Source organism: Trachinotus anak, unplaced genomic scaffold (genome assembly GCF_046630095.1).
Source record: "Trachinotus anak isolate AG129_WGS33_773 ecotype Australia unplaced genomic scaffold, CSIRO_AGI_Tana_v1 ptg000007l, whole genome shotgun sequence".
In the NCBI taxonomy this organism is placed as follows: Eukaryota; Metazoa; Chordata; class Actinopteri; order Carangiformes; family Carangidae; genus Trachinotus; species Trachinotus anak.
Genome location: NW_027273858.1, coordinates 6,063,283 through 6,351,640, shown reverse-complemented (window position 1 = coordinate 6,351,640; position 288,358 = coordinate 6,063,283). Strand labels below are relative to the sequence as shown.

Here is a 288,358-nt window from a genome sequence, read left to right as displayed (position 1 = left end):
GGTTGTGGCTTGTGATGGGTTAAATGATATAAATATAGCAATAAAACAATAGAACAGACCAAGCCAAACCTGAAATATGAGGCTCAACGTATTAAAACCCATGATAAACAAATGTATAGCTGGCAAAATATGATTAAATAATTAGTCTTCATCAATTTTCTGGCAGTTCAACTTTTAAAGGTGGACCATGGCTTGATGTTAGAGATGGGTGAAAAGAGAAATGCATAACCTTAATTATGATATAATGGTAATGCAGCTCTATGTCTCTACAGAAGGAAACACTTAACAGTTAATCTCTCTGGGTAAAGTGATGCATCAGAATTTTATAGCAGATTTTCCGGATACAAAGCATCTTTATTGCCCTGTAATGTTATGCAATTAGGCTCTGACTACATGAGTCTTAATCATTTCAACTGGAGATTTGAGAGTTAGGCATTGATTTCCCACTGCAGCACAACAGGATGGTGACAAATACAGAAGAACCGAATGACCTCCACTGGGAAGATAAAGGTCATACCTTTCAGTTATTTTGTCACTCCAGAAAAGCACAAGTAATGTTTGATGATGTAAAAATGTATGGTTTTTTTTGTGCTGTCATTTCCATGGAGATGTCTGTGCACAACCTTGTGTCTGGAGGGAAACTAACTACATACCGACCAGATTACCATTAAATTTATCATTAAAAATAACAATACAGAGAGTATGATTCCTATTGACTTTGGTCACCTCTTGGCATTTTGTAAAGTAAATACTGGCCAGATTGACATGGAATTTGGTGTAAATATTCTTTGTCCTCACGTGATCAATCCCAATGTTTGTAATGCCATGTTTGTAACTTTGTAATTGTAATTGTCAACTGAATTTCAATAAATTAGTTAAATGTGCACTCTTACTCAGAATATGGTTGCCCTTTTGTATGAGGACTTATTACTCAAGAGCACAGTGAGCTGAACTCTCCTTACCAACGAAAACATAACTACACCTGGCATCAGAACCAGTCATATTACCTTATTATGGGAATTTAGTAAAGGTTATGTGTTACTTGAAGAAAGATAAAACATTAGCTACTCAAACAATTCTGCCCAGCATTACTCAGCCCTCCCTGCATTCAAAGCCACATGAGATCAACTCAGCTCCAAATCAAAATGTCTGTGGTGACTTGTAAATTCCTGTGAAATAACTAACAGGAAACGGCAGTCATCTAAAAGAAAACAGAAAGAGAGTTTTATCTGAGAGAGGAGCTGCAAGGTCATCCAGTTGTTCAGAGAGTTTTTTTTTTTCTGTTGTGGATTTCACAGCATCACTGTGGTCAGTGGATATTTTATATTCTTGGGTCAGATTAATACCAACTAGAGGAAATTTTTCCATGTGTTTCCATACGTACACTGGTTCTGTAGAGTTTTAGCCAAAAGAGGTGGTTAGTGGGTTTCCACTGGGTTGTGTGTGTGTGTGTGTGTGTGTGAGAGAGAGAGAGAGTGAGAGAGAGAGAGAGAGGAATGCTGCTGTGGACCTATACAATCACTGAGTCATTGGGTGGAGGTGGATGCTGCTTTGTGAACAAAAACTTAAAAGCATCATGAATAATAGATTTTGATGAAACAGGCAGGAGCACCCTGTTCAATCCAAGGTTAATGGATCCCACACCAACACAAACAAATGCTAACACACAATCGATAACACACTGAGCTATACCAAATATTCATCTAATCCTCCACAGTAATTGAGTAGAATATAATTGTGTTCAGGCCGCTACGTCGGTAAGCAGGCACTACATGAGCCATGAAAGGTTTTTATTATTTGCGTCAATGTTTAATCATCTGCTGAGGTGATAGGGTTAGCGGAGATGTGTGTGGGTTGCCACAGAAAGGGCTACATTTGAATTGAAAAAGATTTGGTCTCGCTAGATTCTGAGGCAAATTTCCCCCCTTTTTTTTATTTTACATTATTAAAATAATATAAACTTTGCTGATTTCCAAAGAGAAATTGAATCTTTGTGGGAGCATTGGGTAATAGGCAAAAGAATGGCTGGAGAACAAAGTATAAAATGTATAAAAGGCCTAAAAAAACCTCTTCAAGTAGGCAACAGGGGCCTACGTGAACACCACATTTTCTGCCAAACCCGTTCAGTTTTGAATATTTCACATGAGGGAGTCTGTATTTCATTTCTTCCCTCTGGTTTGAAGTGGGCGGGACTCAGCTGGAAAAGAAGTGTTGTCACATTTATGTATTCCTACCAATCCAGATGTGGCTACATTTGAATCAAAATGTGATGACAGATGTGGGGCTGTTTGCTTAAGTTGCCAGACCACCGTCAATCAAATCTGGCCAAACAACACCCACCCAGCCCTGATGGTGCAGATGAGCTGAGTTTCTGAAGGTTTAACATTTTGTATTTTGGAAAAACCTTTAGTTTGATTGTTGCCAATTTAGAAGTGAATATTTAATGATGTGGAAATATATTTAAAGCCAGAATATGTAACTTTTGAATGAAGAAATGAGATGAAACAATTGAATACACTTGGGTTTTTGCTGCTGCCTCATTTAGTGTGTTGTAACCAGGAGTGTATTGTGGCTAATGTCATGTAGCCTAAACAAAACTGATCTGTTAAAACCAGAGCCTGATTTAACCGACTGATTTAACTTCTAGCCGAATATATAGATTTGAGTGTGAATATATAGATTTGAGTGTGAGTGACAGACAAAATAAAATACTTCTATTGATAGTTTGGTGGGCTGTAACCTCCTGATGTGCACTCACTCAGCTTACTGTCCTCTAGTCAAACCTGTTTTGCAGAAAACAAGGCACAACAAGTCAAGTCAGGATCCTATACTGTACTGCCTCAAGCTGAAGACCGTTATTCTAAATGCAAATGAGAACCTGTGCTTATCCAAGAGAGCTGCTGCTACTGCTGCTGCTGAGGTGTGCCCATTAAAAGTTTTAAGGGAACATGCAATTATCCATTCACTCTAACTGGGTTCCTGAGAGGTGAGCCAGGTCCCAAGTTCCCAAATCAGTGATTGTGTTTTAATTGGCTGTTTGGCCACACGGCCTCTGCTGCTCATTCACATTGACAGAGCCATTCATCAGCTGTTGATTAGGTGTCTCCTTCCTCTGTCATGAATAACTCTGGGTCTGGACCTATCTTTCAGTCATTACCTTGCTGCTGATACAGCTGAAAGAAACACTGTGTGCTGCACTGCCGAGAATAACTGGTTGCTTTTTATCACTGAAATTCACATTGCATGTTTTGGTCCAAATTTGTGGTTGATAACTGCACATATCACAGTAATTCACCTTTACAGAACTTCATTCAGCAAGAGTTTATTTTATATTCTAAGTTCCGTTTGATTTAACATATTTATTTCAAGCAATTGTTTTAATTCTGTCTAAATTCTTAACTTGTTTTTTTTCTTTAGATGGTATATCTTTGGTATCGTGTTTACAAAACAAGACATTTGAAGTCATCACCTTCCTCTGAAATATTATGATTATGTGTATTTTTCAGTGTTTTCTGGTGTTTTACAGACTCCACGAACAATCACAGGAGTAACCATCAGATTAATCAGTGATAAAAATAATTGTGTGCTGCAGCTTTAATGTGATATGCCACTGTGAATAATGTATTTCTGACACAAGGGAAGTGCAGCTGAGCTTGATAAGGGTCATTTCTTTTGTATGGGGATTTTTTCACCCCCTATATATATATATATATATATTGATGAAGATCACAGACTAGTCTTTTACTGTACATTTACAGTAGCCTCTGTATATTACCCACCAGGTGTCAGTAGCCTACTTGCCTTGCTGCTGTAATATAGTCTGTGACATAAATGCAGACAAAAGATAAGCATGGGTCTGTGAGTATTTCTACTCGCCAAGGAGCAAAACAAGCAAAAAAATGTTTTGTATGCCATTCATCACTAGAGCTGCAACTAAACTTATCCCCATGCCCTGTATGTCTGCATCATTCCTTAAAAAAAACAAAAACCTTTGCTTCTTTCCAACAAAGCAGCTCTTCATAATTTAACTGCACTAGTGTTGTTTTCTGAGAACCTTTACTGACCCTTGGAAGGAAATCTAAACAGAGAAGGGATGCTTTGATCACTGCCCTATTTTTCTTTCAGAGCAAAAAAAAGGAGGCGGAGGGAGATGCACAGGAGCGAGGGAGGCGGTCCTCCAGCGTCCTCCGGTCCTCCTCCGTGCAGCAGCAGGCAGCATTTGAACGGAGGCAGACGGGAGGAGATGAGCCGCCGGCCAGAAATGACTTTACAGCAAATATCAGGAGTAAGCCGACGATTTGAAAACTGGGATTTTTAAACATCTGGATATTTCCGCACTGGATATTTTTCCTTTATTCAGTCGTGTCGGAGGAATATTTCCCTTTAGCGTTAGGTTCTCTTTCTCTTCTTCTTTTTTTTCCAGTAACGGTTTTCCAGACTGAGCCGCTAGCATAAAACCATACCTGGCTCAGGTCTTATGCAGTCTGTTTTCACTCGCCTCTGTAGATAGGAAGCTAAATCAGAGTATGCCTTTATTTTAGGGTTTTTAACAAAAATAAAATGTGATTCCTTCTCCTTCCCTTGAGATAGCCAAACCCCGTCGTTGGCATCTGAAACAGCTGGGTCGTGTCGAGAAGATTGTGGATTAACGTCTTTTTCTCCGGACGTGTTTCAGTGGCCTTTAGCCAAAATGAGCGTCGATTTAATTGAATCAGCTACATGACTGGAGTCTAAACAAACACACATTTCTCCAAAGGAGTGCACTTTTTTTTTTAAATTTTTAATTTTTTTTCCATATCTGCTGAAATAAACATATGAAAATATGGAAAGCGAGGTTTTCAGCCCTTTGCTGGAGCAGTTTATGCTCACGCCTCTGGTCTGCTGGGTAAGACCCCTAATTAACTATTCAAACGTGTGTTAAGCTCACTAATTAAACACCTCTGCCCTGTTCATTGATTATCTTAACACCTATTTGCATTGTCCCATTTATTTTCAGGTGAAGACAGTCGGGCAGCCGGCAGTGACCGATGGCACCAAATTGTCGGAATATATTGAATTAGTGGATGGGATTTACCTGAACGAGATTATGCTTGAGATGTAAGTAATCTGACACACATTCAGAAATGTTCCAGACCAACCCATCTGTCCCCTGCATTGGCCATCGCGGTGTAAAAGGATTGGGCAAATGAGAGCATGCCGATGTGCTTGGGTCCTCAAACGCATCACGGCTACCTCAAAACCACAATACAGCAGTCACCTCCAATAGATAAATTGATATAGAGTTTAAAGATGTGGAGGTGGGATAAGATCATACTCACCCAGGGGCCATTTGTGGGGTCATCCCCCATGTGAGCAAATTAAGCAATTCTTCAAGGACTCCAGTCTCTGTCCAGCACTTGAAATTGAATTGAAGTGAATGTAGGCTACGCACAAAGGGACCTTGTATTGGGGGCAATGATGGGTCACACTGCCAGAAATCTTTGCAGACAGCTATTGTTAGGATCCCTTGGAGCTGTGCAGATTGTCTGCAAGCATCCATGGTGGAAAGAGGCAGCAGCTTTTTTTTTTTTTTTTGGTCAGTCACCTTACACTGTCATCCGCAGCTGACTTGGGGAGACACCCCACCCCTGGAAGATGCAGCACTCACATTTCCTGCTGTGCTGTAGATTAAACTAGAAATAGTAGCCTTAAGAGGAGTAACAGTGGTAGGAGCGTAGAAGCTGGAGGCAGGTTACACAGCAATGCAGCAGATCAGCAGAGACAGGCATTTTTGATTATTCATTTAAAGGGGAAGAGGATGCTATGACAGGTCTCTTGATGGCGAGACATGGCGGCTGCAGGAGGTGGTTGAGGCATTAGATGTCAAATCCGTCTATCTTTCCAGTCACCTCCATATAGCATGGCAGAAGACAATTTTCCTTTTCTTTGTCTGACCCCAGACTGCTGCTTCCTGCCAGCCAAACATTTTTTCATATTTTCCACTAATGCTACACTCTACACTGTCAGCATTTACCCCTCCTGCTCGTCTCTCTAAGGAGCATTCAACCAAGCTTAGCTCCGGTGGAACTGATTTTCACTTCTCAAGAGATTCTGCTGTGTTGCACTTTAATGGGACAACCTCTTGTGTCAACTCACTTCAGTATCTCATAGTTTGTTTGGCAGAATTGTAAGGATAAGAGGGAGGCTTGTCGGTGCAAGTCTTTATATTTGTATATTGTGGAGTTTACTTCAGTATCCAATGTGAATTGTTTTGAGAAGGACTAAGCTGCATTTGTGTGGCATGAGGAGCTGATTAACCCAACTGTCTGTTTCCTGTCTCTGGTTGGTGTCCTCTTCCTCCTGCTCTGCCCTCTTCCTCTGTCCTCCACCTCCTGCAGCTCTACGAAGCTCTGTCATGCTATATTTGAAAGCTAAAGGTTTCAACTCCCCCTTCCATCTCACTTTCCCATGCTTGTTTGTCATCCTTTGATCCCTTCAGGCTGTTTCTAGACTCTCAGAGGAATCCTTAAATACGGAAAGGTGTTTAGGGAGGCCAGTGCAGGTTCAGTAGGACAAGGGCGATTTTCCTCTTTCACATGCAGCCTCTTCAAAATGGTGAACAAATGAGCAGTATTTTTAGAATATTTTCCCCTATGAGACCTTGTATAGTGGAAAGCAACCGGAAGGATATGAGGGGGAAGGGTTGGAGGAGTGAGCGAGACGGCAATTGATTTGCCAAATCCTTAAACATGACAAGGATGATGTGCAAAGGATGTGCAGAGGGTGACGTGCAAAAGAGTACCTCAAGCCGCCGGTTTGCTGAGACACATGGCAACTGCTCAGCTCTATATATTGAGACTATGATGTTTGACCAGGTATCCAGTACAATTTCTGTTTGCAAATAAATGGAATGAGCTGGATGTGATTTTTTTAGTGGTTGGTTGAGTGCTCCTGTAGAGAACAGCCAGCGTTGAGCTGAAATGAACTGTGACTGGCTTAGTGATCGCCTGACAGGATGTCGGGGATTGCCAGTCACAGCCAGCTCTGTGTGTTTATGTTTGTGTGTGTGTGTGTGTGTGTGTGTGTCTGTGTGCGTGTCTGTGTGCGTGTGCGTGCGCAGTTTTCTGCAGGGCTTCTGTGTCTGCGTGGGAGTATGTGTATCTGTGGGTCTTTTTTTTTCGTCAGCATTTGGTTCTGGACTGAGGCAGCTGTTGGTAGTTGTCTTACCCAGCCACCCTCCCACACAGAAGGCCTACAGTATTGGTCAGATGTTATGTTGGTGAGACTGCTCTTTGTTTGCCTCTCCCACTTTACCAGCACTGTGCGTTCACCTCCAGTATAACTAAAATACACTGTATCATTAGCTAAAATGTATGTTACAGCTCATGCATCTAAATCTTGCTGCTATTGCAGGGAGTTTGGATGGCGACACCCATCAAAGACATATGCTGGATCTTTTTTTTCTTAGTCTTAGTCATTTTTTAAACATCCAGTGTTTAAAGGCAGAAACGTAGATATAACAGTAAATTATACAAACTTTGTTCACATTTTAAGCTGTATGTTGACTGGAAGAATTAAATGGCTGTACAGCAATGCCTCCTTCCCTCCCTTCATCTCTGTCTTACACAGTTACTCTCATTAAAAGAAGCTTAGAAACCACAGGTGACTGTTCCAACTTCTTTGAAAAACTCTAGGCAATAATTAATGGGGTTTGTATTGGCTCCCTTTCTTGGGCTCCCACAAACACACTCTCACTTACACATATTGTTTTCTCCTCACCCCCTCTGTTCTGAAATATGTTGTTGAGTGTTAGTTGGGATTACGTGGCTTGCGATTGATCCAGTCTTGCTAAAAAGGCTCTGCTGGTGCTAGCCTAAAGCCAGTAGCTGTTGTTTTCACTCAAAAAAACATTAGAGTTCAGCGCTGATAACATTGGGGAAAAATATTCTTTGTAGTACTGTGTGCACAAACCATTGGCAGACATGGTTTAATTATTTTACTTGAAATGTATTTTTCTCTTATAAACTCAACCTTACAGTATTCAGACTGTAGAAACCTGAGCTTTTCACATTTTTACTGGTGATGCCAGCTGTTGCGGTATAAGCTTTAGTTGCTGTGTGAATGTCTCTGTCTGACACTGAGAAAGACTCATAGGAGACAGACTGGCAGCAGTTGTCAACGGGACAGCATGGGAGAGCATAGAGAGACAGGGAAAAAAGAGAGACCCCAGGATTATCTAACGGTTTGCTGACACCCAGATGGCACCCCCAACCCCCCGCCCTCTTGTGACTGACATTACCTAGCCAATTAGATTGCCTTCTCAGTGCTGTCAAACCAATTAGTTTTCCCGCTCAGCAAGTGGGGGCCAATTTAATTTTTGTCAGAGTGACAACTGTCCAGGCGAATTCTTTGCTGTCCTGCCAATTCTGTAGACTGTTCGGTCACTTTGTCCTCTTTGGCCCCTCAGGAAACAGTTATGGGAGTGAGGGATTAAAAAAAGAGACTTGATGTGTCCTACTTGATTTCCTTGCACAGTCGGTTTTGTTAGTTAATTTAACTTGCAATGCATAGTTGTGCAACCCAACCTCAACCCTGAACATTAGTCAAAAAAAAAACTTTGCTAATTTGGGTGAGTAAGTGCCAGTGTGGAGAGGTAAAACATATGTTGAGCAGGAAAAGAATGTTGTTATGCATGTTCTGAAGGGGAATGTTTCTGCTCAGACAGATCCATACATGTCTATAAAACTGTCTGAACACAGAGGATGAGGGTATAAGTAAGGTGAAGGTAACTGTCACCTTTTGTAGCATTTTCATCTTCATATTTTTCCTGCAGACAGTGTGGAGAGGATGGTGCTTGCCAGTGGTTGCCTGGTAAAGTTACGAGTCAGTAAATATTGATCTCTTAATACTGACTGCGGATTTAAAAGTCTGTTTTTCTCCCAAGGCCACATTAAATTAAATCCACTGTGTAGGCTCATATGCACAGGATGTAGTCCTCACTACTGTCATCACTTCCTGTCATGACGGAATTGGCTCTTCAACACGTCATTCACACACCGAACATGACTAATGAGCTTTGTAGAAGAGTTTCAGTTTTGGGGGGGACAATAATGAAATAGGTGTTTGTTTAAGTTCTGGACTTATACCCCAATAGATCTGTTTTGAAGATTACTTTCTTTTGTTGTTCCATATCATTTGATTCCCTCGTAATCGGTATTTTAACACGTAGGCTACATTATGCTATGCTTGGTATGGCTTCTTTGCTCTAGTAGAATATTCTGAGGTTAGACAACCATATGGCAACGCTTTATTAACACAGGCAGAATCTAGATATGGCCACATACGAAGTCACGTTTGAGTCGGCTCTTCTCCTGTTGTTTATCACAATCTAACATTCATCTTGTCTACTTTGTTTGAATGAGAACTCCTGACTGTTTGAGAAGCCTACATGATAACAGATGGAAGAACAATGATCATATTTATGGAGCTTTTTTAGATGTAATTAATCATAACATATGATTGATCTTAATATGTTAAACTGATAAAAATGTATGTCATTTGATTAAAATGGTTAGAAACCAAATTTTCCCACCCTTCAATGATCACTGATTATAGAGATCAGTGGGCATTTAACATGCACAAATTGTCTTTTTTCAATATTTTTTCCTTTGCTCTTCCTTGTCTTATTCATCTGTCATCTCAAACCGTTTTCTCTTTTCTCACCTTGTTTTTGTCTCTTCTCTCTATCCTTTATTTCTCCACGTCAGTTCCTCTCCCTGTCATCCATCTTTGTTTTTCATCATGTCTCTCCTCTTCCTCCTCCTGCTGCTTTCTTTTTCTTTTTCGTCTCTGTGTCTGCTGTTCTGTCCATGCCTCACCTCTCCTGCCCTCCCTCCTCCTCTCTCTTCTGTTTTCTTTGAGCAGCAATTTGAAGCCTTTGTTGGTTGTTTCTAGGGCTAGTTACAGCAGACATAGTTGGGATTCCAGCTGGACTGGAGAAAGGAGGCTGGCAGATCTGCTGCTGGGGTGTCAGTCTGTTCGCATCCCCCCCTCTGCTGCTCCTTTGACTTTGGGGTCCACAGATTTCTACATTAAAGTGTAGAATCAGACATTAATCTGACAACTCATGTTATCATCTTTGTGTCATACCATTCTCTCTGTCTGTCTAGCAGGAGGATGTGTATCAGGCTAGACAGGAAACAGCAGCTGTGACCTTGAGAGGACAACACTTTAACAAGACTGTGTTAATGTGAGGCACTCAAAACCTCAGAACCAAGGACATGTCCACCCCATAGGGACCATTTTAGAACTTGCTCTTGGTTTTTCAGCTCTGAAGCTGATTTACAGTGGCTGACATTTCAGAATATGTCATAGATATTGCCATTTAGTGGGTTATTTGTAATGGATTTCATTTCAACACAAATTTCACATTTTCACATTGATACTTGTGCTGTTAACTCAGGGGCACGCCAATAGGAACCAGGATACTGTAAATTCTGAAATAGTTGTGATTAATTATTTACTGAAGCTTAAGAAAGAATCAGGCATTTATTTGAGACAGCAGCATCCTGGAGACAGGTGTTTGTTTCTAATTCCCCATTACCCCAGCTTTATATTTGATAAAAATTTGTCTGAACTTCCCCTGTTTTGTGTGTTAATTTGCTGTTGCTGCTGTTTGCTGTTAATACAAAGTCAACACTTCCTCCATCTGTTTCATGTTACAAGCCCTTAGGTGGCTCAAGGGACATAATCCCTTCTGTTCCCTTGAAGACTTTTGCTGTGAAACATCTGCAGGAAGTGTTGAGTTTCATTAACAGAAGCTTAACATTGAGAATTTGCAGCATAGTAGAATCAATTGGAAACAACTTGTTAGTGACAATTGTTGTTGACAAATGTTAAAAATTTAGGAACTTGGAGCAGCACATTAGTTAGTATAGCTTGACAAAGTTGATGTACTCAAGGATTTGTACACTGTACTATATCTACCTCATAAGCCATTATAATATGAGCAATGTCACCTAATATTTAAGGCAATGAATTATGCTTTTACGGTCTAAGTGCTTGTGGTCCAGTGCAAAGTGATGCATTTGTTCATGCCCAGCTTGACAGGAGTGAGCTTAGCTGCAATCTCTATGGATACAGTGGCAAAGGAGAAGAATGGGAAGAGGCCCCGTGGAAACAGAAGTGACAAAGACAGGAGAGAAACAAGTTCATTTAAAGCCAAGACAAGGAAATGGGGTTATGAAAACCACATACCAGTGATCAGAAGGGTGGGGATGAGAAAAAAGGAATGGATTCATTCTGAGAGTGAAATTTGCATGGTAGTAAAATACAAAATATTGACATACCAAGGATCTGGTGTTACAAAACGATAGTTATAGTGGTATGTACATTTTCCATGAATCATAACCTGCAACATTTTTATTTATATTAGCAGGGGTTGATTTTTACAAAGTGTATTATCAACATACTATTTTATGTGTTGTATGCTAAGACTATAGGAGAAAATGTGTATATCATTGTAATTTGGAAGTTTGACTATGGTGCCACCTTAATATTATTATTAATATTGTATATATTAATTTCTTACGTCATTACTTAATTCTCCAGTTTCACAAGATTTGATTATAACAAGATTAAGGCAGAATTCCAGTTATTGTAACTGTTGTGTAAACATTTAAACAAACCTGAGGTTGTACTCTTAAGTACCCACAATTGGATTTACAGAGCCAGATTACTCTTGAACTACTTTAGACACTACTATGTTGTTCTTTATTCTGTGTAGATAGTGAAAAGGGCACAGAGGGATGTACTTGGGGAATAGCATGGCAATATTTGGCAATAAGGTATCTTGTCAAAGTCCTAAAAAGTCATTCAGTGTGTTCAATTCGTTTTACCGCTTGTACATCATATTAGCCTGAGATCTTATGGGAAACTTCACCAACAAAACTTAATGTAAATTTTATTAGTTATTGGGTTTGTTGTGTAACTGAGTTAGTTGCATGTCGTAATTGAGTAGGTAAAAAATTTGACAGTCTTAACTTGATGTTTGTGAGTGGATGACTGCACATGTTGGTATCAGCCTGTTTTAATCAGTGATGTGGATGTTACAGAAACACCTCCACAGAATGATCCTGAACTGAACTGTTAGCCTTAGCGTCGCTGCTAATAAGTGCTCATCCTCCTGAGACTCCCCTTATTGTAGGTGTGTGTGTGTGTGTGTGTGTGTGTGTGTGTGTGTGTGTGTGTGTGTGTGTGTGTGTGTGTGTGTTCTGTCTCTGTCTCTGTCTCTGTCTCTGTCTCTGTCTCTGTCTCACACACACATTGAGGCACAAACACACACTCCCCCACTGTGTTTGGACAGTGCAGCTCGTAAGCTCTATCCCCAGCACGTGGCCAAATGTAGCCTGTATTTTCTCTTGTGTGTGTATGTGTGTGTGCATTTAGCCTGCTTTCTGTGTGTGTGTTTGTGTGTAGGGGTATGTGCCTGGCTGCCCAAGCTGACTGTAATGTAGCCTGTCATATATAGGTTAACTCTACTCCCTAACCTACCCGGCCAATCAAAGCCAGGAGATGAGAGGAGAAAGCTCAGCGGCCCCAGGCTCCACATAAGGCTGCAGTGCCCATCGACAGCACTGGCTTATTGACTGACCGTCTGGCTGACTTGCTGACTAGTTGTCTGCCTTGCTGGCTGTTTAGTTGGCCTTCTGCCTGTCTATCCCTAATCTATTTGTCTATTTAAAGTCTTAGGTTTACTGTATCAGCAGGAACAGGGAGCGAGGTAATAACTGGGGTTTTTGACCCTTGTTGCTGTTTTAAATCCCCGTATTAATTCGCCTGCTTATCCACTTTGGGGGTCGGCCTGTCTCGTGCTTGTATGTGTGGAATCAGAGACAGAGCAAAAAAAAAATGAGGGATGAATTGTGTAGCGTCATCATGGTCTCGTTGTTCTTGGCTGACTCTGACGGTGATGGAATGTGCGAATGGACAACCTTTTTTCCTTGCTGTTAATGTCTTTCTTTCAGCCTCTGTTTCTCTCACACACATCTCATTCACCATATCACCCTCCTCGCCCTGACAGGATTACAGCCGCCTCTGTGCTTTTTAATTAATGGGTTAAATAGACCCCCTACTATGGACCCCAAAAGGGGCTGAGTGTGTATGGAGGGGGGAAGATGGGGAGGTCACATGACTGTTCATTTAGACCACTATTAAAAAGAACCCTGTGTCCTTCTGATTAGCATGATTGTGTGTGTGTGTGTGTGTGTGTGTGTGTGTGTGTGTGTGTGTGTTTGTGTTTGATTAAAAGACTAATTAACACATCCACACTGAAGGCAGTTGACTTAAGATATTCACTTTTTCATTTGAAACCAGAAATTCTGCCCTTTATCTTAAATAATTCCTATTGTACTTCATTAAAATTTGGATTTTAGGGTTAAGGCACTGAAGCAGTATTCCAGCAAATTATTGACACACTGTTTTTTTTGTCATCAACATGCAATTGGAATAAGTTAATAGTTGGGATTTTAGTTTTATATATTTTGGACATGGAGCAGATCCCTATGGTTTGCTTAATGTGAAACAGATATATTTTTATTGGTCTTACTAGAAACAGGACAGTAGCATGATATAATGATCAGGAAAATGCTATTCAACCAGAAGTCCCCTGTGACTGCTAGTATTCACCAGGCTGAATGTCCTTGAGGAAGATAAAGAATCCTTCACCTTTAACCTCCTCTCCCAAACAGAGCAAGACAGATAATATACATTACTAAAATCTTGATTATATACTGCCTTTGTGGTTTTTTTTTTTTGGGGGGGATTCAGTTTCATTGAGCCATGCAGACGAAGACATGGTTGTGCTATTCTGGAGTGCAAGAGCACACAGATGCAGTTTGCACACAAACGCATGACTACACATGCGCTACACACCACATGTATGTATGTATGCATGCATGCATACATTCACAAGCAGCCAGGACTCTCCTCCCCCCTACTTAGGGCATGTTGACCCTCATATATAGGTCATGGGATGTATGCTTTCAAGTCTGACGTGCATATCATGAAAAAAGGAGCTGCTCTGTCACAGTGTCGATATAAGGCTCTGAAAGTCTCAAGTGGATGAGCAGTGTTGGTTTTTCCAGACAATCCCAAGGCAAATGCATCATAAATTAATTACTGGGATAGTTTTTTTTTTAAGGAAGAGATGAGACTTGAGATTTGACTATTTTTCCCTCCTTACCCCCTCCCCTTGGGTATGGTACAAGGTAGACAAAGAATGACATTGTCAAAACATCCTGTCCCTAGTGTGCCAGAACAAATTACATTATCGATTATTTTAACAAATACATTTTCTAATGGCTGCATGAACAGTGAAATGCACCGACTGCGTTAGTAGATGCAAGATATTTATCTTTATTTGATTGTACAATCGTTCAATTTTTGGATGTGATGATGCTATGACTGTTAACTTAGGAGCATGTCAGTTGGAATTAGGATACTGTAAATTCTAAAAAAGTTATTTATTTATTTACCTCAAATAAAGAGAGAACCAGACCTTTTTAAGTGTTTTTTTTTTTTTCAACTGTGGCAGCTTGAATGTAATCAGCATTTATAAAATAATTGGTATAATTCTATAATCATATCAAATACATGATGAAATTGGTGAGAATGAATATAGGAATGGAAATTTAATAAGAATGGAAACTTGTTGTCAATATCTGTCAAAGTGTCACTTTGCTACTTGGTGAAAACATGCTAGCTCTAGGGTTGCTTCTTTGTCACCACCTCTGTTCTGTAAAGTGGTGAGTCAAGGAAATAGGAATTTCCCTTGGGGGGATCAGTAAATACCACATTAAGGCCACAGGTCTTGCATAGTATAAGTATGTTTAACCTTTAACTTATAAGTATGCACAAACTACCATTTGAAGAAGTATTTAATCAATACTTTTCATGCTGCCAAAGGTAGCAGTTAGGAGCCCTGGCATGTTAACTTCAGAGTTGAAACAACATGGGAAAGTAATTAGTTGACGATTGCACAGATGGTTCCTTAGTACTGTACAGGTAGTTAGCATTTCAAGCTTTCCAAAGAGACAGACACACAAATTACTTTTTTCAGTAGTTAGCTACATTAGTATTCTTGCCAGTACATTTAGTTCAAAAGGAAGTTTGACATGAAATGAGTTTTGATATTCTGAAGGTAATTTCAATAGATATGCAAATTATAGTTTGTTGTAGATAACAGCAGCTGGGGAGGTGGGACAGTGTTAGTGTGTGGAATGTCTGTGATGCTCACTAAAACATGTTGACACCCGTGATAACAGCAGTTGTCATGCATGCTCCTTTTAAAATCCCTTGGGCAACACACACTCAGATAAACAGACGGCCTCTCTATTATGGAAGCACTTCGAAGGTACTTCTTCTCTTAGATTCAGACAGATGAGAAGAAATGGAGATCGTAAGAGAGTTATTGACCTTATTTTTAAGCTCAGATGAATGTAAACTCCCTTTACCATACGAATGGAACCCTTCTCAGTAGTATTAAGTACAGTCTTCAGATGGTGTATTGTAGAATTTGTCAGTGTTTCAAAACAAATATGTATGAAAATGTGGCCTAAAAATATAAATGCTTTACAAATAAACTCACTGAATAATTTAATTTGAAGGTAGGAGACCACCGGATGTCAGGGGCAGCTTTTTTAATTTGGCTCAGTCTTTTTAATGTGTCTGTGGTCATGGTGCTTAAACAAGGATCCATTGTCACTGTGCTGCTAATGTTTTTAGTCTCACACATGTTCCACTGCACAAAGCAACACAGTGTCAAACTGAAAACAAGCCAGTGTCACACATGTAGAAACGTGTCTGTCTACATCTTCAATTGACCTTTATCTTTGATACAAAGAGCAATTAAATGAAAATCTGCGATTTTCTCCCACAGAAATCCTAAGGCCACGGTGCAGAGGACCAACAAGAAAGTGAACAATGACCCTACACTGCGCATCCAGAATCTTTCCATTCTCATCAGGCAGATAAAAGCCTATTATCAGGTAAGTTTGACTTCAGCTGAACAAACTGTCGGATATCACTTGTTCCTCTTTTTGCGTCATCAGAGTTTAGGTTGTTCAACAGTAGCCATGTCGAGGGTGAAGCTTGACAGATTTTTTTGCAGTTATCTGATGAAAGAGAAAGTGGATCTACTGATATGTATAAATCAAGATGAATAACTTGTATAAATATGTTTGTCTGTGGTTTGGGCTGTAGCTCAGTTCTGAATAAAGCTGTACAGTCTGGTCTCATGTTCCCTTATCCTTGAGATGTGGTGGTCTGCATTCAAATGGTGGGTTTTTACCTTTTAGGTTACAGTGAAAAAAATACAGTCGGACAACACAGCTTTCACTTGCACACAGAATTGAATGTGTCCATACAAGCATATGTCCCACGAAGCCATGGCAGTATAAACAGAGATATATTTGCAGATGTGTGTATGTGTGTGACTGCATGTGATGTGGTATCATCCAGATGTTAGAGAGGGCCCAGGAAATATACGGAGACATCAGGAATGTGAAACACATAAAGCGACTGATGTGGTTCTGCTTCTCTCGCTTACTCTGATGAATGTCTGGTATTTATTTTACTTTTTTGCATCATTTATTTTTCTTTTTATCGCAAAAGTCAACTTCTGCGTCATTTCCCTCTTGGATGATCGTCTTGATATATGTATCAGCCTTACTTTGAATTCAGTTTGCTGCAGTTCTACTAGAGAGAGACCAAAACTACTAAATGCAGCTCATATCATTACTTTTTTTGTAAACAAGACTGACAGAAGCTTTAGTCAGAGAGATTTGACAGTGATAGAAGCACGCCAAGTCACATGTAGGGAAGTCTTATCTCATGTTGAGGCCGTGTTTACTACTTAGCACAATATCGGCTCATCTGGCCTTGTAACGTATCAGCTTATATTCTCACCACACTGAATCATTACTGGGACCAAAATTGTAAGACCTTTTCAGCTAGATCCAGGCACATTGTTGATATACCTAAATACAAAATACTGGGTCTGAACATGACCTGAGGTACTGAAATGTCTTACTGATTTCTACAAGTCCTGGGAAAATTGCTAATTTAAAGCTTGGCTTGTTGTTTTTGTGCATGTTTATGTAATCTCTGTGTGTTATCTTTACATTATTATACTATATCATGTCAGGTCATTTTGAATCTCAAGTAAGGTGTCAGGATTAACAATATGTGGTGGTTTCTGATTTTATTCTATGTAATTGTGCAGTTATTTGTCTTTAAATGTTTCCTGTTACACTGTGCTGTCATACACAATTACTTAAATGCAGTGTCACTTCTTTACTGTGTGCAACTGTTAAGCCAATTGTGAAGCCTGTGATCTTAGCAAATCGAAGCGATGCAGAGAGAATATGATTTGGTACATTGCTGCCACAGTGCCTCAACTGTGTTTGTGATAACAAGCGACTGAGCGTGACCCAGCATGCTGTTGTGACAGTGCAGTGAGTTCAGGAACGTTATCATGGCCAAGCAGTCGCAGTGACAGAGACAGAGATTTCCCACACTTAGGAGGACTTAGGGCTGTGACCCATATCCTCAGGCGCTGTAGCTGTACAAAGACTATGTAAAGGCACACTTACCTATCATGTGAATGGTGGCATTCAAATAAAGAAATATCAAATGGTGTAACAATGAATTGTAAGGCCAACTATAGCCATAAGTCAGAGCTAACATTTTTCTCAAACTTGGTAGTGTTAGAATAACACTAAATATCTCTAAAAGTTGCTGTTTTTATGTATTTAGATTTTCTTTTAAAATCTTCTTATTTCATGTTTGAATTCAAGTGAAGAGTGCCAGTGTTTATGTAATTGATTTGTCAGATCTGGTTTGGTTTGGTTCTAAACATCCTGTTAATCACTCCTGGGTCATCTTATTTAAACAATCAGCCTATTGTGTAGACTTTGACATTGTAAGCCTACAAAAGCTCCATTAGGCCGCTTCAAACGCCTAGAAGAATTATCTGTCTGAGTCAGTGGTTGGTCAGTAGCTGCTGGGGTTAAGTAGTGACCAGCAGTGTCGGTAGATGATGGGATGACAGGAAGGGTTAAGGATATTACTGGAGGCTTCTGGGTGACTCAATTAACTACAGGACATACACTGTATTATTTTCCAGAATCCAGAATATTTGTGCAATACCACCAACCTTGTGTTGAAACAATACAGAAAGTTTGAAATGGCCTTTTTTTGCCATTGAATGGATGCACACATTGTGAACTTCATGAAAACATTGTCCTAATCCAGTTCATCTGCACAATTTCCTGTTTACTTTCATTTGTGTTTTTAATCCTTTTTCAAAGTTTTTAATATTGGTAAGAAGATTTCACAAGTATTTAAAAAGTACTGAATCGAACTGAATCATTGTTTTGTCTTCAAGTTGCATCAGTCTTGGTCTGTGAGGCCAAAGTGTTTAATACAAGGACATAAACACATACAAAGTAAGTTTTTGAAAAATGTGTTTAAAGAGGATGATTAAATGTTTTGGGTGTTGTGGAATTACATCATTTATTTGTTTTGGGGGCATTTACCCCTACTGTTGGGTAATCTGAGTTGTTGTACTGTTGGACATTGTAAGCCAACAATCTCTTGTTCGTCTACGGTGTTTCTTCAATCTTCTCTGTTAGTCCCTGCATCGCTCTGTTGACCTCCTGGTCACACTATTGTTCAGCCACTTGTGTCTGCAGGCTCTGCCTCACAGAGACCACCTACAGGTTAAAATCCCTGCTGTTTGTCTGTCTGCCCCCTTGATGGCCTTTTAGGGGCTTAACCCACCACTGAAAGTCAATCAGTAAGATGGTGATGAGATGGATTTGTCTTTGAACACTTTAGTGCATATTTTAGATTACATGGGGCTGTCAGTTCTTCATTTTTAAGAAGTTGGGGTTGGATGACATTCTCTTGTTTAGTTCAGACTGCTTGATTGTTTGCTCTTTGAATTATCTCAGTTCCTTCATGAATTGTCCTTTGAATTTCCCACTCTTTGATTTACAGGTGGTAGAGACTTTTAGTTGATTAGCAGCTGGAATACTTACAACAGTAAAATGAGAACCACTTAAAGTGTTAAAAGGATTGATAATGTGTATCTAATCAAAGTGAAGACACTGACTCAGATTAGTAAGGGTCAGAAGTAGACTAAGACACAGAATCCAAGAACATAAGGAAGAGGGCAAGTGTCAGAGACAAGTTTGACTTCGAAAGAGATGGACAGATTAGTTATTGTCGTCAGTGGGCCAAAGACAGACAAAAACATAAGGGCTGTGAAGCAGACCTACATTCATTTTTGTTCTAACATGCATGCACATAGCTTCATACTCTCACATATACAATGCAGTCAATCAGTATTTGGACAGTGACGCATCTTTTGTTGTTTTGGCTCGGTACTCCAGCTCATTGGATTTGAAATGAAACTATGACTTCAAGATTAAAGTGCTGACTGTCAGCTTTAATATGAGGGTGTTAGTACATCCATATTTGAACATATAAATGATGAAACTCAGTCATTCATCCTCTGTCACTGTTTGAATACAAATCAATTGTGTTGGCGTCCTGGTGTACAGAGCCAAAACAGCACAAAATGTGCCAATGTCTGAATACTTACATATGGATCACTCTGTACCCACTCATGCTCAATTTCTGCTCTAAACTGGATAGGAGCCTGTTTTTATTTGGGTAATGAAGATTAAAATCAGCTTTGATATATGCTTTTGTGGTTGTCTCTTTCCTGTAGTTGATTTGTTGCTTACCGGTTTCACATTTCCAGAGCCATACGGATAAAGACAAAACCATTCCGGTCTTAGGCTAATGGGCTTAGCAGGTTTTTCAATTTACTGTACTACTCAGCACTTTGAAAGAGAACTTGGAGTGGGTGGAAGCCTTGTATGGTTGGTTGCTTCCTTTATTCAATAAATTGATCTCACTTTTAATTAGGTTTTCCCTGTAATCTTAGATCACAATAAGTAAGAAACCACTCTCTAGGTTGATATCACTGTATGTCCACATAGTTCATGTTCAGAAAATCTAAAAGTAATGCATCAACATGAGCTAAATCCGTACACATAAATATGTTACTGAAGGCAGTGCAGTGATGCTTTTTAAAAGCTAATACGCTGGTGCACATAGATGTGTTACCTCCTCTATAAAAGCACTATATTTCATTTAGAGTGTCTGGGCGGAAGAAGGAGGGGAAGACTTTATTGAATTGGAGCACTCGCCGACTCGCCAAATGATCTTCTGGTGTCAAGAGAAAACTAATTCATTAACCTTTTTGAACCATCAGAGGCAACCAGTTGAAGACCTTTCCCTCTCCTCCCCCATCCCTTATCATGACTACTTTTCCGCTCCCCCTCCCTGTCCCTTCGGTTCTGTGTGAGATATAATCCTAGCAGCATGTGTGTGTATGTGTGTTTCATTTTCCATATGGGCAATGTGTGGTGATTGGCTTTGTGCAGAAGTTGTGAAAAGTGAAGTGGTGCAAGACAAGAAATTCAATAACAATGGATTTCATTTCGTAGTATGAGCTCTCTTGGGCTGAACTTGCATAAAAGGAGTGTGTTTCAATGTGCATGTTTCTGTGTGTCTGTGTCTGTGTTCACAGTCTGTTATTCTGGTGCAGTAGATTGTGTAGGAGTCGGTTAATGTCTAGACAGGCTTCAGACTTTGATTTCACGATATGGTGAACAGATCAAGGCCGAACAGCTGTAAACGCGTTTGTGCTTGTTCATATGAATGTACTGTGCATTTCTAATGTTGCATAGAAGCAGGCATGATGAACGTGTGATATTACATATTTTGTGTAATATAATTATGTAATTATCACATTTCTGCTTTCAGAATGGGATATTCACTTTTCCGGTTACTCTGTTGTTTCTGTACAGCAGAGTCCAAGGAAGGTTTCATTTCTGTGGTGGTCAGTCCAAATATATGCTGGGCCTCTTTTTAATTTAGTGGCCTTGGTTTGGCATTCTTAAGGGGGATGTAAAATAGAGCTTCAGCCAACTGAACTAGATTCTTTGTGCTTTTACTGGCTTTTCTCAAAGTTTGCTAAGTGAATCCCTTTATCCTGGTTTATGAAAATCAGACTCTGAGAACATCTGGTGCCATTCAGTGTCAAAACTACTCAATCAAACTGTTGGGAGGGGTAATATCCTTTTCTTCCAAATAGGAAAATGTCTCCTAAAGTTAGAGTTTTTTCAAAATATGCAGACTCCACTGGAAGCTCTTTAATGGCAGTTTGTTTTATTGTTGGCTGATTTGCATTGGTGTAACATTATTTCCCGCCCCCTCTTGAAAAAAAAAAGCTTAAGATGTTACTCTTGGAAATAAGAGTGACCCTGTCCTGTCTTTGCCACTGCTTTGGTTTGGGGTGTGGCATGAAGGCTGGGAGCTCTGTTTTGACTGTTTATAGGGTAACAGAGGCCACCATTCATGCCGAGCAGGCCTGGCCCCAAAGTTTTGCAAGGTTTCTTGGGCAAAGCTCAGAGAATAGGTCATGTAGGAGATGTTATCAGGCTCTTATTTGTTATCATGAGCATTTCAATACATAATTTTAGCCTCTGTCTCCCTCATTTGAGCTTTGGTGTCAATTAATGAGAATTCAGTATTCAGGCTTCAAATGTTCATCAGTTGGGACACTGTCACAGACTCTTTGTCCTTTCTACTAAACCTGAATAAAAAAAACCTGAATAAGAATGAGGGTTAAACCTTTGTGAAGACATGACTGTCTCACTGCAAATGTTCTTCCCAGTTAAGCATTTCTTGAGATGATCAAGACTTCAGGAATTCAGCTCACTTAACTTTGCCTGGTTTGGGCCTGGTTAGTTTTAAAACCTGTCGCTTCTGCTTTGGCTGGTTTCCATACTACTCTGGAGTTTGAGCCAGTGACTTTTGGAAATGCTGCTGGTCTTGTTTTGGTTTGAAAACTTAAGGGTTGCGTTTTTGTGTGGACAGGCAGAAACAGACTTTTGGAAACAATGATGCAGACACCAACGCTTGCTTCCTGATTTGGTCTTATTAGTCACAATGTATCTTTACCTGCTTCGTCACACTCCTATCACGTGACCTGTTTCTGGAAGAAAACAACAACACCCTATCTATGTTACTTTATGCCATTGTTGCTCTTCGTTTGTAGTATTTTTTTCCAACTAAGCAACCAACTGCAGAATAGACACTCTGCTTTGTGAATGGATCACCTGAGATGCATGTTAATGTCAAGCCTGAACAGAGCCTAAGATGCTTTGTTACTGGGCCAGAATAAAGCTGAAACTGTGTCTGAGAGTGTAGTACACACTCACACCCTTACTCACATGCATTCATGCACACACAATGTGCTGCAACATACTGTGGCTGTGGATGGTTGTTTTTGTTTTTGACTAGGAGAAATTGAGAGAATAATTTTGAATCCTTGTTATTACAAATAACTCAAGTCAGTGGTTATTTTTATTGCCTTCAACTAGAACTTGGGCAAACATATATACAAACAATTTTTTACATATCTTCTTTTATATGTCTGGAATTCCCCTTTGACTCCCTTTCTTTCTGCTCCTTTCAGCATCAGTCATGAGCAAATCAGTTTATTAGGGCATGTGCTTGTAGCTGCAGGCTAAAATTGTGTCATCATGCAAACTCACATGCTAGTTAGTCTGAATGCCCTATTGATGATGTTGTAGCAGCTAGCTTACTAGCTTGGTTTTTAAACAAATCACAGGCAGCAGGCAGCCAGACATGTCTTCAATGTAGGTGAATAAAGGAATACAATTCCAGTCAGATGTGAATTAGATTGGTCTGTCTGGGTCAAGCCATGAAATAAACCTAAAGCTTTTTTCCTGCTCCTAAAATCATACCTGTGGCTTGGTAAGTAACACATCCCATTCAAGTGAAATCGATTTGTTAAAATAACAGCTCCAGTAAATATGGCCTCCCATGTGGTAGACCTTTCTGCTTTCACATTCCTGTCATTGATATGATTACTTCTAAACACTTTACTTTGTAATTTTGTCTGATCTTAAGCAACAAGGGAAGTTTTCTAGTAAATGGCATTCAAGTTATCATTTATTACTGGAAGCTTTTCAATTAGCCACCTGCTGTAAACAGTCACTCACTTGTTCTGAGACATATGGGTACACAAACACTGTACACTGTTTTTGAGCTTTCAAGGTCTTCATGTTATGTGGTGTTCCGTTTACACCCAGAACCACTCATCAGTCACATATAATCATATAATCACAGCCTCAAGTGGGAACTGATCTTTGGCTCACTAAAATAACTCAGTATGCCTCTAAATGTGCATACATGTCTGCAAGAACTTACTCTGTGTGTTTGTGTATGTGCTTAGTGAGATAGAGTACATGTGAAGGGGAATTTGTGGCAGTTATGATGTACACTTGGTTCCCATATGCTAGAAGGGACCTATTTTTAGGTGCTAGCAGAGTTGGTGTATTAAGGGGAAGCTAAAAGCTGCGTTCTTCTTTTCCATCACTGAACCACTGAACTTGTGGGTTGTGTCTGCAGTTATTGCTCTGTGGTAATAAAATAAAATCCAGCCTTAAAATTCAAATTTTGAAGTGCTTTGAATATGTTTATACTGTATTCATTCAGCAGCTGTGCCTTTATAATACAAAATGTGGGAACAACAGGAAGCCTATTTTGTAGCAAGTAAAAAACATTTACAGTAAACTGTCAATGCAGAAAATAATTATCACAGCCACTCGCCAAGTTTAGTACGAAAAATCTATTTACCTAATTAAACTGGATTGAAAACAGTAGATTAGAGTTGAAGGACAATCAGCTAAAACAATCAAGCTTTATTTGAATGGCAACAAATTGCAATAACTTAAATTGCATAGAACAACATGTTGTGTGCTTGTGTGAGCTCCAGCTAGTGTGAAGCAGAGCCCTGGGGTGATGGGGCGGGGGTTGAGGTGTTGGGCTTCCCCAGCCCACCTGCCTCCACCTTTGAGACGAGCAGCAGGATCAACGCGTCCACTCGTTTAGCCTCAGGGCTCTGTTGTAAAAAGCACTCTAGCTGATAGATAACAGCAGAGAACAAAAGAAACAGGGTACTAATGACTCGTCCTCTCCTCCTTCTCATGTAATAGATGATCTGTCCATCTGGCCGACAGTAGACCCCAACTGTGGCTCTTTTTGGTGGAGTTTACTGTTGAGCCAAGAGAAACTGTTGATTTTTTTTTGTCAGGTTAAATCTAATTAATTAGTGGTTCACCAAGCGCAGTTTCTTTATTTTGATCCTCTTTTTAATGAAATTTGCACATAACCAGGAGTGATGTGATAATTAGTACAACTTGCAGAGGATCAATTATCTCTAATCACTGTTTCTAGTTAAAAGCTATTCAAAAATAAAGAAATTGTCGAGTAAAAAACAAAACAAAAAACACAGATTTGTTGTATGATTTAAAAAAAAAAAAAATTTTTATTCCAGTTGAGGAGATTTAACAGTCATAAAGGCTCTTCTTTTTTTACCTTCTTCGCACAAATGATTAGACTCTAGATTAAGAGACATCCTAAGTGGTTTAGCTTATATAAACAATTAGAGTTACTCTTAATTTAACCCTAATTTAGCTGCTTGTGTTCATCTTTCATCCGTAGACAGTTACTCTTGAAATCATTGTTGTTTCTTGTTAAAATATTAGTTCCTGAGGTTGAGTAAGAGGGAAAAAAAGGAATATCAGAAGAAAGCCTTCAGTTACCCATCCAATAAACTATTGTGTTATTATGGGTCTGTCACAGTGCTAAACAGCAGGAAAGCTTTATTTGCATTGATTTGGTTAATGGAGATGTTGTGAGATCTGGTGTTAAGTGGTTTATGTGTGTGGGTTCACTGTGAGAGGAAGAGGAAGCATGCTCCTTCCCATTGTTGGTGGTAATAACCTTTTAAAGTTCATAATAATCTCTGCAGTTTTTCAGCAGGAGAGAAGTCCGCAGTGCCATACCCAGGAGAGGGTGTGTGCGTGTGTGTGTGTGTGCGCGTGAGCTTGTGGGTTTGAATATCTACTGTACTATGTGTGTCAGTCTCACAAGCATTGGGAGAGTAAACCCATCTCCTCGTTTCTATGGTAACACTCCACGTCTGCAGAATGGGTGTGATTCAGGCTTTCAGTGTTCAGGAATAATTTGTACGTACACACACATGCACACACGCGCGGCAGTACAATTAGTCCCCTGTTAAAGCTGTGCCGGTAGCGGAACTTGTGCTTGGGTGGATAGATGGGAAAGAGTTGTGGAAAGGTGTGTGTGTGTGTGTGTGTGTGTGTGTGTGTGTGTGTGTGTGTTGGGGAGGGCTAGTTTAACAGACAGGGCTACTGTGAGACAGAAACACAGCAGCCTTATAACCTTTCCACTGACACCACTTTAATATAGACTCACACACAGACATGCTTGCCTACTCTAAGAGCACATGCACCATTTATCTTACCACGGCCTTTGCCATCTATGCCTGTATCTGTGTGTGTGTGTTCTGCCAGGCTATTGTCTCACTTATGTTTTCATACAGACAAAAATATTCTGAGTGAGTAAATTCCATTGTGTTTGAGGAGCTCCCCTCTAACTGAGACCTCGTCTGTCTAAATGTCTCTGTGGGATGGAAAATGAGCCAGTGTTCAGGAGCTGTGAATCCTGCTGGAATCAATAATACAGCAATACAGTGTCAGGATGGGGGGTGGGTGGGGTGGAGGTTGGGGAGGGGTGTTGAGAAGAGAGGAGGAGGCAGTTCAGCCCTGCGTGCCTGGAGTGAGAAGTGATCAGATCAAAGCTGCATCTCTCACTCTCTCACTCTCTTTCTTGCTTTCCCCCTCCATTTGTATTTTTCTCCATCCTCCCCACCATTTCTTCTGCCTCATCGCTCACTCCCTCTCTATGTGAATATTGGCTTTTTTGAAAATTTAAATGACTGGCTATAGCCCATGTGTTATGATTAGATAGTGAATGTTGAAGAGCGACAAAGTGACCAAGCCAAGGACGTTTCTGCTGTCACAGCCACAGCGAGGCAGGGAGAGCTTTCCATTTGAAAACTGTGTTAGCGTGTGTGCACGTGCATGTCTCTCAGTGTTAGTCGCACATCGCCATGACATGCTCAGTGTGGTGGCTGGTCTCTCTCCTGCAGTGTCCATCATGTTTTATGTATGAGAGCTAAGCCCTTGCCAGTTAATCCAAGAAGCATGTTAGGCTACTGTAGTTTAGCTTTGTTATTAGCCTGCAGCTAATCCTCAAAGCATGTTATTACCCACATCCAGTACTTCTGACTAGCAATATATTTAAGGTGCTGTATTAGGAGCACATGCATTATCCAGTTTTATCAACATACAAATAATATTGGTTGGACTTGAGTGTCTTAGTCTGCAACTCTTACTCTTATTGAAAACCTAAATCTTTTGGCTATTTCCTATTTCCGACAGTTAAAACCCTGTAGTTTGTAAGAGGTGATTTAATTTCACTCTCCATATGGCATAAAATATAGACCATGTCCTTCACAACACTTTGTGCACATCAGGAGGGACAGATAAAGCTGTGACTGTGCCAGACTCTGTAGGAAGGACACAGTGTTGTTACTACTCCCAACATCTATCAAACATCTAGTCTGCATTAGTCCTGTGGTGCTTATCTGTATGTAGTGTATTATCTTTTAACTGTATTAATGTCATGTACAGAATACAGATAAAAAATATGAGAAAACGTATCAGAAGCTCAAGTTGTCGTGTGTAAAATAAATAAAATATATATTTATTTTATTTTATTTTATTTTATTTTATTTTATTTTATTTTATTTAAGAAAGCTCCAATCTAACACCGTGGGAGATCATAGAAATGCCGAATAACAAGAGCGGTTCAGTGGGCCCTTGAAAGGAAGGAAAAGGGGTACTGAATAGGCATAGTGTTGCACCAAGCTCATGACTGTGCACAGTACAGATAATTCCATTGCAAGCTCTTTAACTGAAAAGAGAGGGAAGTTGTGTGTTCTGTAGAAATGAATCATTTTGGGGAGGAACAAGAGTGGCAAAACGACACCATATGTTTGTGTAAAAGGGGATACATGCACTGAAGATAAGCCTTTACAGTTATTTTGTCCTGCACTTGTGTTCATTAAAAGCTGAATACTTGAATCTCCACAATTTGAAACTATAGTGATGAATTGAAATGTCATTACTGTATGTTTGGGTGGTATGAAAAGTCTGACAGCCAGAAATGTTGTGCTTGCACAGCAAACACATGCTGCCATTGAAGGGGACAGGTGTGAGTATGAGTTAATGGGGAGCAGTGGTCAGATGTGTGACAGGTGGTTGTAGGGATAGAAAAGTGTGTGTGTTGTTGCCAAACTAGAGATCCAGTAGGAGTTCTCCTTTCTGTGGTGGCTCATCATTTTTTAAAAGCACAGTTAGCACTAGAACAACACTGTTGTGTGCTATTTTGTCCTCAAAAAGGTTCAGTATGTCATGACTTTGACTCTTAGTATTAACTGTTCACAGCATCACAAGGTGTTACTTAACACCAGCCTTTTCCCAAGCCATGGCTTTAGCTTGCAGTATTCCATCAAACAAAGAAGGAATCAGACTGATATGCTTTAGCCTGAGTACTGAAAAGACAACTGGGGAGGTGTCCTAGAATATCCCAAAGCTTCATAGTTTTCTTTGTTGATGCAGACTCTGGTTTCCTTGCCCTTTAGCTTTGGCTGATTTTGCTCAAAGTGGCTCTCATGAGTTCTGCATGGTGAATTGGCTGTCAGGCGCACCAAATGCCTCTCTGTGAGACACCAACTGTGGCTGTCTGAGCTATGCTGATTATTCTGTCTGACGCTTGGTGAGTCAATCTGTCTCAGTCTGTGGTCATTTCATACTGGAACTGCCTGATATTAGTCATTGTTGTTATCAAGATCACAATATATCATTATGCCATCACCTTATTTTTTGATGTCTATAATTCTCGATTTATTATTATTCATTTATAAAACATTTGGTTGGCATTCATAATAGTTGTAGTAATGGTTAAAGGCTAATCTCATTTGTACCTCTGAAATGGTAATTGTCTTATAAATTTTCTGTTGACATGTTAAGACAAGGCTGGCCTTATTATTATTTTCTGAGGATGGCATCATAATGCACAATATCCTCTTTCTCTGCATGCCCCGTACACCAGTGTAGACAGAGAGATGGACAGACAGGGCAATTGGGGTCAGTGCTCTTATCACCACAGACAGGAAACCATGGCAACCATGCCCCTAACCTAATAACTGTGACTGACCATCACTGCAACCCTTTGACCTTCACCTCAGGTCATAGAGGCCTCTCTGTGTGTCTGTAGAGATTAAAGCCTAGATCTATCATGATTTTGGTCTCATGTTGAAGAGATTTAGTCAGACTATTTCTTTTTTTATGTGAAGATGCACTCATTTCTTAAAGTGGGTCTAACAGTGGGTGTTCATATGAAAACCTGGCAGTGTATGAAGCATGGTGCTTTTCCACACACCTTTCATGAATTGAACCTCGTATGTGAACTGCGAAACTTGACCCACCATCATTAAACACAGGTGGGGACAAAAATAATAAAAACACTTCACAATACAGTATAATATCTTGTTGCAGCTCAGTGTTATTATCTGCTTGAAACCAGAGGTGAGTGATGAACTGGCCATCTGTCACCCCATTTTCCCATTTTCCACATCTTCCTCTGTAAACCAGTGGTTTTCAGTCTCTTCATCAAAACAAACAGTCAACAAAGGCTTAGACAACCACAGGCGTCAGAATTGCCCCTGCTGCAAGCTCTGATAAGGCCGAAATAGCTGAAGTTGTGTTTGCAACTGTACTGGATAAATTTCCCTTGATACTGAGAAACAATGACTTGTTGGTTCCTCAAACACAAGCACATTGTGTAGAGAGGCAGGTATGAATTATGGTACAAAAGGAAATTTTGTTAAAAAAAACAAAAAAAAACAGTAATTTGACATTTTATTAAAATTGCAGCTTAAGAATTAGGAGATATGCTCTTTGAAAAAATGTTCAAATTTCTGCATTGATGTGTAGTTAACCCATGTAAACCATAGTACATGATGTGCAGTTAACCAGTGTAAACAGAAACAGGACACAATTGTGTGGCGAGACAGAATCCCAGATCTTTACATGGTTTGACTTTGCACTGATTCCATATTTATATGAGATTGACTCTATGTTGTAAATTCCATGTAAGAGTAAGTCACTCTTAGAGACTGAAGCTCATTCGTTCTAAGTTAGGTGCCATATCTCAAACAGGAACACGTCTGCATCTTTCTACAGATTTGTGAGATAGATATTATGTTGCTTGTATACAAGTCTGTGATGTAAAGAATATCATAGTAAGTAGTGTCTTCCTTCTGACTTGGCCTTAGCAGTGGCAACTAGCAGGGATTTTTTTTCTGTCCATGCAGCACTCCTCCTTCTACAATGTAATTTTGAGGCAGGTTAGAAATGTGTAGACAGTATGTTACAACTACAGTTTTGAATTAACCAGCTTGGTCATCTTGATTATTTTGAGAATGTGTGAAAGCAGCACAGATGTGGCTCTATTTTTAACCAATCAAAACCAGCCAGTGATGTCAGGTTTCTATGAGGTAATGCAATATGTGTAGGGCAGATGGTTACAGTGGGAGGGAGGCTTTTCCAAAACCCCTTACTTATATAAGCCTCCTTGTCATGACTTCAGCAGTAACCTGCATAGCATAGTTGAAGTGTCGGGTCAGATGAGTTCAAACTGTTCTCTGCCATCAGGTAGATATGAAATATTCATGCTAGCTGAACTTCATGTCCTTTCTGCTTAAAGAAACTGGCCTTCCCTTTTAACACAACTGTGGCTTGGACTTGGTTTATACTACTCCAAAGATTAGGACTATAAAAATATTTTGGCAGGCTGCTGTTGAGTCATAGCCACCATGACCGATTTATAATGCATCTCCAAATGAAATGGGCATCATGGACCTTTTTAAGTGAATGCACTTGGCATCATAGCTATGGCAAACATTTGGAAATATAATTATATGAATGCAAGTTATTTGTTGTTGCTGGTGGCTTATTCGTGTTCTATTGCAGTTCCCATAATTTGAAATGATTAGACTTAAACCAAAAGTAATTAAGTCTTACCCACCCTTGCTCGCCATGTGTCTTTGTATGTGTGTCGTGTCTACATGAGTGTTGTGAAATGCAGCTCATGGTTTCATTTTGGTTTTCATGATTGACATGTGAATGGAGGGGGCCCTGCGGCATAACCCACACCAGCTATTTAACCCACATAAATACCACTGTCACTTGCATCTTCTCATGCACACACACTCACACACATACACATTGGATAATATCACTAATACACATGAGACCATCTCTCCTGTCTGCCATAGAAGATTGGTACTGTTGGTGTCCCTTGCCTGTCTTGAAACCTTTGAAGTGTACACCTTGCCCACACTATACCTCAGGCCTGCAAGTCACCATTACTGTCTTTGATTGGATATGATATTACAGTCTAATGTCAGAGCCCTGGAGATTGTCTTTATAGTGTTGTATTCTTACTGTAAATCTCTCCTGGACGGTGGTGTGCACTGAAAACCTCTGCTCTCTTGGCTAAAGTAGACACATGAAATGCTTTTCATAATGATTTTTTATTGGCAACAATTCAGACTTACACTAATGGAATTACAATTATTTTAACAGTCATTTGTAAGCCATACTTTAACAGCTTGAAATTTCCATTGACATGTTGACCAAGCAGACACACAGTGACAAAATCCAACACTTGAAAAGGTCACCTGAATATTGCCCAGTGCTCTCTCCTCCTGACCATTTCTTTTTTATTTCTTTGTGACAGGAGAGTCTCCAGCAACTGGTGATGATGCCTTTACCAAACGTGCTGGTACTGGGCCGGAACCCTCTCTCTGGTAAGTGTCATATAAAACGATACAACCACAAGTTGGCTTAATCAACATAAGCAAAGTAAAAAAAAAAAAAAATATTCATGCCTTCTTCAAAACATTCCTCCAGCTGAATCACATGAACAGCAAGCATGTATACAGAACACAAAGAGGACACACATAATTTTGCAGTCCTTTTGTAACTTCATTAGAATGCAACAATAGACCTGGTTTAATTATCCATTGTTTTTGCATGCTCAAGTGACTTTATCTCAGGCTGTAGAGTCCATTTTTCCAGCAACTGCTTTTCTTTGTTTCACCACGTGCACAGTAATTAGCTGTTTATTTGGCCGTCATTCATAACCCGTGCCACTACAAATTGGACATGATGGCAGAATTAAAGGGGATTTTATTGTTCAGGTGATGGGAGATTAATAGGTTGGTTTGAAGGACAAAACCAAGTTTCTTGTTTCTTAGTCACTTTTGCTTTGATAAGAGTTATCTTGTACTATGTAAATCCCCATACACAACACAGGGACATTGCAGCTCAAAAGTGTAGACTTTTATTACCTGAAGTGTTAAATTCAGTTTAATCATTTGGCAGCAAAGCTTTGACCTTCCGAACCAAGCCATGCTATTTGATATGTCTGAGCGGCCTAGCAACAATACTGCAGTGTCAAGTGTTTGATGAAAACATTTTTTGAGCAGCTTGACCTATGTACCCCCAAGTGCCACTTGATATTCCACTATGACCATGATAAAGCCACTGAGCAGAGAAGATGGCTATTAGCAGGCCATCATTTAGGATCATGGTGTATTAGATGTGAAAATAAAAGGTTTGTAGGGACAAAAGAAGAGCCATTTGATTAGTAAACTCTTGCCTACCAGCCAATAAAAATCAGTTATTGGCACAGTTGTCCATTACAGAACCATCTCTAAAACCACTAGAGGGACATTGTATTTGTTGCTTTACTTTTCTAGACAGCATCCACACAAAGGTTCATTGCCTCAATGTACATCTCTGCAAATATAATTAGCTCTTCAGAGTGAATTGTTTCCAGGCACAGCTGGCAGAGCTCATTGAAAGATATATGTATCTTTTGAAGCAGATGAATTTGCCTCTCAATCCCTTTCCACCCTCAGCTGCCTTTGTCACACCCTTTGCTGTTGATATGGGGTTTTCATCACTTTTCAGTTGCCACAGTTACCTCTTTAATTTTCATATGTCCCCACTGGCATGGAGGATAAACAGACAAACAAAAGGAGCTGCAGTGAGCACATACACACACATTTGGGTGTGTCATTGTGTTTCTGTTTCATGCAAGGATTACTTGGTTGTTGATTTACCTTAGGGATGAGTTTTCATCATTTTAAGACAAAAACAGTCCCTTAATTTTCAGTTTATAAAACGTATATAAAGTATATTCTGGTTTTCCACTAGTGATAACAACAAACCGGCTTCATAACTATCATAACTTTGTATCTATTAAATGGCTTTCTTTTTATCAATTTTCCAGTGCTGCTTCCCATAATAACCAATAAAGTTAAGTTATTGTGAAGCCAAGAGGGACTCCTTCATTAACAGAACTATGAAAATAATGATGTTTAACACTGTTTAAATATGCCAGTAGCCAATTTCACAGCACAGTACATTTCTTTGTAGCGCCTTGAAAATCTTCCAGCTTTACACATGGCTGAAGTGATCACTAAGTGAATTCTGAAGTTGGTGCTGACAAGAGGAGAGGGCAGCTCGGGGCAAGTGGACCAGAGCAGTCCAAAAGTATTAGACTGCATTCCTCAGGGTTTCTTTTGCCCTCTACCCCCTAGCTTGTCAGATAATCGGTCAGTCAGGCCAGCCAGTCAGGCCAGCGGTGGCTGCGGAGTCTGGCTCTCTGGCTCAGTGGCTGCCAGCTGAAAGTCATTGGCCATGTGGCTTTTATTATGCTCTCATTAGGGGGCAGGGGACGACTCTGCGTGTGTGTGAGTGCATGCACGTGTGTGTGTTTAGGCAGTGGCTGGGGGAGGGGTGTCTTCACAAAACTGAACAGTGGGAATGCACTGTAGTAACCCCCCCCCCCCCTTTTCCCCACATGCCCCAGGCTCCGATTTACCCTAGTCTGCCTTGTATATACACAGTCAGTGAGATGCACGGACACACACTCACTTCTGCATGCAAGTAGTGTTTAGTGAGTATGCTTACAAGCACATGTCGGCGCACACACGAACACACAATGACACACAAACACACATAGTAGCTCCTTTGTCTAGTCTCTGTCTTAAAGCCTGTGGATTTTCAAAATGCGTATGTGACTATCAGTGTTCCTCCCCACCCCAAAACTGATTCCTGATGTCTCGGCTGATCTCTAGCTGCTTCACTAAAGCCACTTGCAGCCAGTAGCTATCATAGTTGCATGAATACGATCTGCAATTGCAGTTTATAATAAATACGGAACAATAAATATATCGTGAAAAAAGTAATATCCTCTCTCTCCTACTGAAGTTAAACACTGCACAGTTGACAGTTTGCCACTTAAAAATCCCAGATACTAGATATTAATAGAGATTTTATGAGTAAATATGGCCAAACATATGGAAGACAAAAGATGGTTTTAGATGAAAGTACCTCTTGATAAGCAGAAATTAACTGAACAGTAGCAACAACAGGAGAGACAACTGTTGTTCACTTGACAGCTGACAGAAAGCATTAACCAAGGGGCTTGACAGGCGTGTCTGTGTCTGTGTCTGTGTCTGTGTGTGTGTCTGTGTGTGTGTGTGTGTGTGTGTGTGTGTGTGTGTGTGTGTGTGTGTGGTTCACAGAAAAGTCAGGCCTGCTATTTTTGCTAAAAGAGTTACAGTGTTGTGTGTGTTTGTGTGTGTGTAGGCGAATGTTTGGTGTGTTTATACAGTCTGTTTTCACAGTGTTGCGGTGGCCAGTGTCTCCATAAGAAACAATAGAATAGACAGAATTGTTTTTGTGTGTGTACAACTGGGATGTAAGTGACTGAAAACAGTGAAGATAAACTTGAGAAAATAACAATTTGACCAATTTGTTTCTTATTTTATCATTTTTCTTCTTTATGTTCATCTTCAGCTAGTGCAGTGGTCATTGTGTGGTCCTTAGACTGGGTTGCGTGCATTGCTGCTCAGGACTCTGACCTTAGCTCAGGGCTGTTTGTCTTTGATGTCACTCAACACTGTGTCTGGTCTTACAAAGCGCAACTGCCCTTAAATAATCTGAAAATAAGGTTCAGCCATCTCTGTCCTCTGCTGCAGTGAAATGGTCAAATACACTGTGGCGTGCTGTCAAAGCAATATCAGATTGCATGTACTAGTTCTATCACTGACTTGCAAGTCATTGGAGCCTGTATGACTCTATTCATCATGGCAGTGGAGACGGTTGTAGCAATAGATTGCTCATGCACGCAAACACACTTTTTTTCCCCTTCTTATTTACTCACATCCTCCCGGACAGATTAACAATGGCATTGCAGGAAGAAGGGTTAGTCACTGTCCCTCTGACCTCTGGTTTCCTGCTAAGAGGATAACGCAGGTAGGGAGGAAAGGAGGTGAAAAGGAAGTCTAGATGAGTGAGTGCAAACTCTTATGAGGTGCAGATGATTTGTAACAATGCTGAGGGAAGGAAGGAAGGAAGGATGGGTGGATGTGTGTTGCAGAGAATAAATTTATCGATGAAGTGAGTGCGTGTCAGAGGAAAGGAAGAGAGGGATAGAGAAAAGATGAAGCTACCAGAGAGATGGGTAGCACCTCCTTGAAGCCTCCTTGCCGCTGCTGCTGCTTGAGGGAGATTTCTATTGTCTATTTTCGACCTTGCCTCTTTGCCTTCCTCCTGCTCTCTTTCTCTCCCTTGGTTTCTCTATTTCTATATTCTTCCCTTGTGTTTTTGTTGCGTATGCTCTATGGTGCTTTCCCTCTTTTGTCTCTCTTCCTTTCATCTCTCCCCCGTACTGTTTCTCCCTCTTGTTCTCCCACTCTAGCTTTATAAATTATTTATCCTGTGAGGTTCCTTATCTTTCCTTGGTTGCTCCAGTAGATTTGCTGAGCTAAATCCCTTCCCTGACTGGAATAGGTTCCTATGGCTAATAGAGAACTGTTAAGCCCTGCAGCAGTGAGAATTAAGTTTTATCAGCCTGTCACCCTTCTAGGCCCAGATTTGCTCATATTCTCTGTGTTTAATGTTTTTTATATCATAAATCCAGGTGCTGATGAGGAACTCAGACATTTTGTATTTTTCTTTGGTATTAACAAAGACTGACTAAGCACACCACAATATTCACTCTCTAAAAACAGTAAAATCCTCTTGATTGCACACCATCACAGCAGATTGAAACAATATATTTCTTAGAAGTTATTAGCAAATATAATGACTAGTAATTATATTTAATAATTTTAAGGATTTTTAAGCAATGGAAATTAGCTTTTCAAAAATGGTTAGATGGTTTTAGAATTAAATTTCCATTTGAGTTTTTCTAGCATAAAGCCATGTCATTTATGTCTGGATGATACATTCCTCTGTTGTTTTTAACAAGTTAGCTACAGGTGCTGCAGGGCTGGACAAAGAACTAGTTTGTGTGATGTGTTATTTGACCACGGTGGAAGGCAAAAGTGTCAGAACAGCCTCACTCGAAGGCAAGGTGAAAAACCTGCTGTCACAGAGAGGGGCAAGATGTGATAACATAGGGATAATGGCACACACTGTTAGACAGGCCCTCCTGGAAGGCATCCAAAGTGTTGCACTCTTGTACACACACAAGTTGACAGGGGTAATGGGAGTAGTTGTGTAAAGAATGAAGAGAGAGCTTGAGAGAGAAGTAGTACAGGTCTTATTCAGATTTTCAGTGATTTTAATACATAATAAATTGTAATGAATAATACGTTTTCTTTACATTTATTTAACTGTGCTGTCCAACCCAGTGGCTGGAAACTTTTTTTTAAAGCTATAAAAACAAATTCTGCCTTTCCTTGGCTTCAGTACAGAACAAATAAAATTACAACAGAATTTCTCTATTGTCAACATTAGTCATTGTTAATGAGTAAATACATGGTAAAATCACATACAGAAGCTCCAGTTTGCCAGTTTTCCACCAGCTGTATATGTACAGTAACCGGTCTGTCATCGCTGATTGGGCCATGGCCAAAAGTACAGTATCAACAAATTTTCAGTCTATAGAAAGTAATGAGGCAGCAAGTTTCTCCAACTTATCAGTGTTGATTTGTTCTCAAAACTCACTCAACTACTAGTAGGCTCCTAATCCTGGTTTGGACCTAGGATCCTGTCATGAAAATAATTGTGATATCCATCTTAAAAGATGAAGGTCCAACCTGCCACATCATGACCACAGGGAGGTTTCAGTTGCTCAATAATACACTGACTTGTGTTTCTCTATTGATTCAAGAGAAATGAGAGTGGGGGAGATTGATTTCATTGTGTGGGAGTTTCTGTAAAATTGATGGATGGAGCCCGACAATGAGACACATTGTGCTTGGCATACTGAGCTCTCCCATAGGAACTGTTGGGTGGTTTGTTTTTTACTCTCTACACAGACAATCAGACTCCTTTCACCAGCAGAGTCACAGCATTTTGGGAAGATTATTCTATATATTATATATAATTTGCAATGACTTTGAGAAGTGGTTTTACGAATCTTATTTGATTTTTCTTTTTTTTTTCTTTTTAAATGATTTGGAAAGGCACACAAACGGTGACGACATTGTCTTTCTGTATGCCTGCTGTTAAGCTGTTCCTGCTGTGATGATTGGCCCATTAAACTGAGAGCTAAACAGACCACCCTCCACAGAAAGCATGCTGTCACTAATCTGGATTTATTATTATTAGAGCCGGACAGTGTTAGCACTCACTACCCCCTGGACCACATGATGAGCTGGCTTATCACACACACACACACACACACACACACACACACACACACACACACACACACACACACACTGCTCCAAATAGGGAAAGCACACAGACGCACACAGATGCACACAATTCGCATATACCATACCACTTAGTCAGTGTAACACTCATACACACACCACCTGGTTTACTGTTGTTCAGCTCCAAATCCCACAGATGAGCTCAGGCCTGTTGAGCATGGTACCAGCTGTTTGTTGGTTTCTGCAGTTTCTGACAATATGTGCTGACATGTGGAAGAGAACCAGAAGTTCATCCTGCCAGCCCACTGCACTGTGGAAAACACTGTGGCACTGTAACTAGAGCAGGGAGTTTTATTAGGGGGAATTCTAACAAAACCAAGAATTTAGCTAATTGGAAGTAAATGTGGGATAGATGGGTAATTTTTTTTCAGACCTCCTCCCCTCAACCATGTCAAACTAAATGTTCTGATTTCTTCTTTTTATGGGGAAAAACTTAAAGCCAAACAAAATGTCAAAACAAACATAGTCATCTATCAGTTGTCATCCTCCATCAATCACCAGATCTCTGTTGTAATGAATTGCTCGAGGGGAGGGTTTCCAAAGCTATCAACAAAACATCCATCCATAGAATGTATTCGTCAGCCTTGTGTGTTTTTACTTCTTCTAGAACAACAAAAGCCAGACAAGACAAAATATCTAACAGGACAAAAACAGGAACAGGACTGAATTACAATTTTAATAAACTGACTGCTATGGTTTTGTTTGTTGTTGGTGTTTCATGCAGACATGTTTAAAGTGGTTTTGCTGTAGTTATAATCCTGTGTGTTTTGTGTGTGTTTGTTTTCAGAGCAAGGTCTGGAGGAAATGAAGAAGCTATTGCTGCTGCTACTAGGCTGTGCTGTTCAGGTAAGAGCACAGTTTAACCCACTCAAACATACTTCACACGTGCATATATAATTCAGGTTCCAAGGAGCAGGAACCAAGCAAATTCATAACAGATGGCACTCTCTCACACTTTGAGGGGGAGAGAGTGAAAATTTATTACTTTCATGGGTCATCTTGTAGCAATTTAATTCCAAAGCCAGAAATCTAATTTGTAAAGAAGTTTCTATTTGGCTCAGCCTCCTGTGATTGCTGCCACTTGCTGCCTTTGATAAAATGAATGAACTCTAACTCTGTCATACAGCTAATGCTGTGTAATGAATGGCATAGCAGACCTTTTCCTGTCTTGTGACAAAGCCTCTATTCAGCTTTTACTCACTGCATTTCAAACAAGAGAACTGACCTTTCACCAACTCTATTGTTTGCAAAAAGACACCATAGTTGTATTCATGATAGGAACTCTGCCTTACTATTGTGTCTACCTCAAGCCTGTATCAAGCACAGCTGCACCTGTTGCGGAATAAGAATTAGCACAGAAAGAAAGAGCTCAACAGTCTTATTCTAATCTGATCTTCTGCCAGCAAGAGAGGAAAATGATCATTGCCTGATCGAAAAGATAAACTTTCGTTTGAAGAGTAGACTTCTTTCTACTGCCTTCCTGGAAACCTGTGTAACAGATCAACTTCTGATTTATGTCTGCAGTGTTGATCTACTAACCTCTACTTGACCCTCCAGTCCACCTTCTTTTCTCTTCTCTTCTCTTCTCTTCGTTGAACGTTCATAGATGTAACATAATAACCACAGTGTTGGTTGCTGTTTCTGTGCCCCCCTCCACCTCTCCCCCCTCTGTTTACAGTGCGAGAAGAAGGAAGAGTACATTGAGCGTATCCAGACCTTGGATTTTGACAGCAAAGCTGCCATAGCGTCCCACATCCAAGAGGTATTTCTCCTCCATAGTAAACAAAACTAGAGAGAATTAAGATATTTAACTCCTTAGACCTTGGTAAACCTCTTTTGGCTCCATTATCTGATGTGTGGTAATGGTGGAACAGGCTGATGAAGTTCACTGTATGGCACTGAGACTGTTGGAAATGACACTTTTGTAAAATATACCAGTCTGACAGGGTGTTATGATTTTTTAATGTCGCTTTTAACAGCAAGTCATTAATGAAATGTTGGCGGTGATTTCAGGTGACTCATAACCAGGAGAATGTGGTGGACCTGCAGTGGTTGGAAAGTGGGGAAATGCCTCCTGAGGACCTGGACAACCTCTCCAGAAACCTGGCTTTTCACCTCAAACGCCTGGTGGATGAAAGGGACACACAGCTGGAGGTAATGACATATATGTACATGTGACATAGATTTATTGTGCCTCGCTAGAGGTTGGTTTTTATCACCAAACAACATAAGCCAAACGACAAAGTGCAATTAACAGGGCAGAGCATAATGCAACAAAGTTTAGCAAATTATGTCTGTGTTTTTTCAGTTTCTCTTTTTAGCATTGGAGGGGGGTTGTCAGATGTGTGTGTGTGTGTGTGTGTGTGTGTGTGTGTGTGTGTGTGTGTGTAGTCTGTTATACCTTCTCCAAACAGAATTTTGCTAATGAAAATGACTGGCTGCATTTAGGAGGGTTATGTGGAAACTTTTCTCTTTTGCCATTACCACAAGAGAGCAGCCTCAGGAAGGAAGGGTTGAAACTGTTAACTGTCTCATGGATGGAGGGTGTGTGTGGGAGAGTTTGTGTATCTGTGTGTTTTACTAAGAGTATATGCGTCATTAATTGAGTTTCCAACCCATAGGGTACAGATGCCCACAACTGATATAGCAGATCTTTGTGTGTGTGTTTTTGTGTGTGTGTGTCGGAGGTTCTAATAGCCTCCAGATTATCACTGTGTAGTCCAGCCGCTCTCAATTAAAATCCCATTTCCTGTCACGGGCACTAGATCAAAATAGGCTGTGTGTGGGACTGTGGATGTACTTTTTGCCCTAGTGCCTGTGTCTAGTTTTGGGGTGGGGGTGCTTTTGCTGAATCCATTTATCTACTCTCCTCTTTTTGAGTCCATTCTAGTCCCATTGTTAAATCCCAGACTGCTCTAGACCAAGTATCTTAACTTTAACTGTTGCTTTAGAAAGTATTGCCTGGTCAGTTCTGCACAGATTCTCCTAAATACAGATTCAAGATGATTTATTGTAGTTTTATTTTAATGCTTTTTGCTGTGTGTTTATTTTTTCCCCCTGAATCTGGCTTGGGACTTGATATGAACTTAAGAGCCCTTGCAATTATGTCCATTTTGGTTCATCTAAACAGCTTAAAATCTCAATACCCACCTTCATGTTTTTTTCTCCTTAAATCCAGACAATAGTGGAGTTAACCCAGGAGAGAGACTGTGTGCAGTTGTCTCCACTGGCTCCCTGTCCAACACAGTCCCCTGGTGACTCCCCCAGCATGAGGAGGACCGAAAGCCGACAACATCTCTCTGTGGAGTTGGCTGATGCCAAGGCCAAGATCAGGCGCCTGCGACAGGAACTGTGAGTGCCGCAGCTTTATCAGCTAGATAAGTAATTACTTAAACTGTGCAAATTTGACAGAAACAGGAAATGTAAACTAACCTGATTCAATCTCAGTAGCTTCCACTCAACTTGGTTAAGAACTACATCCAAAGAGGTCATTGGCTGAAAAAAGACAGCAGCTATCACTCCTAATCTTGTTTGCTACTCAAGTTCCTATTTTGTTACCATTGCAGCTTCTCTTTCTGTTGCATGTTTGAGCTGAACTGCACACCCTAATTGTTATCAGCTAGCTCTTAAAGATAAAAGTGATGCAAGGTCATCAAGGTCAACACTTGTACTTAATTAACTCTATTCTGTGTTCAGGGAACACAGTTGACTATTTTTAGAAAATGAATATTTATCCAAAAAAGAAAATTAAAACATTGTTTTAGTTCTGTTACCGAGGTTATATTCTGTGCCTCATGTTATACACAGTTTACAGAGGGTTTCCACTGGTTATCACTGAGTTTTCTGGCACTTTCATTTTATTAGATGGTTGTTTTCCTAGCTGTTTGGAGACCAGATTGGTTATTTCCTTTAATTAAAAAGTGCTGAGAAATCAAGAAGGATAAATATTTTAAGTAATATTTTCAAACGTAAATCAGCAGAGATTTTTCATCATGGTCTTGATAGGAACTCGCTATAAGTCTGTACTCTTAATTGGCAGACCTCTGTAGTGGTTATTGTGAGTTTTCATGACTGTTCAGACTTCAAACATGATGTTTAAAGAACAACAATGATGAAGCAAAGTGGAAGTATCGTATAGAGACCAGCAGTCCATTTCCTCCCCGCTTGTCTATTACTCAAATGAGACTTGCCTGCTGTGATGTCTCACTGCCCCACACAAACCCTCGAGAGGTCTTTTACATTCAGTCTATAAATAATAGTTTCCTTTTTTAAAGTGCTACAATCTCTTTCCAGACAAAGGTTTAATGGTCAACACACATCAGTTAGAAAGAAAGGATGCCTGACTATCATTTTTACTTTTCATTTCAAGCTGTTTTTTCAGTGTTGTTCAAAAATAAATAATTTAACATCATGAGGTGGATGTTGATATTGAATGCTCTGATTGAAATTGTTTTGTTGAAAGAATGCAAATTTAAGTGTTATATACTTCATAGTCTAGCCTTCCTCTACACAACAATGGAAAAAAAAAAAAAAAAAAGGCCTCACTGAAACTAATCTTGGATTAGATTTCATTGCAGGCTTGCTCATGCAGAACTCGCTGTTGTCTTCCATTGTGTACTTTAGTGGAGAAATAATGTAAGAATAACTCATTGTAATAGTTGAAAATGAAAATGATTAATCTTTATGCTAATTTGAGCAGTGGACCTTAGTGAGTTGGAAAAGGCTTTCAGTCATATTTGGACGTTTCATTTAGTCCTTGTAATTTGCAGAAGATTTTGTTCCGTCTCTTTTGTCAAATAGACAATGTTCTGCTGAGGGCTAACTGAAAGGCTAAATTATGGTTTTTTAACAAGTGGTTGTTACTCAGAATGAAGTGCAGGTCATCCTCTGCTTGGTCACATGAAAAGAGTGAAAAGCATCTCTCCTTGAGTGAACCTAAACTCATTCATGGGAATGCCCGTGCTGAAAAGGTCTGACATTCATCACTGTAGACATCTCCCTTATACTTCTTTGACCTACATTATGACGATTTCTTCAATAGACCACATAGCGCTTACAGAGCAGCAGCCAACAAGCCAGTGAGTTATTTTGTTTCTAGGTTGCTATGGTATTGTTTACTTGTTGCTGTGGCGTCTGTGACAGAAGGTTTTTCTCATGTGATGGGCCGAACAAGGGACAGAAAGTCGGTCCTTGCTAATGTAGTCTGGTCACATGATTGCAGTTTCTTTTCTGGGGCAGAAGAGGAGTGTGTTTGTTGTGTGTGGGTGCCTGCACATGCACAGATATTGGCTCTGCATAGAAAATGTAGATGTGAGTGTCTACTGTGTGTGTGTGTGTGTGTGTGTGTGTGTGTGTGTGTGTGTGTGTGTGTGTGTGTGTGTGTGTGTGTGTGTCTGAAGGAGACCAGGTCAGAGCCAGGGGGTACGGCTCAGTGTTCCCACAGTGGTCCGTTTGTTAATGTGTCTGTTAAAGCTACTGTGGCTTGGCTGCTTTTCGTCCTCCTGTTCCAGCTCAAACACAAACTGAGTTTATACCTATGAAAACACATTTAGAGTAATATTTAAGGCTGTTTTTCCACAGTGGGTCTTACCTGTTTCCCACGCCAAACATTTATTTTACCTTTTCTGTTTCAAGGCAGTCAGATATAAATCTAGAATTCAGACTGACTTAGAAACATCCAGATAGAAAATAGATTAAAAAACCTTTTTTTTTTTTTAATAGTTGCGTTCATTAGATCAGGAATGGGAAATCATTACCCATTAACTGTTACTCATGTTAAGTCTTTCTAGGTTGTGGGTGAACCAGCCAGGACAACTTGAATGTCAGTCCAATGGATCATTAACTACTACACATTATAACTAACTCAGTGAGATGAAAGACAGGAATGTTCTGTTATGGTGGAATGGGAGACAACCAAACTTAATTTGCACATTTTATTCTAGACTGACAGAAGCTGTACAAACTAGTCTAATGCCTTGTAACTTTGGTTCAATGAGCATGTGTCCCTGCAGGGATCAGTCACGGAATACCTTATTAGAATTGAACATTGGAAGTCAGAAAGGTTGATTTTCTTCATTCAACATGATTGGTGAGCTTTTTGTTAGTTCTCAGAAAGACAAATATGTCTGTGTGAGACAGGGCCAAGATTCAGGGTTACAGATAGAATTCAAGGTTAGGGTAAGGCGGGGAGCAGTTAGACATCTATCAGACTAGGAATAAAGGTTGCCTTTATTCCTTCGCTTTTTAAATATAGCAGTGCGTACAAGTGTTTGTGTCTGTGCTTGCGCAGATGCAATGAGCGTTAAACCATTAACATAAGCAGCAGAGCCAGCTGCATCCATAATATGAACCCAAAGCTAATCTGCCGTGCAAGACTTGACAGGTGTTTGTGATTTGGGGAAGGGAGGGTTATTGGGGACAGGGAGAGGCAGCGAGAGGTGGAGGGGTTAACAGATGAAACAGAAACAAAAAATGGGTGCAGGAACATCCCGACTGAATATCGACTGTAGTTTCCAAAATAACATTAGCTGTAGGAGAAAGGAGGAGAAAAATGAGAGGAAAAAAAAAGAAGGATGGTTTGTCCTCATTGAGATGCACCCTGCGATTCCAGAGAGCAAATCAAATAGGCCATCAGATGTTCAGTGGAGCTTTCATGCAAACATACACACACCAGGAACAACATCTCAGGAATGCAGTTGTTTTCCTTCAAAGCAGTGTGACACATTCTGCCTCTATGGTAGGAGAGTGGAGAATTTGCACACACATACAAATTCACACAGACAGCAAATGTCAGGCTGCCCTATTTCATTGCCACTTAAGCAAATGATACAGGAGAGCGTTAGATTGCAGATAGCAAGACCCTGCTATTGAGGCTGAAAGAATGAGAAATTTAATTCTGTGTCATGTACCACTTGAAAAACCTGAAACTCAAACTTTCTTCTCTCCTCCTCTAATTTTATCTGTTGTGGTATTTCCTTCTGAATAAAGGAAGATGAGGGGTTTGAGCCTCAGGGGCAGATTTGCATATGTTTACTCCTGAAGTAGTCACACGGTACTATGTTTTCTTCACTTGTTTTTAACTGCCCCCCCCGACCCGACCCCCCCCACCCCACCCCACCCAGCAGTGTGTGTTGTATCAGTGAGTGTGATGTCCAGAAGAAGGAGGTTGTTTGTTAGTAACTGCTTTCATGAGACGCATGAAAGGCATTGTGTCCAGACCAGCACAGCTCTTACGCACCAGACACAATAGGCTGTTTTTACTTAACAAACTGGGTTTGTGGATTTACTAGTGTCTTGAAATCAGCATGTGAGATGCTGATTTTCCAACAAAGGCTTATTGTACTTAATGGGCTGTCGCCTATGCTATGTGTCCATGCTGACAATAGTTTTTGAATTAAGAAGCCTCTATATAAAAACACATCAAAATTGGAATTAAAATAGTCCATGAAATTGACAACTTGAATACAGAATCTATGACCTCCAAATACTTAAGAAGGGTTGGTTTTAAATCTTTTTAGTTAAGTCTTCAGTTCACTCTTCATGTTGGCTACGTAACCATGTCGAAAATGATGCTAAAACCCAAAGCTTGCATTATTACTACCTCTTGCATGATTAATAGCAATAACTTATTGAAACAACCCAAACAATGTAAAAACTGCCATGCTACTAAATCTGCTTCTACTAAATACTGAAAGTAAAATAAAGATGGTGAAGCTGTTCATGCAAATTTTATCAAATGCAACTATTCTCTGCAACTGTATTGAGTTGCCACCATTAAATGATTTATCTGTAAGCCTCAAAATGGAAATAGCCCTAAAGGTATGTCCTTGTTAGTAATCACTTAACACACTCAAAAGAAATTGTCACATGATTTTTAGTGTATGGTTTCATGTTAAATGTATTGTTAGAGATGCAAAAACACAATTTTCTAGCTTTTTGCTCCAGAAAAATCTGTGTGTTTCTTTTCCTCCTGGCACTGTTTCTGCCTGCCCTCTTTTTCATCCTCTGACCTTTTCCATTTTGCCCTTGTTTAACGACTAACCCTCCCATCTGCTTTATTTCAGAGAGGAGAAGAGTGAGCAGCTTTTGGACACCAGACAGGAGCTTGAAAACATGGAAGTGGAGCTGAAGAGGCTTCAGCAAGAGGTAATGCCACAAGTCACAGGAATCCTCACACACCTACATACACAGCACACAAACGTTCATATGACTCCCGCTTTCCTTCACCTGCTCCTCCCTCCTCTTTCAAAGTACTTTGTTTCTGCAACGCTGCCAGGCTTTAATCAGCTAGCTAGTGACTTAGCTCATTAGGGGCTATTAGAGCTATCTTTAGTCTAGCAACAGCCTCACATGGCTTTTGATTTGGAGTGGGCGGCAGGCTGACTGCCTGGCTAACAGACTGGATGGTCTAAACAAGGTGGATGAGTTCAGAGCATCAAGGACTGTGTGTGTGCGCGCGCGCATGTGTGTGTGTGATAATTGATAGTGTTGGGAATTTGTTCTGTTCGTTTAACAGACAAGACTTAGGCTGTGAGTTATTTATAGATAATCTACTAGGCATGAAAGATTAGAAAGTTGGTGAATACACTGACTCGAAAGAAAAAAAAAATCTGCATTTTTTTTTTATGTTTATATGTCTGTTAACATCCTTGCTAATGCAATTTGTTACTTAGAGATGTTCCCTTGTGAATGCAATACTTAAACTTATATCTACATATTCATGTTCTATATTTGGCTGTCAACTCTTGCAGAGCTACCAGCTGATGTCAGATGCTCGGTCGGCTCGGGCCTACCGTGATGAGCTGGACGCACTCCGAGAGAAAGCAATCCGTGTCGACAAACTGGAGAGCGAGCTGAGCCGATACAAGGAGAGACTCCACGACATTGAGTTTTACAAGGCCAGAGTCGAGGTACACAACCGCACACACACAGCGTTATGTCAAGCCAAGAAGATGGTGTTTGTTGAAGCACATGCCTGGGATACTTGAGCGTCACTTAGCTGACGTCAAAGGAACAAGCTATTACTTGAAACATACACAAGTCTTAATAATATTAGTTCAAGCTGGGCGTGTTGTGAACAGCAACATGCAATCAATATGCAAGACCCCAGTGGCTGTCCATAACATACTTCAGAGGTAAAAAAGTTTGTGCAGGTTGTAGTGATGCAGAGGCACATTATTGGGTCCCATTCTGTGCAATGGCATTAAGTTAGATTTGAGCTTCTGTTTTAAGAGATGGAAGAGCTATAAAAGGTAAAACAAAAGTTTCTATAGTAGCTGCAGCAGAGATATGCTTTTATCCTTAGGCTAACGGTAATGAGTGAGGGCTGAAATCTAACTGTAAATGCAGTACTGTTAATATTATAATAGATTAATGAAAGAAAAGGACATTGCCAAACATTTTTGCACTAGCTGCATTAGTTGTGTTTTATCGTCTAACTTCTCTGCCGATGTGGTGATTCCTGTAGGAGCTGAAGGAGGACAACCACATCCTGCTGGAGACTAAGACCATGCTGGAGGAACAGCTGGATGCTAGCAGGACCCGGTCTGACAAACTGCACCTCTTGGAGAAAGAAAATCTGCAGCTCAAATCCAAGGTCCACGACCTGGAGATGGTGAGATGATGGATTTATGAATCAGCGTTCTAGTACCAGTGGAGATTGATGAGATTTTTGGATCATTTCTACAGTGATGAGTCAGGTGATGGATGCAGTTTGGAGTGTACAAAGAGTGATGAGATATAGAGTGGGAGAGCCTGAGGTTCAAATCAAAAATCAGGATCAGTGGTAGAGGTTAAAGGGAGAGGGACAGGGATTTCAGCAGTTGTGTGTTCAGCATTTGTTTATCTCAATTCACCCACCAATCTCTCGGTTAACTCCAGGAGCGGGACTTGGACCGTAAGCGTATGGAGGAGCTGTTGGAGGAGAACCTTGTGCTTGAGATGGCCCAGAAACAGAGCATGGATGAATCTCTGCACCTGGGCTGGGAGTTGGAGCAACTATCCAAGACACCAGAGCTGACTGAAAGTAAGATGTAGATGGAGCCATGGATCTTATCTCTTTAAAACCAGAAAACAGATAATGTTTCTGCATGTTGACTTTCATCCAGAGTAAGTTTAAAAAAATAGCGCAACCAGAAGGTGAAGAATGGGAAAGAATGGGATCTTGAAATTCCTCGTAGTTAACAGTGACCTGACTTCACCAGGGTTAAGGCTTCAGAAAACCAATAGACCAGGCTTTGGTCATTGGCTCTTGGCCCTGGCGTCATCCACACGGTCCTTGTGCATTTGCCAGCCTCCACTGGGTTTTCTTTCCACTTGGTTAAGACCTGTAATTAATATTCAGTGGCTCCTGGAGGATAATCTGTGCGTTTGGATTAAAAAAGCTGTTAAGAGGTTTAACTAGCCAGGGATCTGGATAAAGACTTTGTGTGAGTGGGTGGGGTTGTTTGTTAAAATGGCACTTTAAAAGCTTTAAGACCTGTAAAGTTGGACCATAGGGCTTTGTATTAATTTAATTTTTGATGGATTTACTGTAGTCCCAGTGATATTAATATATTTTTAATAGTGATTTAAAACTGATGTGCTAACCACAGTTCCTTGCTGTCATTGGCTCAGTCCCTCAGAAGTCTCTGGGTGAAGAGGTGAATGAGCTGACCTCGAGCCGCCTGTTAAAGCTGGAGAAAGACAACCAGACCCTGCTGAAGACTGTGGAGGAGCTCAGAGGAGCTGCCAGTCAGGACACTGTGGCAAAACTGTCTAAAGTCAGCCAAGAAAAGCAGAAATTGAACCAGAAAGTAAGTAATCATCCGAGTATGTAAATAGTTTTCTTTGGTTGGGTAAGAAATAAGGGCTAATTAACAGTTTTAAGTAACTTCCAATTTTTAATTCTGAATAAACACCAGTATGGCTCAAATTTAATGACTCATTAGCTAATTACACACATAAATACACTCTAACATTTCATCATCTCTTAAGCGCTTTTGACAAAGTTAACCACAGTTCAAAAGATTATTTAAAATACCACCCTCTGAGGGTATCTCATGGCTTCATTCTTGGTCCAGTGCCCTTTGTAATTTACATCAATGCTTCTTAAAAATGCAGCTGGCACTCATTACAGATGATACAGATGTCATGATTTTACACTTGATATACTTCTGTGTTATTTCAAAGGTCATTATGCTCACGTTACATGTCCATATAATAATGAAAAAACAGGAATTTAATTTCTTCTTCTTCATGTTTAAGTAACTGTTCAAGGAATATTGTTTTCTCAGCTTTCAGATTGCCTGTAAAATAAGTTGTGCATCATGAGAATCACATATAGCAATTTGTAAAGCTGCTAGCTGAATAATAGGATAATAAAAAAAGCTGTTTGGATGGATATGTTGGATGCTTTTTATCTGTAGGCTTTAACATGCCTTCAGTAGTAGGCAGTAACCCAAAATCCAAAACCCACATTTCTGCGACAGTTTGAAATGAAGTAAGTGTTAGAGATGTATCTGTAGTCAGTTATACTATAGATACAAATGAGCACGCTGTATCTCTCTAAGGACACTTTGCAGTTTCCTTTTCTGCTACTTATCAGGGACACCACCAAGATTAGCATATTGGACCAGCACTCCTCCATAATATATCACCCTAACACTTGGCTTCAGACCTTTTCACACAGTGGCACTGAGAAATATAAAAGGGAAAGAAGGAGAGTGTATAGAGAAGGGTGGATAGGGGGATGAAAGCAAAGCTGTAAATCGAGGCAGCCCCTTGCTTTTTCTTCTCCAGTCTTTGACACTCAAACGCCCCTCGCTAAGAGAAGTCTCTCAGCTATTTTCAGAAACATAAGCCTCTCTCTGTGCCCTCTGAATAAAAAGCATGAAATTGTGTTTTTCTTTCACAAAGAGAAAATCCTAAGTGAGTGTCCTGAGGTCCAGAGCCAAAAAACATTAAAATGTGAAGGCAGCTGCTGGTAGACTCCACCAACAGAAAAAAGTCATTCAATTTATATCTTTGTATGTGTGTGTACTTGAACTCAAGTGTGTTTTTCTGCAGTTGTGACAGAATGAGATCATATATTATGGATTAATAATTGCACCAGCTTTTTTGTCATTGCAAAACACAGAGTAACTCACAGTATTATGCCTTGGCCACAATAACTATCACAATACAGGTGACTGTGCAAGATGCAGGACATTATCTACAGTGCATCATGATATCTGTGTAAGCGACAGGAAAGAAATCCTAAAATGGGACATAAGTTGACAAAATGTAGTTGACAGTTATCCCCATGAACTCTAACCAAAATATTAAAACCCAATCAATACCATGGGACATTTTAAAGTGTGACTGTTTGTGTGCAGTTGGAGCAGCTGCAGAGTGAGCTGACAGCCGACAGAGAGTCACTTCGCAGCGCTGAGTCACTCAGCACTGACCTGATGAAGGAGAAGGCTTTACTGGAGAAGACTCTGGAAACACTCAGAGAAAACTCTGAGAGACAGGTACACACACGCAGACACGCGCACCAATTTAAACTCATATTCTTGAAGTATTGAGGTGTATTAAATCTTGTCAGTGATAACTACTTTTGTTCCATTCTACAGCAGAAGAAGTTAGAGCAGCTAATCTAATATACTACAGAGACTGACTTTTTTGAGAATGACTATAATCACATCAAGCATTCATGTGCTTTAAAATATACGGTAGTTACATTATTTCTGACCATATTGCTCAAGCATATGGTCAAACACACCAACACATTCAGACAAACAGAGCTTTGAGACTGTGCGTCATACACGCTGCTCTCTCCACAAAACCATCATTGATTCTCGTTCCAGGAAGCTCCAAGAAAATAACATGACTAAGCTGTGTAATTTACCAAAGTCTATGCTGAGTTTTCTTGAGAGCAATCTTTGTGCAATTGATTTGCATTTGGCTCAGAAAACTATTAAGTGGAACTACCACTATGTTTTATTGACTGCACAGATTTCTGGCACTCTGGACCAGATGCAGTCGCTTGTTGTGTGTCTGCAGGGACTTTATAGCTGTAAGGCCCAAATCTGACGGCTATGATTAGTTTAACCATCTGATTTGTAAAATCCAGCCTTGATGAGGTACAGAGGCAGAGAAAACACAACACACTGCACTCACAGATTACTGTGGGCAATTCTTTCCAGTTGGTTGTAAACACAATGAACATAATATTCAATGAACTGCAGTTTTGTAGCCTTTCTAAGCTTTTGTGTTTTTTGTGCGTCTACATGTCATTAATGGTCTTTCTTGATGTTGAATTTATTGGAGAAAGTTCTAATTTGACTAAATTAGACTGAATGAAAATGTGAAGCAGCACCTTCAGGCTTCCTTCTTGTATGAGCATTGGCTCATACAACCAATCTCATTACACCAAGCTGGACTCCTTAGATAAAAAGTCAGAAAGCACAGAATTCTGAAATTCGAACAAAGAACATTTTTTCGTCAGCCCCACTGTTCAACAAACAACAGGAGGGAGAGACTTGCCTGAGTGATACTGAATCCAAAGTTTATAAATCTAAATCATTTATATGAAACATGAACCTAGTCATTATAACTCTTTGTTCTCCAGATGAAGGGTCTGGAGCAGGAGAACAAGCACCTAAGCCAGACAGTGTCGTCTCTGCGTCAGCGCTGCCAGGTTGGTGCTGAGGCCCGGGTCAAGGATGTGGAGAAAGAGAATCGTGTACTGCACGAGTCCATCTGTGAGACAACCGCCAAACTCAATAAGATGGAGTTTGAAAGGAAACAACTACGTGAGTGACATGTTGTTTAAAGGTTTTTGGGATTCATTGCAATAAGTGTGGGTGTGTTTTTTTTCTCCATGTTTGTTCAAAAGCAATTATTATTTTCACAATTACCTTTTACTTTGTTGCTTCCTTTAGTAGACATAAAGGTTCTTGTTTGTTTGCTCATTTTAAATACACAGCATGAACATATTGGTTTTCTGTAAGAATGTGTGTGTTTTGTATGCAGGTAAGGAGCTTGAGGTGATGAAGGAGAAAGGTGAGAGAGCAGAGGAGCTGGAGATTCAAATGCAGAAGTTGGAGAGGGACAATGAGAGCCTGCAGAAGAAAGTTGCCAGTCTTGGAATCACCTGTGAAAAGGTCCGGTGCACTTTGTTGTTTGTCTGGTTTTGATTCAACTTCAATACCCTTTGTGTCATCATTAAGTAAATTTAGCAGTAATATTGAAAATAAGCAATTTAAAATAATTTAATTTATTATTTAAATTTTATTATTTTAATAAAGAATTTGTTTTTGGTTCTTTTGCATCCCAGACATTTGCAATAAGTAGCTAATACTTTCACAGATAGTGTTACCCATCCACAGTTAACTATCCATAGTTATGCAGTTCAGTTTGATTCATGTTAGCCTATGATCTCCCTCCAATCAATTATTCATTTTCTACATCAGAGAAAGGAATCTATTAAGTTAATGTGGTCTTTTGTCCCTCTCTGTCATTCACCGTTTGTGTTACTCTTGAAACATTTGTACGGAAACAGTTGAAATTGGGAACTTGATACGCCTGCAATTTTTAATGAGTTCATATGAAACATTAAAGCATTATTTAATAATGTATTTGAAGCTGTGACAGCAGCATAGAATATTATAGAGTCTTAGGCTGCCATTATCACTACCATCACTTACTGTGTGTGTAGGTGTCTTCTTTGGAGAAGGAGAACACGGAGCTGGAGGCAGAGGGCCGTCGTCTGAAGAAGAAGCTGGATGCTCTCAAGAACATGGCCTTCCAGCTGGAGGCTCTGGAAAAGGAGAACTCCCAGCTGGAGCAGGAGAACCTGGAGCTTCGGCGTTCGGCTGAGAGCCTCCGGTCAGCGGGGGCGAAGGCTGTTCAGCTGGAAGCCGAGAACAGGGAGCTGGAGAGCGAGAGGAGCCAAATGAAGCGCAGCCTGGAACTGCTCAAAGCCTCGTCCAAGAAGACGGAGAGATTGGAGGTAAGACTTCAGGACTGTCAGTCATAGGACAATGCTGGTGGAACGCAGGTAACATGAAGCGACGTGTGGCAAGAAGCTTTCTCTGAGAAACAAAAAGCAGGCTACTGCTAGTTGTAGTGTTTTAGCAGCACCGGTGGTGGTTATGCATGAGTTACCTGGTGCTTAACAGAGTCAACTTGACACAAGGTTGTGCAAATAGCCGTTAAAGTTAAAGAGTAAAGGCACCTTACACACTACATTTTTGTAATTCATCATAACCAATGAATATTTTTACAGGTAAGTTACAGGGGATCTGGCATACAGTGGCATCAGGGAGCAGCACAACTAGTTCATGGATGCTTTTAATATCCTAATCTGGCTATTCCTCTCCCAGGTGAGTTACCAGGGCCTAGATACAGAGAACCAGCGCCTGCAGAAGGCTTTAGAGAACAGCAGCAAGAAGATCCAGCAGTTGGAGGCAGAGCTGCAAGAGGTGGAGACAGAGAATCAAACCCTCCAACGCAACCTGGAGGAGCTCAAGATCTCCAGTAAACGCCTGGAGCAGCTGGAGCAGGAGGTAGGAACAAACAAGTGTTTAGCAATAATCACGTGCTGAAACATGGGAAATGACAGCCTGAAAAATAGAGTGAGTCAGTGTAAATAAATTAACATTTTTGGACTGCACTCTTCTCTGGAGTAGAACGGGTACAATGTCCAGTGGAATAGCTGTAGGTGTTTTACTGACACAGCTTCAAAGTCACTTTTTTGTGGGATGGAGTGATTCTGCCTGGCAGAATGGGGCCAGTCAGAGTGACCCAAAAACTGCAGTTGAGGCAGACTGAATTTAGTGTTTGAGATATACCAGTCCAAAAATTCTTGTATTTTAAAATAAGTCAAAATTGATTTGATATTTGGCACTTGAGTAGCACTGCCACTTTTGTAGTTCATTCTGATAAAATTACAACATGTTTCCCAGCAGAGTTGGATTATCCCAGATTATTTGTCAAAATTGATTTTTAACCCTTTGAGTTAATCTGAGTCCACTTTTAGCCAAACATTTATTTACAAGGCATTTAGTCTAAAAGTAATCCCATCAAATGATGTTTTATCCATCTGCTCTCCATTACGTCCTGTTATTCCTCAGAACAAGAGTCTGGAGCAGGAAAGCTCCCAGCTGGAGAAAGACAAGAAGCTTCTGGAGAAGGAAAACAAGCGGTTGAGGCAGCAGGCCGAGATCCGCGACTCCAAGTTGGATGACAGCAACCAGCGGATCTCCGCCTTGGAGAAAGAGAATCGAACCATGGGCAAGGAGATGATCTTCTTCAGGGACTCCTGCACAAGAGTCAAAGACCTGGAGCGAGAGAACAAGGAGCTGGTGAAACAGGCCACCATCGATAAGAAGACCCTCATCACACTGAGAGAGGTAAGCAAAGCCCACACAGTGTCAGACGTCTGCCAATATTGTTAGATTATTCCAAAATGTCATCATATTCATAATTTATAGAAAAATAACTTTTTTTTGCTGCCTTTTATATTGTTATTGTGAAATGATCTGCCTTTTAAATGACTGTTGAAAGTGAAACCATTTAAAAAATACAGAATGCTGATTTAGATTTTTCTGACAAACCTGGCCCCTGAAGATAATTCTTCCATTAAAATCATACAACTTGATCATTGGTCATTTTTTAATACATTGCTGGTGTCAGTGAGATCGAGAGGAACTCACAGTGTTTCTCTGTGTTTAGGAGCTTGTGAGTGAGAAGCTACGGACTCAGCAGATGAATAATGATCTGGAGAAACTGACCCATGAGTTGGAGAAGATTGGACTCAACAAGGAAAGGCTGCTACACGACGAGAGCTCAGACGACAGGTATCGGCTCACACACACACACACACACACACACACACACACACAGGTCACTCCATTTACTCTTCTGTGATGGCTCCCAAAACTGTTTCAGCCTGGAACCCAAATAAGAACTTAGTCTGTCATCTTGGGATCAGAATCATTAAAAATGATCAGGGCAAGTGGGACTAAAATCAGGTCTGTATCTTATTTTAGATCATGTGCTGTAGTTTTAATTAATCTTAGTCTAATGCAGAGTCATCCTGTATGAGATTTCTAAGTCTCTGCCCCACCTGTTACACTCTTGCCAAGAAGTCAGTTGGCCTTACTATACTTTGGCCTATAATGATACTTGTACGTGTATTTGGGATTAGAAATGTGTGATCACATTCTCACAGACTGGACTTGCAAACACACAAATACACACACACCAAGCTAACTGAACCTTTATATCAGGTTTAAGCTCCTGGAAACCAAACTGGAGTCGACTCTGAAGTCATCCTTGGAGATTAAAGAAGAGAAGATCGCTGCCCTAGAGGCCAGACTGCAGGAGTCTTCAAATCTCAACCAGCAACTTCGCCAGGAACTGAAGACAGTAAGCAACGCATGCAGAAATCCATACTAATAAGAAGAGCCAGCATAAAAACACATCCTAGAACACACACAAAAGTCTGCAGTCTAAAACGCTAGAAACATTGAAAACACTGAGAGCCTCTCCAGGCCGATATATTATTTATTCATCCACTCTCCACTTCTATTGCCAGTTTATCTATTCATGAGGCGGCAGTGAAAGAGCTGGAGTGGAGTGGAGGATGTCTGCTTTCCTTTAGAAGGCATTTCGATCCAAAGCTAAAGGTTGAGTGGAAAAGTTTAGGCGTCTGTGGATGAGCTCTGATTTTCAGCTGTGAAACTGTAATGGATCCTGTCTTCTGTTACTTCAGCATGACTCGTGCCATACTCTACAAAAGTAGTCTGTAATTTTTATTTTTACTTTTCCAGTCGGCATAGTGGAGTATCTTACTCTAAACCATGTTGGATCAACATGATTTATGCTGGAGATGTTAGTTGTTTTTATTGTGTTGAATTATTTTGTCTCTCCACAGGTTAAGAAAAACTATGAAGCGCTGCGTCAAAGGGAGGAGGAGGAGAGGATGGTGCAGAGCTCACCCCCTAGAGGAGGGGAGGACCCTCAGTCTGTCAGTAAGTGGGAGAAGGAGAGCCATGAAGCCACCAGGGAACTGCTGAAAGTCAAAGACAGACTCATTGAGGTGGAGAGAAATGTAAGTTAACAGGACATCTGGAATATAAGATGGTTTATGTGGATTTTTGCTGAGAAACCATCTAAACTAACACACAGAGCTTCTTTTTACTTCTCCGAATGTATTTGTCCATGTCTGATATCATATTATCTATGTGTAATTTTCCCAGAATGCCACGCTACAGGCTGAGAAGGCAGCCCTGAGGAGCCAGCTCAAACAACTGGAAACTCAAAGCTCCAACCTGCAGGCTCAGATAGTGGCCGTGCAGAGACAGACGGCCTCATTACAGGAGAACAACACAACACTACAGACACAGAATGCCAAGTTGCAGGTAATCCCCGCACATCCTACATAGTACTATGATTAAACTTCTGGACCTTTGCTTGAGGATTTTTTCTAACAAGACCTCTTTGATTTTTCCTTGGAATAAACCTGTAACAGGGTCATTGAATCAGATACTAGCAAAGATAAAATGACACCTGAAATATTGTCTGTATAGTACATCATACAACAATGAAGAAATGCAAATTTTTAACACAAAATCCAACACTTTCTAGCCTTCTCTCTATATATTACTGTGTTTGTACAGTTGCCTTGCCAGGCTGCTTAGCACCCTGGAATGGATTTAGACTTGTACTCCCTGTTTGGCAGCAATTCAAACCCTACTTATGGGCGACAGGATTTACACTGACCATACAGGAGCTTCTAGCTGTTTCTGTGGGTGTTTGTGTGTGTGTGTGTCTTGATGTGTTAAGTGTGTATGTGAGAGCATATGTAAGGCAGGTGTGTGTGTGTGTGTGTGTGTGTGTGTGTGTGTGTGTGTGTGTGTGTGTGTGTGTGCGCTGCAGGCTAGAAGGTGTTTCTGTTAAAAGCTACAGAAAGTGTGTCAGCACCTGGACAAACGTGCGTGTGTGTCTGTCAGAGTGTGACTACACACACTAGACACGATTGAAGAGGGATTTGAGACTCGGAAACCACAGTGACCACAAAAGAAACATGAAAGGAAACAGTTTGCCTGCTGGTGTTTTGTAGATGGAGATTACAGCGAAAGGGGAGAACAAACTGAATAGAGATATAGTGCCCCCTATAGACTAAAACAGCAATAACTTCTACTTACTACACCGTCATTTCCACTGGTGTTTGATTTGAGGAGCTAAGTACTCTCCTCAGATCATAGTAAAAACAACCTTTTAATAAGCGTTGTTATTTCTCACCTATAATATTCCTTTCCTTGTTTTTCTTTTCTCTTCTGTCACTCACTTCTTTCACACCTCCCTGTTCACACCTCTTTAATTAATTTATCTATTCCGTCCTCTCCTTCAGGTGGAGAACTCAACCCTGAGCTCACAGAGTGCGGCCCTCATGGCCCAGAATGCCCAGCTGCAGAGTCAGCAGAGCAGCGTGGAGGGCGAGCGCGAGGGAGCGCTGAAGGAGAAAGAGGAGCTGAGAGGAACCTACGAGCTGCTCCTCCGCGACCATGAGAAGCTTGCGGCGCTCCATGAAAGGCAGGCATCCGAGTATGAAGCCCTGATCGGAAAGCACGGGGGCCTGAAGAGCACCCACAAGAGCCTGGAGCAGCAGCACAGGGACTTGGAAGACAAGTGAGCTGGGGTTCATAAGCATGGGATGGGCACAGGTTCAAATCTAATATCTTTTCCATATTATCCTACAGGGCAGTATTAAACAATGATAAAATCAACCGTGCTAACAAATTGCAGAAAACTATAGAGCCCTTGGGATAAAGAAAATATACCTGTGTGTTTTATGCGTGCAGGTACAAGCAACTCCTGCAGAGGAAGGGGGAGCTGGAGGATCTGGAGAAAAATCTGAAGGAGCAGCAGGAAAAGATGGCACTGGAGAACCAAACGCACCAAGCCACAGCTGACCAGTGCAAACTGCTCAAAGAGGAAAACGACAGGTCAGATTAAACAGTATTAATATTTTTATCTTTAAAAATGATGCAAATATGTTAATAACATGTTAACAATGTGACTCAACCTTTTAACTGTACTTTTAAGCCACTTTTACATACAGACATGTCTATATATTGAGAAGTCCTTCTGCTCTCTCTTCAGACTTAATACTACCTATTGTCAGCTGATGAAGGACAATGAGAATCTCCAGCTGGACCATAAGACCATAAAGAGCCAGTTAAACAGTGCCAAGCTGGAGCAGACCAAGCTGGAGGCTGAGTTCTCTAAACTGAAGGAGCAGTACCAGCAGCTGGACATCACCTCCACCAAGCTCACCAACCAGTGTGAAGTGAGGAGATTCTTCTCTTCTCTTCTCTTCTCTTCTCTTCTCTTCTCTTCTCTTCTCTTCTCTTCTCTTCTCTTCTCTTCTCTTCTCTTCTCTTCTCTTCTCTTCTCTTCTCTTCTCGGGGGTTTCCTGTTGTGTTTTGTGTGTCTGTGTGCCAGTTTTACAGCCAACTGTTTTTGATTGGTTTACTTCCTTTTTAATGTATGACATTTGTACAAACAACTTCTTAAGCCAGCTGTGTTGTGGAAGGTTTATCTCTTTAATGTATCATATTTATGTTTGAGCCAGGTGTCCTAGAATCTCTTTAATATATCTGTGTGTGTGTGTGTGTGTGTGTTAGTTGTTGAGCCAGCTGAAAGGAAACCTGGAGGAGGAGAATCGTCACCTGTTGGACCAGATCCAGACTCTGATGCTACAGAATCGCACACTGCTGGAGCAGACCATGGAGAGCAAAGACCTGTTCCACGTAGAGCAAAGACAATACATGTAAACCCTTGATTACATATTTTGTTAAAAAATGGACTGCAGACATGTTGTATGTCAATATGTTTAAATGGGATATTCAAAACACACTGGTTGCATTTTCATATTTTGTTTGTTTAACTGTATCTTTTCTTGTGCCTCTGCCCTTTCAGAGACAAGCTAAATGAGCTGAGGAGACAGAAGGAGAAGCTGGAGGAGAAGATCATGGACCAGTACAAGTTCTATGACCCCTCACCTCCACGCAGGTAAAAAGCAACATTGTCAAGTTATGTCAGCTTAAAAAAAATTCACAAGAAAACCTCCCATGAAACAATTAAATAACCTGTGATTCACCTAGTGGTGAATCACAGTGACTCAGACAAGTCAGTGGATCGTAGAAAACTATGTTGTAAAAAAATTACGTTTGCTTGTTGACTCTTATCTCTGAGGTGGGGTTATGGCAGAAAACACTCACACTGCAGCCTCAGAAAGGGATGAATCAAATATTTATGGTCTGCAGAGCTTTAAATCACCATATACTGCAACATCTTTGGGAAGACTGAGAGACTGTAATTAAGACTCCAATTAACGTACTCACATGGAACAAATCAGACACTTGAAATACATCCAACATGCATATTCTTTTCAGTCTGTTTTCTTTTGTCCTCTTGTTGCTGATCAAGATTGCTTGTTCTCTGTCTCATCTCTCCTCTGCAGGCGTGGCAACTGGATCACTCTGAAGATGAAGAAGCTGATCAAGCCGAAGAGCCGGGAGAGGATGCGTTCTCTCACACTGACTCCGTCTCGTTCAGAGTACGGTGATGGTTTCCTGACCTTTCCCCAGGACAGCCAGGACAGCTCATCCATAGGCTCTGGCTCCAACTCGCTAGATGACACACTCACACAAAAGAGGAGCAGCAGTGAGTACAAAGGAAACACATGGACACACAGATGTAGACCAAGATTCTAAACCAGTGTTATTGCAGTTTCAACCATGACTGCACGCACAGCACATATGGAGACTGTGTGTGTGTGTGTGTGTGTGTGTGTGTGTGTGTGTGTGTGTGTGTGTGTGTGTGTGTGTGCGTGTGTGCATGTAGGTACGTTTGTAGGCATGTATGCCTGAGTGTCCGAATGGGTCTTTTCTGCCCTAACTGCTCCTCTGCTTCTTTATCTCTCTCTCTCTCTGCGAAGGGAGGAGAGGGCAGCAGTCCCATGCCCAAGGGCAGGGTTCCACCAATGGTATGCTGCGGATGGGGAGGGTGGGCGGGGTTTGTGACCCGACTGTCACGTCTCTCAGGGCATGTTTTCGTGAGTCCATTGTCCGTGTCACACTCGGCTGTTCTAGAGGTTACGGTTGAGCTGTGCAGCACCACAAGGTTGACTCCTGACCAAAGACCTGGTTCAAAAAGTAGATGCATTTCCTATGTTTGAAACAACAGTGGGAGCGCTTGATATCTATAACCTTACGTAAGGGCCTACTAAAGTGTAGTATAGGTATATTTTGAACCAGGTGCAGCTCACTCTTAACTCCATCCCCCAACAGGTCTAGGATTTATTAGTTCTCAGTTACAGACATGTCAACCTGCTGATCTGTGCAGTTCACCTGTAAATAAGAAAGAAACGCCCCCTACCGTAGCATCACAGCTATTAAAAGGTGCAATGGATCATGGCTCACTTCCAGTCAAGGCAATGCGTTAAAACTTGGTAGGCCATATTTACTTACACATATTTTAACTGTACATGGGAATGTAGGTTTACTCATTAAAATAAGCATGTAGGTCTTTTTGCTTTAAGATGCATGTTTTGTACCTGCAAAATATAAGTATATGAAGATAGCATTAGCAACTACTTATTTTTTCTGCTTCTTGGAAATGTCTGTACTGGAGTCATTGCAGTCCTCCCTGATGCTGTTAATGTACCCTTTGACCTTTTCACTTCCCTGATTGCACCCTTTAATACTCATCGTCTTCTATGTCCCATCTAGGTGTGGTAATGTGTTGACACTTATGTTGTTGTGTAGTGTACGTAATGCTTTAAATTAGTTCGTAATGTAAAATACCACACTCATGACCATTTACATGAGAGTGTATGGTGTCGTCTGCTGATAGAATGTGCGCGATTGTGTGTGTGCGTGTGTGTATTTGCATAATGTGTTTACGTTGTTGTACTTGTTAGCACAATGTTTTTGTAAAGAAGTCTGCCCTTAAAAGTATTAATCAGGTTTTAAAGAAGTCTGTGGAAGGCATTTCAGTCCATCCAAAAAGGCACTTAAACAAGTGTTTTATTTGAAAATTAGAAACATTAATTGTTATGATTTATTAGCAAAGCTAGTAAAACAACAGTGGGGCTGAACACAATCTCTCTGGGAGGTTTAAAAAGCAAAAAAAATGTGCATAACCATCTTTGCACAAGATTTACAATAGAAAACATCAAAAACAGAAATTGTTTTCAGCTTCATTAACTTGTACTAGCTTTGCTAATATATTTTTAACAATATTCCCTTTAGATAACAAGAATGAAGGTTTGAAATGCAGTTCTATCAAAAATCAAAGAGAGTTTGTGATAACATCATCACCACTCTAAATCATATGTTGTAGTGTCTATTATTGCCGTTGTCCAGTTGAGTGTCCAGGGGCTCAGCTCTCTCTCTGCATCTTTCCCCTGGCTCTCTTTGTGAAAACGTTAACCACATCCTTCTGTTCTGCCCTCCTTTTTCTTTTGTTTTCTTTTCCTCCACTTCCCTCCGGATTGTTCTGTTGCTCTCTCTCCCCTGTCTGTCTGTCCCTCTCTCTGGCTGTCTCTGGCTGCGCTCTGACAGCTATAAAAAGGTTGCCTTTCATGAGGAACAGATCCAAGGACAAAGACAAGGCCAAAGCCATCTACCGGCGCTCCATGTGTAAGACCTCCGTTAGCCACCACGCTAGCTTTCCTCCGCCTCCTCTCCCTGTCATCGTCACGCTAGGAGAAACAAAGAAGGAACAGTCACTGATCTTAGGGTGGCTGTGGTGTGGGGGTGTGGCAGTGACAGTATGGCAGTTTCAGGTTTCAGTCATAAACCTACAGTCATTCATTTGGGATTACTTTGACAGAATTTGTCAGAGCTGTGATATCTGATGCCTTTTAGAGATGTCTGCTAATGATTAACCAGATATTCAAGCTTAAATTTTGTTGCGTAGTCACCGTACCCCCCATGCTGTGTTTGGTGACATCAGTGACTTGTCCTTTTAAATTTTTCCTAGTAACCCCAACACTTCTGTCACCTCATCCACCCTGCGTCTGCCGTCCCACTCCCTCCTGTAGAGTGTCTACTCTTAGCTTTTATCAGCGTTCACCAGTGTACTGTCACCTTATTCTCACTACTAACTGATGAATGAAGAGTACAAACTTCACTTACTTAGCTTTAAGCAAAAATGTACATTTGAAAGTGAATGACAGAAAATTTTAAGATTAATGCAAAAACCGATATGACAGTAGGATTCTTCTCTTTCTATCTATCTGTCTCATGTAGTGTCATGCAGTTTGATTTTCATCTGTCTTAGTTCTGAGTGTCATCTATCAGAGCTTATATTTCAGTTCAGTGATTGTGGGAATCACTATGCAATGGGCAACTTAACGGGCAGCTTTGTCATGTGCTCTGTGGTTTAATTTTATTTGTGTTTACTGAATGAAAGGCTGTGTGTGTATGTGTGTTGAGACAAGAGAGTGAGAGAGATTGCAGGTTTGCCTTTTATGCGCCTGTGCTGTGTTTGCTCCCATCTTTGATTACAGCATGTCTTAAAAAAAACCAACTGCCTGATCACCGCCGCCGCTCACACTCACCATGGAGGACTTGAAATGGAGCCTTAACTCTCTCTGTCTCTCACTCTCTCTTGCTCACTCTCTCTCTCTCTTTTCCTCTGTCAGCGTGCTGCATTTCAGATCTTATTCTGCTGACATGGACTTGCCTCGCTATGATTCTGGCTTTGATCTTTTGTGTACAGTGCTGCTGCTGCTGCTCGGAGCAGCTCTGCATGCCGTCATGCTTCTCTACCATTGTACGGCTCAGTCAACTAAGTGCATAAAGACAGTAGCCTCTAAGGGTGACGTATCTGGCTGAGATGGCGCAGGAATGAAGGATCAGAAACTGTGCAGCTGCCATCTTTATGCACTTATAATATTTGTTTGAATCTCTTTAATTACTTTTTTAATAATACTGTCTGCCTGCATGTGTCGTGACTTCCAAAATTTTATTTTGTTGCATTCTGCAAGATGAATTTTTTAAATCAAATATTGAGATAGACCTATTAATAATTTTGACCAAGACTTCACCACGGCAATTCTCTGCTATATTTCCATACTTACTGTGAGAATTGAGTGTTTTCCTTAATGATGCTACTACATTAAGGCACAGTGAACAAGTTTGAAAACCCCTGATTAGAGGTAGTCCTCCAGGCTTAAACAATTTTTAGCAGGACTCTGCAGGAAGGAGGAACTCGTAGCTTACATCTGACCCATTTTGCTTCCTCAAGTTACTATGTCTTACTAAAGAGATGCAAAATATTTCTGACATTTAGTTTTATTATCTGAAATATATGCATTTTTAAAATTATTTGACCACAAAGTCTATGTCATGATTAGAGATGAGATAGGATGTAACAAAATGCATGATTTTACAAAGCTAATTTCCCTGTCCATCCCTCCATTCGTCCATTTAGCGATGAACGACCTGCTGCAGACCATGGCAGTGGCCGGCGGTCCCGGGGCTCAATGGGCATGCAGCATCGAGAACCTGGACGGTACTGAGGCTGGGGATGCTGGCATGACAGGCAGCAGCAGGCGCGGGGGGCAGCGCATGAAGGAGCTCGCCTTGTCCACCAATGCTATCGACTGTGCTGCCCTCACACTGCCCACTGCAGGGCACAGCAGGGCCAAGCTCCGGCTTCAGGTCAAAGGTCAGGGTGCTGTTTTTATTTGTGTGAGGGTAGGAAAAAACAAGGATATAGAGACTCTTTTGTTTTGTTTTTTTGTTGTTTTTTTTAATGTGGTTGTGTATTACTGACCACATTAGGCATAAGAATACATGTGCAGGTATGTTTGCCCATGAAAATGGTGGTGTTTATATGAAGGTGGTGAAAATTTGTCAGATCAGAGTAGATAAAAAAAAGCAGCTGTAGCATCAACCTCTTCTGTGTCTGAACAGATAATGCCTCCTGTGAGGATGTTGCCGGCTCCTCAGATGACCCCAAGAGTCAAGGTAAGACTTGACATGACATCAAACTGTAGACATGTAATTGCAACAGCATTTCAACACCAGCCGGGAATCTGTAGGCCTCTTCAAACAGGGAATGAGAAAAGACTGAAAAGTCCCAAAAGAGCAGGTCATGTCCTCAGCAGTCCCACCGCTAATCTTTGGGCTGCCTTCCTGCACTTCGATTAAGCCTGATGTACAGTTGGAAAAGCAATTTTAGCAGAGCGCAAAAGAGAGAGATCAGCCTCCATTGAAAGTAGGATTGACTCTATTCCAGGCTTTAGCGTGTTATCCAGGGCAGTTAATCTGCAGTCAGGCAACTATTCATCAGTTCTATGCCACTCTAATGTAGATGACCCAGTTGTTAAATGGCCACAAAACTACTGACACACATTCATGTTACTTAAGCTAGTTCTACAGTCTAATGACATCTGTTTTTTTCTATCCTAAAATGTTTTTTAAATTAGTTTAGCTACGTTTTGTACCCACCTACCCAAGTCATGTAACCTACAGTCCCAGGAGACCATACCACAGGACATAGGTGTAGCATTAGTGCCCAACCTGGATTCTACTTAGCTGATGAGTTCCCAGAATGCACTCATAAAATCCAATACCTTGTTGTCAGACCCATTTTCCGGTACATCGCTGTAATGGCTAGAGGAAACTGCCTTCCACTCTCACACACCAGACGTTACTTATAATGTATCAGCCATTAGTTCGTCTTCTAGAGATGTTCCTATATGTAAAGTCATTAATGGCAGATATTGATTTTTCAACTAACTACTGGCTGCCACAGTATTTTCTCATTTAAGTTTTCTGTTTCTGTCTATAAAACATTAACATTAAACTTTGCTTGTTTTGCATTGTGGGCAGCATTAATAAGTAGTGTGATGTATCCTTGAAACATGTTATGTGCCATAATCAGGGCGTGTCACATTGTTCATGTACTATATGTGTGTCTTATCAGGCCTGCAGGTGTATAGCAGTGCTTTGGCTCTCTATCCTTCCCCTGTTGAGCTGAGCATTATGTGCAGAGTGCCCTGTAGCATCTGTAGTAAGTGACACTACTTGGCACCAAATCTCACTCTGGGCCACAAACAATGGGCTGGTTTCCTAGACAAAATAAGAACTTTGATACTGATCAATGATGTAAAGGTTCATTTTAAATTCTAATTTGGTGTCAGCCATGTCCTGAAAACCAGTTTGAAATGATTTCACGGTCTCTGGTTTCCTGCTGAAACTATCCCTATGAACACAGGAATAAGCAAGGTCACATTGTCACCTCTCCTTTTCTGTCCTTTCCTTTTCTTCCCTCTCACTTTTTCCCTCTTCCCATTCTCAGTTTTGCACAGGAAACAAGGCATGCCAATTTTCTTGTTACTAATGTTACTAATTTACTTGCACTCTGTTGTCCTCTGTTAGTCAGTATTGTCTCTATCAGTTCCCCTTTTTCCTTAAGGTAGACTGGTGTTGGATTTAGGTGTCCTTTGGTAGTGTGTATTTACTAACTGGACATATTGGGGATGCAGCCTGGCATTGAGCCACCCTTCCTGTCCCTCTGCCTGGCATGTGCCATCTGCTGCCCCAGCAGGAGACGTGCTATGAGACTATTAGCGTGCGCCTACATGTTTCTCTTTGTGTCTGTGCACACTGGTGAGGATACATGTACGCGCATATATAAAACCTAACTCTGTGTGTATGTGTGTGTGTGCACTTCTCTTCCCTCTTGTCCCTTGCCCAGCCACCAGACCCTCCAGTCTCCATAGCAACAGGACCACCAGTAGTAATAGTAACAATAACTCCCACCTCACTTCTCCTCTGGAGGGCAAAGGTACGCCCCTCCTTCCCTTACCCCCCCCCCCACCCCCCACCCCCACCCTTTCCCCTCTCTCTCTCTCTCTCTCTCTCTCTCTCTCTCTCTCTCTCTCTCTCTCTCTCTCTCTCTCTCTCTCTCTCTCTCTCTCTCTCTCTCTCTCAACTAACCACTCCTGCCATCCTCTTTTGTTCCCTTTATCTTTGTCTTTCATGCCTTTACTCAAACCTACTTTAATGTACCCTGTGGGTTAGTTTGTTCTCTCCTATGGGAAAATTAGAATTGCAATAATTAGCCAATTAACTGATTAGTCAGTTGAAAGAACATTAATTGCCAACTATTTTGATAATTAATTAATTAATTAATTAATTAATTGTTTAAGACCTTTTTCAAGCAAAATGATGTTCCATGTTCTCAAATAAGAATGTTTACTTAATAGTAAAGTGAATATTTTTGGCTTATGGACTGTTGGACATTTAATCATGTCACCTTGTGCTTTAGCTAATTGATTTTGGTATTCTCCACTGTTACCTGAAGTTTTATAGGCCAAAAGATTAATTGAAAATATAATCAGCAGATTTATCAATAATGAAAATAATCATTACTTTCAGCCCTAAAATCATTATATTAGAATGATCCAATGCCCTTTAAGAGAGACTGACTGCTAGCTACATTTAGTCTGTCTCATGTTTTACTGGCTTTGTATATCTACTAAGTAAATCCAATTGAGTCACGGGGCATTTTACAGTGCTATGGTATACAATTGATAAATCATGAATATTCAGCATTGATTTGGATGTATTTACACTATTTTATTAGAATTTCATCACACTCCTGAAGTCTTTATCTTTTCTTAAATTTTGCAGTCAGCAGTGATGGATCAGAGAGTGACAATACGCTCAGATCTCAAGCAGTAAAAGCAAATAACACTATAGTAATATTAGAATATTTTGCAATACATTTTGTAAATAACCTGATTTACCACTGTATAGACTGTAAAAATGTGAGGAGGTTTGATCATTTTCCCCATGATCTAATCATTGCCTTCCTTTCCCACAGGCACATTGAACGGCAGCCTCAGCAGGCCTCACAGTGAGAGCAGCGGAGAGTTCAGTCTGAGCTTAGACCAGGAGGTGTGGTCCAGCAGCGGCAGCAGCCCTGTCCAGCAGCCCACCTCTTCGCGCTCCTCCCATCAGAGCCCCCTGCAGCTGCGCAGGTCGCTCGACCCACCTACCGCTGCAGGCAGCCCAGGCCAGACCCAGATCAGGAAGACGGGATCCCCAGGCAGCCAGGTGCTTTCCCTGCAGCAGTTCCTGGATGAGGGTATTGATCCTGCAGAGGTGAGGCCTCGTACTGAGTTACAACCAATGTGTTATATCACTCTTATGTTTCTGGTTGATTAAAACCAGCAGATAAAGTAGACTGAGCTTGTTTTTTTTTTTTTTTAAATCAAAACTCATATTTTTCTTCATTATGACCACAGATCGTCATTTTGTATGAGGTGGAACAGGGACTGGCAAAATCAAAATATTGGCCAATCCATTTACTGTCAATTGATGGATTATTCAATTAATTGCTTTAGCTGTGACTGAATAATTTCCAAGACACAAGGGAATATTAAACATAATTAGTACATGGAGATTTTTGGTGTAAAATTAATTAAGATATAGAATTTTTAAAAAATGTATATTTTTGCACTCTACTTGATACTCTGTTTCCTCTGTCTTCTAGTCTGGTAGTCAGGAAAACCTCACTGTAGACTCTCCCCGCCTCCCCACTTCATCTGAGCATGTGCAGAAAGAACGCACTTCCACAAAGGGCAGAGGCATATTACGCTCCTCCAGCGGGAAAGCAGCACCGGTCAGCTCTGAGCGCCCACCAAGATCCTCGGGACAGCCAGGGCGCCCAACCCTGCGGAAGGCAGAGAGCACCCGCGTGAAAGGCTCCGTCCCTATCCGCTCCAGCCTGTCCTCGCAGGGCAAAGCCACATCCGTCTCCGAGCGACTGGATTCAGCTTCCTCCACGCTGCCCCGAGCCAGTAGCGTCATCTCCACAGCTGAAGGCACCACGCGGCGCACCAGCATCCACGACCTGCTTTCAAAGGACAACCGACAGCCCGTGTCAGTCGACGCCTCTCCTCCCATTGGTTCCACCAAGACTGGGGTACACACCCAGCCTACACCCAGTGAGTACCACCCCAACAGCACCAACCTAAAGGGATCCCTTATCACCACTACCCCCCTGCCCAAGTCACTCAGCTTGCCTTGCCATAGCTCGGAGGACCCCGACCTCTCCACCCTTGAGTCTTTCCTTGGCCCTTCCTTCACTGTAGAGTCGGTGTTCATGGACTCCATTTTTAGTGAGTCAACAGGCAAAAACCTCCCCTTCTTGTCTCTTAACCCCACCTTAGTCAGTAATATCAGTGGGCCACCTGTTACAAGTAAAACCCCCTCGGCTCTGCCTATCCCAAACCACATTTCCACCCAAAACCAGATCCCACACAGCCAATCAAATGGCCAGATGAGATCCGGCCCAGCCAATGTAAAAGAGTATAATGAGGGTGTTGACCCCAATCATGCAAATAATTCAGACCAATCACTGAGCCCAGAGGACAACCAGTCTCTGTGGTATGAGTACGGGTGTGTGTGAATGACAGGGAGGTTCTGGCTTGCTGATCTTGATACCAGACTTGACTCAAAAAGCGATGAATGAAAGGATGGATTAATGACATATCCTCCTCATCTGCATGTATTTATCAGAGCACTGTCGATCTCTGTGTGGTGTATTGGTTTCATGCTTTTCTGTTTGCCATGGTGCTGATTGGTGATTTGCTGTTTTGTTTTTTGTTTTTTTTTTTTGTTTTGTTTTTTTGTCACCTCCTGTTCTGACCTTTTTTTCTGTCCCATTCTGTCCTCTAAGGTTGAACTTGATAATTCTTCTTCCGTCCAGCAGCCTTATTATTCCCATATTATTGTGTCCTCATCAGATCTGTTTCACTGGCTAACACTATACTATTATCTGCAGTAGTGGGTTTGTACATCACAGTTAAGGCTATTTCTGTTTCGAGCTCCACTAGTAATTGAGCTATGAGCAGAAAGGTTAGAGATTCAAAAGCATCAGAAAATCTGTAAGAAATAGTTGTTTCTGATAAGGAGCAAAGCATTGTCGGACAGATCTCATAGTAGCAATTTCTTCAAATTAGAGTCTTTCAATATGTCAGATAATAGATTCACTTGTCACTTGTTGTTAACCATGATGTTTTAGTGTATGGGAAAGTGTCTTCTTCACTGCTTTCAACTTTGTTGCATTATCCACTAAACTGCATGGCTTTGTCTTGGTCCGACCTGAAACACTCATTTTGATTTCTGTGATCAAAATGCGTTTATCCTGTTTTTGTTTCTATTGACGGTGTGTTTTGTGTTTGACTTTGTACATTTGACACCTTTTTCTGTATTTTCTTTTACATATATTAACTGGAGCGTTTGCTCTGCGGATGATGGGTTTTGACCTGGTGGACTTTTTGGGCTGGTGACAAAATGATGTAGCTTCATTCCCAGAATGATCTGAGGGGAGGACTTAGCTGGAAAAGTGAAAGTTGACAGGGAAGGCAGTGGAATACAACCAGAGTGATTATTATATTTTAGTTTTAGGTAGTTTTTGAATGAGTTATTAAAACGGGGAGTCATTATAGTAAGTTGAGAATAGTTTGCAGTGGTCATATTGTTTTGTGAATGAAGCTAAAATCATTTCTTTTGGTATCTGGAAACTTATGTTTACCCATCCCAACACACCACAGCTTGAGAATGGATAATATTTGATTATGTATTTTAGAATGACAAGATCTTGTACAGATTGTAATCATTAAGTTATAATCAAAGACAAGCACTGCTTCAGGTGCCAATACTAGTAGAACTGTCTGCATCTAGATCCTTATTTATTTCTGCTTTTGTACTCTCTAGTTGCTCTATTGAAGTTGCTTTATTGTATTTATCTTGATCCACAGTATATGCAGGTATAAAGTAAATGAAAATGTTCTTGTCACTGTCTACAGATGTAACATAAACATTGCCTTTGTCCTACAGATGAGGAGGGCAGAAAGTCTAAAAGCAGGAGCGGGGAGCCGCAGCAAAGCTGCTAAACCCTGCCCCCCCCACCCTCGTCTGTCTGCTACCATGCTGTGAGCGCGTGGTGAGTGAGTGCTGCTCGAGCGGGAGGAATAGGGTGGGATGTTAGGGGGTGGGTGGGTGAAGGGGGTTGTTCAGTCTTGTCTCCATGGGAACCTGAAACATGGTGTAACAGATGTCATCCATCCTGCCGTGCACTTGCTTCCCCTGCTTCTCTAAACTGTTACCCCAAAACTCCCCCCCTCACTGTCCTGTCCGTTGCCCCACTGTTCCTGTGGTGCCAAACGCCTGTTCACTGAGCCCCGATGGGACCCTGGTCTGCATGGCATATGGGCCGTTTTACCACCTTGCTCTGAGTGGATGAACATTTGTGTCCCCAAATCCCCCTACAACTCCAGCAGCTCGTTTGTGCCCCCCTCCCCTCCATGATGCTTATTGTGATTTTTGGTAAAGGTGACTGCTCAGTGTCCTGCTGGTGAAAAAAGTAGGCCCTTTACTGTTCTCAGGCTGCTTATTGTTGCTGCATGGCTTTGGTGTAGCACTGAAATCCTTCCCCTGAGAATGCATGTATATGAGGCTGGTAGTCATCTCCTCTTGTACATCACTGACTGTCTATACTGATACAGCTTCTGACTTCTAACCTTCTTCTTTCTCTGTTTTTTTACTTTGTCTTCCTTTGTGTTCTATTTTCTTCCACCTTGCCTTTTTTACTTTTCTAACCTGTCTCCTTTTCTTTCTTTTCTTACTCTTTCTACTCCTCTTTGCTTGCCTGGGACACAGAGATAAAGGTGGCCTTGGAGCTGTGTGTCTGAAGCCTAGTAGAGTTAATCTGCTGAGACCGTCAGCAGTGAGAAAAGATTGTATATCCCAGTTTCCCTTTCTTCCCTTTTTGTTTTTGTTTTTTTTTAACCCAGGACACTTCAGTAGAGAAAAGTGGCTTCCTTCTCTGTTTTGTTTTTCTTCCTTGAATCAAGGAAACAACAGAAAAATACTAGAAAATGTTGTGGTGACAGTTTTTTTTTTCGATAAAGACTGCTGTGGCAGATTGCACTCCCATGTGTCCTTCAGTGTGACAAACTCTTAAATGTGCACTAGTCTCTACGGACTAAGATTGAAGTGCCAATGTTCACACAGCAGCCAAACGGGCGATCTTAAACCAGACTGATGACTCCATTTTGGACCTTCTGTGCAACTTTAAAGTCAGCTGGACCTTCTTCTGCCCGACGCCATGATCATTAAAAAAAGAGTGATTTTGTAAACGGGCAGCATGCACAATCAAAGAAGACTTTTAGTCAGGCTCTTTACAAACCATTTTCAAAGCATGTCAGGACAGACATTTCTGATCGAAACCTAATATCAGACTGAAGAATCACAATTTGCATGGAGCAATCAATCAGCCAATTACCCCACTTCCTTTGTCCAATCAAAGAGGAGGACAGTGTTCAGTGGGGATTTTATTTGCCAGGATGCCAAAAGGACTCGGGACTGGAAGCCATTACAGCTGTGTGATTGGCATCTGTTGCCTGCCAATCAAGAGTGAAGGTTGTGTGATCTGAGCGAGAGAGAGAGAGAGACACTCATCTTGGCAGCGTTCCAGGTCACCTATATGACAGTTGGCAGCCATGGCACCCTAAAACAAACCCTACACACTCTTCATCTTTGCTTAAATTATATATATCATCATACAGTAGATCACTGACCAAGTCGCACTAAGCCATCACATCTATCGCTTCCTATCCTGCTCTGAAAAGAAAACTAGGACAGTCAAAGCTCGCTGACAGTTCATTAACATCATAGCATCACAATATCGTGTATCTAATGTCTGAGAAGTCACTCAGTAAGGTTGTGTTTATAAGTCTGACTGGAGTATAGGTGACCTGTAACTTGCCCGGTACATACAGAACATGTGCACATTTCTGTTGCTGTGATGTTGAACATGATGGTGATGATGAGACCCAGTGTTTTCCTCCTTTTCCACTTTTACATAAATCCATTTGATGTAATTAAAACTCATCAAGACTACTGTGTGCTCTTTTTGTTTTGTGTTTTATGCGGAGACTGAACGTCCACGTTATTTTCAAGAACACAAGTGAAAGTTCCTCATTTTAAAACAAGGTTGGTCAGGAGCCTGCACACCTTTACAATGGTGAAAATGGTGGAGGAAAACTCATCACTTTTCTTCGTCCTTTTCAATGTTGCAAGATTAGTTTTAGCTTAAAGTTGTAAATTGGTTTTGTTAAAATCTCCTAAAGGGAAGCTGCTTGAAAAGACTGAAACTAATGATAAACGCTTGGTGCATGCTCACGATTCACCCTCACAGGTGTTCTCACTTAATGTGGCTGATTAGGCTTCCTCTCAGAAACACGTGGGCGTTCACAGGCAGTGCTTATTCATGTGTTAATTTTGTTATAGCTGTTAGGGTGGGGCAACTTATGTACATAGATGTATGAGTGAATGGGCATACCAGCCAGGGGTCCAGTATTAAGTGACAGTTAATATTTATTGTAAAGTCAATCAAATGACTACAAGGAGACGCAAAAGGAGTGACCAGAAAGAAGATTAATGATCACAAATGTACTCAAAATGACCTTTAAGACACAAAATGACAGCAAACAGACTCGAAATGATCTCAAGAGACACAAAATGACCACAAAGTGATGTTAGATGATGACCAAAAGCTGTGAAAAGACTGCAAAGAAATGTAAAACCATTACAAAGAGTTGTAAAAGGATCACAAAGAGACACAAAATGACTACAAATTACTAATTTTTGAGCCTCATTTCTGGTTCACCTGCAGTGTTACTGAAAGAGAGACAACTAGACAATGCAGCTCTCAGTCTGTAAGTCTTGCCTCATGTAAGGGGGGGGTGAGGGCCTCTTCTCATTATCCACCAAGCTTTATCATTTTCTTGTCTTTGATGACATTGTGTAATTCCCATCCTCCCATCATAGCTGGGCCCAACCTCACCTGAGAGGAGTTTTCCCAATGTCCTGTGTAGAAGTCTTCTCCACCCACTATACCTGTATGTCTTGCTTGTTGTGAGCCACCACAGGGGAACACACTATGTCCTGCCTGAGTGATGGAGGAAAGATATCACCTTGAATCAGAGGTATGAAAACACTCGTGTCTTTACATCCTCACCAAGGAGCTGAAGCTTAAAGGACAGGTTCACATTTTCTGTCTTAAACCAATAGTCCCATTCCCACAATCTTATAATTTAATACATACTGGTCATAAAAGAGAGGGAACAAATACCACAGTTAACGTAACCAAGTGCTTGTACTTCAGTATTTCCATTTAGTGCCACTTTATACTTAAACTCCTAATATATTTCAGAGGGAAATATTACATTTATTTGACAGCTATAGTTACTTATCTTAAAATGTGATTTTATTGTCATAAATCAAACAATGTAAATTTTCTAGATATAGTTCGATGTATAGTTTGCAGAAAACGGGTGATGTGCCAAAATCATATCCAATAAATCTTGCATCTTAAAACCATTTGTTCAGCTCAGTTTGAGGTTAAGATGAGGCAATCATCTATTGCACCCCCTGGAGGTGACTGTCAGTACTGTAATTAGTACAGAGAAATCCAAGTGTCGGCCGCCTCATCATAATCATCAGAGCACTCTAAACGTATAAACCAAAACCTACAATTTGTTAGTTATTATGTAAAAAGTTAAATATTTACATATTTAAATGTTTTGCATCATTGCACAATACCTCTGAAAGTCAATTAATGCTTGAATTGCATTGAATTATCGCCTAGAGCCGAAGAGCACAGACGCACAGTTGCAGGGTATCAGTATATTTTTTTGCTGTCTTAACAGCTGGCATCAACAAAATTAATGTGTATTAAGCAGCAACAAGAGAGAATTGGACACCAATGTTGACTTTTTTTTTTAAAATGTATTTATTTTTATTAAATACTTAATTTTCCAATAATAACAAAGCTATGAAGAACAACCACCCAAACAAACACTTGATAGTTTTAAATGTATGATTTTTATTAACTGTATGGTCATGCAAAAATCCAGCATCCAATTGAAACTCAGAGTATAGACATATGTAGCCCCTTTAGTATAAGGTTACAATGCAATAAATTTACTTATAAAGGGGTACATACAAGCTAAGGCTTTGACTAATCTTTTATGCATTTTAATGTGAGATAACATCACTTGATTTCGATATCTCAGACAGAACCATTTCATAACCTCAAGGATGCAAGTAACATAGAATTTCCATTTCTTTATCAAGTAAACAGTGAAAAATTACCAGAAAGTAGACATGCATATTTCTTCCATTTGTAAAACTGCATATATAGTGTTGCTGTTGAAGATTGTGGTTTTAATTATCCTTTTTCAACAATTGTTTTAAGCATTTCAAGAATCTTTTTGTCCCCTCAGTTCAGTCAGGTAATGTTTTAATCGTACATATTAGACATTTGCCAAAGTATCTGAACTATGCAGTTCATTTTAGTTTTTCAAACGTTTGCATGTTTAAAACTAAAATTTATATGAAGCAAAACAGAAAACAAGCTACTTTGTGAACAATCTTTTCTCTTGTAGGTAGTTGGTACCATCTGCCCAAAGTAATTCTGTGTGAAGTTAAGTTTATATTTGGTCTCGTATCCTATATACAACAGCAAAGCTCAAAAGTTGATACCCTGTTTTATTAAAAGGTAGTCTATTACATTACAATTGATCTCAGTGACACTTCAGCTGAAGCAGAGTTCACTCTGTAGTACGTCTATAAAGGCAAAGACAGGCCATAATAATTTTATAAGCAAATTTGCACCTAATTGTGACATTACTACTGAACACTAATGTTTAAATTGAATTTATGTGGTTTGAAGTGATCTCCAGAAGGTAATTTCAAGTGGTACAATTTTCAATTAAATTTAAAGTTTTTTTGTTTTTGTTCAGATTCCAGATGATTTAAGCATCCTGAGTCATTTTCAGAGCTAAAAGACACTCACACTTAAATTTTGTCAGTCACATGATCAGAGAAAGACAAGTTTAGATGACTGGAAGTCCCACACACCTGAATTTCCAAATATAATTTTTTAACTTGGGAGAAAAACACCTGGAGAGTTCAAAGAAGGGAATTGAAACCACATAAATTCACACAGATATTTTATAGTGAAATATTTCAGTGCAAATGCAGTGGCAGTTAAACCTGAACTTCCACTATTATCACAATTAGTTGACATTTTCTCACTTAGTTCTAGTACAGATTATATGTGCAAGTTATACGTTTTCACTGGAAAACTTTGCTGTTTTTAATAAATCAAAAATGAAATGTGTTTTGCCTCCATTGTCCAGATGTGGAGGCAGAAATCTCAATACCCAAGAAATAAAACCAAAACTGCATGGCTAGACAGCAAAACAGGGGTTAGTGAGAAAATGTCTTGAATAAATACTATTGCATAAATGTGTTGAAGAGAGATGGAGCTGGAGGGAGAAGAGTACTACAAAAAAAAACAACTTATCAGCTGAAGTTACTGAGATGCACAAGCGAGAAAAGACTAAATTTATGTTGGTAAAATTGAAATGGATGGTGATGGTTTAACGATACAACAGTGATTCCCAACATGGGATTGGGACGTTTCTAGGGGGTCATAAGGTGACTGAATGTGCCCTGTGGAGTTTTCTTGTGATCAATCTTTCTGTCTACATAAACAACAAGCAAACAAACATATTGTGTGTATCCGAACAAACTTGTCGAATACATTTCCTTCCTTAAAACATTTGGAAAGCAAACGATTCTTACAGTCTAAAACCTGCAGTGTTTATATTCATGTTAACTTGCTAGTAGTCATGGTCTTTGTCGACACATCGCTTCACTTCTCTCCCTTTACAGATCAGTGGAATAATTTAAACCCATTAGACAGTATGTGCATTGCATCACCTGCATGTGCCACACTGTAAAACATTGTGCTGCTGTTAAAAACTCCACAGGGTACCTTTAATAGGATAGGGAAAAAAATCTTAGCTTTTTTTTTTTGTGAAATTTGTGGTAATTTTATGTCTTCAGACCTCTAAAGATTATTCAAATCAAACAGACTGAGAGGAGAAAATCACTTATAGGTGGACCTGCTCACCACTGACATGTCACGTGATGAGTGGATACAGCCTCGTTTTAACCTGTGATAAGGCAAAAAGCTTGGGAATCACTGTTATACAACTATATAAGTGTAAGATGACACTGCATCAGCTTCCTATTCCCTAGACTCAGTAGACTCAAAATGGACTTCTCAGGAAAAACACAAATTTAACTAATAACATAATAATGGCTCAGTTCCACTAAGTGCCCCAGAAAGCCATAGCAGAAACCAATACCAGGCCCTTGGTACTGGCAAGACTAAATGAGACACAGCCTAAATTATTATTGTTTACACCTGTGCCTTTCCTGTTACAACATTACAACAAAACTTCTGCTCTGAAAGTCTGTTTTGCTTCATATTTGTCAAACAAAACTGCTAATTTAAACTTGACCTGACTGTGCAAATACTTTGGCAAAGTTTACCTGCATTTTACTCTTTGATTGAAACATTCCCATGACTGTGTGGTCAGACACACTCACAATGAAAGAACAGCATCTTGTCAGATTGGTGGCATCAACAAACAACTGGGCCAGTGACCACAGCACAAACAGAACTACTTAGAGCCATAAAAAACATCACATAGTTTCAGTACTGGTTTTACAACGCATCATCATCATGGTGCAAAAGTGTAGGTGGGGGGTGGGGGGGCACAGTTTTCATGGCATGTCAGATATGTTACAGCACTCAGAAAGAAGCACAGGTGGTTGATACAGTAGGACGGGCTCACATATGATTCACAACATTGTTAAAAATCTGTTCGACTCTGTCAGTGTACGTACATAGACATGATATGTGATGATTTGAAGCATCATTGTGGTTTCTGCTTGTAGGTGACCGTCAGCAACAGCCTACCTAGTGCATGAGATACGACGGAGCAGCATAGCAGAGACGTGACAGACGGCAAGCCTCATCCCTCCGCTGGTACAAAGTCACACACTCACAAAGTTTCTACGACACAGTGAAAAAACAGTGCTGCAAAGTTTAACCACCGACACTGGGATATGGTTTGTCCTCCTTACAGGGAGAATCTTTGATCTCATGTGCTTATATGATGTTGTGAATTTCAATATAATTAGCCACAGAAGAATATTGTAAGTGTTTTTGCCCCAAGATATCTGCATTGGGTGTGTATTAATCAGTGTGTAAGGGAACAATGGGCACAGTTAAAAATAAAAGGGTTGTGGCAGTCTGAACCTCCATTCAGTTCAACCCCTAATTTTTTTATAGTTCTGGCTAAAACAACTGATAAAAATATCAACATCAAAACACTAACATCTACAACATTTACAACAGAAACTGTGACAAAAGGGACCAAATCCATTGATTGCCATCAGCAAAGGTCCCACAACCCTTGAGCCTGCATAGCCCTCTTCCCATGATGCCTTGTTTTTGTCCAATCCCTCAGCTTCATTCCCTTTTTAACATGCTTTTTATAGTGCCAGGACTTCACACAGAAGTACAGCAAGCCAAGACGGACAATATACAAATTTTAAGAACATAGTCAAAACAAGTGACAGGCATAAGGGTGACATCATCATCATCATTACACAGTATGGTGCTACTAAGACAGCGATGGGGCTGGGTAGCAAAGGTCACAAGAGTAACAGATGTGCAGAGTATAAGAGGCAGGAATGATGGAAGTCAAGGGGCAGAGGTAGGGAGGAAGGGAAGGATTCTGGCGAGCATAACCTGAAGTTGCAGAAAGGTTCACTCCCTCAGAAGAGCGAACACAACAGCATCGAGTCATAAGTGTCTGTGCAGAAACAGTACAGGCCATTAGATAGTTCAAATAAATCATGCTTCACATCAAAAATACACTACAACAGACAAAATAAAACTGATAAGTTGACGTGAGGGTGCGTCCGTGCTTTTACAATAGGTAGTTTAAAGATGTGAGGAGCTTTAGACTTTGACCGATGGCGCCTCCCTGTGTTCTACTCCAAACACTGCAGGGCAGACAGATGCATGCCTTCTGCAACTTCAGGATGAGCTGGCCTGGATGTTGTGTCTAAAGCTCAAGAGAGGCTCAACCCTAAAGGCTGGAGCACAGGGACCTTGAGTGTGTGTGTGTGTGCGCGCGCATGTGCATGCATGGTGTGTGCATGTGCATGCATGGTATGTGTTTGTATTTACACCTCGGGACCTCAAAGCAGAAAAAAAAAACAACAAACACCCACACTCTCATGCTTAACTCCCATCTTTATACCCTGAAAGTAAATCCTGTTTCCCCTTTTTTCCCCCAAATATAAATATCTATTTATACACAACTCTATTAAATAAAACCCACTTTTGATTAAAAATTATTCTTTTTCAACGCAAAATACTTTAAAATACATCATTCAGGAGATAAAAATCAAACAGCTTAATAACACAATACAAAAAGACTGGAAAAAAAAAGGTCCCTTCAGTAACGTATCACATGGTCTAAACCCCTTTAAAACATTGTGTACAGATGCTCAAACCTGACACTTAAATGGGTGTTAAATTTTGATATTAAGTAGATATTAGTTTTTCCCTTTCCCATAAACCCCACCTACACATACCTGTTAACTGTAAAACAAACAACACTTCTATCAAAGTAGACATTCTGCTGCTCTCTCAAGACAAAGTTTTCCACATATTATACCACCCAACCTCCCACCCCCAATCACTATGTGTGTGAAGTGTACTGGTTTTTCTGTTGTTATATATATATATATTTTAAAAACATGTTAATACTTTTCCAGACAGCAGACAAAACAACGATGGGGAAATAAAGGCCATGGGAGAAAAGGACCAGGACAGCACCACCCCTGTGTTGCCAACAGAAGCATGCACCACCTGCAAGGGGCTGACATCAGCCGGGCCCCAACATCATCTAGCTAGGGTTGGACTGGATTGGAGTTGGTCGGTCATTCAGTCAAGCTTTTGATATATGCTTTTTTTTGTTTTTGTTTTTGGTTTTTTTGGTGTGTTTTTTTTAATGGTAATGTAATTTCCAATCTTTTGTGTTTTTACAACTTTCCAAGCAGCCTCTTCCCGGCCAAGATCCAGGTACCAATCCGCCCACGGAGAATAAATGCTCCAAACAGCTGTAAAGTTCAGGCAAAGCTGGAAAAGGAAGAATGCAATGGTTAGTGTGAAAACTGTCTCTGAGGGGTGAGTTCATCCAAACAAAAAACTTTGTCCAAGATTTGAGAAAAAAGCGTAAATTGCTTGATTCAGCCTGATGTACCTCTGTTCGTTAAGAGAGAGAAATAGTTAAAACATGTAACCGTGGCTAAAATCATAAACGTTGTGTTTGCGTATGGATCAAATAAACAAGATAAAATGTGTCAGGTTAGTGGTTAGTCTCACCTCCAGTGTTTATGCTAAGCTAGGCTAACTGACTGACTCAAGAAAAAAAAACACAAATGTTGAACTATTCCTTTAAATAACAGTACATTAATCAGTATCTGTTTGTCTTTTAAGAGTCTAAATCCTTTCATTTCCTTAAACTGGATTTCAAATGATGTTCAGAAAATTAATCTAAAGTGAAGTTAATGAAATGCTGTCTTTTTGTTACAGATTTCCGACATTCACTGTTTCACCACCAACATACAGAGATGCCTGTTTTCTCAGTTTTAAGGTGGACAGTCACTCATCAGGAAAAGATGCTTTCTGCCTCAAGGCTACAAGCTGCACATTATGGTTTTAAAAAATGTTACACAATAAAAACCTCCAGAAGACCCAGATAACCTGTGCAAAGAGTTTTTTTAGTCAGCCATAATCCTTGCATGCAGCATAAAACTGTTATTGCCCCCCTCAGGCTGTCGTCATAGTGTCGTGTTATCATCTAACCTGGGCCCGGGTTGTTGGTTCACTGCAGCGGTGCAGCCGGTGCTCCTGAGCAGTGGAAGTGCACATTGAGCCATTTGGCATCACGGCGATGCCACACACGCGTCTCCTCTGACTGGCAGGAGCGCGGCCGGCCCTGGCTGTCGATGTACTGCGTCAGGCGGATGTAGGCGATGCAGGCAGCATCCTCACCAATCAGATGGACGTGGGGGTTGAGTATGGTGGTGTGCACCGGCTTACTGTTTTTACTCAGCACTGTGGGGATGGAAATGTGCAGATCAGCTGTTTGAAAGTGGACCTGTCAGGTGTCGATGTGCAGTGAAGTAACCCAGTTTGAGAGCATTTAGTGTGTTACAGCCACCACAGGCAACACGTGTTGGCAGCTTCAAATGGCAGGAGGAGCTAACTATTGGATTACTGAAGTAAATAAGTTTATAAATTGATCACTTCAAATCGACATTTAATTCATTTCAATTAATACACATTAGAGATGTTTGCCTTGTCATTTTACACATATTTGCCCCAAAATTCAGCCTGACATTAGGTTCGTTTGGAAAAGCTGGAACCTCTATGCTTAACCTCAAATTACATTTTTGTAAAGGTGGACACACTGCAGTGAGATTAATATATCTGCCCATACAGTACATTTATATCAACAATTTCTAAAGGGATGAAAGGAACTGATTTATCTGCAACAGTTTTTATTGTCAATTTATTCTTTTTTAAGCAAAAAATATCCCTAATTCACTGAGCCCAGCTTCTCAAAAGTGAATATTTGTGTTGGTAAGAAAAACTGAAACACTGAACATCAACTGAAACAGTTGTGTAAGGAAACTCCACAGATTTTGATTTGGGCAGAACTACAGTACCTTTTTCTCAAGTGTCACTGGCTGCTCCCTTCAATCACTGTATCATTTAGTTGGACATTAATCTGAATTTTCCTCAATTTGTCACATTTCTTAAACTTTTACAATTACACAACTCTGATTTTAGACTAAACCACTGTCAACAAAGTATCTCTGTAAATTCAAAGAGAACATGAGCACTAGATTGACAAAGACTGCAATATAAATCCACAAAACTGAGACTAAAACTGTACTTACGATTCTCAAAGTAGAACTTGTGAAAGTCCATGCCCTCCACCAGGTTTCCAAGAGCTTCTGGCTCAAAAGAAGTCAGTCCAGGGTCACAGATTCTCCTGTCAGAGGAAAACACAATCAAAAACAAACATTTGCTTTATCTGTTACTGAATTTGAATTTGTTGAATCTGAGTTTATCCTGCAAGGGAAGTGCCTGTGAAGAAAGAAAGAGCAGGGCTAAATGACATGACTTTTGAAGCTTTGGTGAGATCAAGCTGTGTGTTGAACCTAAAATGAACAGTTTGAAGTAATGTGTGTATTTAACAAGAATTACAGACTTCATTTGTGTTAAAGGTGACTGTTTTCCAGAAGCCCAGAGAAGTTTGTGTTGAGTTGCATATGTAAACTTACGTGTAAGCCTCAAAATCCCCATTGTTGATGGCTTCAATCAGCTGCTCTGTCATCTTTATTATCTCCTGTTTACGAGCTGGAAACGGTGAGACAGAAAAGACAGAGAGAGGAGGAGGGGGAAGGCAACCAGAAGAGGTTAAAGACGGTCAGAAATCATTTGGAATTTGAACATGCAAGTACCGCTGCTCATGCTTTCACTGCCTTACAAGGCTGAACACCCCTGACATTTGAAATAAGCTCATCACATGGGCAGCACCCCCGGTAATAATGACGGTGACATTTGAAGTCAGCCTGTACAGTCCACGCACTCTGTTCTCCATGTTACATCCAGTGAATCCTAAAATGTCTCTAACCAAGAATTTAAATATAAAAAAAAAAAAACTTCAACTTAGGTAACTTGGCTCAACTGATACAACCTCAAAAACCTTTCACTGCACACACACAAACCCACGCCAATAAAATAAAAATGCAGTTCCACCTAATCATGTACAAGAATGCATGTAATTACTCAAGTACACCAGAAATTATGAGGGCGTTGCACAAAAGTAAAAAAATAAGGACGTATACCACACCAGGGTTTATGCATGAATATGCTGCAAAATACTTTTTCTCTAACATGTTGCTGCTGAGCTTGGAAAGCCTGCACACTGGCATGTAACTCTGTGTTCATAGAGTCTTAAGAAGACGTCAGTTTGTGTCCTCAGACCGTTTGCCATCGAGTGGCACAGAGAGTTTCAAACAGACCAAATGAACACTGTTTCAGGAGCCTTTGCACAAGCACTGCACAACCTGCCTGACACTTACTCTGCTGCAGGCTGCTGCTGATGCCGCCGCTGCCTGTGAGGGCTGACAGAGTCGACTCTGGTTCAGGACAGGAGCTCTGAGCTGGACTGGTCTGAGCTACAGGGAGACTGGGGCTGCGAGCAGCCTCCTGCAGAGGACCAGCTGCAGGCAGGTACAGTCAAACCGCCGTGAAATAAAATTATATTTAGCAAAGCTGAGAAGCCAAGTATGTAACTGTTCACATGGTATTTAACATTGTTTATCCTGCACAAAGTATATCAAGCAGTAATTAGAAATGGAAATTAGACTCAAGACACTCAGTGACGACAACCAGAGAGTATAGAAGAGGAGCAATAATCTGCAAACAGGCCTGGCCGCCAGTAGATGGCAGCACAGGGGGGCAGAGGGGAACCAGTGCAGTCGGTTGGTGGAAAGAGTTGAAGTACAGAGGTCACATTTTTCTCTTGTTTATGTTGAGGCTTTTTTTAAAAAACATCAACATGACTTGTTTTGCTTGTGGGATAGATTTGGCGCTGAAGGTCTGTTGTTGGGTGTAAGAGAAAAGGTCAGGACACAAAGGTCAGAGCTGAGAGTTACACCAAGTAAACTGCAGCCAACTTACGGGTGAGAGGTGGGCAGTGAGGAGACAGGGTTGGGGTCCGTTCCTCAGTAGTAATGCTGCTCTGGCTTAACACTGCACTGTCTGTACTAGTAGACTCACAGACAGCCACTGCCCCCATCACAAGACAAACACACAAATACAAACAGATGCACAGAACCTGAGATATGAGTTAATCTATAATATTTTGATTTATTACTTTTAATGCCAAAAAAGGATTGAAAAATCAAGTGTCCATCGCAAGTTCCCAGAGTCCAAGGTGATATCTTCAAATTGCAAACTGTGTCTGAGCCAAATCCAAAGATATTCAATTTTCATTCACATAAAAACAAAAGCAAATCATCATATTTGACAAGCTGCAGCCAGTGAATACTTGACATATTTGCTTCATAAATGCCCCAAACTTAATATTAAAAAGGTTGTTAATTAATTCCCTGTCAAGCAACTGCTACTACTGACGGACTAAATGTTTCAACAATACAATCGAGTATTGTATCACTTACCACAACACACAAATTAAGACACACTGATATAGAGATCAGTGAGGTGGAAACCAACTTAATACACACACACACACACACACACACACACACACACACACACACAGAAATCCTCAAAGCCAGCTGATTCACACGAGGAAGTAACAAACATAAGCTGTGCGTGAGCATCGAGACCACATGGCGATCAGCAGCCTGTTGCACCAGATCTAAGTTCAAACATAGCTTAGCTTGATAATGAGGGAGTAAAAACAAGTTGCACCATAAAGGCCTGTTACAATGTAGAATTAAAACAGGACTTAAACCTGGAAATGCTGATTTTTTTTTTTTTTTGGCCATTTGGGGGCAGTGCTAACACAACACTGAAAAAACTTTGTTTCAAGTCAGTATGGTTTACGCATTAGCAAACAGTTGCCTATTTCCACATTCACAGTGACAGAGCAACATTATCATTTAGTCAAAGTCACATTTCTGGCCACATGATGAATATAAGCTCAATAATGACTCTCTTGTAGTTCTGTTTTTGTCTTCTACCAACTCCTGAGGGAAATGTCTGGGCCTTTAGTCACTAACTTTGTATGTCTGTCATTTGGTCCTGAGTGGGTAGTGTGCAATATGTATTTATTTGTTGTTGAAAACAGCCACCTGCTACGGCCTTAACAATGCTGTGAGAGCGGTGAGAGCTTAACAATGAGCTGAAACTGACATAAGAGGAGAGGAACTGCAGAAGAAGTGATAATTCTCTGTAGGTTAATCACTGAACACAGCAATGTGAAATATTGATTATAGCCACTTTAAAATTTAAGTCATTTGTTATCTAGTTCTAATGTAGCAATTAATTTGTGTTATTTTACACTCAAACGTACGATCCGCTGGTGCAACAGGATGAAGAAAACTTGCCGCTGCAGACTTTGCTGGTGTGCAGTTGCAGACATACCGGTCACTTTTTTTTTTCTGCAACTCTAGCAATGCCAACCCTGTGCTTCATCTGAGAGAGCCTGATGCTGCACATGGAGGAACTGATGCATCCTAGCAGTGTTTGAATTTGTGTTTCAGAGAAGACAAGTGAAGTCAAAGCAAAGCAATCCAAAGCAACTTGAACTAAGTGCATTCAACCTCAGAGAAGGACAGAAGCGAGAGCAGGAACTACAGCTTCTCGATTGCATGTCAGTGACGATCCACTATGAGTGCTGGTAAACCCATGGAAAGCTGCTCAAGTAACTGGATTAACTCTTTTCTGGAAAGCTGCAGGTAGCTCTGTCCTACTTCATTCAACTGAAAACAGTGAAGTGTCATCCCCAAGCTGCAGACGACTAATTAAAGGCTTAAGTGTTGTGCGAGGCTGGCATGCACGCTAACGCACGCCACCAATCAAAATGAGGCAGAGATACCCATATATGTTGGGCAATGTTGAGCCTCACATTCAAGGGATCCTGTATTTGAGCCTTTGCAGATCTGGATGTAAATACTGTAAGAGCAGTGTGTCCTTGCTCTGAACACAGCGGTGTATGCTATTAATCACATTCTGCTTAGTTTCTCCCACAGACCCTCGAGGCTCTGCAGCAACTGAACTGGATGGGCCATCTAACACTACACCCCCATGTTGCTACTTTGGACAGAGACAGCAGCGAAAGCAGCTCTGTATTTTTCCCCGTACATGCGCAGTGTTTACATAAAACTGTTTAAGTCACATTTGTCTTCCCTGTGATGCTCGCAGGCATTTGACATCTAACTACTGAACCTACTGGACTTAAACTTGACAGTTTACCTGAAACCTCCACCCAGTAGACATGCATTACCTCCAGTATAAAGTGAAGAAATTCAGTATGAGATATACTGTAATATTTCTCTATCTAATCTGGAGACATAAAGTGAACAAAAAGAGGCATGCAGAGTAGGTGAAAGTTTGACAAGTACCTTTCCTACCTTTCATCTCCTCCTCTTCTGTGTTATTACAGCTCTCTGTGGAGCCCTGTCAAACAGAGAGGGTTGAGACAAAAAAAGGGGAGACGGACAGAGGAGCAGGTGGAACCAAAGAGAGATGGATAAAGGGAGAAAAGAGAAATAGCAAGACAAATCAGTTTTTAATTGTGTAAGTAAGATGGGACTGGGAAGCTTTGGCCATATGGACACACAGACAACCTGACGGACAGATGGACGGGTGGACGACTCCCTCCCAGGAGCACAAACCAGCCAGGACAGCAGCGAGGGGAAGCGCAGAGAGCCACACATATCAAAGCAACAAAGTGTTTATGAAATACCATCGCTAACTTCAACAGGAAGGGGTCTGCATGTCAGCGTGTAACCACTCTTCAAGAGTACCGTAAGCAAACCAGTGTGGCCAAGAATTTGTGAGAAAAGTGTCAATGTAAAGAAAATTGTGTAACAGCATGTGCATCATGGTGATACTATTATTTTGCAAGCTTGTACACTAACATGACAGTGCAGGTAGAGTGGTTCCTGTTTTGGTAAGAAGCCTTACATGAGAATTTGAAGATATCATTCCTCTGCTGCTGTTAAAGACAAAGTGTAGGATTTTCTCTTTTATATAAATTTGAAATCAGCTTTGAGGCTGTATGAATCCTGAAGGGTACCACTGGAATAATTATATACTTTGACTGTTTAATCATAATCAATTCCATTTTTCTTGTGACCTTGGTTAGGGTGAGAAGTTAAGAGGCAAATTTGATGTTGATATTGTGATGTAGAGACTGATTGGCTCAGATGACTAAGAGTTCAGTCTGAGAGAGGTTTAGTTGAAGGTGGCATTCAACTATGATAAGCCAATATCCGCACCGGGTGTAGCTGGCTGTTGTCTGCGTAGCAGTGATAAGAGAAGTCATGACACATGATTGAAAACAATGAGCGGGGTTTTTTTTTAGAAGGGGCCCAACTACTGATCCTTGGGGCACCCTTGTGGGCAGGGTGTTGGATAAGGATGTTTGTCCTTGCGCATTGAAGGAGTGCCCAGTGCGATAGGATTAAAACCAAGGAAGCGCTTTGCCAGAGTAGAGACAGTAAGATGCATTGGTTCACCATGTCAAAGGCTGCTGATTGGTCAAGCAAGATAAGAACTGAAGACTGAGCTGCAGCTCTAGCTGCCCTCAGGGCTTCTGTCACAGACAACAGAGCTGTTTCAGTGGAGTAGCTGCTCTTAAAAGCTGGGCAAGGTCGGCCAGTCAGTCGAAATCAGGTTCTGATGTGTGAGAAAAATGTTAAACCAACAGGGTTGAAATGAGCTCAAAGTTCAAATTGTAAAAATGTACTGAAAAGGTCATTTTAACCTGCATTTAAATTATGCAGGTTAAAATTACATAAAATCATGCAAATCTTTTTAACCATTTGTGAAGGTCATTTGTATTTTTTAAATGTATTAATTGATAGCAATAATATAATGAAAGTCTATACTTATTCCAGTAGCTCCATAAAGGTGCACCTTTACATGGGTTAAACTGTCAGCTCTCCTCACTACGAGCAGACACTGTACTCAGCTGCTTCCAGATTATAGGAGTTTTTTTGGTTTTTTTAAAGACCGTGACGTAATATATGTAGTTAGAGAAAATCCCCCACGAGTTACCTGCGAGTGTTAGTAGTGGCTGGTGGCTAGTGGTGGCAGAAGGAGCGGCTTACCTTGGTGCCGTCAGCTGGGTTGTGTACAACAGTTGTCTGGGCTTCCTGGGGGGAGGTAGGAGACACTTTACCATGCAGGGATGGGATGGGTGAAAGGGGGCACCAGGGAAGATGCCAGGGAATATCAACATATTCCATGACCACAAACACAGACACGTGTGCGCACACCAAAACAAAGCACAGGAGCTGCAATACAGAGGCTGTGGAGCATTCATGGTGATTAAATAGATGACTGTAGATGTCAAGGCGCTCAGTGCGAGTCTGTTCCCCATTCAGCACTGTGGTCTACAGGAGTCTCCAAAATGCATGAAAACAGCCATGAACACAGCTAAACACATATTCACCTGCCCAGGGCCGTGACTGAGGAGGAGGGTTTTGTGAGTGAATGAAGGTTTATGAAAGTGTGAGCGCTGGTGCTGACTTTCATGTCACCTGGAAGTTACCATATCTACCAGGTTCAACATATAAATGCACTTCACTTCCATAACCAAGTTACAACTGGGAAGCTCTGATATATCCAATTTGGCACTGAATACTTCTAGAAGTATCTGAAAAGCAAATGAATACTGATGCAACATTGTACTAGGGCAGCAAGCACTCCAAAAACAGCAATACTATGCACTCAGTTCACCATTTTATTACTTATACTACATTAGGATGAACGCCTGTTCACCGAAATGTGTCTGCAGTGGAAATAAAAGTGTAAACTGAGACCACTACATTGACCTTTTTGTGTTTTGGGAGTGCGGCTGTCCATAAGCTGCTAAACTTTAAAAGAGTGGTAAGGAGTAAGTGAACTTTATTTATAGAGCACCTTTCAAAACCTGGGTTACAAGGTGCTGTACAATAAAAACAACCCATTTTTCTACAAACAGAAATTTCTACTATCAGAATAGTTTTAAATATGTTGACCACAATAACAATCTAAACATGGTGGCTTAATGCGAAGCTAGTAAATGCACAGCTGGATTACTTTTACCATTAACCATGAGCACTTCAGAGTTACGACCATGTGAATCTTTCCTATCGCAACTTTCCATCCCACATGGTGTGACCACTGCGTGACTGTGTGTTTGTGTAGCCACTCCTCATCCTCAACCTTGACCCTGCCACAGAAGCAATCAGCACAGTACAATTCAAGAGCTCCAAGTACAACATTGTTTGGAAAACAAACCCACAGTGCAGTGGTTTAGTCAGTTAGTCACACACTCAGGCTCCTGATCCCAATCAACACTGGACCCAACATCCAGGAACTACAATCTTAGAACATGCAGCCCCATCGATGACACACTGCATTATGGGGAATTTAAGTATTTTATGGCCATTTTACACCTTTATTACAAACAGTGGAGAAACGACAGGATGTTGTCATTCGTGGTCTTAACCCCTTAGCCACAAGCCGACCAACTATGAGGAATTAAGACTGGGAAATTTTACCCAGGCTGAGGGTAAAATTACTTTGCCTTGCTTCAAATTTTGCAAGTTTGGTGTGTGGCTCACAAACCTTGAATGCAGGATTCAGCACTGGCATGATGTAGAAAGTAATGGCCGGCATGTAGAAGTTCTTGTTGAGCGTTAGATGAGAAGATTGACGCCACTATCATGTCTGTACGGTATATTTGGAGCTACTGACATCAGCCAGTTAGCTTAGCTTAACACAAAGACAAGGGGGAGGAGTGGGGTCTAAGGGTAAAAAACTGGCCACACAGTGAACTTCACTGACGCACAAAATGGTGAGAGGAGACACTGGGATTTTATCTTGGTGTGTATCATGCTGCCATATTTGCTGGAGAAAGCCTTGTTCAAGTTTGTTTATATATTGTGTATATGTCTCAATCCCATTACATACATGAACACTGGGGCTGCATCTTCATATAATTATGATCTCTGTATTACCCGTCCACGCCAGCTCCTGCTTTACCCAGAAATCCTCACCATTTACATTATATTGAAGAGCAATTCGTGAAAGTGACCCTGACCCTTCTTTTGATGTAGCAGAGGTTCAACCTTTGAGTTTTCGAGCTCTGCTTTCTAAGACATTGCAATAACCCTGTGCTACTTCAAACGTAAACCATCAACAAATCTCAAGTGACACAGTTGAACACATAAAGGAGTCACCAGGACGTGGCTGAGCAGAACTTGATTGAAGTGTCTGCTGCTGTACTGCAAAATGAAAGCCATTTATCTACCTGTCAATGTAGTGCACTGTGTACTTATATATATATATATATATATATATATATATATATACATACACACACGAGCGTGTCCACAGGAGGTCTGGGTAAAACGTGAGCAGGGGGAGACACTCAAAGGAACAAACCAGTCGTTCAATTTCAAAGTCATCAGATCCACTGCCAACATCACAATTTGTGTTCAAGACAGAAGCAGAGAGGCAGAGGATGAAGGACGAGCGAGAGGACGAAGTGCAGAGAAGATTTTACTCAACATGGGATGTGACAAAAAGATGAGGAGGAGGAGGAGGAGGCAGAACTAAACATTAAAAAGATGGAAACAATGAAATGATGCCGTAAAAAGCAAGGTGAGAGAAACCAAATAGAGATGAGGTACCATTGGTGCTGAAGATGACATGCTGCTGTCTTTGGTGCTGCTGCTGCTTACTACACTGTTTTTACTGTTGTTTCCCTGCGACTGGGGCAAAGAAACACAACACACAATGACTCCCACCACTCTAAACCATAAACCACCCTGTGGGAATCTTAGGTGGAAAACAGGAATAGAGCCGTTAAATGGCCAACATCTCTATTCTACATATTGTAAGTGAGTACGATTTAAAGCGGATTAATCTGGGAGTGGGATGTATGTGCAGGAGTTCAATGCTAAACAGATCTATCTGAATATCGCTATTGATCATCTGCACCTTTCTGCCTTGTGCATTTTAAAGGGCAGTTGTGTTGTTGTTGTATTTTCCTGTAGGTCTGTTGTGCACGTAGCTTCAAAATAATTTCTTAATCTTCAACATGACTCTTCGTTTGATCTTCAGAAACTTGTAGAAACTGATTAGGTGTCCTGCTTTTATTTCTATTATAAACCTGTGTACTGAGTGACTGAAGGACTCTCTAAATCTAGCGTCCTGGTGAATGTCTGCATTAAATGTCTACAACTTTTGCAACATTAAAAAAAAGGTAAAAAATACAGAACAGTTAGTCAGCACATGCATTTTAAAACAATGAACATACTTTCAGGCTCGATTTTTAAGTATTTTCGCAGCACGTTTGAGAGAAATCTCAAGTTCAGATTTAAAACAAGTAACAGCAATTAGTGGCCCATTTCTGGCAGCAACGCAGCCAAAATGTGTGCGACAGATTCAGAGAGTAAGTTTGGAAATATGGTTACCAGTCCAGGTCTGTGCATGCAGTGAAAGGCCTTGATGAAGGGTTTTTTTTCTAATTGTCCAGTGTGTGTGTGCGGATGCATGGAGGTATGTACTTTATGTTGTTATTATGTTGCTAAAGCCTATCTGACCCACAAAATCACTTACACATTACTGCACCTGCTTAGTTCACTCCACTGTCTTGAACAGATCCTGTTCATTGCTTTGACTGGATTTTGAAAAATTCACCTCAATCAAACGTTGCCTCGCAAAAAAAGACAATAAACAGAAAAAAGTTTTGATTGGAAATATTAAAGAGAAGTGTGGTTTCATGACTCTTTTTTATATCAAATAAACACATTTTATTACCATTTGTATTTTACCGTAGATTTAATATTGTCTTAACAATATATTGCAATATATTTTACTGAATGAACGCTTCTCTTGCAAATGCAGCGGTGCACCAGAGTATATACAGCATGAAGTTTAATTGAAGTAACAAATAAATTTACTATCAAATTCAGTGGCTGAAATCTCAGGAATTCAACTGATATAATACAAGTTATACATTTTAAAGATATTTGATGCTCGATGTATTTCTAATGTGTTTTAATAAATATCAATAACTGGCCATGGTGCGTACCACTTAGCCTGTGTTTAACAGTTGTATAGTGTCCTCTGTTGCTCCGGTCTGAAAAAAATGACCCATCGGATGTCATTGTGGTTTCTCAGCTTGGGATTGGAGACTTAAAATTTATAAGAAAATTAAAATTAACAGAATATCTTTGTGTGGAGTTTGAAAAACATGGGCATTGCGAGGCAAAGAGGGCCTCACAGAAAGATGGTATTGGTTGCATTATTTAGGAAACGTAGGATCTAGTGTTTTTGGAGCTTGACCCATCTTAGAAACTAAAAGTCAGGATATCTCAGCCTCTGTTACTTTGATTTTGATCATTATTGTTTTTCTTCTGAGCCTCCCAACTTTGTGGAAGTGTAATATTCAATTCATAAATTATTCCTTTCATTTTTTTTATTGCTTTTGTGCTCATTGTCGTCCTGTTTTGTTGAAACTTGCAAGCCAACTTAGTGGTTTAGCTGCATAACAGAGGTGCACAATATATGTAGCAACAGATTGTAGATGGAATGTGTGATGTTAACAAGAAAACAAAGTTTGCGCTGGACTCTCCCTTCAGCCTCAGGTTAACTGGAGGGAAAGAGCTAATTGCTGGGAGTTTTTCCTGCTGTTTTTCTACAACTCTGACATGAGCAAATGCCCCAGAGTGACTATAAAAAGTATTTTGGCAGTCTCTGTGGCCGACTAGGAACATCTTCTAACAGAAAAACTAATGTGCAACGCTGACACCAACAAGGAAATCTACAGTTCACCCTTCTTTCACTGTCTTCCAGGGCTGGTAGAGAAATGAAGGTAGCTTTGCAGCTTTTTCAAGCTTTAACTTTCTGTTACTAGATCAGAGATAACATTTCATGAGGCTAAATGTTCTTGATTTGCACAGTTTTTGTCCTCTTATCTTATATTTATTGACTCAGAAATCCTAAAACACATATTTTTTGACCAACTGACACTTTCACAGCTGATGTATATTCAGTGTTGCACAATGTTTACCAGCAGTGAGTATCAATGTACTTTATAACTGTTTATTAGAGCTTGGTATCAAACTTTTTAGTACCAGCTGAAACATGTCAGTTGTCAATTTTAAACTATATTTTACTATAAGTTCCTGTATGGCTGTTTGTGTATGGACAACATTTAACCTTTGAGAGGTTTGGCTAATTTTGTTCAATGGAAAATAAAGAGCAGAAAAAAACAGGTTTGCATTTCTCAAAGTAAGGTATCAAAAAATATATATATATCCTTTTGATATCAGTACTGAAAGTCATACATTATATCTTATAGCCAACAATATTATTTATAGGCCTATATTCTTATATTTTTAATCTTAAAAAAAGAAATGATTTTTTATTTTATTACTTTATACACACCACTTATTATCTCATAATCTTGACTTACCATGCATAACTTTATTTATCTTTTATTTTTCTTGGCAAAATTTAGCCTTGATAGTTCGACACATAACTAAACTGCGACAATTTCAAAAAAAAGAAATTATGACATTATCTTACATACAAACAGCATAAGTATACATTTTATTTTGAAATAAATTGAAGTAAAGGTGTAACTAATCAAAAAGAAATACTGAAATATATCTCAAAATTTCAATGTTTTTTTTTTTTTTTTTTTTTTTTTTTTAATGACTTTATTACTTTATATGCACCACTTCTAATATGCAGCATGATCCTAAGTCAGTTACACCTGAACTCTCTATTTTAATGGAGATGATTATCTGCAGGTGACCAAGACAGCTGTTTTATTTATAAGAGGAGGGGGGAAAAATGACTCCAATGAAAAAAAATGACAATACAATAAATAAATATTAACTGAAAAAGGGAAAATGACTGTATATTGATGTTTATAGTGGTTAAAACCCTTATGATGGTAAGGGATGTTTTGGTAAGTAAATCACAATGCCTGATTTATTCATAAGCAGATGGGTCAGACGAGGATAACTGGAAGGGGATGAGTGTGTGTGTTTGCATGTGTGTATTTGTTATTTGTCAGGAGTTCAAATGGTTTTGGTGGCGCTTATGGCAGTAGGGGATGCAGAGATGTTGGATGAAGCTGCGAAATCCAACACAAATTGTACAAGACAAAAACTGTCATAGGAGACGCCTCAAGCCTCTCTGCCCCAAAAGAAAAGAAATGAAACAGAGAGAGCGAGGGGGGGACTAGAGGGGAAAAAGACTCGGAGACAAGAAGACAAAGAATGAAAAATGAATGGAAATGACAGAGCCGATCTCACCATCAAACAAACACTCGAGCTGGACTTCCTTTTCTGACAGACAGCAATGGAGAGGAGGAGGAAAAAATAAGGGGTCATCGGGAAACAAGGAACTAATCAAAATAGTAAAAAAGTGAAGCTCCCAGATTGATCCCAGAAAGAGAGAAAACGAAAACAGCTGCACAAACTTACACAGGAACAAAGATGAGACAAAGGGACACTAAGAGGGCTTCAGAAAAAAAAAAACAATATAGAAAGTTAATTTTTAAAGGAGAACGGGAAGATTTAATCACTGGTTGTGCAATTTATTTGTATAATGTATTTTTTCGAGGGCTGGGGTTAGTTATGGTTTAAGTTACTGTATGTAATTGGAATTTTATTTTGGCCCTTGTTGATCATGGCGCTTCACTGCATGCATTGACGCTGACTGTTGATCAAAACAAAATGAGCACCAAGGCATGACGGTCGCTCGAATCGCTGTGACTCACAAAAAAAAAAAACAAACAGCCTTTTAAAAGTCTACTGCTCTTTATCTTTACTTTCACTTTTATCTTAGATCTTCATACCTGTGCCCCACCTTTAACTACTGACTCATAAACATGATCGAACAACTACTTGATTGAAGTTCAATCCTTTTCTCTAAGCCACAAATATCTTTAAATCACATTTAATAAACCTCAGGTAAATTACAGAGCACCAGAACACAAAGGTAATCCAACATAAAGAACATTTTCATATGCTCATAATATCAAAGAAATATGTTATTACAGAGTAGTTAGGGTGACAGACCAAAAGGGAGACAACAGAAGATAGGAAGAGTAAGAGAGACAGAAACAGTAAAGTCAATAAAACCCTCGTGGGTCAGAGAACTTACCTTCACACCATCCGACTTTTTGTTTAGTAAGGTTTTGCATGCTGAAAGACAGAGAGAAAAGAAGGTTAAGAACACAGTGACAGAGAAGTAATTGTCCAACAAACAGAAACATGGTTGAGATCAGGACAAACTAAAGCTGGTGCAGTAAAGGTTGATCAAGACACACCATTATATTATATATAGAGTGAAACCAATGTATGAGGGACAATCCCACCCAAACATATTTTTTCTCCACTACTGGGGATAAACAGGCAAAATAAATGTTTGAAAAGAAATGAGATATGAAGAATGAAAAGCAAACTTGGAAAATAGAAGAACCAGGTTTAAAATTTTTGTTTAAATATACCCTCGCTGGGGCTCCCACAATTTCCTTCCAGCACCAGTGATACAATAAGTAAAAAGAGACAGTACGTTATACTTTTGACCTACTATCACTTAGTGTATTAAAAAGTCAAATGTCAGATTTTCGATTGCTATCTAATAATTTGACATAGTATCCCATATTCATATCTCATATTTTACTTTTATCAACCATGATTTAGCTATTCTTTTATTTTCTTAAATTACCCTCCATATCGTTGATGCAACTGTGAACTGTGTCAGAAACAATAAAAGGAGAAAATATGGGGGATTTAAAGACACTAGTGCTCAGTATCACCTAAAAGTACAATAAAAACACAGTTTGGCAGTGCCACTAATAAGTGATAATTGATCCTGGTTCAGTGTTTGATCTGTAGACAATCCTCCTTCCTCCTGAATATCCTCAGGGGGCAAATATGAATGAATGAATTAACTAATGAATGAACTGAACTGAGCTGCTTCAAAACAACCTGTTGTTTGTGTTCCTTACTGAAATCGTTGTGTCACAGAAGCAAATATAATCTATTGAAAATACCTGTCAACTGAAATAAATACAAATTTTCATATCCCATAGTTGACTGGCCCTTTCGGCCAAACATGTGTATGCACCTGAAAATTTGACTACATGTATTATTAATATGAAACAGAAAATTACTAAGGAATTCCTGCAAATGACACCAACAAATACAAATATCAGGAAACTGATTAAAAATGTCCACATGCATGCATACACTCAAACATAGTTCAGAAAGTATTCAGACCCCTTTGCTTCACCTGCGCTGTAGATTTCATTTTAAATAGATAAAAATGCAATTTTTGCAGTGGCATCAATTTAGACTCAATAACCCGCAATGAAAAAGTGAAAACATGTTTTTAGATGTTCAAAGATTTATTTAAAAAAAACAAAACTGAAATCTCTCATTGACAGAAGTTTCAGCCTTCCGTTCAGTATTTTGTAGAATCACCTTTGGCAGAAATTGAGCGAGTCTCTACAAGCTTTGCACACCTGGATTTGGGCAGTACAGTTCAAGCAGATGCTCTCACTCTCCATCAGGTCTACAGAGAGTTCATGGACTTCATGGCTTGGTTTTGGTCCTGACATGCAGTATGAATTGTGGGACCTTATATATACACACAAGTGTGTGTCTTTCTAAGCTATGTCCAATCAATTCAATTTGCCACAGGTAGATCTCGGTCAAGGTCTGGACATCTCAAGGACAATCAAAGCCATGTTTTCATTTTGTCATTATGGTTTATTGAGTGAAGACGAATGGCAATTTCATCCATCTAAAATTAAAGTGTGCAAAAAGTGGCTCAACACTTTCTGAACTGACTGTAGACTAAAACTAAACATGGATACACTCTTAATTGTATAAACAGTCATGTCCCAATGATCCCACCTTACCTTCCAGTTAGAAAGTAGGAAGGAGGGCGATGAAGAAGGCAAGAAAACATTAATGTGTTTAATATCTGCATGTTGACATCTGAACTGAAAACATCTCAGGCTTTCAATCTATGTTAAAAGGCATTCTTTGATCATTTTCACATGGGTGGCGGGTTCATGCGATGACAGTGGCTTATCAACATGTCTGGCATGCAGCATCCACTTCAAAGTCTTTATCGTACAAAGTGCAGAGGAGGGAGTGCATTCCCAACAGTTACTGAGCAGAGACCTTTAAGTTCGGGACATCAACACTGTGTGGAACAATACTGAATCTTACTCAGTCAATTGGAATCAAGCATAAAAAGAAATCCTTTATTAACATCGTGACAGCGTAAGATCAACCTGATCGAATCATGATTCTTGTATGAATGGTCTTTAAGCAAGCAGCCTGCTCTGTCATGTGATCGACGTTCACCTGTAAAGGGTTCAGTATGCTTCAAACAATCTAGTCTGCATGGCGCGTCGACCGAGCACGTCCAAAGCTGTTCTGGATCATCGCACTTTAAAGGTGGGGGTCACAGAGACGGGCAACACGGCATGAATCATATAAATGAGGGTGACAGGGTATAGCTTCAGACAATGGGAAGAGGGTGTGCTTGTTGGATTTACAAGAGGCAACAAGCATAAACCTCTTCAATGTGGAACCTGCATAAACTGACTCGCCTCTAAGGGCTTCATTAGAAGAAAAACTGTTATATAAAATGTTATTCATATGATAAAGGGCCCATGTGGTAAACTACAGCCTACATAGCTGAGACATCCTGTCTCTCTTTTAAAGAGCAAACCACAGGAGCTCTATCAAGAGGAATGACGCAACTAAACATTGTTGCACAACACTTCAATTAAATCAAAGCTCTCATTTCATCTTTGTCTCTTGTAGGTATACAGAAGAAGTCTTTAAGCCAAAGCCAAAGAGGTGGTAATTTTAATGTTGTCAAAAAAAAGAGAAAAGCATTTTTAGATTTTCTTTTAATATTAAAAATGTATTTCCATAAGAGAGGACTTATTTTATTTATAAAATTTAAATTATTTATATTTGTATATCATAATATTTAAAATTAATGTATATAGCACTGTGTAAACTGTTTTCAAAGTAGGCCACACTAAAGAGCCCCATTTAGGGTGAAATCTTGGGGGGGGGTGGGGGGGGGGGGGGGGGGGGGGTGGGGGGGGGCAGTGTCAGATGATGATGATCTGACATGCACTTTGTCTGAAGCATACTGACAGTATTTGGTTTTTTGTGCTTTTGTCTGTTCACACAAAAACAACAGAGAAGGCAGGAGAGAGGAGATAAAGAAAAATAGATAACAAAGGACACTGTGCATTCTGTTTGTCCAGCTTCCCATGCAGGTTGGCATACAGTTCTGTACGCTCATACACATGCTTGGCTGGCTGGTAGTGCCAGAGCCATGCGCGGGAAAGGTTGCAGCGAGCACAGGCAGGCATCGACTGGGCATCAGCCACGTACTGTGGATACAAACCAATTAAAAGGAGGCAAAACTGGGAGTGTTACGAAGGCTGAATGCTGGAGTGTCTACGTACAGTTGTGATATAAAAAGGTTAAAGTGGTTATGCTGCAGAGGGAAAGATATGCAGCCTGCACCTCACGTCTTAATGCAGAGATGCATAAACACAGCTTGGCTCGGTGGCAGCTGCAGTGGCTGGAATGAGGTCAGAGGGTCATGCTGGGTGTCAGTTAAACAGCCAGTCCTGAGAGTACAGAGCTCTGTACATTAGAGCATCAGGACACGCAGCAGAGCCGAAAGGTCGAGAGCTGAGCTTCTTTTACGGTTCCCATTTACATGTTTGTGTGAGTTTATATGATGACCCAGTGCAATGACGACCATTCAAAGGTGGTCCATCAGTGAACAGGCAGCAGGCAGCAGGTGGGGTGGGGGGGTTCAAGCAGCCCAGGCCACATGCCAATAGCCCAAATACAAAGTTGGCAGTGCCCGACTCCAACACCCCCTCTAGCAGACATACCTTCCTGTGCCATTGCGGCTGTGCTGGTGGTAGCGGCAGGGCTGGTATGCTGCCGGCCCACTATTGGACAGAGAGGGATTCAATGTGGCGCCACCGGTGAGACAAGAGCCTTACTAAAGCCTGAAAGCTTTTTTTTTTTTTTTCTTGGTTTCTTTAAACTGATAAACTTACGAGTTTTAGACAAGAATGGCAAAACATGACGTTTCCAGAAAGTATTTTGTATCAAGCAGGCAAACAGATCCTGTGCCACCCAGTGAGCTGCTCATCATTCATGACACTGTAAGTTTAAAGATTTTCTTGGTTACCGATCTCCTTTTTTATTAGATTAAAGTGAAGCAAGAGACGGGAAATCTTCTTAGCACCATTATTTCCACTGACATTCACTTGATAAATACGCCTTCTTTTATGTATGAAGCAATTCAGAGGTCTGGCCCATCTGTCTTCTTCAGTCTAGATCAATCCTGACCAGTAGAAAGCAGTTGGTCATTATCCACAAGAGTTGCTTTACTTACATGAAAGCATATAAACACAGGGCCAATAGCCTTAATGCATTAGCTTGCTAGGCCATTATCCAGCCTACAAGTTGGGTGTTCAATGAAAAGTGCACTGTGTTTCAGTGGTCAAACTGCTTACAAAGAGGAAACCCAAGCCAAACCCCTGAAGTGCGAAACTTACAGGCAAGGCTGACAAGGAAATCTGAACAAGAATGAAAATGTGTGGCTAGATTCAGGCCAAAAAAAAGAAGAAGATAGAGAGCAGACAGGAAGTACAGTAGCAGAAAAGAAGCAATATGAATGATGGAGAGAGATCAGATCAGGAAAAAAGTGTATAAACCTTAAAAATGAAATTTCTCTTTTATTAGATATTAATATAAAACAGATCTGTTTTTTTGTCTGGGTTGTCTGGGCTCATTCATATATGTATTATCAACAGCACTGGACCCAGTTTTAAGTCAATGGGTGAAATCAAACAGTTGTCTCTTGATGTGTGATGTGGTATCAGAATCACTGCTAAAGCTCACCTGAAAAGTTCCTGGACACCAGCATCGTTGTGAGGATGGCTCCCTACAGAGACACACACACACACAAAAAAAAAAAAAAAAAATCAACATTACGATTTGTTTTACGTGGATGTGTGTGTGTGTGTGCGTGCATGTGTTCGTGTGTGACTGTGTCCACACTCACTTTCAGTTTCCTCCTGGCGTTGAACTTGCGGAGACATTCCACAGTCTCTTGACGGTGCATCATGGAGGCCACAGTGGAGCGTTGCTGTATGTAGAGGAGAGGAAACAATGCTGTAAACCTAACTTCAGGGTAGTTTAACTTCAATGTAGGTGGTAATGCACTGTTTCACTCCTATATAACTGATTGTGAGTCCTTATAAATGAAAGTAATAAACAGAGAGGAGGAGAGGAGCACAACAGATTCCACTATTTTCTATATCAGTACTTCTACCAGTATTACATTATTGTGCTTTTAGGTGGACAGATCAATCTTACTGATACAAAGTCTTGTGTTGAGTATTGATAGCATCAATACGATATCAAAAAAAGTGGCTCCATCACATGATAGCACTTGTCTTTGATCTGCAGAAATTATATCTCTGCTGCTGATGTGTGCACGTGTGCCGTGATCACCTCTTTAGTTCAGAGAATTTACAAAAATGTGTTTTATTCAAACCACAACTACACGTTCTGTTCTGGTGTATAATGTAGGTCTGTGTTTGGTAGTACATGATTATAAAACTAGGCTATTGGGCCAAATTGTGTTCTTGTTTTGAACGGCTGTGTGCCAAAAAATGAACTGCTTAACATATTTTACAATTTATCTCTGGGACTCTGAGTGGGAGCTCCCGGCCATGTTGTCCTGCCAAGGTATAAGGAGTCAATGAATGACTGCTTAATGAGGCTATAGTGATAGTGAAAAAATGTGACATCATCTGTTTGAAGCGTGCATGAACACCTGCATCAGTATTTTACAGCCTGGAGAAGATTTCTTTTGATGTGAAATTGCGACTTACGCAGACCCAGGGATGCTTGAGGGCCTGGTCGGCAGTGATCCTTTTGGCAGGGTTAATCGTTAACATCTGATTGATCAGATTCTTGGCCTCAGGGGTCACTGTGTCCCACTCTGGAGATGGAAACTGCAAGAGGGAGATAACAAGGAAGAAATGTTGAGAGTGTATGATACTGTTAATATGCTTTCACTGCACATTTTGACACACATGCATATGCACAAGTAAATTCATGTGAAGATTCAGCTTGTGATTTAAAATTGTAACATTACCATCTAATTAACAAATATTTAAGAACATTATTTTATAGAGCCTAAAGAGCCCTGCATCTGCAAAATACAAAATACTTGACAGTGAGGCAGAAATCACAGGATCATGTATCAGAAGAGGTATTTTACCACTACATCTGTAGACTTTATACTGCTATGATCAACATATTGTCCTTTATTTGCTGGTTTGAGAAACAGAATATCTAGTAAAATTTAAAAAAAGATCCCGACTACCATAATTAAAAGAGTATTTATCAAACAAAAAAGTGTTTTCAAGATGCTTCTCTTTCCTTGTTGTATGTGCATTTAGGAAAGGATCTCACAAATAATAGCAGGGGATGTGTTAACTCAGGCTGGTCATGTATTTTGCTGAATTTAATAACCTCATACAATTTGCAACTCAGTTTTGCAGGGAACTTCTCTGCCTCTGAAGACAAGGTGCGAAGACAGAGGACCAGGGAGGGTTGTGGTGTTAAGAGAATTGTGTATTAAACACAGACTTGTGATTAAAACCGATTGTTAGAAACAAAAATTAAGCAATTAGGGTAGTGAACACAATGTCTGGTTACTACAACGCAAATGAGCAATGGAAGAGGAGTTATGGAGGGTGTTCATTAAACTTGAACTTGACTATTATAGAGCTGTTAAACTACTACAGGCTGCAACTGGACATTTCTTTCTTTAAGTATGACATTTATGAGTGCATGTAACTGCAATCACCTCTGTACGAACATCCATAGCAACACCATCTGCACCTGCTCTGTACAGAACCACTGGACCAATCTCTCTCCCTTTGTGAACATTTTTTTTTGCATCTTTGATTTGTCTCATATCACTTAATCTCATTTTGGCTTCCCATGAAGATATTTAATACTCCCCAAACATAGAAATAATCATGATAAGGATTATTTTTATCAGGATTTTATTAGATTTAGTTAACCAGGCACTGAACGCAGGCAGATTGCGACCGCCAACTCCATGAAAATCGCAGCACACATTTGAACAACGCATTTTTCTTTAAAAAATCTCTTTATTTTTTATTTTACTTTATTATTTTCTTTGATGGACCAATTTTAATTTCTATAGTATGACAGACAATAAAAAAAAATATTTGTTGATAATTTTATGTTGAAGGAAGTTGAGCGGTGACTAAGTCAATGCATGAAGCAGTTCAGTAGTAACAGGTGGAGTTTTCAAAGTCAGCATTGTTTCTCTCACTCTGGTCAAAAAAAAAAACCAAGAGACTCAAGGTATCTGAATGACAATGTTGACATTCACAAAGTGAACATTATTGCAAGTGCTGCACAGTCAGTTCATATCAGTGTTCATATTATGCACATTCGTTAGATGTTGTTTCTTCCAATTATGGAAATTAATACGGATAATAAATTCCTATCTCCCAGAGGACTATGACAAGATCTGATAAATAAGCCTTTTGCGCCCCCACAGCAGATCACTTTTTTTTTTCTACAACGGTGAAGATGAAAATTATGCAATAACAAGTAGAAAGCAATTAAAAACTCAAATTTAATTTCTGAATAACTTGCGCGACAGAATTCACAGTGTTATTTGACGAGACTTGAACTGAAGGTGTCCTGCAGGGCGCATGTTGAGGCTTGCTAAGTCACATAAATTACATTTCCAACAGGAAATGCAGATTATTTATAAGAATTTAAGTTTGCTGAACGCAGGTGGGGCTCTACGGACTTTGACCCTCATCTTCATGGGTCCATGTACTGAAAATTTGCAAACTACATACTCAGTCAGCCAACCTGGGATAAGCCTGCAAATATGAGCTGGGGCATTTATTAAAGCTGCACTGATTTATGTTTTTATATTAATAATAGATCAAATGACTACCTTAAATTCTCAAGTGGCCTTTATCTACCTCAAGCAGCAGGGGGAACCGGGCCTTTCTTTCTAATTTCCTCTGTTCTCCAGTTAATATAAACTCAGGTTTTACCTGGTGTTTTGATAAATTCTGTATAATGTACATTCCCAGAGCAAGAGTCATGGCAGGCACTCCATGTTTCCCTGTTCCCCAAATGATCTTAAGCTACTATGAATGCAACATTTCCTCCAGTATTTTCACATTAAAAGTCTAGCAGCCTTCCTTTTATAGGTACCTTTTTGAAAAAACATCAGGAGGTATTGAATTTTGGATGAAAATATTATTTCAGTTAAAAAAGAGAAACTCAGAACAGCAGAGTGGTGAGTATAACTCCACTCTGTTGTTGCTCTGTGGTTTTAGTGTTGTGGTAATGTACCTTATATTCTGAATTTACCATGCAAGCTGGTGTAGTAGTTTATAGGAAATTCCAGCATGATTTTTCACCCCTTTATTAACCAGAATTTTTAAGTCTAAACATGAAATAAGCATGGAGTCATAGTGATGCCCACTGACCAAGACCAGTAGCCATACATAATCACATCATGCCAACTGTGAGGAAAGCTGCTGCAACAGCACAGCTGCAGCTGCTGGTACACATGTACAGGAGGGTGACAACAAAAACATGAGAAAGAGGAACTCACGTCATATGCACCGGCCTTGATTTGTTGGTACAGTTTGTGTTGGTCCTCGTCCCAGAAGGGAGGGTAGCCCACCAACAAGATGTACAGGATCACACCTGAGACACACACACACACACACACACACACACACACACAATCACAATGAACATAAGTCACCATATGATTGAAGCAGCATACATCCACACAAACAGACAGAAAAGGTTAATTCTGGTTAACTGACCACACGCCCATATGTCCACTGGCTTGCCGTACGGGTCCTTTCTCAACACCTCTGGGGACAGATATCCTGGAGTCCCTGCAAAACCTGGATCAACACAAACATTTTCAGTGTGTAATGGACAGATAAATAAGCACAGTGAGATTATCTCTATCCTCCACATCTTCCACTTGTTCTTTTTTAAGTTCAACCTAGATGGGACAATTCAGTACGATCCTATTTATTGCTATTTTGAATGTAGAACTAATATTCACAGAAATACCATAATGTAACTTCACCACATTGTTGATTATAATGCAAGGATTTTTACATGAATGATCTCAACACACACAAAAATGTGTCCCTCTGGAAACATTTTGATTGTTTGACTGAAGCTGCTGAAAGTGGACAGTGTGGAAACAATACAGAGAATAAGGTCAGAAATTCCACGTGATAGTGGAGTGGGATTTCTTACCAAACCAAGCCTGTTGGTCCCCCTGCACCTCGATGGCCAGACCGAAGTCTGCAAGTTTCACTGCTGCTCCCTTCATCTTACTGGCCAGGAGCAAGTTCTCTGGCTGCAACACAAGGACAAAGAAGTCTCTAGGAAGAAATGTTTTCACTCAAAACTAATCACTGTTTGCAATATTTCTTTCTCAATTTGTATTTCTGTAAAATATACAGAAATGTCTATGATAAGTCAGAAGAGACAAAAGTGATGACTTTTTCATTATTTTTCATATTTTTATTCCAGACAGAAAAAAGTCAAAATCAATCAGTCACTTGATAGAAGCAGGTTGTTAAATTAGTCTGTGGACAAACTGTGAAGTTTTGCATGGTGCAAAATAAACTACAGCACATTTTGAGCAAAAAAGCAAGATACTGCATTTAATCAAGGGCAAAGGAGATTAGCATGTACCCTCCTCCAGGAAATGTCCTATCTGTCTGCATGACTGAATGAGCTGCAGGAGCACAATGACATCTACAGCAGTAATGAGGCATGAACTGGTCAAGAAGGCGACAAAAGCCCCCCACCCCCCAAAGGAAAAAAACTCTTCAGTCAGCTGACATAGGATTGAACAGTATTTTGACACTGTCCTTCTGATCACATAATCATGCAAGAAGTCAGGACTTGGCAAAGAAAAGCACACGTTAACTGTTGTCTTAACTGCTTCTCGCTTCCCTCATTTGCATCTCCTTACATCACAGTTGCTCTCACTTAAGGAGAAGAAATTAAGGAAACAGGTCAGGTCAAGTGTAATCTGATGTGAGGTCAGTTACTGACTACAGCTGCACAGCTGTTTCAGATTTACTTGTTTTAGGTTTTTCCTCATAATGCAGAGTTGACCTTTTTTTTTTCTTTGTACGATGACAGTGTTAGCACTGTCGCCTGACAGCAAGAAGGTCCTTGACTCCCTGAACCAATCGCAATGCCCACCTTAAACCCTATGCGCAACATCCCCATGGACTATAAATCATGCATTATCACTTTAATAATAAACGGGCTCCAAATGATATATGAGGAATGGGGACTCCTGGACAGAGGCGTTTTTGTGTTCCTGTGTTCATTTCCCAGAGAAAATCTACAAAATTGTCTTCCAGCATGTACATTACTGCATGATAATGTTGGTGTGAATGCGTGCACAAACCTTAGCAATTAGAACACAATCAAATTCAGTCTGGTTTGCACTGTGATCAGAGCTCAGCCAGGTGTAAATGCAATGCGTTCAGTGTGACCTTGTTTTTAAGAGAGGAAATCCGCAAAACAATCAGACAGATAATCTAACTCTGTCTTTTCCTGCTATCTCAAGCTGCTCGTCAAAGAGCCTCCGACGACCTTCCTCGTCAGCAAAGGAGAAATAGGGAAAAAAAATTTATACAGCAGCTTCGCTTCAGGAGACTATTAAAGGGCAGCTGCGACGTGCAAGACAAGGGTCACACGATGGTGGCCAATTCTAGTGCGAGTGGGTTTCTCCACTAAATAACCGCAAAGTATAAGTAATGTTAGCCTTATTAGCAAAGCTACTGAAAAGTAGGATGCCTTTAGCTGTCTCCATCTGACACATGACCCTCATCTTTCACCTCCAGAGAATCTAACACACACTGTTTTCATTGACAGGTCCGTCATTTCCACCTGCAAAGGCCCGTGATCAGGCCTCATTATTTAGAAAATGTATGCAGATAACAGCATGTTAACACCAGGTGTAAACGGGATCTGCTGTTTGCGTGTTAGCCCCGACCAAATGGTACCCAGTGCATGCTGGGACAGGCTACAGGTCGCTGTGACCCTGATTAGGATAAGCAATTAGGTAGATATTGCTTAGATAGATGTTTTTCTTTGGCACTGTGGTGGCTCTACATTCTAGACTATTCCCAATTATATATTATATATATATATATATATATATATATACACATATATATATATTCTAGACTAAGTCCCAACTGTGTGTGTGTGTCTGTCTTTGTGTCTTGAGGGCAAAAGTTTCTGCGGCAGCAGCAGCCATCCTCATCGCCTCAAATCCAGACAGATGGATGGATGTCTGACACTTGTACCAACTGTCTTTGTGCTCTTAGTCTGTTTCATCTCATCTGTCAGTCTTGCTCTCTCCATCTATTTATCATCCATCCATTCATCCATCCATCCATCCATCCATCCACCATTTTTCCCCTCTATTGGGCAGAGATGAGACAATAGGAGGGACAGAGAAACGGGGGGACTGCGCGGGGGACAGAGAGCTGGAGATAAAGCAACAGGGCAACGGAGAGGGAGACAGATAGAGATAGATAGATGGGAGGTGGCATAATGAGTCCCTCCGCTGGCGCTGCAGCAGCCGGGTGACCTCACCCTACAGTTACCATGGCAACCCAGCCTGCCACCAGCCAACAGCGCTCAACTCTTTCTCTCTAATTCTTGTTTTCCCCTCAGTCAGTCGGACTCCCGAGATGACAGGGAGGCGAAAATATGATGTGTGTGTGTGTATGTTAGGTCACAACTCTCTGTGACACACTATTATTATTACTATCATCATCATCATCATCATCATCATTATTATTATGATTATGATTATTATTGCTCCAATACTGAAATCACTCCCAAAGCTCCCAAACTCAAAACAGAATTGATTAATTAAAAAAAAAAAAAAAAAATGAGGTTGATGAGAACAGAAATAGTAAATGAAAACAGTAAATAGAGTTGGTACCATAATGATCACTTCACCTTGGTACGCCTCCACCAACCAGTTAAGTGGAAGTTTACATCCATGTGTGTCTAGACTTGTATGTAGTGTTGACTTTGAAGGAATGTAATATAAGGTATCAAGCGTATTGTCATAACTTTATGTTATGGCTAAAAACTTGTTTAGTGAGGTCTAAGTGACCTTTGAACTTTCACAAGCAAAATGTTCATGATAGGTTCATCCTCACATATTTGATATTTTTGGAAACTTTTGGCACTCTACTAAAATTTTAAATACATTTTGATGTAGCTGCAAAAAATTAGGGCTGTGCATAATGAGTTTGTGATGACCAGCAGATCAATGAACTTTAAATGGTTGATTGTAGAAAGCATTGATTTTTCTTTTGTTCAGTATACCATTTAAGAGCACACTGTCTGCAGTAATGATGTACAGATGCAGTTTTAATAAAAGACAAGACAGTTGTACATTAACAACTTATGTAACGGATTCCTGTCCTCTGCCCTCATCATCTATCATCATTATTGTCCTTCTAAAACTCTTCCCTCGCCAAGTTCATCTGATACAGAGATCCATATGGAAGGTAAAAATCGATGAAAAGCAGCACAAGCCCATTTACACCGCTGTCGCACAAAAACAGATTGTTTATTTTCCAATTACACTTGTCTACTTACCCCAGAGTAATGCTTTAATTTTGCTCCTTCACATAAAAGTAAAGGACCAGATTATAAGTAAACTGTTAAAGTTTAGGGCTCTGAACTCAGTTATTGGCAAATAAAACAAATGTGGTGCAATTATCCTGGTGTTTAAATCTCAGGTCAATTTGCCGCCTCCATTCACCGTATTATTAAAATTTAACACAACTGAGGAGGCCAGAGGGGTGTTGGTTTCTGCTGGGGGTGAACAATCTTGCTGCAAGGGAAATCATCACTGGCCGTCATCTCACCCACCGACCTGCTATTAATAGCAGCTGGTCTGCTTTCGTCACTCCTCAGCAGTGCGGGAGGGAGGGGGGAGGGAAGAGGGGAACAGATCAAAAAAGGGGGAGGGGGTATAGATGGAGAAGAAGATGGGAATAGAGAAATAAAAGAGGAGAGAAAGCAGGTGATGAGAGGGATGACGCTCATCCCTTAAGTTGTTCTTAACGTCACAGCACGACGTCTGTGCGACTGTGTTCGTGTGTGTGTGTGTGTGTGTGTGTGTGTGTGTGTGTGTGTGTGTAGACCTGTTGTGAATCTCAACCAGTGCCTTTCATTTAATCAACGACCCAATGTTCAATCAATCTCTATGAGAGACTTCTGTTTGTACCTAACCAGTATGTTAGATAGCAGAGGAGGTCCTCGCATATTCACCAGTGCTACACGGTAACTCACCTTGAGGTCCCTGTGCACAATGTCGTGCTGGTGGATGTGACTGACGCTCTCCAGGATCTGATTGATGCAGTGGCTGGAGGAGACAGAGGGATGAGAAACACAGGAGAGACACATCTGTCAGTCCACAATAGCTACATGACAATGAGCTGCAGACTGAAGAAAAGGGAGAGAAACATGTCAAAATATAAAAGATTTTAATATTTGAAAAAAAAAAAGGAGAAGAAAATTCAAATTATATTTAATGTTTTCAATATTGCTCAACTGTGTATATTTTGTCGGGCTGTAACTAATGATTATTTTCAGTGTTATTTCTCTTGATTGTAATTGATTTAGCTGTTGGGTTTATAAAATGTTAGAAAATCATGAAAAACGTCCATCACAGTTTCATTTTCAGAGCCTGAGGTGGCATCTTAAAAGGTCTTTTTTTGTTGGATAAAATGTAAAATATATTCAGTTTTCACTGACATTAAAGAGAGACAGAAAATAACAAAAATCCCCACGAAAGGCAATTTGCTGGCATTTTTGTGTGAAAAATTACTTAATTACTCATTACTGATTGTCTAACTGATTAACTTATTTCAGCTCTGTTATTTTGAATTGAGGTATTAAAGAGGTTTTTGGTGAATTCTTTCAACAGGAGAGGAAAAACAAAAGACTCTTTGAAAGACCAACTTCTGCCCAATTGTGCCCTGCAAGGTCAACAACACTGAGAGGAATTATGAACTGGAAAGATGGAAACATAATTATAGGGGTCAAGGAACAAAAGATGATGAACGAAGATAGAAAAAAGACAAAGGAAGATACAAATCCACAAAGTGAGAACAAGCAAGATAAGTAAAGTAAACAATCTGTGACACATGGTATCGTGTCACAAGTCAATAGCAGTGAGCTCTTCCATAGGCCACACAAGGATAAACATTTTAAACTTTAGCTACTATGGCCAAAAGTATGAGGACGCCCAGAGCCATGACCTTAACACTAGCAGACACCTCTGGGATGAACTGTGACAGACTGTGAGCCAGCTGTTACCACACGACATCAGAGCCTGGCTCACGAAAGGTGCTGGTGTGCTGGTCCATCATAAAAGCTTGTCAGGGAAGCTTCAGAAACTCCCTCCACCCAAACACTTCTTCGACAGTGGATTAGGGAGGGCTGTGTCCAACCATTTCGGTGACTTTCTCGCTGGTTGTATGAAGGTGAGAACAGAGCCTCGCACAACTGCACAACTATTTCTGTGTCTCTTCAAGTGAACAACAGAGCGCCTTCGAGGAAAGACCGTCTGAAACTGTGCCATTACCCCATTAGTTAAATGATGTCATCTCTCTCCTCGGCTTTTTACTCCACTTTTGATTTCCAATGTGGTCGGACATCACATCATACAAACTACTCCTCTTCAAGCATAACCCAGCCCTAATGCTGTTGCGGATGAATGGGAGCAAACACCTCCGACCAGGGATTTGTTCATTAGATCATTTCCTCTTGTTCATCTTGAGACTTGAAAATGTACCTGCAATCCACAAGCAACAACAATTTGTGAAACCTCACACTGATTCCATTTGCGATCTGTGTAGTGTTGGATAGGAGGATAAGTGGTGCACATAGGAGTAAAGTTTGCTGCATTTTTATGTGACCGAATGTGTGGAAGGAAGTGGAGTGGGCAGGGTGTGTGTGTGTGTGTGTGTGTTGTTGAGGCAGTGTGGGGGATCTTATGTAAGCTTGTCCTAAGCTTGCATATCAGCAATTTTGCTGGTCTGATGCAGTTAAAATGACCATTATTTCTTTTAAATTAAATTGAGCTTGACGTTAGTGAAGGTGAAGTCGGGGTCAGCAGCATGGGGGTGTACAGAGGCAGATTTTTGGAGAGAGGCATCCTCTCTCTCTGTAAGACAGAATCAAAAGAAAAGCCCCTGGCGTTGTGTCCAAATTAGGCTAAATCTAGATTCCACATTTTGCTCTGCACATCTCCTCCACCCATGCTCATTTCAGCATTTCACTAACCCCATTTTATCTGCCTCCCCCATTTCTGCAGCTAATATAGTGCCCATCAAACTACCCTGCTCCCGTCCTTACTCTCTTTAACATGATCAGATTTTTTTTCTTGCCTTGTCCACAATACTCTTCAACCTCTATCTGACCTGCCTTTCCTTCTTTCATCCTTCATTTTTTTTCTGTCTGAAAATGGAGTATGTATGTATAAATTTAAGTGTCCATTCACTATGTTTTATGATAGTCCTTATTACTGCACTTGTATATAACAACTGTGGCTAGAAATGTGACAAATAATTGTGCCATATAATGCATTTTCATCACGATTGTCAAACTGACACCTTGTAAATGACATTTACAGCTGTTATTTATACGTAGCTTCAACTACCAGAGCCAGGTGTTGTGTTTAAACTGGCTGCACACATGTTCGATGGGTATAAAAACACATGACTTCATTCTGTCGCGCTCAGATACAAGCTGTGTCTTTAGTGGATATTAAAACGACATTCAGAAAAACAACCTGAGGATGTGGTTGTGGTCTGTCAGACGTGGGGGCTCGCTGGGCTGTGGAAGTAAAAACATGAAAGTTTTGGGTGCCCACGCTTCTACTTTCATGTGTGTATGATGCTGCCTTCTCTCCTGCTAGCTCGTATGCACATGAGGTTTGGCTCTAAAATCCACTGAGACCCTCTGCACGGCCTCACCCAGAGACCGACCGGCCAAGTTCCTGTGTGAGGTGAAGCGTTGTTTTTGTTTTTTTTGATCTGTTGGGTTAAAGGCTCGACATAAGAATCATGTCATGAGCTCTCACCTGGTACAAGTGATAGAGATGAGAGATCATAGGGGGAAAGAGCAAAGCAAAGGAGGGAAGAAAATCATGCCTGAAAATAATGGAATGTGACCATGTTGTTAAATAATTTTGTTTTATTAAACATATTGAGAGGACTGCACTGTATGTGGAATAATCTTTTGCTTTTAGTTGATCATCCATCCAACACATGACTGACCAAAATGGTTTGTTGCGGTTTAACCTTAAAGTCAGGTAATGTGCTGCGGTGCAAAAACTAACTGCAACATCTGACAGCAGGCTTAAAATAAGGTTTCAAGAAAGGACAGCTTTGTCATCATTTATTGATGAAATTAAATTTAACCCCCCCAAGTGTATAGTGTGCACTGAAAACAACCTCAGAGAACTGCACAAGCATTTCCTCTGCTGTCAAAGCACAAAGTACATTAACACAGATTTAAGTGGCAAAACATTTTGTGCTTTCATAACACAACTTTTCTGCCTCGGCAGCCTGAAAATTTTACTTTGGAGGCCACCAAAACCTTAGTATTCAGGGAAACTGACTAACATGGACAACATAACATCTTCACACGTCAGCAGGATGACATACTGTACCTGGCATCTGCCTCGCTGTAATACTCTCTAGCAACAATGTCCTCAAACAGCTCTCCTCCGGTGACACTGCAGACAGACAGACAAAAAAAGTGACAGTTATTACTCTTTTTCTGGAACAGAGAATATGAAACGCCTCTCACTGACTCCGGTGTGGTAGGTGGTGCAAACGAAGGTTTTGATTAAGTTTGTGTTGATGTTGGAGCTCCTCAGAGATCCACCATGCTCTGTATCCATGTGTATGTGTCTCCTGTGCTCTAATTGGTCCTTTAAGAGGCCACTTGACTGGTTGCTGATAATACAAGCCTCCATGAGACTCACTTAGATGTCCGGTTTATCCATACCTCAGACACAAAACTCGTAATTTAGCTGCAACTTTCACGAGAAACCTGTTTTTCTTTGAGTTGGGGAATATGAAATTTTATATTTAACTCATACTCTTTGTTTTCATGGTAAAGTTTCAATAGAAGATACATCACAAGTCACACAAGTGGTAGAAATAGCAGGGAGGAGATGTGAAAAACCGAAGCAATTCATAGCATGAAGAAAAGCTTAACCCTCTCCACAAATCTTATAATTCTTACTTGTGGGATAAACATAATGAAAAGGGAATGTGAAAAAAAAGGATCCTGTCCTTCACGGCAGCTCAGTGGAAATACTGTACTGCTCTGAATGGTGACCGTCATGGAAAATAAAAAAGGGAAAAACAATTTCAACTTACTTGTTGCTTAGGTGAAGCAATTTATCCTGGTGCAGTACTCCAGCCTTGGGTTAGGACCTGTGTGTGTGTGTGTGTGTGTGTGTGTGTGTGTGTGTGTGAGTGTGTGTGTGTGTGTGTGTGTGAGAGTGTGTTACTTACAGGTCAAAAACAAGGTAATGGAAGCCTTCCTCGGAGATGCTGTCATGGAGTCTCACTAGTGAGGGAGAGAGAAACAGAGAGACAGAGTCCTCAGTTAGAAAAGATTGAATAATGTTAATTATCTTATATATGGGAACTCTCTGTGAACCATCACCTTAGAGGAGTTTCCTCTGTGTGTGTGTGTGTGTGTGTGTGGGGCAGAGGTGGTTAAAATACTTAGTTGTTTTATTTGAACACATCAACAACAACATAAAACCAGATGGTATTATGGTATTGTGGTATCTCCATTCACAATCATAGCTAACACACACAGGGTCAAGTGATACAAGGTTTCAAGCAGAACCATATTTCCCTGCCTATCTGAAATAATCTACACCAGCGCTTGACAGAAGGCCTCTGAAGTCTGAGTGCCACCTGGACTGTTGGCGACGTGGAATCAGCTTTTGGATGACGAAGCTGACAGAAAAGTGGCCATATTTTCATCATTTATAACTGATGTGATATCGCTAATTTCTTTTTTGGTTTTCTCTCTGTTGCAGAAGCACACAATCAGGCAGGAAACATCACTGTACACAGACGGGTGAAAGGTTATTTCTTCTTCACACAGGAGGAGATGACTTTAACCAGCAGCTTCCTTTAATCAGACGTTCAACACAGTTTTGAGATACAGCAACCTACTGATGGGTTATTCACAGGTAGATTAAAAACCTGCTTGTGTCAAGGTGGATGAAGGCGTTTGAGTTCCTACATCAGGCCTGAAAATGCGGTATATTACACTTCCTTTCTCCTTCAGATGACTTACATTTAAAGAAAAGACAATGACTCCCCTTGAGGATGGGATAAAAAAAAAAGATAATTCATGGGAGGAAGACAAAGAACAAGATGATGACAAAGCAGGAATTAGGCGGTATGAAGAAGAAAGAGACCAATGACTACCTATTATGCTGTTATCATACGTGTGTGTGTGTGTGTGTGTGTGTGTGTGTGTCTTGCACTGGGCAGGATACTATGATAAGACACTTGGCAGTTCTGCCACAAGGATAGTTTGCCATTTCCTTCCTTTCCAGGGGGCCACTGCCTATTGTCTGGATTTCACACACAAAAACACACACAGAATCTCGACTTATATGAGACTCAAACTTACTAACTGAAACGTTTATAGAACAAGCACCATAATCTTTCTATTAACCTGACAATTTAGTAAACAGACCAGTTTGGTCTTTTAGAGTAGGGGTTTTCAAAGTTTTGACAAATTGGCACAATTAAAGTACATTGAATTTACAGTTCATAGTCCCTGTTTACTACGTACCCATGGATGTGCAGACAGGTGTCATTAGCTTACTGTGCTACTGGAGAAAACTTGATGAAACATGATGATGATGAGGGTCCTTTTTTGTTCACTATGGGCAATCTGTGGTAATTATACCAGATCTAAAAATATACATATCATGTCTGTGTGTTCAGATTCAGTGCAACAGAACATGAAGCGAACATGGTAAACATTCACTGTACACACAACAAATGCAATAACGCACATATGAAGGTGGGGTGAGGGCCCCACAATGTTCATATCCTTTAAACCATGTATCCAAAATAGAATCTGTATTTTTCAGTTCATAATGATTTAGCATTGTCCAGTTTACTGACAGAAATTCAGCTGTAACAAAACACTGTGTTTGCTTTACATCCTCAGGTTGTTTTCTGAGTAAATATAAGGAGGAGGAAAAAACAAATGTTGAAAGTATGAGATGGGACAATAACTATGACCCAACAGTTGACCCCTACAACATCACTCCATGTCCACCTTCACTACTTAGAGACAACACTAACAGGTTTACTCATGAGGAAAACATTGGACAACCAATGCTGCTGCTTTTTTCTGGGCAGGGCAGTCTCCATAATTCCAAGTTTGCAGATATAACAATCATCAAGCTTGCAGACAAACCAAAATGCTGATACAGTTTTTTTCACATGTCAACATAAAGGTCAAATGAACAAACAAGTGTCAGGAAAAGTTGTCTGTCTGCTCTTCACCAACTAACCTGACAGGGGGGAGGCTGTGAATATTGAGGCAAATATCTACTGACAATTAACTATCCTGCTTTACACACACACACACACACACACACACACACACAGTACACAAAGTAAACAGTGTTGATCGTATTAGTGCGACCAGCTGACTCTGCATGTCTTGGTGTTCAGACTCACTTCACCGCTTTGGCTGCCGGCCAGCTGCACCACGCAAATGTCTCACTGCATGACCTACCAGGTAACTGGGTGATTTGCCTATGAACCAAGGCCATTTGCTTAAGTGATGTTATTACACTGAACACTGAGATGAAACTGAAAAAAAAAAATGACACAGTTGTTGTTGTGTTAGTTTTGTATTCCAGTTCACTGAGTTTAAAATAACTATGAGGCTTCAGCTTTAAGGGAACACTGCCAGTTTCACATCAGCCACCTGAAACCAACTGAACACGTCAACGTCTGTGGATCATAGACTTGGGGCAGCCATGACCGTAAAGGATTTTATTACAATTATTAACTATGATTGTTCATCGACACATATACTAACACACACACACGCACACAAATCTGTATATTGTATACATAATCCAGGGTGTCCTGGCAATAGGTTTGGTCAAACAGTGATGGCAGGTAGGTATGTGCTCTGTAAGTTAATGGTATGGTTTATGATGAGGGTCCCTTCACTTGCATTCGTGTAGTTGCAGTTAAAGCTATCTCTAGTTTCTGAGGCCACTTTAACCACAAAAAAGATACTTAACATTGTTTTATCAGCTTCATGCTTGAACTTTTCTCTAACAGTGTGAAAAATGCTTATAAATATGATTTGAACAGATGACATGTTTCAGGAGACAACTATTTCTTCTGTTTGGGGTCTCAGAGGCCACAGTTGTAAAATATAATTAAAATGTAATGAATTTTCTTGTGCTTTACATCTATGATTAGTGTTTACAGTACGTTTTATGAAGCATTATTCCTCCTTTTTCCAAAATGAGACTATTAGGATTTAGGATTTATTTATTTAGGATTAGACTTTTATAAGCCAAGTTTGTAGCAAAAGGAGAGGTTATCTCTTAGAACCTTGCTACATATGAAACACATTCATTGATTATTGTCATTATTTTTACAAATACAGCAGTGTGGCCTGTCCAAACAACTCCACACAATGAGGCGAGGAAGTAAAACCAATCTCAAAAAAACACAAGAATTAATGTGACTGACTGAAATCCAGACAAGAGAAATCTGTTGCAGCGACTGAACATTTTTACCTCTAAACTAAAATCTTTTTTTTTGTAATGTTCTGAATCAAAACAGCTGTTTCACTAATCCATCAGTCTGTTGGCTCTCAGGGGTGACTCACCTATGTTTGGATGTTTTAGCAGACGACAGATTCTTGCCTCCCGTTCCAGTTTCTGGTGATCTGAGGACAGAAAAGAGCAGAGAGAGGGGAATCAGCAAGGGCATGACGTCAGCTCCAGGAACAGAAGCAATTATGACAGTTTGTTTTTGTCCAACATATGAGCAAAATACCAGGAAAAAAACCCAATTCTTATAAACCAATTTTGGTGAGTCGACATAGAAGGACACAAAACCAACACAAAGTACAAGTACACAATAAGGGCAGCATAACACTCACTGAATCTCAACTGCAGTTAATGTTGTTCAGTATCACTTTTGCAACATAGCATTTTGAAAACAGCTTTTTCTACATAACCTTTTAACACATGTTCAATATTTAAGTGCTGATAAATAATAAATCATTTGTTTAGTTTTTCTAAAGCAAAGATTTTTGCAACCATTAAAACTTGATATCTTGTTTGGGAGGATTTTAAAAACGCCCGCACTAGCCACTGTGTGAATTGATTAAAAATTTTCTTTTAACTGTGCAGCGACAACACATAAACACACCAGCACACTCAATTTTACTTTCTCTCCTATGTCTTCTGCTCCTCCTCTTTAACTCAGAGCAACGGTTTTCTTCTAAACCTGCAACTGAAATCAAATCGACTTGAACTGGAGGGGACAGCAAATAGCTTCAATGGTGACAGGATGTCACAAAGGTAAGACACACAGCAAACCAGACAAGCCAGGGGGCCAGTGGCTGTCAACTAAGATGAGCTTGAACAAAAAGACAGACAGAAAGCTATATACTGTACAAACACACACACACACACACACACACACACACACACAGACACAAACAAACACACACAAAAACCTCTAGCACAACATTTTTTGCACTTAGTGAAATTAGTCTTGTGGGTCCGGCCTTAATATAATCAGCGTCCAGTTAATGATTCTAATGGCAAGTGTGTGTGTGTGTGTGTGCAGCTGCATATTTAGGAAAGACAGATTGGTTGTAGGACAGATACAGTAGACTGATACAGTGGATAGCATCTCCTGTTGCCGAGTGTTAGAGGTCAAGTTCGTACTGGACTCTCTCGCCACCCACCAGCTGCTGGTCTCGGGGGACAGATGGGCTGCTTACGTGGGTGCACACGCCTGTGTATTTGTGTTTTTGGTTTGTGCACGTGATAGAGAGGGAGAGACACTGGACATCCCTAATCCCCCTAGTCCCATCCAGGGCTTTAGGCGGAGTCATGGTGTCAAGATAATCAAAAACATTAGTGCTGCCATGGAGATAATTTTCAATATTCATCAGTTTGGTCCAAAAAATGTCAGAATATGGAAATGCAGGTTGACATTTGACATGTTCAAGCTGCTTCTTTTGTTCCACAGTGCAAAACCCAAAACTCTAGTGTCATTTGACACCACGAAAACCGGTTAATTTTAATGTCTGAGGAACAGTAAATGACATTAGTGATTAGACTAGTGTTTAAGAGGCATATGATATAACTACAGCTGCAATGATTAGCTAATTAATCAATTCAACTGACAGAATATATTTATTGGCAGCTGTTTTGATAATCAAATTATCATTTTAATAATTTTTCAAGCAAAAATGCAAAAAGAATTGTTGGTCCCAGTTTCACAAATGTGAAGAGTTACTGCTTGTCTTGGTCATAATTGGCTGAATATACTAAATTTCTTAAAATAATAATGACCCAATAAAATAAACCATCTGAATGCAGCTCCTTTAAATAAAGTTAAAGTAATCAATCACATCAATTAATCAAGGAAATAATTGGCAGATTAATTAATGAAAATCTTCATAAATTGCAGCGCTAGAAAGCTTTGTGTCTGTACATCTGTCACTATCAAATAACAGCAAAATACCAAAAATGTATTTTCTTTATTCAACGACTTGCGGATGTGACTTTGATTAAATGTTTTATTACCTGCATCGTTAATAGTGCTGGAGTAATTATCTAATCTTCTCATAACAGCAGCTGATAGAAACAAGCACTGATTTACATTTTATTTCAGTGACTTTTTGAACATTATGTAGATGTTGTTCAGAGTAGAGAAGAATGGAAAACCTGTCAGGACGAAGTTCAACCGCAGTGAGTCAGCAAACTAAAGTCATGGTTGTTGATTGTGTAGCCATCTCTCCTTATCAAAGAGTGAGCTTTAATATAAATGGCAGTCAGCACATGTAATCCTGATCTTTGGCAGCTCTGGTGGCAAAGCGGTCAATCACTTGGAGCTGTACAGAAAGTAAACTCTGACAGTTGTGGCAGCACTGACGGTCAAAACCCGAGCTCCAACACTTAGACACCACTGGAGAGGAAACAAATCAAGCTGTATGTAATCAATGAATCCGGCTAATAGGATGGAGGTAACCCTGAGGTTAGACAAGGCTTCACTTTGTTCACATCCCTCAACAGGCTGGAAAAACATGGGCAGGAAAAGTGAATAGGAAATACTTCCTTCCTCCACAGCAAACACTGAGGGGCCTTTAAAAGGCAATGCAAACTCAACTCCATAACTACAATGTAAATATGTAATTTGTGGTCTTGTGTTCATAGAAGGCATTTAAACCATATGACAGTTTAATGGGACTGGCTATGGTGTGGCAGCAATACTGACCTGTCAACAGTGATCTCTCCTAATACAATAAACCTCAGTATTTATCATAAATCTGGCTTTTTATGGCTTTTAATCTGGCTTTTTTTATAATGCTGGCTTTTAACATTCAGGATGAAATGTTTCCCTATAACTGCTGTTTGCAGAAAGTCTGTGATGATGAGAACAATGACGACGGGCAAGAACATGTCAAATAGCACTGAAATATATCTATTAGTTTATATTAGTATCTATTAGTTTTGGACAATAGATAAACTATTTTAAATGTCCATTCCAACTCTTGGAAACTATAATACTTTTTTCACTTTTCCTCAAACAATTCAATCTATTAATTGAAAAAACAAGCAAAAGATGACTCAGCTAAGGTATATATTTAACTATTCAGTTTACAATGATATAAGTGTATAATAATGTATAAAACTGACTAATCCATAGCTGTAGATTAATATTCTGCTGATCAACTTTAACTCATTAATCCATCATTTCAGCTCTGGAATTGACAATGAAAATAATTTTAGCTGCAGCCCTGCTGCTAATTCAATGTGACCCTTGCTTCAAAAGTCTTGAGAAGAAGTTAGCCAGATGTCTTTTTATAGACACGTTAAATTGTACATGTGCTCATGTTTTTCATGTAGGCTATTTGTTTTTCTCGATGACTAGTATATCCCTCACTTCTCCCTGTGCTTTCTGTGAATGAGTATAACTTCGTCAACGTCACATTGCTATAAAAGTGCTGCACATGCATGCTCAGTCACATCTAAGTGGAGAGAAAGAAAGAAAAAACAGCTATCCAATGTACAGAAACTAGCTGTAGCTAATAGAAAGGTGGGACCTGTGGGTGTAAAGCCACCTCTTGATTAGAGATGTAAAGGTTTATGCATTGATTTCCTATTGAATCTGTTCTCCTCCCCCACCACAACAAGCTCCGGTAGGAAAACACAGGGAGGGATAAAACACTATCCCGAGTCCGACCTTAGACCTCTGACCCACAGGGTTAAGCCAATCAGCTCCAGCTTTCATCCTGCAAGTGTCTGAAGCCCATACAGGCCTTTCCTGTGCAGTTCAGTATCCATGCTCTTTGTTCAGACCTTTCAGACACACACAAGCTTTAATCTGACCAGTGTGCTCAGAGGATGAGGAATCAAAGCATGCTTCAGACATTCCTCAACCTCCCTCTCACAGCCATAATGGGCTATTTTGGCTGCTTGTATTCTTAGAAGTTGAATCTGCCTGCAAAAATAGGACTATTTTGCAACACTGCCCTGAGATGACGGCTTTATTATTCTTGTGATGGCAGACAGTCTTAGCAGCTGGCTGCTGAGGAACACTACAAGCTGACTGAGGAGTTTCAATAGAAAGATGAGAGCATAAGTACAGGCTTCAAAAGGACAAACTGTGTAGAAAAGAATAGAAACAAGAGAAACTGACTACAGCTTAACAGAAGCTGTTCAGTGTCAAATACACAGGGTAACTGCAGGCTCTTCATACAGCCAACACAACCAGTAGAGAGTGCTTAGAAGTGAGGGACAGAACCAGTTGAAAGGGGCTGAATTAGAGGTGATAGAGCCCCCTTTGTCCTGAACGTGCAGCTCTTCAGTAAACTAGACTAAATGTAATTACAGTATGTGACTGTTTTCAAAATGTTGGTGTCTTACTGTTGTGGTAACGGTCACTCAATCCCATATGATAATGTAGCTCTACTGCTGGGTAGCTTTCAATATGATCAGCACAAAGGGCACACTGATCATCAGATCACATATTAGATTATCATAGTGGCAGGATTCCCAAATGTAGTCCATTAGGAGCTCAGTATTTATACTGTTAGCACATATTGCTCAACTACAGGAAATACAGTGGGGTGAAGGCTCAACAAAACTGGGGCTGTGGTTCCCTGGCTGAAACCAAACAAAACAGTCAATAATGCAGGGAAAGTGATGACAGTCCAACAGCATCACAAACTCCGTCCTCCAAAATGTCCCTAAAGTTGAATCAACAAAAACTGAACATCTTGACCTTTGTGAAGGAGGATTTATTACAGGATTGTTGTCCTAGAACAAACCAACAACGTTTCGGACCCAAACTGAGCAGTGACCTCTTCAGCTACAAGTAAAAACAGTCTAATCAGTTTTAAGTAAAGCCTAATAGCCTAATTTACACACAGAGGAAAAGCTGGTGTGTGATGTTCCTCGGTAACGTTTCGTTGTAGGAGTTAAACCGGATAGTGAAAGAGTCAAATCCATGGCCTGCCAATACCATCCCCACCCACATACACACACACGCCCCTTTTGTAGCTTTCCGGAGAGATGCTGTGATATCATAGCGTCTGCTCCGGAGACCACACAGCACTTAGCCCAATTGGATTGAGTGATGACCAATGGCGTGGCACATCATCATATTCATTTATCCATCCAGCCCTCCCCTTATTACTATCTCATCTAGAAGCTCTGAGCAGACTGGAGCAGTGGATGGATGGATGGATGGATGGATGGCTCCTTTCCACCCACATCCACTGTTTGAAAAACGATCCATACATCCTCCCCCACGTACATCAATTAACTTCAGCCTGCAGGGAAAAAGACAGATAATACTTTACAATTAATGCCAACAAAGTGAGCACAGGAGTAAACACACAGACCAAACACAGCCAAAAACACTGACGGGTAAACTTTGTCATTGCTGTTCTTATATTTTGCTGCCAAGAGGTCATTGTTGTGGTGTTTCTCTCTGCACTGTCTGCAGATTTTGTTGCTGAATTGAGAGTTCATCTAGCTGGTGGCAAACATGACGTCTTCCTGTTCACTAGAGATTTTTTCCCCAGTAAAGAGCACACACCAAGTATTTCTAAGAACAAAGAAGTTTTCAAACTTGGCAATGATAATGAATTTTATTTGTGGAAATAGCAGCAAAATGTTAATTTACAGTGACAGTTTCAAGGTTGCAACTGCCACGATCAGTCTGCAAATAGTCAGTGTGTCAGAGACTGAGCAGCCTGGGTCAGCAAAGATCACGGTTGCCATGTAGTGTTCTTCATCACCTGATTGGAGCAAACATTGCAACCTGCTCCCTAAGCATAGCTGGATATTAGCATGATGAGTCGCTGATGAGGCACAACCAGCACACACAGACACACACACACAGCTTCACCCTTTTAAACAACTTTATCATGGAGCCACTCGTGCACAGCTGCTATTGTTCCAAAGTAATCGCATACAACTACCCCTCCAATACTGTCACGACACACTGGGTGCCAGGTTGTTGAAATCAACACAATACAGGTGATTCTGAGGTGCAAACTGCAAAACGGTCATCTACAATACATGACAATATAGTGTATGTAATAATAATTGTGTAGTTTAAGATGGAAATAAACCTTAAATTGGCAAAATAATTACTCCAGAAGCAGAGATTGATCATGTGCTTCAGTACAAATACAGCTTCTAATTTTATTTTCAATCATCCACTTGAGTGGATGGAATTGATTTTTTTTTTTTTTTTTTTTTTTTTTTTTTTTAAATGGCACACCATTTAAAATTACAAGCACTACAGTACATCTATTTATTCGTGCTCACAGTCTGAGAGAATTTTATGGACAGCACAGTCTGACCTGTTCAACACACCCCAACGTGTACACACATGCCCTGACACAAATAACTTAACGTATCGCGCCGGTGGTTTTGTAGGTTTGAGGTTTTATCAGTATGAATCACTTATGCTTCCTACGTCTCTTCACGGGTATTGGAAGTTAATGTAGGAATATTGATAGTAACATGCACAAACACGCCGGTGATATGTGATGGTGTGTGTGTGTGTGTGTACACATGCATACATAGAGATGAACTGTCTTCCACTAATGCTATTAGATAAAACAGACGTGACCCTCTGTAATACAAAACAGCTAAACATACTAAAATGTCAAACCTAATCTTCAGGCCTGTGTGTATATATATATGTATGTGTGTGTGCGTGTGTGTGTGCGTGTGTGTGTGTGTGTGTGTGTATGAATGACCGGGAAGGTAAAGGGGAGAGATTTGTTTTGCGTTTGCTTTTTGTTGGAGGCAGTTTTGTTTTTCGACATGTTCTTACACTTCAAGTGATGTATTGTGTTAGAGTGCGTCTGTGCATGTTTGTGTGAGCCATTAGACAACACAGTGATTCCATTTGAAGCCTTTAGCAACAGTCATGTCAATGAAAACTGCGCTGTGAGCACCACTAAAAGCATGGCTCTCAGCCTTGTTCCCTCACACACACACACACACACGCAAAACAACACAAACCACATACACAGACCACTTTTGGGTGCTCTTCTATGAAACAAACATACTGGATGCAACTGGGTGTGTCCCTGAACAAGTGATACTCACAGATTCAGTCATAATAAGAGACACTATGCTGCTACCATGCAGAGGAACAGTATCAGCAAATGTATAAATATAAGGAATACACACATGCTGGAAAATGCATTATCTACTCACCCCTTCCTGCTCTGGTAATTGTGTTATAGCTCAAGTACAACTTTTCTAAGCCATAAAGAATATCCACTACACCCATCATTCAAACAGTTTTAATGGTCGCTCCTTTGTTGATTTACACTGTATGCAGCAGAATAACCTACTGTTGTGAAATGATTACAAAATTAGTACAAGAGATCATTACAATGATATGAAACCAAAACGATTATCTTATTCATTGCATTGCTTTTTGAAAAGTAGCACGTTCATGTGCATTATTGAGCTGACTCTTCGCACTTTCATTAATAAAGTAGGTCCACTTTATACAATATACAGGGTTCCTGATGGTTGATTACATACATTTACAGATACAGGTAAAAAGAAGAATATTTTCCATAGACATATAATGATCTACTTTCAAACCTAAACTGTCCCTGGGCCAGAATTCAAGCACAGAGCTGGAGAACTTTAAGCTGTGTAATTAAGTCATTTATCAAGTTAAACTACTTAAGATTCCCGGGTGAGTTTGTTTTCTGATTGCTGACAAATTATAAGAGCCATAGTTACTTTGAGCTCAAGTATCTTTAGATTAGCATTTGTCATTTTTGACATCTTGGAGACAAATCACTTAACTAATAATAATAATCAAAAAATAAACATTAGATTTAACCTTTGTTTTTTTAAATAGACACTGTTGCAGCTCTTCTCAGCATCAGTGTTTATAACAGAAAAATGGAGCAATGTAATTTTTGCCCTCAACTCAAGAAAAGGTTAACTAGATGAACGTTATAAGAAATATGACACGAGTATGTGCGTGAGCAACTCAAAGACATTGCTGCAATAGAATTACAGTGAGGCAGAGCTTGTTAAACACTGGAAGGAACTAAAGGGAGGGTGATAGATGTATATGGGGATCCGTGTCCGCAGGTAAGACAAGATAAAAGGAAGACCAGCTGATATGAGCTAAATGAATGATAGACTGACAGAAACCGACAGAAAGAAAAACAGACAGAGACTTCGGGTCAGTGTGGCCCAGAACAGACAAGACTATAAATAGGTCCAATCCTCCTCCGGCTTACAGCCCTGAATCACACTGACCTGGCCTGCCCTGCATCACCAAGCACAGAGACAGAGACACAATGAGACAGAAAGTGAGAGACACAGAAACAGAGAAAGAGAAAGAGAAAGGCTGACAGACGGAGGCGTACCGAAAAACAAGAGGAGAGGAGGAGGAGGAGGAGGAGGAGGAGGAGGAGGAGGAGCAGGAGGAGGCCAGTTTCTGACAATGATTTTATATGATCTCTCTTTCTTTCCCTTCCAGACATTGCCTCCTACATCAACAAGTGACTGCAGTCTGACGTCCCGTCGCTGTGAGAGGTCAGTCTGGTGTTAGTGGGCCAAAGCTGAGGCTCCTGTCGCCTACTCAGAGCCAACAGGGTAATGATGTAAACACGATGAGGAGTGATGGGAGATAATAAGGGGAAAGATAAGGTGGTGTTGACAAATCTGATGACATTATAGTGATAATACCACTGATGGTAATGAATATGATACTTGTGGCTAAAAGCATTAAACACCAGTACTGAGCTGGTATTTCTTTTGTTTTCTACTTTTTTTTCCAATCACTTCCAATCATTTTTTTTTTTTTTTTTTTTTTTTTTAAATCGGGATTACATTTGAAATTTAAAAAATGACATCACAGTTACTGATCCTAGTAAGGCTCCATTACTTTGACATCTGGGGGTCAGGTTGTTTGCTGTCTTACTGGGAGTTCGGTGGGGGGTTGATATCAGTTTGATGTGTGTTCAGTGGGGAGGGTAGGTCAACCAACCAAAAGAAGAGAAATGCGACTCCAGGAAACTCCACAGTTGTCATATTTAATTTTTTATGTGTTCTTGGTTGATGTGGTTGATGAAGTGTTAGCCTCGGGTATGTGTACATTCAGGAGCCGCTTGTTTTTTAAAGCTGGAGGGGTGTGAAACTGAACCTCTGAGGTCAGGACTTCTAGAGAGCTGTGTGCAGTCACCGAGGCTAAGCTAGCTGCTGGATGGTCAATGAATCCCTCCAAGTTGTGGGCTGCCTGCTTGTTATAAGAGGCAGTACTATGTCATGACATCAATAAGAACTGCAGCATTTCTCACCTGACTACATACGCTGTGTTTAGAGGAATCTGCTTCCCATCCTGTCCCTGATGTCTCACAGTTCAGAGCAGGTTGTAGTGCAAAAATCAAACTGCTTCCATTACTTATAACGAGGCTGTACTGACATTTGCTTTGTTTTGAATGTACAGCTGTAGAAACATTGCTCCTACCTCTCAACCATGCCTCATCTACAAAACAATGTCATTCAAGTTTAATTTGTTCTGACCCTGTAGCTGCTCCCAGTCCTTTTAAATTTTGGCCTGTGTTTACATTGTGAAATTTGCTGTAGCTCAAGTTAAATTTAGGATTATATTCTCAGAATTAGGATGAAAAACAACAGCACAGTATAGTCTGTATGTGTGTTGGGGTCTGAGAGATATCAGAGTAACTCAACCAAAACATGTAGTGACACACTGTGTATCCTCCTGCCCTCTCATTTTAATGTTCTCTGTTCTGCATGTTAAAGGTGACAGTCTTCAGTCAGTGTGAGTGGCACACTGGATGTGTTAACTTGAGCCATGAAACAAAGCCTTAAAGGGATAGTTGGGGTTATTTGACATGGGGTTGTGTAAGGTTGTTATCCACAGTCAGCGTATCATTACCTGCAGTAGATTTTGAGTGGCACGCTACCAGTTTGGAGACATGAATACCTGCAAAGAACCTGGCTGATGCACTGCTGTGGACGGGGGTCATCAGAAAACATGTGTTTTAGCTACTTAAAAAAGTCAAAATCAGTTGAAGTGTACGCTTTATTTTGAAAATTTCCACAGCTTTATCTTGCCATCAAACAGCTCATTCCTTTGGAACTACTTTTTCTCAACTGTTGAAGTACCATATTACTACGTACAAGCACACCTAAGGCACACGATGTATTATGACGCAGATCAGCTGTTTAAGTCACAAACAGCTGGAAAACCATTTCACTGTGAAATGTTTTTTTTTCTAACACCTCTTGTCATGCTGCACTTTATTTGAGCTGGTAAACTCTGTGACCTTTGTGGATTGTGCACTAAATCAAAACATAATAAATCAGGGCATATACTGTACAGTACACACCAAGAGTAATATGAAAGATTAACAAGTGATCAAGCCTTATTAATTAATTTATGCCTACTCAGATAAGCCTTTATGTGAGTAAGATAACCTGAATAACGTGTCAGCATGACATGTCAATTATAATATTATTATCCTGCACTGATAGTAGTCAAATAACTTGAGGTTCACTCAGGGAGAGTTTTTTCTTTGGCAATGTTTGTCTTCTGGACCAGAGGTCTCCAAACTGAACTCTGTTGGAGTTAAAGGGAGGGAGAGACGTGAGGTTGAGATACTACATGAGGTGAAAGGCACAGGTGCATGCTGGGGTTTTTAAAACAAAGGTAGGTTAAGTCGTTGTTGTAGTTTGACCTGCTCATTTGTCCCCTGTATCAACACAGTCTGCAGTCGGAGCTGCAGCAGAGAGTCTGACAGACAGTTCAGGCAATTAAAGCACTTTAAAACCCTTAGTAGTCAAATCTGACCACACGGACATAATAAACAGGTTTGTATTGAGCGTGGCTTGCGCTTTCCAAGAATATTATTATCTCTGATGTCCATCATGAATAAATGTCCATTAATCCACTTAGAAATCATAGAAAAAAAGCAAAAAACTCCTGAGGATTATCATGTTTTCTTCAGTATAAAAGTAATCCAGTGATAGCTGTCTGTGCATCCATTTGCAAACAGGGACTGATAATAGGTGATTCAGCGTTCTTTTATTGGCGCCAAACAGATATAGACCAAAACAATGAGGGAGCCAGTTGTCTGGATTTTGTCTTAAGTGTCAGACGGAAAACTCCAATAACATCTTCATTTACAGGAGATGCTGGGTTGAGTTTAATAGACACAGTTTCATCTGAATCATAAATGTTCTGCACATAATCCATCACACAGTAATGTAACGCCTGGTGAAGTCCAGGTTTGCTTGTTCTTTCCTCTGCAGTTCTGTTGTTCCTGTCTTCTTACAGACAGTTGACAGAGGAGCGTGGTGGTTTTAAAACATGAATGGACAGATAATGTACTCAGCTCGATCTCCATTAAACACTTAGTCAATTTGAAAATCGGAGTCTCTTTGTCCACATTCTCTCCCTCTGTGCTCAGTCACTTCCAAACTCCTCAAGATTTTGCAGCAAAATCAATCAGAGCTAAAACTATTAGTTGATTAATTGAATTAGATTAGTTTAATTATGTTTTGTATCACTGTGAAGTAAAATATCTTTGGGTTTCAGACAAACAAGGCATTTGACGACATCGCTTTGGACTTCGGGGAAACTCTTCACCATTTTCTGACCTGTTATTCACATGAAGTCAGTGTCATCACTGCAACCAGTGATTTTGCTCACGTGGACGAAGCAAATGCGTTTGAATTTTTGCTGTGCAGGTGGATGTGAACTTGCACCACTGACTGATTGAAAGCTATCATGAGGGAATGGAGGGCTGTAAAGTCAAAAACGGCGGATGCCATTGTGGTTTGTACACCGTGCTGCACCATTCACTTTTATCTAACCTCCTCGGTCAGATTATAAAGTGCCTGAGAAAAGAGGAACTGTTTGCAGATGGTTATAGAAATGGAAAGTATGAGTAAACAGAGTGAATTCACTGTTCTGGTGGGTTGACCCCCCCATACATGTCTACTTTGCCCGGCTGGTGATCCAGCCTCACTTTCTAGCCTGACTGGGATTTAACATCACAAGCCATTAACAGTCTGTCAAGACTCTTAAAATTATGGTATAGATCTCAGCTGTGATGAGCTACAATTGAGAATCATACATCTTATACATATTATATATATATCATACATATTTTTTGTGTTGCACCTGAACTGGATCTCTTCCTTTCTCTCCTTCTCTGAAAGGTAAACTGTTTACAATAGACAGATCTCAACACTGCAGCGAAGGCTTCACATACACACTGCGGATTTACTGTTGGCCCCTGGGCACGCTAGCTGATGTGGCTTATGTCAATGTTGTTATGGTATAATCAAGACATATGTGCGAGTACGAAGAGAGCTGAAAGGGGCTGTTTGAACCAAGGTGGCCACATAACTTGATTGATTCCCACAGTTTAAGGTTATTATGTTCTGAGGGGAAAACAAAGACATAACTTCTTAAGTTCATATCCTCAAATTACTGACTATTAAGGAAAAGTCTGCTTGATCAACGTGACTCCTGACATGACGCGACCAGCTGGAGAGAAGATGTAGCACTCTGCTGAGACAGAAACAGTCTACTTGTGGTTCTGCAGTGGTATTATAGAGTAATGCTTTATCACATAAACAGTCTTTGGCTGAGGACAGACACCAGTTCAAAGTACCTATCCATTAAAATAAGCCTGAATATACCAAACTCAAAGGCAGGGTGAAAACCTTGAGTGTGGTGAGATGCTCTAATCATTCAAATATTGGGAAAACACATATTTGACAAGTCTTTCCTCAAAATGCATTCATAATGTTTCAGTCATTTGTACCTAAATAAAATGATACCCTAATCCTGATGTCAGAGTGGTGTGGGGGGACGGGCTATCAGACCCAGTATTCAGTAGAGCTTTGACGTGGGAGAAGCCAACTGTAAATTCCTGATGTAAAAATACTACAATACCCATGAAGAAACAAGTCAGAGGCATGATTCAGAGCTTTATTCAAAATCCGATTGATATTGGGAAATAAGACACTGCATCATAGTTGCTGAATTCATCCAAATTTCGTGAACCAATTTTAAGATGTTGAACATTTATCAAGTTTTTACAAACATAATCTTCAGCTTCAGCTCAACGTTAACCAGCCCACACAACAGAAAATAGGCTCTGTGATTGGATGTTTATAACCAAAATGCACCTTGGGAGTTGTAGTCGACTCCTCTCCTCCTTATTTTACATAAAAATATTCTGGTGTTGTGCAGAAACCCTTTCTAACCTTCATTTTTCATTCAATTTGAAGTGAGAAAATCCTGGGCATTAGTGCTGCATCATCATCTCATCATTTTTGTCCAGTGACCCCAAACTAATGTTCTTAGTGTTACAGTTCTTTCAAAATAATGGATGAGAGCAGAAAGCTTGTGAGGCATGTGAAAGTTTGACGCTCCTTTCACTCAGTGGAAGTGAAAACACTAACATCACCGCCTCCCCAAAGGTAATAACACAGCTCAATATCAACAGCAGCCACCGGTCATTTCTTACATTGCTGCAGGTCCTGTTTTTTTCCTCCTCTTATCTCAAATACACCACACTGTGGCTGAGCAAATACAACTTGAGATTAAAGGTAAATTAGATTTATCGCAACTACTCCACCACTTCGCCATGCCACATGTCATTAAGTACAACTGAAAGCTTCTCAGCATCAGAGCTGTTGGCCCTGTTGCTAGTGTAACTCAACCACTAATCGAAGGAATGTTTAAAAAGACGTGTGATGACAACACCCAAATTAGTACTAAGAATAGATCTGGAGGCAAATACCAGCACCTAAATAACACTGCCCGGGTTTCCAGCCTTGATGTGTCAGAGTTCAGCCTTGATCCTTGTTTTGTGATAACTAATCACTGATGAGCGGCTGTTTCAGGGAGACACACTCACACACACACACAAACACACACACTGACTTGTCTCCGTTATTCCCAGAGAGATGGGACAATGACCTCCATTGTGCTGAGACTGCCAGTCCTTATGCTAAGACATGAAGAGACACACATGAACACACATCCACAGTGCAACAAAAAATGTAATGCAGCCAGTAAAGCTGTGTAAAGAGCGACAGCTGACGTAGCTCGTGCCTGACAGCTGAGCAGAGATAGTTGTACAGCCTGCATGAGCAAGTTAATCCTCCTAAAAAGCAAATAATTATGTTATCCTACATTTGCCAGGATCTCTACAATTCCTATCAAGCAAAGTCCATGATGGTCGATATTTATGTTGAAGCCTGAGTAACAAGTCCAGTTTGTTGTGTGTGCAAAGACCAACGTTAACACACAGGACCAGACGTTGTATGGGCTTGACTTGACACAGTGCGGGCTTATAACGCTTTGTGTAAGCAATGGACTGCGCGTGCTGCTAGAGCTTGCACAGGTTGGAAGGGATTATTGTGCTTACATGTATATTATATCATGGCCACTTGCCTGTGATTAAAATAATTCTTTATTTGTATTTCCATTTACAAATATTGCTCAGCTGCTGAAGGTGAGCTTAGTCATCCTGCAGGGCAGAAGGTATTAAAAGATTGTGACTGGGGCAAATATTTGCACAGACCACCTGGAAGAAGGGAATGACGTACAGGATGTATGAATTGTTATTTTTCTTTTTTTGTACTGGATTAATTCAATATATACCAACCTCCATGTAAAAAATTGTCTAATTTTAGCCAATTAAAGAATAAAATGTTATGCAAGTTACTATTTTTCATCTAAAATGATCCTAGTTCTGGATCATGCTGACATCAAACTCCCCTAATATTGTGGCAGCTCATTTTGTAATTATAATCCACTGGCGATCAAGTGGAGGTTGTGCTTCATCTCACTAACACCTTCACAAAACCTGCATCATTGCCCACGTTTTCACAAAAGCCAGCAGGCCCTGAATAGGACCTTTATTGTGTGCAGACTTTTATTATGAAAGGCTGTTTTGATTGTAACCTTGGAGGCAGACACAAACGCACCAACTGTGTTGGTGGTGAGCCAGTCAACACAAGTACATACTTCAACCAAGTCATGCTGCCACACAATCAACTCTATTGAATATATTGGGATACTACAAGCTTTTGTTAGAACTGCAGAGCACCTTTCAGCAGGGATTATCAAATGATTTTAACTTTGCCAAGAGCCTGCAAGCAGGTGGCAATTGTTGAGGTGAAAATACTATTAAAACAGACATAACTGACAAGACATCACACAGAAGAGAACAATAAATTGAGTGTGTGTGTGATCAACTATGGGTGTGTGTTTGTGTGCGAACATCCTCCACTTGGGAAAACAGCAGCCTTGTGCAAAGAAACCTTAGTGTAAATGGAGATAATGACAACAAAAGGTGAACAAATATTGACACAGATCACTGTGTTGTGTGTGCATGTGCCTGCATATGTGTGTTCGTTTGTGCTTCTTTTGGATTCAGGGCCGAATTTGGATGTCGGCGCGGTTTCCTGGTTTTGGTTATATTACGCCTGGTTTGCATCTTGTAAAATAAAAAGTCAGAAGCTTCCACCAGTAAAATGATCAGATATGCAAAGTGACGTGTTGTGACAGAACAGTTTGTTTCTTGGTTAAATAATAACCGACTTTAAAAAGAAGATTACTGAGTGAAATGAGAGCTAGAGAGTGATGTGGTGAAAGATGTGAAATGAGACAGAAAAAGCAGTGTTTAGAAATATGTAACTCATGACAATGAAGTTTGCTTTGGCAGAATCAAAATAAATGAAACATTAAGGCAACCATAACAGGCTGAAGTATTCAAAGCCTCCGCTCTGTGCAAGACTAAATATTTTCAGGCTTAATTTTATCTTGTTCCCACAACTTAAAGGGCTTCACATATTCATTCACCATTAGCTCTCTACACACTGTCTCCACCCTCAGGACCCAGGACGGCTGATGACAGATCAGAAACACCTGAGGGATGTAGTTTGTCAATCTGCATTTTTACATGTTTCATGTTTACATGACTAAAACCAACAACCAGCCACATCCTATTAACAAGTGTTGTATATGTGTCCAAAGCCTAATATCTTATTCCTCTGTGTTATAGAGCTCCAAAAACTAATGAGTCACACTGTTACAGTGGCTCCTTCATTACAATGGCAATGTAATTCATACTGAGTAAACCCCACAAACACCACCCTGTTTACATAAAGCATACAGAGAACTCTATATTACTCTATATTAACTCTATATTAATCCACAGCCAACCACAGAAAGTTTCACAAATGCACCATTTATTCCTGTTTGGGTAAAGTTTGCTAAAAACTAGAGCCTAACTGTCGAGCTGTTTTTAAGAATTAAACTATACATCTGTAACTTTCTTTTTTAAGGTCCAAGTGTTCAGTAGGAACCAATGTGTGTGTGTCACAGGCAGGGTAGGACAGTATTGAGAGACACACCAAAGGCCATTTTTTACTGCAAAAACTGTATAACAGCAGGATGGGCACCATGTGGTTCTTTACATTGTGTGTCTGCAAATGTAAATAATGATAATATGATGTGACAATGAAACTGATTTTGGGGAAGGTTTGGGTTAAAATAAGTATTTCATTAAAGTATTCCTTAAAAGGACCTTCATCGTTTCGTTTCGCTCAATAACATCATCTGGCTTCCTCCTTTGCTCGCGTTAGAACATAAACATGTTGTTTTGGGGCATTTGCTGAGAAGAGTGATGCTGTCTCACATGAAGGCTGGAAGTCAAAACAACCTGTGCTGTTTTTTTATGGCCTCATCTCATCTCTTCTCGAGGTTTGCAGCATCCGGCAACATTAGCTGCTACTAGAATAAAACACCTGAATCTCACATATAATTGTTGGTGGTCAGGTTGTATTGTGGGTAATGTAGGCCCCAGCTTTTGACAAGGAAGAATGTGCGGAATAATATCTCTGGCTCGACAGCTTTACATGTGCAACGCTGAATCGTCAGCGTACTCTTTTAGACTAGTGGAGGCCTGGGGGGTGTTTTTCACTTTTCCCTTTGGTTTACTCTCACTCTCTGTGTGAATTAAATCCCTGACATGTAAGTTTTTATTTCAGTGGGTGCTGTCAGATGTCGAGCCCTCAAAACCAAAGCAAACAAAAAGTCACATTTCTCAGAGACATTTTCTGGAAAACATCAATTTGTGTGATTGACAGTGAAGCTTCCTGAGGCTTGAGGGCTTTGAGATTTAAATGGTGAGTCTGACCGTGCTGTGTTACTATTCATTGTACATGACACCCACTGAATATGGTGACCAGGTTTATTTAATCTTGGCTGTCAGGTGTGAAGGTAGGATGCATGCGAGGAAGCTGTTACCATGGAGACAGGCTGCTTGATTGACAGCATGACAGTGAGTGTGTGATCAGGAATAGATTATCCTGTGGCATGCGTGAAGAGCCTGGAGAGCCGCGGACGGACACACACACACACACACACACACACACACACACACACACACACACTCAGGCATAGCTAATGGTCTTTTCAGGAATTTATCAGTGTTTATTTTGAATATCAAAAAAATATTTGCGAAAAGAGATTAAAGATACATATGTGCAAAAAAAAAAAAATCAATTAGTTGATCAGTTACTTTGATAATCAAGTCATCACTTCAGCAACTTTAAAGGAAAAATGTCAAATATTTGCTGTTTTTACATATGATAGTCAACTGAATATATTTGGGTTCTGTCAGACAAAGCGGGACATTTGAAGACATTACCTTTGTCTGTAGGAGATTATAACAGGCTTTTTTTTTCTATTTTCTGTCACTTAATAGACAAAACTATTGATCAGGTGCAATTAAAATCAATGGCAGATTAACCAATAATGAAAATAATTTTTAGTTGGAGCTCTACTAACATCCCACATCTACCATACATCATGAAATGGTTTGCTTTGCTTTCACATCACAAACTAACTGCACCAGATTTTGCAAGGAACCAAGCAGACACCCTCCTCTTCAGGTGGTCTCAGTCCGATTTCAGATCAGCTCAAATAAACAAGTTTCTTTGAACTGCACCAAACACCCTCAATCAATCCATCCTTTATTTTGGAGTTTCTTTTGATATCATGTGGCTCAAGTGATATGCAGAGCATTTGTGCACCTGTGAAACATGGTGAGGCAGACAGGTCGAGAGAGAAGCAGAAAAACAAGAAATAGAGACAAAGGATAAAATTTGGAGACTTCAGTGCAAGCTTTGCCAGCATGATGTGAAGTCATTATCACACACACAGACAAGGACACACACATTAACACACAGTCACACACATTATTGCTGGATGCCTCTCCCAAGTGTGCAACCTGCTTTATTGCCCTCTCAATCTTCCAACTGTCGCAATAAATAATCTCAATAAAAAAACCTCTCCACTTAGAAAACAGTATTATTTCACTGTTGCTAACTTACTTACCCGTTACGTGTAATTACTGCACCAATCTCACAACTAAATATGCGCCTAGTACGTGTGTGTGTGTGTGTGTGTGTGTGTGTGTGTGTGTGTGTGTGTGTGTGTGTGATCTTTATACACTGAAAGAAACACACACAATGCATTCAACCACCTCTGGTGCTGTATCTCTGCTGTACAACCCTGAGCAAACACATGAACACAAATCTATACTGTGTGTAGAGCTGCAATGATTAGTCAATTAATCAGTCGAGCAACAGAACTATTATTAACTATTTTTCAATTTTATTTAACTTATATTATTTTACTATTATTGTTAACTATTATTTCAGCAACTATTTTGATAATGAAATGATATTTTAAGTTATTTTTTATGCATAAATACCAAATGTTTAATGGTTCCAGCTTCTTAAATGTTTGAATTGATATGTTTCATTTTCACAGAACATTTGATGACATAATCTTGGGCTCTACAGGATTTTTTACTGCTTTCTTATGTTTTATCGTCCACACAAATAATTAATCAATCAAGAAAATAAGTGGTAGATTAATCAATAATAAAAATAATTGTATGTCTCCTCACACACCGGGCACAGGTTGGATTAAATCAGCAGTTAATGATTATTTTCATTATTTGTCTGGAAACTGTTGAAAAAAGAATGAAAACGTACATCACAGTTTCTCAGATTCAAATGTGACGTCTCGTTTTGTTCGACCATCAGTCCAAAACACAAAGATATTCAGTTTACAGTCATACACGCACAAATTCCTCACAGGAAGCAGAGAATAGGCTGTGTTTCTGTTTGAAAACTGACTTACATGATCCATTGGCTATCAACATTTGTGCAACTCATTGTTTCAGTGGAAGCTGAGAATACATCCGACTTAGAGAAAAAAGGAAACTGGTGACAGAGAGCTATTCAGAAGTGACTTTGTTGCAGAAGTGTTGGAGCCAGAATACAGGAGAAATATTAGCATGAACATCTGCACACTCCGGTCATTTAGTCATTATGTGAAAAGCTTTCGAGCAATGGCTTTCTTCAGTCGCCATACATGAAAAAATCTGCTGCCACTGTCAGAAGAGAGACACACAAACAAGACCTTCTCCATGACTTACACACAATGATGTGACAGCAACTGACAAGAAAGCGCACACACACGCGCGCACACGCACGCACGCACGCGCACACACACACACACACACACACACACACACACGCACACACACGCACGCACGCACGCGCACACACACACACACGCACACACACACACACACGCCTTGAGATTCTCTAATGTAATGTAATCCAATGAAGTGTTGGCAGACGGACTTCCCCCTGAAACAAACTCACTAGTTTCCATGGAGCGAAGGGCACAGGCATGGATATGAACACCGTAGGGCTGCAACTAATATCATTTAAAACTTCAATTAATCTCCTGAATATTCATTTAGTCGATTCATTATCTTGTCTATGAAAAATCACAAAAGAGGTGGACTACCAGGCTGAAATTGTGCATCTCTTTGTGGTTGTTTTGTGTCTCTGTTGGTCATTTCGTGACCCCTTTTCAGTCATTTTGTGTGTGTTTTGCATCTTTTTGGTTCTTTTGGGTATTTTTAAGGTCATTTTGTGTTTCTTTGTGGTTATTTTATGTCTGTTTGTAATCATTTTGCATCTTTTAGGTCATTTTGTCTCTCCGTTTTGGGGTTATCATCTGTCCTTTCGTGGGCATTTGCATCTCTTTGTGGTCGTTTTCTAACATATACAGGGTCTGGCCCCTCCACCTGCACCCTGTACGCCCGTTCATTAATCCATCCATGCTCTCTCCCCATCTTCTCTGCTTTTGACTGACGAAAAAAGACAAAATGACCAAATTGATTGGGCTAAACAAGCATTTTAAAGACATCTTCACAAACTATCTTCATAATTAACTAATCATTTGAGTCATTTTGTGAGCAAAAAAATATTTATTTTTTTTGTATATGTGATATTACATTGAATATATTAAGGTTCTGGACAGTTGGTCAAACAAAATAAGTATAATAATAATGAATATGTAGTGGACAACTTTACTGTTTCCTGACATTTAAAAATAATTGACAGAATAATGAAAACATTGTTAGCTGCAGCTTAACTATTACTATTTTAGGTACATTTCATACTGGCATTTGCAGCCCTGTGAACTTGTAAATTGAGCTTCAGTGACAGATCAATCCCCTCAAAAGCAACAGTCTCAAACAGCTTCGCGTGTCCCCGTCCAGCACTATATGGCAAATAAAAATTTTATTCAGGTTGGCTTCCACATGATGCCATATGCTTCGGACAGGGGGGGATAATGATGAACAGATGAGAGAGAAAAAGGGGGCAAGATGAATATGACAGGAAGAGAGTCTTTGAAAAACACACTGAACCTCAGTACACTTATACACACACACACACTCAGTATCAAAGTGCTGATAAGAAAAGAAGGTTTGCATGCTGCGGGATGACTGACACCATGCACGTGTTACCATGCACTAGTTCTGATCTGGAGCGTATAACTCTCTCTTTCCATATCTGCATCTTTCTCCTTCCATATATGACTCTCACTCTCTCCCTCTCATCAAATATTCACAGTTGGTCCCATTAAACATTCACCACACAGTGCTGCTACGTTTATCTGCCCTTCGCCAATCAGCCTCCAGCGAGTGCACTACGAGCCCACCAAAAGCCTGAAACACACACACACACACACACACACACACACACACACACACACACACACACACACGTACACACACATCGTCTGCCTGTATGGCCTGCGATGCGGCAGCCTTGTGGAGAGAGGGGAGATGGAAGGAAATGACTAGAAAGAGGGAGGAAGAGGTGGCAGAAGAAACAAAGAGAAAAAAGGAAGGAAATGGTCGCTGAGGGAAAAATGAAACACATGAAAGAAAATCAGGTAAAGAAAGGAAGCAAAGAAACAGAGAGTGAGGGTCCACACCTCAGCTCCTGTCCATGTTCAGTGAGAGCAGAGCAGCCTTGCACCTCAATAATTCAACAGTGGGACGAGTGCCGCCAGCCTCTCTCCCTCTCTCCCCCTCTCTCTTTCTCCCTGACATCACAAGGCCTTACCTAATAACAGTGTAAAAATACACTCACTTCACAGTTCGACACAATATGTGACACATAATTGTCGCCAAAAATAACATGATACACCGTCAAGCTAGATCTCACCGTTTCCTTTTGGTGTTGCATTTTTTCACTCGCCCGCCTCACACGCAACTGATGGAGGGAGGCACACAGTCAGGTGAACGCAACCCGGCTCCGAGCACTGCCAAAATGCACATGACCTACATTCAGTACAGTGCCTGAACGCATCCTGAAGCTGCTGCTCCATTAGCGTGATACTCACTCTACTGTAGACAGGGTGTTAGTGTCACCGGTGGGTGTGGAGTGACCCTAAAATCAAGTGTTGCAACTCATAAATTACAGACCTTGCGTTCACTATCCTTTTTCCATGCACACAGAATAGACAACTGATAATATAAATAAATGATAATAAATACAATTCTAATGAAGGCTGATAAAGCTGAAGTCAATCACAACATATATATATCACACAGACACATGCAAAATCCCCGAGAAAACAATCAAAGTGATGCTCAATGTAAGAAAAATGTTCATTTAGCACTTTTTCAGTTTGCTCTGATGGTATGAAAATCAAAAGTTGACACGTGACATTCAATTAACCGCTGAGAAAAGCAGAAAATTGTCAATTGATTTCTACGCAGATTAATCACCAAACCTTTAAGCTCTAAGTAACACTATCAAAAATTAAATGGCACTTACCATATTACAGACTGAGCATTACTTTGTATGGGTACATAGCTTATGAGTGTCACCTTGTCTTAAGGCAATTTAAACAGGAGTAAACACTATTCATAAGTTTTTTTCATACCTTTGTGTTTTGTCTCAAAGTTTGTCTTAAAGTTGTCATTTACTTGTCAATTTAAAGTTTCACCAATGGCTTCAGTTGTTCACAACATAAATCACTCAATAAAGACTTCTGTACACTATGACAGTGGATTGTAGCCCATACACAAAAAAAACATTTTATAGACAGCACAAACCATTGCACAAAAATTACGCTCTAAAGACAATATGATATTTGGGAGGCCTTACACTCCCCTGGGCTTCAGACGGTTAATCAGATGTCGACATAATAATCAATTGCCAACAATTTTAATAATGGATTAATCACTAAAGTAATTTTTAAAGCAAAAATGCCAAAAAATCCATCAATTTAAATGTGAATATTTGCTGTTTTTTCTTGTCTTTCCTAAATATCTGTGTAAGACAGACATTAGTACTGCATGGGGAAAAAAAAAACAACCTACTTCATCCTTCACCTCAGTGACATGAAGCTGGTTCCAAGAAACTTGAACCAAGCCCAACTTCTGCAGAAATGCAACAGTGTCACGTGGAAAGTCCATGAAGCGCTCAACCTCATTCTACTGTTTACTTTGCGACTGTGGGACGGAGGATACAGTGACTGTCATTGTGATAAATTTCCTGAGTTGTAAAACCTGTCTTGTGGTCCTGTAAACTACTGTGCAGCGTTACTTATGGATGCATCAACATGGCCTCCCAAGGTTGTATTTCATCTTCTTACAAGCACCTGTAGCAACACGCCTCCATCAACGCAGTCCCTTGCACTTTTTTTTTTAAGAGAGCACCAATTATGGCACCACTAAGGACTAATACCTGTCACTCTCAGCTTCAGTGAGCTAACAACTAACAGGAATGATTCGGATCTACACCCTGCAACTGAAACCAAGAACCAACTGAGCAGGTACACAACTTGCCCTTTCTTGTTTTGTGTCATTTTCATACAGGAAGTCTGGGACACCCACAAAGTACAGACAGATTATGAGAGAATGGACCCCCAGGCACAAATGCCCCCAACACCGTGTGAGGGTCTGTTGCAACTCAGGCCACCATCCATTTCACTGAGGCTTATCCAGTATTGGGTCACAGCGGCAACAGGTAAAGGAAGGTGGTGCAGACGTCCCTCTCCCCAGCAACGTTTTCTGTCTCCTTCTGGGACATCCTGAGGTGTTCCCAGACCAGATGAGATATGTAGTCTCTACCCCGGGGACGTGCCCACAAAACCTTTACTGGATATTCATTTATTCATCCATGGAGTTGAAATGAATAAAAATTTAAAATATATATATATAGAGAGAGAGTGCAGATCGGATTATTACTGTGGAGATTTTTTTTGCCACAAATGGAAAAGTCTTTAAGATTGATCAGATCTGAAAAGAACCCCGTGTAATTTAAAACTTAACAAAGTGTTAACTGGTTTATCAAACTGATTTTATTTTCTTTATACAAGACTGAGATAATACATTTTAGAAGGTGGTACAACACAAGCATTTCTCACTCGCTCTCTCTTCACCTCGTGGAGCTGCAGCCTTTACATTAACATGACGGCATCTAGTTCAGACGTCTGCCGTGATAAAAGTGCTATGAATATCTTAATAGATGCGACCTGGTAAGATTGCTGTTGGCACTTTTGAGTAAAACTGATTCAGTAGCTTAATGAGATATATACCAACATGTTAAACCGCCATCTGATTAAAGTAAGGGGGGGGGCCTGTCTGAAAGGGGCTTTTGTAAATTTACTGCAACATCATCAGTGGACGGACTAAAAGCAGAAGACTGGTGACAACAGAGAGCTCCATAAATGGAAAGCAGCAGACGAAAGCTGAGCAGCCAAAAGCAAATGCTTCCTCATATATGTATATGCTATGCACCAGTTTGGTTTTTACAAAATGAGATGAGCTACTGTACTGAACTGATCCTGAAAATATCTTCTAATCTTCCTTTTGTTGTATTTTTAAAATCTAACCACAGACTTCTGGTTCTTTATCTCGGCGCAAAACGGATCCAAGCCTCTACTCGTGATGTGCAGAGGTCATGGCTAATCACAAAAGCCACCGAGAGGAGACCACACAATCTCCCCTTCTCATCATTGTGTACAGATGCTTGTAGGAGCCTCTCCACCACCGAAGTAAAAGCAACACCAGCTTATGAGCACACTTCCCTTCTTCACTTCTGCTTCCCACGATTTTTATCAGGTAGTCACTGCTGCCTCGGGCTAACATAAATTGTCATTATCTAGTTCTGTAAACTGATGCTACAGTCAAAGCCGCTTATCTTGTGTATTACACTATGAAGTATCACAGTATTTCTGGCTTACAGTATCTGTTTTGGGCTGGAGGAATATTTACACGTGAGTAAATGTGCTGTGCAGCTTGTTTCATAAACAAATGCGACTTACTGCGATTCCTTTTCTGCACATGACAATAATCCAGCAACTATAACTGCCCAATCTAGGGTTTTTACTATTATTAGTTTGTTTAAATGTTCGTTTGTTCACTTTTGTTGTTGTTGGACAGATTCAGGCTAGCTGCCCCCCCAAGTCCAGTCTTTGTGCTAAGCTAAGCTAATCAACTGCTGGCTATCGACATGTTCTAGGTGAGTTTGCCTGTGGTAGTTTCTATGCTTTCTCTGCGTACACACAATGGCTACAGTTTTATATCTCTTTCTAGGTCACTCAAATCTACAGACCTTTAATTTGATCGCTACATTTTTTAGAGAATTTATAAACTGAACTCACTTTTGCTATTAAAGAAAAAACACTCTCAAGGTTTCCGATGAGAAAATGTACTGTCCATTATAGAAAACATTACTCTACGCCAAAGAAACGCATCAAATACAAAGATAACCAAATACAATGTGCATCTGTGTCGATGCACACGTGTGTGAATGTCAGCAGAAGTGACAGACCACGTGTGAATGTGTGAGTATCTGTCTAAGCGGCTGTGCGCATGCATGTGACGCCACGCGACCCAGCCATAATCGCTGACCTCACCGCCAGCAATGTGCCCTCCCTGAGCCGCAGAAAACAGGGCTTAATCCCCTGTTCTCTGCATGCACACGCACGCACACACACACACACACACACACACACACACACACACACACACACACACACACACACACACACACACACACACACCTCGTAAGTACAAGCAATACTCCAAACTTCCCCAGACATCAAAGAACCAAAGCTGATACGCTGTACGTTCAGTGTTTGCAAACACTAACAGGGAACACACAAGCAGAGATCAGACTAAACATTTCTAGCATGTGAGGATTTGCCACTGTACGGGCTTCCTACAGCTTAGTTGCACGACTATACGTGCTGGCAGCCCTGGTGTGTTAATGTTTGTGTGTGCATGGAGACAACGTAATCTACATGGCTGTTACTGCAAACGAAGACATGTTTCTGAGTCCAGTTGTGTTATCTTTAATTGGGATGTCATTGTATTTTAATTGCTCAGGTCTGGGAGAACCATAATATCACCGCAACTAAGGATTATTTTCTTGATTAAAAGATAAGTTGTTTGGTCAATGCAGTGGAGGCACATGCTGCGGACCAGGGCTGAACACTTAATTGAAATATTATTGAAATCGCTATGTGGCCAAGTGCATTATCCAAATCGCAGGAGCTGCAGTTTTTTGGATAACGGTAAAATAAGTGATTATACCATCCATGAAGCATTGAGGTGCTATAGAGATCCCCCGGCTTTAAAATCAGATTCTTTTTGTTTGGTACATGCCTCAACAAAAATCCCATCATCATCGATTCTATATTATTTTCAGTGAAAATGAAATGCATTCAGCCCCACTGCAGACTAAGAAAACTGTATACATGCAAAACTACGGTAAGCACAATGGATCAAAGCTGAAGCACTCAGTCTATAAACTGTGATGGATGCGTACAACAGACACTTCGGGTAATAACTGTATCGCTCGCCTTTGTTTTCTTCTTCACATCCATCTGGCTAGCCTTGGGCTTTGTCTTTCCTAACTTGTCTGACTTCTTCTGAGCGATGCTGCTGCACTCCCAGATCTCAGCAATTAACTCCGTGAGTAGATTGTTAACATGACCTTAAGAAACAATGGCCTCAGTTGCAATAAAGCAGAATTATTCTCGAACACAAGGGTGCTTGTCCCTGTGACATATTTCTCCTTGCCTTTCGTTGCAGCTCTGTAAGCATGTTGTGTGTGTGTGTTTGTGTGTGTGAAATTCACAATGTGAAACTATATAGAGTCGAGCCTTGTACGCATACAGTCAAGTGTGAGAACCATTAAGTAGGTGAGAGAAAACGTGTGCAACTGTGTTTGTGCTTTAAGTGAGAAAAGAGCAGTCGCACATGTGTTTGTGTGTGTGTGTGTGATAATTGTCACCACGACTCAGACACACACACAGACACACACACACAGAAAGCGGTCTCTTTCTGCCAGACAGCCTCTGGGATGAAGAGTTTCACCCCTGCTGTTGCTGGGTTACTAGCTCCGGACCACTGCCAACACAGCCCTACACACACACACACACACACACACACACACACACACACACACAAGATCAAATCGCCTGGTGAGAAGGGTTTCTAAGATCTTTGCTCAAATCAATCTTTTGTTTACAGAGATGGGAGGGAGGGGATGGGAGACAGGAGAAAATAACACAAAAAGGAAGGAAAATGAAAAGGGTGGGGGTGTGTGAGAGAGAGAGGCAGGGAGATAGAGAGGGAGACAGAAACTCTGCCTGCGTCTCCTGGGAAAAGAGCAGCCCAGTCAGTGCAGAACTGGCCCCGATCTGAAGCTCACATCATCACTCAGCCTTTGGTGGCCCGGGCTGACGCTTCCTTGGACAAACTCAAAGCACACACAGAGTCCGCGGGAGGCTCACGCAATAAAACACGAAGAGATACAGCGGGGGATCGATGAAATCCAAACGCAAACACAGACACATGTGACGATCAGAACGATCAGCTGAGAAAAACGCTTGGATTCAGCTACATGGCAGAAGAAATACTGTGACACACGCACAGAGCAACAAGCAGACTGACGACAGTGACAACAAATCTGCTACAAATACTGAGGCACAGGTGGTGGTATTTCAACATGTGCTGCTGCATGTGAACACACACACACACACACACACACACACACACACACACTGGCAGAACACACTGATTTAAAGGGTAAATCAAGGTTATTAGTACTTTAGTCTTTTAAGGTTCTGCTTTCCTTTCTAACAGATACAACAACGTTGTTCTCACCAAACTCACAACCGAGATCTGGGAACGAGTCATCATCACTTCAACAAAGTTCAACATGTCAAGACAAATGAGCAGTTGGACAATCAGGCAACAGTTTATCCAGATTAGCGAAACGACTTCTTTGGAGACAGAACATAAAAGTGAAAGCGTGTGAAATGTCAGTAATAAAACTGTATAACACTCAATATCTCAAATATCTGGTTTGTGATAAACTGTTCAAACTCAAAGTTGACACAGTATAGATGCAATTAGCCGGGGAGCTATTCTTAAAATCCACTCCACTGCAAAGAAAAACACGGAAAATGTTACTCAAGTAAAAGTACAATCAGCAAAATGTACTTTAAGCGTTAAAAGTAAAAGTACTCAGTGCAGTAAAATGACCCCTGTGAGTGTTTTACCATTATATCTTATATCAAGAGGTCGTGTTTACTGATGTATTAACATGTGAGCAACATTTTACTGCTTTAGTTGGTTGAGCTCATTTTGACTTTGCTGATTATTTTCCTGTTTAATCAGTCGATTGATTGATTGGTTGGTTGGTTCGTAAAAATACTGGAAATAGTGAGAAATGCAGCCTAAATGCTTGAAATACCTTCAAAACAGCAGTAAGTGTTGATAAAGGCCCTGCAGGCTTGAACAAATGTCAGACATTTATTTTTCAGGGAACCAGAGGCTGAGCTCTGTGACTCTGAGCTGAGGAAAACCCTGTGTTCAGTCAGTCTGATCATCGGACGTCTCCTGTTTTCCTGCTCTGTTCGACTTCTTTTAAACAACGACGCTGTGTTTTACCAGATGTAACTGTGTGAGTGTACAATGTTACAACACCCAATACAAACTATGGCCATAGCTATTAAAATAAATTGCTGTAAACCAGAGCTGTCCTGCTTCAAGCTGCTGTAATACTTGAGAATATTTTAGGCTGAAGGTCAAGGTGGTGCACACACAGTCCTCTGTGAGAGACCAACAGTAACCATAACAAACCAAAAATGGTTGCAGACAACTGCCAAAGCCCACTGAACCTCACTGCACAATTGAAACCGCAGCAGCACAGCTCTGCCAAGTGGCCTCCAGCTTTTCAGGAATCTCCACTGACAAGGACGGGACAGAGCGCCTGGCTCGCTGCTCTTAGGGAAATAAACTAACAAGCCTGCAGCTCAACCGACTTCACTGAGCAGCTCCAGCGGCATGGACAGCAGCTTACTCTTGTCAGCTTTCAGTTTGCATAAATTCATGTCACCCCTTGACTGTAACGCTGAGCCACACAATGGAGATCCGCCGCACTTACCTCTGGCAGAGAGCTTTTTTGTGTTAATAATTTTAGCAGCATACTCCTGGCCGGTGGACTTCTTGACGCATCGGCGAACAACTGAGAAGGCACCCCTGGAGCAGGAGAAATCAACAGATCAGTGACACCTCTTCAAACGTAACAAAGCTCTCCATCACATTCACATTTGTGTGTCACAGGGGAAAGTGCGCTGAACTAAGGGCATGCATGAACCACAAGCACCTGGAGAGAAGGGAAAGGAAGTCACATGCATAATTAAAAACAGTCTGATAGTCTGCGTATGAGATGTGAGAAGAGGTCCTGGCTACTAGTGCGTGACAGGGGACGGACAGGGCTTGTTTCATTGTGAAAGGACCCAGTCCTTAGCTCACAGGGAGAAACGTGAGTAGGGCAAGAGGAGAATTTACATTTAATGTGTCTCCTCAGCCTGGCTGCATTATTATTTTGCACAGATGCCGCCTTTGAATTTGGCTGTACTGGTAGGTGGAGCAGCTCTATTAGCCACAGGCAGAGATTAGATTTTACAGTGGCTTTAAAGCCAGGATCTACTCTGTAACCTATAGGTCCTTTGCTGTTCAAATCCTGAATACAGTCGTGGTGCAACCGCCACAGTCATGTTTGCAGCAAAGCCTTGTCTTCATCTTTTTTTTGTTTTTTTACTTGACATATACAGTAGCCCTGCAGTCTGCTTAGAAATGCACAACAGAGCTGAATGACTGAACAGGAGCCTGGAGATGCCACTAGGCAACGGGGTAAATGCAAACGAGTTTTCGCCTGCAGATAAATTGACAGAACAAGTTGGTCCAATGAGCGGCTGTTTTCACACCTTTCGGGTTTACAAATCGAGCCACAGTGCTTTGGAAAAAAAAAAAACCCATTCCGGATTAACCACAAGCCTCTGTAGCGCCAACATGAACCTGCCCGCAGCTTATTGTCGCTCAGGAGGTTCCCCCTTCCCTACCCTTCCCTGTTTTTTATTATTATTATTATTATCATCATCATCATTATTGTTTTTTGACAGCCCCTCTCCTGCCTTGTCAACACAGAAGTAAAGCGCACAATGGCAGCAGCAGCAGCAGAGGAGAAAAAACGTGCAAACACACACACACACACACACACACACACACACACACACACACACACACGGACACGGACACGGACTGAATGCAACAAGAGCAGCGGCGGTGCTGCTGCCGCCGCTGCAGACGGTCGCTTACTTTCCGAGCTCCTCGTACAGCTGATACTCGTCCGTGAATCGGGTGGAGGTCACGACTGAAGCCATGGTGCCCGAAAGTGAAGAAGGGGAGAAGGGGGGGGGGCCGTCTCGCCTCGCGCTGCTGTGGCCGCCTCGCGCAGGTTCCTGGAGGGGGGAGAGAGCTCGTGAAGACGGAGAGAGGCTCGAGCTCGGAGCGAGGAGGAGCAGGGAGTGGGAGGAGAGAGAGAGAGAGAGAGAGAGAGAGAGAGAGAGAGAGAGAGGGGAGCCGAGCTGTAGTAACGAAGATCCTCTATTGAGAAGATGTGTCACCCTTTTTTTTTTAAACCAAGTAATAAAATTCAGTTCAAGCGTCAAATCATAATCACATTATCTCCTTAATTTGTTATCGAGAAAAACCCAACAGTTCCCACAAAGAGCAAGCACTTGGCAACAGGGACACACACACACACACACACACACACACACACACACACACACACACACACACACACACTCACACACACACACACACACTCCCTTTTAACAGGAAGAATCCTCCAACAGAACCGGGCTCTGGGTGGGCGGCCGTCTGCCTCGACCGGTTGGGTTTAGGAGGGGGGGGGGGGGGGGGGGGGGTAAAAGTAAAAGTAGAAATTATTGCTGTTAGTCCTGCATTCAAATTTTTCGCTTGAGTATAACTATGTAAATGTTATAAGAAATATGTACTTGAAAGTAAGGCTGGATTACTGAATGGGCAAAAGTGCACAACTGCCCAGGGGCCTCAAACAACCCAAGGGCCCCAACAGCTCCAGGTTGACTCCATATCAATTAGATCCACACAGTTTGATTCATCAAAAATTAGTGAGAAATTTGTGCCACTAAAGCACAATATAATATCAACTATGTGAGGTCTTCTCCATAATGTGGCCTGGTGTTATAGAGGAAAATCTATATATTATATATCTTATAGTTTGCTCATTTATTGTTAAATTGCTTCATCTAAGTGCTTCCACTGTTTCTCTGTGTCAGCTCGTCGGGCATGATAGTATTACTACATTACAGAAGTAGCACAAGGCTGCAACCAACAGTTATTTTTATCAATAAGTGAATTATTGTTTAGTGTATAAGCACCAGAAATTAGTTAATTTGTGTGAACAGTTGTCAAAAAATACAAACATGTTGAGTTTACTGTCAAAGAAAACTGAGAAACTAGCAAATATTAACATTTGATCACAGGGTATCAGTGAATTTTAAAATAACTTAAAATATTTATCAATCAATATATCAATCAGCATGGTGAAGTTCATAAGTTCATAAGACCTTTATGAAACCACGGTAGTTCAGAATTTGTTAAAATACTTCATTCAACTGTATTGTAATGTTTGAGGCAGTAGCTTGTAGTGCAGATTAACTGGACATAATAATAAGAACAAACATACAAACAACAAACATACATAAATAAATCCGGAGGTGACACTGGTGTGTTTTGTTTTAATGTTTTCTGAGAGTAGTGAAATAATGAACAGAGTGAGACTTCTTTCTACTTTCTTCTCTTTGGCAGCAGAGGCAGAGGTGGGATGCAAGCCACGCGAGATCTATTCTGCTGTGCCAGGAACTACAGGTCCAGATTCAGTTTCACCATCTCTCCCCTCTGTCCTCACTTCAGGCACACAGGGGTAAAGCTGACCCCAGAACAGCTGATGAGAGCAGCATCCTTGATGGACCAAGCCATGTAGTGGGATTTGATGCCGCAATATTTTAATATTGGCACAAAGCAATGAGCTGCATGCCCACAGTGTTATGCTTTTCATTTCCTAAACAGGGCCTCGCAAATGAAGAGATGTCGCAAAATGTAGCATCAGTAAACAAGGATTCACATCTTCTACTGTTTGTTTTTCTTCCTACTTTAAACCACATTACAAATCACATCCGGCAACAAAAATCTCATTAAAATCTTCTCTCTTATATCAACCTGCAGTTGATATAAATAGTTTTACAACCTCCTCCTATCAAAACAATTCTGTATATTTCTTTTTAACATTTTCTTTAGTTGTGTAGTTTTTTATGTAGTTTTGTCTGTTTTGTTTTGTTTTTGTTTTTAGAGCTGCAACAGTTCATCTTCATGGATTCCTCTATCAACAAAAAGATAATCAGCAATTATTGTGATGATTGAATGATTATTTTAATCATTTTTAAGCAAACATGTAAACTACTTGCTCTTTCTATTCTCATATCTGAGAATTAGATGCTTTTCTTTGTCACACATGATAGTAAACTGAGTATCTATGCTGTCATTTTGATGAAAAAAATCATTAATTGTAAAAGTAATCAGCAGAATAATTGATAATAAAACGAATCATTAGTTAATTGATTAATCATTGAAGCCCCACAGTTCTTCACACAGAAGATTTCCAGTATTTGGCATTAATTTTGTGCTTCTGAAGTTGTCGCTGGTGATGACATTTTGTCTTGAAGCAGAGAGACAGCAGTTTTATTCATGAACTGTGACATTTGTCTGAGGCTATTTTAAGACTTTAAGGGACACGATTTTACATTTCGTCCTTCAGAGATTGACCTGTGTTTAAATACACATTAATGACCTGACACATTTTTTTTTTCGTTACTACTCACCTATAAAGTCCAGTCACTGTGACATCACACCGTGTTAGTGTCACTCCTAAAGCTGTTTGACTGTGACAGTGCATTTGAATATAGGCTACCACCTTCACAGCTAAGTGCACGTCCCTTCCTGTGTGTCTTTTAACACCGCCACAGTGCTGACAAAGCTTCCTCAGGAATACCACAATCATCATGACCATTACAATGTTCACAGTGTTTCCACATTTTTATTTATTTTTCCACACGTTCCATAATTCAACTTTGATGTGAACTGAGGTCATGAGCAAGAAAAGTGAAAATTGAAAAGAAGCCGGCTTCTACGACAGGACAATGATCCCAAGCACAGCTCAAAAATCATGAACCACTTCAAGAAACACAAGCTGAGGCTTTTGGCCGTCACAGACCCCTCACTTGAACATCATGGAAAATCTGTGGGTACATTTTAAACACGCTGTGTGTGCAAGACAGCCTGAAAGAACTTGAGGTGATCTGCAGGAAGAGTGGGTAAAAAAATCCTAAATCAAGAACAGAAAAACTCTTAGCCGTGATATCTGGACTGTCAGTGGTGCCACTCTGTCCACTAGTCACCCTGTGAAGTTTTCCCACCACTGCCAGTCATCTGATGATTAGCCCCCCTCCTCCACAGCTGCTCTCAGCTCAATCATTAGCTCCCTACTATAAAAAGAAAGCCGTTCACCCTCTCGTTTGCCAAATCATTAATTCTGCTATGTAGCTATTGTTTTCCTGCCATTTCTGCCTAAGTATGCGACCTTGCCACCCTTTCTTACTCACATTCATTGCCTTTAAAACACTTTAATTTTTCTGTCTCTGCTTCCTGTTGCCAGTATTTCTAAGAGATGACACACACTAGTGCTGAAAGGTCAACAACAATTTTCTAAATAAAAACAAATAGTTGGAGGCTTGTTCAATAAATGTTCAGAATATTATTTAATGCCAGTGATCAGACAGTACGGCGCATTCCACATGTTCAATATGTGTAAATGCAAACATGTGAATGTCCTTTCTCTTCTTTTCCTCTCAGCCATGCCTCTGAACTGTGAGTGAATATCTGGAGCAGTGTTTAGAGAGCATTGCTGGCGATTAATGAGTGTTTGCAGTGAGCACAGGAGCAGTGCAACCAGTTTCTGCCATAATTACAGGGAGCCACTCTGATATGAAAGCCTAATTAGCGAGGGTGCAGAGGTACCGTCATGGTAATTGCTGAATTGCTGTGTTTCTCTGTGATGTGCCTGTCAGATGAGTCTTGGACAGGCTGTACAATGGCAGGTTTGAAGGGTGGGTGGTAATAAGCGAGTGTAGAGCACTAGTTTCCAACCTGTCAGGCTCGTGACCTCTTAAAATAAAGCAGTATTTACTTGCAAACCATTGTCGCAAGTTGCATATCCCTGTGAGTTCTGAGCAATGCCACCAAAAAGTGGTTTCCCCTCTAACCTGAATATTTAGGGTAACTGTAATCTGGTATTACATTATAAAAATAAATGAAGATGTGAAAAAGTGAAAATAATTTTCTGAGACCAAAGACATTTGTCTTTTGCCCTGGTGTTAATCATCTCGCCACATCTAAGACTTATTGTGTAACCCCTTGCAACCGCGGGTGTGGTAGACCAGTGGCTTAGGGAGTGATACAGGAGATATTTTTCCCTGGAATGTTTTTCAACCATGGGGGACTTTGCCTTCTATTCAAGTGGCAACCCACCATTACGTCTCTCATTGGTTTGTTGACTGCTGTTTTGAAGCCTTGAGTTTGCAATTTGGCCGTTTCCATCTTGGTTTTTTGAAACCAAAAGAAACCATATTCAGATGAGGGGGTGGAGCTGAGGAGGAGTGAGGGGTGGATCTGGTTTGGTCCTCTCTGGTTGCCATGTGTGGTACAGTCTGCCAATGACATGGTAGCCACGCCCTAATGCATACCCTGCTTTATCTTCTATTTTACTCTAAATGAGACCATAATTTAAGAAATGAACATTGTGTTGTATTGAAGAAGACTTGAAACTACTGGTTGAGACCATAAACTCATAAATCAAGTGAGAAGTACAGCCATTTTCCCATAGACCTCAATACAATCAGACTTCTCTTTGCAACCAGTGGATGTCATTGCAACCCCCTGATGTCACTATATAAGAATTCAGGTTTAAGGCACTTTTGCATTGGCTTCACTTTTCAGATCCAAAGTCTACGCCCATTTTTATATACAGACTATGCTTCTATTACACAGTTTTAGGCTGATTTCTATTATTCTTAGACTAATTATTTTTAAGTCTGATTACTTTTAGACTAAAAAATGTGGTGGATTCAGTATTATTTTACCTGACTCTTGCCAGAGCAAACTTTGGAAACGATCTCAAATTGAAGGCTGAGGAAATTGGTAGTATTAATATTAATGTGTGCCCTCCGGTCTGTTGGTCAATTGTACCATAATGGCAGTGAGGAAATGTTCCTTCTTTAGGTCTGGCGTCTTTGCTCAAGTCTCTTTCATTTAGGCAGCGTCTCCACGCAGCTCACACTAACATGTCACTCACTTTAATTGAATTTGTTCATCATCATACACATGAAATTTGTGTGCAAGGGTTAAATTTAATGTCATACTTTGAACATGTTCAAGCCAGCACTATAAGGAGACAGGATGACTGAATCATCAGCATGCATCAGATGGTTAATAAAACTAACCCCCACCATCCAGCCAGTCTTAACTTTTTAAAGAGACCCTCCACATACAGATGAAAGAGAAGAGGAAACATTATTCCCTCTTGCCATATTGGGCACTGGGGAGGCTGCAGGTATATTCTGTCTTACCCTATCTAACTTGCATGATTTGATGCGAATACCAGAAATGCAAGATCCTTATCAAATATAGGGGGACCCCTTGCTCTCATAGTTTTCATTCTAAAACTTTGGAAAGCCAATCCTGACTTTGTAAAGCTAGGATTAATCTGTGGATTACTATCCATTGCCTGCTTATAGTCTGAATGAAACTAGAACAAGTTCCCTCAAAGACACAAAGTAAGGGAAAAAAAAGACAAACGCTATTGCAGTACAAAGTATGACAGGGTGGGGTATTTAAAGTAGTCCTACAACATGCAATACGCTCCAAAAACCTAAACCTTGTAGTGATGATATGGTAACAGCAGTGCTGTGGAGCCAAAGGGGAATGACTCATTCAACAAGAACGTTTTCAACTTGACTCATGGCAGCTCCACGTATCTTTGAAGTGCCTCTCCTCCTTCATGCTGAACAGTCACAAGACTTTTAAGGTTTTTTTATGGTGTGCATGTGTGTGTGTGTGTGTGTTTATCTCAGTGAGTGACCACTGTCATTCCTTAGTACAAACACCCAGGGGTCAAACCCTCCTATCTGCTGCTGGGCTCATTGGATGCATTTCAGTAAATCTTTTTTCAAGTTTTAACCGTAACAGTTTCTCTGGGAACAGTCTGTCATGTACAGCACATTAGAGTTGATTTCTCTGTCAATTACTAAATTGTCACATTGTCCCAAGTAAGCATTTAATAGTATCTCAGGGCTATTTCAGTACCTAATGGGCTGCAATTTACGGTGCAAGAGACTCTGGTGAATGTGTCCCCATCGACTCGTTGATGCCACTCTGTCTCAGTGAATGAGTGTTGAGAAAGCATTTACTTTCAGTGTGGAGCAGTTAGAAGAACAGTGTCCATCACCAAAATAAGTTTGAAACAGTATCATGAGCCTATTGTGTTAAACATCACGACTTCACCAAAGAATCTTCAGATGTGAAGTTACCCTTACCTTCAACTGATTATCCAACAGTGGATATGACAGCTCCCTCCCACACACTGGAAAGCACTGTGCCTTCGTTCATGTGTGTGTGTGTGTGTGTGTGTGTGTGTGTGTGTGTGTGTGTGTGTGTGTGTGTGTGTGACACCTCCTCCATGATTTATATCATCTGACGGTGCCTTATTTCTTTAGGCCATCACAGCGTACTGGGAATCAGATGTGTGGGCATCTAACCATTGTCTTCACCAGTTTCTCACATGTATGAGACTCTGAAGGTCTCTGAGCAACATCGCTACTGTTAACCCAAAGCAGTCTCATCAAATCTCATCACTGGAGTCTAGTTTGGATGGTGCGAGGTTTTCTCTGTGCCTGCACGTACACCAGAGGTGAACAAAGTGCCTTCAGCTTCAATGCTCCTTGGAATGATGTCATAAAAGACATAAACTGTGCAGATGGATATTTGTTGAGAGTAGAAGGCCTCCAGTTGTTAGATTTCCAGTATTTCACATAAAGATGGAGGTCAAAGAAAAAGTTTGAGTTTCTCCTAGTGTTCGTGAAATTGCTCACTCAGCGAGTCTCTGACTGGCTAGCTTATATATTTTTTCTATCTCTATTTATTAATATGAATAAGAGTCTACAGCCATGGCAGCAGCTCTGTGAGGATGTACTTAATGAATAGGTTCACATTTTTTCAAGTCTGTCTTAAAACAATAGTGAGACTCCCATATAAACATTGAAACTGTCATGATCTGCTCCTCCTTGTGAACTTCCTGTTTTACTTTGAAATTACTTTCCTTATATGTGTCTGTTGTGATTTTCCTTTTCTTCTTTGTATTTTTTTTCCCGCCATTTTTCTGTCCCACCTGTGTCTCATTAGTTAATTAGTTCCCTGTGTATTTATAGCCTTGTGTTTCCCCTTTTCAGTTGCCAGAAAGTTATGTCTCACTGTGATCACGCCTCCTGTTCATACAAACCAAAGCAAGATTGCAATCTAGGCGAAGAGGGACAGAATCCAGTTCTTGTTCTGTTCACAAATGAAGTCACATGTTTATCTAAAATTAATATGAGGCTCCAGCTGCCTAAGTTGGTCAAATCCAGTGGCTATCTTCCAAGGTTGTGTCTTTTTAGTACAAAATTCCCTCTTTGTGTTTCCCTGTAGACAAACGGCAACAAGAAGAGAAAATGTTATACTTCAAGGACCTTAACTCTGGAAGATATCCATGGATTACATTAAGGGTAATGGCTGAAGCCTCATATTGGCTTCAGATAGACGTTTAAACATTTGCACTGAACAAGGACGTAGGACTATGTCCCACTTACATTTGAAGTCAATCAGGATGGGACAGTTTATGGGTCATGAGCAGGAACAATTACAACAAGCAAAACCAGCGTCAGTGTTCATAAGGACACCTGACAACTGTTTAAAGACAGACTTGACAAAGTTACATTGACATTGCACTTATTCATTGGGCAGTTGCTTTTATTTAAAGCAACTTAGAAGAGAGGGACGACACTAAAGCTTAAAGTGCAGTAGGAAAGAACTAAGTACAACATCTATTTAATAAGTGCAAGGATATCAGGTAAAGAAGTGCGCCGAAGCTGCATAGTAAGTGCTAATTAGGCATGTTAGGGTGTCAAAGGTGTTAGGAGGGGAGGAGCTCTCAGAAGAGATGAGTCTTCAAGAGATTCTTGAAGATAGAGAGGGATGTCCCTGCTCTGATTGAATTTGGTAGCTTGTTCCACCGTCGGGGAACCACAGACAAGAACAGACTGGACTGTTTCACTGTGCATGAAGAGAGGCCTGCCAGAAGGGCACTGCTGTATTGGAGGTGTGAGATAACCATGGCCTAGACCACGATGCTGGGCGGTGTACCAAGTCGGGTAACGCCTGATTTTTCTGATGTTGTATAGTGACAAGCAGCACAACTGGGAGACAGATGCAACATGCTGCTCCTCTGTGCTGATGCAGTTTGTGTTTGAGAAAACAGTATCCATACAGAATTAATCAACTCTGCAGTTGCTATGATTGATTAGCTTTTGCTTTCTGAACTGAATATGCTTTCACCGTTAAGTCAAGTCAAGTCTACCATGTTCTTCACATTGCACAGAAATCACTTATAAATCAACCTAAGTGTACATGACTCTTGCTGCATCTGTAATTGTGAGTCAGTAAATTAGAGGTAGCTTCTGATGTCATATTTCTTCTTTTGTCCACCTCTTGCTGTATGCATTGTACCCATTACTAATACTTAAGCTGTTACAGTATCTTGCACCAATGTACTCAGGTACACACGTCCTTGCAGGCTCAGTCTTTGCTAAACAGTGATACACAAATCCAAGTGTGTTGCTATCCACCAGCACCTCTCTTTGTGGATGGCTATTTACTCCTATAAGAGTAACATTTGCTAAAAGCTACAACACCCGGTTGGTAAAAAAAATAATTATTTCGCCTTTCTTTTTTTTTTTAATGTAACTATAAATTGTGACCCATGTTAAAATATATCTTCACTGCTAACCAGTGGAGCCACAGACATGGTAGGGAAGTCAAAAATTATTGCAACAAAGTAGCACATTAGTAATTTTGGTCTAAACAAAATATAGAATATCTCCAGCCTTATCCTTTGATCTTGAAGATTTTCTAAGTTTCATTTCATCTTTACTATAACTAGTTGACTATAACTAGTGTGTTCAAGCTTTTTCACTAAACTAGACATTTTAATCTGATCTACAAGCACTTCAGACATGACAGCCCCTGGGGAACTCTCTCTTCCCTCCTCCACTCTTTTCCTTCAACTGTACACCACAGAGCTCTGAGCAAAACACAGCTAATACTTCTAACTCGATCTTTCAAATGAGCACAAACAAGTGAGTGGGATGAGGAACAAAATGAGAAAGAAAGACGAGGGAGGGGGGTGGTTTGCAGAGGGAATGAGCGTAGAGCTGAGGGATAACTGGGAGGGTGGCAGAGAAGGAGGAGGAGGAGGAGGAGGTGAACGTGAGAGTTGACTAGAGGGGGAAGAAATGGTGAAGAAAGACAGTTGAATATTCATTATCAGGCCACTGGGGAGAAATCTACAGTCTTGTTGCTACTGTGTGTTGGACTACGGCTGACACTCAAACACTTCTACATCCACACCCAACAATGCTGAAGCTGTTTACTGTCAAAGATGAATGAGACCAAGCAGTACCACCTCTGATCCAGCATCACACCTAACCAGACAGCACGAGCCTGAGCTAATGCTTCCCAGGCAGTGTATCCCAAGGAATTACATCCATACTAGAGGGCTCTGCATCTCACGATTTAGATCTTTAGCCAATGTTTAGTGCCAGCTCAGAAAGTTGTGTGTCCTCCTCTCTAGTGACATAACTTGAGTTATTTTTATCAGATTTCGAGCAGCTCCCTCTGGAACAGCTATTCCTTTACCATATACCGCAATCTTTCCCAAACCTTAACCATACTGCAGTTGCCATTTGTAGACAATCCAAAAAAGTGAGGATTTTAAAGAGGTTGTTATTCCTATCCAATCCACATCCCATCCACATCCCACAATACATGCAGCAGATATGGAGATACATTTTTGTAATTAAAAGCATATTTTTTACAGGTGTAGCATAACAAGCACACATCATGATATGGAACGGCTGTGAAAACGATCTCTTCAGAAAAAGATCCATCATAAGATAGAGAGTGGTTTTGGCTTTATTAAGAAATTATTGACCTGTGAAATAATTTCCTCTGTAGTTTCCTGAAAAGCACTTTGTCATTTGATACTAATTATAGGGAAAATGGGAAGTTAAGCTTATGTAAATGTTCATTTTTTTTAAATTGATTTATCATTATGTCCATATATGTTGAATTATATGCTTGCCTATAGAAAAATTTCACATTTTTGCATGTTCAGGTAAGTATTTGAATTACACTAGCAATTATTTTAAAATAAGTAGGTGGAATTAGGTGTTTAACAATCTCTCCATTTTTCTTATAATCAGTAACAAATTACATAGTCCTTTCTGAGAACCATCTTCAGAATTAAATAATTTGAAAATTATGGGCCTGTAAAATAAAGCTGTCTTTTTCTGAGTGCCAACAGGTTTGGTGAGTAGTCATTAGATTCTAACACTGATCTTTTTCATTTATGATTTTATTTAGATCCTTTCAATCAGATTTCCAGCATTTTACAAAACAGTAGAGTTAACATTTGATACCATCAGCTCCTGAGCTTTTGTTGGTTAGTCACTGCTGCAGGGACTGGACACTGTGTGGTGGTCAGAGGTCTTTCAAAGGCAGAGGAGTGAACCACAGTACGAGCAGAAGTGACTCTATATAACCCTTAAAAACAAAAGAACAAGGTGACACATCACAAACACAACCGCTGTGGGTGTCTTTGTGTCATCCTTAAAGCGTCCTCTAGACTGATTAGGACAGGAGACATGGAGAGGTCATCCTCCATGACTTTCTTCTTCTTTCCATCTCTTCAGGCCTCACTTCTACATGCACTCTATCTCTATGTATATTAATCAAACTATTCATGAACACAGGCATACACACGTGATAACACACACATTGCTCCCTATATGGGCCAACGATGGACCAAAGTCACCCTGCTGCAGTTTGGCCGCAGGACAGTGTATGAGTCAGCTTGCTCAGCCAGCCACAGAGCCCTGTCTGCTTTGTCTGTCAGGCTGCCTGTTTATCTGCCGACCTTCAGGATGTGATGGTGGGTTTATCTTGTCTGTCTGACCTCCTCGGTCGTCCGCTGGTCTGTATTTTAGTTTGTCTCCATCTCTCTTTCCCTTCCACTTCCTCCTGGTTCAGGTGTCAGTACGCTTCAAATAAAGTCATCTTCAGATCATTGAACAGTGTCTGAAACCTCCTACCCCCACAAAGTCTCGAACTGATGATACGACAAACATGCTGACTTCACGCATGACCAGATGTCTGGGGGTGAGAAAGTAAGAATAATTTGAACTTCTCTCTCAAGCTTCATTCTTCACACAACTGATTCACACAACTACTTCTACCACTTTTTATGTGTAAAACAAAGGGAAACACTATTAATTTCCCTTTTAGGTGAGACTGCCTCCAAACTATGTCTCCATTTGAATGAAACATTGCATCTCACCTCTCTTTAATGACTCCGCCTTTGAATGTGGTCATTCATAACATGTATTAACACCTTTGTACTTTGTACAACCTAGTTCATTTGAAGCATACTGACACCTTTCATTCCAGTTAATGTTGCTAGATGAGATATTTAGAAGAACAGGGTGTTCCTCTCCAGACGTGATCCCAGCTTCTTGAAGAGGGCTTTTAATTTGCATACTTTGCAGTGCTTAATCTTCATTATCTTTTCTTTCCTACTGTCCTCCTCTACACTATTCCCATCCTGTCCCTCCAGGCCCAGCCAGGGGCCCCACACCCCTCCATGGAGCTCTGGGTCAGCCATAGGGTCATCAGGTGGATTCATGGCTATCACAGCTGTTAAGTTGTACTCTGCCAGCCTGGTCAGCAGATGTTTCACTATCTCTGGACGAGCTTCCGCCAGGTCTGACCTCTCGTAGGGGTCGGAGGTGACATTAAACAGCCAAACAGACTTCCCCAGCTCATTGCGCCGCTTCTCGAGTTTTTGCCACCGCTCTGGACCAACAGGAAGCGCTTGTGGTGGTATCCAGTCCCCGTCGCCTACATTTCCTGTCAAAAGCTTCCAGTCCCCAGCCCTTATTGCCGCCCTCACGGCTGTGTCCCAGATCCCAAACCCGTTGAGTACCAACGCCTTGTCATACGGCTCCCCAGGCTTCCTGGAGACTGGGTCGATGTTGAAAAGAATTTCAGTGCGAGGACAAGGTAGGCCCTCACTGATAGTGCCCCACACATTATGACCGTCAAGGCCTCGGTGAGACTTCAGGGCCCCGGCCAGCCCCAGTAATGTGGGATACCAGTCAGAAACATGGATCAGTGCCCTGCTGACTACACCCTTCCTCTTCAGGAGGGGACTATGGACAAAGCCTACAGCCCGGATGCCCCCTTCCCAGTAGGTCCCTTTGCCACCTCTCAATGGCCAGTTACTCCCTCCAGAGAGCGGCTGCCCACCGTTATCAGATGAGTAGATCAGAACCGAGTTTTGATAAAGCCCACTAGTCTTCAGTTGCTGAACCACTTCTCTGACCCCATTATCCAGGCAGCTCAGCATGGCTGCATAGTGGCGCCTGAGACGATTGCCCTGGGTATCGTAGTGGTGCAGAAAATTATCTGGTACCTGCAAGGGTGTATGTGCGGCCTGAAGGGATAGGTAGAGGAAGAGGGGTTTATGGGGATTGTGGCTCCTCAGGATCTGCTTCACTCTGGTTGGACAGAGGGAACATTCAAGGGTTTTTAAAAGACATTTAAAATTTGTCTCTCTGTATGAATGCATTCCATTGAATTGACACCTCCATGCTCACCTGTCTATGTAAAGCAGAGTGGAGTAGTTGCCGGCCATCTCCCAGGCAGGCCTGTCTCCGTCATGCAGGTCAAACCCACAAGCTTCAGCCCCATCACAGCTCTGATAGGAGAAGTGGTCTCCACTGCCAGTCAGTGTGCCCAGGAAACTCTGAAAACCACGCCCTGTGGGTAGACAGCTCGTCCTACAGAAGCCCAGGTGCCATTTACCCACCATGTGGGTGGCATATCCAGCCTCAACCAGATGCTCCGGTAGGGAGGGAATGTGTGGGGGCAGGCAGAGGGGTTGACGTGGTCGGATGATTGAATGCTGCAGTCCAGTGTGAATTTGGTAGCTGGCAAGATCAGGAGAGGGTGAGAAAATATGTGAAAAAAATCTGTGTTATGATAAGATCTATAACAACACGATAATGGGACATCATCAAGTCAAAATGTAATTTTACATTTTTGTTCTACCCACTTTGTGTCTGCAAAATTTCTGCCAGAAAATGCTTTAATCTGCAGTGGAAATTTGTCACTGTTAGGTCACTTCATCTGTATTTGTCCAGTTATTCACAGAGATAATAAAAATACAACATCAAACAATAGAAGAGACTCAGAAATACAAGGTGTTTATAGGTACAGTATGTTTTTTTTAAACTGTAGGTTTTATTGATTTGTCTTCTAAACATCGGATGAATTTCAGCTTATAAGCTCTGATATATGAAGTGAGACAGCCTCCTGTGGTGCACATCTCCAGCAGTAAACACACTGAAGACATAAAATTAACAATACAGATAATTTATGCTTTTTTTTTTTTACCCTATATCATGATCACAATCAAATGTTTTAAAACAGGATTTTATTCCAGTAATGCTTTTTTAATAACTGCCTCTTTTTTTATCCATCCATAACTTAAAATACAAGTACAATTTGTTCCAGTAATTAGAAAAGACAAAGACTTGCTTGATCTTGCCATTGCAGGAAGAACAACTGCATCATTATATTCCTTTTCTGGCCTTGTATGGATATTACCCCACCACTGAGTATACTCTTGATGTTACCAGAAGACAAAAGCCAATCTGTATTATACAGAATTACATTATCTGAGAACTGATGCAGTGACTGAATAATTATCCCATCAGAGTAATGATGTAACAATGAGGAAATTACTCACCGTCCTGTCATGAGTTGACTGCGAGAGGGTGAGCAGATAGGCTGGACATAATAATTTTCAAGTTTGACCCCCTCTGCTGCCAGCTGGTCCAACACAGGGGTGTGGATGTCTGAGCCGTGGTAGCCAATGTCTCCGTAACCCTGGTCATCCACCATGATAAAGATAAGGTGAGGAGGTCTGGGCCCTTCCACCTCCTCCTTGCCTACACCTTCATTTGGAGACAGCTCTTCACTCAGGCAGCCAAGGCCACCGAGCAAGGTCAAAGCAATCACCAGAAAACACACCGAGCAGATTCCTCCCCTCATCTCCGGCAATGCTCTGTGGCTAATATCTACAGGAGTCTGTATTTTCTGTTCTGCTTAGTCTGCAGTCAATAAATTTCAAGCCGGTTGACTTTTGCTGAAAAATGGGCAGATCTGTGCGTCTCAGGAGCTCATCCAAAAATCTTATCTGTCCATTAAGTACGAGTTTTCATCTTTTTCTGGGGATTATTCTTGGTTTTGTGAGATGGGGCCGAGCTGGTGCCAGCTGCTGTGGTGGGTGGAGACAAACTGCTGTCTTAAAGATGGCCAAGACTTTGGTAGAAGGGTGTATGTGTATGTGTGAGAGACAGAGAGAGACTGGGTGAGGCTTCCCTCTTTGCAGTACCTTGCTACATTCCTAGGTACTTCCAGGCGCCTCATAAGATGGCTGGGAAGACCTGAGCAACTGAAATACAGTTTTACATACACACACACGCACACACTCACACATATACACACACACACAAACTTGTAGAAATGTGAGACCTGCCCAAATTTTAAACTTTTGGTCATACAGGTAAGGAGAGAAACTAAAGTTGCAAAGATTGTTTTCACATCAGATGTTTTGACATGTCACAGATCACAACACAGAGGTGACTAATAACATTAACTGTTGCATTGCAATAACTGCTGGATCAGGGCCATTGTTAATGTTTATACAAGTCAAAATGTCTGCTGTACAAAGGGCCAATAATATGATTCATTGGGATGTTGAAACAGGAGCGCTTTGATACCAGCAAGGTTATCATGATTGACGTTATCAAAATTTATTGAGAAAGCAAAATGCATGACATATGGAGGGAGTTTTGGCAGGGAAAAGAGTAAAACAGGTGACGGTCATGGAAATGCATCAGTTAAATGAAACATGAAGAGACCTGTGTTGCTCTCAAAATTTTCCGTCAACATAGCAGACCTTTCGTGTCTTTTATGTGTTAAAAACTTTGGGCCAAAGTTTAACTTTAATTGTTCATTTGCCCCAGAAATAATAATATTTTATGAAATAAAATTTAACTTGCCTCATTTGTTTGCTTCCCTCGAGGGGTCCAACAGAAAATGTTTGAAAACCACTGCTCTGGATGATCCACAGACCTCACTGTAGCTCTTTTCATAGGGACTATTTCCTCAACAGACAGTAATATTCCTTTGAGCTCCACTGTATCGAGTTGGCAGAGGAAATCTGTCAAAACATGGAGAAATTAAATAGCTAGAAACCACAACAGGTAGTGAGAGGATATGCATTTTGTGACTTAGCAGAAACAACCATTTAAAGCCAATCTGTAATGAAGCAATCTGTATTACTACCACCACTGTTATCACAATTACCGTCACTAATGCTGTCATTACAGCTATTCTTTCTGACTGCCACTCCTATTAAAGTGCTATTACGACTGCTACAGCTAATATTTCCACTGTGATTTCCCGTACTGCATATTTCAAAGTATACTGTAAATCCCTGATGAAAATCAAATAATCTCTGTCATCTTTCTTTTTGTTGTATGATACACCTCAATTAATAGAGTCACCCGATGACAATTACTGCCCATGCAGGGACAGTGAAACCAATCCAACTACGGAGGGAACATCCGGTGTTGTGATGAGAATGTGTATCGACCGCAGGGCTCTTAGCCTTCACCTCACTGCCATCTCCTTCCCATAATGCTGAGAGGAAATCAATGTCTCAGATATGAGTCCATTTCCTAGGTTGTAGAAGGAAAGTCATGTTGCCTCATCCTGTGGGAAATTTCAAAGGCTCTTTGCCCACAGTGAGAGTGAGGCATACTTTGGAGAGATTGAGATCTACGGCAGGAGAGGGAAAGAGGACGATGAGGTAAAAATGATGCTAATCAAGTGGGGGGTGGTATACACTGAAGTGGATATGATGAAACAATTTGTGGGAAATCGGAACATATGAAAAGAAATATATAACATAATAAAAAAAATAGAAGTAAAAGTGACAAGAAGGGCGTTAGAAAGGAGAGGAAAAAGAGGCATAACAGTAAGACAGAAAGCAATAATGTGCATGTGGAAAAAAGAAAGCTTCACTGTCTAAGATGAGAGAATACAACATAAACAAAGTGGCATAAAAGGAGCAGTCACTTTGTCTTGCTGTGTACGTACATCTGGGTCTCAGGGTGTAGCCATCAGTTTGCCTCTGGGAAATGCAGGGCGACATGAACTCTGTTTTACCGCTAAGAGGGGGGAGGACATGGTGGGAGGCTGTAAAAATGGAAAGTGACAAATGTCTTCTTGAGGAATACAGAGAGCGAGGGATTGTGCTCTTTCCTCAACTGCCTGTACATTTCAGAGGGGACACAAGAAGATGATATTGGGGGAAATTCTGTGTTCTTTTGTTTTCTTTTGTATGTTCTGTGTTGTCTGCAGAGGTTAAAGGCCCACAAGGATGAAAGCTTAATATTAAAAGTAAAACAAAAGGAAAGAAAGATTTATGTAATGTCCAAAATAAACATTTAAAAAGTAATGTAAAAGGGTATGCTGTACACTGTGTTATCAACAAATAACAGTGTAACATGGGGGAAAATTGGTCGGAGTGTATGTGTAGGGCAAAAGAATGCAACTTACAGCCCAGCGTGTATTTGTACAGTAGTCTGTGTGTGAATGTGTGTGTGTGTGTGTGTGTGTGTGTGTGTGTATATTTGTGTGTGTGTTTTGGAAAAGGCAGTGGTGCAGACTAGAAGAGAGTAACAGTGGGTGTGATTTATTCATGACGACGAATAAGTGACTCACTCGATCTAGAGTCACTCTGTTGAACTAGAGTTAAAGTGTGTATGTGTGTTAAAATGACTTTCATTTTTAAGAATATCATCGAACATAAAAATAAAGAGGCCTATTTTTAGATTTTTAAAAAAGTCCCTTTTTTTCGGTATTTCAAGTTAGCCAGCATGCACAGATGTATTCACGGTACAGTAGATGGTGATCAGTACTGGCTGATGGGAAATGAGCTCATTGATACTTACAGATTCCTGCCTAACTCAAAACACAGGGTTGGCCTTCTCAGCTGGCTGCATCTAAAGCTGCACCTGGTAACTTTGCTTGGTGATGGCTGTAAACGACAATAGCAGGCAACATTTTTCATGAAAAGTTAAAATGAGAAGTTTTCATCAGCTCCATGGCCCTCTAACATGATAGATTTACAACAAAAGTTCTTATCTCTGGTAGACAACAGAAAACTGTATACACCCTGCTGCTGGTTTGACATGTGCTGCAAGACAAGGTTCAATAAAGGTAACTATGAACTTATAATAGGAATGTGGTTAGTCCAGCTAGCATATCAAATCAGCTGACACGTCTCTGAAACTATGCCCACAGTTATATAAACATCTGCTACATAGTACCTTTTAGTTAGCAATTAGCTAAAAGCTAACAGTAGCTAGCTCAATGTCAGCACACTTTCAATATTTGTTAACACTAAGCAAACATTTTAAAGGTAATGCTCGTTTTGCTTTACCTTAGCAAGCAATCTCTTCCTATTTTGGTTTGTAGGTGAGAATTTAGAAGATAAACAGCCAGATATTTCTCTCAGGAGTTAGTGGAGACCAAACTAGAGCTAAAAGGAGAATGAATATTGGACTAACATAAACCTGATGGCCAGAAACATGATTTCAGATTAATGCTAATGATGCACTTTATCTGTTGGATGTGTAAAAAGCCCAGATAGCAAAAGCTGTTATTTCATCAAACTGCTGGTGGCGCTCGGGGAAAGGTCAGGAATCACTGACGTCACTACAGTCCAATGTATGTCCATCATCCTTACCAAATTAAATGACACTCCATATAATGGTTGTGGAGATATTTGAGTAAAATCCACGAGTGTCAATCTCGTGTGTAGAGTGTAGGCTTAATTCTCTGAGGACCATGAATGCCTGTGTGAAATTTAATCTCAATCTGTCCAGTAGTTGTTGAGATTTTTTTTTCTAGTTTATTCTCCATGTTTTGACAGATTTCCCCTGCCAACCCAATACAATGGAGGTAAAAGGAATATAACTTTGCGTTGAAGAAACAGCTACAGTGAGGTCTGTGGATCCTCCAGGGCAGTGGTTTCCAAACTTTTTCTGAGTCCTGAAGGGAACAAAATTATTTCATAAAATATTATTATTTCTGGTGCAAATGAAAACTTGGCCAAACGTGGCCCAAAGTTTTTACACATAAAACACACTGCTATATTGATGGGAAATTTTGAGAGAAAGTAAGGTGTCTTCATGATTCATTTAAGTGATGCATTTGCATGAGCGTCACCTGTTTCACTTCTTTTTCCTGCCAAAACACACTCCGTTTTGTATGTCATGCATTTTGCTTTTTTTCAATAAATCTTGCTAATGTCAATCATGATAACCTTGCTGGTATCAAAGCGCTCCTGTTTCAACATCCCAATGAATCATATTTATTGGCCCTTTGTACAGCAGACATTTTGACTTGTATAAACATTAACAATGGCCCTGATCCATCAGTTATTGCAATGCAATGCAACAGTTAATGTTATTAGTCACCTCTGTGTTGTGATCTGTGACATGTCAAAACATCTGATGTGAAAACAATCTTTGCAACTTTAGTTTCTCTCTTACTTGTATGACCAAAAGTAAAGCATTGCTGTGCAATACATTGGAAGCTATATACTGTAGACACACATAAAAACACACATACACACACAGACAATTTAATCTATGGTTAGGTGGTCAGAGGTTGTGTGTCTCTCTTCAGTATATCAGTACATCTAGCAGACACGGGCTCTGAGAGATCAAACAAACATGGTCACTCCCACCGGCCCTGAAGGTGACTCTGACAGAGACTCTGCCTCTGCCATTCCTGAAATACTTGAGGATCATCTTCCAGCTGGCAGAAACTCAATCCACTCCTTATTCTCCTCACCTTACTCAGTGAGAGATTGACAAGATGAGGCTGGGGGGAGGGGGGCACTCAGTTTCATGACATCAAACAAACCTCCCACACAGAGGATGGTGGTGGCCTTGTGTCAAATTCACAAACTCTGGGTAAACTTTTCCTCTTCGTCGTCGTCCTCCTCCTCTCTACAGAACCTCCTTGCCCTGGCTGTTCCATCCTATCAGACATTTCCCCTGAGGAGAGTGAGTGCTGGCTTTGACTCATCAAAAATGAAAGGGATTATACAAGCTCAGTGTGTGTGTGTGTGTGTGTGTGTACTATGTTGATACAGTCAGCGAAGAGTGCCACCATGAGGATTAAAGGAATAATACATGCGGATCGATGGCAAAGTTGTGCCACAAACATGCACATTTTCCTTCCGTCCAAACATTACAGATGGTGATTCTATTAATTGATATCAGAGAGAAAGAAAAATATAGTAGATTCAGAAAGTTTTAATGGAAATTTGGCTTAATGCTCAAGTTTGCAGGTAGGTGCATTTATTCCTTTAAATTAAGTTTAAAGAAGGCTCAAGGGAAAAGGGAAAGAAAGGGAAACTGCCAAATTAGCTGAAAAAACAACCTTTTTCTTGGAAAAAAAAAACTAAAGGAAAAAGAGAGTTAGTCTTTACACTTAATATTGCTAAGCTCCCTAAAGATTAATGAGGCAACATTACAACCATCAAAACCTTAGTCAGGCAAGTAAGTGTGAAAAAGAGCAGGCTATGAAACCCATTATCCCTGCTAATTGTTTATATCATGTCATCACAGCTCCACTTATGATTGTAAGTCTGTGTAAGTAATTGTAATTCATCTACTGTAGTGCAATACTTTGATTCATGACGAAGGTCCTACAAAACTAATGATATTCCCATCAACCTCAGCTGTATTCTACAGTTAGTGCTAATTGGTAAATGTTTGCAACCTAACACACTAAGATGGCAACATTGTTTTTCAGAAATGCCCTGTTCACAAACACAGTTACACACAAATCAACACACAGAAGCTGCCAAGTGTGACCACTGTCTGATCGGATGGCCACTGGGCTGATCCAAAATAACTGATTCCAGAAAACACTTCGGAAAAAAAAGGTCACATTTTCCCTAATCAGTGAGCATTTATCTACAGAATCTGAAACACCCTCAGAATCTCAAACAAGGGGCATATTTGTTAGCATGATTGTAGGTGTAATGGTGATACTACACAACTAAATGTGAGTTTAGTGGACAGGATAATAAAGATTATAGTCACTGAGGAAATTAATAGAAAATTAATAATTTGTTTATGCAGTAGTTAGTTTTCCGATTAAACCTCCTGAAGTTGGAAGAGAGTACAGTATTTAGATATGAATGTAAAAGACACTTAAACACACACAAGAAAAAAAACAGCACAGCAACCAGTGAAAAGAACATCAGATCAGTCTGGTTTTGGCACTGACCAATCAAAGCCTGATTAGAGTTACCTGTTGTATAACATATTTTTAGACAGACGGTCTGCACCATTGTTTCATTTGAGTTTGCGTGTGTTTGTGTGTGTGACTCACTGCTGACAGCACACAGAGGTTATGAGGGGTCACCTGGCACGATGCCGCCTCTGTGTCATGAAGAAGATGACACAGGACTCATCTCCCCCAGGACAGTGGGAGTCCTGGGAGAGATGCAGCACAGTCTGTCACAAACCGGGGTCAGGAGTTCAACGTATGAGCAGGACACAGGCTGGTGGCAAAGAACAAGAGAGTCTGTCAGTGTGAAGGAAAAACCAAATGGTTGAAATTAGGGTGGCAACTTTTTGCTGACAAACATTTCATAAAGTAAAGAAAAAGACATCCGTCCACATAGTGATGGCATGTTAGTGTTCGGAAAAAATCTGATCCGGACCAACTTAAAGCCAGACTAAGTAATTTAAACATTTTCTCCTGGTGGAAGAGTGAGCAGTGAGGAGAACAGAACACAAGTGTGACAGCAGCCTCAAATAATGTGGTAAGGTGGTGAAAAACATGAGATTGGTCTTACTTCCCTTCAGCCTTATGACTGATGCTGTCAAAGGGTTAAAACTGCTGTGTGGAAAAAAAAAGATGTGAACTAGATGGTACAATCAACTGTATCATAAGGCAGTATTCAAACGTAAGGCTGGATTGTGATCAAAAGTCTGCTTAAATAACATTAATTCCCAGAAGAAATCTTGCAAATGATGGACCTCAGAAAAAAGCCAGAGTTTAAAAATATATTGCCAAATGTCAGAATTATTCCTCCTTAGATGGGGAAAGCAACCTTTTTACTTGACATTTTAAAAATGCGAGACTCTCAAGGGTCATATAAAATGTGTTTCCCAAAAAGGGTAGAGTATGATGTGGAGTACAATATGTTCTCTCTGTGCAAATTATCTTCTTCTACAAATACACTTTTAATTTGTACAGATTATATTTCATGCTTTTCCCTGTTCAGAAATTAAATTAGAAGGTTTAAAATGTTGTCAATTTTTAATGTTTGCATTACCCTTCATAAAACACCCACTATCCCCCTTGATGCACACAGAACTAAATAGTCACCACCACTACTTTCTGTATGTACTTCTGTGTGTGTGTGTTTATATATATATATATATATATATATATATAAACACACACACACACACACACACACACACACTGTTCACTTTGTGCACTGCCCTTTTTAAAAGCTCAGTTTACATCATGTTTCTTTGTATGGCAGTCTCATTTTCACTTCATCCAAGCTGGTGGGAGGGGGGGTGGGGGCTGGCAGTGGCTCGTTGGCAGCGGCGGCCATGCTGGCACAGAACCCTCAGTTAAAGGGCACTGGGTCTGCGCCTGCTGCTACTCTACAAATCTGTCAGTCAAAGTCTTCTTGGGAAGGTAATTTGTCCAACAGAGATGTCATTAAATAGAAAAAGGAGAGACAAAGAGAGAACAGTGAAAATGTCTAAAGCTCTTCACAGTAAAAAAAGGTTGAAAAAGAGGGGAAAATAAAACACACTGTGACACAGTGAGAGAGAAACCCTTGTAAAGAGAGATAGGCAGACACAAACTAATTAACAGGGGGAACATGAGAGAGATGAAGCCGTTGCCTCACTTAAGAGTTCACCCATGTCCGCAGGAAAAAACACCCAGCTTCCTCCATTTCCTGAGTTAAAGCAACAATCGGCAAGTCAATTTCTTTCCACAGCACAATAGAAAGCATGTGGAATAAAAACATATGGAGCCATGGCAGAAAGGAAAAATGTTGCAAACATGCTGCTGCATATGGATTTTGACCTTTTTTACTTTTCTTGAAAGACAGCCAACTTCTGTCCTGGGCAGAGTGACTTAGCAGACCTCTCCCCAACTTCTCGCAGGCCTGCCCACTGAAACCACAGCTCTCTTGCAATGCAGCGTCTTTGTTCAGTTTGAAAACGAAACAGTCACTAACAGCAAAGAGCACATTGTGGTGGTCTAGCTGAGTCTGTCACAGAATATCACAAATGTTTTTCTTTCTATTCTATTTCTCACTCCTCTCATAGTGTTTGTGTGAAGGGTTTATCTGACTGCTCACAAAGTCACAGGGTCTTTCAAGTCTCTCCCAACAATACTGGGACAGTTGTAAAGCACTGGACAGTAAGTTTTTCACTGTTCCGTTAACCTTAACATTTTAATAAAGCTAAAACACTGGTCCACACTGGTTTCTTCATATCCTAAAATATTTTAACCAAATATGATCTGTGCATGCAATGACATGCAGGCTAGATGAGGTGCATGCTGAAAACTCCTCCTCAAAAATAAAACGCAAGAGGATACTTCAGATCAGTCAAATCTAATGGTAGCTATTTCTAGCCATAAAAGAGACAGAATTTACCTCTAAAATAGTATAATTATTGAGAAGTAAACAGAGAGGAATCAGCTCCATGAGACCGATAACTAGCCTACTTTTAACCACTAGGGGGAGTGGTTGGCACAACCGATCCACAACTACAAGATTCATGATATGTAGCTAAAAGTTCACTTTCCCTGTGTAAGTACAGATCTGATATAAACTGGATCAGTTATATCTGTGTGGTTGAGCACTTGCTTTAACTGTAGCGTTCTATTATATCTGATAATATCTCCAGGAAGAGAGGGTGACATTTTTTCTGCGTATCTGACCCAGGACTGATCTTGGTTACTATCCTGAGGTTTGGAGACAGCTGCAGAGCAAGGCTGCCAAAGGGAGCAGCTATCATTGGTAACCTCCTGCAACATTGATAATAGCAGTGTTGCCTTTCTAGCAAGGGGATCATCCAGCCTCAATCAACAGGTTTAAAGGCCCGTTAATGCCCCAGAGGAAGCTTATGTTCACTGAGACTGTGTGCAGTGGAGATTGTGTTGTTTGTGTTTGTCAGATAGTTGTTAGGTCTATTTTTGTAGTGCTTTCATTAGATCAAGATTAGAATGAGTTTTAGGTTTAAGCTAAGACATGTAGGAATGAATTAATTCAGTGATATTGGGACAGTTTTTGTAATTCCATATAGTCCTCAATTAAAAAAAAGAAAACCCAAGATATTTTTCTGATTTCCTCAAGATGTCCACTTTCTTTATATAAAGACATTAATTTCACAAAGGATGGCTCACCATTTTGTTTGGGACAAAGTTTCATTAGTGTCAGCTTTTGCTTTCAACATTGCTTTTATAATGACATAGTTAAAAAAATATTTAAAACTGATTTCTTTTTTACTTAACTTTAAATATATGTCCAAGGTTACTTGATAATCTGTATCAGCCTGTTATGATGTCTTATGATATCGTAATGAATTATTATATTAACAGGCTAGTGATTAAATTGTTAAAGTGATTAAAGAACCCAACATGTTCTCAAAAATATGTAAGTTATCGCATAAAATTGAATGTTATTTTCATCAATTCATCAGTTCATCAACAGTATTAAAATACATGTAAATTAATAAATATATCAATTCACCAACTTCATCATAGATTTCTTTTTTGAAATGGTGCATTCAGCTCAGAGGTTTGGGTTTTTTGGCTTGCTGGCAGAGGAGCGAGTAGGGCAGTGTGATGAGATCATCAAAACTGGTCGACCTAATCTCAATTATGTTGCTGGGAACTGGAGGCAACATATCAGCAGTCTGAGTAGACGTGGAACAAGCCACCACGGGGTCGAGGGTGGCAAACACATCTAGATCAACTGTTACTGGCATGTGCAGGTTAACCACAGGGAGACATCCAGCTCAGGGGTCACCATCTCATTTACAGTATTCTCCCTCTCTGCAGACACAGTGTTGTCAATCTTTTCCACACCTCTGAGAACACTGCAAGAAACAAAACCTTCTGGAGCCTCTGCCCACCGTTCTCTGTGGTGAAGATATGGCCCTTCAGGTACCAGTTCTACTTCAGGCTCTTGAAAAAGGGCCTGTCTGCTGGCTGTAGAACATCAGTGGTGTCTGCCAAAAAAGCACACAATATGCACACTGTGATTTCTCATTAGCTCCAAAAACATGCTTTAGTAATTTGGAATACTAAGAATATGTCCTAATTTGAAAAAACATGAACATAATTACAAATTAAACAATGTTTATTTTGGCACTCTATCACATCATACATGTTTGTGTATCATTTGTATCTACAACACATTGTAGATATAATGTATTGTATTGAAACTCATTCACATTTTATACCCTTATATGAAAATCTAGACAAAGCATATGTCATTTCTTAGCATTTAGCACTGCTATGCTTAGCTATAGAATTGTGTCTGTGTGTTAGATGTCTTTCTTAGAGTCCTCAGCTTAGCACGTAGGGTCCCACTGTGACAGAAGCTTGGGCACAAAGATAAATGTATGATGGCATTAATTGTGCCTAAAAAGAGAGATATGATAATGTCTCTGATTTTTCATCAACAAAGTCTACAACACCAGTTTCACAAAAACTTGCTAAGTAAGTGACATTTGTTTTTCTTGTGCTTTTACGTCTCATTTCTGTCCATGGTGACATTCTATATTGTTTTTATACAATCAACAATAGGTCCTTCATGTGTTTCAAAGTATTTGTCATTCAGTCAACACTATGGATTTGTAACTTAGGACATATTTCAATGTAGCTGTGCAGCCTGTTCACCCAAAGCTTGCATTTATCTTAAAGGCTCTCTGATGACAGCCTAGAATGTCTTGAATATTCAGAGGAGCTGACACGTCACACAGCAGCCTCAGCAGTTAAAACCTAACCGTCACCAAAATCAATCTACTCATTCCGTACTCATGTAAATCAAAGGATATTTGAATCTAACTAATCAAGACTGGAATGTCCTATCATGGCAAGCCTCAGCCCTGATTGTGTGTCTGTGACCCTACTAAAGGTTACTAATGACCTCAGTGCTGTAAAGCCAGAAATGAAACAGTGCCAATTGGATGTTCTGAACTTTCCCTTGGTCTGCAGAGAAGTGGGCAAAGCAGCAGAGGTGGTGGTGGTGGTGGTGTCCTATTTTTGGAGGGGATATCAGCAACGCAGTGCCATAGGTCTGAGTGACAGGACAAGTGTTGCGTTGGACCCTCCCCTCGCTCATTTGGGACAGGCATTCCTCAGCGTAAGCAGACACAGACCCTCGTCCCATCATATTTCTCTCCCCTTGTCCCTCTATCCCTCCCTTGGCTATGATAGTTGGCCCACTCTGGGTATGGGTGGGTGTACAGAAGTGTGTGTGTGAATGTGTGTGTGCGTTCAGGTGTGAGTGTTGGCCTTGGAGCTGGACTCAGAGAGAAGTCAGCACCCGGACAGTGTGGCAGGCAAAAAGCAGGTCAGAGCTCTCTGAGGGGGCCCTGACTGCTGACCATGGGGCCATTGCACTGAGGGCCCCCCAGACAAAATATAAAAACCAAAGAGGAGCGGAAAATAACCTTGAATAAGAAGAAAAGCTAAAAAAAAAAAAAAAAAAAAGACAGACAGAGAAGAACAATGGTTGCAGAGGAAGTGATAATTACATTGTCGGGTGGAGCACCATGGGGCTTTCGTCTCCAGGGAGGTGTGGAACATCAGAAGCCGCTCCAGGTGGCGAAGGTAAGACAGGTCACTCAACAGGTTGGACGGAAGCAGTCAGTTTATGGTTTGCTGAATTGAAAGCAGAAAGTAAAAAAATGTAGATTCAACAGCCTCACTTTAGAGGTGAAACATCAGCTGAGATACATTTGGAGGAGATTTAAGGAAATGGAAAGTTGATGGAAAGTTGAAATGGAATATTGGCTACCTTGCTGGTTGGTTTGGGATCTGAATATGAGTCATCATCTTGTTTGAGAATGGTCTTCATGCAGAAGCACACTGCTGATTGACTGGGTGAACTTTAAACTTCAAGTTCAGCTGGGAATGTAGGGCAAGCCTGTCACATATCTCCTAATGAATGCTACTGAAACTAGAGTCACACTGACCAGAAAATCTGACAAATAACTTGAGAAATAACTTTGACTTTGTGCCACTTACTGAGAGTGTTTCTTCAGTAATGCTTTCAACAGATGTGTGCATTGTAGCAGAGATTTCGGTACATAAAGGTCAGTGTTTTATAGACTGTTTATGCCTTCATCTCTTTATTGTGAGGGGCTTGTGGATACTACACACCATTCACCCAGACCATTATGATTATGTTTCCACTACGTCATCATTTCAGTAAGAAATCACTCCAGCCTTGCTTGGTCATGTTTTAACTGGAAGGTAACCTGAGATTTATTTGGAATCATGGTTGCAACAGTAGAATCCACACAGGTGAGCAGTATTTAGTTCAGTGGTTGAAATCACTGTGCCTCAGACAAGACCCAAGTCGCATTGGTGTAAAATACTAAAATTATATAGCTTTGTGAAAATTACAGACTATTTTTAAATCTCCACTTTCTTTAATAAAGTTCCCTGAAAGAAAATATTCATTGTTAAGACGAAACATTTAACCTTACAATTCTCATATGGAGGCTCGCATCTCATTTTACTCAACTAGAGCAAATTCTTCATGGACAAGAAACTGGTGCCTGCATTTGGCACCACTGAAGCAGTCCAGATTTGAATCTTGATCTCCCAGATTAATATGTGAGCCAAAGTGGAATATATACTGGATAAAAGGATTAATTATTTTTGCAAGGAGAAAAAAATAGTACCTAGAGATAAAGCTGAAAATGAAAGAAATGAAATGAAAGAAAAAAAAAAAAACGTTATTAAAGGAAATACTTAAAAAAAAAAACCATGATATTTTCCGATTTCATAATGATCCTTTGCTGTTTGTATCCAATCAATTCTATGTCATTACCATCTGTGACTTTGATCTATCAACCTTGTGTCTCCTGTTCAAAGAGACTTGAGCCAGATTCTCTCCTATTAAATCTTTATACAGAGTGATCTGGTTTCTGGTTACAGTAGTTCAGATTTCAGCACACCTGCACACACATGCATACATCTGCACACCACACAAACATACATACATACATACCCACACACACTTGCAATAATTGTTGACTGGGCAGAACTACTTTTCCAGCTGGCTATTTTTGATTGAGATGCAGGAGGTCATGGGGTCAGCCAAGGTGTGCGTTTCAGCTCAGCACTCAAAAATTTACCTCATACACTATTTTTGTACATGGACTAGTCAGTATGCTGCTGCTTAGAGAAGAAGATGTATGTTTTTCTCGTAGGTTCACATGCAAAGAGAATTCTGATTGCTCCACCTCTGTTGTACTCCACATTGTTCCTGTTCAGGGACCACATGCATAAATGATCAGGAGGGAGAAACCAGCTCGCTTTGGTTAACCTCTTATCCTTATCTTCTGTTATTTTAATCTTCTTCACACTGTTGGACAATATCATATACAGTACTGTCTTTTTTTTTCTAGTAGGTCAGTGTAGTTTTATGAAGTACATCATTTCATTCATATATCCTGACAATTTTAGCATCTTTGAAAACTTTGACGAGAATAGAACAAAAAAAGTTTGTGTGGGTATCTAAATAACATGGAGATTGATTGGAGATTGTTCCTGTGGTTGGTCAGCGTGATTGAATAGAGCTAGTTCAACAGAGAGAATTGTGAAATGTGTTGTGCACCTTTATATATATACTGCATCTTACATATACCTCAAGCATTGGACAAACATTGTATTTTCTCTTATGTACCTCCCCGTCATGTTCAAATAATTGGTACAATAATTCTCATTGGTAAAGGAAATGTTTCTGCTTACAGAAACTTTATGGTGAAACCTAAGATTCCCCGTCACTTGCTTTGTTTATCATATAATCTTATCTGGATCATGTAACTCTAGATTATACATCTGCGACAATTGTCATATTCTCAAAACAGCATTTAGCACCTAATGAATGTTGGTTCTTTAAAATGTTAATCCTTCTTGTAGTTGACTTATGCAGAATGTGGTGGTATGTACACAACAGAGCTACCGGACACCAAATCACCTTCATGGTGTCAGACAGCTGTTTCTGTCTGACCATCCAAAACAGCATGCTCCTTCACCCCTGAGAGCAGGAAGGCGTAATCTTGTCAGGTCTCAAACTGTACCATCCCTAACAGGTGGAGCAGTTCAGGGCTTCACTGAAAGAGCTGGTGTGTCAGTGCTGGGTTTGTGCCTTGCGTGTGTTTATTTATAAGAGTTTATGTGTATTTTTGTATCAGTCCGTGTGGTGTATGTGTGCGTGGGCTGGCATGTAAGGGTATTATAACTGTTATGACTTGCAACCACAAGGTGACTGACTGATTGAATAACTGATATACTAGCAGGCACAGGCCACTTTGAAAGGCTTAACTAAATGGGGGAGTGGGATTTCATTACAGGCAAACCAGAATAGCTAGAAATAAAGCTAATTAGGCCAACCAAAGCAACACTTCTTTATCTCTGAAATCTAACATACAATACTCATTCAATACACAGCAGTGCCCTCATAGAAGAGCAATCAACACTACAATCATTGTCTTTTTTTTTTCGAACACCTGCTTTGAATTTTTTTATTGGACATGTCGACATGGCTAACAAAGATCTGAGGAAATTTAGGGTCGCTGTGACACCATGGTCCTGACTGACCTCAGGCGCAAATAGCAAAGCACTAAATGAAGATGGCTGCTGGCTGGCATTTCCCTGTTAAAGTGTGCACGAGTGCCCTACTTGAGCTGCAATATGTGGCATGTGTCTGCAGCAAGATCAAACTGTCAGGACAAAATCTGCTCTCTGTCAGTCACTATCACAAACCAAGACAAGACAGCAGCACAGCTCTGTCAGGTTTTTGTTTTGTATTCCTGTGTTTGTAAAAAGCCAAACATGCAAATAGCTGGGAGAGAAAAACTGGAAAGGTGTTGATATTTATATTTGATATCTTCCATATCACGGCTCTTCATATCAGAGTTGTAGACTTGAGACTTGGACTTCTCAAGTTGCTCTGAAAATTGACTTAATTGAGACTTGGATCTCATTCAGATCTGACCTGAGGCTTGCAAGTATGAACATCTAACTCTCAAAATTTGATGTAAAATCCTGGAACAATAGAATGTAAATGTTGTAGTGTCAGGCAGGCCCTTAACAAAAACATACCTTAATCATCCCTTTGTATTTGCCTTTGTCCTGGGCTTGACTTTATGGCCTTGACTTGAAAGTTGTCTTAGACTTACACAAAAGACTACAAAACAGATTGGCTATCGATATATGTATTTGATATAGCCCAAGAAAACTCAACATTTATGTAATTTGTCGTCACGTGAGTGTTTCAGATTTTCATATTCCTTTCCTTGTTCAGGTGCGTAAACGCAGCAAGGCATGCAGGGCTGGGCTGCGGGAAAGTGATGAGCTGGTCTCCATCAATGAACAGCCATGTGGAACGTTATCCCATGCCCAGGCCATGAACCTCATCGACAGCTCCCCTGGGATATTACACATCCGGGTCAAAAGGTCAGAAGAACAAAGGAATTATACTCTTACTAATGATAAACCATCCAGAAAAAAAATTATATTAAGTGAGAGATTCAACCCACACACAAAACATGCTGTATATTATATCCCAAAAACAAAAGAAAACTTAGGAACTAACATTTTCTGTTGTTTGTGCTAAGATCCTCTAAGAACAGTCAGAATTCAGATTTAGGCCTTCATTAAACCCTCTACTTGTTTGCAGGGCGCCTGCTGGTTTTCAGTCTGTGGTGCTTGTGACGCGTGCCCCATCTCCCCGTATAGACAAAGAGTACCGGGCTGCTCTGCGTGCCATGTCACCAACCCATTCTCACCATGCACCTGTCCGTGAGGTCCACCGTAGCCGCTCCTCCCTAACCAGTGGATTGACATCTCCACCTGGTAGTGAGGCGTACTATGGTGAGACTGACAGTGATGCAGATGTGGCGGGCTATGAGAGGCAGCGCCGGCAGAAACGCCGTAGCCCCAGCAACTCAAACCCTGGGAAACCTACGGGACGAACCTCCCCTGAGGGCGGGGAGACATCAGAGATGAGTGGCTATGACAGTGCTCCAGATGCACACATTTACCCGACTTTGTTGGATGCACGTGGGGGAGATGGAGATGCAGGAGGGGGGCTACCAGGGGTGACAAGGAGGGAGGTGATATATCAGCCTCCTGGTCCAGGAATATGGTCCTCCCAGACATCCACTGAGACCTCCTCCATCATCTCCTCAGCAGATGACCAGGGGCCACGGGATGCAGGGCAAGAGGAGGACAGTGGCTTTTTAGAGCCAGCCAACGTGCCACTGGTATCCCCTGAGAGGGCAAAGGAGGCCCTGATGCTGAGCTCCCGCAGCCAGCTTGTGCCCATGGTGGGTCCTTTGAATAAACCCATTGATGAGGAGCTTACAACAACCTACATGGAAAAAGCCAAGCAAGCCAGTAAGTACAGCTGAGGAAGAACAATCTTATGGACCTGTGCTCCACTTGGGTTTTCAGCACTTACAAACACATTACTGCAAAATGTCACTGGTTGGTTCAAAAGTCACAGAAGTTTTCCAAACCCATCCCTATTTGAAAATACACAAAATATTTAAAATACATATATACAATATGTACAAATAAGATGAGCCACATTTAAAAACAGCTCAAATGGCTAATGATGGCTAAAAATATGAACTGATATCAACATTTAATAGAGTACTAATATGAATAGTGTTTGAGTAGTTCTGTCTTAATCTTGACGTGAATCCTATTTAGGAAAACCACTGTGTCCCAGTCATTTAATCCAACAGTCAACGACCATATCTAACCAAACCAAGTCCAATGTGAGCGGGTGTCAAGCTAAGCTAATTCTGTTGAGCATGGCTGGTATGGTTTACTATATTTACCTCCAGTTACGTGTGCGAAAACCCCAGTGATCAGTCTGGGAGCACTGAAAAGCATCTACAGCTGCTTTTAGGTATCAAGTAGCAATGCAGGGATACTTTCTTTTTCACTGCCCCTCTCTCCCTCTCTACTCTCTTTCACTGTTTCTTTTGTTGTCTTTTTGTTTTTCTATTTTCTCAAATATTTATGACAGAGCAAAAGCATGGTATATTTTGCAACGTTCAAAATGACAAAGGTTGGCTCTCACCAGTTACAAATATGATGTGCTGGGAAATGCACTGCAATATACAGAGATGTGCTTTGATTGAGCTGGAAGACAAGTTGGTAAGTCACAGATATAACAGAGAACAGTCACTTCACCTTGCAGTTTAAGATAGTTTGCATATCTAAAATGTCACAAAAGGAAGGTAATTTTTCACAGAGTTTACCATATGTCATAGTGTATAATTTCTAGTTACTGAAGCCTGAAAAAATCAACCATTTATGTCTTCCTGTTTCCCAAAAAAAGAGGTCAAAAAGTGCAATGATAGAGTTAAAGCACTGATAGAGAGCACTGACACTGACCAAGCATTCTTTTCTACAACTTGTCATCCAGCCCATCATCCATAATAGGGCCCCAAAAAGCTAAGAGCTGAGCTATTTGAAGTCAGCAGGCTGTTTTAAGAACTTAAATAAATTTACTCTTGTAAATCCCCCTTGCCATTACTGAGTGCAGGTTTAACATTCTAGTGTCCTACTAAGGAACCCTGTCGTAGACAAATTGAGAACTCTCTTCACGTGGCAGGGCATATTTGGGTAACAGAATTAGGCTGCCTATGCTAATCTGCTTAATACCATAACAAGTTAAAGGATATGTTGTGGGTGCCCTTTGAAGTTCTCCTTCCAGTCACCTACAACATGCAACTTTCCACTAGCTTGCAAATATTTTCAGTTAACTTAGATGTCAGAGTACATAAGCCTAATAATGTGCAAATTTATCCTTCACCCCAGCTAATGTGAGAAGCTGAAGGCTTGCCTGGAATTTTCCCGGAAGCGCTCCTGTTGCTAGTTAAGAGATAGATGCCTGTTGAAGGCATGGTGATTAGAACAGGTTTGGATGCTCATGTCAGAGTCAGTTTTTGGTTTAAATCAGTTAATTCAGACTATGTTGTACTATTGTGCTATTATTCCTAACAGTTATGGCTTTCATACCCTGCAGAACTGAACCGAGGAGACACAGTGCAAGACAAGAATGTAAAGGAAGCCAAAAGCAAGTGTCGAACAATTGCATCCCTGCTGACTGATGCTCCCAACCCTCATTCCAAGGGGGTACTGATGTTCAAGAAGAGGCGGCAGCGCTCTAAGAAGTATACACTCACCAGCTTTGGTAGTGTGGATGAGGACAAGTGTCCAGACTCACAAGAGGAGGATGGGGTATTCCCTGGCAGCGAGTCAGAGTTTGATGAAGACTTCTCTGCAGTTCCTGACCCAACTTGGGATAGTGACTACTTGGATATGCTGGAGAAGAGGGCAACTGCAGGAAGTGAAGGTCGTGGGGATGGGGCAGAGGATGCTCCAAGTCCAGGGTTGAGTGACACTGCAGGCAAGGGTGCCCAATTATTTGAGCAGCAGAGAAAGAGAGCTGCTGAACATGCCAAGAAGGTGGAGGCAGCACAGCCACAGGCTCCTCCACAGTCTGAAGTCCAAGAGGAGGCTCAGATGTACCAGCTACATCCAGAAATACAACCACAGATGCAATCAAACCTCCAGCCTCAGCAGATTATACCACCTGGGCCTGCAACCATACAGCAAGAACTCCCCCAGGGTCCAGGTCTAGTTGCTGTTGGTGCCCATGGGGTGTCTAATGGGGATCTATCCTACTCTGCAGTAAGTACAACTAGCCTGGTGATGTCACCTCCACCTGTGGCACCCAAACCAGCCACTGCTTCAGTGACTATTCTGACTAGTCCTGCACCACCAGCTGAAACACCACTGCCAGAGCTACCCGCTAGTAATGTTCTGAACAGAACAGCACGTCCTTTCACTCCTGGCTTCATCAGCATCCGATCTGCGACCGCCCCTGTAACGTTCCGACCACCGGTCACAAAAACAACCCAGCGTCCTGCCTCAGCAGCTGTTGTGCCACCACCATTCTCCACTGCCACTGAACTAGCCATTAATGCTACATCAGTAACATCACAACTATCACCTGGTCCTCCATCAGTGCTCTCCCCACCATCCACTGTACCTCAAGGTCCCTCAGTTTTAACACCAGAAGCTCCAGTTACCTTTCATCCTCCAGCCATCTCTACCTCTGTAGAAACAATGCAGTCACTACCATCAGTAATTAATGTTTATCAGGCTCCATTTGCAAGTGTGCCCCCAGTGTCTATGCCCTCCATACCATCAGCCCCACAAGTGCAGATGGTTCCAGCCCCTGTTCCTCCTGTATCCCAAATTCATGGTTCATCAGAACCAACTGCCCCAGTGCCTCCACTTCAAGTGCCAGTTTCTCAGCCACCTCAACCTCAATTTTCCATGGCGCCTGTAGCTCAAGTGTCAGTGGTCACCCAGCCAGAACCTGTAGCTCCAACCCCTGTTCCTGGTCCAACAGGTCGCACGGGAATCTTGCTCGAGGCTAGGCGGCGTAGTGGCAAAATCAAACCTATGTTCAACGTACCAGATGTCAAAAAGAACTCCCCCAATCCTGAGTTATTGTCTATGGTGCAGAATCTGGATGACAGATCAATCCGACACAAATCTGGCCAACAACCCACTGAGGCTAACTATGATGCTGCAGAGGAAGAGAGGAGTGGTGAGGCTGGCATTGGGAGGGTGCCTCCTCCAGTGGCACCCAAGCCTCGGGTCATCCCAGAAGTCCCACAGATTATTCAAGCAGGGGGTAAGGGGGCCCAGCTGTTTGCCCGCAGGCAGAGCCGCATGGGTATGTATGTAGTGGACACCCCACCTGAGACTCCATATCAGCAGGAAGTGGCACTGCATAATGCAGCCCAACCCTTTGACTCCTCCCTCAATTCTTCCCTTCCCTCTCAGTGGAAATATTCCCCAAATGTCCGTGCACCTCCACCAATTGGGTACAACCCACTCCTGGCCCCCACTATCCCTACGGGGCCTCAAAGAGATGCAAGCAAGCCAAACAGCAGGGGCAGTGGGGGCTCCCAAAGAGAGGGCATCAAAGCTCTGGATTTCATGAGAAGGCAGCCCTACCAGCTCAACTCTGCCATGTTCAACTATGGGGGAAGTGCTACTAATCTATCAGCCATGCCTTCTTACCAGGCCCAGAGGCATCAGCAGGGTGATTACTCAGCAACAATGGTGGGAAGTTCATTAACCTCGCCTAAGCAAATCCCTTTAAAAACAGCCCGTGTCTATGAGATCAAACGATTCTCCACACCAACACCCATGTCAGCTCCCACTTTGGCTCCCAAAGTCATTGCACCCCGCTCAGCCACAACCCTTGGAGAACACTTGACTCACTCCAGCATGACCTCCCCACCACCTTTCCATTTCACTCCAAGCCCTGCCCCTTTCTTGACATCAGCACCAGCCAGTGCCCTAACCCCAGCTTCACCTCCTTCCCAACCAGCTGGACTGCCCAGCCTCCCAAAATTCTCTGCCACCCCTATTCCAAACCCTGTGCCCCCTGCAGTCCCTACACCTTACACTCCAGTATCCTACACTACTGGGCTCCAGACAGCCAAGCAGTTCCAGAGTGCTCCAGAGCTCAGTATCCTTGCATCTTTGCCCCCAGTCAAGTCCAATGCAGTTCAGGCACCTAAACCACGTTTTGTTGCCACCAAAGGAGGAATCCAGCCGCGGATCTGGAGGCCAGGGGCAATGTGAACAAAGGTGAATTAGTCACTCCTACCGTTGGACATCATCATGTACTATTAATGTAGCGCAGACATGACTAGTTGATTATTGACAAAAAATTTATCAATAATTTTGTTAATTGGATCATTGTTCAGGTAAAGAAAAAAAGTCAAATATTCACTGGCTCCAATTTATCTGTGACAATTTTCTGCTTTTCTAAGATCATTGTAAATTGAATATCTTTGGGCTTTGGGTGGTTGGTCAAACAAAAAATTTGCATTTTGAGGATATCACCACAGGTTTTAGGAAATTGTGATGGCCAATTCTCTAATCAAGTAACTGATTAATTTGAAAAAATGACAAATTAATGAAAATAAGCAGCCCTACATTAATTAATTTAATCTGCAAATTCAGCTGTAAACATAAGGCAATGGCATGAGTTAGTATAACATTAAAATCCAGAAACAGGTTTTTAGTCAGGTTTTTAAATGTGTTAGAGCTTGAATAAAGGTAATAGATCATAAATATCTACTTGCTGTTCAAAATACTGCTTATTACATTTAGTTTGCTACCGATGCATTTCACACGTTAATTCAAGTGATAATAATAACAATAACAACAACAACAACAATAATAATAATAATAATAATAATATCAAATATATTAGCTCATAGTTTATGCTGTATAGTCCACCATATGCCTGTCCTGGGGGAGGTTTGTGTAAGGCTACTGGAGATCACTTTCTACTAATTTAGCAGAAACACTATCTAAACAGAGCCTGTACTGAATTATTCTTTGAAACTTGAAGTGTCTGAAAGATGTTAAAAAATGAATAGTTGTGGTTCTGACCATAGGATTAAGTCATGTTGACAGGTGGAGGTGGATAAAACCTTTTATCTTTTAATGTATTCTGTTATTCAGTACTTGTATTACATGCACAAAATGTTTTTACCCCCTCTGTAGCATTATCAAGAAGAAACCCATGGTGACCTCGTCTCTAGGGGTTAAAATGATGCATGACCAGTTGAAAATTGTAAAATGTTTTTACATGCCTCAGCTCACTGTGGAACTATATGTGAAGACATGGTTTACTCTTGCAAAGTGTTAGTGAGGTTGTGCCTCTGATACCTCTGATCACTATAGCAAGAGAAAAATGCTATCTTTTTAGCATGGGTCACATTCAACAAGTGCTCATGCTGTCACTTAATGTACACTTGTCACTGGATATCACAGCTTCCAATTGCCCCTTAGGTACACCAGAGCCTCCTTAGCATCAGTGTGATCTTTGCAGATATATGTAAATTCTATAACTTTTATTAAACAAATAACACAGATAAAGGAACGTGTATTTTGTTTTGTTTAATTGTGATTTATTCTGAAGGGGTGCAAGGGGAAGTTGACAAATCAAGTGGCATCAGTATTTGTAAAAGGGTTGAAGGAATGGGTGTGGCTGTGGAGGGGGGTATGGGCAGGATACAGGCAGGCCAGATCACTGAATGAGACCTCAGTTGGAACATTTTAGATCACAGTCCATTTCATAGAAAGGATCATGATCAGATGTAGTAAAACTGAGACTTCAGATTGAACTTAAATCCCGCAGCCAGAAGACATTACATGATGATGGGCAAGAAAGTGTGGTATCTGAATCTGAATGAAAAAGCTAAAAAAAAGCTGATAGAAAGAAGCATGGACGTTTAGTTGGTGTATTTCCATTCACAATGGAAAAAATAAAGAATAAACATATTTAATGGCTATATACATTGAGAGACTGAGTATGTTAATGGAAACAGGTAAGAAACAAGGAAATTAATATGTTGCTTTTCATTGTGGAATTCTTGCGGAGATACTTTTCTTATTTTTTACCAGTTTAATAGTATAATTACAGCTTTTTCTTGTTTTCGCAATATAATGGCTATGATAAATCTAGGTTGTGGATATAGTTATGCTGAGGTGTAAACAATGATAAATACATGTTTATGAATGTAGCTGAAATAAGTGTGAAAATGTTTGTTATTAATGCTGAGTAGAAGTTTATACCTAATAGGAGACAGGACATTTTTAGAAGAATAAAATTATAATTGAAAGCTCTCCGGGTGTCTGACATCTCTGACTTTACACTGCCACCTGTTGATTGCGTGATCCTGCTCTTTTCTAATGAATGTACATTACCTGCATGTATGAAATGATAATATTGATAAATGAGTAGTGTAATAACTGTGCTTGTACATTAGTTTTAATAAAAAATATGCTTAACTCTACACTCAAGAGGGAAAAATTCTTTATAGCCTGTTTATACACACACACACACACACACACACACACACACACACAAAGTAAGCATTTGAAGCCTATTTGGTGTTCATTTTTACCACAGCTCTATTGGTAGTTAAGGCAAACTTACTTGAACATATTCTCTCCCAGTTTCATGAAGTGTCTGCCTTCCCAAGGTAACTAAACTCATTCATTTAGACTAACATGGTGAGGTTAGTTTATTAGTTAGAACTATTCACAATGGAAAAAATAGAACTATTTATCTTATTTTGAATAAAGTCTTTCATCACAAGGAGGCTATTGTGTCTATGAGAGAGATAATTTACATTCCAGAGAATGTAAATTATGTGGCTGAAGAGTCCAGAGTCCTATTTGATACATCAGGGTTGCTGTCGGTGTCACGTTCTCATCATTTTCAGCAGTTAAGATACAGAAAAAAATCACAATATTTAGACTTCAATTGATAAGATTATAAGGATAAGATTAGAAGAAGAGCATTACAAAAAGCTGAGCTAACTTCTAGGGGTAGAATGAGCAATAAGCGAAAATACATGTAATGTGGACGCATTGAGAAATTCTAGGCTATGCCATTAGCAAGTGTCAGGTTGAAAGGGATTTTTTTTAAAGAGAGAAAGAGGAAGGTGAATTTGTCAAAAATCAAAGATCAAGGCCGGTTTGACCACAGAAAACTTTGATCTAACCATATTGCTACCACATCAACACCAAATATTCTACTTTAGTTGGGGTGGCTGCAGAGAAAATGGACAAACTGCAATTTTAGGACCTTGTTTAGGCGTTTAAACAATCATGAAATTGTCTTTTTCATTGATTCCTTCTCATCCACTGAGTCAGAGGGGGGTGGCATGGGAGATAGAGATGCTCCTGTTCACTGACATACCACAATATCTATCAGTGGCAAAGTGACCATAAGCAAAACACACACAGTCTTTACAGGCCTACATGATGTCTAGCAAACATGCACACAGCTCCACACTGAAGAATCATCAAATAAAACAGAAGTGTGCGCACAAATATAAATTGTGCCATTGCTGAAAATTCTGGTTCATCTGTAAAATTGCTGCATTTTTAGCTATTTAACTATAACTATATAATATATTACAACATAGTAACTTTGCCTTAAATGTCAACTTAATGTGTGAGAAGTCCCACTCCATCCTTTCATATTTGTGTGACTAAAAAGCTCTTGTTTTGCTGAAAGATAATTAGAAATTATTTTCTGAAGTGGTGAACTTGATGTAATTGGGATGCCCTGATATACTTTGTTAGACCTTGAGGAGCTATGGGAGCCAGTTGAACAAGGAAACGGTGGGAATATTGGGTTTTTCTTGTATGCACAGACATTGGCCACTGAGTGGTGCTGTGGAGTCTGTGTTGGTCTCTACCTGACTGAGTTTGCCATCAGACGGGCATTTTGTTTCAAATCTTCGCACTCACAGGGTGCCTATATATAGGGCTGTTAATATCCAAACAGAAGACTATTCATAGTTAAATTGACATTTTGCCAAGTTGCTACTCTTATTAAAAATGTGTTCTTAATTTAACTGCTTAAAAAAGATCAAATTAAAAAAATAAATAAAACTGCCCTCTCAGCTTCTGGAAAGTTTCTATTTCAAGATGTACTGAAAATACCATGTACAGTAGTTTCCCTGGTACTTGTCTTTAAAATCATATAATAATTTCTACAGAAAGGACTAATATAACCAGATAATTCCTTGGATGTTCTAATTCAAAACTTATCTTGATGTCATGTCGATCCTTATTGTCTCCCTCTTTCTCTTTAATCTAAAATTTGGTAAAAAAAAAAAACAAAAAAAAACAACAACAACAACAACAAAAAAACACAACAAACAGACAAATAACAATTAGTGTGAGGGGGGCAATGTACAGTGAATTTAAAGAAATGATTTCGATGGAAGATTGAGAAAGTGCAACATCTATTGTGTTGCTCCAGAGACAATAAGGACCCACACAACAAAGGCTGGATTGCTGTTTTTCCTTTATGTAAGACTCCATAGGATGCAAGAGTAAAAACTGCTGCTTAGTATAAGCTGATTGTATTCAAGTGATTATACAGCAGATGAAAGAAAACTTTCTTTAGACTTTGTATTAAATAGTTACTGAGGGGTCAAGACCTGGTATTTCAAGAGGATGCTGGACAAGACTATGCTTAAAATAAGACAGAACTAAGCCAGATATGTGAACCACTTATGATAAACTGATGTCTGGCAAATGCCCAGATTCCAAGCTAAAAAATGTAAACTAATAATGACATACAGATCCACATTCAGTCACAACAACAAAAGCTGCACAGACATTATATTTCAGCGGTATATGGTAAGAGGAGATGAGATATTAACACTAATGAGGCCCAATGAAATAGGAAATATGGATTCTTTTGTGATCATTATTTTTCATCTACAAAAATATATGTAATGACTTAGTGTGATACTGAGGACATTACGGAAATCATGAGAAGTTTACATTCTACAATTACGCATAAATTATCTCAACAAGTATTCGATGGTTTGCCAGGAGATTTTTTTTTCCACACTTCAGAGATGATGAATCTGAATGACTTTGGCCTACACATTTGTGCTTTTGAGTGCATTGTCTCAATTGGAGTGAGTGCGCCTCGGGACAAGTTTTTATTGCACTTCAAGGTCATTTTGTCTTAAGATAAAATATGTGCACTTAAAATTATTTTCATGCATTCAATGCTTCCAAAATGAACACAACTACAAAGCATATAGAATATTAAAATATGTACTGTCTTCAATTGGTATTAGCCTTTGTACTACTTATCCAGTAGTGTTTGCACAAGCTGTTTCAGCCATGCAAAGATAGAGCGTCTAACATGCTCTGTCTCCACATGTCCATCATGACATCCAGTCACATGACGATCCAGGGGAACTGAAAATGTGACAATCTAGTGTCAGGTTAGTAATGTAGGGAGTAAAGGAGCTAACCAACACTTTGAAACACAAGCCTGGCCCTAATATACACACATATACTTAACCTTAAACATGCACTGTCCACTTGTATATACTCTTATCTCCCTCTCTATTAGCCTCTCTGTGTACCCCAAACACACCCCAGAGTCCTTTGAGGTTATCTTATAGCTGAGTGCTGTTCTCCTCGTTCTTTGCTACTAAATATAGGCTTGTGACCCATCTGTGAGAATGATTTTGTTCCCTTTATATCACCATCAGCACTTTCAGCTGGCCAACAGAGACTTTTCCCCCCCGCCTTAACGCCCCCCCTTCCATCCCTATTCATACCCCTAACCTAAACCACCACCTCCTCCTCCCGTCTTGACACCAACACTGCTGCCACCCACACCCCCAACCCTCTGGAAGATCTGCCATCTGAGTGTAGGGTGGCTTTTGCACTTCTCGGGACCTGGATCCAGCCATACGTAGGGTCAGAGGCACTGAGGGATTTGTAAACTTGTGATCGAGATCACCAGAATTGAGCCCTGGGTCTCCCCTCCTCTGTTTGGTATTTATAGGTCTCTTTCTCCTACCAGGATTACAACAGAAACCCGGTGAGTGGATCTCCATCCCATCGATGTGCTTTGTTCTACTAATCAACCAACAGCTTGGATTTAAAGTCTGGCTCCTACAAAAATGGACAGCGGGAATAAAGATGTGCAACATATTCCCAGCCATAATTTATGTGAGTTGTGGAGCAAAAGAAAAAAAAAAACATAACAAGACCTCAATAACTCAGAAAACCTGATTATTACCTTGCTTTTGATGAAAATGCTTTTGATTCAACCAACAAATGGCTCTTGGGGTCATCCTGCTCCTTTTTGATTTTCTTGGTACGTCTTAAAATGACCAAAGGAATGGGTGAATGTGCTGACCATCCCTCTCTGTGGGCGTTACAGAGATTTTATATGGTGTTACCAAAACCTGACGGGGGGGGGGGGGGGGGGGGGTAAATCTGAGCACAAGGGGTCCCTAAGCTTGTAATTATTGAAAGGAATTAAAACAGTGTCCAGGACGCTCCTTCGTAACATCCACAACTACTCCACATCTCATTCATGTTTTGTGAGCGGTTCAAACATACACTCAGAATTGTTTTCTGGAGGTGTGTATTGTGTCCTTAAGGGTTGTCTCAAGCCCATTTGATAGTCGAATGACGCCATTACACGTCGCTAAAATGTCTTGGCTGGAAATGGCTTTTAAAAATAGCTGCAGTGGGTTGAGTTACAGCCAGTAGATGTGATGTGATGTTTTGCCACTTGACTGGAAATTAAAGAAACTATTGAGAGCTGAAGGTGCTGATATGCACGTAGAGAGGTAAAAAAACTGTGTAACATAGGCACATGAGATAATGTAAGAACCAGGTGCATATCCTGCACCAGGAAGATTGTAAAAAATGTGGTTATTCATGTGAATATGCTTCAACAGTGTTTCATATCTTGAAAGATGAGACAGAGCAAAGTATTCCTCCCACTTTCCCCGCCAACATGTTCCCATGCAGGCTGCAGATTGGGGAATATGATCAGATGATATGAATAATGCCAGATGCTATTTTATGATCCTGAGACCTTAACTTTTACTGCGGTAGAATAGCGCCAGGGTGCATTGATCACCAATTTCTGCCGAAACCACAGCATGCTTCTATTTGTTTTGACTCAGTCTGTGGACGGCTCTTGTAACCCCAAACAAAACTGAAACATGCATTAAGCTATATATTTCCTTTGAGGCATACATCTGTTTCACTAGGGAATGTGGGGAATCTGAGGGCACTGACATCTCCCCTTGAACTTGAAAAATGAGCAGGGCTCATGCTGCCTGTCTGTTACATTCAGGTCCTGTGGATTCACTTTCAGGGGTTGTTGATGGCTGTAAGTGTTGGCGGAAAAGAGTGATCTTGAGAAGCTGGTTAAAAACTAAAACAAAAACACTCCTTTTGCTGCATTCCAACTTTAGTCTGAACCTGAGGCTATGCAGATTTAGAGTCATATTACTATCAATTAATATTCCTTTGAATAGGTACAATGTTACATGGAATATATAATATAACTCACGACATCAAGCAAAACTTCCTCAAGTTTGCATTAAAAACGTTATTTAGTCTAGTATTTTCTTCCTTTTTGCTTTTAGTTCCTCTTCTTGCTTTAGTCTTGTTTTGCACTGAACATTTGAAATGTGTAGCTAAACAACAAAACAGCTCTGACATTACTTTGCTTTTGTCTCTTGAGAGAAAGCAGTTCACCTCCATTACTTCTATCTCTGGGTTTTTTCTCTGTATGTTTGCAACCCTAATATTATTACTGCTTATACAATATTCTATCCTGGCCTTCCAGACATGCCTCTGGGAACACCTGCCCCCGTAAACAAGCGGAAAAAGCTCTCCAAGATCATAACTGACCTATCACATATCGCTCAGGATGGTAAGGCCGACATCAAATGACATGGATGTGAAATCAAATTTCCATATGTTTGGGATACCTTGCTTACAGCACTTTCATAGAAACACAGTTTATATAAATAAGTGGATGATAGGTGATAGGTACTGTAGATGGGATACTAATCTTACAGAATAAACAAGTTTATGCCTGCAGTGCAGTCAAAAAATAAGAATAAAAAATAACAAAAAAGCAGCAACATTATAGGATATCAAGATATTATACAGTTTTTTTTACGATCACTAAATCTCATGGTGTGTAAAATAAATGATGATGAAGTGCTAAACTTTAGTCACATTATTATAAGTTTCAGAGGAAACAAGCAAATAAATGCATAGAGAGAGTCGATGAGGAAATATTGTAGGCATGCTTAAACAAGCAGGTTACACTTAGGTAAATGGAAAATTTTCTTACGTTGGCATGTTATTACTAAAAATCATAATCCTGCTACAAGGACAAACAAAGCATTTTTGTTTATGAAGACAAAACAGTTGTGATTAAACATGTCAGTGAATGATTATCTCATCAAATACAAAAGATTGAAACTTTCTATACTTCTGAGTAACATTTTGTTTAAATTTGTTTAAATGTCCCTTACTTAGAGTATGAGTCAGAGCCAGAGGCATCTGAGTTCGACCTGGGAACAAAGATCAGGACTCCTAAAGACATCATGCTGGAGGAGCTTTCCCTGATGAAGAACCGAGGCTCCAAGATGTTCAAGATGAGGCAGCAGAGAGTTGAGAAGTTCATCTATGAGAACAACCCCGATATCTTCACCAGTGACTCAATGGTGAGAGCCTAGTTCATGGAAGAAAAAAAAACCTAATCACTCTCTGTAATTTTAAAGTAAATTCTTCTCAAAAGTTACTGATACAATGTGATTAATACACACAGAAATTCCACAGAGAAACCTTGAAACAATATTACTATTACATTATTACATAATTATATTTTTATTTTTGTCACCTGACAATCTAATTTTCATTCATATTAAAACCATTTGAAACAAATATAACCCTAGGACATCTGTAAATTGACTTCTTTAATCTTTTCAATTGTAAGTCACCTGGACCAATGAAGGTTAAATCCTTTGCCGTAGATCATTAATGATCAATCAAACCAGCTAGATTAGGTTTTTTTTTTTTTGAGGATTTAAAGACCGTCAATACACAAAAAGAACTTGGAGTGCTCAGTAATACTTGTCAGGTATAACATCAAGAAGATGAAACAAGGGTAATCAGCGGATACAAATTAGCTGTGTGGCATATGGTTGCTTATTTTGATCATATTCTTTCAGGACAACCTCCAGAAGTTTGTTCCCTCTCTGGGAGGTCAGATGGGCAGTCAGATGATAAGCGTTGGTGGGCACCATGTTAGCAAGCAGGCTGGACACCTGAATTTTGTAGGGCTAAACACTGGAGGAGGAGCCCCTGTGCCTCCTCCAAAGCCTGGAAGCAAAGGTGCAGGAGCAGGTGAAGCAGGAGGAGCAGGAGGTGCAGGAGGACTGGGTGGAGGTGACCATGGGAAAGGTGGAAAAGGAGAAGGGGCAAGTGAGTGGTCTCCACTAAAAGGTTGGTATCACTTTTTTGGTCATTTTTTAGCAGAATTCTATTTTGTGGCCCAGTACCTCTTTCTGCACAAAGGATTTAAATACATAAGAAAGTATAAAACAACAGAAAGATAACTTTATCAGTCACAATGAATGAGAGGATTGAAGAGAAAATAAACAAACATACAAGATATAATTTACTAAATAAATTTAGTAATAAATTATTTGAGTATTAGTAGAATATTTATTACTCTACAATACAATGCCACCTTAAAGACTGGAAAGAGGGGAGACAGGTAGCTTGGCTCTGCCTGAATGTGGCAAAATTGACCTACCAGCACCTCCAAAATTGCTAATTTAAGTGTTACATCTTGTTTAATTAATAATAATACAAAAGTCTAGATGTAAAAACAATTTTGTTATTCATTCTGAGGATGTCAGGCAACCAGCAGAGATACCCAGAAGCCATGCACTCTGTCAATAAATAGTCAGGCACATAAGCCCTGTAACACAGTACTGTTTCCCCATGTTTTCAGTCTATGTGCTGAGCTAAGCTAACTGGCTGCTGGCTCTAACTACATATTTACTGCACAGACATAAGAGTGCTGTTATATAAGTGGCATCTTTTATAACTCTCAGCAAAAAACAAACAAATAAAACAATAGAATATATAGATATTTACTGTCATTGTTAAAAAACAACTAAAGTCTGTTAAGCAACTCTTGATCAATGTGCAGCATAAACATAAAACATGCATTTTTCTTAAAATGTTGATCCACAAACATCACATTACATGCTCTATCTGTGTTTGTTGCACTCATAGGAGGTGGAACAGATGGCGCATCTAAGAAGCATATTCATGTGAAGACGTATGTGTCACCATGGGAGAAGGCCATGAAGGGTGATGAGGGTCTGATAGCCACTCTGAAAACAGCAATGCCTGTTCCCAGTGAGCACAAGGAGCTGCCCAAATACAAATCCTTCAACAGGTACTTCTCTCAAGACCTGAATTTGTAGGTGCTCCGTGACAAAAGGGGGCATTAATTATCCTCTCACCTTGTGCTAGGACTGCCATGCCCTTTGGCGGCTTCGAGAAGGCCAACCAGTTCCTGAAATTCCAGCTGCCAGACACTGAGCCGACCAAACAGGAGCCTGAACCGGCAGTGGTGTACCAGCATGAAATCGGCTGCCGGCCTTCCTTCAACCGCACTCCTATTGGCTGGGTGGGCAGCAGTGAGCCCAGCAGCATTCATATGGAGAATGATGCTGTGCCCTTTGATGGAGAGACCGACGAGCTGTGAAAAAATGTTCATACTGTGATCACACTCACTGTGCACATACACACACGCAAGCATGCATGAATGCACACACATTAGCATGCACACACACCATAGATGAGCTTACAATTAACTGTTATACTGATGAATTTGAATCTCTCAGTGAATAACTGAAATCATAAACGAAATGTGGTCATGTTCTTGCTCTGTATTTGGTTGTAAGGCAAAGAAACAAGTTTAGATGTTACAGGGAGATGAAACATCAAACGTTTATTTGTTAAGTTTATAAATGGAGTCTCAACACTCCTTTAATTTCTCAGAAAAGTTATTGTTTTGGTGAGAAGCTGCAGATTTTGTGAATGAGGAAAGAATGAATCAGGTGTGAAGGATAGATTTATGCCGATTACTGTTGAACACACTGTCTTCATGTCAACTTGTTACCATATTTGTTATTTCCTAGTGCCTTTTTTGTTGTTAAGAAACTCCGATCTTTTGTTGAGCTATGAAAATGCTACAAACCTGTCTAATTCAGGATGCATGCATAGAGTCAGTTGCTGATTCACCAACCAACAGTTTCTCCACAATAAAACATCTAAAACTGTAACAATCCTGGAGTAGAGTGATTAAAATGTCAGGGGAAATAATTTTGTGTGCGTGAAAATCCTTACCAATTACATTTCCTGCTTTGTTTGTTTTCCCTAGTTTCCCATATTTTCATACAAATTTCAGCAGTTATTTCAGGACATGAAAGCAGATGTTATAACCAGAAACACTGTGTCTTGCTTACATGAAAGAAAATGTATATTTTTTCATGACTTCGCAACAGTGTTGACCAAAATTGCTTCAAAGTAAAAAATCAAAGAAAGGACAGTTTCAACCGCAATTTGTTGTTCAGGAATAATAAACAGAATAATGTACTATTATGTACTGCAAAGAATATATTATCTGCACTAAAAAGTCAACAAGACAGCAAATATCTATGGGCTCAAAATAAAAAAAAAATCAATTATAACAATCAATCAATCATTACATTTTAATTATTATTTATAATAAATTCTTATTTTATTAATATTTATTTTCAGTTACTAAGTGACATGAATAGTATTTCTTATTTTGCTGTTATTGCTGTTTTCATTTTGTCAGTTCATATGAGAGATGTAGGCTGAAGCCAGTGGTGGAAGAAGTATTGAGATCTTTTAGTCAAGTATGAATTGTATAACCATAACCATGCTATAAAAATACATCCATAATTTTAGAAAAACAGTGAATTATTAGCAGCAAAATGCAGGAGTATCAGAAGTAAAAGTGCACATTAGAGTGAGAGTTAGGAGTGTTATTATTATGTCATTTTTACTACTCATGCATTAATATGTTTGCAGTGTTTTACTGTTTTAGTTGGTTGAGGTGGAGCTAATTTCAAGTAGTTTATACACTGCTGAGGAGTTCAGCTGATAAATGCATCACATCTTTGAAATTGCTCATCTGTTTTGTTTGAATCAGAATTCTTGATCTTCAAAGTAAATAGATCTTTCAAATAAATTGAGTATAATAATAATAATAATGTAGCACAAAATGAAATCACTCCAGTATATTACTCATCACTTTTCACCTCTGGATAAAAAGATGATATACAGTGTAAGGCTAAAACCTCCGGCACAGTTGGGGGCGGTCATGCTCTGATAAAAACAAGGAAAAAGAAGGAGAGCTCAGTACCTTTGAATGTTGGAAAGCTGAATGTACTGGCGTTATGCTCCTACAGTCCAATTTACAGCGACGCAATGAACACCAGCCCAGTATTATTAGGTAACACTGCAACTTGTTTGAATGATTAGCTTTGCTTAGCTAACGTTAGCTAACTGTCATTCTACTAGGTTAGCTTAAGTTTTCACGTAACTCAGCAATGTGGGAATAAAACAAATGGCCAAATGAGCCCGAACGCGTGTACAAACCTGCAGACTTGGTTAGCGGTCTCATCATAACCTCAAATGACTTGATGATGGGAAGTAACGTTACCTGATTTGGTGTTTACTTTACCCGTTCGCCCGGCCGTTTTGCGAGATTTGACTGACAAAAAGTAACCCGATTTGACTGTAGAAGCGACCCAATCGCCTCGTTTTTAACCTGTATTTGTTGACATTTTGGGAAATGATGTAAGCCGAATTTGCTATTGTCTGTTCCTGGTTGCTACATACTATTGGCTGTACTGACAACTATCACCGAATTATTTTGATACTGAAGAAAACTTAAAAACATGATGATTCTCAGTCAAGTTCTGGAGTTAAAGGGTGCGCCTTTTTTTCTCGTGTTCGTAAAGCAGCCTACCTGAATTGCCACCACTGCTGCTGCAACTGTTGATTGTCTCACTTTTGAGTTTAAACTTAAGATTTAATAGCAAGAGAAAAAACAAACATATTAAACTATCAAATTAAATCACATGTGCTGCAAATATCAGAGAATAATAAATAAATAAACAACAAATCTATTAATTAACATAGATTGTTCCCAATTTGATGAAAGGTAAGTATGATCCATGTCTATACATTTGTACAATTTTTGCAGCTTTTAAATTCATACATTTCAGCAATTTACAGCACAGTCTAAACTTGTTATAAAAAGCATTGAAGCCCATAAATATGCTACCATAAATTAAGTTTGAGAATTACTAAGAAGTATCACCTGGATTATATAGTTGTTCCTGATTTTGAAAGAGCATCTTTATTTTGCTTTAAAAGGATAAAATAGTGATTCAGCATTACCTCACAAAGCGTACTTCAGTCAGTACAATGAAAATAATACATAATAATAAACTTGAACAGGTTTCTGTTGCCATTTGCTTGTGCTGTCAGCAGCTGTGCACCATTTAGCAGTTTATATAATATATTATATGAAAATTATATAAAAATATTTATGAAAAGAATCAAACTACCACAACCAAGTATAACGCTACCACAATTGTTGTGTGATGATGAGGGGTGTTCCCACAGTTTCCGAATATGATTTGAAAAACAAAAAACTAATACAATTATATTTGTGTAATTTATTTCAATGTTTCATGAGCCAGTGTAACTAAGGTGCTACAGTGTGATGGTATAGCACCATTAATGTAGTAAAGAAATCACTGCAGGTGTTCTTCAGTTTCTGACAGTTTCATTTACCCTCAAAAAGATTTTTTTTTTTTGGAAAACGGACATGTTAAAAACTAGAGCTAAATAAGTAATGTTCACATCCACGTCATAAATTGTATGTTTTGTAATCAAATTTTAAGCAACTTAACATTAGTGCTAATTACTGCTTGATTACTTATTTGATTACCTGATTAAGTGTGTCTGTGTTTCTCCATCACTTTTTTCAGGTCCACTATAGCACAGTGATTTAACCTGATGACATCTAAATCAAAGGCCCAGCTGGCACCCCTGCCACAGACAGAGATCCTTGTGTATTGGGTGTTGTCCCTTGGCTCACATCTGTACTCTTTCTACCAACTGCACCGGTTCTCCAAAGGTAAGGTAGATGGACAGATATTGATATGTTTGTACAGTGAATTGAGAAGAAAAGTTACAGAAAAACTGAAGTGAATTCCTTTTTTGTACCTCAGAGCATGAAGCAGGATTAGCAAGAGGATTGCAGTTGGAAAAAGGCCTTCTTAAGGGTTTTAAAAGGGTAAGTCCTTTTATATTGAATTGAATTTGAAAGCCAAATCTGAGCCAACTTTATGTTGCATCTCACTGAAAACTTGAGTTTGTTTTAAATTCAGTCCTAATGTAAGCTGTTTTGTGTCATAGAATCTGAAAAGCTCTAAAAAGCTTGTTTCAATTTTGTTTCAATTTCAGTTAATTGAAAAACTAGGGCCTCATCACACAGTTAATATCCCCTTTTCAACAAGCTTAGGTGTATTTTAAAGTTAGTTGTTTCTGTCAGGACCCATCAGACTTTGAGTGGAGTTTCTGGACTGAATGGGCAAAGAAGTCTCTACTATGGACCCTGGCTGGTCATGGCATCACTTCAAGATTGACCAGCATCTTTTACCCCAAGGTAGGAATCAGCTGCTACAGTGCTGTAACTCTAAGTTACAGTCAATTATAGCTATTATGTGTTGTTGATGTTTCAATCCGACACATTTTTCATTTTTCTCCAACAGCTTAGGGTTCCAGCACTCACGATATATGGCCTCTTAGCAGCCAGCACCGTGTTGGGGGTTAAAGGTGTGAGTGTGCTGCTGGTACATCTGGGTCTGTCCTTTTCGGTGGCTCAACTGCGCAAACCCACTTTGTCATGGGCTTGTAACCTGCTGCTGCTTTCTACACTCCACATCCAACCACTTCAAGAGGTCCAGGTGGGTTTACCTGGATTTTACTTGTTCTTGGTTTTAAAAGGGTATCTTTATCTTGCATTAAAAGGGTTCAAAGTGAATATGTTTTTAAATGCCGTTTGCTGGACCACCAAACGCCATGGAAATTAACGCCAGCATCTCCATTGGAGTGTGTATCTGACTGTGGTTCTAAAACAGAAATAATGCATAATCCTTAATAAGCTAATAGAGCTGAACATTGACTGCAGCCATTACCTACACAGAGCAGGCTGTGTGACTTCACTTGCAATGTATGAACTTATCATTTCTTTTATGTTGTAGTACAAAAATTCAAAATTTAGAATTACTAAATGTCATATTTGCAAAGAACACAAGAGGGCGCAAGATACTAAAGGGATGTGAAGCCATTTGGCCACTCAGCTCCATTACTCTATTTCTTTAAAAATTTTAGTGAATGTATTGAAAGCATCTGTATCTAGAAGGTAATTTCCAGTTTTTCCAGAGGATTAAAAGATGAGAAAAGCTCAGTATCTTCCTACTGGAATGTGAAAGTGGGAGAAGCAGTGGGAGAGATACTGACAGTCACATTTGTGTCAGTGATAATGAAATAATAACCACAACAAAGTGAGATTTTACAAAATTGTCTTTTATTTAATACAACTCAATGATGAACACAATTAATTACAGACCAAATAATATTTTAGGAACTTAATTTCATTCATTTCATCACTGGGTATTATGGAAACTGGGTCTTAGTATTATTATTTTTTCATGAATTATAGGATAGTGTAAAATACATCCTCCTCTAAAAACACCCTTTAACTGCACATTATCTGACACATCAAGCACCTGGGTGCAAGCACAGATTTTAAAGCAATTACATTGGCAAGGTTGTTAAACAGTCCTCATTAAAATTCATCTTAAGCATATGTTTATTAGTATTTGGGAAGAGTTGACAAATTTTCATAATCATGTCCTATGTCCAAAATATGCTGTGATCTGCTAATGTTCTCATTAGGTAAAGAGTGATTTTTTAAGTATATCTAAATCTGACATTTCTGTCAGACTGTCATTATTTATATATGGAGTCCCCAGAAACGTGTTAAATATAATTGGCCTTCCCACTGTATTTCACAGAGAGGCTGGTACAAGACCGAGGAGGAGTACTATCTGCTGCTCTTCAGTGTTGCTGTCTGTGGTTTGCGCTTCATCAGCTTCAGCCTGGAGCATTGCTGGTGCCCTCTGGACCGCGGTGGAGTTGTGCAGCTCTGTTGGTTGTTTTCATACACCTTCTATCATCCTTTTTTCTACAATGGGCCCATTATCACATACAAAGACTACATTGAGCAGGTAAGAGAGCCAGCAGACATTATTCCTGAAGCAAACTGCTTTTTTTGTTATTGTTCTGGAGGCCAAAGCTGATTACTGCTCCAAAGTGCAGGTGATCTCAGGTCGCCTTTTTAAAAATGTAGTAGACAGCACATCAGCGGTGGGGATTTTTAAATTCTTTTTTTTTTTTTTATTTGTGGAGAAATATCTGCCTTATATTTGGTTGGATGTCTTAATGTCACTTCCACATCTCTTCTGCACCTTTTCATGCAAAGGAGTTAATTTATACTTGTTCATACAGTTAGCTCTTTTATTACAATCATGGCATTTGCTCTTTTGGTAGTGAAGATTCATCCAGCACCTGTTAACAACATGCTCACTTTCTCCACCTGCAGATGCGGAGGTCTGCTGAGGAGAGTGACAGGGACAAATCTGCTACCAGTTACTTGGTGCTCAGATCAGGACGGATCATACTGTGGTGGTGTATTGCAGAATACATGATCCATGTAATGTACATGCACTCCATCCAGTCTAATGAGACTTACTTAGAAATGCTTCCTCCTTGGGCCTTGGGTAAGTCTTTATTAAGTATTTTTGGCTTTCATGCACAGAATAATTTCAGCTTTAATGTTTCCCTGCCACTCAGACAGACAACAACATGTTTTCAAGATGCAGAATTTGAAAACATGTTACTCCCACAGGATTTAGTTGATTCTAAAACTCCATCAGATATGCTGATTACTGACTTACTCATTGCTCTCGGTTCAAAATCCAGTTTTTCTGATGTGTGTGGTGTCATTTTGTCTGTATTTGACATATTCATTTTGACTTGGAGGTCTAAGCTTTGGTAGGTATATGCCATTTATTCAAGTGGCTGCTGTAGTCTATAGATACTTGGATATTTGGAAGCTACAAGTCTTTCCTTAATCATTAAAATAAGAAACAGTTGTTTGAAAACTACCTTTTTCCCCACTTCACAGGTGGTCTGGCCCTGGCCCTCGTCCAGTTCTTCTATGTGAAGTATCTCGTACTCTTTGGCCTTCCCTCCATGCTGGCTACTTTGGACAATCTAGTTCCCCCAAAGCTTCCTTCTTGTGTCAGCATCATGTACAGTTTCACAGGGATGTGGAGGTAAGATGATACAGTGGAGGCCATAACACCATAAATACAGTATTATACTGGTCTCACAGCCTGAATTCCTTAACAGTCCTGTGACTGGTAAAGCTAGCATCCCTGCTGTACTTGAGTAAAAGGTACATGTTATGTGAAGTGGTTTGAGGGCACACTGTGCTTTGGCAATCAGATTCAGACTGGGCACAGTGAATTGTCTCATCTTCTGTCATTAGTGGCAATCAGAACAATAGGTCACCTCTGCACCAGTAATATTATATCTTTCTTTCATCTAAAATGATTTGTTCAGTGGGACTGATTCGATGTTTGCAGACCAAATCTTTACGCTTTTTTTTCCTAAATAAATCCAGGTTTGTAGATGCATTCCTAAGATAAGTCATGAAACAAAATAAAATGAAATAAAATCACCAAATATAAAAAGTGAGTTACACCTGTGTGTCAGTTTTAAATGTGATCTGACAATTTCAAGTTAATGAGTATATTATACAGTCTAGCATAATAACATAAAAGAAAGATATTTATTTTTAAGGTTCAGTGATGGTTCAGTATGGATTTCTAGTCTCTCACAAACACTTCATGATGAGTTATTTCTGTCACACCCAACCCACAAAAAATTGATATTATGAACTTAAATGCCATGATGACTGCTTCATTTATTAACCTTATTTAACACTTATGTTACAATGCAAAGGAAAACACTATGCCCGGTTCATGCTGAAGGGGTCACAATTGCACAAGATAATGAACATTCCTGTTGCAGTGTTGGTTACTCTTGGATAAAACACCTTAAACAGCAAGACTTAAAATATAAAAATGGCTAAAGACAACAAAGTTTCCACCAATATTTCAAGACATTCAAGCATATAATAATATGCAGTGTTGAACATTTTGTGTTACAGTGGCATTTGTGTTTGCTACTTAGCTTTGAGGGCCTCCAGGATGCACACCACCTCCAGACAAAGAAAAAGTCTCAAAAATTGTAGTAATAATAAAGTTTTTTTACATAGCATTTGTAAAAATCAGCATGTACAAAGTGCTTTACAAAAGGCAGGCATGAGGCAATGAAATAAATACAGAGTGGGAAAATTAGATCAAATAGCAAGACCAAACATAAAGTTGAATTCACACCTCTCTTTCAACACCAACTGAACATTAAAACCTTTGTGAAGGGAGGTTTTATTGCAGGACCTGTATTATACTGCATAACTTTTAGCCAGATGTACCTAATAAACTGGCAACTGAGTGTTTGAACAAGGTTTAAACAATAATGCAGTTAAATACAAAATATACAATAAAACTGTATGATGAAACCGTAAAATTAGCAGTGGGTGTAGAGTGTCACTCTGCTCCTCAACGTAAATGACAATGAGGAAATGCTGCCTTGGTTTAGAGCACAACAGGAAGTTGAGATAAAGGCTGTGTTTTTGGTTTTACAGTAAAAATGCACGGCATGTAGACCAGCTCGACCAATGTGCTGACACTGATGCACTTCAATCCAGCCTGTGTGTGCTGAGCTGGCCAATGTTGACAACATTGATGGAATGCATAAAGCTGTCCACCGACATCACTGAGCAAACAGCTCCGGTTTTATAGACAGAGAGAGAGAGAGAGAGGATAAAAAAGAAAAACGCCTTTTCTAATTTTCTTAATGACAGAGAGCAGCCACACAAACACACAAGCATCATACAGACTACACATGCCTCGGTTTATATGAAGCCCAGTGCTCAGGTGTTAGTGCTATATTATTATGTAAATTTGTGATTCAAATATTCTTTTTTTTACATTTTTTTTGTTCACTCTCAGGCACTTTGACGAGGGGCTGTATCGATGGCTCATCAGGTAAGAGGCACTTCATGATCGGTGGACAGACTAATTCAGATGTTAATGTGCACTAAATATGTGAAATGTCATCATAATAAAAATCAAATAATAAAAATCAAATAATATCTATCTATCTGTCTGTCTGTCTGTCTGTCTGTCTATCTGTCTATCTATCCTTTTATTCTCAGATATTTATAATATTTGGAATAGCATGTGTTTAATCACACTGTATCTGTTATTTATTGCACACTTACTGTGAAGAGCTCATTTCCTGTGGGGTATTGAACTTGTCAGTTCAATATCCTTATAAAAAAAAGAAAAAAAAGAAAAAAGGTGCCATTCTCCAGCTGCCTGCCCGTGTGTGTCAACATAATGGACAAGGATGAAGCATTTGCATGTAGGCTTTCTCATGATTATGAGGTTGCATGTTGTTGGTGAATAGTTCCTCTGTTGTGTTACTGTTCCTCTACCCCGGAGAAATGCCTTCTTGTTTAATATGTGCATTCGTAATGGGAGCATTATGTGTCTGCTCACTTGTAGTTTGGACAAAGCACACTATTAGTTTGTCTGCTAATGATACACACTTGGCTGAATGCAGCCTATTGAGAGTTTATGGTCCGCTTGGTAGACGCAGGTTGCTACATTAAGGCAACACTACAGTTGCACGGTTGTCAGAAACTGCACTGTGATATTCTGTGAAAACGTTCCCTTGTCTTGGTTAGTGTTTGCTAATTAGTGTTTGTGTTGACTGGCTGTTTTTGGTTTGTTTGGTACGTGTGATGTTATACGTGTACATCTGTTTTTGAAGATGAGTTTAAAATGAAATATGGGATATCAGACTGTCAAAGTGGCTCCAATTAATTTGCTTAAGATCCCAGAATTTAAATTGCAAATGCAAGTTTCTATTTTAATCTGTGTTCACTGGAAATTGTTTTCTCCTGCTTAATGGCATCACTTGCAATTATCCTACTGCAGATGCAAAATGATACCCATGACACAATGCCCCTACGTTCCTTCTTGTGAGAGTGCTTTTAAAGAGGTTTTAATGCAGTTCTGAAATTCTGTTGAAATTGTCTGAAGAGGGCTAGATGAGTGCGTAGGTGTTAAATGATGTGCTCTACATGACTCACTGACACCCCGTCTCCCTGGGCAGCTAAGTGGCTCATTCTTCGCCATTCCACTACGCTTTCCCCTTCCTGTACACGACTGTGTGTCTCAGCTTCTCTGTTTCACACACATACACAGTTACTGGCCAACAAAACAGCTCTTAGTGGTTGTTTGATGGAGTTATTGCAGCTGTATATGAGAAGGAGTGCTTGATCCCAAATCCGGGGATATATTAGTTGTAAATAAGTAAGTGGGGGCATGGACTGGGTTGGGTAAGGGTCAGCATTCAACCTTTTTCTGTTCGTGTGTCTGTATAAGACAATAATAGCTGCCAGACTGAATTGCTACTGTCAGTCTCTAAAGCCTGTTTGTTGTTGTTTTCACTGTCAGCTTGCAGCAGTCAGGTTTTACATAACACGTTGATTATTCAGGTATTAATGTATATCTCAACATTATCATATTTTGATTAACATCTGTTTAGAATCCATCTACATTTAAATAATTTGACCAGATGGATAGATAATAAACATGTGTAGGTATTCAGCTTGCTGTGGCTCTAACACTAGTACCTCTCCATCTGTTTTTGCACCTACTTTCGTCTTCCAATATGGCCAAGCTGGCCACTCTATTTAAGGCTCAGAAAATGCTGGCTCATCTTTCAGGAACATTGATTAGCCACAGGGTGGCTGAGATAATTAGTTCCCAGCTCAGCAACACTAGATGGAAGCTGATGTTTGTTTCTAAGTGCGTTGGACCGATGTTGCATGTTGAGACCCTCTGTACCTCTGAGACAGACGAGGTTCTCACAGTATCAGAGACCATTTTTCTTCACGGCGTGTGCAACATGCTTTACTGATTGAAGGGATATCATTCACATCAAGTGGGCTGATTGTTGCATGAGTGTACAGCTGTTTTTATATCACACACATTGTAATCTCATTTAAACCACAGTAAAATCACATTCATGAGAGATATTTATTTAATTTTTTGATGAGAAAATTTTGCAATTTCATTTAAATGTCTGTCCTCAGTTTATGAGCCAAAATGCTAAAACCAGACCTCACCCAACCAAAACAAGACAGTGGGTGAACAATGTATCAAGGGTTTGGTTCAAGTCACAGGAACCACTTTGGAATCATTAACCCAGTTGCAGCATTATTAACATCTTTAGCAGGACTGATATTCGCTGGAGTGCCTGGAGAGCAACGTTTACTTGATTAAAAATCAATGAGCATCATATGATAATTTCTGTGACAGATGTTCTTTGCAACTCATTGCTGCATTGCGGTGCCATTTTGAATCCTTTTTTGTTTTAGATCTGCACCATTCAATGGCTGCAGTGCATCCCTGTCCTGCTAAAGAACAAAAATTAAATCCTTAAATTGTCTCTCTCTCTGTCATTTCTTTCAATGCTTTTTTTTTTACTTGGACATATTATAATCTCCTTTAAACAACTGTAACACTTTGTTTATTCTAATAGCATTGAAGTGCTTAGTTTTTCATGTATGTGCTCATGTTTCAGATACATCTATGTGCCTTTGGGAGGTTCACAACACGGCCCCCATTACAAGATGTTATCCACTGGCCTTGCGTTTGGATTTGTCTGTCTCTGGCACGGTGGCCATGACTACTTACAATACTGGGCCCTGATGAACTGGGCTGGAGTTCTAGTGGAAAACGGATTGAAGTCTCTCTTTGCTTCACCCTCTATTCACTCCATTGTTGTAAGTTTGAATTCCAATAGATGCAATTTCCTGGTTATTCCATTGACTGGATGTTCAGTTAACATATGTTGACATGCTGGAGTCATATAATCTGATTTAAGAGACTGCCCGGAGGATCATGGATCACGTCACATCTAATTAGGGATGGGAATTAATAAGATTTTATGGATACATATATCATCGTGGATTCTTATTGGGCCGATTCTTCATCAATTCCCTTAACGATTCCTGATCAATTTTCTGTGTAGCATCGATAAAAGTAATTGATGAGCTCGGAGGCATACGATTCCAATAGTTTGGACATTTTGGTCCATCAAATTGTCACACTCACAACATTATGTGAGAGAACATTAACAATGGATTCATTCAGGCTGTTCTTGCTTTTTGGCCTCTAGCCTTGGCGAGAAGGTTTGTGTTCTGAAAATAGAAATCAAATCTGATGGCATACTGTGTAATCCTCCTAGTTTATGGTCACAGAGTTCATTAGAGCCAGGTGCTTTGGTGCTCTTTGTTTCTCAGATTTACGTTGAAAATCTCTAGTGGTCCTCCTGCAATTTACTTATTTATTTACTGATTTCCCAGGAGCAGAATTTCTCCCCGGCGATGAAAAGGCGTTCCATTGCCTTTCTCTCTGCCTTCTCCACTGCCATGCTCATCCTCTCTAATCTGGTGTTTCTTGGGGGGATACATGTTGGCAGAATCTTCTGGAAGCGCGTCTTCATTCAAGGTAAATTGCCTTCCACAGCACTCACTCAATAGGATTTGTGCATGCCTTTTATTTTGCAGGGTTGTTTCAGCTGGCATTTATAAATGTGTGGAACATCAGTCATTACGCTGAATTATAGGACAGCACAGATTCTCCTCCTGCTGAACATAGTATGTCTAAAGCAACAGAGAGGACGGCTCACATAGGCCGAAAATAAAATCATAAATAAAATATAATACAGTGATTAAAAATGCTGCTGTTCTGTAGGTCTATATATTTAGCAGTTTTTTTCAGTGGATGAGTGAGGCAGTGGTCATACTGGGACATTTAATGCATCTGCAAGGGCAAACTCTCCCAAATAGAGAGACATCTGCTTCATGGTTGTGCCAGTCCCTGTTTTGCTCCCTGTGTCTTTATTTGGCTCATTTGGTAGCTAAAGCAAGATGGCAGGTCCTCTGCAAGCCTGTCTACACATGATAAGCAGCTTCACTTCACAGAGTCAGTGCTGAGAGCTCAGCCCAGTTTTGATGCATCAACAGCATCAAATAATTCATATGATTTGTTAATTAGAACTATTCATTTGTGCTGAATTAGAATGCATGGTTTACTCATTTTTAAAGCAGTGGTAATTGAGTTTTTGCCACTTGGAAGCTGCACAACAAGCTGTTGTGTTTACAAGCTTTCAACACAACGCCGACATCTTATAGTTGGTCCTAGTGTTAGCAAACAGTAGCCTATTTACCACTGAGCAGACACACAGCAACTTTATTTGAGGTTGTGTTTCTGGCCCATTTTTCACTCTTCCTGTGTTTCTTTCTTTGACTTTACCAAATCCAGGAAGAAATATCTGGCTCTTTAGCTGCTAAATGCTCCACTGTGGTCACGAGCTAGGCGCTAACTTTGCCTGTCAGCTGTTTGGTGCGGGGCAGGTAGAGTACAGTGGATTTATCAGAACCTTTTTGTTAAAAACAGCTCCCTGCTGCTGGAAACAGGGTTAATGAGAGCCATGAGACAGAACCGAAACAGTAAAGCTGTGGGGCCATAAAGCTAAAAATAATGGCCCACTTCTAATTACACAAAGTCATTTTATCTATAGTGAGTACAAAAATATTTATTTGTGTGGCTTTAAGTAAGACTAAGGTTATATCTCTTGAAAAGTCTGTGTTCAATCCCTTCTGAACAAGAGGAAAAGCATTTAACTTGTTGCACATCTCACACTTTCTGTCATTGTTTTAGCCTTTTCTGTATTTGTTCTTCAGACTACGCCATATACTCCTCAGATTATGTCACAGAGGTCCAGTCACCAGTTAAGCTTTATTGTGACAGTAATCATTTGTTGGAAGCCTGGCAGGCTCAGAGCAAACGGTGCGTAACATTATGCTTCTTCTAGCACTCCTGACCCTTTTCACACATGCTGTAGACTTGGTGTAAATAAGTTAAGAGAAACCTAAAAATAAGAACTGGGTGTTTGAAAAAACCCTTTCTGTTGTGAATTATTCAGAGGAGATTCTCGGTTTCCTTTTATGGTGATTCATTCAGACCATTAAAGTACTAAAAATAAAGATGTAACGTGGCAATGCATGATTTTAAACAGACCTTTGAACAAACCGCTTCATAATTTTGTCATGGTCACTGAGTTATTGTGTGTTTGTACTTTAAATTGAGATATGATGGATCCACCAGAGATGGCTGAAGGCATTCCTTATGTCTGCAATGTCTGTGTGATAACTCACAGAGGGGGAGTTGTGGTTTGCTTCATTAACATGAAATCAATGCTTTTAAATCAGCCTGTCTGGGATTTTTACAAGTGCAGGCAGTAGTGTAATTGCACTCTGACCTCTCTGTTGAAAAGCAAATTCCTAATCACACTGTGTGTCTATGGCTGTAATTGTTTATTGAGGATTTAATTGTAAGTGGCCACCTGATAGCCCCCCTGTAAGATCACTCTCACGTCACAGAGTCGCAGAGTTTTTAAATGTACCAGTAGAAGCAGTGTTTCATATTTTATCATCCATAAATTCAATAATACGAATCATCACATTAAATTATAATGACTGTAATGAATGGTTTAAATTAAGAAGTCACTTAAAACTCCTGTTGTCTCGGAACTATCTGTCATCAAGAACCTTATATTTGTAGGCATTAAGTGTATTTTGTTGCAGTTTAGAGCAAGTGAGAGAGGAGACCTCAGCAAGCAGAAGCCGGCTCAAACTAGGAGCGCCCGGTCCGATCCACATGACTTCATATCACTTTTTTCATGCCGTCCCCCAACAAGATGCCGCCCTGGGCAGCTGTCCATGTCACCCATGTCTAAATCTGCCATTGACATGTCCAACAATGTTTCCTACATAATAAGTTAATCTGGTACTTACTGTAAACCCCTTTCTGACCTTCTTAAAATATTTAAAATTACCTCCTTTTTAGCTTTTACTTCAATAGAAAGATATTATGTCTTTTTAGGCATAATATCAGTATAATTACACTACTGTGACTTGAGTACATTGTAGGTCTGTCACAATGTCTGATTTTCACAAGTGGCTGAAAGAATTTACAGTATTATCATATCATCTACAGAAATTTGGAATGCTAACATGATTTTGTTTAGCATATTTTGCTACTGTTGCTTATTAGCACCAAACAGAGGAGAATGTCATTAGTTTTGCATTTTGTTTTGTTTCACTTAACGTCAGATGTAAATTTCATGGTAGTGCCAGAGGAAAAGTTAGGGGAAATTCAGCAGGATTTATTTTCTGGTTACCATGGACATCTGTACCAAATTCCATGCCAATCCATCCAGTATAGAGATATATACCAACAGAAAGTGATGCCACTAGAAAGGCTGAAAAAAGTTTGCTAAAACCCACATGAGCTGCGCCTTGTTTCTATCTGTCTAATGATAATACATGATAAACGGAGCTGAGCCTACAAGTTGTCAGTCTCTACTTCACTGAGCAGCACAGTCCTTCTGATCACTAATCAGCTTTATATTTAGTCTTGAGTTGCCTCTCTGCCAGCGGCCTTTTCACCTCATTTGAACTTGACACACTCTGCTAATCAAGTGGCAAAAGAAGTTGGTGTAATTACAGCACTGTTTGATTAGAGCCGCAGTAACATGCAACTGGAGGAAATAGGTTTTAAGTTTTTCCATTCTCCATCTCTTTACCAAGGCTTAGTAATTAGTAGTTTTGTCTCTTAATAACATTTGGCTAAGAGTGTTTGTTTGTGTTCTGCACAGGCTGGATGACTGGTTAGAAAAGATATTTCACACTGAGGGTGTTAATGAAATGTACATACCTGCAAAGACAAAACACTGGGACGTCTTGGTGCAACTGCTCATGGTGCACGCAGGGCCTCTGGCTAAAATGCTTTCAACAATTCATTTACATAATATTTCAAAAGTGTGCCTGAAAATGATTCAGATTTCGCCTTATGTGATTGATAATTACCTCACATTGACTGGAAACATCATCAAGGCTGTTTTTAAAGACAAATACAGACGATAAAATAATGCTAATTTCCAAACTACACAAAACAAAACTTCTCTTCAGCTTACAATAAAAACATTTTTCATGAAAAAAACCCTTTCTCTTCCGCAGACAGGAAGCTGACAGTACAGCTGTGCACAGAGTAGCTTGTGCGTATGTGAATTAGATTGTGACATGAATAGAAAAGAATAGACCATTGAAAAGCATTGTGGGTGCAGGTGCAGGTTACTGAGATAATCTGGAGCCAAGCCAGTTGGGGAGGAGGTGCAGACAGCTGTCGTTACCTGCCTGCTCGACCCTCTAAGAAGCAGCTATAAATAGAAAAAGAAAATAACCGTAACACAACACAATACAGCAGAGAGAATTGACCGTACTATTACTTTCTGTCTCTCTAGCGCTTGTAAAAGAATGCAAGTCACAGTACATAGCACAGTATCCTCTCTGTAAATCTAAATGTTCCCTGTTACAGATGAGTAGATCAGTTTTCTTTTAATTTCAGGCTGGTCCACCATGGCCCCACCTATGCTGGCCTTCCTCTACTGCTTTGCTCAGATTGGACTAGAGTGGACTTCTCGCCCGCCATGAGTCACCTTGACTTTGTAACAGAGTGAGAACCAGAACAACCTGCTGAGTCCAGTGCCCTGTTTTCACCACCCAGCATCTCTGTGGCGACTCTGGCTCTAGCCACTGAACCCGTCCTAACCTGGCTGAAGTGCAGCTGAGCACAACCTGCAGGACCTGGCAAAATCTGTCTGTATGCTTGGACTTCAATGATCAGTGTTGATTCTTTCCAATGAGAGATTTTGTATGAACTTCATGGAAATTATAAGTGCATATAAACTTAGAATGAAAGTGATGCTATAAATTCAGGGCAATCGCTAGTGTAAATCATGTCTTGCCTTGGCTGTGTTGAGGCATGTTTTCTACCCATTAAGCTGCAGTGAATCACTGTTATTCTAATAAACTGTAAAGGAAAAAAATGGACCTTGAATCTGTCATGGCTATATGACCCTGATAAGGTATTGCTCAGCGGTGCGGTAAGCTGGAGAAATGCTAATTTCACATTAACTGTCCCCCTTTAGCTCACCGCAAAAACTGTTGTGTATTCAGAGGTTGTCTATAGACACAAGACTGAATGGAGCAGTAGGAACCTGATCAGTCTTTATTTCCCTGTAGAATTACACTAATATTAATAGATGCATTGCTTAAAAGCTGTAGACTACACGTGTAAACTGAAAATCTTTAGGTTTTTGGACAGTTTGTTAGATCAAACCAAATTCTGGAAAACAGTGATAGACATTTGTCGCTGTATTTTAATATTTTATAGAGAAAATAATTGATGATGACAATTATCATAATTTGCAACTCTAGTAAAGATCATCTAGTTAATATGAGGACCGGGATGATTGGTTTGGATGAACTCATGTAATGGGAGAAAAAACCTTTAACTCCAGTTAGTTTAGTTTCATTCAGTTTAGTTATTGGTGGTAAGTTCTCGAAAGTGCTGCCATCTGACTTAAATTATTTTCTCTCTAAACCAGTGAGGGTTCACTAGTTTGTCAGCAGTTTTAAAAGGTAAACTATGTTCTGGGAATTAGCATCAAGCTGCTTTAAAAAGCTTATCTGTGCTTTTTGTGTCTTTTGAGCTTAGAAAGTGTGATGTTGCAAGAACAATTTGATCCTCTTAATATTCACAGTGCACAATAAGGAAATCAAACAGCTTCAGGATATAGCGTCCGAGAGGATTAGTTTAAGAATGAGTGAATTTGAAGTCAGAGGTGGAATCACTGAAATTCATCATTGACATAAAACTCGCATGTTGCCTCAGGTCCCATCTTTAATGTCCTGCAACAACTGATTGTTCCCAAGGTTTCCCAATCAGTAATAAATTATCTGTACAGGTCTGTGTTTCATATGATGATTAGTGGTGAATAAACAGTCTTATAATACCAAGGTGTTTGTAAGTAAACACTAAAAGTACTGCGTAATCTGGAGTCTGTGCTTCTGGTTCCATTAGCTGATTTCTGTTCTCGGGATTATCACATCTGTGGCACTAAGTAGGATCAATGTGAGCGGGGGTCAGCGAGGAATCCTCTTAAATGAGCACAAAACTGTGAGGTTTATCTGACGTAAGATGATCAGCAGGAGAAAACACCTGCTGACTAACACTTTCTTGGAGAAGTGCCCTTATCACTGGTGGAGGAGCTAAAACACAAAGCCTTACAATTCTCACAGGTCAGAATGGATGCTGCACGGCGCCTACAGAGAATAGACAGGGTACAGTATGTATAAAATATTTATTATGAATAGCACAGTATGTCACAGTCCATAACAAAGTTCCCATTGTGCTTGAAATAGTTACATTTCTCATCACATGACGTGTGAACATGGAGGCATGTGCATATTACATAAACCTTACACCAAATCCAAACTCTTCTCTCATAAGAATCTAAACATTGCAATATAATCTGTGCATATATATGTATATATACATATATGTTTGTGTGAAGGGCTTCATAACTAGGCAGCTTTCTAGAGCTGACCACAAAAATAGTTCTGTGTTAAAACAAAGAAGCGACAGTAAATTGGATATTTAACACTGCTTTCCTGTATGTACGGGGCAAAATGATGAAGGCACAGTGCTGCATGCTTGTCAGTAGCAATCAAAGATGATGACTGTAATAATATAAATGAAGTGTTAGTGCAGTGCTGTAAAGGTACTTCTCACGTTTTCATATTTTTGTCACTGTACGGACTTCTGTTTATAAATGTTACAGCACAGAACTACACATTGCTCTCAAGGATCTTGTTTCTGAATTTTAGAGTGGACCTACATCCCATTTTAGTGCCACACATTTATGGTGCTCGTAAAACATTTAGCCTCCTGAGAGAGGTGTAAGTGAAAGTACCCTCCATTTGCTTTATCTTTCTTTATGGACACAAAATCAGATTTTTAGCTTGAACAGATTTGATCTTTTTATTGATTTTTTTATTATGAAAATAATCTGATCTACTTCTGTTCCCATTAGATACTGTAAAATGTAAAGAAACTAAAAGAAAACAGTGAATTTACAGTGAAATAATACAGAACCTCACAAAAGACCCAACCTACAAGTCATTCAAAATAAAAGTTTGAAATATACTTTACAAATATTGTTAATTCTGTCATTCATCTCTGTCATTGGTGAAGTAAAACAACCGTTTTTTGTGGATAAAATGAAAATGTTTCACCAGAAGTAACTTCAAAGAAAATTTACATTTTCAGAATGTAACAGAATAATCATCTGTTAGAGAAAATAAATACTATTTTCTGTGTGGGATTAGAATCTGAATCACATAAATAATATTAAGAATGACAGCACCTCCTTACATTGTGTTGTTTGCATTGTTGGTATTATTAAGGGTTTTTCACTTGTTTAAACAATCAGTTGTGGTTAAACTGTTTTGTAACATTCAAAGACCTATATCTTTGACCCCCCACATAGCGTGATGTTAAATTTAATCTAGTAATCCTTAATATTCCAGATTAAAGATCACAATCCACAGCAGTTTGTGTTCAGATGAACTCAAAAGCCTCAACTCTTCTCTGAGTAAAACAAACTCACTGCCTTTTCAAAGTCAGAACTTATTATTTTGAAGAAATAGTTTGACATTTATTGACTTCCAGTTTGAGATGTACATGAGAGGATCAATGCCGCTCTCATGTGTAAGATATAGGGAGCTAGATCTTATTTTAGCATAAAGACTGGAAGCAGGGGGAAATGACTAGCCTGCTAGCCTACTGGCACATAAAACCATAACTTGTTGTTTTTACATTTTGAATTTTGTACAAATGGAACAAATAGGATGTAAATTAACTAACGAATGAGTTTTAGATGTGCTGGTAGGCATTTAACTTTGAAAAGAGCCAAGCTACTGCAGCTGTTTCCTGCTGCTTCTGGTCTTAATGCTAATGCTTTAATTTGAATGAGCCAATACAAATTCTTCAAATTCTGACATCACTCTTGGGATTTGCATCTTTTTTCAGTAAACATGTACATTGTACTTGTAAGTGGTTCACTAATGATTTATAAAATATCTACTCAGTCATTACAACGTTCACAAAAAGGTTTGTTTAAGATAAAAAAGTAACATAAATGACAGATGCCATATGAGCTGCCTTGAGCCACAACACTCTTGTAAACTGTGACATGAATAGTTACAATCTACGTGGACCCGCTGTAGTTTACGTTCTGTCCCGACTCAGGATGAGTAGCTGACTCTGGCTATCTCAGCAAATCTAAAGTCTAAATCTAAACAAACAAAAAAATGTAAATAAAAAAAAAAAGGTTGTCCATTAGACATGAATATATGCTGTAACACTATGATACTTTGTTTTTTCAAAAAAATAAAGCAGGTATTCAATGATCCTATAATGCCGCACACAGAGCTTGGTTGAACATTTCTACCTCAGTAGCATTTGGGGATTTGTTCTGTTGTGCTGGGAAAGAATTTGGTTCAGATTTTTTCTCTCAAAAGATTAAAAATAAAGTGTTGGGCCTTGACAGACTTCCTTTCTTATGTTGTGGAAACCCAAAACCATGGTGACAGAAATGAAATCTCCAAAAAGTCTTTTGGATAATGTTATATTAACTGTAACTTATGAGACAGTATTTTTTACAGCTCTTTATTACAGCTATGACTTTGTAACTGAACTCAGTGCCTTGTCTTAGTCATAACTGGAAAAGAGCGATCATGTAATAATAATGTAGTACTTTGTGTCAAATTTGTTCGCAGTTTTAAAGCTGTCAGACGTCTGATGATTGATTTTGTTGCTTAGATAAAGGGCTGTGCCTGCCATAACATAATTTGTAGATCCTTTCTTTCACTCGGATGACTAAATCCCTGTGTCCATGTCAGGCGTCTTTCTTCCTCCTTTTGATTTCTGAATTCTCTGTGATAGAGTCAGAGCAATATGATTTTAATAGAGCCATAAAGATCGTCAAACAGTGGCTGTAACCCAAAGGAGTTCTCACTTCTGTGATGACATGCCCATTTATTTTTAGTAGGCTGAATTTTTGATGGAAATGGAAGTTAGAGCATGTGCTGGAGAAGAAAGCCTCTGTGTCTTCTCCCTCTCAGCTTATCTTTTGTCTTGATAAGAAAGAAGACATGCTGGGAACATAAATTATCTATATGGATAATAAATAATATAGAATAGTGGTTATTGGTTTTTGTCATGTAAAAGAATACTTAGACTGTATACTAAAGATAGACTCAGGCAAGAAGCAGCAAAGCTCCTGTTTCTACCAGAGGTGCTTTTGATTTCTGCCCAAAGTTAAAAACAACTATTTGTTTTAGAAATACTAGTATAACTACTGTTAACATCAGACTACTGATTGCAATTAATATAATCTGCACTTAATTATCTGCAATCAGCATTAACCCATTAATCTATAAAACTGCAAAACAGTTGAAAATGGGTCATATTTTATGAATATTATTAGACTTTTGTTACTTTTCACAACAGCTAAATATGGATTATTGCTTGATAACAGAACTCACGGTTCTGCTTTATTGATGCATCTTTTTCTGTGGATAAGGATTGTGTACTGAATGAATGAATGATTTTAGTTCCAACTCTGACAATATAATAATATCACATTTGTTTACAGAGATTTATTATGGTTTTCAATGTAATTTGGCAGGTAAAAGGTAAATAGTTTCAGTATTTATTTTGAGTTAATTGTTGGTGTAACATCCGAACCAATTCTCATTTTAAATAATTTTAAACATTTATTTTTTTTATTGTGTACGTGATGTTTTGCTTTATGGTGAAAACAAAAACTCTCAATTTATTATAATTATGAAATGACTCAGTTTAAAATAAAGCAGCAACAATTAGTTGATTAATAGTTAAAAAGAAAACTGTTGGTCAGAACAATTCAGCAATTTGAAGACGTCACCTTGGGCTCTGTTAAGTTTTGATTGCTTTTTTAGCCTACGCAAATAATTCAGTCATTGAGAAAATAATCAATAGATTAATAGATAATGGAAAAAATGGTGTTGCAGCCCTAATGTAAAATTTTTGGTCATAAACTATGTAAGCAGGAGCGCCCTGGTGGTGATAGTTGTCTCCAAGTTTGAAGACACATTTAGGCAATATGTAAATTTGTGCAGACCAGAAGGAAGTTGATATTGCCTCCAAATATCAGCCTCAAAGAAATCAGAATCCTGAAAAAAATCACTGGCATTGCAAACACTTGTGTGCAAACGTGTGCCAAAAAGACAATTTTGATCTTTGCCCCTTAATAATAGTCAGCCTGTTTCTCATGTGGTCATAAGATGATGATTTGTGAGGACAGAGACAAATTGAAATGTGAGGACAGAGACAAATTAAATCATGCATGCTAACTGGTGTGAAAATGTAATTTGCCTTTAATTGCCATTAAAGGCAAAAATCATCTCTAAAACAGGCTCAGTCCACATATCTAGGTATGTTTTCCGGAATAAGACTGTCATTTTATTACAGCCTCTTTTATTTTACATAGAGAAATTTTATTTAAGAATATTATGCAAAAGGGCATTCGTTATTATGTTCATGTCAGTTCTAAAATAAGTTAGGGGGCATAGCCATAATCAGCACCATCTGCATTACCTAGTTATGCATCACCAAAGCTAAGAATGCATGGCTATCATACAACATACATATATGTATCAAGTATGTGGATGTAGTGTTTATATATGAGAATACCAAATGCTAGATATCAGGAAAGATGGATAACTTGCTTACTGCTGCCACACTAGTTAACAGTGCATTCCATTTCACATCAAGCACATGTATCCATGGTTTATGGAAATTATAGGCTCTGCTGAAAGATGTTTTTGAAAATCAGATTGCTGGGCCAGAGTTATCTGTTGTATAATTCATAATGATCATGGCAGATGATATACTAAGAGAGTTCATCAATTGCTGGAGGAAATTACTCTGACACTGTTTCAGCATTTGCAAAGATTGTCCTTTTTCACTGTCACTGTGAAATAATGAAAATGACTCAACGTGCGGCCTCAATTAATCAAAGGTGCGCCATCTGCAATTTGAGGCACGTCTATTTTATGTGACATGCAAAGAAGCACATACAAATGATTCACTAACAAACCAGTGGATCATGCTGTTTCTACTGGAGCCTTCCCAAAAAGATACAACCACATTCTTCTGTTGAGACTCTCAAAATCTGAACAGGTTTTGGACTTGAGATAAAGTCATTGATGAAATAGCACAAGCTATTTTCCCATTATAGTGCAATGGAAAAATGTATCAAACTTATGTACAAACATCAGTTTTCATGTAACCTCCGGGTGTTCCGTGTTACGACGTCGTTACGTGTTTTACAAAATCAGGGCTGTGACCTCGATTTCTCAACGCAACGTTCCCTTGTTAACGGACAGGTACACCTCTACGATAAAGGCTGGTCTGTCTTAACGACCACGCTGTTGCCTAATCTAAATGGTGCACCCAGTGCAGCCTCAGCAATCCAAGTAATCTGGATATTACTGGATTCCAGCTGAGTTCACACTTAACTCTTGGCCGATGATTCTTCCATCCTTCAAGAGAAGATGTCCTCTTTATCCAGTTCCGGTGAAGCAGGCCTAGAAATGTCAAAAAGATGCTGCGGAGAGCCAGCACTTGATTTACTTGCTTTGAGGAATTTAAGTGCTTCTGTGAGTTGTGCCTCCAGGCTAGACATTCGAACATTCAGGTTCTTGAGGTCGTCCTTCAGCTCCAGCTTGAGCTCCTGCAGTGAGGCCTGAAGCGTTTGCTCTGGTATGGGGTAGAAGGTGTGCCTGGCCTCTGGAGGCTGGACAGGACTGCGGTCCTGAGGTGTTGTGCGGAAGTCACCCACTTTGTCTAGACGTAGGTCACTTTTGGTGATACCGCTGTCACATGAGTCTGTCTTCTTTAGAGATACCTGTGATTCGTGCACCTTGGTCCGTTCAGGTAAAGTCTCCATGGATTCGGCTTTAGACACTTTATTCCAGTTGTCAGCTTTGGCCATGGATTCCTTGAAGCGACCCCATCCTTTGACTTTAACCGGTTCAGCAGCCCGGCATCCTACCAGTGAAATGGCAGACGGCACCTGCAGTTTTGCCTTGTCTGACGGAGTACATTTGGGTGGTGTTGAAGATGAAGGTGTTGAAGATGAGGGTGTTGCTGGGCTTTCTGTTACTGTGACGATGCTGGTAGTTGTAATGGCTGTTTTGGCCATCGGGACGTCCACGTACATGGGACCCTTCTCAATATCATTTTCATCTAATTCTGGTTTCTCGGTTGCCATACGGGCTTCCTTCTGCTGTCGAAAGCGCTGGAAGAGTTTTCGTACCGGGTGATCAGGTGGCAAGTTCAGAGGGGCTTCATTTTTTCTCCTCTGTCGCTCCTCTTCCTCACGTTTCACATCACTGATCTTTCGAAAGACGATCTACGAGAGAATTTAAAATTGTCATGACTAAAGCACCATCATAATAAACATTAGTAAGACTTGATCAAAAGATTTGATCAAAAATAACAGTTTCATAGAGCAGTGTTTGAAAAGTAACAGTATATATAAAAAAAAATCATCTACAGTTATCGAGCAGGTGTATCTGTTGTACAGTTTGTGTGAGGAAGATTGACAATGGTTCAAAATGTGTGTGCTTTGTAAATGTCACCGTAAAGAGGCTATTCCCACTACACAGAGGGAAAGTTCACATCATGCCTCTGGCTACAGAGGGTGAAGACATACTGTTAGCTTACCACGCAGCTGCTAATGGACAACTGTGTTCTCAACCATTTGCATTATCAGTTTTAGCTTTGTAGTTTTCCTTCTGTACTTTGATGTTTGTGTGTTGCATAATGTCTGAAACGTGGTCCTGTCTCTTTAAAAACAAATCCAATGCTAACAAAATAACTGATAACTCACTCTTCTACTACCTTGGAAATAGTTTGACAAACACTCCCAACTCATGGTCCATTTACTACATAGATTTTTTGGAGCTATTGACTGCCACACTTGACTTACAAGACAAAATGAGAAATCCTAGGGATAAAATCAAAGCAGCCACTACAGCTTTAGTACTCAGTGTAATAGTATAAAGTAAAGGTTTGGCATTTTTAGGAATCTGTCAATTAGATGTCTAATGGGGAGTTTGATGAGAAGATTGATACCACTCTCAGGTCTCTATGTAAAATATATAGTTGGAGCCAGAAGCTGATTAGCTTAGCTTAGCATTAAGACTGGAAGCAGCAGTAAACAGCCAGCCTGGCTCTTTCTGGAGATAACAAAATCCCCAATTCAAACATTACAGTTTTTTAATAGATCCAAAACTCAAAAACCACAAATTGGTCACCTCATGGTGACAAGATTACAGAAAATAATTCTGTGGCTGTCTCCCTCTATTTCCAGTCTTAATGTTAAGCTAAGCTAACAGCCTGCTGGTTGTAGCTTCCTATGGAGTGTACAGGCTTGAAAGTGCTATGAATCTCCTCATTATAGCCCAACCAATACTGGAATTTTGAGGCCAGTACTGATAATGATATTTGAGAGTGTAAAAAAATCTGACTATATGTGAAACAGGGGTTAAATTGGCAGAGGTTGCCAGAGCTAATATCATATTATCATATCACACCTGCATTTTGCACAGGCAGACAATACAGAGCAGCGCAGCACACCAGCAACAGAGTTATTCACAATCTGTTATACTGTCATGTCTTCCCATGCATGCTGCTCAGAGGAGTCAGCGGCTCTCTGGCTTGTCTTGCACCGTGCGTACGCAACCAGGTCTGCAAGTGAGTTACCATGGTTACGGGACGCTTTGTCAGAGACAGTTCAGACGCTCATTTCAGTTCAGACATCTTTGGCTCTGTGTCTCTGTCGCTCTGAAACTTTCTCATGAATCCCAATCATTTTTTTTTTAGGTTAGTATGCCTGCCTTCAGAAAATCATGTATGTGATTGTACCGCAATACTGAAATCTTGTAATATAATTTTACATTTTTGGTTAACATTATACAGGGTTGCCAACACCTACCATTCGCTCTCAAATCAATCTCACTCCAAATAAGAGGAAGCCACTCCTTCATGAAGAAAAACATTTATATATGTTAAATGGGCTTTCTGTGCACACAGAACAAAGTCTGAACATCAGGATTTTTTGGCATAGTCCACAGCCTGATCTATCCAGTTAGACAATGTTCTTGACGCATTCTTGGTTTTCATACCAACTCAATCTAACTAACTTAGACTAGTGCAGTAAAAATGCAGGATATCTGTTTTAAATGACATTGTCTATGTATGTTTCAAAGTTTGGTGCCCCATTTTAACACATAACCAGGCGTCCATCTACTGGAGGGAAAATACTACTTTACAAAAACACATGCAAACTGTAAACTACTACAAACATTGTAAAAACAGAACAGTAACTCTAATGACCATGTACCAAGTAACATCTGAGATGATCTCCATGTTCTCAGGCATTGTGTCTATTTTTTAATCAGTTTTTTTCCATCTGCTCTTTCCTCATTCCCGGGCATGATGCTGAAATATACAACAATCATTCATCATAAAAGGTAATACTTTTTCTTCCAAATCTCATTGCAACTTAAACCACTTGAATGCTGAACATATCGTGCTGAATTTGTCAAGTCGAAAACACAAGCTCACGAGCTCCATTTGAAGACAGCGTCTGGCTCCTTATTCAGCCCATCTCTGAGTTTCCCTGCTCTATACATTTTGAAAGTATGGGACTTGCGAGTTCAAAGCAGCAGATGAGATTGCCTTTTCATATGCAGGCAATTCAATCTCACATGCACTCTCCTGGACAGGCTAATCTCATGATTGAAGCAGTGATTGGTAGCTACACCTGTGTCGTTGATCACAGCTGTTGATATCTGAATGAAGGATGAGAGAGTGGCCTTAATATACGGCAACTGTTTAATGGAACTGTGTTTTTGTATTAAGTGTAGTCTGTGTTGTTTACCAGTGTACATGTCTGAGCTCTGCCTGTAGGGTTGTCAACTATCTGTCGTTTTGAAAAATCCTGTCTAGTTAGATACAGTAGCCTACTTCTACATTTGCATTATTAAAACTATCAAATGAACATCTATCAAAGTAACATATGTTTTTGTTCACAGCAACAGCAGCTATAGTTTCAATGTCTAGGCTGAATCTGAAAATGACAGACATGAAAAAATATAAATTTAACCATTTTAGCAGCTGCATGTGGAAACGGTGGCACTTTAGTGACATTTTTCCCTCAAAAATAAGTCAGGTGTGTAAACACACATGTGTGCTTCTCTGCAGCAGGTCAGCGACAGAAGCCACCACGCACACGCAATGCAGGCAGAGTGTTGAGTGGGTATCAAGATAAGAGTGGGTATCAAGCTAACATCTAACTCTCAACAAGAAAGTGACTGAATTTATTTCTGTCGAAACTGTAGAAAGAAAAGCAGTCTCTGAACTTGCCCCACATGTGATCTCTGGGAAGTGCAGTGCAAAAACACCACAGCAATTATTACTCACCAATTTAAAAACAGGATCCAGAATGTCTGCTTAAAGTTAAAGCTCTTATTAAAAATAATGGTCTGGCCAAAGGAAGAGTAACAAGTCAAAAGGATTTGAAATCCAATTAAACGTATTTAAATAAGCGGATAAACAATGTGGAGAAGAAAAAGTTTAAATTGTTGTTGTTCTTATGATACTGTAGATTCTGTGCTAATAAACTTATGGAAATGTTGTTGTTGTTAAGTCATAATCCTTAAGACTTTTATGAAATCAAACACCATTCTTAAAATAATGTTTCTATCTGATTTTTTTTTTTTTTTTTTTAACAATAGCAACTCACTTTATTTACACTGAGTACTGTAATTATCTTTCTGTATAGTTGTTTTCATTGTCAGCAGCACTGTCAGAGGAAGTCATACATGTAATCCTGCATTACTGTTGGTAGTTTTATCTCATTAATATCAACCTCCTTGTTTACCGTTCACTCTCCCAACGTTGTATTGTAAGTTACTGCTAATCCAAGATGAACATTGAACATCCTGCTGCTGCTTCACGTTAAAATTAAACATTTTAACATTAAATATCAAACATTAAAATCATTCAACTGGCAAAATGTGGAGTTAATTAATGCGAAGAAGCCACAGGAAATGCAACATATTTGTCACTGAGGTTATTGATGACTACAAATGTCCATCAGAAATGTGTCTACAAAACAAGAGTCAATTTGGATTATTTCTTGACAGCAGATCAGTTTTCAGGGTGGAAGGCTGTACACACACAACTCATGAATAAGGTACCCAAACTCAACTGTGCCCTGCTTTTGTGCAGAAAAAAAAAAAAAAAGTGTGTGCATGTGCAGCATGAAATCAGAAACTGTGGTCCGTCAAACTATAAGTTATGTAGCCTCAACCAACATTTCTGAAAAAGATCTGACCTTCGTGAAGGTTACAATACTTGGTTTTTGTTTTAGAGAGATGTTGATTCAGCTTTATGGTCATTTTGAAGGCTGCAGTTTGTGGTGCTGTTGAACTGTACTGTGTTACTCTGTCTATTGGGCTGGACAATGTACAAACTGCACTGTATATATGCTGTAGGTGTAACACAAATGTTAATAGTAATATCTAAATATTTTCTTTTTTTCTCAATATTTTCTCTACATAAGCAGCTGTTGTGGAAACAAGGGGAGTGAAGTGAGTAGGTGAACTGTATCTTGTTCTTTCTTGGGGTTATTTGAAGGTTTACTCACCCTTTTTCGCAGGTTGTAAGTGAGCAGCAGATTTCTTGAGAAGTGATTGGAAAACGCTGTGTAGAACTCCAGCACCTTCTGCAGAGCATCGCGTTTAATGACGTGGAGGTCACAGTAGGTCAGAGCTCGGACATTGGCACAGGCTTGAGCCAGAGTCACCTCTTTCCAGAAAACATCCCCAAATACATCTCCCTTACCTGCAGAGAGAGGCCAGTTTAGACCAGGTAATACTTCCACAACATTGGCACTGCAAGAGAAATAATTTATGTGTTAATTTGGCATCCATTTCTATTAAGGAACTTCCACTTTAAAAGTCCACGTAGTTGTGTAAAACTACATTATAATATGTGTTTTAAACAATTTAATAAATGTTAAACAGGGAGGTTAAAGTAAAGTGTAACCAAAAAATCATGTCTGCAGATAGTAATGCTGATAAGTCATCTACAGTCTTTTTCTAGAAATAAGAGGTCAAACAGTCTAACCAGTTGATTTTTTACAGCCTGGCAAACCAAAAGGATTTTTTTTTGTTCATGCTCTATTACTAGAAGAGACAAGGTGTTTCATCTTGTTTGCAGGTGTGCTTTAATGTTGTTTCTGTTCTGCAGGGCAATTCATCTAATGAAAATTTGATTTATAGCAGTAACTTGTAACTCACTTCAGGCTCCATTACAGTCTGCATCCAGGTCAATGGTATCAGCCTGACAGTATACTGATTGTTGCAAAGAGGAAACGATCGCAGGTTATTGACGAAAAACAGCCAAGATTGTGTCACTGGTTGCCATCCATTATTTACTAAATCAATCATTCAGCAAATTAAAAGGATGAGGTTTTGAAAAGAAAATGCTGCTGGGATTTAACCAGGCCAGCATAAGCAAGCAAAAAGATTTGTTTTTGTTATTTTGATAAATAAGATGACCTCTAGGTGCTTTAGAGGTTTTGTAAATATTGGAAATGTCATGATATTTTGCAAATGGTCTGGTTTACTCCAAAACTATATGTATCAGGTGTGGGTTACTACAGTTCAGAGTATTGCATAGAGTTGAACAGGTTTGGTAGGATCTCATTTTACTGCCACGGGTCTCGGGTCTGTGTGTCAACATATCTTTATATCTGAATGGATGGACCATGTGGTAGCTTATTATCACAAAGGGAGAAAATATTTTATGAGTCTATGCAAAAAAAATATTCTTTTAAAATTTGATTCACAGATGTTGCCAAATGTCTTTTAACTCTGTACCCACTCCTGTGGGAAATATCTGCAGCTTTAACTACTGTATGCTACTAAAGAATATTAATCTGCAACTAGTAATAATCAATCAATCAATCAATTAATCAACCCTTTTAGTCATTTGTTAAGCCAAAAACGAAATTTTTGCTGGTTCCAGTTTCTTGTGTTAGGATGTGCTTCCGTCTTTATTATATATGACGGTAATGAAATGTCTCTGAGTGTTGAAATGCTGGTTGGACAAAACAAGCAATTTAAACACCTCATGTTGGGCTATGGGAAACGAAATGGACATTTTTTATATTTTATTGACTAAACAATCAATTAATCAAGAAAACAATTATAAGATTAATGAGCTTTTTGTGAAGTGTAGGTGGTATACTTAATACTGAAGAAGGAAGCCTTAAAAATACAGGCTGTGAGCTGTTCTGAATAGGAATTGTGGTTTTTATTGGATTGAAGACAAGTTGAAAAGACCAGACTGTGTTCAAAATGTTACTGAGAGGATTGTGTATCTGTGAAGACTCTTGTACAAATCCTCACTTCCTGACTCAGCAGAAAATGATCCCCAAACAGCTCAGCTTTCACTGCAGTCAGACACAGTTTGTTAAGTGCTGAGATACAGAAAGAAAAAGGGAGGATTTTGGGTAAGTCCTCTGACAAAGATATTTTTGTTACTATGATGCAAAACCGTTTTGCTGTAACAGTGCTTGAGTCCAGTTTGACTGAAAGGCTTCTCTGCTGTTGTCACAACAGAAACACAGATTTAAATAAAAAAATATACAATTGCAGCACCTCTGCATCTTAGTTACATTTCTTTAAAAGCTTCAATTATGCCAAAATGCTCAGTGTAATCTAGTGAAAACAATATGCATCTGGGATTGTGAAAGTTCTTGAAAGAATCTCAAAAGTCTTATTTATCAAACTACTAAAGTCAAGTGAATTGTGAAATTAAATGAATTAAACCTAAAAAATAAAAGCTTTTTAATCCAAATTTTAAAAGGATTTAAAAATGATAAACACACCCCTTTTTAGACAAGTTTTAAAATTGTTGTTAAAAAAAGATATTGGCCACGATGAATAATTCTTTAGCTGAGCCATTAAGTGTAATTCATAATAAGGTAGTTGAAACAACCAGAATAAAGCTGGTATTGATTTTGTTCACCATCCCTTTCCATTCATCTTCATTGTGTACACTCATGAGTGTGTTATGAAACTCTTCTTATACAATTTCTCTAATGTACTCTGTCTGGCAGCAGCAGGATTTCTTACCTGCTACAGTTTGGTTTCTTTTTTGCTTCTATTTCAGCCAATTTCCTATTATTTCATGCATGTGTATTCATTTTGTTTATGATAAATGTATTGGTTTTCTGTTCATTCTGAGATGCTAGGGGTTTCACACAAATGAATTTAGCTGTAAGTAAGTCAATTGATAAATGTATCTTATGCCTGGCACAAAGAACTCAGTTTTTTCCCTAAACTGACTGTTTAGAGAATACTTTGGTGTGATTGTCAGAAATTTTACTGTATAAATACAGGCCCTGGTTTCTTGAAATTACTGAAGCGAAAAGGGAAAGCAACAGTGTCAAGAAAACTAGTGCAGAAACTGCTTTGGGCCAAACGCATTTGAAAGAGGAAATCCTCTTTAAAGCAGATACTGTACTTTCTGTACTTTGGATTTAAACGCTTCTTGTTTTTTTTTTTGTTTTTTTTTTAAATCAAAGCCCTCAACTCACCTAAAATGGCCACCACCTCGTCATCCTGAATGACCTCCAGCGATCCTGACACCACAAAACAGAGGCTGTCCACACTTTCACCAGCGTGGTAGATCAGGTCACCAGGAGCACAGTGGATGGTCTGAAACTCCATAGCCAGAGCTCTGAGACACCCATCACTGGCCAGCCGGAAAGCCGGGTGTTCTTTAAAAACCTTCCGGTTGAGGTGAACACAAATATCTGCTCTCATGTCCTTCGGACAAATCTGCAACACCTGGGAACAAACAAGAATAGAGAGAAGAGCTATGGATCAAAGAGGCTGAATGATTTGAGCTGAATCATACTTAAGAACTGGTGGTCAGACTATTGTCTGGTCTGAAATGGTCACTTTGTCACATTATGTGATCAATGAGTCATAAATTGTTGCCATGACTACATGTTGGACAACGACAGTCTCAGCTTGTGTGATGTACACATAGGTGGTTGGTAATGTGAGGGACGAACTTCAGTCCACTTGTAGCCTTCATCATCACTCAGCAATGGAAGTGGAGAGTACCTGGTGGGCTTACATGTAATCTGCAGAGGGCTACATCGCTGATTTGATGTAATGCTCCAGACCAGAGTTTAAAAAGGCTACAGGTTCACTTACATAATTTCTTTTTTGCTTTGTTAACAGCTCTGCACAGAAAAGCACCCTGTGCTCCTATTTGTCAATAGAATATGTTTGATGTGTCGTCAACCTAGAGGGCAAAACAATTCTACACAGACATGCTCACCTTTTTTGCATGAAAACATTGAACTGGATATAGAGCCACAGTGGTGTCTTGGCAGGTGAGTGTACTGCCACTTGTATGATAGGTTAAGGGACAACAACAATTACCCAAACTCCCAGTGCCACTTTATGGGGTACTTAGTGCCCGAAACCTCGACACATCATCACCTTTTAAACCATTATGGAGAACTTGATAGCAAACAGTTGCTTATTTACACATCCAGTAGTTATGGACAAAGATTTATCATTCATATGGAGTTGTCTTTCTATCCAGCTGCTGAATTTAAGTCAAACATTCACTCTCTTTTAGCTTTGATTTTGGTTTCTACCAACTCCTGAGGGAAATATCTGGAGCTTTAGCTGCTAAATGCTCCACCAGTTGCTAACTTGTTCTAACTTGTTCTATGGTGCAGAGCAGGTTCTGTACAGTGGGTATTTGATTAAATAAAAATCTTGGCCTTCCATAAAATATATACCCTATGTTTTTTTGGTATTTTGCAAAAACAATTTTCACTGAAGCTTTTCAGTATCGTAACGTTAATGTCTGTCTGTGATATTTGTCTTTTTTCCAGTACATATGAAGACCTGAAATGTCCAAGAACTCTTAGTAGGCTACTTCAATTATTTATTTAATTTCCTTTTTTTTATAAATTATTATTCTATATCATCAGTGGCTGTTCAAGATGCAACCCAGCCTAAATATTCAGGAGGTATGTGTTACATTTTGTTTAATGAGCTTTCAAAATCATGCACATGTACTCAAAGGCCTCCAATTAAATTATGTATGATACTGAAAGCTCATTAAACAAGATATATTCTGCAGTGTCTGCCTCAAAATTTTCCAGAAGCTCCTTTTATTGTTCTAAAAAAATAATTAACTGTCACCAGAAACATACGTGTTTTCATACTATAGATAACGGATTTTGAGTTTCTTTCTTTTTTAGTAGCTTTGGTAAATATGTTCTGTATGAATTATGTTCCACGTTAGTGTCACATGGAAGCTGCTACCAGGTGAGAGTCCAGCCGCATCTCTGCTGAGTGTCACTGAGCAGCAGCCTGTTGTTCAAGTACATCTAATCAACAGGATGTCAGGCCATTGGATGGCTTTGCCTTTAAAACAAATCTCTTTGAAGATGAATGTCAAGCATAGAGGGATTATGTGCCATTTTTAGACCCTTCAGTGTGGCCTGAAGCCAGACAAATAAATGCTATATAGATGCAGTGTAAGCATAATAAAGAGGACACAATAAATATAACCTTTTGATTTTAATTACATGAAGTCTTCCCCGTGACAAAATCCTTGTCTTATTAGAAGTTATGTCCCCTGTTTGAAGTAAAATAATACATTTTTTTTCCATGATTGGATTCTGGACAGGTGGATTTAAATAGGGTGCAGTGATATGGATGCTTTCTGGCTTCTAATCAACCAGAGCAGCACAAGTTCAATCTATCTGCTACCAGCTTTAATGGCTTAATTTCCGCACATTGAAATCATTTTACCATCATGTGAATTCATGAATAGTAGGATGGCTGGTGTTAACTGTTTATTGCCATAAATGCCATACCACTGTCTGCTTTTCATAACGGGCTGCTAATTTATAAATACGTTTGTATTTATGTAATTAGTGATGCTCAGGATTATCAAAAAAAGCACAACAAACAATAAAAAACTGACTGCTATTATATAAAACATATAATAAGTCAGTTGTCAGAGACATTTGCATTCATAGGAATGGCCCTACTGTTGCAGTCCAGCCAAACAAAACAGAAGTGCTGTGACTATTGCTGGACTATTAAAGGAATAGTTTGACATTTTTGGAAACATTCTCTTTATTCTTAGAAGAGAGAATAAATACCACTTTCATTTGAATACAAAGGTACAACCAGCAGTTGGTTAGCTTAGCTTAGTATATAAGCTGGAACAGGTGGGAAACAGCTAGCCAAAGGTAACAAAAACTCACCTACCAGCACTCGCTAATTAACAATTTAAAGCTGGTTTGATTAATCCAGACAAATACCAAAGAATAAAAAATCATATGTTGTGGTTTTACAAGAGGTCAATTTTTTGTAGGTGAGTCAGACGAAGGTTTTTTTTTTTTCATCTCAGTATAATTCATCTGGATCATGGTGACTTGAAACTGTAAACTGTTTAGGGAGGTTAAAGTAATTGTAGCTAATTTCTATTGCCACTGGAAATAATACTCTACCGGAGGATAAAGAAAACCTGTCATCACACGCTATAAAGGAGCCATTAAAGATGATACAGTCTGACGTACCTTTTCAGTGTCAATACCCCGTGACATGGACCAGGTGGAGGCAATGTAGTCCATAACTCTTTCACTCAAACCCTTGGGCACCTGGTAAAGCTTGAGGAAGTCTCGAACGCTGTTAAGCATCTCATGGTAACGATTTGTGTTGGCGTACATCTGCTGGAAGATCGTTGTCACATTACCAAAGATGGTGGCGTAAAGCAGGGCTGGTTAAATAAGGAGAGAATGGAAAGCGAGAATAATAATTATTATTATAACTTGTGAGTAACACTATACTGTATGCTAACTACAATATATATATGTATATATACATATATATATATGTGTGTGTGTGTGTGTGTGTGTGTGTGTAATTGACCACTGGACTGGTTTGGTCATGGCAACTGTTATAGGCACTCAGTGATTGATCAGATGATTTTTGTTTCATTTTTCAAGTATTAGTTTCTCAGATCATCCTGTGGGTTTTGAAAGATTTGTTTAAGACATGTTACTCAAGGAATAGACACTGCAGTAGCTTTTAAAATGAAACATTAAAATCTCCATAGCTGTATCTGAAAAAAAAAAAAAAAAAAATTCAAGTCAGGATTTCCAAGGACATAAAAATCTGGTTTACAAAGACGCAAAATTTCCAACATTAAGTTTACAACAGCACAAAAATCTTGAAAACATTTTTAACAAAGACATTGATTTTTTTCATGCTTAGGTTTAAAAAGGAAAATGAAAAATCTCTGGCTTCACAAATACAAAAAATAATCTTAAAAACATGGTTTGAGGACATAAAAATATCAAAGAGTGGGTTTAAAAAGACATCATAATTTCCAAAATTTTAGTTCTGAGGAGCATAATTGTCCAAACCTGATTTTACAAGGACACAAAAATCCCCAAATGCTCTGTTATGAGACAGGTGGTCTTTATTACGTTACATGAAACATCAGATCAAATGTGCCTTAAGACCTAATATTGTTTTATACGGTGAGTGCACTAATCAATCACATGGGAAATAAACAGTTACTCCTCATCATTGCCTATAATTACAGCTTTTTATTGGGCGTGTGTGTGTAAACATTCATTCCCATGCAGCTGTAACCATACTAAATAATGACATTTTTTCTTAACTTGTTTTGTGATACGAGAATTAAAGAAAAGGAAAAGAAAGCACATCTCTGAGGTGGTTGTGTGTTTGAACTGGTGCAACAGCTGGCGCGTGTGTGGATCAAAGCCATCAGATGTCTGCTCTGTGTGAGTGGTGTTCTCTTGGCAATGGAGCCCTAATTAGCCCTGCTAGAAGGGATGGAGAGGAAACATGCCAGCCACACATTTCAATTATCCTCAGATGATGACAGTAACCTGTGCATGCGTTTGTGTGTGTTTGTTTATTTCACTGTGTACAATCTTGAATCAAAGTGTTGAAAAACTGCACAGGGAATAATACTAATTAAAATGCACTCAAAACTCCCCAAAGGCAAGGATAACCACAACTTTCATCCTTTCATCACGATCCCTCACTATACTACTATGTTATCAAGTGTTGCAGTATTGCATCACTTTATCACCTTAACACAAAGAATACGTTCTTGTTTGTGGCGTACTCTCAGTGCTGCATCAAGATCAGCAAGTTAACAGATTAAGAATAATTTTCAAAAAGGTCTGAGCTTATTACATCTGAGATGATTTGACAATCGCCTCCTTTTGAAGTTGCCAAAGTTCAGAGATGGCTGCTACTCCAAGCTTGAGCGCAGATGGCAACCATCACTTCTCTGATAAGCAGAAAATGCTGCAACAAAGGAAACTAAATCGGTCCCTGTGGAACAGAGCTTCATCTAGTCCCCAACATTGCTCTTTACTTGCTGATGTGCACAACTTCGTTGCATCGTTGCTCGGCATCTAACAGCTCGCTTGTTTGAAGGTAGTTAACAGACAGTTGTCAGAAACAGAAGCCCCTGGCAAACAGTTGCTATAGAAACAGGACATATGTATAGTGCCCCCCTTCCCCATGCCACCCCCCCAATCCCTCGTCACACTGTGATCTTCTACTGCCAGCACTGATCCAGTGCTGATGGTAAAAATAGAACAGTATCAGGGCATCCATATTTCATAGAGAACAGCCATGGACTACAGTAGATTGCATCTACAACCGAATCCTCCTGAGGCTGTCTGGTTTTAGATATTTACGCTTTAAGCTGGTTTGTATCACACAATGAGAAATTTAAACAGAACCAAGTCTGCATATGACTTTTGCCAGTTCCCCCGGGAGCGTATTCATAAACCTGAACAGCCAAAAGGTAGAGAGAGGGGGCGACAATCATCCTCTTGTCTCGGGTTGAAATTGTGGCTGAAAAAAGTACAACAGAGGTGAGGAGTGATTGCAGAGGGAGCGCTGTGCTAAATTGATCTGGCAGTGTCAGTTATTGCTCCGAGGTGTTGCTTGCCGCGTGCAGTCACACATAATGGCACTGCGCTGTACACTGTATTATGAAATACAGAAGCAGAGGACACCTTGTAAATGTTTAATATTGAGATGTGGAGAGCAGGGCATGCTGTGAAAATCTGCCTCCTTTTCTAGAAGATTGGACATTTTTGTTAGTTTGTGAGAGCAGGCTACTTAACAAAGCTATAATTCAGTCATTGTTATTTATGTCTACAGCAAAACTGGCTCGTCCTGTGTGTTGGTTAACCACAACAAGTGACATAAATAGCTAGATATTTTTCATAGTAGTCATTTTTTTCCTATCATTTTCAGAGATTTATGGATTTGACAGCTGTTTTGTTCTGATTCATGACTCATATGTTTCAGTGTACCAAAACATTTACATTTACAGGCATAAAAGCTGCCAGTAAGCCACAGAACTTGTTAAAATTGCTTTTTTCTGAGGCATTTCAGAAGTACTAAAAACTTGCGTGAGTTCCAGAAAATCTGAATAATTCAGTATAATACCGTATAGCAGTCTAAGGTAAAGAGTCTGATGCTGGCATGAATAACACAGCTTCTGCCATACTGTGTATGTTACTGTATTAATGTGAGTTGACAACAGTGCCAAAGCTATACAATATAAAACCTCTTACAGCTTTCTTAATTCAATCTGGCTTGCTCTGTACCACTTCAGTTTTATGGACTATGTTGCCATGTTGGTCAAAACTAATCTTCTTATCTCTGTTTCACCGTATAAACAAGATTTTGCCATGGAAATGTGTAATTTTTGAAAATGAAACTAAAACAACAATAAACTAACAGCAGCATGTTAAAGTTATAAATACATATAACTTGCCCACATCTGAGATAATTCAGTGATTTAAATAGGTCTGGTGTAGTGCTAACTGACAGCTAAGCCAATCTGAGCTTTGTAGGTTTGAGAATGGGGATCCCATCTTCCTGTGCCAGATGCTGAAAAATACCTGCATCCATAAAAAAAAATTCAGAAAAATTGCCCCAAAAACTGTGGCAAGTGCGGATGAGATCTTGGCAGGTGAGCTAACTGATATCATATTGGTCTCAGTGGCTCCCCAAGACTGTTCCTGTCTTCTTTGTACTGTGCCACTTACTCCATTTGGGATTTTGTTCTCATGATTGTACATCATTTCATTCAATAAAGATCTATTGATAAGAAATAAAAGCTCTCACTGTCTGTTTGCAAGCTTGTCAGCTTGGTTGCTAACACAACTTTGCCTTTAAACTGCCATATTTCTTAGATCAACATGACAATCTGATGTCAGCTGCTCCAAACAATATGTGTACAAAATATGACTGACTGGTGAAATCTGATCGGACGGTAGGGATGAATACTCAAATTAACAATCTCCCATTTGAAAATGGTATTTTCACAGTGTATATCTTAGCAGGTGAAAATGTGAATAAATACCTTCAAAATTTCCATTAATAAACTGAAAAGTCCCCACCTGTGGTGGGGAGTAAAAACAACCAAGAAAGGCATTTTCAAAATAAAACAGTGCCCAATAAAACAGCGTGCTCTGAGCCCGAAAAAAAGTTTTCATACGTGACTTTATGTCAGAGGAATATACTATACATTAGGTATTATGCTGTGAAAGTACCGTTGAGAACAGTGCAGCACTATCAAGGCCATGATAGCGTAAATGATAGTGTAAATTACATAAAAACTGCAGTCAGTAGTTCTAAATGATATACAGCCTGAGCAGATTATTGTAGGTTACAGGAAAGTCAGACATATTGCTCAGATATTCATCTGCTCCTACCTCAGTGGACTGTGGTTTTAAAGAGTATAATTAAATTTCTCATGTATCAAGTATGTGCTACATTAGAGAGAAGGAAGAACACCTTCACTCACATCCTATCATCATCATGGCCACGGCAAAGATTTTCTCTCCATCTGTTGTCGGGGCAATGTTTCCAAAGCCGATGCTCGTCAGGCTGGTCATGGTGAAGTACAAGGAGGTGATGTAGACAGAGTCCTTGTTCGGCCCGCCCTCCCACTTCCCTGAGCCACTGGCGTTGAAGCGGTATGGTGTGCCCACCGTCTCAGCCAGGATGTAGAGCCAGCTGTCCATGCGCACGATGTTGGTTTCTTCATCGATAACTTCGTAATCTCCGATGCTGTACCTGGAGTGTAAATAAACAGTTATTAGACTACTACACAATTAGACCTTGAGATTGCATTTCTGTTAATGAGAGTTGAAAATGTGTTGCACACTTTGTAATTTTAAATCATGCTAGCAGCTTTATGAGGCTTTACTTAGGCACAATGGTGCTTAGCGCAAATTGCTACATTGGATGCTAACATTGCTGATGGGAATGTCATTAGTTTTGCAAGTATTTGGTCTTAAACCAAAATATTGGACACAATGAAAATTAAATGGCAATTCATCCAATAGTTATTCAGGCAAGTTACCAACCGGACAATTTGGATCACAATCCCCCTTCCTAAATTACAGCATTGAATAATGGCCAGTAGTGTTTTGGCAGAACATTATTATGTGACAATGAAGATGATCTTTGACCATCTGGATATAAAATGTCATCACTTCATTTGATCCTTGCAGACATTTGAGTTAGATCGTGTCACTTAGTAAATTAATTTGTGAATTAGCCTCTGGCCCTGGTTATCACCGCCACAGAAGCATAGAAACTTAGAGGGTCCTCCAGGAACCATGAATGTCTGTACAAAATCTGATACCATGGTAGATAAGTGAAAAGTCTTACCTGCTGGTGGCACTAGAGGACAGATCAGTCTGTTTGTTTTTGTTTTCTTTTTTTCTCCTAAATTGTTTGTGTAAAAACTGAGTTGGTTATTCATTACACCTCTGAGTTAGGTAGCGTCTCAGAGAAAGCCTTGGAGATGAAAAAAGAAATCCATCAGAATGCAAATCTGGTGAATCTGATGATGCAGCAAAAACTGTTGCTGTTGATGCTCTTATATCTGCTGTGTAATGAATCTGTCCAACCTTCTTTCCTTGTGACCCCTCATGACAGGATTTATGTCTCTAAGCTATAAGGAATCTTTTCAGTTTGAATCATTTTTAGAGGTCTCAGGAAGTAAAACTCAACAGTGTTTCACAAAAGAATAGCAAAAATAAGAGAAAATCCCAAAATATAACAGGATTTACATTTTCCTATTATTACCCTGGTGATTATCTAATATGACAACCACTTCCATTGTTTCCAATGTAAACATACTGGCAGTGGCAAGGAGAAAGGGAGGCTGCTGCTGTCGTGAGCGGACGTGGCTACTTGCTGTCATTGTCTGAGCTGATGATGGTTCAACTTTTCTCATCTGGACGCCATGACTCGGTGTGTGACCATGGCAACCACAGAAACCATACTGAGGGAAGCGATGCAGGAGCTATTTTTACTGGTACATGAGTGTGATTTTAGAGCAACACCAGAGTCGCTCATTCAATTTTGATTATACCGTCTGGGCCAATGAACAATGTTTATGATACTGGTTAGAGCCTCTGCACGAGTCCTGACTCACAGTTTGTGAACCAAGAAAGAACAATAAAAAAAAAAAACACTTAACTGTGCACATGAAAATGTGTTATTATGATGTGTGTAAGTGGTTATTGGCAAAAGAAAAAACTGGTGTTCATCATCATCCGTCTAGCATATTTTCCATATTTTAAAGTATGCAGGACATTAAGTTGTCATGATGGCATTTGCAACACTATGTGTGTGCATGTTTAGATATTCTCAGAAACATAATAAATCAAGCACAACACATGATGGAAACTTAATGCTTCTACCACACTTGCCCCCCGTAGAGTAGCTGATCTGATTAGACTTTGGAGATCCATGTTCCATAAATCTGCATATTAATGAGGAAAAACTAATTCTCATGAAACCACTATAACTCTTTCTGGCTTTATAGCATGAAAAACATACAGTTTTGAAGTGTGAAAACAAGCATGTTGACAAAAAATAACCACTAATTAATGTAATAATTAGCTTAATCATCAGCCTCATTATATCACCTGGCTGTGCTACTCATGTATCACAGTGATGGTAGAACATAGTAGTCTATCAGAATGTGTTATGTAATTTATAATTACATGTATTGCAAATCCAAATTAAACTGTCACATTTGTCTGTTTTTATTATTGTATGACTGAAAATAGGAAATCCTGACTGGGATAAATATTCTGGATATTATATAACACACTCAAATTGCAGTGATGGTAAAAGTGGTGGGAATAGATGGAGAATATTTACCAAGTTACCAAACATTTACCAAATTAAAGGTAATAATGAATTAATAAATAATAAATATCATGAACGTACCAAATGCAGGCCAGCCAGTGGGCAGCCAGTCCAAAAACACAGACCAACAGGACCAGTACAGCTGCCCCATACTCGATGTAGTGATCCAGTTTACGGGCAACCCGACCCAGACGGAGAAGCCGCACAACCTTCAGCGAGCTGAACAGACTGCTGATCCCCTACAATAAAAATGAAAGAGGAGAAAGATAGAAAGAGAGGTAGACATCAGAAACAACAGCATCAACAACATCATATAAAAGTTTCAATTAAACCCACTGTGAACATTAAGTATCATGAAGTGATTTACTCCTGTGTTTACTCATGGTCTGACTTCAACATCAAATATTCAAATATAAAAAAAATCTATGCCACATATATCAGAAAGCCATGCAAGAAAAGCAAATACTTGAAAGCATTTTTAAGAATCAATATGTACGTGTACGAACCTGTCTTGTAAAAACAGAACACACATACAAGATGAGTAAAAAACACAAGATTCAAAGTGTTAACATATGCTGAGTTGATTTTAAAAACATTCCTGTACAATGTGATGAAACTTTACAACTTCTAGCATTTACATAACCAGCAGCTAAATGTCTACTCAGCTGATCTGTTTATATTGAAACACCCACTCAGTGATTCAAACAGACAATTGCAATCCCATCCATCTGCTTAGCACTTCGGTGCTGGTGGTATTCTGTGCGTGCATGTGTGTGTGTGTGTGTGCACGCTGGGAGGGTTATTGATTTAGCTAATGTGCTGTGGTCTGCAATGCGAGTACAACTGCAGCGCTTGCTGTCACTTGATCTGATCTAGCTCCCTGCCAGAGTCCTCAGCTTCTCTGAAATCACTTTACAGATCTGAACTCCAAGACAATTCAATTACCAGTGCAATCGTGCCTTTGAGTTCCGCTGCAAACTCTACAAACACAAGTTGGGCAAAAAGTTAAACAGTGAATAGATATAAGAGATTTCATTGAAAGAATAGGTTGACATTTTTGGAAATAATGGTTCTTGGATAGATGAGGCTGCTTATTGTGAAGCTAGGGCCAACAGCATTAGCTTAGCTTAGCATAAAGGCTGGAAACAGAGGGGAACAGTTAGCCCAGTTCTTCAAAGTTCCAAAGTACAGTTACCAGCACTTCTGGCTCATCAACTAAAGCAATTTATGCAGTTTCATGTTAGTTATTTCTGTTAACAGTCTTTACGCTAGGCTAGGCTAAATGGGCCTGAACTGAAAACAGGCGGTGCTGCGATCATATTAGTAGTAGGCTATGCGTCTTATAGGAAACCAGACACCCTTGCTTATTCGCTTTCTTGTCGAGAATGAGATGAGGAGACTGATGCCACTTATGTCTATGTTTTCAGTGAAGTTAGAGCCAGCAGGCGATTAGCTTAGCTTAGCATGACCCAGAAACAGGGGCAAACAATTATCCAAAGTTAAAAAATAAACCTTCAAGCGCCTCCAAATCTCATCAGTTATTGATTTTGGACGGAAACAAAAATAATAATTGTAACATCTTAATTGCTAAACTAAACTTATTGACCCCTGGCTTGCATAGACATGAGAGTAGTTTTGATATTATCATATCACTCAGCAAGAAAGCAAATAAGCGTATTTCCCAATGTAAATGTGTAAATGTGTAAAAAAGTTGTTTAAATACTTAATTTTAGATTTTAAAAGTGCTGTTATTTTTTGTTTATTTATTTTTAGTCCCATTGAAAAAGTACACTAAATTCCTACAATTTCTTTTTTATATTGTTAGTTTCATGCCTTCCTTTTTTTTTGAAGGCTTTCCTTAAAGTTCTCTGAAAACTGAAAAGTTGAATATTTACAATTCCTTGAGGAAAAACTCCATTTGCTGAGGAAGATGTGATGTGATACTACTAAATGGACCTTGTGACAAGACCACTTTGTCAGCTGCTGTTTCAAAAATGACCCTTCAATCACAATATTCAGTTTAACGTATCATCAAATCACTGTTGAAGTAAGTGTTACAATTTTCAAATACCTCTGACTTTGGAAAGAAGATATTAATGTATTTCAAAGAACGTTTACTCTTCTAAAAGTTTCTTGAAAAATAAATTCTGTCTTGTCAGAGTACCAAAGGCTGAACAGTAGTTAGTCTATTAATTCTTTATAATGCTTTTAATTCTGTTTGTATCTAATTTGATTAATTCAGCATTTTTACCGTTTACTCTGTTGGTTTTACTGTTACTGTAGCCCTGTTACCAAGTCTTTCAGGGATGCAAGAACTTTGTGGTAACCATTTTATGATTCATAAGCCTATGAGTCCTACAATGTTCAATATTAAAACATCATAATAAAAGGGCATAAATTTCAGCTTCTGGCACATTTGGCATAATTAGTTAAATGCGAAAATCAAGAAAAGATGCTGTCAGAGTGGTCTAAAAGGAAACAGGTGGCTCTTATAATACACAGCATGTTGCATTTAGAAATGCTTCAATTAAAAGCATATTTTCAATACTGAGATTCATTTGATTCATTTGAAATTTTTACTGTGTCACATTGCTGCAATCAATTAGTCACCAATGACATGTTACTGATGACTGAATCAGCTCTTGTGCAGCTATAATGATACTATAGTAGAACATTTGTAGAAGACAATCAGATAGTTGTTGTCTCATGGCAATGACAAGCTTTTGCAGGAAAAAAGAAATAACACAAGTAGCACAAATCTTAACGTGCTTTCAGTGACATTTCTTTCATGCACTGATGCTTCTGTTGTCGTACTCTCATCAAGCACTACGTCTGAAATGTTGGTGCGAGAATAAATGTCACCGGAAATGTGCGAATGTTGTTTTTAAAGCCTGATGGAGATCTTATGTAACATGGTTGTCAAGTGTGCATGTGTGTCTACAAGTAAAATAAAACACAAAACTGTTCATTATCATATTCTGATCAAACTGAAGCCTACTTGAGTGACAGCTCGGTGGTTCCAATTCTTCTCATCACGTCCCATGCATGAACACAGGCAGAAGAGGAAGGGGGGGCCATGCAAACAGAACGGAGGAATGAAAAAGAAGAAAAACAAAAACGAAGCACAAGTAAGAGAGAAGACACTTGATCAGTAGTAAGCGATGAATAAACACATGAGAAAAATCAATATTTAATAAAAGGTTTTAAAATAAAAAGAAACAGAAAAAACAACTTTGTCTGTGTTTGTACAGCATGTGCAGTGTGACCAAAGCATGCACTGAAGAGCTCCACTAATTTGTCAGCTTTCAGTCAGACGGGAACATGAAGTGGTTCATTTGTTGTTGTTTTGGGTTATCAGTCATTAGAAACTGAAATGACACAGTGACTACGAGTTTCAGTCAGTCTCAAGGTGATGCACGGCGCTTTAAGACTGCCAAGAATAACTCTGACAGCCGCTCCTCGTTAATGATCTTTCCTTCCCTATTTGGAGACCTGTTGGGGGAAAACAGCCATCAAAGTTATTCATGTCAGTCGTTAAGGTCTGTAGCAGCAGCAGCAGCAAGATGTTTTGCTGCTGGTTTAATAACACGGCCAATTGTTTACTAGGTCTCATTTACCCTTGCCATGGATCGCCTCAAAGCAATTTGGGGCAAATTGGAGTCACTGAGTTGTTGCAGAGACGCGCTGGAAGATGATGCTGGAAGTGGACGGCCATAGCTTTGATGTTGGTTTACAGCCACTGCATCTGTAACCTTATCACAGGCACTTGTTCACTTGAACCTCACAGTAAATAAAAAGCGAAAGTATGAAGCTGAACTGTGAAGTGAATGGTTGAGGCTAACTGCTATTGTTGATTCTTTTTTATTTTAATCAATTGATTATTGTTTAGTCAATGAAATGTAAGAAATAATTAAACATTTTCAGTCTTTTTGGACCCCTGTTGTATAATGATCAGCATGGTCATCCACATGAGCGTAAACAGTGCATATAGTCAATGTCAACTTAACTTTTGTTTGTTTACAAGAAAATCTTCAATCAAGAAAACATTTGGTTTAAAAAAAGCAGAAGAAATCTGTGAAAACTTGTTTGAAAAATTACTTGTTTTGTCCAACCAACATGCAAACAATGTTCAGTTTATTGTTGATCAAAATTAAGGAAACCTGATAATATTCACAGAGAAAATTAATCGATTATCTAAATTGTTGCCAATTAATCAACTAGCTTGGGCTTTTTCCTGTGCTTTTAACAACAAACACAAGCTATGCCAACAATACTTTGTAGTAAAATGAATTCATTTTCATTTTTTCACACATTAAAAAGATCAAATAACACCAGCCTTATCTTTTCAATCACAAAAGGTGGTTGTTTTTCCCTTCTGCTGACCCCTGACTGTTTCTGCTCCGGCCACTAGAACTTGTCAGCGTTTCGGATGCTGAAACATTGAAAGACTAGAAAGGGCCAAAATGCTGGTCCTGCAAATACTCAGTGCTCGTTCTCCACCAACAAGCCCCTTTTTAAGGCATTATCACAGCATTTCACATTACCTCGTACTGTTGTGCTACCAGACAGTCCCCTGAGAGACGACGTACGCCGTGCTGCTCGCTGTGTGACAGACTGCGCCCTTAAATGCTATCACAGCATTTTACACAGCCATGTAGTCACAACAACACACACACACACACACACACACACATCATGAGACGTGTCACATTTAACCACACACAGGCACACACAGACACACAGAATGATGCATTGATATAATGAAAACCAGCAAGTGCAGGACCCTGAGGCTCCATTTAATCAATGTGTGTGTATGTGTGTGTTGGAGGGAGAAAACAGTGATCTACAGGAACATTTGGATCAGACTGAGAAGCTGTGGTTGCACTGTAAAGATATTTTCAATCAGATACCAGCTAAAGTAAGTATTGGCTGGATCTATTTTAACATAAAAGCATTCTGTAAACTTATTTCCCATCCATGAAATAAATGCAGGTAAGGAATATTATGTAATAACAACCTGTTTTTCTTCCATGTGTACAAGTAAAGACAGGACTGGCCAAAGAGAGAGGGTAAACCTTCAGTAAACCTTCAAACACCAGCACACAGTCTCATTTATTCATGTGGACGGTGAAACTGTAAAAAGTGACAAAGTCAAAATGCTTATTGGGTAAAATAACACGCCTTAGTTTGAATCACAGCACATGTTTTCCCATGATTTCGGCTTTTTGTCAGCTCTCATAAGGTGTTAATGGTTTCAGGGCATCTGCGACACAAGGGTGCCTCAGTTTAATAATGTAACGCTGCTTCCCCCAATTAAAATGTGCCAATTATCTCAGGATCCTGTGATAGCGCTCTAGCAAACACTCCTCGTTATGGCTGAAAATGTATACATTCACAAACAAGCATATTATTACTGCTTATTCAAACTTTAACTGTCACTATACAAAACAACAACCAGAGAACAGGCTACAGTGGTTAGTAAATGCGGTCGAGTGCCTGCATGGAAACCTAATAACCTGTCAGTCAGTTTAAAAACGATCACCTCTAAGATGTAACTCAGTTTAGTAGACCGAGCACAAGAACAATTTTTCCAATTTGTTGTCAGATAAAACTATTTTTCACTATCAAGATAAAACCAACAACTATTTACCACAATATTTCTGGACTTTTGAGGCTAATACCACAGTAATATTGATATTAATATTGATATTTGAGAGCATCATAAATCTGATAATCATTTATTGAGTGATAATATCTTCATTACATGTTTTTCTTTATATTTCTGCCTCTAATAGTTCACTAACTGATAAATGGTGATTGGTCACTTCAGAAATTGTCAGAAATTATTTCCAATTTATGACTAAATAAATCCTGACTGTGTAATTAGTGCTGCGACTAACAACTATTTTCATTTAGATTTATATACCCATATCTCTATCGATCCTGTCATTTTATAAGCTTGAACCAGGCAATGTTTGCTATTTTTGTTTAAAAAAATATGATGATTATCAAGACAGTTACAATCAGTCAACTAACCAATTAGTCGACTCAGTGTTGTTTAATCTCTTTTTATCATCAATTAATCTGCCAGTCATTTTCTCAATAAATATTTTGTCTATAAAATGTCAGAAAAAAGCCTGTCACGATTTCCCTGACCTGAAATTGGCGTGTTCCAATTGGTTGTTTTATGTGACCAACAGATTTAGTAAAACAGCAAATTCTCACACTTTAGAAGCTGGAACTGGCAGATGTTCAGCATGAAGTCTAATAGATCATCAAAATAGTTGCTGATTAATATTCTTTCAATCAACTGATCATCTCAGCTCTATGTGCAATGCCCTGGAAAACACACAGAACTGCCAGACCCACCTCATCTACGTTCTCGAAGGCGTTGATGACATCGTACGGCAGGCAGGACAGCAGGTCGATAACGAACCAGGTCTTCAGGTAGTTCATTCGAATCAGCTTGGGGTCTGAGATGACCTCGCCAGCAGGTCCAACAAATGTGGTGTGGAAGTTTAAAACGATGTCCACCAAGAAGATGACGTCCACGATGCTGTCCACCACCAGCCACGTCACGTTGTTCTGCTTCGTCTTGAAGGAGACGTTGTAGGGCACCATGATGGCTGTGTAGAAGGTGAGGATGAGGATGACCCAGTCCCATGTGGTCTTGAAGAGGCAGTAGTGCAGGATGATGTGAGGAGGGGTTTTGGGGGTCTCCTGCTTGTACTGAGGCAGGAGATCTGAGCCGAGCTGCAGTACCTGCCAAACAATGTGTCAGAAAATAAATACACACAGCAGGAGGCCAAAAATACTGTAGCTTGGAGTTTAATTTACGTCGTCTTAACGGTGACTCATAAAAATGCTAAGTCTTAGAAGCTGACCTGATATAAGAGACTCCTCTGTTCACAATTTCTCAGTGTCTAAAGTTTCCCCTCTAGAATAAAGTACTTGTGTTTTATGTTAGCTGAGAATTACATTTATACAGCACCTTCAATCTGTGGAGCAAAAGCCTCTCATATCAAAGTGAAAGTTCCCATAATTGATATAATCATTTATACAGAATGTGACACATTTAAACTTACATTTACTGAATAAAATGAGTGAAATAAAACTACTTGTATCCTCTGTACCTCAGCTAAGCGAGAGTGCTTGTGGACGTTCTCTCCTTTGTGAACTGTGGGCTGCAGTTGTTGTAAGACTCCTCTACTGCTTGTTAGAGCTCGAGTCAGTCGGGCAAACTTTCCCCAGCCTGAGGATTATAAACACATACAGTATGCACAGTCTTTAACATCATGACTTTCAAAATGTTTTCTGGGTCTGTGTGTTCTCTGGGGCCACTGCGTGTTTTCCAGACTCACACCTAGAGTACTGCCTGGGCATGCAGGGCATCAACAGCCTCAGAAAGTCTCGTCTCTAATTTGATGATATCTGAATTTATCTAAAATGTTCTCATACTGAAAAAAACTCATTTGCATGATCCCTGACACAACCCAGCCTACTCTGTAAACTGATCCTGTTATGGGCCTGGTGATAGGTCACAATTTCATCTGACATGGATCCTTTTGGTCAACGTTTTACTGTGCATTAATCACAACTGTAATCAGTGGCTTTATTCATGTTTATACATCTGTTGCTAATGTTTTGTAAAGGCACAATAAGCCATTAACAAGCACATGTTTAGGTTTTGTATCCCATTACTCGTTGCTACATTTTTATCTAGTTATTAAATTCATCTTCCTGCGGAATTGAAGAACTTTTACTGACACTACTGTTTTACTGATCCATAAAGAATTACCAAATGTTAACTAACCTCTTAATCAAGGATTTCACTCCTATATAGTCAGACTCAAGATGGACAGTTTCTCCTTGCGAGAGAACCAGAGATATCGTCTTTTTTATTGCACACATTCTTCTTTCTTGTCAAAACCTGTCGCCTGCATTACCCACAATGCAGCTCAACACTTTGGTCAGAAATTTGTGCGCTAGCCTCAAGCAGAGCTGAGATCAGATTGTTTCATTCTCAAGCTTGTAGTCTTCGGATCCAACTGACAAGTGACTCATTTGAGGCAATTTATCAGACTTCTTGCAGATCCGTCTGGAGTCACAAAACTTTTTCACATATGCATCATCATGCTCCACAACCTGAAAACAGGCTTTGTGTGTAAAATCAGTGGAGTTCTCCTAAGAACTGTGCAGTGGAATTAGAGTGTGCATTGCCTTTTTAGATCTGTTTTAAAATTATCTAGATTATTATTATCTAAATTATTTAGCCGCTAAATAGCCAAATATTTTACTCAAGAGTTGGTGGAGGCTAAAATGTGAGCTGAAAAAAGAGTGAATAGTGGACTCACATTTTCCAGGTGGATAAAAACAGGCTGGGTGTGATTTGGATAGGTGGGTGGATGGGGGAGATTCCTCCCATATTTTCCTGCCCATTATATTATACTTTAATTCATTTATTAAAAAATAGATTAAAATATTCCTGCAAATGAAGAAGGTAAGTTCACATCGCAAAATTGTTTTATCAAAGTTCATAATTATTCTATAAATTTTAAACTTTAACGACTCCAAGAAATGGGCTAACAGGCTGTTTCATAGTCTATATAGCCTCACTGTGCTTCATGATTTATTTTCATGAATAAAAATGTGCTTTGTTCCCAGATTACACGCTAAAAACACGACACAAAAGATGATAATATGAATTGTATCTACAGCTTGTTTCTGAGGGGCCAAAAAAAATCTATTATTGTAGGTTAAAGAAAGACTATGTTCATGGTAAAGAGAAACAGAGGTTGACTGCTGATAGCCTACAATCAGATGTATCCATCCACCCCGACCTCCTCCCCCAATTTTCTTTTTTTTCGCTATAGTATAACAGCGCCACATTACCTTTCATTTGCTATTGAACACTGCACAAATACTGCACTGTATTTCTGTTTTTATAGGACTAACTACAGCCACCTTCTATCCAAGCAGTCCAAATCCATGCTTGCTATTGTTGCCTGTAGCCAAGCCTCATGTAAGAGAGGGTCCAAGCTAATGTCTTGATGCTACTTGTTGATGCTAAAGCCCCTATAATCTCACCTCCCCATGCTGTTTTTGTCACTACTGCTTGTTTGTAGTCGCTCTCTTGTACTAATTCATGTTCTATTTTGGCTGTCTGCAACAGTTATACAGTCCAATGAACCTATTTTTGTGTTGTGTGCTGATAACTGTCATTGATGGGGTTCGTATTTGACTGAGTGGATGCACAATGCACAGGGTCGAATGGTGATTGTTGGCAGACTAGTGTTACCTCTGCCTCTCAGCAAGCCTATGCATCAGAAAGTCATTCTTTTTGATAGAGGGCATGAAGTTGAACAAATTAAATTTGTTGCCTCTAACCTTTGGAAGAATCGTCTTCAATGGGCTGTTTAAAGGCTGTTATGTCACTGAACGTGCAGAGAAACAGAACCACTTTCTCTTGTTCATTTCGAATGGGAGCGATCTTCACAAAAAACCAAACAGGCGTCCCTGCAAGTATAAAGAGAACAACACATATTTAGCTACAACATCTGCTTATTTTCAGAGGAAATGACACTGACCCTGTACATATAGCAGAAATCTTAATTGCATGGTGTAAAGTGAAGCAGAAAATGTTCTGGACTTTCAAAACTTTCCATGTTTCCCTGTAGCACCTGCAAGCAGAGGAAGGCTACACCTGCGAGTGGAAACAAACACAGCATCACATTTTTCTGGGGAAGGTTTCTCTGGTCTGGCTCTCAACCAATTAGCACATTTCTACAGAGGTAGAAATGTTCTGGGCTGCCTTTGAACTCAGCTCTGTATGTTACTGAGGCTCTGAATACATTTGCATGACAAGAGAGTGGAACCACATTTCTCTCTTTCCTTACCTATGGCTTTGCTACTTACTGTTCTTCTTGTACATCAGTATTTCAAACGAGTTCATTTCATAATTCTCGAATGTTAGTCGCACTTTTTCCGTCGTGTCCTTGTCTGTGAGCTCCCCGTACATGAAGCTGGAAAACACAAAGGGAAATAACAATTTGAATATTCAACACACAGCGTACATTCATTCTTGCACTAAAGGGTGCTGAGGAAGTATAGCTTCATTAGATTGTGACTTTGACTGCACCTTTTTATATCTTTAAACTGAATTTCAACTTCTTAAATAAAACTAAAATAAATAAATAAAGGCAACAAAATAATATAATATTTATGAAGCGTTACACCTAATCTGTGGAGACCAATTGCTAACTGCTTCTTAGAGACCTCTGGAGAGGTACACTGCAGAATTAGGCTCCATTAAATATAGAGCAGCAGTAGATTAAAATTCATTGAAATGTACCATGAAAGCGTAAAAAAGATAAATGCAGCCTGGTGTCTAATTGACCAAATGCAAAGAACCCCTCAAAAACAAATTAAACCTGGAGATGGGTCAAGCAACCATGAGCACATTTAACCACGCTGCAGAGACATTCATCTCACTTTGCTTGTTACTGCCACCCTCAGTAGCAACATGTTCCAGCATGATCTAAATATAACTTAGTTTGTTATGAAATACAAAAGGAAGGCTAAATTTAATGAGACTACATTCTGACGCGGCAGAGACTTTTCAGACCAGTGCTTGATGTAATATCACTGATGAATGTCCTCTCTCTTCTTCATTCTCAGAGCCAGGAGGAATTTTACTTTCTTCAAAGAAAAAACATTTGAAAACTATTCCTCAGATGACTTCCTTGTCATGCATGAAAAATTCCCACAGGTTCGTCACTGTATGTTTACAGGATCCAGTGTAGAAAAAAATATATACATAATTGAAGAGAGACAGAACAAAGTAAGAGCAATTGAGATGGAACATCTTTGATCCACAAACATCTATATCATAAGAGGTTTAGTTATTACACTTAACCACTCTGGGGAAATGAGAATACATTTTATGCTTGAGTCATCCTCAAAAACATCAAACATCCACACTCTGCGAATGTTTTATGACCTCATTATCAGGCTCATGAACATGTTTTTTTTTTTTGACAGATAATTAATCTGCATTGTGCTGGTCCAAACAAAGCAAAGAAAATGTGGAAAAAGCTTGTAAAAATAAAATGCTGTGCCACTGGTAACAAAGAGTGAAGAGATAAAAGCTCCATTTAAATGCATAATAACAAATGGAAATGTTTTGGGGATGAACTGGCAGTGTGGTGCTCTTTGTAAGCAAGACTAAGAGTCTACAGCCATGCTAGTAGCTCTGTGAGGCTTTAACCTAAATGCCAAAGTCAGTGTCTCCACTTGGAGGTGATATCATTAGTTCTGCAGGTATTTGTTCATAAACCAAAGTATTGAACAAATTTAAATCTTGACCTGAAGATGGGGCTAGATGAAAAGATATGGGCTCACCGAAGATATTACTGTTCATCCTCAGGGGAACATGAATATCTGTACCAATCTTCATGAAAATTAATCTAATAGTTGAGATATTTTACTCGGAATGAAAAAAGTCAACCTCATGGTGGCACTAAAGGACAAGTCAGGAGATCACCAAAGTCATTAGGTTTCATCCTCTGGGGATCATAGTCGGGGCTGCAGAGCAGAACAAGAACGGCTGTCACCAACTGCAACTAGCAGGCTAGCTGTTTAACTGTTAACAATGGGGTGGATCGCAGCGACTGAACTTTTATAATTAAATACCTGAATATAGCAGCTTTTAATGACACGATCTGTACAATTCATCTGAAAAGTAGATCATATGCCAAACTACCTTGAGCTCTGTTTTCGTTAAGGGTCAAATATAAATTGGTTGTCATTTCCCCCTTTTTGCATGCAAATTTAAAATTGTTCCTATAGAAACCACTAATGAATGTACAGTAAATAAGGGAGTTTTAATGCAGACAAACATTGCAGGGACGTACTAGAATAGTCATAATGGTGTGATTTTATGCATCAAATTATATATATATATATATATATATATATATGGTATTGCGTTATAGCCTAAATATTGCAATATTATTTATAGACCATATCAGAGAGATAAAATGGAGACAAAACTTAGTCTAGTTTAATTAGCTCAAGATGGATAATAACCATGAGATTTCACATTCAAGTCAGCAGTGTGGGAACATTTTTGTTATCTCCAACGCCCCTGAAAAACAAAACAACTGAGGTTGTGCTGTGGAGTTTCGGAGAGGCACGATGACCAGCGCAGAACACGCAGCACAAGACCCTTGTTTTTCTGCTTTATTCAAACTACTCAGAGAAAAATGATACATGAGCTGATTTTACTGTATCTGACATCCATGAATGATACTTACTTTCTCCAGCAGAGAACAAACAGATCAATGAAGTGAAACAGTATTGGTGCAACATCAGCTCAAGAATCTGATTATCTAATACTTTAATGGAAGTAATTTTCTGAAATTTATAGTAATATTCATACACATAAAACGAACTGCATATAAATTTAAGATATACAAAAAAACATACAAAAACATCCAGTTTGAAGATTTTAGGTCTGTTTTCCTTTCTCTTACAAACACTAGACTCCACTCTATCTAGCAACCTAAAAATAAACCTTAAACAAATCGTCACACACACTGTTCAATATTTGTATTGGCAAATGTTCTGAAGCTTATGTTTAGGGACCTGAGGGTCTAAATCAGTAATAGCCGCAGTGCTGGCTGTGACAAACACCATCTCCCACAACAGACGAAATCTCCCACGGTTTTCAAATCTGGCAGCACCAACTGTTTCCATGTGATCCTATTAATATACTGCTTCCTGACATGTTTATTACTGACACAAGAAAGTCATGAAATTGTTCACTCAAATAAGAATACTACTCGTTCAAAGAATTTGTTTTCATTCCTTTATGAGAACAGTTTTGTAGAGAGTGCCCTGGGGAAACCACATCCACAGTTTTACTGCCACAGTCAGTCATATAGAGGGAGTTTCAGTTTTTATAATCTGATTACATCATAGATTTGTCTCTTATCTTACGTAGTTATCTGGTTTCTGGCTTTGCAAGAGAACCTAACCTGTATCTACACTTTCATCATTTCAGGTCAGTGCCCAAATGCCCATTTATGAGGTCAATGCCCTGATTATTTCTCAACTATTATGATAATTAATTAATCACTTTGAGTCGTCTTTTGGAAAGAAATTTCAAAATCCATTGGTTTCAGAAATGTAGTTCATTTCTAGTTTCTTTAGTTTCCTATGATAGTAAACTTAATATCTTTGGATTTTGGACTGTCTCATCTGGCCTGGGAACGCCTCGGGATCCCCCAGGAGGAGCTGGAAAACACTACTGGGGAGAGGGACATTTGCTTGACCTGCTGCCATCACGATCCGTCCTCGGAATAAAATAGATGGATGGAACAAGATATTTGAAGACTTTACCTAAGGCTTTGGGAAATTGCAATGGATATTTTTTTTTTTTTACCATTTTCTCGTATTTCATTGACCAAGTGACTGATCGATTAATTGAGAACACAATCAACAGATTTAACAATGATGAGAAAAATTACTAATTGCAGTCCCAAGACTCTTAGTCTTCTTTTTAACCACACTTAAACACAACACTGATTTACTGCAGATGCTGCCCCTGGCGAGAGGTAAACCACACTATTTGCTTTAAAAATCTTCAAAAACACTGCACATGGGAGATGGTGGCCTGTAGTGAGAACTTGCAATATAATCTTTTGTTTTAATTTCACTTAATATATGACTGCATGGGAAACAGATCGAAAACTGTATACACCTGAACCTGATTACATTATCCTCCTTATGTAAGCCTCTTTACCACTTACCTCAGAATAATGATGCTCTGCCTGGTAGTAGGAGGTGTGAATACAAATAAACATAAATAGATACACAGAATTGAAAATGGCTCCTACAGAAACACACCTACAAAATTAACTCATTGTATTTTCAGACACAAACCTATCATAGTACTTGCAAGCACTGCAAAAGTCCATGTCTATATGATACAAGGAAGTGAGTGGGAGCACCACACAAGTGTCTACTGCAGGCACCTACAGCATTAAAACAAACCTTGTAAAGAAATGCCTCCTCTCTCTGACTGTAGTTTATCAGCAGCAATGTGATTATTTTAGCTTTGACAGCCAAACTCATCCAGATTAGCAAAACAGCTGTAGCCATTAAAAGTTCTTGCAATGTCATTGGCTAATCTTTGTGTCAAAATCATAACTAATTGGTACATCTTCAAATTTAGCATGTAAACTGGGGGAATTAAACAAAAACAATAATTAACACTTCATGGTTGTATGCCTCCACCACTCAGACTAGTTTCAGGTGACATCCCTGTTTATCCTTAGTCATACAAAATATTAACCATTTGTGTGAAATCTTGTTGTTATTGCTGTGTGAAGTCTTAAGTAATGGATAAAAAGTGTTTTGTGAGGTCACACTGACTTTTGACCTCCAAAATCTAATCAATTCATCCTTGAGTCCAGGTGAATGTATTTACAAAATTTGAACAAATTCTCTCAAGGTATTACAGCGATAAGCCATGTTTTGTGAGGTTACCGTGACCTTGTCCTTTGACCTTTGACCATCAAAATCTAATCAGTTCATCCTTAAGTGTGTCCATGTGACCGTTTGTGTCAAATTTGAAGAAATTCCATCAAGGCGTTGCTGAGAATGGGACAGACGTAAAACCCGAAACCACCATGCCTTCAGCTCTGGCTGCCGCTGGCTTGGAGCCATAAAAAGGTTCTCTCATCATAGAGCTTGTGTAATTGATGAACTTAAATACAGTATATGAATATATTTTAGCATTTGAAGAGTAACACATCTTTACCAAGACACGCTTACCTGCAGGTGCTGCTTTTCTGCATCACCTCTGCTCTGTGGTACCCTGACAACTTGCAGAAACCATCGTTGCTGTAGACGATGGGCCAGTCCACTATCTGAGCGTTTCCCAGCACAAAGTTGGTGTCTGTTTGAAAGTCAATGGGGAAAAAAAACAGGAAATAACTTGAGAAGTTAAGAGTTAAAAACAACAATATCCAAATACTTCAGTTTGGGTTCAGAAAAGGCCTATTACACATGATATAAATCAAAGTCAAGGATTTGGTGGAACTACAACTGAACTTTTATTTCAAAGTAGTTAAGTTATTCAAAGAAAGAAAGGCCACAACTACAAAGCAAATGTTAGAACAAAAGTATACAGAACAAAAAGTAGAGTTGAATTTTCTAGTGTTTAACCATGAACTTTTGAAGTATAAAGAAAGGACTGATGTTCACAGAAACAGAAATTGTCACCTTCAACAACACTGTTTCTGGACAAGCTAAATTTATAGGGAAGAAAACAAACACTGAGCATCAGTGTGCTTCCGTACTTGTACTGGGCAGGTCATTTAAATTCAGTGAATTATTTGGTGACGATATGATGGCAGTCATTCCCACAGCATAGAAAAAAAATGGAATCTGATTTTATATCCTTTCATTCTGTGTTTATTTAAAATATTTCTAGTTTTATAATGTTTCCCCTATCATTACTGAGAATGACTATCCCTGCCTTTAAGAGCTAACACGCACTTAAAAGATTTTCATTAATGTCCATGATGGTCTATGGCCCATTACACACTCAGTGTGGGTATACACAAATGTAACCCAAACACAAACTCTTTGCTTCTGTAGAAAGCATCTAAATGTCTTCGTCCTTCCTCTTCTTCCTTCACTTTTGTGGTTTTGTATTAGTAGTTGATCTTTATCAGTATGTTTATCAAGAAGAGCTTGTGTTGCCTTTTTGTGTGCTGCTGACACAGAGTATGTAACAGGCTTTGTTCGCTGTTTCAAGGGTGTTTAGGGGGAGAACAATAGCTATGTTTGTCATTGAATGGCCCAATCTACAGGTAGTGAAATATCCCTTACTGGCAAACGCATTCTACAAATATTAATACTTTCTGTAATTGTTTATGAAATTTTATGTACATTAATTTTCAGATGGCATATTCTGCGTATTCAAATATTAGCAAGGCTTCCAAGCAAAAAACATATTCATGGTTATAACGTTAATAAGTAATCACTGAGTTTCATGTACATTTTATCAGCCTAGTTTGTTTCCATCCCATTTCTAAACCTCAGCTATTTTATATTTAACATTCACATTATGTTATCTAGAGTCATTACTTAAAACTGAAATGGTCCTGATGTCATAACACATGAAATGAAACCAGGATAACGCTGGTATTTTTCATTTTAACAGCTGGTGTTTGAACTAAGAATGATGACTGCAACGTGCTAATGACTTAAGTTTTGCCTGGCTTAAAACAAATGGCTACACACACTATGTTTGTTTCAAGTTCCTGATCAAATCATAGTGAAGGCAGGGACATACATTACGATTGGAAATACATAAGTATCATATTCAAAAATATCACAATCATAATTTGAAAGACAATTACAATACCTCATTAACTGCATGTTATGACTTGACATTTTATATCAAATAAATGTGCACGAAATAGGAATCAGGGAAAAGCAAGCAAAAGCAAAATTTTGTTCCACAGATTAGATCAAAAACTAAGATTTTACTGTACAAACATGTGACATTAATGGATGGTTTTACTGATTTTGTTGAAATAATTATTAAAATAAAGTAAAACAATCTCACATCTACATAAGTTGGAAAAAGGTAAAGCTAAGCAGATGGTTAATGGTTTTAAATGGGACAGGAGAAATGATGCTAACTGGGGATAAAACCAAAAAAATAGTTAAAAAAAAAAAAAATATATATGTCAAATCTGAGTGCAAACCACCGTTCTATGCAAACACATTACAACAATGTGACGACACAGGGGTGAAAGAGCAGGAGAAGGGGTTAAAAACACGTGGTATAAAACACACATAAATACCATTTCATACAACATATGAACACACACAAAATAAAAATGACATTTAAAAGCATGAGAACATAGATAAAATGTGATGCATGAGATGTTCCATGCCAACGTGTTATTTTACAATGATCACATGAATGTTAATCTTGTAATTAAAGAAGCATAAAGTCCAAAGCTCTATGATTATTATTAGCCCTGGATTTGTTCATTTACTGCTGTGTTGCAACAAATTTTCTAAAACACTTTCATAAAAATCTCAACATGTCTAATCCGTTAGGTGCTTTGTAAATTAACAGCATTTGGTATAGAACATTTAGTGATACATTACAAAGAGATAGATACTGTAAAGAAAACATAAGCAGCACGCCAAACTAAACTTTAGAGTACCTGTCTGTCTATGTGACAGTGTCCAAACTGAAATTTTTGAAAAGAAAAGAAGGTTAACAGATTACAGTGAGAAACATCTGCTGAATGTCAGACAAAATAAAAGGGACGTGTTAACCAAAAGAGAAACACAGGTGGTTACAACACTGCTGTGAAATCACCAATCCTCACAGTGTTGCTCTGACCTGAATAGTTGCTACAGGCTAAAAACATGAAAATTTGTTTAGCTATTATTGTCTGATTTATCAAGTCATGAGGCTGAAGGTTAACCTTGTTCACTTGTCCCCAGGTTGACAGCTAATTGTACAGAAACGTATGACATTTACCCAAGGTGTTGCTCTTACCATACACTTAAGCAAATTAAAGGTACCTCTGCAATTTTCACCATCTAAAGGGCAAAAGTACCAATACCACAGGATAAAAATACTCCACTACAAGTGAAAGTCCTGCATTCAAAATCCTACTGAAGTGAAAGTACAAAAGCACCAACAAGAATTAAAAGTATTCTTGGAGAAAAATGGCCCCTTTCAACTATTTCATATACAGTTTAGTCAAGAGGTTTCCAACCCAGGGGTCACAAGACAAATTTGAGGGGTCATGGGATGATTAATGGTGCAGGAAAGAAGAAGAAAAAAGGTTGTGCTACACAAATTTCTGTTCATTTTACAGACTCCTCCCTTTTGCTGTTATATTGGATACTTTTGCCTCCTTGGGTCTCAAACAATTATTTAAATGAAACTATTTGAGAGTTTTATAGGGGGTGTATCTCTCAAAGACATCTGGAGGCTGGGGCCCAAAACAGTTGGGACCCTCTCAACAGCCTGTTGTATTTTATAAGCTGATTATATCATATTTCAGCTGTCTAAAAAAAGCAGTCAAGTAAATACTACAATATTTTGCTCTGAACTTGTGAGAGAAATATTTGGTTCTTTACGGGTCATTGTTTAGTTGTCTGGTCTTCAACTTTACTCGTTCAAGTTCGCTATATAAATGTAAAAGGTAACAATATGTTAATGTTGTGCTTGCAACTAGTTTCCACTGCCCCAAGTGGCCACAAAATCTGTTACTGCAGGTTTGTAGAGTTTAAATGAGCCTTTTCAAACGTTTTTCATGCTAGCTGTTGCTTCACCAGCAAGATTAGCCTCCTACACTTCCTTTGCTGCTCCTCATCGCTCAACACGTCATCGTTCAATTAAACTTTAGAGTACAGCTACATGGGATATACCTCGCTTAATTTTTGAGACCTTCCAAATATTTGAAAAAAAAAAAAAAAAAAATATCCAAGAACTCACCTGAAAACATCCATATTTTGCATGTTAGCTTAATTTTTTTTAGACGTTCCAGTTCTAACTTACAGGTAAGGTACTTAATTAGGATGCTATTAGTTGCACCTGTGCTTTTCCTGCTACAACAAGTGAAAATGTCTGATGAGGTCTGAATGCAGATAAAGGTACGTTACATAAAGGCAGACTTCTGTATGTTATTCCTTATATTTAAAGAATTATATTCACACGCTGAGCTGCTGGAAATTAACATGAAAATCTAAAATAATTGTTCAATTGTAGCACAGAGCTTATTGTGGAAGAATGCCTACCACCCACCACCGCATCTCATAAGTCACTTCACTGTTTCTCAGTGGATTGATTAGATCACAGTCAAGGCTCTTTTGTTTCTAGCTTCAGAGAGATTTACTACTTGCTAATCCATGGAACGCCCAAGGTCGTTACCAAAGCAGACTACACATCCATAAGACATGAGCCTGTCCTTTTGTTTTTAAAGAGTGGATTTTTAGGGTTTTGTTTTTTTTAATAAACATATAGGTACACCTTAGAGAGTCAAATATCACACGGTTCATCTGAAGAAAGACTTGATCTGGAGAGATGCAAGCACCCTTTCTGAACAAGTTATTCCCCTCTGTCATAACAAATGTTTAACCTAGATATGTGCAACAGGGGCACAACTGACAAGCAAGGCCTGGGATGCACAGATACACATGTTGGTTTGGCGTACTTCTGAGGGCCCTGACCATAAATGATAGGAAAAAAACCCCAAACCTTACTTTGATAAAACCCTATTGAAAAAAGAAGTGATGCTACCTCGAGCCAATTAAGTGGTGTCCCCGAATGCGGCTGGTGACAGGCATACACACACAAAGCTGCTGGTTCTGTTTCACAGCTAGCTGTCTAATGTCGGAGCTCTCCAGTCTGTCCTGTCACTTCCTATTGGATCTAATGCTACAGAGAAGCCAAAGGGTTACTCACACCAATGTCCAAAAATACTATTAGACTTCCACCAGAGTTTGATAAGCTTCAGCTTTCAAATGTGGTTAATTGTCTTCACATCTTGACAGCATACAGTGCACTAATTGGCCACTAACAGAAGTTATAGACTGCTTTTTTTTTTTTTTTTTTTTTTGGACAAATCTATATTTTAGAGGAGTAGCTAATTTATCACTGTTATTAATCTAATCTACTGCATTATTTAATATGATTTTATTTCCGGTTTTTAAGGCTTAATGTCGTTTCAGTGGCGTTTTTATCCACAAAATTAAAAATGCAAAAAGAAATGTAGCCTATGCAGCAGTGTTGGGCACAGCCTGAGGCTTCCAGTACTGCACTCATCCAGATTCTGTTGGCTAATATGAGGCTTTAAAAGACATTAGCAACAAAAGTTTAATAATTCAATTTTAAACCTATCTGCAGCTTAAAGGGGAATCGGGGTGAATAATACAGAAGGCATTAGTGTTTCACTGGAGATCACACTGATCTCTGACACAGTTCTGCACCTTTACATGTTAATGGAAATGAGTTAATACTCTGCTTATACTTAACCTGCTTTTGCATAAAGAAATCAGTTTCCAAAGTAGACATTTCTGGTCCTTATCATTTTTTGAATTAAGACTTCCAGTTGTGTTATGTAATCAGTAGTGCATTTAGTGATTAGTAACCTGGCTGCTGCCTTTTTCACACTGCACACACTCCTGCATGGACTCCCAATTGGGAATAAGAGCTTTGTGACAATCTGAAAATTAATACACTAATTAAAATAATGTGATGTGCAGGAATCGTGCGATTTTAAAACCACATGTTTTAACATTGCAGCATTTTCTCCCTTTGCTACGTAGCTCAATGTGGGGGGGAAGAAAAAAAAACTTTCTATCACAGATTAGCCTCTTTCATTTGTTAATTACGTTAATTGGTCGACAGGTTTGATTTAAACAAGCTCTCGGGGCAAATGAATGCGCCCAGTTTCTACACCAGGCTGGGTTTTGTTTCCATGTTAAAATCTTAGATCGTTGGAGCATATGGACCCTCCTCCTTACCGTTCGACCGTCTCACAATATTCTCCAAAAAAGTATTCTGAGGGGCCACAAGTCCCCTCCGACCCCCCGCCATCCTGCCTCTTCACTCAGTCTGCAGGTGAAGCTCCACTCCTCAGGCGGCCGTCCGTGTCCATGGTCTCCCCGGCTCTGAGACGCTGCTGGTTCCTTGGACAGGGGCTGTCTGGTCTGCTCATTAGCCGCCTCCTCAGCCCGGTGCGCTGCGCTGGCGCCTCTTTACGCACCTCTCCTCACCGTACAGCAGAGGAAAACAACGCCCGGGCGCAGCGCACAGGAGGGGCCGCGGCTCTGCGCCTCTACCCCCCCCCCCCCCCCCCCCCACGGTCATCGCTTCCAGGACCTGGAGCTCCATCTCCTGGACAAAATAATGTGTACTCTGACAATTCACTGCGCTGGTTACTCAGTTAGCCTTTTCACTCTCTACTAGCCTACTATATACTTCTACTCCACTACATGTCAATTTGATAACTGAAATCAATAATAGGCTACTGCAGTATTTTAGATGATGTAGGCTGCAGATATTATAGATTAAGACCAAATTCACAATCTGCCTTGGAGCATATAAAGTCATTAAAATCAGTCCCACCTTTACAGTCAAGGTTAATCCAATAATATAACATAGTATATTCTTAATTGGACCATTCAGCATAGCAAGTTCCTTTTTTGTACTTATATATATATATATATATATATATATATATATATATATATATATATGCTAATACTTTGCTTTGCATGTCAATATTATTCACTTTTACTTTACTTTGAATGTATGATTTTGTATGACTAAATGTGTGACTCCCACTATAACTTAAGTAAAAGATTTGAGTACTTGTTCCCTCTCTGCTCGTCCACTACAGTTAAAAGGGGAATACTGCACTTTTACTATTGTTTATTAAACTCGTAAAATGTATTGTTAACTTAAAAGATTAAATTAAATATAAGATTTGTGGCTTGTGAGCCATGACAAAATAAAATTCAGCTCGGGCCCCTTCTCACATTTCAGGTGTTTGTTTGATACATCAATAAATGATAAATGACATTATTTTTGAAAGCATCCTCACTTTCAGTGCCTACAGTGAACTGCAATTAAAACTGTGAATTGTGTTGAGGAGAGGAGAGGAGGGAAAGCTTCCTGCAGTCGACCCAGGAGGCTTCTGGTTGGTTAAATTTTCAAGGATTAATCTCTTACAGTCAGGTTCTTGAGATGGGTGTCCCAAAGGAGCGGTAATACTGCGCCATGTGGATTTTTTTCTCTTTGATTTCTGCAGTAGAGTTGGCCCTTTCAAAGAGTTTTCCCATCAGCTCATTAATCCTGTTCAATTATTTTGGACCCTGCAGTGTTTATACTAACACAAAGCTCAAATAATGCTTCTGGTGACGACATTCCCATCAAAATTAGACAGACAGTACAAAAACAGTCTAGGTAAAAAAAAAAAAATGTAGTGAAAGGTTTCCTCGCACCTGTGGTTTCTGTAAAACCCAGAGGATCGCTGCTTGTCTCTCTTCTCTCAGTCTGGTTTCACCTGTTGTCTCAGGTGTAAACCACACTGATGGCTACTATAGAAACCAGCAGGGCTCTGTGTGCTGCAGAGAAGCACTGAATATCCCTGTTTTATGATTACCCAGTTAAAAAGGTTGGTAAGTGCTGAACTGTGCTGTTGTATTTACAACCACACCACATCAGTTCCTTAAATAATCTCTTTACCCCTCCTGTTATAACACGTATAATTTGTCAACAGCTATAGCTCCTTCCTGTTATAATATAAAACAAATCTCCATAGTTCTTGACTAATATAATGCCTTAATGATCACTTAAAAATATTCTTGTATCTGCTTACTTAACCTTGTGCTATAAACCAGTGATGAAATGTCTATATACTTTACTGCCAATTAATGCTAAATGGGGATAAAAGTAAATTGTTACCAATAAAAGACAAAACAGCTTTGTAGTCATGACTTCATTTACAGTCTGATGATCCAGGCAGTTGTTTGTTTTAATGGTGCACACACCTTCTAGCTTTTGAATAACTTTATCGATGGATCCTTACAAGGCTATGAAAAGCAGGTGCAGGAGGCTGTGATAATGGTCGCCAACTGGCTCTTCCTGTAGATCTGCATTAGTGTTGAAATAATAAAGGTTATGTAATGGCAATAACAGACGGACAAATCATCAGCACAGTATCTTATCAGACTGCAATGGGAAACTCCAGCACAAAGCCCATCACTGAGTCACCAGAGAGCCGCGCATTCTCTCTAATCTAGCACCTGACTAACAGCTGTTATAATGTCAGTACAGCCAATTGCTTCAAACATTATTTAATTACAGCAGGGTCAAACAGGATCCATGAATGGAGTGAGACCATCTCCATGAACCCTGAAAATCTATTCCTTCTGGTTTTTCTTACTTCAAAGGCTCAAGAAGGATTAAACACTCTAATTTCAACTGTGCAGTATTTGGGCTGAGTTATAGTCTCAGCCTTTTAACACACAAAATGTACAGTGATTTTAACCCTTTGCAAAATTCAATTAATTTACCCCAACCTCCCAAAATAATTTATATAATTCCTCCAACTTTTGCCTCATGCAATACACTTGAGCAATTTATATAATTATACATATTTTATAACCAGTGGGAAGCCTGATTTTCTCAACTTGAAAGTGTATTTTGTTAATAAGCTTGAAAATTAAGTTCCCTCAGATCAAGTATAGAGCTGATTATCTGAAGGAGCTCCACTGAATGTGGAGGAACTACAGTCCTGTTGCAGAGCGGATTCAGTTTGTATGATAGAAAACCACGAACAAACAATTCACAGATTTGTTTTATGGAGACAGACAGACAGACAGAGTTCGAACAGGCTATGGTGGACTTGGTTTGACAATTTTTCATTGTAGCTTTTCAGCTAACAAACAGAGTGCGCTTCCACAAAACAGCACACATCAACATGTTACATTGTGACATCATAAGGACAGTCTTTGCACGTCATTTCACCGCTCGTTAACTGGACCATGTCTTGGTGATCTTGAGATGACTCAGGTGATCTGTAATGTGCTTGTGTTGTGGGAAATTGGCGAATTTGGCCTCCTTGATCTTGAGCCAGTTCTGGGCCCTGCGTTCTGCGGCGTGGCAGTACTCCTGCTCGGGAGTCATGTACGGCCGGCTGATCCAGTACTCGTTCTCAGCCTCTCGCTCCAGGCGCTTCAGCGTATTGCGGTTCATCTGCCACGTGATCTCTCGTGGACGCCGATACTTTCCAATCCACTGCTTCCCAGAAATGCCTTTCCGCAGCAGGGTGAGGGTGAGGAACATGGCGGCCAATTGTTTCTGAAAAGGTAAAACAGAGACGAGATCAGTGATCGCTGGAATGACAATGGTATTGTTCACACAAGAAATAGGTTTTCAATACAGCTATTGTGAATGAATCAAACACTATAACAACCACAACAATAGTACAGAATTATCATAGTTTTTTCATTGAATACACTGACTTGTCATAGTAGGAAAAGCAGAGGTGTTACTAAAAACATGAATGATTATATTTAAGTGACTCAGTAAGCCACGACCTCACACCTCTGCTTTTCCTCATGTGACATGTCACAACGTCTTGCATGAAAAAGTCCTATTAAAGAGCTTGAACACCCACACAAGTGTTTTATGTTAACTGACTGACTGGACCCCTGCTGGTTGAATATGTACAGAGCCTCTGTGAGGTAACCAAAGCCCACATACTAATAAAGGTGTAGAAGACTGGCAACTTGAATTTACTGTCACTGTGACAAAAAGAGGTGAGAAAAAGAAATAATTTGGGCAGCTTTGTGAGCATAAAGAGAGAAAGAGAAAGAAAGAGAGAGAGAGAGAGAGAGAGAGAGAGAGAAATTGGAACAACTGGACAAAAAAGGAAAAATATGACATGAACATGAGCCACAGAGACTGGATTAAGTACTCGAGGCTGGATAAATATGCAACTGGAAGCTAAAACATCTCACAGAAACAAATGGGGACAGCACCTGAACGGTGATGAAGGTATAACGAATATGTGAAACAAATGTAACAGGAGAGGAATAACAATACTGATCAAGACCAGTCTGTGCTTATTGGCGTGGAGGGTCTTGACCTTTTGGTCATAAAAAAAACAGCCGGTTTCAGCTTGATTTTTAGTTAGGTCATTCTATCCCACAAGCATCATAAATATTACTAAGAGTTTTACCACGTCGTAAACATTTACTGTTAACTTCAACCAGAGAGGAATTTGACCCATTAACTAACTAAAGTCCAAGTCATTCAGCTCTGTTAGGGAAATTGTGTTTGCAGCAAGTAATAAATTAATTACAATCCTACACAGAATGAACTAAAAAGAAAGAAACTAACTAAGAAATAGCTACTACTAAAATAAACTACTAATCTCAGGGTGCATCTCAGATGAGATGTTCCACATCGCATACTTGCTTACCTGTTTGTCTGCACTGTCTACTGTTAAATACACTGCTTGAATAAAAATGCACGATCATCAACCATGACTGCTGCTACTGAACCAGAGCTGCTGCCCAGCGTGTAATACTGTTGAACACACTCATCACTTTCACTTTTATGCATAAATCCTCATTTTCATATATGTATATAGTGTTATATTACAGGTATATATATAAATATATCTCATCCCATCTTTATTTAATATATTATATTATACATATATTATGTGATTAGCACTTCTGTTGCTGAGCTGACCTGTTTTCTCATCCAACAGATTTCATTGTGCCGTTGACCCTGTGTTGAACCTACGCATGACTGATAAAACTCAACTGGACTTAACTGTATAACCAGCACTAATTAAGATACTGTTTAACGTCGGCACAGTGTTGAGTCATGGATTGTGACAATTTTACAGCAGCGCATGATGATGACATCACATCTACAACTTTACCTCTCTGAGATCAGGTTAGTACAAAAAGCCAAAAGTGTACCAGTAAAAATTGTTAATAGCAACAATAATATTTTTTTATGAACAAGGAATCACATGACTATATGTATGAGACAGATGCTGCTGGTAGTGATGAACCTACAGACATTTATCACTCAACCGCTCTACAGAGCTTTATAGTCTTTTAGCTCATTGTTTTGATTTTATGGCCCACAACTATACATTTCTTGTTCAACAAAATATTACCTAACAAAATATTACCTAAGTTTGATACAATCTATATTCTTTCTTGTGTTGTTTGTTCTTTTTAATTTCTAAGTTTCTACAATATTAGAAGTAGATACAATAACTAGTGGCGTCAGGATAAAGAAACTTTCAGAGAATTTCATTGCGCTGATAACTTGTGTATTTCTGCATCTGAGCCTTTGAACTGAAATGACTTGTCGTGAAACTAGTATGGGGCTCAGGTTTTTGGGGTAGGCCACCACAACATCAACAATAATAATATAATAATAAAATGTTAGAAAACACAATTCAAGTCAACAGCACCGATGACTAAAGCTTCAAAACCATCAATGAGTTAAACAGAACAGTTCAACATTCACTTATATCATTTCTACATTACATCGTCTACTCCTAATTTACACTTTAACCCAGAATTACAGCGACAGTGTTAAGATGTGGCCATGCAGTGTGCTATGTGAAGCTAGCTTAGCTTTAGCCTAACGTTACAGATCAAGGGCAGCTCAAAAAGGACATGATTTTATTTCGGTTTATACTCATATAAAACGATACTGCACACTTGTTCCTTACCTCGCCTTTTTACTATGACAAATGTAACTTCACTTTCCGACGACAGAATGAAAATCACACAGTTTAAAAACACAAAACTGTAGAAATGTGTCAAGCAGCGAAGAGGTCGAACATTGTATATCCGGGTTAACTACGGTGCAGCAGAAGGCTCAAAGGCGTTCAGGTATGTTCGCACTTTTTTTTTTTTTCTTTTTCATGTTATCAGCTCAGTGCAAGTCACTTCCACGTACTAAGAAATTAACAAATAAAATCAATTATTTTTAAATTATATGATTATAAATGCGAGTGAAGAAGTTCTTTTAAGCCAGTTCTTGTAATAAAACCGTCCCTGAATGTTTGTGTATTTCACAAACACCAGATCCAGTCCCTGGTCTCCTCCCACTGTTGTGTAGTTAAAGGTCGCTTTCCTCTTCCAGCCGACTTCCTCACTCCTCACGCAGATTGTGTCCAGCTCTCTCTCGGAAAAAAAGACAAGATGTCTTTCTCTGAGTTGTTGTCACCAACCTCCTGGACTTTGCTGGCTCTCTTTGTCACCCTGTTATTAATGTGAGTACTTTCTGCTTCTGGCTTTCCATCTGTCAGAGTGGTGCCAATTGGACAGTTTTGCCTTTATTAAGCTGCTCTAACATTGATCCCAGCTGCTGTAACTAATATAACTCCTTATTTTTTTATAATTTAGGTACAGCATTTGGCCATATAGGTTTTTCAAAAAGCTGGGGATACCTGGACCGAGGCCTCTGCCTTTTGTTGGAACAATGTTTCACATTAGAAAGGTAAATACACATCTTAAGGACTGCTATGTAAGGAGTAGATTGATTTGATAAGTGAGAAGTAGAGATGACGACGTTTATAATGTCCTTTTTTTTTTTTTTACTGAAACATGATTTAGCAACTCCAATAACCTGCCTGGTGCTCATTTCCTTGGCTTATCTCTGCACATTATGAGTGTACCTGTTGGAAACTCTGTGCCCCCTTGAACTTCCAACACTTTAACACATTTATCTGAAATTCATTGCAGGGAATAGAAACTTTTGACCGTGAGTGCAACGCCAAGTATGGAGATGTCTGGGGGTGAGTTGTTTTGTCTTTCAAGGCAAACTCTTACAGATGGCATCAGTGGTGGAGGAAGCATTCAGTAAACTTACCAGTGCATCCTCTCCCAAGGGCCACCAGATAAATCTGAGGGCTCATGAGATTATTAATGGCACAGGAAAGAAAATAAAGCAAAGTTATGCAATGAGAATTAGAAGAATTAGACTTTTTTTTTAAATGTAATCTTGTATTAGTATAGAAGTTTTACTTTTAAACTGTCATTTAAATGAATCCATTTGATAAGGGAAAATCTCTCTTCTGGTGGAAACAACTTGATAATGTTTTTATGTGAGGCCAAAAAGATTGGAAAAGCATTATTTTAATGTAAAGTGGTAATCTGAAAGAGACTAGTAACTCTATATATCCAATCAGTGCCGTAAATTGAAAAAAAGCATAAGCAGCAGAAAATGGAAGCACCCAAGTAAAGTATAAGCACCTCAAAAATGAACTTAAATACATTACTTGTGTAAATGTGGTTAATTACTTCTAACCACTGGATGACATACAGCATACTTGTAATATTCACGACTATTCATAAGTGTCGTATCTGTTTGTATCTGTATTTGTCCAGATACCATTCCATGTTCCTCATGCGTTAGAATATATTTTTATTTTCAGTAAATGGCCATTTTATATCTCACTGTAGAAATAAATATTATCTTGACAAGTAGGATAGAAAGATTGAAAAAAATACCTTTTGAAATCATTATCATTATCTGGATATTGTACATGAATTAGACCAAGCTTGTCTATCCCAACATGTGATTGAAAATATAAAAATAATGATAACCTGTGTTTCTTATCCCGCCACAGAATGATAGAGATATTTCTTTCCTTGTGGGATTTGCAAAAATTTAGATCTACATATGTTTAATTCTCTCTTTCAGCTGACATGGATGCTTTATAAAATGTTCTCATTATTCAACAGCTCATACTTCACACTATGGTGCTTTGTTTTTGCGCAGTTTGTATGATGGACGAACACCGGTTTTAATGGTAACAGACCCTGAGATCATCAAAAATGTGATGGTGAAGGAGTGCTACTCTACCTTTACCAACCGCAGGGTAAGTGACTCATCATCTTGTTGTCACATTTCTGTGATGACAGAATTGTATTGTGTGTTATGCAACTGTAGTTTTGGGGGAAAGTTCAGGCATGTTAAAACAGCTACAATGATGTAATAATAACAGTACAGGTGGGAAGTCACTCATGCTAAGGCAGATAGACGTTTGGTACCTTATCTGGCTGAGGAGTACTTCAGAATTTTAAACTTCATATCTCAAACATATTTTGCTGAGCGTAAGTAAAGAAAAGGCAGCTGAGCATGTTTCATGCAAGTCAGGTAATCTGGATTTGAAGTAATGTCCTTCAGAAGATTACACCGTGGTCTAAAGGGGTCACATATATAACAGCTAAACTCTATGTTGTAACTTGTGTGGTGCCACATGTTTTGATTTAGTGATGAATAAAGATGTGACGTCTTCATTACTGAACTTTACATTACTTTTGTTACCACTGGACGGATCCAGACTGTTTCTAGTCTTTGTGGCAGCTGCCTGTAGTTTTATATGTGATAAACACCATGTTGGAAATATGTGTTCTCATTTGAACATGTTGTCCTGTCGGATTGGTGTGTTTTGTAAAACCATATAAGCTGCTCTTTGCAAAAGAACTTCAGTTTATGTTAAGTGTGATGTTTCAACTCAGAGCCAGAAAACACCCTCAGATGTATGACCGCATTGTCAGGACAGGAAGAAATACTGGGGGAATAAGAAGCTGCATTATTAGAGCAGAAAACATTGGTTGTGTGGTGTTCCCTCTGTATGGGAATCTAAACACTGAGTGTAGTTTCCTCTTAACTGTCCTCATGTTCACAGGATGCTATAGTGGTAGGACCTATGGAAGATGCAATTACAGTCGTTAAAGATGAAAAGTGGAGAAGAATTCGGAGCAGTATATCTCCATGCTTCACCAGTGGACGACTGAAACAGGTTGGTATCAAACCTGAGCTCCCTCTGTCTGCAGTGTCTACATATGTATATGTGTCCACAGAGTGTCAACATGTATTTCTCTCAAACACAGAGAAGTTGGCAGTGATAGAAATAAATATGCACATTATCAGCATTACCAGCAGTGGAAAGTAACCAAGTACCTTTACTGAAATACTGTAGTTCAATTTTGAATTACTTATTCTTAACTTGATTATTTCCATTTTCTTTCTGCTACTTTATACCCCACTACATTTGTGATAGCTGTAGTCAGTGCAGATGGAGATTTTACCTAAAACAAAATATAATAAGCTTACAGAATAAAATACACTATGTAAGACTGGAGGGTCCCAGTGACAAAATCTGTCTAAGTAGCCATTGTTTCACAAATAACAGCAAAGATTAGAGATTAAAAAAAAAAGAATAGAAATTTGTGTAGCAAAACTTATTTTTTTCTTAACTGCACCATTAGTCATTGAATGACCTAATGGAGGGGTCCAGCCCCGAAGTTGGGAACCACTGGACTAAACTGCCTAACTGTATGTAAAGTAGTTAAAAGCAGCTCCACCTCAACCTGCTGCATGCACATTTACATGAGTATTAACAATGAAGTATAACATAATATATGATATATAATATATAAAAATGAATTAGTCACAGGGGAAATCTTTTCCAGAATAAATTCTTTTGATTCTTCAAGTTCAATTTACTGATGATACTTTTACTCAATTAAGATTTTGAATTGACTTTCACTCATAGTGGAGTATTTGTACATTGTGATATTGATACTTTTACTCAAGTGAAAGATCTGAGTACTTCTTTCCCCACTGAACGTCACACGTTTCTTCTCTTTTTGAAGGTCTTTCCCCTTGTTGTTCGCTACGCAGACCGTCTCATTGAGAAACTTGAGAAACAAAAGAATTTGGATGAGCCTGTCGACATCAAACTGTATGTTTTTAATCTGTTATATGGCAGCAATCATTACATTGTTTGCCATAAAAAAATAAACATGGTAGTTCTTAATTCATGTTAGATTTTAAAAGGAAACCACCTCTGTTTTTTCCTGCTGCAGACTTGTGGGTCCTTACAGTTTAGACGCTGTGACCAGTGCATCTTTCAGTGTTGACACAGACTCAATCAACAATCCAGATGAGCCAATTGTTGTTCATCTCAAGAATATGCTTAACTTTGGATTTCGGCCAATAGTCTTAGTGGTTTTTATGAGTATGTCCTCCTTTCAGAGATCATTTGATTTTATGACCACCTTGGTATCACTTGCATGTAAATCCTGTAACAACTCTTTCCTTTCAGTGATATTTCCCTTCGGTGCCCGTCTGCTAAAATTCCTGAATATTGACGTCATGTCCAGAGTCAGTATGGATTATTTATACAACATCATCAAGAGATTTAAAGACCAGCATCTTGGAGAGCACTCTGTAAGAGTTTAACCTTAAACAAGTGAAAAAGACATTGCAGAAAATTATAAGATAGCTTGACATTTTTGAGGAAATATGCAGAATTCGCAAGTTAGATAAGAAAACTGATACCACACTCATGTCAGTCTGTTAAAGATGAAGCCACAGCCAGGAGCTAGTTCGCTTATCTTAGCATAAAGATTGGAAACATGGGGAAACAACTCGCCTGGCTCTGCTGCCTGTAATTTGTCCATAATGCCAGCACCTCTAAAGTATTGAATAATGATTTCACTCTTTTATGTTGCAATCCATTTCGCAATAATCGGTTCCTGTTTTTTGTTTGAACCTGGTTCAAGTGGGAGTTGCCCACACTTAATGCTACCACTGTCAGAAAAAGTTTGAAATTGTGAAATAACCTATGTGTACTGAGCTCAAGAACTAGGATTCGGAGAAGCAAGGAATAATATAACATCTTTACATTTTTTATGTGTGTGCAATGAATATTGGCACATTCTCAAAAAATAAAAATAAAAATAAAGGTTTTTCCAATTACCTTTAGAAAGTGGTTTTAAAAAGTGATCACTCAGGCTTAGACCACACATACAAACAACCAAAAAATAAGAAAATTCATGTTGTGAACTGGGAGGTGAATTTGTATAAATAAGCCAGGGTTTTTCTTCACAGCCCACCCCTCAAAATTGTGCCTCTATTGTATGTAAATAGGGGCACAAATTCTGTCAGCTGTAAAAAAAAAAAAAAAAAAAAAAAGAATTAGTCGATAGATACAAAGAAGGTAATACATTTTCACAAAAACATCTTACTAAATAGCCCTAACACCTCTCTTGTCAATATACCTTAAAATGTATTATTATTATTATCTATTAGGTCACAGAAACAAAGTTTGGCGTAACATCGGCTGAAAAATAATATAACATATAAACCTTTAGTAAAAACCATTTTGACACTTATATCAAGCTTCTCATCTAACTCTCAGAAAGTGAATAAGCATAATTCCCAAAATGTTGAACTAACTTTCTCCTGTTCTCTCCCATTCAAATTAGCCTAATATCACTCACATAGAAATTTGGTGCCGTTTCTGTCCATGCTGAATATTCTCTGTGCTGATGTAGGATCGAGCGGACTTCCTGCAGGTGATGGTTCAGAGTGAGATACCAAAAACAGACATAAAGAGTGAACATGAACAGCCAAGTAAAGGTATGTTTTCACAAAAGCAGTACTTCATCAAAGTCTGCAATCTGTTTTCTGTTTACATTCAAATCGGTTCTTATACCTCAGGTTCCTCAAATGTGCCACAGTTCAATTCAATTCAATTCACTTCAAAGGCATTTTATTGGCATGACAGTTTGAGAAAATATATATTGGAAAAGCATCAAAATATAATTTCCAAAAGTAGCACAAGCAACACCAAGATCGCTTTTCTCTGTTTTATGTCATTGTAAAGTGAATAACTTTGTTTCCAACAATCTGATTTGAATATGTCGACCTCAGCTTCAGTAAATTATAACCATTGACCAAGCCACTGATTAAGATCAAGTGATAATGAAAATAATTGCTTTGACTATAATCTGTCTCATGTAATTATTAAATGTGTGTCTATCTTAAATCTAAAATATCTTTATACTACTCTTCAATGGAGTGAATAATAATCTACAGTAACAGCCACTAATGACACCAGTGGTACAGTAGCTTTGAGTAAGATTTTTTAAATGCAGAGCAACCCTTTCGCCTTATTTTGTTGTAGGCTTGACTGATAACGAGATCCTCTCCCAGGCCTTCATCTTCGTCTTCGCTGGCTATGAAACCACCAGTGTCACTCTCTCTTTCATCCTTTACAATCTGGCCACCCACCCTGAGGTGATGCAGACCTTGCAGAAGGAAATCGATGCCAGCCTACCAAGAGATGTACAGTAATACATTCATCATTCATATTGTCCACTAACGTTTTATTTTACTGGTCCTTCATTTTTCTGCTAATTTCCTGGAAACCCTCTTGATTTTTTCTTAAAAATCAGCTTAGCTATATTTTAATTTTTAAGAAAAGAGTAGGAATTTATGCTGTAGGTAGCTGATGCCAAAATATTTGAGTCTCCTAAGATTTAGATTTAGATTTTATAAAGCATTTTAGATCTGTTTTTGAATCTATAAATATTCATTTAAGTGAAGTTTATGCCGCTTATAATCTGTGACTCAAACTGATGATGTTCATCAAATGAGATACATTGACATTTGACCTTATTGCCACTCAGCAGTTATACTTACGGACACATTTATACCTCAATTCTACAGACTGGACCTTTAAAATAAAATTACTCTATGGGACATTTTCTGTTTAACCAGGAATTCGGCTTTGTCGGAAACTGATGAGCTGTCTTCACTTACCCACCTTTTTTTTTTGCTCAAAAACTTGAATAAAATGAGCAGGTACTTTGTCCATTTATAATTAGTAACAAAACACCCTTGGAATTTGGGAAATTCTCGAAAATTTCTAGGAAATTAGCAAGAAAATATGGGACCTGTGAATTAAGGCGTTATCTACTGTTCCAATCCTTATGTTTATTTTTGTGTTTGATGCCTCCTTTACCTCCTTCACCTTTTCTAGGCTCCAGTTTCATACAAGGATCTGCTCAACCTGCAATATCTGGACCAGGTTATCTCTGAGTCAATGCGTTTGCTCCCTACTGCACCTCGGCTTGAGAGGATGTGTAAAAAAACTGTCCAGATGCAGGGCCTCACCATTCATGAGGGAACCATGGTTGGGATTCCTGTGTGCGTGTTACACAAGGACCCACGCTATTGGAGCTCACCTGAGCTTTTCAGACCAGAGAGGTGAATGTGCACCATGCTAAACTTTTATTCTTCGCATTAATGAATCCAGGAAGGAGAGAATCTTCTCTTCCTCCACAAGAAAATGGAATTACTCAAATGTGCCACGCTGTTCTTGAATTGATCTTCAAGAGATGGAGTTGCACAGTTGTGATGGAATTCTAGATGTTCAAATTTTCCACTTTTACTGACCGTTTCTTGGCTCAAAGGTTGAGGTTGGGAGTGAGTTCATTCTTGACCTTGGGAACAGCAGCTGACAAATATAACCAGTACTGGCCACAGGTGACATCACGAGATGATGGTAAACGCTGAGAAGTAGCGTAACAGGAGCACAAGTGGACAAGATCCAACAAGTCAGCAAACTGACTCAGCGGTGGCAGTCACATAGTAATATACATCTTCCATTAATCCTGTAATGCCTGACCCCAGAAATAATGAACATGATGAAAATTCTGATTTCTTGAATCTGGAACCTTTATTTGGCCCTTTCACAAAATTTGAAAAAAAAATTACAAAAAATTATTTGCATATAGGTTTTTCCAAATTTTATACATGATTGTACTACATACTAAAATGCAAAAAAATATGTTATTATAACTTGCTTCAACAGATTAAGTGTTCATGTTAGAATATTACTGAAAATGTCACTGGAAAATCGTAAAAATCGCAATTTTCTTTACCTTGATCCAGTGAGTTGGGAACTATCTGAAGGGGTTGGAAGACAAGTATCAGATTGGATACAAGAGGGTTTTGAGTGAAGTTTTTACCATAAGGTGATGCAATAGGTCTCAGAAATGCTTGTATCAAATTTGATGCATTTGGCATTATAGGGTTGACCTCCATAAGCTACTGCTTATGCAGGCAAGCAAGGCTGTAGCAGCTAAGCCTCTGAGTGTATTGAACTGAGCAAGAGAGAGGGAGCAGCTTGTGTAGCAGTGTTGATGAGGCATTAGGATCTCAGAAGCAGCTGGGTTATATGGCCTTTCAGCCAAATGTGCAAACAGATCAGGCACTGCGCATACCACCAAAACAAGACACAAAAAAATATCATTTCACCAACTGCATTCAGGGATAATAACCAACATGTTCATATTTCAGTATTTTGCAGCCTTGTTGCAAGTAATTTTATATAAAAGATTATTAAATTAAATTATTCTGTGTAGGATCACGATGGTTTTAATTGATGCACACCCTCTCTCGACTGTGACTTCATAATTTTTTAAAAGTTTGAGTTCACCCTGGTGTGTGTGTGTATGTGTTTGTGCAGGTTCAGTAAAGACAGTGGGGACGAGGTGAACCCGTACGCGTACATGCCTTTTGGACTCGGCCCTCGTAACTGCGTTGGGATGCGCTACGCTCTCCTCGTCGTGAAAATGGTCCTTGTCCGTATCCTGCAGCGTTACACTTTGGAAACATGCAAAGACACCATGGTAAGAAATAAGAGCAACGCACCTATTCATGTGCATTAAGACTTGCATACTCCTCTGTCCCTGATTTTACATTCATTTCTTCCTCTAGATTCCTTTAGAGCTTGACTGGAAGTTCCAGCCGACTCAGCCAATAAAACTCAAGTTTGTTCCCAGACAACACTAGCTGTCTGAAAAGGAAGATGTCTGCATACATCATTCTTCTTCTTTTGCAGTTGTTGTTTTAATTTGTGGCAGCTGCTGAGAGGATGACATGTAAAGTTTGTACCTCAGAGGTTAATACTGCTGAAGCTCACTTTTCAACAAAGCACAATTAACATTTCATTTGATATATTAGATGTATTTTTATCTCTTTTCCACTTTTCCATGAATGAATTGAATGATTAATTTTACTGTGTCTTGATGCTTAAATAACACAAAAGCACATATAACTTTTATCTTATCTTCTTATAGTGCAGTACATTGATTTAAATGCTGGTGTTGGTGGCTGTTTTTCTACACAATACCTGCATAATTCCTACACAATTGAAACATATTCCACAGGGACTTTTTGTAAGGGCAACAATAGAGAATGTACAATAAATTAATAAATACAAATATCCATGTTGTTTTATCTTATTTTGCATGAGCTTTGACTTTCTTCCATTTTTAAGGCTTTGGCTTCACAGCACGCACCACAGAAGTCCTGTGTCAATGTAGAGGAATTAGACACAAATTTCACTGTATGAGCTTTATGATCTGATACAATTACAACCAAATAAACTAATAATCAGTTTCAGACAAATCCCAACTCACAAAACCTTGTCAAAATGTCCCTTTTGATCCCTGTTGATCATCCACAGTGACGCAGAGTTCCCTGATGTCTGTAGCTGTATCATCGCTGAGTGTTTGTCTCCACCCAGTGGCTGACCCAGTGTCACCAGAGACAGACTGATGACCAGCTTCACATGATGAACTGCATTTTACTGCTTTGCATAAAATCTTACCAACTTTCATTAGTTTAAGTTGCACTTTTCTGCCTCTGAGTGTGTGGAAGGAAGTATAAAAAACTGGATGAACACTTTTTATTTAGCTATAATATTACTAATTCACACTCAATTTAGAATTTATGGGCTATTTAGAGGCTCTCATCTAGCTGCATGTTTCTGTAATCCGGGCAGAAACCAGACCATCAGCAGAATATGGAAGATTTAAAATGCCTAAATAAAACCAAATCAAGTAAACAAATAAAGTGACATGTGACATTTATGACACATTTAAACTCCTGGCCAGTTTATGAGGTTCACCTATACACTGTAATGCAAAATAAATGTAGTATTGCTGTTGCTTTTGCTAACAGGAGCCAACTGAATCTGGTACATTTACTTAAGTACATACAATTAAAGCTAAAATGATTAGCAGATTAATCAATTAGTCGCCTCACAGAAAATGAAACAATAAAATATTTCAATTTAAGTTATTTTTCATGCAGAAGTGGCAAACTTTCCATGGTCCCAGCTTCTCAAATGTGTGTGATGATTTGCTGTTTTTCCCTGTTCTCATTTATTTGTTTGTCCGTTAGTTTTACAAACCATAGAATAAAAAACATTTTCTGATTAATCTATAATGAAAATAATCATTAGTTGAAGTCCTATTAAAAACAGTTGAGTCAGCTCCACCTACAACAGTAACATGCTGCTTACACATTAATACATGAGTAGTAATAATTTTATAACATATAATAGTGTAAAACTCACATGGTTTATTTTTGAGCATTACTTATTGTTAATGCAGGACTTGTGATGGATTATTTTTAACTTTTAATTCAATAAAAGACTTTAACTCCTTCACTACTGAGGAGCGGTGACTGTTGACCTCACCAGTGTCATTATTAAATAAAACTTATCAAGACCTAAAAATGTTTTGCCAAAATGAAATAAAAACAGACTATTGATTTCATATAAAACGCTTTGGGATTCCATATCAAAGTAGATAATAATAACCAATAAACTCATTTATCAAATCAGTAATGGCACAGAATCAGAGTCAGATTGTAAATGTCTCTTTAATAACTTTCCAACAGGGTACAAATCTGGTTGGCTCCACTTTAGTCTCTGTGAAAATTCACTCAAACAGTTGAAGTCAGTTTTTTTTGTAGGGTTTGAATGACTGAGGTTTCCCAATTTACATTCACAGCTCACACATGTGGTGCAAATATCCCACACAAAATCCTTTGATAGGACATTTAGTACTATAATTAAATAACTACATTTACTCAAAGAATAAGGGTTTCATTTCAAAATGAGACATTCATTATAAAGTTGACAATTAAATGGCTGTTAAGAAAACAAAACAAAACAAACAAAAAAAACAAGGATTGGTGACATTGTAGCTATCTTTGGCCTCAGTAATGGTGATAGGTTGTACTTCCTCTGTAAATTATGTTAAATGTTGTGATCTGAACTTTTTCATCCTCAGCCTTTTGAAATGAAAGGCCCCATATGTTGATTAATCCATTCAGTTGGTGGATACCTAGTGTTTGATGAGATATTGTGTACTTGATCAACAATGATGAATAAATTATCAGAAGCTATTAAGGTTAAGGGAAACCTCAGTGTCTGTGTGCTGAAGCACAGACAAGTAACAGTACAAGTAACAGCCGGCAGAAGGCTGACAGCAGTAGAAGTGTGTGTCAGTCAGTGTCAGTGCATTAAAAATAAAGTTTACGTTTTCTTATTCAGATTTACAAAAAAAAGTAACATTTAAATGAAGTCCATAACACACTTGAGTTGAATCCTTTCACTCCAAAATCAGATAAATATGCTGGTTTTGTGAGAAATGTCATTGTTTTACAGTGGGTCCTGCTTTAACACTGCTTCTGTTTGGTTTATTTACCAGAAAACAAAGTCCTGAAAAGAATCTGCAAAATTATCTGCCACTGCACCAAAAGTAATATCACTGAAATGACTTGAAATTCAGGATTGAGGACAAATATGTTTAAAGAAATCTCATCTCTTGAAGATGCAGCAACGTTTTGAAAAAATACCTTGGAAACACCTGCTACATTTGTGAAGATGGATCCCTTTTGCAGATTATTTGTGTGTGTGTGATGTAGAGAAATGTGGCCCAGTTGGCAGCTTGTTGATACCATCTATTTATAATACAAGTGTGCACACACTCACACATTCATGCACAGACGGGAAAAGAAAGAGCAGCACAGGCTCACATACGAACATCCAAGTTGTAAACAAAAGTTCTTTTTTTTTCCTTTATCAAAGAGAGGAGTATAAAACTGCACTGCCACAGTGCGTTCTTCAAAAGCTCTATGGAGTGACTACTGCATTAGAAAAAGCAACAACAATGCAAACATAAAATGTGGAATAAAAAAGTTTAAAGGATTATATTACAAAGCCTTTTGGAGTCCTGAGTTTATCAAACATAAACAAAACAGACAAAAAGGCCAGAGTCCATATATCATAGAAATACAATACAGAATTAAAAAAAAACACAAAGGTGATTTCTTGCCTGCAGTCCAGTCCTCAGACTTTCAGCAAAACAAGTAAAATCAAGTGAGAAATATGTTTTCAACACATCCATGGCTGTTGTTTGGGACAATACACATTACGCAGCATAGGTGGTGCTGCTAACAGCATATATAGAGTTGTAAATGAGGTGCTCATCATTTGGAAAAGCAGCATCTTCTTGTAAAATTATACTTGACAGTTTTTTTTAATGATTAAAATGATAGTACATTATGATTTCAATCAGTTTTTCCTGAATAAAATTAAAGTATAATCTTTTAAAATAAAACTCAAAGTGTGCTTGTGATGCTCCAAATTAACACCAATGTGCGTCATCCCTAACTGGACACAGATGTGAGGAGTTTGACTGTCAGGAGTGCAGGGCTGATCACAGGTCAGTTAAAGAGGGTTAACATTTAAGACACACTCTTCCTCGCTTCCCCCTCCTTCTCTTGTTCTTCAGATATTTATGTAGATTACAAACCAACATCAGTCGAGTCCATCAACGTTTGCTTGACTTGCTCGGGTAACGAAGAAACATTTTGCTTACAGAGGTGAACACACTGAGAACTGGGAGCAGGCCAGTACAACCACAGCCTTACTGGTGGCCACTGGGACACTTGTAGGTGAAGTACCTTGCTTAAAGGCACCTTGGCAGTTGCTACTAAGAAAGAAATCACTCTATTTTACTCTGGGATTTAAACCCAGAACCTTCTTGGTAACAAAAAAACTTCACTGACCTCAAAGTCACTGCCTGCCCTGCAACCCAATTCTGAAATGACTTAGAATAAAATAACAAGATTACATTATTGATGAAGAAATAGCTGCTGCTAATTTGTAATTATTACTTAACAGAAAATCTTCTTCATTGGGTTCAGTTTTTATCAAATCAGGTGTGGTTATTCCAAGAAGGGCAGGTAGGAAGGGCTGCTACAAAAAGGGGCAAAGAAGAAGAGAGGGACTTGGGAAGCAAAGATTACCTGGAGCTGAACCCATCCAAGGTGTGTTAGGGATTTTCTCCCATTTTGACACTGGTTCTGGATCAGTTTATTTGTGTCTGTGTGGCGTTTGAGGGAAATGAGGCTGATTGTAGTCCATCCAGCTTGTTGTGATAGAAAAAAAGAGCACACGGCTGAGGTCCTGATGCACACACAGCATTTTGAGGCAAAGTGTTTAGAGTCCAAAATCTACCGGCTGCTTTCAAAAGTTTACCAGCCAAATATTCAGGGCATGTTAGCTACAGCTGGCTGCAGCGGAAACATCTACCAGCCACAGTCAAACTTTACCGGCACTTGGCTAGAGGTGATGAAAAACATGATAATGATCAGTTTCTTCAGATTGCAAACAACTGAAGGCTGCAATTATATGTGCATCACTTATCAGTGCAAAGATATTTAAAAAAAAAAAAAAAAAAAACCATCAATGAAAAAAGTGACATCTGCACTCTGACTCCAAACCACCACATTTATTCATAAAGACAATGTTTCGATCTCAGTCTGAATTACAATGCACATGTGTGCACATTTAGGTTATATATCCTTTTTTTATTTGTTCTTGAACTGTTTCACCTGACGAAGACCCAACTACACCTTAAACATGTTATGAATAAATCTTGTGGCTTGGAGTCAGTGGGCAGGCGTCACTGTTTTCATCAGTGACCTTAGTTTGAACTTAGTTGAGTGAATTTTAACAAATTTAAATCTCGACAGGTTGTTCCATTGTTTCATTTCACTGTGGCCTCTTTAGCCGATAATCTCACATTCACACCCACTTCATGTCATGATCGAACTTCTCCCTCTAGCTCTCTTTTTTAATTCCTGACAACTATCTCTGCCACTTTTCATGTTAAGAACCGGGTACGACACTATGAAAGCCAAGGAGAGACTGTCTGAAACTGTGCTGCGTTATCCCCATATTTGAAAAGACAGTGATTAAACAGCTGTAAACACTTGTCTGCCTTTATTTCTTTCTATACATACAATTTAAATACATTATTTTTCCTAAGACATTAATCTCTCAAAAGATGATTTCTTCTCATGTGAGACGTCTCTGTGTTTTGAATTATTCTTCCAAACACACGATATTAAAGATGTCTATGGCAAGTTTGATTTGATTGACAGGTCTCTCAGGCTGTGGTGGCTTCTCATTCATCCCGAATTAGCTCCACTTGGCTGATAAAAGTTAGATTATTCAGCTCCAAACAACTGAAACACTAGTGATGAGGGGTAACCCTCCCACATTTTGCACCCAAGTGAGACTTTCACAGTTCAAGTTTGATGGCGATACAGCCACAACCTTAGGAAAGTTAAGAAGCCAGAGACATCAATCCATCTTTGTTCATGTTTACTCCAATTTCTAAAAACTTGGCTGCAGAATAAAGAACGATTTCACTGAACATCGACTCTTAATCAAATCTAATCTAATTCTGGTTGTTAAAGGTCACTCCTTTGCTGCGGGTTCATGGTTTTAAACGCTTCTTTTACAACATCCGCTCTCTCTGGTTTCCACTACAGCAAGGTGGAGATTAGCACAATCGACCGAGTAACTGCTGCTAAAATCTGAATGTGGCTGGTAAACGTTCCTAAATCATGAAACACTGCGGTAGAAAAGCAAATGGCTCTGCTTCCATTCTGCATTTTGATTTGGCTGGTAAAATAATGAAAGAGACTAGAGGGGAAATAGTTTGGATTTTGGATGGGGTGTTGTTATCCGTCAGACATGTTCGCTGACGGAACATGCCTCTGTCAGCAGCGAGATCTCCTTCCCCCTGCCAGGAGAAACCGTTCCACTGCTCAGGATCACTGCAGGGATTTGGCTGACGTTCTTACCCGGAGCAGGAGGCAGTTCAGTGCCTTGCTCGAAGACAGTCTGACAGGACATTTGGCTGTAGCTGGACTCATCAGCTGCTGCAGCTATTTTGTTTCCTGTCCAGCCCAAAGTTCCCCAGCAGACCCTGCACCTTCTACCGCCGGGGATGGTGGCGGGAATGACGAGGCAAGGAGGAGGGGCTAGAGGAGGATGAGGGCGAGCAGGGCGACATGGAGGCCAGGGAGGCTGTGGCAGCGGCGTCCTCGGCCTCCTCCAGCTCTCCTCCTCCGTGGAGCTCCTGGCTGACACTGGACTGTAAGGCAGCCGGGGTCAGCCACTCTTTGGGCAGGCAGCTCTGGAGGAATGGCACGCAGGAGCTGAAGTAGGCCAGGCGGTTGACCCAGCGAGGGATCTCCCTGCCGCACAGGATCTGAGGGGCAGAGGAAGAGAGAGGGAGGTGTGGAAAAGAGAGAAATATGACATTGTAGATCTTAAGACCTTAAGTTTTCACTTTTTTCATTTTACAGATCAAACAATTAATCAAGAAAACAATGATCAGAATCACTGAAAACACAAAATAAAACACCAACAATACACCACACTTGAGGGGAGTATCTAATAATAGTTCATTCTTCTGTTAATAAAGTTAGATTGTCTAAGACACTGCAAGAAACGAAGTTTGTCTAAATGAATGTTAAAATCAACTTGAACATAATTTGTGTCAATTTCAATGTGAATTCCATGTAAATCTTGTTTCCTTTGCTCTCTAAACCAAAACGCTTTCCTGAATCATGACCTACAAACACTCCATATGACTTCCTGGTTGGTTAAAACATCTGAGTTTAGCTGAGTTTGCTGTGGAAGGAAAAAAAAATCTGAAACAATGGATGCATAACTTGAAAATACAGCCTGCCTTTCTCTTGTGAGGACACTTCAAGGGAATTTTATTATATTTCCTGACTTTCTGTGTCTTAAAAAAAAACTAAACTAAAAAAAAAAATCCCAAGACAATGTGGCAAAATGCCATAAGACGCTTCATGTAGCAATCTCTCCATGTACTAAAACTAACCCAACACTGTTAATGTGAGGGATTATTATCATCACCTAGCTCTGTCATTACGACATTGTGAGACAAGAAACTCAGTGTTTCCCAGTCAAAGAGCTTAAGTGTTCTTTTATCAAATCGCTGCCTAAGCTGCTGATAGGCTGCTTTTTTAAGATGCGAGCCAGACAGAGACAGGATGGATTTGCTTCCAACCACAAAAATGTCTTGCAAAGCAGTTGATTTTGCATGTTGTGTCACGTCATATGCGGCCAACAGATGATACTGGATTGTATACTGTTTTTATGCTGCAGCACCTGTTTTCGAGTTTGCCAGATCAAGAAAAGCTTCCTCACCTCCTCCAGAGATGAGTGTGTTGTCACAAGAAGAAATCGGTGTGAATAACTGTGGGTTGTTCTGTATCTTATCTACACAGATGATCTAACAGATGAGCAATCCTCGACTAGAAGGAGGAAGCCTAAACCCACTACAGACAGCTCTAGTCAATCCACAAAATAAAAAAATCACCTGGTGTAGTGTTTGGTTGACATAAAAATAAGCTTTAGCTGGAGAACTCCCACTGCGGTGATACATTTATAGAAATACCCTCTTTGCACTCCCTAAACAAGCTTTCAAACCACCAACACAAGCTGTTCGTGGCAGATCAGCTGGCTTTATATAGCCGACACCCGAGTACGACTCTGGATAAAAATAACTAGTACTATGAGGCAAGAGGAGATAAAGAGAGGAGGCGAGAAAAGGAAACGCAAGCGAGAAAAGAGGCACGAGGATCTTCTTAAAACTTTCTCAACCCTTCCTCCATGCGGCTCTCCTTAAACCTGCAGGCAGTCATTTTTTTGGCCACTTGGGGGCAGTGCAACGAGATGTGAGGACAAAAAGAGGACCGACATCAGAGTCACACACAGTAAAACATCCTCTATGCAGAAGTACCTGTGATGCTTATCTTTCAAAGCTGTAACAACCATCTTTGTGTCCAATCATTTCCTGCCTGGGTCTCTCTCTGAGTCAACCTCCCATGTCAGTGAGGTTACAGTAAACATGAGAATCAAATCCTGAGGGCAGAGCCACCTCCCCCTGCTCTGCTCTGTGTGTTTCTCTGTTTTCCTCTGTGTATTGCATTGATGTGATGCCTGTTTTTGTCACTATGTGTGAATATCAGTTTTAAACTGTGCATTTCCCTTTGAGAGTATCTTCACATGTGGTATACGCAGAGCATCTGTGTATGTGTAGTAGAAGTGTGCATGTGTGTGTTTTCCAGCTGGCTCTGCATGTCTGGGCTTGTATCAGTGTGTCCTAATCCCCATCTCAGTGCGAGATGCTAACTGTAAGACTCTCTGCTCATTAGTCACACCAGGATAAGCTGATTGAAAGTACACACACACACGCACACACACACGCACACACACACGCACACACACACACACACACACACACACACACACACACACACACACACACACACACACACAGCTAGTTCAAGCAGTCACACTCAGAACAGGAGAGCCTAAATCAAGACATAGTGAGGGTTACACTTTAATGGTATTTAACTGAGCGTGTTGTTTTTTTTCTGGACCTACACCTACCTCTGACAGTGCCGAGGAGAAGTGGTTGCAGTTCTTGTGCATGAGGTGGTAGGCGTTGCCTTTGTATTCCTTCCCCATTTCCTCCACGATCCGCTCCACATCCTCCTCTGTGAAGTCCGTGCTGCCCAGGACTATGGCTTCTCTACAGAGACGAGTGGGGAAAGGGTGTGGAGGCAGGTGTTACCAGATATTATTACTCACTGATGAAACATCAAGAATGACTTCGGGACATTTTGTTTCAACCTCTTTTGCACAACCAACGGACTCGTACAAAACAACTGGTTCTTCTGTGACAGTCGGCCTTTCCCTGTAAATGGGGATACAGGAGTGTAAGGGTGTATGGGAACGCCACAGAGCTGGAATAAATATAAAGTGTTGCTGAAAATGCATCTGTTTATAAATCATTATGAGCATTTCCTTTTCTACTCCTCCCCCAGCTGGACTGCGAGTCTGAAGCTGTTTATCTATCTGTGACTGAGCCTGACAAATGTCTAAATCTGGATTAAAATACCATTACATGTGGAGCATTCGTGTAAAACATCCTCAATGAAATAACAAACGTGAACAAACACAGGTTAAAATGGATTCACCAGATCTGTTCCATAAGCAGCTTTTCACCTGGATTCACCTGCTCAGTCTCTTTGAAGTTTAAAGGAAAGAATAACTTGATCACTGGTATCAGAACAATATGATGGATTTCAGCCTGAGAGAGGACTGGATTCATCTGGCAACAAGACACTGCATGGGGTGATGTGTCGGCATTTGTCCCAGATGATCCATACTTATGGTCTAGTGGCCTGCATGGAGACAGAAAGTGGGCCTGGGTGTGTGTGTTTCTCTACACAGAGCTACTGTGCGGCTGTATTACTTCTGCTCTAGTTGATCTGCCCTGTGGCTTTAGACACACTCTGACTGACACACACACACACACACACACACACACACACACACACACACACACACACACACACACACACACACACACACACACACACACACACACACACACACACACACACACACACACACACACACGGCTGATTCTGGGAATCCAAAAACGTATTGAGCTGACTGGGAACCCTACTGTCTCACCACAGCAACAGACTTTAATTCAGCTGCAGGAAGAATCAGAACAAACGACCCTCACAGTGTCTCACATTTACAGGCACCTTCATTTCTGCAGTTGACCCGACTCAACTTATTTTCCGCTCAACACCTTTGATTTTCCTGAAATCACACTGTTGGTTTTATACAGTTGAGTTTCACAAGATCATACAGTTTGTTCTTTACCACCTCATTTACTTATTTACATAAGGAATAACATTAGAAACATCATACAACATACTACTGCAACGAATAGTCAATGAATTGATGAACGAAAAATGAATTGGCAACTTTTCTGATAATCTGAGAATCGTTTCAGTCATTTTCTAAGACAGATATTTGTTTGTTTCCCTTCTTTGCTTCGCAGGTTTGAGGATCTGATGCTTTTAATTTTTTCACTATTTTCTGATACTTTATAAACAAACAAATTATCGACTAAATTGAGAAAATAATCATCAGATTAACTGCTAATTAAAATATTAGTTGCAGCTCTATGATGTGCTGCAGTCCACTACAACACCACAAGCCTTTGTAATTACCCCAGAGCAGCATCAAGTTTCTCTCTTTTCCCGTCTCAAAGTCACAAGATCAAAACAGTTTTCTGCTCAGCCTCTTGTGTTTTCTTTCACTGTTTCTCCGTCGAAGAGAAATCAGCTGCCACAAACCATGAATCAAGTGTGAAATCAAAAAAATGTAACACATGCTGTTCTCTCTGTGCTCCCCACCCATGTATTTTTTTCATCTTTCCTTCCTGTAGCAGCAGTAATCAGCAGTAGCCCTCATCACGAGAAGACACCGGCTCACTGGCTGACTGGATACACAGAAAAGGCCTGGATTCTCTGGCTTTTAGCGGACAAATTAATGATTGGCTCACAGAGTGACTGTTGGACAATGATTATTTGTCCTGTTGAGTTCATTGAGTAACTCATGACCCAAACACTAATAATAAATCAAATGTCAATGTTTAATTAATTTACAAACCAGCTGATTTACGTGCCAGAGCGTATCCAGCAGTGACTATTAGTCAATATGTTTACCTGCATTACGTTACTCAGAGAAACCGGGTTATGAAGGTAATCAGAGAAAACTATTACATGCACTGTAATAACCTTTTTACTGTAGATCCATGAAACCTGCAGCAGGTCAGTAATATTACCAACCTTATGGCTTTCTTATCTTAAATGTATTAGTAATACAAGAGGCTGCTTCCTGTATTTTATTTTTGAATTTTTGAATTACAAGTTATGTTTTTGATTGTGTGTGTGTTTGTATTGGAGAAGAGCAGACAGACAGATGTTCACTCTCTCATGTAAATGTAAAAAAAAAACTGGTTCATGCAAACACAAACCAGGAAATCTGTGTTTTACGGGTGAAATCATCTGATCTCCTGCGCTGAAAATGGAAAACAGCGTTTCTTGTTTTCATGATGGTAAGAAACTGACTTTACTGGAGAAGGCAGAACAGCAGTTACTTCAGTTCGTGTAAGGACACTGACTGATGAGTTTAGTGCAGGTTCACTGACTGCTGAGCTAAGTAACTTGTGAACTGTGACTTAGACTATGTCTCCATTAAGCCGTCTAAACCTTAAAACACCATCTTCATGTGAAAATGACCCAATTTAGTGTTTCCAGGTAGTTTTAGTAGAGACCTCTGTCCACAGTAAAATCCCTGAACAACACAGAAGCAGCTACATCTCTTCTTCTTCACCCTCTTTTCACTCGACAAACAACAAACCTCCACATCAGAGAACACCAAATATCCCATACTCACTTAAACTTGAAGGTCTCGCCAAGTTCGGTTGCATCACCTGGTGTAATCTCAAAGATCCCTGAGAATGGGTACGGGTGTCCACCATAGGCAAACTCTAAACACACACAGCATGAAAAAAAGTTTTAGACAGACTTGCTTTGATGGAAAAACAGTGACGTATATATTATATTCTGAGTGTTAAAAAGCATCCCATCTGAACCCTGAACCCCCATCCTCAGGCAGCTGACCTGATATGTTTGGAGTCATATATCTGAGTAACCTTACCTCTTCCATAGATCTCTATCCCTGAGTGAAACACCCCGATGCCCAGAGAGCTGGTGAACTCATTGATCCAGTACTGAAGACAGAAAGACACAGAAACAGAAACATAAGAAAAAGATGAAGAATAAAAAATAAAATGTCTTTGTATCAATTCAGAACAGTAACTGCAACTATGCAACATTTATAATACCAGAAAAATTCACATATTTATTGCTCTTTGTTGTGATGAGCTTTCTTCACTACTTATTGACACGTATTGTTTCAAATCGTTTCATAGCTGAAACGGTTGATAAAAATAGTCACATTCAGCACATAAAATAAACTTGTCAGTTCTCTCTTGGACAAACTGCCATTTCTTATTGTTAACGTGGGATGCATCAAACTATTATGGTCATTATTGATTCAGAAAAATTGTCATAAAATAACAGCTTTGCAGAGATGAACGTGACATCTTCAAATGCCTTGTTCTATGTGACCTAAAGTCCAAGTACACGAAAATATTTGGTTAACAAAGACATATAGCAAAGAAAAGCAGGAAATCCTCTCATTTGAGAAAGTGGAAACAGAATGTTTGGCTCTGATTCAGCATCTTTGCTTGGGAAAAGACTGAAACAATCTATTATCAGTCGGTTTAAAAGAGTTGCAGATTACTTTGATGTCAATCAATTAATCAACTAATTGCTTCAGCTCTATTATCTGCCGACATTTTAATATACCTACAATAAGCTAGTTGCCCAGCCTCTAGCTCTGTAGTGGACTCAAATTATTCCACCATGTGAAGTAAAAATGTAAATGTTTTTCTTGTTGCCTTTTTGATAACTGATTTACATCTAATTATCTATACACCGAACAGTGAAATATTACATTATTTCAGACACAACTAGAGTGTTTTTTTATACACACTGAAGAAGTAGAGAAACCAACTCTTGAGCAGATCACAGCAAATAAAATGGAAATTATTTTGTATGATGTAACTTCTACTTGCAAACAACTAGATCCCTGCAATTAGACCACAGATGGTCGCTCAAGAGGCAACATCCATGTTTGGATCACACTTGAAATCCCACGATGGCGTGCTGTGCCAAAACTGGCTGCAAGTGTCGCAATGCAAACTTCAGTGCTGAATGAGTCGCTGTCTTATTGCGCTTTCATGTTTTTCATTGTGATTTACTAAATAACTACATAATTCAGTCACAAAAATCCATTCATGATACATCAGAGGAAGAGTTCAAAACAGACCTAACACACAGGACTAGATTAAGAAACTGAATTAACCTCGGCTGCTCATTGTTCAGTGACAGCCGCTCTCTTCCTGACACTCGACCATCCCATGATCCCAGATGGCTGAAATGCGATCTGTGAGCCTCTGATGTTTATCTCTTACACACACACACACACACACACACACACACACACACACTAAAAGACAAGCCCACATACAAACACAAGAAAGGGCACAAAGAACCAATAACTGCAGCAGCACTGATCTCTGGCATGTCCGTCCATCTTTTCGGCAGCGTTTCTGTCTAACATCCCGTCGCTACAAGGTGATTGGGCAGGCTGTTGCTAGGCAGAGTTCATTTGTGTGAAAAGATCTTTTATCACAGAGGACGGGGGAGAGAAATGCAGTGCTGAGCTTGACTTCACATTACAAGGTGCTGAATAATAATAATAATAATAATAATAATGCTGATGTTTGAGCACTATACACAAAATACATCTGAGGCTGAAGAGAATGTGATTTTGCACGTATTAAGTCGAAAACCAAAATATTAGACATATCAAATGAAAATGTTGTCCTTTTGACCTAAAGCTAGATGAAAAGTCAGAGGACCAAAATTCATCCTGAGGGGGACGTGAATGATACAGTCAAGAGCTGAAATCAGTAAAATGCAGAGACACCTATTGTGGGCAAAAAAAAGCATCTGATGAAATCAAATTGGGTATTAGGAAACTGTGATGGCATTTTTCACTAATTTATGACCTTCTAATGACCAAGGGGATAAATGAAGACAATTTTTGGCAGATTAATCAGTAATCAAAATAATTGTTCTTTGCAGCCATGCCAGCAGATATTTGTTATTTCTGCTCATTAAATGACTTTAAAGATTAACTGACCACTAAAATTATTTGCAAATTAATCTTCTACTGATCAGCTAATCAGTTAATTGACTAATCTTTTTAGCGCTAGTGAAGTATAAGTGACATATCAATCATATTTTCATGCCACTCAGCCTCTGCAGGCCACAATATGATCTTGACCAAGTCATTTAAACACCGAACTGATCAGGTGGAGTGATTATCATGTACTGTGCACATTCAGACTCTCAGATGCTTCATGATATTCAAACCCCATTTACATTAACTATGCAAAACATATTTAGCAGCCTGATAACCACAGAAAGTTATTTAAAAACTACTCTCATACTTCCTTAATACTATTATGCAAATACAGTATGTAACACAATCAGTGGTGGCAGAGCTGGCAGTCTTCGCCACAAATCTGCATTGCAGTGCAGTATAACAGTTAAAAAACACAGTGTGTGGTGATAAAATGTGGACACTGTACCTGCCTCTGGCTGTTTGCATTACATTTCACACAGAGCAGGAATGACGAGTCGAATTAAGGAAAGGAAAGGTTTTTTCCTCAACATTTTCCCATTTCATTTCAGTTTCCATGTTCAGGGCACTGTGACTTTTGACCTCATGTCTGCTTGTTGTGGATAATAAATAAACTGTGCTGACTATAAGTAATGCTGGAGAGATGTGTTACCTTTAAACCTCTGCAGAAACATAAGATGCAAATTGTGAAGCAAACCAGGCGGAGCAGTGAAGTGAGGAGAATTGTCTGAACTTTGCCCAACAATTACAACAACAGGGAGATCACTGCGATGGATTATTGATTTCAATCAAGTTGTGAGTCTTTCAAAGCTGATTTTCACATTTTATAAGAATTAATAAAAGGCTATGGAAAACAATCATAAATCTAAAAAAGTGATATTTTCCACCAGTGTCCACACCTGGCGACTGAATGTCTTTTGTGTAAATAAAGGGAAAGAGTGAGCCCCTGTACTACTGTGTTGCATTATAAAACACACACTTCACACACACACTTCAGTGCAGCTGATTGTATTTTAAGCTGCCAACACTGCTACCTGCAGATACACACCACTTTATCCACCACCCAATTTTATTCCCTCAAGTGGAACTTAATAAGTAATTAATTATTATTTCTATTATTCAAACTTCCTTGTCACCTCACTTCCTGTGACCATTTTTGTCTCCATACATTGTATAGTTGTTATTAATATTGGTATATGCTATATATTACGCCTTTTATTTTAGTTTTAGATTTTTATTACATGCCTATAATGTATGTAGTAGCATTGGTTTACACTAGGGACATAACTCTACATTGAATATTTCTCATTTTTGGAGACCTGAATTTCAATCTTTTTTTTCCTACAAAACTGAATCCTGTTCATTGTTAGTCTGTGAGCCTGTGACTAATTCAGACTTGGATGTAATTTCTATGTAATTTAGATAAATAAATGCAGTGGATTCTGAACCATCAGAGAGAAAATAAGACTGCTGAGCAAACAGCGTTTTCTTGCACAACATTTCAGCCCAGTGTCTCACACTGCAGTGTGTCTGTTTCCTGACCTACATAAGGTTGAAATGTTGCTAAAAAATGCTCCTTCAAGAGTCATTGAAAGGCCTTTTTTTAAGACAAGGAAAAACACCTTTATTTAGAAATCTTTTCCACATTTTTACAATCTCCAGCATCAATCCCAAATCAGCCACCATAATTTCTTGCATCAGCCAATGTCATCTTAAGAATTCTGTGAGCAATGAGTTAAACGATATTAATGAAATCCTGTTCGTATCAGTTTAGTGGTTGTTTCTCAGGTTCCGGGAATCACAGCCGCCTGTGTTTTATATCAGCGTTTATGTTAAGTAAGTGACTGCAGGAAAAATCTGATTGCTACCCTGTCTGTTGACAGGAATAACATGGAAAAGCTAGTTTATGACGGTACTGCCCCCCAACCCACCCCCCGCCCCCCACCCTTGTGGTGAAATAAGACTCTTATCTTAGCCGTCATTACTTCAAAGCTCGTTAAAACCTGCCTCCTCCACAGCGCTGAGAATGAGAATGAGCTGAGTGTGTGTGTGTGTGTGTGCGTGTGTGTGTGAATGAATTAAAGGCAGACATGGGTGCTGCAGTTAAATGCCTGTGTATTTAATCATCTCACTCCATGCTGTGTTTCTGTGCTGAAATTTTCCTCTGTTAAAGGATTATCATCTCTGAAAGTGTTAAGCAAAATGATGAGCAGGGAGATACGAAATGTCTTTAGCCTGTGCATCACCGCTGTAGCGGAAACACAGTGACTGAAACCAAACTGAAAAACTCAAAATGAGGAAAGGAAACTGCTGCCAGCCACAAGCCAAAAGCTGGTAAATTCTGTGTCTGCAATTAATAGTCTGTTCTTAAATCTGCTTTGTTCTTGGAAATAGTTATTTTGACCACAAAATTATACTTAGCCAATCCTGTTCTAAGCCTGTAAACCACACTGCAGCACAGAAGTTTGAGTCATATCTTAATGAAGTTATATGTTGTGCCAGCTGATTGACTACAAAAATGGAGATAATGTACAAATATAATGTCAACTGTTCTGATGGTGGAAACCCAAATGGGACAATAAGGCTCAAAATTATTTATCAAGTATTTCAAGTCATTGACATTCATATCCCATAACTGCATTAGTTGTGTAAAACACTAATTCTTACCAATATAATCAATCAGTTAATGTCATCTGGACCCAACAAAAAGTTCCTATAAGTTCCTTGACACAGTTGATGAGCTCTTAAGGTACTTTGGCTACTAGTAATAACATTAAATAATGACACATTGTAATTATTAAACATCCTCCTGCGTGCACAGCCCACTGTCACAACAGTCTCACTCAGTCTCCCAACAGCCTGCAACAACAAACAAAAACTGATGTTACTGTCTACAGCAATGAAGAAACAATACGCAAGACCATTATCAATGAATTTTAAAACCTTTAATACCTCCAAAGTCTTTTAAGGGAACTGAAATCTGCTTTTTCAGACATTTCAGGACCTGCAGACATCCTGTACTCTAGACTGTGTTACTGCCAAACCAAAACCTACAGTACCGTTTGAGTTTCTAATTGACTTCTGTGTTTCTGTATTGTGCAAGATTTTTGACATAAGACATGCAGTGGCTCCAACCATTTTCCTACATGACACTACACTACCAGCACTGTTACACTTTTCACTCCTAACTAACTTTTGTCTGGGGACACATTACCGTGGTGCAAAAGAAGAACGGGACTCATGTCTCTAACTGATCCAGAGCAGCATCCAGGACAGAATTCCCCACCAACACAGAGTAACACAACCTGCTGAGCTGACTATCTGGCTACGTGATGCTGCTGAACCTCGAGTCTCAGCACGTACTCTCACAGATACAGTAGTGCACGGTGCAGCTGGCCAGCAGACAGGTGGTGTGCAGATAATGCTGTCTCATTAGAGCAGCGTACTAAAGCACTCAGAGCTGGCCAGGAAATCCACTTAGCAGAGATGGGAGCGGGACGGCGGGGAGGACCTGACAGAATGGGCATTGTAGAGGGAAGGGGGGGGGTGTTCTCATGTCTGCACAGATATTCCTGAAAGTCATGTGACATTATTGATTCTTAAAAGGAAAGGGGAAATAGTTGTTTCATCACTATTTTTGAGCAAATGTTCAGGGTCTTGCTCAAAGGCAGAATCACACCCTGACAAAACTGCCACCACGCTGCCTCTCTGCCCACAGCCAGGCTGCCCCTCAGTCAGCCCGCGCTGCCACTGCTCATTAGATGGTGTGAACGTCTGAGACGGCAGTGGGGATGCTGCAGTGTGTGTCGCCACTGCCCTCCCTGACCTCAGCACTTATCTGATCTTCACAGTTTCCTGACTTCCTCTTAGGTACAGGCAGCCTGTCACCTAACCAGTCACTCAACTGATCAGTGTACTGTTAAATAAAACCCTGCTCAGACTGTAAAACAGGACTGCAACATAAAACAGACATTCAGATTATGGACTGTTGCTCTGCTGAAATAAGACCTGAAGATGTCTAGCTGGGCTTTAACCTGTAATACCGGGTTTTTTTGGCCACTTGGGGCACTTGTGAGAAATAACAATGACATAATTTGTCAACATTGACAAAAGGTGATATGACAAACTTGTTAGCAAACAGTCGCTTACTTACACATCCAGCAGTTACAGAGAAACTGGTTCCAGCCACCTAAATAATATAAGTCTAGTAACTCCTCTTTTTTGGTTTACACCAACTCCAAAGAAAAATATCTGGCTCATTAGCTGCTAATGCTCCACTGTGTTAACCAGCTGGTCACTAACTGTGTCAGTCAGCTGTTTGTTGCTGAGCAGGAAGTGTACAGGCCCTTTACGGAGCTTGTTCACAGGCAAAACAGCTTTAGCTCAAAATCATGTCATGAAAACAGCAAGAGTGAATGGATTAATCATCTGATTATTTTTCCTATTAACTGATTCATTATTTGACAAATAAAACATCAGACAATAGTGAAAAATAGTTTCTATGAATCCAATATTGTCACGAAATGTCTTGTTTTATTTGAACAACAGACCAAAACCCAAAGATATTCATTTAACTATGATGTTAAGACAAGGAAAAGCCTCAATTCATCGCACTTGAGAAGCTAGAAACATTAAATGGACGGTCTTCTGCTAAAAAAATGATTTAAATGATTAGAAAAGTTGATTAATTGTCTCTCAGTTAATTAATTGACTGGTTGGCGCAGCTCTAAAGGAATAGTTTAACAATTTGGGAAATATGGTTGTTTGCTTCCTTGCTTAGAGTTACATGAGAAGATCAGTCTCACTCTTGTGTTTGTGTGCCAAGTATGAAGCTAACCAGGAGGTGATTAGCTTAGCTTAGCATAATGACTTAAAGTAGGTGGAAACAGCTAGCCTGGCTTTCTCCAAAATTCAAAAATATGCACCTATAAAGCTTGGTTATTGAAATCTTGTATGTCGTTATTCTAATCTGTACAAAAACAGAAATGCATACATATCTAGATACATACTTGGCAACATATCTAGTTTACAGACACGAGGCTGGTGTCAAGCTTCTCACCTGAACCTCTGCAAGAAGAAGAATAAGCATATTTCCCAAAATGTCCAACTGTTATTTCTTGACTCTTGACTGACTGTTGTCAATCAAGAGTCAGACAGACAATTAGTCTGTCGGCCTGCTAACAGTGAGTCAGTCTACAAACTGTGTGACTCAACTACTCATTAGGAAAACGAGTCATCCAGCACCCACTGGAATTGATCTGTATGTCAAAATTGACAAAATGTTAAAATGGAAAAAAGAAAAAAAGATTTGGCCTAATAACCCAGCTATCTTTTATTTTCTTCCAAGTCAGGAAAGTCTTAGTCAGGAAGCCACCAAGCAGACAGAAAGTCCACCAGTCAGCCAGTGAGCATGAAGCCAGTCCACCAGCCGTACAGATAAGAGCTAGGCAGCCAATCAGCCAGTCAGGACCCAGTAAGTCGGTTGGTCACTTTCCCTATAGTACTCATGTCTGAACGGCCTAATCAATAAACAGCGGAAGCGTTTATTGATTAGGTCGTAGAGGAGTAGAGGAATGAATGAATGGATGGCAGCCATCATCTCTTTGTTTTCAATGACCGCTGGAGAGCCTCTGCAAACCAGCCAGAATTTTGTTCCCACAGTAAAACACACAAAAAAATAAATACAAACACCAGAAATATGCATGGGTGTGAGTCGATCTGCATGCACGAGTTCAAACCACAAAATTCCTTCAATAAGTAAAATGTGCACTCACTCTCTCCCTCACAGACACATATACACTAAACTTCTTCATCTCAGTATAGATAACCAGTTAGGAAAAAAAACAATGAACTGAAAGCACGAGAGAGCAAAAGGCAACTGTAAAAGCAAGTTACGTGTCTGTGTGTGTGTGTGTGTGTGTGTGTGTGTGTGTGTGTGTGTGTGTGTGTGTGTGTGTGTGTGTGTTTTAGATATGTATGAGTAACTTCTATGAGCCTTTGCGTGTGAAAGTGTGCAGAGGAACCCTGCAGCAGTTCACATGAATGGAAGTGAGACAGAGATAAAAGCTCTTCAGTAGTCTTCACCGAGAATAAACTAATGTGGACGGCAAGTCAAGTGAAAAACAAGAGGAGGTGAAAGATGGGGGTGGGGGGCATGGAAGAGGGAATGACAGGAGATAGTGGTAGGAAGGTAGGAAAGATAGGATGGAACAAATGCAGTAATTATATGGATTAAATTTGAGTAGAAGAGTACTTATCACAGCTAAATCCTGATTTCACACTGTGTGATACAGTACTACTTTTTTTCCCGACAAGAAAACAAATTTGTACAGATTCTGTTTAACGACCCTGAAGCCCTCAGTGTTCATCCAGACAACCTCAAGCCTCCGATGATATATTGGCCATCAGCTAAAAGGGAGCAGAGCAGCGATAAATCAGATTAAAAATAGAAATAGAAGAGGAGCAGGAAAATGAATCATGTCTCGAGCAGGGGGATCTTCATATTGATCCTGGATTAAAAATATCTCTCTGGTATCTCCTGATATCCTCTGAAGTTTTACAAGAACTGGGAGACCGAAAAAGAGACAAAAGCAATCAGATGTACAATGAGAAACAAAAGCCTGGTGAACGTTTATAGAAAGTTTCGGTTTTCCAGCATACACATTATCCCAGAACGCTGCCCCTGCCTGTTTAAAAGCCCCTAACAAGACTATCTCCATTTTAGGTGTAATCTGTCTGCCTTGATGAATCCATATCAATCAATGATTCATCAACACATCAGTCAATTTCCACCCCCACCCCCCCCACCCTCCACACTGACTCACCCCTGCATGGTGACAACATAGTGTCTGAAATTCAACCTCTGCTGTAACAGTGATACGTACGTTTCCTCTCCAGCAGAAGTGTTGACTGGGTGAAATATTCACTTGACTTTTACATCCACCTGCGGTTTACCAGCAGTTTGATTTCAAGTCCCGTGTTTTCCTGTTTTGGACCTAAGTGAACTGAAATCCACAAAAGCAAGGTAGACTGACACACATGAATGAATATAAAAGGAAATAGATGGAGAAATGCAACTCTTTGGCCACCCTGTAGATGTTCCACTTGTGTCACTATTCTGTTTTGGCAACAGCAGCTTAGTGGGCAATGAGGACCATTATGCTCCACTCCTGATATGGAAACCCAATATTTACATAATAGACATGTGTGTTTTTGAATCAACTATCCGTTATTTCAATTTATGTTTTTATTCATAACATTATTTTTGCACCGGACTCCATTCGAAAACACCGTGTTTCTACTGATAAACTTTGTGTGGCCTGAGTTGCACTGAATACACTAAGAGCTGTGGTTTATAACATCATCTGAATAGTGAAAACCCTTTCCACAAGAACTTCATGTCAGGAAAACTTTTTGCACTTGATTCTGCGTCTCCCTCCCATGTTCCATTGTGTATTTTGCTGGAAAATAAGTGATAAGGAGCAGCTGAACCAATTCCTAAAGGTGAAACTGAATTAAAATGAGCCCAGTTTGATATTATTGATTTAAGCCGAACTGAAGAGTGGTACATGCTTATTTATAAATGAGCTTCAGTCTTTAACTGAACTCTTTGCACCTCTGCTGGCATTAAATCACATTTTTTTTATAATGGAGTTTGGCGTGGCGTCCGGGAATTGTTGATATGGCTACGTGAAAACACGACTGAACCATAGTCCTTAGAGAAAGTGGCAAACAAGTAATAAGACATCCATCTTTACTTTTTCTACTTACCATATCATAGACGTTTAGGATGATCGGCTCGTTTGCCATCACTGGCATCGGGATTTTCTCGGCCTAGGTCCCTTCTTCTTTGCGGGTCTTACTCCTCCGCACTCCCCCTGCTCCTTCCCTCGGTGCGAGATCCAAACTCTCGCCCTCTTAAAAAACAGACCTCCCCGTGTTGCTGGCACTTTCACGACGGATGATCGGCTCGACGATTTTTTTCAGCGTCCAACATCTGACTGGCTTTGTCCAAACCCGTCCACCTCAGGACAGCTGAGCCTCAGGATCCTGCTACAGCCGTCGAGCTACCGAGGTCGAAGCGGAAAGGCTGACTTTACACAGCGGGTCTTCTCTTCTTGGAGGCGTGCTGGCACGGAAAAACTGTATTTTCATTTTCGGCAAAGCGTCACCACAATGTCGAGATATTACAACGCAATTTCCTCAGTACGGACACAAAAAAAACAAAAACAAAAAAAAAAAAAAAGGAGTCGCTACTCCCTTATTTGCTCGCTGACGGTGGCGCTGGAGCTGCGGGAGGATGCGGCCGCCGGGAGAGGAGCGTCAGCGAGAGTGGGCGAGCGGAGCGGTGCGATGAGCGAACACTCGATTAGTCAACCTTGGCTCTAGGAGCATTATGGGAAGTGTAGTTCTTGGCTTGAGG

At 39.7% G+C, this 288,358-nt stretch overlaps 10 protein-coding genes across 58 annotated transcripts; 5 read left to right on the top strand and 5 right to left on the bottom strand.

Moving 5' to 3' along the window:
* Nucleotides 1–4,095: 4,095 nt before the first annotated feature.
* On the top strand, nt 4,096–68,893 carry ccdc88ab (coiled-coil domain containing 88Ab). Of its 5 annotated transcripts, XM_071480106.1 has the most exons (37): nt 4,096–4,885; nt 4,997–5,097; nt 15,917–16,025; nt 30,880–30,949; nt 37,671–37,729; nt 38,562–38,645; nt 38,897–39,037; nt 40,062–40,234; nt 44,947–45,028; nt 45,634–45,792; nt 46,350–46,496; nt 46,763–46,907; nt 47,498–47,676; nt 49,237–49,374; nt 50,475–50,658; nt 50,879–51,009; nt 51,564–51,857; nt 52,231–52,413; nt 52,981–53,259; nt 53,582–53,706; nt 54,139–54,277; nt 54,786–54,962; nt 55,111–55,272; nt 56,265–56,542; nt 56,716–56,859; nt 57,017–57,203; nt 57,541–57,686; nt 57,836–57,928; nt 58,380–58,582; nt 58,857–58,904; nt 60,484–60,561; nt 62,360–62,596; nt 62,845–62,898; nt 63,860–63,946; nt 64,634–64,723; nt 65,765–66,045; nt 66,437–68,893. In XM_071480106.1, exons 1-37 carry the CDS (start codon nt 4,823–4,825, stop codon nt 67,352–67,354), a joined length of 6,168 nt encoding a protein of 2,055 aa, XP_071336207.1. In that variant the 5' UTR covers nt 4,096–4,822; the 3' UTR covers nt 67,355–68,893. The 5 variants fall into 5 exon arrangements, with proteins under 5 accessions (XP_071336207.1, XP_071336208.1, XP_071336209.1 ...); XM_071480107.1 differs by lacking the exon at nt 58,857–58,904 and having other exon boundaries at nt 4,098–4,885; XM_071480108.1 differs by lacking the exon at nt 63,860–63,946 and having other exon boundaries at nt 4,099–4,885.
* Nucleotides 68,894–72,818: 3,925 nt separating this feature from the next.
* On the bottom strand, nt 72,819–144,039 carry camk2g2 (calcium/calmodulin-dependent protein kinase (CaM kinase) II gamma 2). Of its 27 annotated transcripts, none has more exons than XM_071480111.1 (23): nt 143,821–144,039; nt 142,604–142,698; nt 113,839–113,898; nt 110,451–110,505; nt 109,595–109,660; nt 106,207–106,279; nt 102,112–102,214; nt 101,661–101,744; nt 101,441–101,535; nt 98,646–98,768; nt 97,811–97,894; nt 97,648–97,690; nt 96,627–96,686; nt 92,840–92,880; nt 88,345–88,425; nt 85,774–85,818; nt 84,061–84,115; nt 81,650–81,757; nt 81,049–81,189; nt 80,245–80,320; nt 79,858–79,952; nt 78,758–79,009; nt 72,819–78,028 (listed from the first exon to the last, which is right to left on the bottom strand). In XM_071480111.1, exons 1-22 carry the CDS (start codon nt 143,883–143,885, stop codon nt 78,777–78,779), a joined length of 1,881 nt encoding a protein of 626 aa, XP_071336212.1. In that variant the 5' UTR covers nt 143,886–144,039; the 3' UTR covers nt 72,819–78,028; nt 78,758–78,776. The 27 variants fall into 27 exon arrangements, with proteins under 27 accessions (XP_071336212.1, XP_071336213.1, XP_071336222.1 ...); XM_071480112.1 differs by having other exon boundaries at nt 84,070–84,115; XM_071480121.1 differs by lacking the exon at nt 81,049–81,189.
* Nucleotides 144,040–154,311: 10,272 nt separating this feature from the next.
* Nucleotides 154,312–170,312, bottom strand: LOC139622649 (arylsulfatase I). 15 transcript variants are annotated; one of them, XM_071480093.1, is made up of 7 exons: nt 169,938–170,312; nt 161,058–168,404; nt 160,201–160,299; nt 158,429–159,879; nt 157,781–158,311; nt 156,627–156,959; nt 154,312–156,527 (listed from the first exon to the last, which is right to left on the bottom strand). In XM_071480093.1, exons 5-7 carry the CDS (start codon nt 158,083–158,085, stop codon nt 155,441–155,443), a joined length of 1,725 nt encoding a protein of 574 aa, XP_071336194.1. In that variant the 5' UTR covers nt 158,086–158,311; nt 158,429–159,879; nt 160,201–160,299; nt 161,058–168,404; nt 169,938–170,312; the 3' UTR covers nt 154,312–155,440. The 15 variants fall into 15 exon arrangements, with proteins under 15 accessions (XP_071336194.1, XP_071336190.1, XP_071336192.1 ...); XM_071480089.1 differs by having other exon boundaries at nt 157,781–159,259; nt 159,716–159,879; XM_071480091.1 differs by having other exon boundaries at nt 157,781–159,879; nt 161,058–161,143; nt 161,549–168,404.
* synpo2la (synaptopodin 2-like a) lies at nt 169,606–181,334 on the top strand. Its single transcript, XM_071480082.1, has 4 exons — nt 169,606–170,013; nt 173,723–173,874; nt 174,098–174,816; nt 176,462–181,334. The coding sequence occupies exons 1-4, from the start codon at nt 169,912–169,914 to the stop codon at nt 179,104–179,106; spliced, it is 3,618 nt and encodes a 1,205-aa protein (XP_071336183.1). The 5' UTR covers nt 169,606–169,911; the 3' UTR covers nt 179,107–181,334.
* Nucleotides 181,335–184,681: 3,347 nt separating this feature from the next.
* On the top strand, nt 184,682–190,257 carry myoz1a (myozenin 1a). The gene is made up of 6 exons (XM_071480105.1): nt 184,682–184,912; nt 186,686–186,772; nt 187,390–187,577; nt 188,085–188,358; nt 189,160–189,325; nt 189,403–190,257. The coding sequence occupies exons 2-6, from the start codon at nt 186,688–186,690 to the stop codon at nt 189,635–189,637; spliced, it is 948 nt and encodes a 315-aa protein (XP_071336206.1). The 5' UTR covers nt 184,682–184,912; nt 186,686–186,687; the 3' UTR covers nt 189,638–190,257.
* A 1,009-nt stretch (nt 190,258–191,266) lies between these two features.
* Nucleotides 191,267–208,014, top strand: hhat (hedgehog acyltransferase). Of its 2 annotated transcripts, XM_071480103.1 has the most exons (13): nt 191,267–191,416; nt 192,966–193,114; nt 193,209–193,273; nt 193,532–193,645; nt 193,752–193,946; nt 195,060–195,272; nt 195,647–195,824; nt 196,232–196,382; nt 198,186–198,221; nt 200,833–201,034; nt 201,617–201,761; nt 203,000–203,105; nt 205,725–208,014. In XM_071480103.1, exons 2-13 carry the CDS (start codon nt 192,994–192,996, stop codon nt 205,834–205,836), a joined length of 1,638 nt encoding a protein of 545 aa, XP_071336204.1. In that variant the 5' UTR covers nt 191,267–191,416; nt 192,966–192,993; the 3' UTR covers nt 205,837–208,014. The 2 variants fall into 2 exon arrangements, with proteins under 2 accessions (XP_071336204.1, XP_071336205.1); XM_071480104.1 differs by lacking the exon at nt 203,000–203,105 and having other exon boundaries at nt 191,268–191,416.
* A 3,053-nt stretch (nt 208,015–211,067) lies between these two features.
* Nucleotides 211,068–251,862, bottom strand: kcnh1a (potassium voltage-gated channel, subfamily H (eag-related), member 1a). Of its 4 annotated transcripts, XM_071480085.1 has the most exons (14): nt 249,180–249,318; nt 247,891–247,917; nt 245,474–245,597; nt 240,551–240,657; nt 240,023–240,151; nt 237,769–237,887; nt 237,005–237,397; nt 233,634–233,660; nt 230,717–230,874; nt 228,270–228,541; nt 223,975–224,174; nt 220,948–221,200; nt 217,987–218,183; nt 211,068–213,681 (listed from the first exon to the last, which is right to left on the bottom strand). In XM_071480085.1, exons 1-14 carry the CDS (start codon nt 249,187–249,189, stop codon nt 212,812–212,814), a joined length of 2,886 nt encoding a protein of 961 aa, XP_071336186.1. In that variant the 5' UTR covers nt 249,190–249,318; the 3' UTR covers nt 211,068–212,811. The 4 variants fall into 4 exon arrangements, with proteins under 4 accessions (XP_071336186.1, XP_071336184.1, XP_071336187.1 ...); XM_071480083.1 differs by lacking the exons at nt 247,891–247,917; nt 249,180–249,318 and adding an exon at nt 251,210–251,862; XM_071480086.1 differs by lacking the exon at nt 247,891–247,917.
* Nucleotides 251,863–254,031: 2,169 nt separating this feature from the next.
* Nucleotides 254,032–257,125, bottom strand: mrpl57 (mitochondrial ribosomal protein L57). Its single transcript, XM_071480080.1, has 2 exons — nt 256,960–257,125; nt 254,032–254,552 (listed from the first exon to the last, which is right to left on the bottom strand). The coding sequence occupies exon 2, from the start codon at nt 254,535–254,537 to the stop codon at nt 254,226–254,228; it is 312 nt and encodes a 103-aa protein (XP_071336181.1). The 5' UTR covers nt 254,538–254,552; nt 256,960–257,125; the 3' UTR covers nt 254,032–254,225.
* Nucleotides 257,126–257,348: 223 nt separating this feature from the next.
* On the top strand, nt 257,349–266,344 carry LOC139622644 (cytochrome P450 3A30-like). The gene is made up of 13 exons (XM_071480078.1): nt 257,349–257,505; nt 257,639–257,732; nt 257,978–258,030; nt 259,017–259,116; nt 259,930–260,043; nt 260,900–260,988; nt 261,113–261,264; nt 261,352–261,476; nt 262,586–262,670; nt 263,218–263,378; nt 264,076–264,302; nt 265,567–265,729; nt 265,818–266,344. Exons 1-13 carry the CDS (start codon nt 257,435–257,437, stop codon nt 265,890–265,892), a joined length of 1,509 nt encoding a protein of 502 aa, XP_071336179.1. The 5' UTR covers nt 257,349–257,434; the 3' UTR covers nt 265,893–266,344.
* A 1,407-nt stretch (nt 266,345–267,751) lies between these two features.
* On the bottom strand, nt 267,752–288,104 carry LOC139622645 (deubiquitinase DESI2). The gene is made up of 5 exons (XM_071480079.1): nt 287,707–288,104; nt 277,819–277,891; nt 277,555–277,648; nt 274,681–274,822; nt 267,752–272,464 (listed from the first exon to the last, which is right to left on the bottom strand). The coding sequence occupies exons 1-5, from the start codon at nt 287,752–287,754 to the stop codon at nt 272,189–272,191; spliced, it is 633 nt and encodes a 210-aa protein (XP_071336180.1). The 5' UTR covers nt 287,755–288,104; the 3' UTR covers nt 267,752–272,188.
* Nucleotides 288,105–288,358: the final 254 nt, after the last annotated feature.

Coding starts and splice junctions, on each gene's coding strand:
- ccdc88ab (XM_071480106.1), top strand. CDS start 4,823: ATGGAAAGCGAGGTTTTCAGCCCTTTGCTGGAGCAGTTTATGCTCACG. Junction 58,905..60,483: donor AGGGCAGGGTTCCACCAATG/GTATGCTGCGGA, acceptor GCGCTCTGACAG/CTATAAAAAGGTTGCCTTTC. Junction 64,724..65,764: donor TTCTCCTCTGGAGGGCAAAG/GTACGCCCCTCC, acceptor CCTTTCCCACAG/GCACATTGAACGGCAGCCTC.
- hhat (XM_071480103.1), top strand. CDS start 192,994: ATGACATCTAAATCAAAGGCCCAGCTGGCACCCCTGCCACAGACAGAG. Junction 193,646..193,751: donor CCAGCATCTTTTACCCCAAG/GTAGGAATCAGC, acceptor TTTCTCCAACAG/CTTAGGGTTCCAGCACTCAC. Junction 193,947..195,059: donor AACCACTTCAAGAGGTCCAG/GTGGGTTTACCT, acceptor TGTATTTCACAG/AGAGGCTGGTACAAGACCGA.
- mrpl57 (XM_071480080.1), bottom strand. CDS start 254,537: ATGTTCCTCACCCTCACCCTGCTGCGGAAAGGCATTTCTGGGAAGCAG.
- camk2g2 (XM_071480111.1), bottom strand. CDS start 143,885: ATGGCTTCAGTCGTGACCTCCACCCGATTCACGGACGAGTATCAGCTG. Junction 106,280..109,594: donor TACAGCGAGGCAGATGCCAG/GTACAGTATGTC, acceptor TGTCTCCTCCAG/CCACTGCATCAATCAGATCC. Junction 79,953..80,244: donor GGGGATTTTGAGGCTTACAC/GTAAGTTTACAT, acceptor TTCCTCTGACAG/GAGAATCTGTGACCCTGGAC.
- kcnh1a (XM_071480083.1), bottom strand. CDS start 251,282: ATGGCGGGGGGTCGGAGGGGACTTGTGGCCCCTCAGAATACTTTTTTG. Junction 245,598..251,209: donor TATTGTGAGACGGTCGAACG/GTAAGGAGGAGG, acceptor ACTTTCAAACAG/ACACCAACTTTGTGCTGGGA. Junction 218,184..220,947: donor CGAGGTGGTGGCCATTTTAG/GTGAGTTGAGGG, acceptor CTCTCTCTGCAG/GTAAGGGAGATGTATTTGGG.
- LOC139622644 (XM_071480078.1), top strand. CDS start 257,435: ATGTCTTTCTCTGAGTTGTTGTCACCAACCTCCTGGACTTTGCTGGCT. Junction 260,044..260,899: donor CCAGTGGACGACTGAAACAG/GTTGGTATCAAA, acceptor CTCTTTTTGAAG/GTCTTTCCCCTTGTTGTTCG. Junction 263,379..264,075: donor ATGCCAGCCTACCAAGAGAT/GTACAGTAATAC, acceptor CACCTTTTCTAG/GCTCCAGTTTCATACAAGGA.
- myoz1a (XM_071480105.1), top strand. CDS start 186,688: ATGCCTCTGGGAACACCTGCCCCCGTAAACAAGCGGAAAAAGCTCTCC. Junction 186,773..187,389: donor ATCACATATCGCTCAGGATG/GTAAGGCCGACA, acceptor TCCCTTACTTAG/AGTATGAGTCAGAGCCAGAG. Junction 187,578..188,084: donor TCTTCACCAGTGACTCAATG/GTGAGAGCCTAG, acceptor ATATTCTTTCAG/GACAACCTCCAGAAGTTTGT.
- synpo2la (XM_071480082.1), top strand. CDS start 169,912: ATGGTTGCAGAGGAAGTGATAATTACATTGTCGGGTGGAGCACCATGG. Junction 173,875..174,097: donor TTACACATCCGGGTCAAAAG/GTCAGAAGAACA, acceptor ACTTGTTTGCAG/GGCGCCTGCTGGTTTTCAGT. Junction 174,817..176,461: donor GGAAAAAGCCAAGCAAGCCA/GTAAGTACAGCT, acceptor CATACCCTGCAG/AACTGAACCGAGGAGACACA.
- LOC139622645 (XM_071480079.1), bottom strand. CDS start 287,754: ATGCCAGTGATGGCAAACGAGCCGATCATCCTAAACGTCTATGATATG. Junction 277,892..287,706: donor TCCTAAACGTCTATGATATG/GTAAGTAGAAAA, acceptor TTCTGTCTTCAG/TACTGGATCAATGAGTTCAC. Junction 277,649..277,818: donor GATAGAGATCTATGGAAGAG/GTAAGGTTACTC, acceptor GTGTGTGTTTAG/AGTTTGCCTATGGTGGACAC.
- LOC139622649 (XM_071480095.1), bottom strand. CDS start 158,085: ATGAGGGGAGGAATCTGCTCGGTGTGTTTTCTGGTGATTGCTTTGACC. Junction 156,960..157,780: donor AGTCAACTCATGACAGGACG/GTGAGTAATTTC, acceptor TGATCTTGCCAG/CTACCAAATTCACACTGGAC. Junction 156,528..156,626: donor ACTCTGCTTTACATAGACAG/GTGAGCATGGAG, acceptor CTGTCCAACCAG/AGTGAAGCAGATCCTGAGGA.